Genomic DNA, 288,358 nt, shown 5'->3' with positions numbered 1-288,358 from the left:
GTACCTGAAAGGAGAACCTATTTTCTACCTCCTCCACCGTATCGTCTATCGCTTCCAGCGAGTATTCGGGTTGTTGAGATTCACCTTTCACATGGCGTAAATGTTGGGGTGCCTCATTTATGTGGGTTGAAGGAACTGATAAGCTTTTACTGCTGTTAGAACTTCCGTCATCGTCAATTTTATTCGAATCAACCGCTGTATCCTCTTCCAAATATTCATATACAAAATTATCCTCGTCAGCCGTCTCAATTTTAATGTCGTTGGTTGTCGGCGATTCAAGTAGGTTCCTATAACAGGTAAAAGGGAAAAATGCGGAAAATACTGAGTGTTTAAGAAAATTTACCTCACAATCGACTGTAACACTTTTTCTGCTTCTTGAATTTGCGTTCGAAATGCTATGCTAGATTGCAGCTTTTCAGAACATTCATTGCAAATGTGTGATGGTTTTCCATCATTTATTTCGACCTAAAAGATATAGTAATTAATGTTATTGAAAACGATACACAGCTAGTATACACCACTCAAAAACTACGTGATGAAACTGAAATAAATGAACAGAGTAGTGTGAATCTCAAAAATGAAACTTCCATCTATAGTCAGGACAAGGAAATTGTATATTTTCTTTGTGTTGATTATAGGTGGAAATTGATAGGGTGTCGCAATCGATTAAATCACAATTATAACTAACTGTAGTATTCATGTTTTCTGTACAAACGATACAATGCTCTTCCTTGACCTGATATTAGGTATACAAATGTAACCAACGCGGTATCGTAAGCTAATAAATTTCAATTACAAGAATATAAACTATGCACTTACCGGAACATTCGCAAAATCAGACAACAGCTCATATAGACTTTTTCCATTTTGTTCGTCAATACCAGACAGGGGAACCGTCGGTAGCCCATTGCAAATACGACAAGAAGAAACGAGATGCTTATTCTCCATTAAAATGTTGGCTAAAATTTAATAAACGATTTAAACTCTATACGCCAACAGCTTGATAAACAAGCGTATAAATAAACAAAACTTGAATCTTTCAAAAGTGTCTTGTGTGAAACAAACCACCAAAATATTTTAGCTATATACTAGCAGCGACATCCAGTGGCAAACAGCCATACTATAAGCTGCTCCATCCGTGCTCAATATAAATATACCGGTCAAACCATTCGGAATTTGATTCGGAATCCTGAATGGAACCAGTATGGATTCCAGCTCAAATGCAACAACCGATTCTGAAACCGATTGAGTCGGAATCGGTTGTCGCATTTGAGTTGGAAACCATACCATATATACACGGTTAAATAAAACAACCTGCAGAAAAGTTCTTTTAACTTACTTTTGAGTTGTGCGTCGCTTTCGCACTTATTAGTGTTGTCAAAAACAAAACGAGAGGTTCGACTCAGTCGAGATCTTCCGTGGGGGAAGTTACTTTTGAGTTGTTTGGGGTGAACTCAAAATTAGGTAAATTCAACTTAAATTTGAGTATAAAAAACCTATCAATGAGTTGTAATTTTTGCCGTGGTTAAATGGAAACTACCTTCAACACGGTTTACCTAATTTTAAGTTCCCCCACGATACCACGAGATTGAGTCAAAGGAACTCAATTTTAGGTAGTTTTTTGTTTCCGTGTATAGTATACCGACTTCATTCAGAAATCCGAAGCGTTCCGGAATGAGTTTAACTTAGAGCAGTTTTGACGTAGGACTACGTCTTTGTTTTCGATATGGGGGTGCACTCTGCAAATTCTACAAAAATGGTATGTAACGAAAAGTTGTCTAATTTTAAACGCATATAATTCAGCCATCTCACGATAAATTTTCAATTTTTTTTGCACAAATCGCCCCGAAATACTTCTAAGAATAGATTCCAATAGATAAACCCAAAGATTTTTGATATCATAGCATTAAAAAATTAAATAATATACAACCTTGTCAAAATATCGCGCATTAACACACAGAAGATAGCGCTTCCCAAGCCCTGTACGACGGATTGGTATACCTAGCGCGCAACGCTTCTATGAACGACGTCATCATCGACTATTTAAAGAACGGACTTGGCCAGGCACGCTCAGTTCCCTGTTGAACGGCTGGCGAAGCAGATCATTGCGCTCTGTTTTTTACAACCAGTGCTAAGACAAGACATGACAATAGAGGGGGTCGTTTTTGTTCCAATTTTACGTCAGAATGTTCCAGCTCCTGATTGGTTGATTCTGACTTTTTGCACCGTACACAATGTTACTGCAGGGATAGCAAAATGATGTTTGGCAATGTTGCTATATTTATAGGAAAATAATGTAATTACTTTTGACAAATAATATTATTATCGTTAAAAGAGTAAAAATGAATAAATGAAGCAGAAATTTTGCGACAAAGTAGAACAAGCATCTACCACACGTTTGCCGTATACGTGGTTAATTAATTCAAACAAAAATAAGACAGCATCCTAACCGAAATCTAAAATTTGCCAGAAAATGTTTTCATCAAACCATATTAAACACCCATGACATGGGAAAACGGTGCCCTTCATCAATATAGTGGAATAAAGATACAAAATATTGCCGGCATAAATAAATTAACAAGAATCCATTTTCATTAAAAAAAAATAGCAACACTGTCCGGAAGATTTCGGCAGGGTGGAAATCTGCGAAAAGAAGAATGTCGAATGAATAATAAGAAGCCGATTGTCACGTCTTGTCTTAGAACCAGTGTAGCTGAGCTGGAAGTCCGTTACACTGGCTGTGGAGGGACGCTGCCCTGTGTCGTCCAACAGGCGACCGCTCCAACTGCTTCCTAAATGCCGCTGTAATGTTGCCAGTAAATTTTTGGTTTAACTAGCACATGTATTTGCTATTTGCGCTTGAAATTAAGTAATGTAGTGGTAGAAATAAGCTTCCCATTTTGGTTTAAACGCAAGGACAGTTTTTAAAACAGGATTTGATTAATTAGTTTAGCTCATCTAAGCAACTTTAAGCAATTTTTTTCTGTAATTTAAAAGAAATTTTACGGAACTTGGTGAATTTGGCCCCACTTGCAACTGGTATAATTAACCTGCACAAAGTGTTGCATAACGCAGGGCTGTTTTTTGGAACAAAATTATGTGTTATCATTCAGCCCTTCGCTATGCAAAATCACGATATTATGACAGATGGGCTAAGCGTGGCCGTTCCTTTCAATCGGGAAAGGCCGCGTAGAATTTTGGTGAAATGCGCTAATAGTGGTGGTACTAGTTGTCTCTTTCGTTCTACCCATCATCATCAGCGTTGACTCATTTTGCATTGTACGCTTGGGTTCAATGTTTGGCGTCAATGTGTTGGTAGGTAGGGGAACTGGCGGTAAAATGAACACGTTAAGCAAAGTCATTATTTTCTAACTAATAAGTGAATGAGATATTACAATCACCTTATGTTTCTTGTTAGACATGTTTTGTACATATCTGGTAAAAATACTTCGTCATAAACACATTTTTTCAAACATGATTCTTGATTTCTAAACATGTCCAAAAATGAGACATGTTTATAGCGAGTGGGTAAAATGAACATGTGGCGCTGTTAAAATGAACAGCTTCTGGTGACCTGCAAAATGTCCTGTATGTATGCAATGCGCAGCGTTGGAAAGCATTTTCCGATCAATGCTAATTCCCAACAAGTCATGAGCTTTGCATACACACAGGTCATTTTGCAGGCAAAAAAAAATTGTCACGGAAGAATTGAATTTTCATGACGTAATATTAACCATTTTACAATCCTATGACATCGAAACACATCTACAAACTTGGGGTTATCCATGGGTGTTTGAACTTTTAGGATCTGTTTGAGAGCAACTAGAAAGCTTGTTCTACACATGAGATATGATTATATTGTCTAAAATTTGATTTTTCTTCACCGGTCCGGGTGTTTTTTTCCCACACACTAAGTACTAAAAAAATAAATATTTTACATTAAGTAGTATAGTCCTACGTCTACAGTTCGTGCAACCCCATAGGGCTGCCCCTTGTAGTTTTTTTTTTAATAACTAAGTTTATTTAGGCCCAAATGCGGCAGCTCAACGAGGCCGATAATTATTTTTTTAAGGTACATCGCACGTGTTAGTGGAGGAAGAGAAAGCCGTATTTAGGGCTTGCCTCCCTCTTACGTTAGTAAAGGAAAAAAGTAGGAAGTGGGATACATATTACAATGTATAAAACTTGGACATCAATAGTTTTCAAAAATATGTAGATAGAAAAAATGTAGGGGTGGTCACGGCTTGCCAGGACGTCCTGGACTGGTACATAGAGTGATTTACCTCGGGCCCGAAGGGAATCTATTAGTTGGGATCTGGATACACGGTACTCTGCGCACATCCAAACAACATGCTCGATGTCGTGATAGCTATTCTCACAAACACAATGATTACTGTCAGCAAGCCCCATACGACGGAGATGCGCATCAAACGTGTAATGGTTGGACATGAACCTTGAAGTCCCGGTTCACATCCAAGCCTTTAAACCAAGCATTCGTTGATACCTTCGGGATAATGGAATGTAGCCACTGCCCCAGATACCCATTGCTCCATGAAGTTTGCCAACTTTCGAGCGTCCTATGACGAGAGATACTGAAAAATTCATTGAAGCAAATTGGTCTTTCGTAAATGTCGCCTTCTAATGTGCCCACCTTGGCTAAAGAGTCCGCTTTCTCATTGCCCGCAATAGAACAATGTGACGGGATCCAAACCAAGGTAATCTGGTAAGATTTTTCAGGTAAAGCACTCAGATATTCCCGTATTTTCCCGAGGAAATACGGTGAGTACTTTCCAGGCTTCGCCACACGGATGGCCTCAATGGAGCTGAGACTGTCCGAAACGATGAAGTAATGGTCTGCGGGCAGGGTGTCAATGATCCCTAGAGTATACTGATTATAACTACTAGAGAGAGCAAAGCGCTACTGTCTCCATGTATTCACGGACTGAACCATGAGGTCTCGCTCTAGCATGTTTTATCCCATTACTTTGACATTGACTTCTTGTCGGCCGGTTTCACTAACACTAATGCAGGTTCTTGGTTGAAAACAATCCCATTTGCTTTTGCCGGCTTTGTTTATTATTTTCCACCATCTAGTGATGTAGTATTTGTGTCATGTCACGTGTACGTACATGAGCCGTAGGAAAGTCTATGTGTGTGCTCGGGGCAATAGGTGTCAAATTAATGGGCCTATAAGTGATCGGTGAACAGATACTCATTGTTTGTATTGATCAGCGTATGGACCTCTAGAGTAGTTCGGTGCTTCGGCTATTTTTCGCTTTCCACGAATTCTTTTGTAAATTTGCATTTTTTTCCTTAGTAGTGGTTTAAATACTTTACTTGAAAACGGCCATTTTATCTTAAAATACGTTTATTTAGGCCCAAATGCTGTAGCTTAACGAGGCCGATAATTCATTTTTTTTTTATATTACATGTCACATGTTAGTGGGGGAAGGGAAAGCCGTATTTAGGGGCGGCTTGCTCCCCTCTTATGTAAGTAAAGGAGAAAGGTAGGAAGTGGGATACATATTGTGTAATTGACATCGTCGTTTGCTGATTGATCATTGTGGCGGATATGCACACTTTGTTTGCAATTTGCAGACAAATTGTCCAAGGTAGTGTTGTAGTTTCCAGCCTGTAATCGCAGGGGCGAGGGGAGGGTCGATATTTCGGATAATTATTGGCACTCTATATCATCTGCATGTGCGGTATGTCATGATGTTCTGGTTAGACGGTTATCAAGAAGAGTGTGCACCGAAGACTCGTGAAGCAATGCCATATTGTAGATACAGGGATAGGTTGGTGAGATTCTACTGTGAATGAGAGAGGGTAAAATGTATTAAACTTGGACATCAATGGTTTTCAAAAAGATATAGATAAGAAAAATATAGGGGTGGTCACGGCTTGCCAGGACGTCCCGGACTGGCACATAGGGTGATCTACCTCGGGCCCGAAGGGAATCTATTAGTTGGGACCGGGCAACACAGTACTCTGCGCACAGCCAAACAACATGCTCGATGTCGTGATAGCCGTTCTCACAAACACAATGATTATTTTCAGCAAGCCCTATACGACGGAGATGCGCGTCAAACGAGTAATGGTTGGACATGATCCTTGACATCGTACGAATAAAGTCCCGGTTCACATCCAACCCCTTAAACCAAGCATTCGTTGATACCTTCGGGATAATGGAATGTAGCCACCGTCCCAGATGCCCATTGCTCCATGAGGTTTGCCAACTATCGAGCGTCCTCTGACGAGAGATACTGAAAAATTCGTTGAAGCAAATTGGTCTTTCGTAAGTGTCGCCTTCTAATGCGCCCACCTTGGCTAAAGAGTCCGCCTTCTCATTGCCCGCAATAGAACAATGTGACGGGACCCAAACCAAGGTAATCTGGTAAGATTTTTCAGATAAAGCACTCAGATATTCCCGTATTTTCCCCAGGAAATACGGTGAGTGCTTTCCAGGCTTCGCCGCACGGATGGCCTCAATGGAGCTGAGACTATCCGAAACGATGAAGTAATGGTCTGAGGGCAGGGTGTCAATGATCCCGAGAGTATACTGAATGGCAGCTAATTCTGCGACGTAAATTGAAGCAGGATCATTGAGTTTGAATGAGGCAGCAAGATTTTCGTTGAAGATACCGAAGCCTGTGGACCCGTCGAGAATTGATCCGTCAGTGTAGAACATTTTGGCGCAGTCGACTTGATGGTATTTGTTATAGAAAATATTTGGGACCACTTGTGGGCGAATATGATCCGGAATTCCACAAATCTCTTCCTTCATGGATGTATCGAAAAATACAGTTGGATCAGAAGTATCTAAGAGATGAGCACGGTTGACGTTATATGTAGATGAATTGATGTTCTGTGCCATGTAATCGAAGTACAAGGACATGAATCGGGTCTGAGAATTAAGCTCGACAAGCCTTTCGCAATTTGCAATCACCAATGGGTTCAGAATATCGCATCGAATGAGCAATCGATATGAGAGGTCCCAGAATCGATTTTTCAGCGGTAGAACGCCCGCCAGCACTTCGAGACTCATCGTATGGGTCGAGTGCATGCAACCCAAGGCAATACGCAAGCAACGATACTGGATTCGCTCCAGTTTGATGAAGTGTATGTTCGCAGCGGAGCGAAAGCAGAAACATCCGTACTCCAACACTGATAATATCGTTGTTTGGTACAACCTGATTAGGTCTCCTGGATGGGCACCCCACCATGTTCCAGTTATTGTACGGAAAAAGTTGATCCTTTGTTGGCACTTCTGTTTCAGATACCTAATGTGACATCCCCAGGTACCTTTAGAGTCGAACCATACCCCGAGATATTTGAATGTTGAAGCCTGAGCAATAGTTTGATCCATTAATTGAAGCTGTAGTTGCGCTGGTTCACGCTTTCTAGAAAATACGACTAGCTCAGTTTTCTCCGTGGAGAACTCGATACCCAGTTGGAGAGCCCATGCAGACAAATTGTCCAAGGTATCTTGCAGTGGTCCTTGCAAGTCGACGGCTTTAGGACCTGTAATAGAGACCACACCGTCATCTGCAAGCTGCCTTAGCGTGCAGGAATTGACAAGACATTCGTCAATGTCATTCACGTAAAAATTGTAGAGGAGAGGGCTTAGACATGAGCCCTGGGGAAGGCCCATGTAGCTAAATCGTGATGTCGATAAATCGCCATGCGAGAAATGCATTTGTTTTTCAGACAACAGGTTTAGCAAAAAGTTATTTAAAATTGGCGAAAGACCATGCTGGTGCAACTTCTCATAAAGAATGTTGATCGAAACTGAATCGAAAGCCCCCTTAATATCCAAGAATACTGATGCCATCTGCTCTTTGTTAGCATATGCCATTTGAATTTCTGTTGAGAGCAACGCAAGGCAATCGTTCGTCCCTTTGCCTTTGCGGAAGCCAAATTGTGTATCTGACAGTAAGCCATTTGTTTCGACCCAATTGTCGAGCCGAAACAGGATCATTTTCTCGAACAACTTCCGGATACAGGACAGCATTGCAATCGGACGATACGAATTGTGGTCGGAGGCTGGTTTTCCTGGTTTTTGGATGGCGATGACCCTCACCTGTCTCCAGTCATGTGGGACAATGTTACCCTCAAGAAACCTATTAAATAAATTCAACAAGCGTCTTTTGGCAGAATCTGGCAGATTCTTCAATAAGTTGAATTTAATTCTATCTGGCCCCGGGGCTTTATTGTTACATGATAAGAGAGCAAGTGAGAACTCCACCATCGTAAACGGTGTTTCGTTCGCGGTATTGTAAGGCGACGCGGCGCGGTAGATTTTCTGTGCCGGGGCGGAATCCGGACAAACCTTCTTGGCGAAATCGAATATCCAACGGTTTGAATATTCCACGCTCTCGTTAGTACTGTTTCGGTTTCGCATACGTCGGGCCGTGCCCCAAAGAGTGCTCATCGATGTTTCTCTTGTTAACCCGTCGACAAACCGGCGCCAGTAACTGCGTTTCTTAGCTTTCATTAAATTTTTCATTCGCTTTTCTAATATCGCGTACACTCGATAACTAGCAACTAACCCGTCGTTCCGGAAGGTTTTATACGCGGCAGCTTTCTCCGCGTACACGTCTGAGCACTCTTTGTCCCACCACGGGTTGGGAGAACGTTTTTGGGTGTTCACGTCGGGTACTCGTTTCGTCTGAGTTTGAATCGCGCTATCGAGAATCGAGTTGGACAAAAACTTATATTCTTCCTCCGGGGGAAGTATCTGTGTTGAATCGATAGTTTTGGATATCTCAGCAGCGTAGCTCTTCCAATCAATGTTTCGTGTGAGGTCATAGGGAACATTGATTGGTGTCGATGGTCTTGAACCAGTGGTGATTGCAATTACAATTGGTAAGTGGTCACTACCGTGGGGATCAGATATTACCTTCCACTTGCAATCTAACCGTAGTGATGTCGAGCATAAAGATATGTCCAGTGCACTTGCTTGCGCAGGTGGTCTAGGAATTCGTGTCATTTCCCCTGTGTTCAGAATTGTCATATTGAAGTTGTCACAAAGGTCTTGAATTGTCGAAGATCGATTATCGTCGTATAGACAGCCCCACCCCGTACCGTGAGAGTTAAAGTCTCCAAGAAGCAGGCGGGGCGAGGGAAGGTGTTCAATCACATTGGAGAATCTTCGATATCCCATCATGGCCCTAGGAGGAATGTAAATAGAAGCAATGCAAAGATCTTTGCCTTTGATTGTTGTTTGACAAGCGACAACTTCAATGCCTGGCGTCGAAGGGAGGTTGATTCGATTGAAGGAGTAGCACTTTTTGATCCCTAAAAGTACCCCCCCATATGAGTCTTCTCGATCCAAGCGGATAATGTTAAAATCGTGGAAGTTGAGGTTTATATTAGAAGTTAGCCATGTTTCACATAGGGAAAATGCATCACAATGATTGTAATTTAGCAAGTGTTTTAATGAATCAATTTTGGGGATAATACTTCTGCAGTTCCACTGTAAAACAGTGATCAGATCCCTGATTCCGTCTAATAAGTTAGCCATCGAAGTATACGATCGCTGTAAGGAGGGGCCATTGTTCAGTCAACTGTTTTAAAAATGTTCTTACTGTTGGTAGAATAGCAACCAGCAAGCTTTTCATAGGATCGGTAATGTTGAAAGCTGTGAATATCCAGTCCACAATGTCAGAAAATTTAAGGAATCCCGTTTTAGGTTGAGTTTCTGACTGTAAAATTGGAGCACTTGGGATTTTTGGTGCCCCTGGGAGTGCTGGGAACTCCTGGTTGTATCTCAATTTCCCAAAACCAGGAGGTATTATCTTCGGATTTGTACCAGCACTTCCAGTTGATGAATTATTTTTATTTTGTACCCTTGTTTGGGACAACCTAGGACCCTTACGAGGAAGTTCAGGTGAGTTTTGATTAGGTCTTTTCCTAGAGTTTCCAAGCGGAGCCAAAGAATGCCCCTCGCAAGGGTCGTTAGAGGCGTTATCGTCAGTTGGCAAGAGAGCGAATGGGTTTTCGGAGATAAGTGGAACAGCTCTTTTAAGCATTTCTGCGTAAGAGCGTCTGGAGCGATCTTTGGCGGATCGCTTCAGTTTATCCGCGCGAAGTTTGTACGTTGGGCATGTCAAAAGTGCATGCGGATTCTCCCCACAGTAAACACACTTCTCAGCGGGGCTACTGCAAGTATCATCCGCATGGCGTTCCCCACATTTACCGCACCGTTGCTTGTTGCTACAGTAGGTGGCCGTGTGACCTAGCTGCTTGCAATTGGAACAATTCATGACCCGCGGTACAAACAGGCGTACAGGTAGACGAGCTCCTCCCACTTCAACGTAGCTCGGAAGTGCAGATCCGGCGAAGGTTACGCGAAACGAGTCTGATGGATAGTAATTACCATCTTCGATGGACTTTGAGTGCAATTGCTTGCACTCCAAAATCTTAACTGATTGAAGGTTAGGGTCCTTAAAGCGGCCAGCCCCATCATTCATCAGATCATCGACAGTTAGACCCGCATCACTTACCACACCGTCGATCTCCACATCACGAGAAGGGATGTAGACGCGATACTCCAGCGTAAAGAGGCTATTGCTAACGATATCATTGGCCTGTTTCAAGTCAGTAACGATTACGCGCAGTTTATCTGACTGAACCTTTTTAATCTCGGTTACGGCCGAGTAACGTTTTGTCAGCTCCCGTGCAACAGTTATGCTGTTTAACGGTTTATTTTTGGGCCGAAAGTATACCACCCAAGGACCAGCGGATCCATCCTGGTAAACCTTGACTCGGGGGGGCTGTGAGACATTGGGGGAAAGTGGGGGAAGTGGATCGACCATAACATTATCTGTCTCAGTATCAGATATACGTTCTTCTTCTTCATAATATTCCTCTTCGGAGGGTGATCCTTCTGTTTGTTCCATTTTGTTGCGGGAGCAACACGCTCGACCGCACTGTTTAACTTAAATCAAAATAAAAAATCAAAAGCAATAAAAAGAAAAAAATCGATAAGAAAAGTAAAAAACGAAACACTTCACCAGTTGGTTCCTGACGAGCTGGTAGGTGAATTGATCCTTCGTTTGTTTTATCAGTCACCCGCGTGACCTTCACACAGTAGAGCTGATATAGCTCGTCTAAACAAAGCCGTCTTTCAGGCAAGAAAAATGTTTAGTAACGCACTTCACTGCACTACTTTAACTGATATCGCAGGTAACAATTATCACTCGCGGGACTGTTTATTAGCAATGCTTTACTGCAGCCTCTGCCACAGCAAGCACCTTCGTACCACCGAAAAAACTAAACCACACCGGAGAGAACAAAAAGCACTTGTTTCCCGGTACAAAGTTGGGTTACGAATGAAAAAACGGCCATTTATTAGATTTAGCTTTTTATTATTATTTTTTTAAATGTACGTTGAAACTTAAAACGGTTGTTAATAAGGATCTTCAGGGGTATGCGGGTTACGGCATTTTCTGATGCAGATTAGTACTATGAGTTAAAATCTCAATCTTTTTCTGTTTTGAAGCCCGAAATTATTGAAAAATGCATTTTTAGTGTGTTTCCTTTTAGGACAATAACACATCCAAACCCATGCGACTTCCACGACTCTGTAGGTTGCCTCGAGTGGCAAGCACTAAATCTTCAATACGACGCAGTGCCGAAAGTCCAACATAATTTGTTACTTTAAGTACCATTTAGTGCAATAAAGTACATTAAGTATAGCGAAGCTTTAAAAAAGTACGGTTGACAATAATGCGACCGAGATATTTGCAGATACGTCATTTAGTAGGACACTGTTAAAATTTCTAGAAGTTTGTGGACTAATAGCATCCACGGTTTTTACTAGGCGCCACCAGTTGCGCTGCGGGCATACAGTTCTGGTACGTGAAGCGTTGTAGTCAAAATCACGCAGGTAAAATATACCTGGCATCCCTGCTCCTTGTAAACATAATGTTCGCTGAACTGTCATTATTTCGTTTCCTTCGAGGTGTATTATTTTATGCAATGTTTTATTATTCTAAAGTCCCAGATTCTAAACAGTGAACAAAAATCAAGTGAAGTAGCAGGTAAAATATACCTGGCATCCCTGCTCCTTGTAAACATAATGTTCGCTGAACTGTCATTATTTCGTTTCCTTCGAGGTGTATTATTTTATGCAATGTTTTATTATTCTAAAGTCCCAGATTCTAAACAGTGAACAAAAATCAAGTGAAGTAGCAAGGGTAGTGCTGATTATACACTTTTTAAAAGTACTATCACCTAAATACAATTTCACCTGACAAATTGCAATGGATTCCTACTGCCGCGTGTGTGGCACTAATGAATCGGTTTTGCTCCATTCCCTATTTCAAATCTACGAAAATGAGGACGAAGTAATCGCAAACATGATTATCGACTGCGCGGAAGTTATGGTAAGTGCATGTCCTCAAAGTTCTATTGAATATTTTCCGAATTTTGTGCTTCAGGTTTCAAACAACGATAGACTGCCGCAAAATATTTGTACTGAGTGTTTGACCCGCTTGAGCAATGCATATCAGCTTCGAAAGCAGTGTCAACAGTCGGATAGAGCCTTTCGGGAAATGTTGGAGCTTGCCGACAGTAGTGCAAGTTGCCACCAACCTACAGTTCTATGTTTGAACAGTATAAAATCACAACACTATCAGATACTAAATTATGAGGAATACTGCAGCCTAATAAGAATTTTAGGTGTCCACTGTTGCTATTGCTTTGTAATGTTTGATACAAACGAGGAACTTAGCAATCATGTAACGATTGTTCACAACAAGCGAACACAGTTGGAAATAAATGCATATAAATGTCGAATTTGTGGGGAGAAGCCTTCTAGTAGAAAAATTAATGAGTATGAACAAAACTTGCTCTTCTATGCCTGTCGCGAGTGCGGTTTGATGCTCAAAACCAAGAACGATATTTTAACTCATTTTGAAGTTATTCATGGCAGTACATCTTCCGAAGAGATGAATCACGCAATATCTGAATTTTTGGATGAAAGTGACGAACAAAATATTGAATATCTGGACGAAGTTGCAGATGAGTTTGAAAATGGTGCTTCAAAGAACAAATTTGAGACAAACATTTTTCAACAAATAACTGAGGAATCTACTTTGCCAGATCCAAAATATGTGAGTATTGTTGAAGATAGGACAAGCTACAAAGTCTATCACCTAAATAGTGAACAGTGCTGTGAATGTTTTCAGCTATTTGAGAACATAGATTCTCTTAGGCTTCATTGTGATCAAAATCACTGTTCTACAAGCTTTGAATATAGTGACCTCTTGAAAAATCACAAAACTATCTATCATTGTAAAAACTGTAATCATGTTCTACCCAATGAACAAAAATTTGTGGAACACATTCTTTCCACCGATGACCACGACGAAGCTATAAATACAATAGAAATGCCCAAAAAGTTCAAAGAACTGAACGGATTCAAGTGTTGCGATTGTAGAGCTGTTTACGAAAATGAAACAGATATGAAAAGACACTTGGATGCAGAACATCAATTCATGCGATCTGTGCAACACTGCAAAAAAAATTATTGTAACAAATGCTATCGAAGTTTTCCCGCCCTAAGTCAGCTAACGCGACATAAGTCAAAAGGTCAACAGAAACGTTTTTTTAAATGTCTTACAAAGAACTGCGATTATAGTACGCCGAGCAAAAGACAAATCATCAAGCATGTCAATGACGAGTCCAATCACGAAAAATACCTATGCAAGCAGATCAATCAGTTATCGTGTTGCGTTTTGCGTTGTTACGAAACATTCGGTACCTATGACGAGCTGGAACATCATGCTGAGACGGTTCACAAACTGCTACGTCTTCAGCATACTGTGGAACGTGAGTATCAAGAAATTATTTGCAAAATATGCCACAAAGGTTTTGAAAATAAGGAATCCTATTTACGACACCGTGCTGCAAAAAGCCCTAATCACGTGTGCTTGACATGTGGGGCACGATATATTTCAAAAATAAATCTTCTGCAGCATGAACAAAGCCAGTGCGGAAAAGTAGCTACATTCCAATGCCCACAGTGCGATAAAGCGTTTTTTACGTCAGGGGGTCTTCAAAATCACGAGAAGTTGCACGAAAATAAGAGGTCACACGTTTGTAAGTTCTGCGGACGGGGTTTCTTACGCAAAGGTGTACTAAAGGATCATGTGAACACCGTTCACTCAAGCCTTCGATTGTTTCAGTGTGCCAGCTGTCCGAAATCATTTACAAGCGGGAACATATTAAAGTCACATCAGATGACACATACTAAGGAAAAACCATTTCAGTGTCGATATTGCGAAAAACGTTATTCCAAAACCAGCGACAGAACGTTACACGAAAATCAGGTTCACCTGGGAATTAGACCGTTCCAGTGCCACTATTGTCCGACCGCTTTCATTCGGGATCGTGAGAGGAGGCTGCATGAACGAACCCATACCAAGGCTAAGTTGTACACATGTTCGGTGTGCTCCGAGGGTTTTAATAAATTTGCTGACTACAAGCAACATCGTCTGAAGAAACATGGCGAACACACGTTGAGGGATTTGGGACCCGCAGCAATGTCCGCGGTTTATGTAGGGGATGCAAGGGATGAGCAGATCGACGAGCAGTTAGAAAATGATCCGCTTAAGGAATGCAAGCTGGAGATCGAGTTGTTTGACACTGTTATGGCTGGAACATGATTTACAATAAATGATATAACTATTATACTTTCTTAAAATGATCCACAGTGAGTCGAGCATATATTATTATTTTGGGCCGAAATCGTTTACACATAATCATTTTGAACTTGCTTTATACCCTATTCATTCGTCTAGTTATGAGCACAAACATTGTGAGAGATTCTCTTTATTTACTTCCTCTTCTGTTCATTATTCGGTTGCTTCCACATTTGCCTCTTTAACTATAGTGTAAAAACTATCGGCTTTTTGTACTTATGTACTGGAAAATTAGTTGGCGTCGTATTAATCGGAAAAGAAAGTAAACAAAGAGGCTCTCAATGTTACTTTTTTTTTCTTTGTGGATACATTAACCACTGCGACCCATGTGTTGATCTATTGTGGCATATCGCCTGTTTAGTATATGCTATCCAACTTAGATAGTTACTATTATTAAGTATTATATATAGTATGAAATTGACTAGCTTTTTAGGAGATTGCACAGTGGCACGACTTAGAACAAAAGGTGGACTAAAGTCCAAACTTTTCCATATCGGTTCATATAGGACGGTTTTATGTACTTTTGGTACGCTGAATTCGTTTTCGATAATAAAACATTTCAAAAATGAACATTTACTATTCATTAGGGTGTCTCAAAAATATTTTTTTTTTCTGAATCGTTCTTAAAATTTGTGTATATTAATTTTCGTGTGCTAAATCGTTTTTGATATTAACATTTTCAAAAAAAAAATCATTATGCATTAGGGTGGTTCAAAAATAATTATTTTGTTGCGAAGGTTCAAATTTTTTTTAAAGACATTTTTGTGCGCTGCATTCCTATGTTGGTTATAGAAAATAGAAATTAACTTTACTGCTTATTAAAGTGGCTCAAAAGTAAATATTTTGTCTTTTATAAAGATTTCTTTCAATTGTAATTTTGAAATTTATTTTCCGTATTGAAACGAATTAATTGACATCTCATTAAGGGGCTTTAGAAATGATTATATTATTTTTAAGGATCAAATAAGATGTGATTGTCTAATTTTGGAACGTTTAATTCATTAGTGGGTTACTTGGTATGAAAACTACATTTTTTTCATTTTCAAAACAAACATTTTGAGCGTCTTAGTGGAATATTGATTTACATTCACTAATCAACAAGATGGTTAACGATTTTGTTTTCGCAGGTGTGTTTTAAGTTGCTTAGATTGCTTATTTCATACCTTAAATTAAAATAAATCCAAAATACTCTTTTCGCGTATATGGTTCATTTAAAAATGGTCTTATTTTATTTGGATAATATCGCATACCCTTAAGCTATATCAGTGCTATGCAAACTCGGAAAAAATAGTCTCACCAAATGACTAGAACTCAACTGTGTTCACTCAATTTGACAGTTATGGCGTAAGTTAGCAAAAATAGTTCATGAAACATTTTATGACACATTTCAGATGGTTGAAAATATTTACTGAATTTTAAACATTCTTAATTCCTTTACCACTTAAAAACCATACTTCCCACTCGGCTCCTTACTCTTGATCACTAGTAAAACCCTTGTAGATCATGCTCTAAATGCTATTTGAAAGTTGTGCATAAATTAGTGTCATTATTCTAGTCATAAAGTGAATATTCAAATTAAATATCAGTAATAACCATGCGTCTCCATTCACAGTTTTTTCAAATTTTGACTGCTTATCGCAAGTTTTCGCAAAACTAGAATAGGCTCATTTGAAAGAGAAAATGAAAAGCTTTCGAATGAGTATAGTGTGATCGCGGGCATTCACGGGCGTCGTTGTTGTTATCGCTTTAGTAGTTCGAATTCAATAAAAATGCATGACAAACAGTTATCTAAACACTAGCTAAACCAACTAGTGACTTATTTTTGGCGATTTTACGTTGTAATTTTATCACACGGATAATTTTGGTGAAGTAATGCAATTCATAAAATCAACCGTTTCTTTGAAAAACGAGAATAACCGTATATAGTTTCTATAGCCAAATAATGCAAAAAACACTTGAGTGATGCCCTTCAAAAAGCTGTCAAAAATTCATTTTGCATTCAAATCACCTAAAATTTCGTAAAAATGTCTCTGATGGCTCAGCTGATACGAGAAAAATACTAGTGAGAATATCGCATAACCTTCATATATGGACTTAAGTCCGGGCTCGTCCCACTGTGGATTGGCCAGATTCTCTATTGTACACGCTAATAAACATCGTATGATTCAAGAGCCTAACAACCTGTTCAGGCTATCATCCAAACACTATGTGGAATCGTTGCACTATATGGGTTAAAGTTCGTGTATATATTTTTTTTTATTAGGGCAGTTAATCACAATCCGAAGAATTTGTTCCTTTTTAAGAATAGTACAGGGTCATTAAGCTATATATAGTTTTCTGTTCCATTCGATAAATTTTAGGTCCAATATACATAATAAAACATTATTTCAAAATAAATTTCGTTGTAATACGTAAAAACGATTTTTTTGTTTTTTAAAATAAATCTTATTTAAACTTGGCAACCATACATAGGAAAACTGCGGTTGTTTACATCTGGCCTATCAGGACAACACCCAAAATGAAAAAAAACTATATGCAATGGATGGTGTTTATGTCAAATAAAAATAACCCTCTGGGAAAACCGAGAAAACATGCACTAATTTTTTCTGACAGGGCATCATTTGTCGTAAAATTCGATATGTCAAATCCTTCCTATAGTGTCAAATCCAGACTGTCAACCTATTTCTTTATTTTAAATTTTAATATTATTTTCACGTTTCCTGAGTTGGAAAAAAAACATTGTTGCAATCACTAAAATCAGCTTTATCGATGCAAGTAATAAAAAAACGACTTTTTTTCTCATTTAATGACCCAATTGCACAATAAATGTTCCGAAGATTCTCTATCACTGTTGCAAAAACGACAGGTGTCGTCTTGAAGCCTACCAATTATCTTCATGTGATGATTGCTAACACAGTGTCCATTAATTAACCCAGTATAAACGCTGCAATCCTTAGATAAGTTTTTAAGCCATTTTACATCTGGTGTTATGAATCGTTTGCTCTGTTCAGTTTTTGAAGTATCTTACCAGGTGGATTCGACCATATAATTCTGCCCTTTTTTAGTTCTATCAGAAAACAGTCAGATATACATACCTCAGAATGGCTCTGGTTCAATGAATTACTTTGAAAAGCCTACCCTTGCGAGTTATTCCGCCTTTTCATTTCCTTCAACTCCACTGAGCCTGGCCAGAAGAGATTCACTTTGTTTTACATGACAAGTGGTTGAAGTGATTGAATGCATGCCCAAAGCAATTTAGATGTACATGTAAAGGATTTAAGGGCTGCATGGCTGTCTGAAAAGATACAAAATTGTGTATGTCTGTAATTCTTTTTTAGGCATGTTGCTACACATTCTATAATTGCCTGAATTTCAGCTTGAAATACGGTTGACCAGGCTCTCAATCAGGGTGGCCAGACCTACCGATTTATCGGTAGTCCTACCGATTTTGGTCTTCCCTACCGATTCCCAGACGACCAAGACAAAACTACCGATATTTTGATATTCCTACCGAAAACTACCGATTTTTATTGATTTTGGACACATCCTACTCAACATTCATTTTTTGGGTTGGATTTGGTAAGAGATCTGTATTGTCAGTATTTTACAATTCTATGTCAATACTACGTTTTTGGGACAACAAACCGGCCTACCGATAAGTACCGATAAACTTTTAGTGACCCTACCGATATTAAGGAATTCTATCTGGCCACCCTGCTCTCAATGATATTGAAATGTTTATCCCGAAGCTTGTGACACCAGCTCCAACTCTATTTCCAATTTGCTAACAATCGTTTTAAAATAATAGATCCTGAAGGAACTTGACGACCTCCTGATTCGACTGGATGTCGTTGTGGTCTAAACAGGTGGGGCTATGATGACCCATTGGTATTCGTGAAATGTACGCTTGAAATGTGTATACCATCCAGTGGTGTTTGTAATATCAGCAACAGCTGGGTGCTTACGTCATACCGTTCAATTTGTTTATTGCGTGAAATATTTTCTTGTCATCGTCAATAGGAAATATCTGGAAAATGCCGTCGTGCATAGTGACAAAATGCGGTAATACAACGTACAAAGAACGTAAAAACAAATTGTCGGTGAGTTTCCACCAGCTTCCATTCAAGCTAAACTTGCGGAAGCAATTCAGCTTTTTACGTGCCATAATGGCGGTCTACATTGCTTAGTTCGTAATAGTTTAATTGCCCTGTTTTGACAATAATCGTTTATGTCAGTTTGACAGCAACACCCAGCTGAGGATGTCGGGCGTTCATTGAATAAACATCCAACGCATTGAACCAACGCAGGATAACTTTCTCTTACTGGGCGGATGACGTAAACGATTATTGTCAACAAAGGGCAATTAAACGTATTACGAACTAAACAGTTTAGACCGCCATTATGGCACGTAGAAAGCTGGATAGTCGCCATTCAGCCGAGTGAAAGATACCGACAGTATGTTCGTTTGTTCGAGACATTTTTTGGAAGCGGATTTCGAAAACGTTTTTATGGAAGGAACTCGTAAGAACTTGAAACCAAATGGTATTTTAGAAATTCGTTACACATCTATATATATAAAAGTCAAAGTTTGTATGTATATGATTTATAGACTCCCAAACGGCTTAACCGATTTCCGTAAAAATTTGCACACAGTAGCTATTTGGTATGGGGCGTGTTTGTGTACTATTAGTTGGAGATTATCTGCCCGCCAGATGGCGCTTTGGAACAAATTGTGTTTTCCTCCTATTTCGCAGAGTGTCGCAGCAACGCGCGATGGGTATTAGCTAGTATGTTATATTCATGAATGGTCTTTGTTTATTCCAGCGGTACTTTCAATACGTTCTCCATCTGATTATCAATCAGCCCCGGACCAAACGAGCGGCGCGTAAGACTAGATCAGAGTATGTGTCTCAATTACTGCAGAATTACGAAGCAAGACTACCCAGGTTTGTTCAGAGCAAATCGATGAAGACATTTCGAAATTTCTGTAAGATACCTCAGCCACATCTCGGAGTTTTGACACGAACCACTTGGCGAAGAGTGATAATTTTTGTGACTATGCTGCAATGGAAGAATTCATCCCAGTGATGCATAGCTTATTAATAAAACAGCAGTATCAGGAACCAGTGAACTGTTGCGATGAAGAAAGCATACACTTTGTGTCAAGCAATCTATTGTGCCTTGCAGGATAATCGCTCGATATGCGATTATATGAAAGCTCAATTGAGATAGGCGCGTGACAGCCGCCTATATAAATTTATAGGCAGCTTTCAGACGCCCGCAATGTGAGATTTTATTATAAGCGCGACAATACATAAGAGAAGAACAAACGTCTTTGTCTTCGACTGTTCAGAGCGATTTGGCGGAATCGCTTCATGCACTCGGAAATCAGGATACAATTTTGAGAAGCAAGGATACACAAATAGACGCGGTAACCAAACAGCAGAAAATCGGCGAGCTGAGGAATAAAATCAATTAACAGCAACGTATTATTCGAAGTCTACGAGGAAAGGTAAGTTTTTCGGCTATTATGGTGATGGGATTGCATTATTAAGCGATTCACTTTCAGCTTCGCCAAAGAGATAAACAGATGGTATCGCTGCAGAAACGATTAGAATCGAAGGTATCCGAGAACGATAGAGAGATGCAATAAAAGGATAAAAAAAATGAATTTCTGCGAAAGACATGATGCTAGCTTCAATCTGCTCTCGAAGCATACGTTAATAATAGGGTGCGGTTGGCCTTACTGCAAATATTCTCACCCAATCAAGTAGATTTAATGCTTGGAAACAAAAAGAAAATTGTGTGGACGATGGAAGAGATCGCTAATGCATTGTCTCTAAGGTAAAACTACCATTATGTATATCCTAATCCAGGCTTTTCATCTGCCATCAATTTAATTATTCTTTGAGCACTTGTTACTATTAATTATTCAAAGTATACCAAGCATAAAACTAACATTTATAGCATAAAATTCAGCCATGGTCTTTAATAATATTGTACTGTTGAGGCACAAGCCATTCGTCTTATACACATCATTCTGACTGAAAAGAACAATTCTCGACAAACATATGATTACGGCTTAAAAGCCAACTGTCAAAATTCTCTTTGAAGTGAAATTCCGGACAAACCGTTACTGGTCAAACACAGTTTACAGCAGTTAATGAAAGAGAAAACTTTTCTTTTTTGTTTACTACCAACATCTGTAATTGGTGAGTAACGGTTTGCCCGGAATTTTCTTTCAAACAGAATGTTGACAATTGGCTTTTAAGCCGTAATCATATGTTTGTCGAGAATTGTGCTAGCTTGCTCTGAATGCTAAGAAACATTATTGCACAATTAGGTCATTAAGCTATATATAGTTTTCCGTTCCATTCGATAAATTTTATGTCCAATATACATAATATAACCACAGACTAACAGACATAACACTCGAAAACAATGCTTCGCTCGCTTTAACGGTCATTTTATATATATTTGTAGTTGGGACTGTGGCCACATTTGAAATTATGGCGCCAGTGACATATGAACAAGCGTATGGGGGATAGACAACTAGTGAAAAATTGTTCCCAAACCTGAGGGGTAATCCATCAGCAAGAGTGTTTGGGACTGTGAATGAAAGGTGGAGCTAGTGTTCTGGGAAAATTGCCGGTTCGATGTTTTTGTGGAAATTCCCTCATAGTGTTATGTCTGTTAGTCTGTGATATAACTATATCAAAAAAAAATCGTGATACGTAAAAACGATTTTTTTGTTCTTTGAAATAAATCTTTTGTAAACATAGATAACCATACATAGGAAAACTGCGGTTGTTTACATCCGGCCTATCAAGACCACCCAAAATGAAATAAACTATATACATTGGAAGGTGTTGTTTATGTCACATAAAAATAACCCTGCCCTGGAAAACCGAAGAGAAGAGAAGACAATCGCGTAGCCAATTTGATCCAGTCCTAACCTCAATATTGAACCAGCTTCTGATTGGTCGTTTTGCCCTAAGACAAGACGAGACAACTGGCTTCTTATTTTTGGTTTTCTTGCTTTTTTCGTGCCCTGCTGAATAATTGATGACAGTTGACTGTATGCGGCTAGCGATGTTGGCAGTGCAGCAAATTTCTTTTTCCTATTTGGATATGTTGCTATAAACACAATGTCCGTTTCATTAACAAACATTTCGCCACATCGAATACTACATGCTTCTAGCAAATCTGGCCAGCATAACATAATATCAGACCGCAAGAACAAAACTAACATTCATAAATATAATCGACTCACTCTTCCACCATCTTACCATGTGAACGACTCGTTACAGAACAGTCTGCAGACTACACACTTTTTATTTAGTAGATTTACATAAAAAACGTAGCATCACTGGATAACGACTCGACATCTCTATATTTTGTTTTCTTTTTATACATGGGTCAGTAACATTCCAATCATTCTAATCGTGAATAGTAATTTTAATGATTACAAATACGCTAACGTCACAAATACACATACAAATGTTCGAAAAGATTTTTCTTGATATGAATTCTATCGACAGGTATTCGATCGGAAGGAAACTAATATATAAATGGTAAACAAATGATTGATATGTTACGTCTTTATTCAAATATTCTGCGTTATTTAATATATTGACCCATGAAGGCGCAAATCATTTTTTTAGAATTTTTTTAAAATCGTCTCTCAGCTATATTACGTCAATGCGATTTTGTTCTAAAACAACATTGCGCATTTAAGGGTTAAATATTTACGATACAGAATTGACGAATTTAAATTATTACATTAGGCAACTTGTAATGATCATGTGCCAACACTGTGAAACGAGCCCCATTAGTCAAATTCAAAGACATCATTTTGGCTCTACGCTGCTCCAGAAATCGCTTACTAGTTGTCTTGTCTTAGGTTTTGCCAGTCAAGAGCATTCATAATATTTTCAAACGGGATGAAAAACAGTGCTGCTGAATTTATTTTGGCTACTTTTCATACACATGAACATTTCATGCAAATTGAATAAATACCCTGAATGACGATATAACCACAGACTAACAGACATAGCACTTAAAAACAAAGCTTCGTCAGCTTTAACGGTCATTTTAAATATATTTGTAGTTGGGACTGTGGCCACATTTGAAATTAGGGCGCCCCTGTCATATGAACAAGCATACGGGGGATAGACCACTAGTGAAAAATTGCTCCCAAACCTGAGGGGTAACCTACCAGTCAATGAGTGTTTGGGACCGTGAATAAAAGGTGGAGCTAGTGTTCTGGGAAAATTGTCGGATCGATGTTTTTTGAGGGAATTCCCTCATAATGTTATGTCTGTTAGTCTGTGATATAACTACGTGTATTGTTGAGAGAGACACAAATAAACATAAAATTCAATTTTTAAATGCAGCTAGTATTGTGAATTTGAGGGTCGATATTTGAAGTACAATTATTTTCAGCAATTGTGAAAAACATGCAAATGGAATCTGGCAACGATGGATGCTTGTTGTCTTTGGAATTACGACATCTACGACCTGGTAGATAAAATTAAGAAAAGCAAGAAGCCTGTTGTCGGCTCTTCTCTTAGAGGAAAACATGTAATCATTTTTTCTGACAGGGCATCATTTGTCGTGAAATTTGATATGTCATACGCTTCTGATAGTGTCAAATAAAGACTGTCAACATATTTCTTTATTCTAAATTTAAATTTTATTTTCACGTTTCCTGAATGTGAAAAAACACGAAAATCAGCTTCATTGGTGTATGTAACAAAAAAAAAAGATTTTTTTTTTCTCATTTAATGACCCAATTGTTAAGCAAAATCCGTAACGAAATGTTGTGTCGGAGACTTGCTTCACTACAGCATTTGGATATTTATTTACAAGCACAATGATTCAGTAATCCATAGCATATATGTTGCCTAGTCTTTTGTTTTAGCTTTCTAGCGTGTTATTGATTATGGCTTATCTTGTGAGAATACTTCTGCAATTTCGATTTAATTTGGTCCTCGTTAGTAAAATAAACTTCTGTGCAAACCGGGACATCAGGCTCGATCATACACACATAAGTTATGTGTCATTTTTGGATCTAGTGTTAAGCTAACGGCCCAGTCAGCTGTTAAGTCGGCTGTTAGCTACTGGCGAGGAGAATCCGAAACACAAAAAATATGACTTAATTTGAGTAGAAGTCACGTTAGTCTAAGCGCCACTGATATACTTTCAGCACATTTTATTTACAATTCTTTAGATCGATGCTGCAGTAAAGAGTGGTGCTTAGAATAACGTAAGTTTTTTTTTGTCTTCACTGCTCAAAATTGACAAACCACAAATGTTTGTTCTCCTCGTCGGAACACGGTCTCTCCGGATAATAATAAGATTATTCGCCAAAATCGACGAAACTGAAATAGCGAAAGTGCAACAAGATACCAAAGCTAACGAAACTAAAATGACAAAACTGTGAGCTTAATAATAATAACATCGAAACGTTATTTTTTCTTCATAACAATCTGTTTAATGCCTTTGTATGGCATGAAAAAGCTTTTTTTCTCCGGAATAGTTAAATTTAATTTAAATATACTGCAGTACATGTACCATTTTTCACCGGACAGAAAAATTTATTGTTACCTGCAATTTTAGTGTGAATCTACTGCGAGAACTCTGCATCAAACAAAATTGAAACATCTATTGTTTTTTGATTGTTTGAAGGGTAGATGCTACACTGAGAAAAAACCTGTAGTATCTGTGACCAGACTTTCGTGGTTGTTTTAACTATTCCCCGAAATAGCAGTAATGACCATGAGATCAGTAATACTAAACATCTGTATCCCAAAAAATACTACAAAAATCGATTACCGCTTAACTATGCTGTTGTTATTTACGACAATTTGAACATGCTCACTCCAACAATATTTATCATCTATAAAGTGACAAATGAATAGTGTGAATCACTATTAAAATTCAAGTAAAAATAAAAATATGAACATGGTAAACATCTTGAATGTAAACAGTGCCATTGTTATAACTACTTTTCGTTTGATTGTCCTCTGCACAATATATTAATAAGTCGTGAACACTAAATGTATAGTACACCGTTGATGTGGACTTTACCCTTGTCGAAAGCAGCTTTTGCGTATAGTGATTTTCAGCTGACAATGCTTTGTATTACTAACAACCATAAAACTTGTCAATGTTTGCGATCCCATTAAGTCTTTCTGCAGGATGCGGCCATTACAGTGAAAAATGTATAAATAACATACGTGCGTGTTTTTTGGCGTACTCTGTAATTTTATTTTTTTAACTATCGCAATAATATTATCTCTGTAATATTACGGTAAGGTGATAGCATCATTACCCGTTGTATGGTAGAGTCCCAGTCAGGGAAGGTATTTAGTAGCCAAATATGAGCCTCACAAATGGTCTGTACACTAAGAATCGGTTTCAAGTCCTACGAAACAGAAGGTCATGTTTCGCAACGGACTGTATTACTAAGTATTTGCTTTGCTTTATTGCACTATGTGAGTACATACTTCAATTTAATTCAAAAACGATGTTTTAAAATCATAAATATTTTTTGGTTCTTTTCAGTTAAGCGTAAGAGCAGAAAAAAGGAGGCTGAGATATGGTTGCTGAGCCGATTAATATTTTTATAAAAAATGTGTAGCATCAATAAACTAAGGGATACTTTCCAAAAGCTAGATTGGCTCAAACTTTCTTTTGTCCATCCTCACCATCCATATTGGCTCGCGTCATTTCCAAAACAATGATATCCCTTTTTAAAATAACTAGGGGGAAAATGTCAAAACCCCAAGGTTTTAGTTATTGAAAGCAGGCCCTGCTCAGGATGACTATGCTTATTGTTATACCAAGCATCCCACTTTTAATGGTCATTCATACAACAGAGTGTTCAATTTGACTATTATGCATAAAGCATGGTAAAACTGGTAAATAATTCCATTCTACTGGTTTAGTTATAACAAACACTTCCAAGTCAAGATAACTATTAACATTGTTACGGTGAGCATCCCACTTATAATGGTCATGCTTACAATACAATGTTCAATAGTACTATTGTGGTCAAGAGCTCTTGTATAGTAAACTTGAACATGGGTATAGTTGATGTGACCTGATGCTATAGTCGGTTAAAAACCACTACACTCGAAAAGTCGAATTTACCTCCTCATATGGTACATGTTACCATATAATTTTTCTTAGTGTATTGTAAATTTCTATCCGGGATTGTTTTAAAACTATACCAGCAAAATGCAGGGTCAAAAGACTGTAGTTTTATCTCAGTGCATACAGTACCGTCAAATGCCACAGTATATTAAAATTGACAATTCATTCCACCGGTATATATCGATACCATCTATATAGAATATACATACGGCAGTCAGAAAGAGAAGAGAAGAAAAATTGTCGGTGAAGCATTTCTATAGGGTTTCCAGCCTTTCAAACTCATAACGGAGCGAAAAGAACAAAAAGATTGCAGTGAAGAACAGAAAAGCCGTTTGTTTCAACAGCAGGTAGTTTAAATTTGTATGCACTTTTCCTATAATAAATTACAAACTTTTTTCAGTTAGCCACAAATAGACATTCAGAAATGTCTCAATTCAATTACATGAACGACCTAAAGGATATCATCACGATGGACGGAGAACTGACCAAAGGTCCAGCGCCTCGATGGCAGAAGAAGCTAGATATGTCTGCTGCATCAACGAGTTTCAATGTCAGCGCAATTAATAGCTCCCGGCCGAAGCTTTCCATGTCATTTAGTAGTATTCAACCGGCGGTACCAGCTGGAACGCTTAGTGGAAAAACACCCAAGAAAGCCAGTTCCGGTTCAAAAGCTACTCCTAGTAAAGGTAAAGGTCAAACGCCAAATCAGAAGCAACCCTCTGGCGGAGATCGCTTCATTCCCAATCGAAACACGACGGACTTTGATTTAAGTCATTTTATGGTGAAGCAGAATGAAGCAAAGAAAGAAAATGAAAGCGAAGGTAGCGGAGAAGAAGCACAAGGAAGCAGCGATCAAACTAGTCCCAAAAATGCCGAAAGAATCAAGATACTCTCTGAAGTGATGAAAGGCTGCGATATCAGTAATAAACGTGTTCTGTCCTACCAGACTAAGGCGCCGGCAGCTCCAGATGGCCATGTGAATCCTTTGAAGGTAATATACTCGGTGAAAACACCAATGTCCACTAAAAGTGGATCGCGGTTCATTCCATCTGCCCCGGAAAGGATATTAGATGCTCCAGATATTATCAATGATTATTATCTTAATCTAATGGACTGGAGTGGGGACAACGTTGTGGCAGTGGCCCTCGGATCGTCGGTTTATTTGTGGAATGCGGCTAGTGGCAATATAGAGGTGTTGTATGAGAATGAAGGAAGCGATCATGCATGCTCGCTGAGCTGGATTCAGGTGAGGTGTTACGAATTCGCGTAAAATTTTGTATTCACTTTTGCTATTGTTTATAGGAAGGGCATATTCTTGCTGTTGGAACAAGCATAGGCACTCTGGAGTTGTGGGATTGCGAACAGATGAAACGGCTTCGAGTGATGGACGGGCATTCGGGACGAGTTGGAGTGTTAGCATGGAATTCATACGTTGTTTGTTCCGGTAGCAGAGATGGGTCCATCGTGAACCACGATGTACGATCGCGTGATCATATCATTGCTTCTCTCCGAGGACACTCGCAGGAGGTTTGCGGACTGAAGTGGTCGGGTGATGGAAAACATCTAGCTAGCGGCGGTAATGACAATCTTGTGAATGTTTGGAGTACTGCAAACGGTGCTCCACACACTACCACCACCCCGCTTCATGCGTTCAATCAGCATCAAGCTGCTGTTCGAGCTCTGGCATGGTGCCCATGGCAGACAAACATCTTAGCGACCGGTGGCGGAACTGCCGATCGATGCATTAAATTTTGGAACATCAACAACGGTCAAATGATAAACTCCGTCGACACAAAATCACAAGTGTGTGGCCTTTTATTTTCGAAACACTACAAGGAGCTAATCTCCGCTCATGGATATGCAAACAATCAGCTAACCATTTGGAAATACCCGTCGATGAACAAGCAAACTGACCTGATGGGACATACGGGTCGTGTTTTGCAAATTGCTATGTCCCCTGATGGAAGTACTGTAATGAGCGCCGGTGCTGACGAAACGCTACGATTGTGGAATTGCTTCCAGCCGGATCCGTTGCTATCGAAGAAGGAAAAATCGGTGCAGCGGGAGAAACCCAGTTTGCTTAAGCAGAGCATTCGATGACTTGACCGTTATACCACTATTTTTATTATTTTTTCTTCAAAAATTCTCATGACTGCAACTAGACAATAGTGCTTTAGTTCCATTTTACTGCCATTTTGTTTGTTTTAGCTACGTATTGTTTCTATCAATAATAAATATAGTAAGACTGAATCAAAATTATTGTGAACTACAAAGATTTGCAGATGCCTGGGTGAATGGAGAACAGTGAGTCTAGTTATGTAATGTTTGCAAACTAGGCTCGATGGAACTACCCGAGCAGAGTCTGACAACAAATTGAAAACTAAACTTGATGTTGTGATGTTCGGCAAATGATTACTCAGGTTATTGTCGTTTTAGTCGTTTTAACGGTTAAAAGATCAAAATGGAGAGCAGAAAACTTGTCCTATGACATCTAACAGAAAACTAATGCTACTATCAGTGAGAGTAAATTGAAAGCTCATAGAGATGCTGAAAATTTTTTTGATATCAAAATATGTATTCACTTTGATGTTTCACCAAAGAAATATAAACATAGAAAATTCTTCTAAAAAACAAGGACCCCAAAATGAGATCAAAATTTGATGTCATTTAAAAAAACTAAAACTGATAGCAAAATAAGATTTCATTTGATGCTTTCTACTTGTTGTAATTTTGATGTTCGACTTTGCTCGGGTATCCAAGTCAGTCTTGGATATCACATACATTTGGAGTAACATCAGATGTTACTCCGAGCTGTTCCCAACCCCTATTCGGCAGTTTTCTCGCCGCCACCCGCGTTGCGGCTTGGAAAAGCTACACTGGTGTCGAATGGAGTCAACTAAGGTTGTCTGACGTATTCTTGATGGTCACATCATTAGCGTTTCTGCATTAGAATCGACAGACAGCCTTAGTTGGTTAGAGGATTAGGGAATGTTTCTGTTAATGTGATGAATAATGTCTTTTTCGCTGCAGATAGTTGATATTCGAGCCAGTAGAAATCCTTGTGCGTCTGATATACGAGTTCCGACGGAAAATGAGGTTTCGATAAAAGAGAACTCTTGTATGAGACGGTCGAACGAAATGCCGGAAGATATGAGCAGCGGAAAGCAAGTTTTACAAGAGGAAATGAGACACTTACCTACTACCATTGAAATGAAATCTGTTAGTAACACTCACAAAACTCTAATTTCAGGAACTGTACGAGATGGCGCTGGGTCTGTGGCCTTCGACTGGCATGGTCCATTCTCATTGCTTCGGAAGTCTTCTTGGCTAGTTGGTAGATGTGTGCTCCTACTTGCAAGTCGATAGATCAATTCGCTTGGGTGGGGACATGTGAATCTTACTCGTTGTCGACTCGTTTCACCGTGGGTATGAGGCTAGTTCAGGAAAGGAGTGCAGGACTTGTTCTTATGATTATTTAACTCGACCAAGCACACCGGCTCTCATAAATGATAAGCAGCCCTTTCGGGTCGATGTGGTCTGCTCGAGTCGAACCAGGCGGACATTCGGTTCGAGCAAACTCTATGGGGAATAAATGGATAAATATTTCTTATGTCCTTCATGGGTAGATATTCTTATAGTTAAACCCTAAAATGCTTTCACTCGTCTAGCTACTCAGCGTAATGATAATAGAAATAAATTGAGGATTTGCCTGGTCCGTAATGTAATGAATACGTATATTGACTTAAACAGGGATAATCGAATGCTGTTATAAGATAGAGATGAATTAGCACAGTCGTAGGAAAAAAGTATTCGCTAGTAAGGACTAATATTGCTAGTATGTTTACCGTATCAATTAATAGTCGATCGATTCGATTCGGACCTAGGAGACGAAAAGGATATTAGGAAGAAACAGAAGCGGATTCAATGCGAAATTTACCAACATGACGTAGACCCCAAGGCGAAGGTAGGTCTTAAAATGATTTTCCATAGGATTACACAGACTAGATGGCGCGACGTTACACGACACTTGTGCCAAATAGTACGTATGTATGAATGTAAGCCCGTATGTATGCATGGGTCTGTATATAGGAGCAAAAATGTGCCGCCAAAACGCTCATGGGAGCCATTGGTGTGACCATAAAGTACTACACACATCCTAGTATCAGTGTGCGTCATAAGATCCCGGACATTATGACGCAGGACTACTTTCAGGCGTGATACGAGGATGATTGAAAACTTTAAGACATACATTCATTTTCGTAGGACGCACCCTTTTGTGTCACAATTTCCCGGACTTTATGACGTATATGTTTTGGGACGATATGACCTGGGACATTACGACATTGTTCTTCCCTGGGCTTGGGTGATGAGCCTAATGGGTGCGTACTCTTGCTTGGTCGATAAGAGTGGGAGATCCGAGCGTGTGCTGGTTCATTGATCTCTGAATCTCATGACTAATAATCATTCGATCGAGTGTTTTGGCGGACGGCTGATATGGATGTTTCTACTTTCAAATGGGGGAACATACTGGTTCGGTTGTTCGGGGAAACATTTGATCTTGAGCATAGTGATCGAGTCATTCGATTCGGATCAATGGACTGTCATCTATAAGAGATGATCAGACTGAAGGTGGGTGTTTTTATCTCTTAAATCGCTCTGGCTCGTGAAGATGGCGAGTAACACTCGTCTATAACGAATCGGATTCGCTGTTTTCATGACTACTAAGGATTTTATTTATATAAGAAATCCGCTTCAAGATGTTGATTACAATACGCCTCGATAGTGGTGTATCGAGGAGGCCGGGAGGGCTGATATGAGCCTTTTTTCTGTTCTATACCTTTCCTCTATTTACTCTCTCATAGCCGACAATCAACCAGTAACAAATAGATAATTGAGAAAGGATGTGCTATGTGTGGTGGTTGGCTATTCAAGTATTGGTAGAGTTTGAAGTACTAATGTATGCCTTTCATGTGATGATCATGAATTCAGTTGTATCTTGTACCTATCTAATCTATTACGTCTCTCATATTGTCCTTTATTTCTTCTTTTCGAGTCCTATACTGCCATTCTACACCCGCCTTCAGCTGGGTCAGCAAAGATGGTGATAGTGAACGTCTTAACACTCACACATTCTCAAACGCGGTCTCAAGCGGGAACCTACAAAAATGCCCTCGCGCACGCGATTACGAATCCATCACGTCCGGAAGTCTATCCTTGATCCTAGAAGCCTACGCTCATAGCTATTCGACAACGCGTCTCATGGCGACATGACCGGGAACCCTATCGATATAAGGGATCCCACTCTCTGCCAGAATTCTAACCGCGCACCGAAAATTTAATATCAGACTCACGGTTCGCGCGACCATTCAAGAACACACGTTATAACATCACGTTAACGCACAAACGTTAGAGCCCCTCGCGATTTTCCAAGAAACCTACGCCCACGAACTCGCAAACATGATCCCCCCGGTGATAAGGTGAAAACCTCAGCACTCATAAACTTACCAACGCGATCTCAAGCATCAACCTACAAACTCCCGCGCTCGCGCCATCATGAATCGGGATCGTCCGGAAGTCTCTATCCTCGGTACCAACAATCTAGCTCCTTGTGAATTAATAAAAAAAAATAATAAAATTGAAAAATAACTCCCATATCCACTAGACAAAACGTTCCATGGCGACATGGCCGGAAACTCTAGTGATATGGGGTAACTCTCTCCCTGTCAGAATGTGATCCGTACACCGAAAACTAAAGATCAGAATGACGGTCCGCGAATATATGAATGGCCGCAAGGTTTCAAAATCGAATTTATACACGCGAAGTCACATACACGCGAGCACACGCGACAAACACGTCAACATACGAACGCTTAAGCCCTTCGCGATCATCTACGTACACCTATGCCCGCGATCGCGTAAACTTGATAACACTCCGGCAATTGTGTGAACGTTTTAGTACGTACGAAGTTACAAACGCGGTCTCAAACGCGATCCCGCAAACGCGCGCTATCATGAATCGGTCACGTCCGGAAATCTTTAGCCTTCATTCTAGCAATTTAGGTCCATACATTCAGTTGGACCAATCAAAAAAAATAAAGCTCATATCCACTAGACCACGCGTTCTACGGCGACATGATTGGGAACTCTAATGATATGGAAGAACCAACTTTCTTTTGGAATCTGAACCGTACACAAAAAATTAAGTAAGTAAGTAAGACTTTAAACTATTGACACTTTTGCGCCATCCACTGTATTGCAGTGGACGTGCCGATAGCGTTTTATGCCCGGGCTCGCTTCCCAGGGGAGGTTCAATGGAGACTCGCACAAAATGGTGTCGGTGCAGCAACTTTAAAAGAAACGCAGCGGATACGCAGTGGAAATATTCGCCGGAATTCGCAATACCGTTTCCAATAGGCACAGCTCAGAGATAATCTCAAAAAAAAACAGCAGAAGTAAAAAGACTTACCAAATGCACTGTCCTCCGTCTCGCAAACGACGCACAATCAATCTTCTCCGCGGTTTGGAGAAATGGCTGTTCCGTAAGCCTTTCTGCCCTCTAGATTGCTTCTAGTCACTTTGCCATTCGCGGAGCGCGATCGAAAATTCGCGTTATCTCAGGTTATATACGCAAGATTCAAAGCGGGAAAATTTCACTTGTATCAACTTTCACACCGTAACACCGCACACAACTTCGCAACTTCTTTGGCGACTACTTCTGCCAATCAGGACTTGCTCGCTCGACGACAAAATGGATAAGAGACCGCCAACTTTCTTTTGGGCGCCCAGGAAAACCTCACAGGCATCTCTCCGTCGGGATTGTACTTACCATACGCGTTACGGATAACAGCATATACGTCAGTATTACTGTCATCCCTTAGAGAAGGATTTCGGTACATCTAGCTTATCAATTTACTTAGCTGCGTTTAGTAAAACTTTTCTGAGACTTGTGTGCCTATGTTCATTCGGTACTTTGGATTATCCTAGAATATTTCCACTGCTAATTTATCGCACCAAGAGCGAACCTCGACAACACGTTAGCACACGCAACATACAAACGCACACGCGATCGAGCAAGTTAACGTACAAATGTTCGAGCCCTTCGCGATGATACACGCGATCGCGAGTCCCTGCGCCCGCACATACCTGAACTGTACAATAAATATCACATTCAGACTCACGGCCCGCTACAATTGGCCTAAAGCAGTGTTTTAGTGGGCGACATTGCCTGTCTCGTCTGCAAATTGTAGTATGTGATTCTGACGGGGAGCCCTTCCGAGAACCTAGCTCTACAGCTCCAGTAGGACAACACTCGAAAAAAAAATATATGACCTGGGACATTACGACATAGTTCTTGTGCGTCACAATATCCGAAACTATAGGTTCGTCACATCGTCCAGGATATCTGTAACAATTAAGCTGAAACGAACCAACAAGGAATCTGTAAGATGTATTCGAAATACTAGTATCTGATTTGATTGTGATGTGCAGTTTATCAGAGAAAACGAAGCGAATTTCGTGAAGGACCGTCAATGACGGACCAGATATTTACAGATACAGGATACATTTCGGGAATACTACTTGTGGACTTATCATCTGTTTGTAGTTTTCAAGACAGTGTACGATTCAGTGAGGCGATACTACAATCTAAAGAGATCTACCTACCACTTGATTCCACTTCAATGGTGGTTTCGAATTCGGTCGATGTTGATGTTGATTTTCGATCAGCTGTTAGGCGACTCCGAACTTTATCAGGAACCCACTTGCAACCGTTACGACGAGTTTAGCCCAAACGGAGTCGTTCCGACCAAGAAAACTCGGTTATATGCCCAAAGCCGTAGGGTGCGGTTGACCAGGTTGGCGTTCGCCAACCTAAGGGGGGCGCTAAAATCTTGATCTGCTTTATAAAATAAGTGAGGTTAAGTCCTAAAATAAGTCAGGATAGAGGTATCATTCCCAGGTAAACACAAAATTATTGTTTGAAAGTCGAACTGAAACAGCAAAAAGGCGCATAACTGAAACTCTACCGAGGGCGCCAGAAGATTACGGTCCTGTTAGTTCAGAATAAACAACGAACAAGACAAAGACTTCTGAATTTCAACAAAATAGCGAAAATTATTGCAAACTCATTCCGCTCGTTGTCTCAGTTTGGTAGGAACAAGGGGAACGGAAATATGGTCAAGGGCAGTAAAGCAGGTCGCCTTTATAAAATTGTAGCAAAAATCGTGAAGTAAGCTGGATCAATTACCATCGAGAAGATAAACCCATGCCGTACCATGAAAACTGAAGTCTCCTCGACGCCGGGAGAAATTCCGCAATATCAGAGTTGCCGGTTCCGAACCTAGGTCCAACCAATCCTGTACTAATTTGAATCTCTGGTTAAAAGGTCACATGAGATTTTTGGTGTTTCTGGAAGTGTTGGAAACAATTTGTTTCTTCTAAATTGTCTAAGACCAGGTGCTGTTTGCTTCGGATTTTTTGCAGATCTATATTTAGCGACGTTTCAAGAGAGAGAAAAAAAAATTATTCTTAAAGGACCAACCAAATATGTAATTAGTGTAATACTGCCTGTGCGATTATCACTCAAAATTTTCGCAAGAGGTCATTGGAACTGACAATCCCGTTCTTCAGTAGATCCATGGATCGTGCACGCATACCAAGTTCGAATCGATAACTACACCATCGTTCTCAACTTTGTGAGTAAGCATGTAAACGCGCTAGTTCATCGAGAATGTCTTGTCGCCAGTAACGTCATTTGTTTGCTTTAGACAAAATATCACAATTCTGAACTTATCTAGGCAAACTTTCGAGATATCTGGCGCAGCTGAATATTTCTGCGTCTTTCGGAATATTAGACTACTTCGCAGATTATCTTTGATCTGAAAGAAGATCGGATGCGGAAAAACCCAGTTTAAATGTTTGATTTTAAATGGAAGCTCGGAGTCTTTGACTACGAATCTTATTCGACATGCATTTTTGAATCATTTGGGTCAATTCAGGTTAGTTTATTTATGCACGGATCTAGAGCAAGACACAAAATGAAAACTGAAGAATAGGGGTGAAGAGACAGCCATCGTGGGGGATATAATTTGAAAGACAAGTCTGAATTTGATGAATAAAGTAGCAATCTATCTTATCAATATATAAGGGACCATTCATAAATTACGTAACGTTTTTAGGGGGGGAGGGGGTACGACAAGTTGTGACATAGGGGGAAAGGGGTGTTAACTAGATCGTCACGTAACATGTTTTCATCGAAGAAAAAAAAAATTTCTTGGAATTTGTTACGTAACAGGGGAGGGGGGGGATGGAAAAATTTGTGACAATTTGTTACATAGGGGGAGGGGGAGTCAATTTTGGGCAATTTTTGCGTTACGTAATTTATGAATGGTCCCTAAGGCTGGATGCAACCTATTTATTAAAAACTGGAGGGAAGAATATGTAAAAAACTTAATCAGCAATAGATCATAAAAGCATCTTTGTTTCATTTACTTGTGCAAAAAGATGGATGGGTGTTGTCTGGAATATAACCGGAATGCCATGCCTTGGACTGGTAATTCAAATCTAATGATATGCACCGTAATCAACAATCCACCAATCAATTCAAAGTTCCTAAAATTGTCTCCTCAGTATACTTGATGTACGGTAGAGTGACAATATTTGTGGTCTTCCAGAAATTTCCAATCGGACATACCTCAAAAGTATTGATACCTCGAAAAAAAGTCCCCATGCAAAAATTGAGCGCAATCGAATGTTTTTCAGCAACGAGGTCTGGTGTAATGCCTAAAAAATGTCTTTGTGGTACAAGGAAAATTCTTGAATTGAGATGGAACTTATGTTTGAATGCAGGTCTTATCTTTTTGTATGCCAAATGTTTTAAAAATCAATAAAATGTCAAAATCTGGTGTCAACTCGAAAAAAAAACATTTTTTTTACTTTTATTTGTAGGTTTCAGTTTAAAAGTGACAGAGAGGCAACTTTGTCAAAACATTTTTTATAAGAAGATACCAGATCTGTTATTTCGTGCATTTCTAAGACATTTGGAATAGAAAATAAATTAAAAGCAGCCTTTTCAAACCCTATTATCAACACAAATTCAGAATTTTCCAAGTTCTATAAAGGCTATCTTGAAAAAAATTCAGGGTGGCAGTAGATCTCGACTTTTCATTACATTCTAAGTATCAAAAATTTGAAGTCAATTTTGGTATATTCAATGGGTCCTTTTGTGTTTTTTCCCAGGTGAAAATTTTTAGCACTTTGGCCGTTTAGCACAACCCCTTAATCGTGTCCGATTGAGCTGAACTTTTGCAAAGAAACTATTAAATTCGATGATCACCTGTTTTCCATACATGCCATTGGCACATGGAAAAATAAACCAACCCACAGAATAAGTTCTTTCAACTTAAATTTAGGTACTTTTGAGTTTTTCATCGCTTTCGCCCTTATTAGTGTTGTCAAAAACAAAGCGAGAGATTCGACTCAGTCGTGATCTTCATTAGAATAAGGTACTTTTGAGTTGTTTGAGGTATACTCAAAATTAGGTAGATTCAACTTAAATTTAAGTATATTTAAGACAAGGTTGAGTATAAAAAACCTATCAATGAGTTATGATTTTTGCCAGGGTTTATGGGAAACTACCTTCAACACGGTTTACCTAATTTTACCTTATTCAACGATACCCCGAGATTGAGTCAAAAGAGCTCAACTTTGGGTAGTTTTTCGTATCCGTGTAATATACAGTCTTCTGAAAAGATGCTCCGTCGCCTTCAAACACCTAGCGTCAACTGATTTCATAAGTATACAGTAAAAGATTTATGGCTGGAATTTACTTGAAATGAACGACAGTTAAACATGAATTAAGTATGGAGTAGGTGTGCCATTTCCATGTACACAAACTATTATTTGAAGATCGAACTGAAAAAGAAAGCCAAAGTAAACACCAAAGGGGCGCACAAAAGAAATTCCGCCAAGGGCGCCAGAAGACCACGCTACGGCTCTGTATATGCCATCGTCGGATGTTGGCACTCTATAATGTTTGTACTGGTGGGGAACCAGCAGTTCGGACAGTTGCAGACTTTGCGACCAAACATGGCACATTTCTGGTCTGGCAGAGCTCGATTGGGCGTACTTTGGTACCTTAACACGACTACGTCTAATACTTGCTTAAAAATCCTGTGATGTGCTGGTTGGTCCTGTGACGTGCCCAGTGGACACTGTCCAAAAATCGTTCTGCTTGGTCATTTGTTTGTGGATGAAGCGGAGCCTTTGTGAAGTGTTTGATGTCGTTGAGGGAAGTAATCGACAAATTCGACACTCGTAAATTAGGTCCCGTTGTTGCTGACGAGGATAACAAGCAGAGCCAGCTGTGCAAACAAGAGTCACCGAGAATGTTGATGGCTACCACCGAGGTTTTTTTAATGGCCTCTGGTGAGTTGGAGAAGAAATCGATAACGACCAGGTAATAGTCGCCGGTTAAGAGTGAGAAGGTTACCTGACCATGGACGCATACTGTTGTCATATCTTAGGTGCTTTGCACTTGAGATCCTCTTCCAGGTTGTGGCTTGCGATGACGCAGTCCTCATCGGTGATTATTTTTTACACCTCGAGAGCAACTCGATATCGAAATCGTAGAGAAGCAGCTTGAGTGCATAGCTTTGGAGGCGATTGGCAATATAGACCAGTATTCTCTTTGCAGAACCAATGACACGGATCAAAGACTGGTGGTCAGCTTCTAACGAAAGTGCTCGTTTGTGACGTTAGGGGGGCTGGAACGCTCTAATCTACTTTTCAACTTATCTGTAAAAGAACAAAACCATTATCACGAAACGTTACATGCTTCTTGGCTTGGTGAACGACGTCAGTGGTGTTGACCGCAGAGCAATGAAAGAGACATTTGTGCCTCTGACAAGACAAGTACATAGTAGCTGGTAGAGAGCGAGGCAGTCTCGAGTGGTGTTGGTTCCAAAGGGGAAATTGAAGGGGTACGGTCGGTACGGTACGAGATCGTCGACGAAGTCAAATATCTTAGAACACTAGTGACATATGATAATAATGTAAGTGTTAGCCGAAAGTTGAAGAGGTGCATTGCGGTTTTTTGCAGATCGTCTTGAACTGATGTTTCAGCGTGTGACATCAACTCCGACTTGGTTTCGGTTGGTGAGGCGAACGGTGAATCTGCTCGATCTCCATCCGTATCCGAGTACAGATAATTATACCGCTCGAATATCCTTTGCGACTCGCATCGTTCCTGCGGTGTTGAAAGTCTCCTTCCAATGCTCCTACCAACTGACTCGTCCTTGTTATGTAACTTTGGTGTTGTGGGAGTCGATTTAACGTGAATAGCACTCCTAAGATAAATTGCACCATATGCCATGCCAACCTCACAGGATTGATCCGGAAGTTTCCTAAGTAGTAGACGCTTTTCCCAATGCGATGTTATATCCGGTCTTCGTTGGACAAGCACATTATCCCCCATTTCAGGCTCAGGTAACTGTTTGCTCCGCTTATCATGACTTATCATGGCTTTCGTCACTCTCCTCTTTTGTGCAATACGTTCAGTTATTTGCGAAGCCCCCGGCGGTTGAAGCTTATTTGTTATCATTGGAATCTCGTTTCGTGTGTATTCCTTGAGAATAGTTGTTGTTTAGGACTTGTGCCAACTGAGTTTGGTGCATTCCGATGTTGTAGCATGGCTTTCCAGAATTCAGTTCCATCGTTCATGCATTTCTTATACAACTGCTTTATTGTTTTTACGGCCGACTCTGACTTGCCATTTCCTTGTGCGTGGTAAGGTGCAGAAGTCACGTGTTTGAATCCCCATATCTTCGCGGAATCAGTCCAAATTTCGTTGTCAAACTTAGGACCATTATTGGTCACTACAATCTCTGAAGCACCATGTCGTGAAAAGTGTTGCTTGCATCTTTCAACGATAGGCGTGTCATTGAGGAAATCTACTTCTATAAAGTCCGAAAAGCTATCCGCCAATATCATCAACGCACATTTCCGTCCTTGATGTTTAATCTCTGCCAAATCGATATTAACCCTTTGAAAGGGATATTCGGGAATTTCATGAGTGGTCATGGCTGTTCTTGTTTGACTCGCACTAAACTCCATGCATGTTTCACAATTTCGCACATAGTTTGTGATTTGGTCAGTCATTTCCGGCCAGAATAGTGCTTCTCTAGCTGCTCGCAATGTGTAATCTATACCCAAACGTTCTGAATGTATCTTTTCCATCAATTTACTACGAATACTTCTTGGTACGACTATCCTGTCACCCTTGAATACAACTCCTCTCTGAATTATCAACTCGTTCTGCAGTGCATAATACCGTAGGTTGGTAAAGGCTGGGTAGTGCGTAAGACAGAGCCTCTTCCCAGCAACTCCTATCCCTACCTCCCCGTGGTAGTGGCCGGGAACTACGAGCAACCTTAGGGAAGATCGGGTAACCAATCCCGGTGGGAACTATGGTCGTAGGCTGACAGGGAAGGGGGGTTTGCTACTGCAAGCCTGAGCGTCTGAGCTTCAGGAGGAGCGGCTAAAAACAGCGTCTGTTCCCCCTGTTAGGGGCGGTTGATCATCGTCGGAGTGCCAGTGAAGGACTCTAAGCTCAACTGTGCACTATGGTCCTCCGGAAAGTTAGGGGGTTGATGTCAGGCCCTGCGAGCCAGCCGTAAAAAAACAATTGCAGCGAAAAGTCAACAAGATAAGAATGCGAACCGATACCAATGGCGACTACCACTGCGACAAAAAGAGACTAACGATTGGAAGCTCGGACTCGGAACTGCAGATCTCTCAACTCCATCGGGAGCACCCGCGTACTCGCCGATGTTCTCAAGGACCGCGGGTTCGGAATCGTAACGCTGCAGGAGGTGTGTTGGACAGGATTCATGGTGCGAACGTTTAGAGGTGATCATACCATCTACCAGAGCTGCGGCAACACACATGAGCTAGGGACAGCTTTTATTGTGATGGGCGATATGCAAAGGCTCGAGATTGGTTGGTGGCCGATCGACGAAAGAATGTGCAGGTTGAGGATCAAGGGCTGTTTCTTCAACATCAGCATAATAAATGTACACAGCTCTCACTCCGCTGCCCAAGCCACGACGTCAAGATCATCATTGGGGACTCAAGCGCTCAGGTAGGCCAGGAGGAGGAATTCAGACCGAATGACCGATTGGAAAGTTCAGCGCTCACCAGCTGACGAATGAGAACGGCCTTCGACTAATTGATTTCCCCCGGCTCCAAGAACATGGCCATTTGTAGCACCTTCTTCCAGTACAGCCTCCCTTATCGTTACACCTGGAGATCATCGCTACGGAAACGCAAATCGACCACGTCCTGATCGACGGACGGCACTTCTTCGACATTATCGACGTCAGGACCTATCGTGGCGACATCGACTCTGACCACTACCTGGTGATGGTTAAATTGCGCCCAAAGCTATCCGTCATTAATCATGTACGGTACTGACGGCCACCTCGAGGAGTGCAGAGCGGTTTCGGAGGAGAAGAATGCAGCGCGAGCGGTTATGCTGCAGCATGGAACCCAACAGAATGTGGAACAATACAAACAGAAGCGGAGGATGCAGACACGCCTCTTCCGGGAGAAAACGCCGCTTGGAAGAAGCGGAGTGCGAGGAAATGGAAGTGCTGTGCCGTTCTCAAGATACACGCAAGTTCTACCAGAAGCTCAACGCATCCCGCAAAGGCTTCGTGCCGCAAGCCGAAATATGTAGGGATAAGGACGGGAGCCTGCTGACGGACAACCGTGAGGTGATCGAAAGGTGGAAGCAGCACTTTGACGAGCACCTGAACGGCGAGGAGAATGTAGGTACAGATGACCAAGACAACGGAGCATTTGACTACGTCAATGCAGTTGAGAACGGGAATGAACAAACTCCCACGTTGAGGGAAGTTAAGGATGCCATCCAACAGCTCAAGAACCAAAAAGCAGCTGACAAAGATGGTATCGAAGCAGAACTCATCATGTTGGGCCCGGAAAAGTTGGCCACGTGTCTGCACCGGTTAGTAGTCAGGATCTGGGAAAGCGAACAGCTACCGGAGGAGTGGAAAGAAGGGGTGATCTGTCCCATTCACAAGAAAGGCGACCATTTGGAGTGTGAGAACTTCCGAGCGATCACCATTTTGAATGCCGCCTACAAAGTGCTATTCCAGATCATCTTCCGTCGTCTATCACCTAAAGTAAATGAGTTCTTGGGTAGTTATCAAGCCGGCTTCATCGATGGCCGGTCGACAACGGACCAGATCTTCACCGTACGGCAAATCCTCCAGAAATGCCGTGAATACCAGGTCCCAACGCATCAGCTGTTCATCAACTTCAAGGCGGCATACGACAGTATCGATCGCGTAGAGCTATGGAAAATCATGGACAAAAACAGCTTTCCCGGAAAGCTGTCTCGACTGATCAAAGCAACGATAGACGGTGTACAAAATAGCCTAAGGATTTCGAGTGAACTTTCTAGTCCATTCGAATCTCGACGGGGGACTGAGACAAGGTGATGGACTCTCGTGTCTACTATTCAACATCGCTCTGGAAGGTGTGATGCGACGAGCCGGGCTCAACAGCCGGGGCACGATCTTCACGAAATCCGGCCAATTTGTATGCTTCGCGGACGACATGGACATTATCGCCCGAACATTTGGAACGGTGGCAGACCTGTACACCCGCCTGAAACGCAAAGCAGCGAAGGTCGGACTGGTGGTAAATGCGTCCAAAACAAAGTATATGCTGGTAGGCGGAACCGAAAACGACAGGATCCGGCTAGGAAACAGCGTTACGATCGACGGGGATACCTTCGAGGTGGTGGAGGATTTCATCTACCTAGGATCCTTGGACCATGCTCGAGGAGCACCTGCAAGCGCAAGGAGTTTTAGAGCAACGGGTGCTAAGGACAATCTGCGGCGTTGTGCAGGAGAACGGTGTGTGGCGGCGAAGTATGAACCACGAGCTCGCTGCACTCTATGGCGAACCAAGTATCCAAAAGGTGGCCAAAGCTGAAAGGATACGGTGGGCAGGGCATGTTGCAAGAATGTCGGACAACAATCCTGCAAAGATGGTGAGAGCACGATGGGCGGACCAGGTGGAACATGATTTGGCGAGTGTTAGGCGTAACCGACGTACTTACTCAGAGTGTGGTCGCACTCTTGCTGTAGTGAGCGCATGCTGTAAACTTTAATAATGCAGAGATCGATAGCCGATTGCGAAGACAATAATGGCGGGCGTGTTTTTTACCACAATGAATGTTAGTCGCTTGGTCCCTTGCTTCCATCTTATTTAAAATTCAACCTTTCCTTTGGGTGTGATAACCCTCTCCTAGGTTGACGGTATTGCAAACATCTTCAAGCATATTTGAGCAGACACCTGCTTTAGGATGGTTATTGCATTGCGCCTCGATAGTGGTGCATCGAGGAGACCGAGAGGGCTTATGGGCCTTTTTTATGTTTTGTGTTTTTTCATACTCTGCACCAGCCCAAACTAACAGTCAACTAAGAGCAACTGTGTTTGCAGACATTGTTCAACAGCTTAACGGCAGTCTGTGAGCACGGCTCGCAGTGGAAGTCATTGTGTGTCGATTTGTCGGTCGACCTCGGCAACGTGCACAGGCGCATTAAAAAAAATAGCAGTAGAACCCTATTAGTTGTGTTGTGTTGTAATAATTGTAATTTTTGGTACTAGTGTACAATTGTGTGCTAGCCATGTGTCTATCTGTGTATGTGGGCGTCTGAGTATTTGTGACATGTGGACTTGGGAATGGATGCAGAACTGGCTTATATGATGGAATAGTGGGTGGGATCCTTCTTGGGATTCGTTGGTCACTTTTTACTGATGTTCAATTCGTGCATTCGATTCGATTCATTCGGATTGGATAAATGAAGGTACGATTGATTTACCGACGCACGTCAATCATCCATTCCCGTCCAGCATAGCATGAGAAACTTTTTTTTTTTTATCCCTTTATGGGCAGCTAGGGCCGAGGGTGGTGGCTAGCGGGTTTCATACATCCTTGACCTGACGGACAAAGCTATGGTGCCTTGAACACAGGCAACGCAGATCCAAGGCCATCATTGAAATGATAAGTTCTGCGTTTGAGATGTACTTCCCCCGGTTGCCAGACGAATACCTGTAATTATTACTTGTTGCTTTGTATGTATGAATCTAATGTTCAGTCCTGAGTGGTGTATGCGTGGAAGATGTGGTTTTGGCGTTCGAGTCCAGGAGTGCATATCTGTCTGGGTTAGCGTGGGCGTTTACTAATTGTGTAATAGTGTGATCGCTAAAGGCTCGAGCATTTGAATGCTAGCGTGTCTCTAACTTTGCGTGCATAAATTCGATATTAGATTCGTGTGGCCATTTGCATATTCACGTGTATTTTTGAACTATCGCGCGCGGACCCTGAATATGATAATTAATTTTTAGTGTATGGTAGAGGAACGTGTTGTCTAGTGAATATGAGCATCATTCTTGATTGGTCCAACTGAAGGCATGAGTCTAGGCTGATCGAGAGTAGAGAATTCCGAATGTAGCCGGTCTATGATCGCGCGAGTGATGGGTTAATGCTTGAGACCGCGATTATAAAGTTATAGGTGCTGAAAAGTTCACTTAAGTAAGGGGGTGTTTTAATGTTGGCGAAATTGCGAGCGTAGGTGTGTGTGGATGATTGAAATTGTAATGTAAGTTCGCGTTTTTGACCAGGTTTGTGTTATCGCGAAAGTTAGGGGCGTTTGCACGTTTTGGATGTGAATGTATATGGGAGAATATGCTATTGACTGTGCTAGTGAATATCAGTATGAACCCAACTCAAGGTACAGTAATAAAAGGAAAAATAACATGCCGAATGTTTCTTTTTTTAGGTCAATAACCGTGCATTGAACAATGCTCAAAAACTCTGAACTAGGCCCCGTTGAGTCCAGTCTGTCCGTCTCGTCCTGTCGTGTCTGGGGTTTCCAGGTTACATGCATTCACCAGATGAGACTAGCTTATGTCAGCTTACTTGTGCACTGGTTTCGCAGAATCGAGGCGATCATCGAAATGATAGATCCTACGAGTGAATGCACTTGGCCCAGTCACCTGTCAAGCATTTGTGTATTTGTGTGTGTTGAGATATGTGTGGAGCCTGTAAATAATATTTTAATACGGATAATATTTTATACGTCAAAACAAGAAATATGCAATATACTACTTACAGTTTGTTGATCGTTCCTACTTATCTGATTCCATCGAGTATGAGAATACATCTCCATTGTTCTAAAACTTGGCGACGTCTGATGGCAGAGAAGAATCATTGTTGGCAGCAATGTTGCTCTTCTTGGATTATGAGCTCGAAAAGGTCATCACAAGAATATAACGCATGAGACCGAAAATAAATAAAAATAATAGGTATCAAGAGAAGAGTTAGTATTTTTATTGAGTATTACTAATATGCCGATTTTTTTCGATAGTTGTCCTACTGTAGCTGTAGAGCTAATTGATTCAATTAAGGCATGGACCTAGACTTCTAGAATCGAGGATAGAGACTCCCGGACGTGTACGATTCATGAATGCGCGAGTGCGGGGGACTGTAGGTTCACGCTTGAGACCGCGCCCGAGTGATTACAAGTGCTAAGACGTTCATACTATTACCGGGATGTTATAATGCCTGGAAGAGCGCGAGTATAGATTGCGTGGATGGCCGCGAAGGGCTCCACCATTTTTATATTTGTCTGTCGTATGTATGTGACTTTGTGTGTATACATTCGATTTTTATGTAGTTTAGTGGATATGAGCACTATATCTTCGATTGATCCACCTGAAGGCATTGGACCTATGCCGCTAGGGGCGAGAATAGGGGATTCCGGTCGAAACCGATTCATGATCGCGCAAACGCGGGCATTTGGAGGTTCTCTCTCTCGAGACTGGGATTGTTAATTTATAAGTGCCAAACCATTCACTCAGTCACCGGGGTGTTATACTTTTTACGAGATTGTGGGTGTGGTCGTGCGTGGATGATCGCGAAGGACTCGAGCGTTTGTATGTGGACGTTTTTGTCGCGTGTGCCAGTATGTATGCAACTTCGCGTGGACACATTATTTTTATAAGCGTGTGACCATTCGCATGTTCGCGTATTCTTCAATGATCGCGCGTGGACGTCTTGTCTAGTTTCTACCTCTATTGGTCCAACTAAAGACATGAATTTGGGCTACTAGGATCAAGGGCGGAGACCTAAGACGTGACCGATTTATGATTGCGCGAGCTTAGGTTCTTAGGTTCCAACGTTCACCTAATCAATCGGGGAGTTTGAATATTGGCGAGATCGCGGGCGTTCGCACTTGTGAACAGGTTTGTGTTATCGCGTAGGCCACGTTTGCACGTTTGGAATGAGAGACTGTTAGTGTACATGAGCGAATAAGCAATTTGTGTTAGTTAATGTTAGCATGAATCTAATTGAAAATACAGCAACAAAAGAAGAGCGCCTGCAGAGAGAATTGGGCCCAAAACCCACATTGTATATTATTTGACCATGGCAGTGGATAATAAAGGTCGCCAAGTTAAGTACTAAAATTGATCACAATGTAGCTTAACTAAAAAGAAAATAATCGTATCCCAAGTTTCTGTGATATAATCACTGTAATACTGCTTTGGTGGAAAAGCCCCCGGACCGCATCAAGGTACAGTATCATGCCGAGGGGTCCAGCATAGCATGAGAAACTTCTAACGGAATTAATTGTCGTTAATGGTAAATATATATCATTTTCTGGCATTGGGACGATTCCAAGTAGTTTTATTGCATGGCACATGTGTTGTTCAATTAATATTCAATAACAGTACTAACTCTACTCTCTATTTTATTTTATTTATTTTCGGTCTCATGCGTCATATTCCTCTGATGACTTCTCCGAGATAATTTAACATAAAAGGGCAACATTGCTGTCAACAATGAGTATTCGCTGCCACGTCTGGATTTTAGACCTGGCGACGTCTGGGTTTTAGAAAAATTGAGATGTACTTTCATACTCAATTGAATCAGATAAGTAGGAACGAACAACAAACAGTAAGTAGCATATTACACATGTCTTATTTTAACATCATGCATATTTGTATTAACATATTATTTACAGGTAACACACATATCTCAACATGCAACACTTCCCATACACACGTAAACATTCACACACGCAAATATACAAATGCTCGACAGGTGACTGGGCCAAGTGCATTCACTCGTAGGATCTATCATTTCGATGATCGCCTCGATTCTACGAAACCAGTGCACAATTAAGCTGACATAAGTTAGTCTCGTCTGGTGAATGCATGTAACCTGGAAGCCCCAGACACGACAGGACGAGACGGACAGATGACAGACTGGACTCGACGGGGCCTAGTTCAGAGTTTTAGGCATTCTTCAATGCACGGCTAGCGGGTGTCACGGGTATTGTCACGTATATGTTTTCCGCCATAGTAGACATGGCCTGCCGTTGACTTTCGCCGTCACATTGGCCGGCGAGCTCCTCGATTTGATGTTTGTTGCTCTTCTTCACGATTTCGGTCACTGAAAGGTCTCCGGATTTGAGCACTTCTCTTCTCATCTGATGATCGTTAATGCCAGCGATTATCCTATCCTTCAATAGTTCCTCTGACACAATGTTTAGACGAGGTGTGTCTTTATTGTCTGTTTCTGTTCAACTGGCTTGCCCTGCCAATGCAAGGTTGTTTTATGTAAGGTATGCCTAAATACAACACTTTCAATCATCGAGTTTGTCGTTAGCTGATGCATAAGAGTTGTTCGGTGGTTACCGGCCTCCATCTGATGATCCATCGCTATTGGTTACCAAGCACTTCGAAACTCACTACATGCTTCGCCTTAAACACGATTGCATTACTCAATCAACATTCAGTACTCGGAAAGAAAGAAATGAACCCACGTTTATATTTGCATTATGGGATGGAAATCTCTAGACACAATAGATTAAAAATTGTGCGTTTTTTTGTTTGTTAGGGGCTTTAACCAGATGGTTATTCGCCCAAAATTGTGCGTTCTGGGGTTCATCTTATTATTTGTCTTATTCTAACGGCTACTTTATTGTTAACAAAATGGTTACAGAAATGAAGAAAACTAGGGTTTGCACGTTTTCGCTTTTTTATTAGTGAAAAAATCTAACAATTATTTCCTTGCCTTACTCAACTTTGATTTTGCGCGTGTCAATATTACACTGAACCATTTGGAATTTGCTGTCTTATACTTCTCTTTCGGCGACACGGAAAAATATATATAAATTGTGTATGATTTTTTGTTCCTTTTTTGTTTAGTAACGCAAGAAACAATAGTTATAGCAAATGCAAACTTGCTTGACGTTCGAAAGTTGCTTCCTAAATTTGTTAACCCCGTCCTATTTGCGTAGTGTCATTGCAATTCTATTCTTCATTCGTCTGCTACAGAGATTGGAGCGTTATAAAAACTGTCTCACATAATCTTATTTACTTGCATCTTCTATTACATAGGTCCCAATCATATGGGGCAGCGTGTTTTTGTGTGTTGCGCGATTGTTGTTATCCTATATAATTTATAGCAATTTTTGCATTCTTCGTAAACAGTAATAGCACAGATAGAGTCCTATGTCTTAAAGAGAAGTAGGAGTAGTGATAATAGTCATAAGTATAATAATCATCTTCTCTTCCATAATTGTATGTTACCGTTGTAAAGAGAAGAAAAGTCTAGTCGGAAAAATTTGAAGGATAACAGAAAGTAACAAAAAGACTACATCCGACGATAATCGTTGCACTTTTTAATAATTCTTCTCTGTTGTTCGTGGAGAAATGAAGCGAAATATATTAATACCGTAGTAAAGCCTTCTTTTTTCCTATGAGAGTACATACTGTCCCAGCTCAATGTAAAATATAAAAACCGAATTCGCGCGTGTACCACTTTTTCTTGCTGTTCTAATAATTGTTTTTTATTTTACCTATAATAATAATCTTTTCTTTTACTTTGCATCATATTTCAAGTGTTAAAAACATTTATATGCTTCGCTTTTCTTTTTGTATACGGACTTTTCCACTCGCTCATATGTTTAAAAAAGGTACTTGCTAGAAAAACAGAAAAATAAAGAGACGTATCAAAAAAACGGATTAATACGAGTCCAAATTATGTTTTAGGCTGAGCCACCGGTGCTCTGCTGTAAGATCGCACTATGACCGAGTCCTTGTCCGTACTGTTCCCGGCGGCAACCGCAGCAGATCCTGCAGCAGCGAGAGCCAGCTCGCCGGCGGTCGTTCCGTCAGCGTCGATTGTTGCAAACTTGTCATAGGTCGGATGCTGCCGGGCCAGGCTTTCCACCTGTTGCCAAAGTTCCTCCCGTCGGTTCAACTTTTCCTGCTCGTTCTCCTGTTCAGCCATATACTTACGGTGGCATTCATCAAACAATTTCTGGTTCATTTCCATGAACAACTTGATAGCGTTGTAAATCAGCCCGTGGATGGTTTTGTTCCAGTGCGTTTTTGAATTGCTGTTCAAAGCCGGGAACATGATCGGTAGTATGACTTTCGAGTTCTCCGATATTAATGACATGATGTATTCATTATTCCAGTAGTATAAGGCCCTTTCTGCCACTTGAAAATGTGGACTTGATACGCACTTGGCTATCTGACGAAACAACGGCTCCATGACTTTCTGGAACTCGGCTGGCTCAATAACGTCTAATATCTCTTCTAGTTCATTCAAAAACATCACCTCCTTGGGACTATGCGTTTTGGGCCAAAATTTAAGCAAACATTTGATAACAGGCTGAGTTAAACTTGGATCTTTTTCCAGAAACTGAACCACACAATAAGCTAGCTGAGGGTGGTACACTGATAGGCTTTTGACCTTGTGCAGTGGAAGTAATACCTTAAGCAGAAACTGTTTGTGCTCCTCCTTGAGAGGCAGAGCGAAACCATTGATAATACTGCCCAAAATCTCCAACAGTTCGGCGATTCCGTTGTGATGCTCAGTTTCATAAATAAATTTATAGAAAATATTGTTGATTTGTTTCCGAATAAATGCGCGGAGGCCGAGAAACTTTCCATAGACTCGATGTAGCACGGTTTTCAAAAAATCGCGCTCCCGAGGATCTTCCGAGTCAAACAACTCCAACAAATTTAGAATGAAACCGTGATCGATGTACCGTTTTGCGACACCTGGTTGAAAGTCTGGCGATTCCAGAAACCTAGAAAAAATACATTTCATTCATCGCGACGCTTCCACAACTGCTAGTCTGTACTCACCTTAGGAAAAGTTCATACACGAACTGCAGATGTGGCCAGCTGGCTTCCAGTGTCGGTTCATCTTCTTCCGGATCAAACTCGGCACCGTTGGGATTGGACGACGGTGGCAGTGTGCGAAAAAGGTTCACCGCAAACATCTGTACCGCTTCCGGGTAGATCGGTTCCGTAATAATCTGCTGCTGGCTGCTCAGGTACTCAACCATTTCCTGCAAAGCACAGCGCTTGATTTCCTTGTACTTCAAATCGTTCAATGGTTCCGTAAAGTCGAACAGAACGCAGCACTGACGGAGCTTCTGTATAAACAGTTCTTCCCTGTCGCTCTGTTGAGTATCCTTCAGCTGAGGCAAAGTTTCAATTTCATTCGACTTCGGAATGATGAACCGCGAGTTGGAACTGCTATTGCTACTAATGCTTGTTGGTCGTTTGTCAAGATTATTTTGCTTGCTTCCATTGTTATTACTACCAGCAATCCCTGCAGCTCCTCCTCCAGCACCTCCGTTGGTTCCATTTGTCGCAGCCGTTATGGTTGTGTTCGTCGACAGCGAATTATTATTGGCCGTCGTAGTGGAATTGCTATTCACTATCGTCCCGTTGCCGTCGTCGTTCATTGTCATTTTGTTGTTACCTTCGCTATCCCGGTCCGGCTGTGGCATTCGTCGTCTTTGATGTATATTTCGCGGCGATGGCCAAGCTTTCCAATACGGATTCTTTTGCGAATTTTAGTAGGTGTTTCACTCTCTCCTACCCTCTTCCCTTGCTTTAAGAAATGCACCGAAAAAGGCTAGAGCTCGCACGCCAAAATATACATCCGAAAGAACTTGTCGTACTTCGTCACGTAGCGCACAACATAGAAGACATCCAAATGGACAAAACTAAACAGGAACTGAAAATGTGACCGCTTTTCCTCCGAGAAAAAATCGACTTCTTTGCGAACGCAAGTAAAAACACTCCCAAATTTGACAGATGTGGACTCGATTTTCACTCTTTTTCGATCGCGTTGCGATTTTTCCACGGCTCATCATCAATTTGTTTACATGTGTTAGTGGAAAGTTGTGAACGCACTCCGCAACTAACGGATCTTTGTTGGCAGCCCAGTGGATGTAGTTCCCAGAGAATGAACATTGAACATTATTCCACAAACTTGCAAAAAATTTCAGTTAACTGGAGGACAATTTTTGGAAGATGGAAAATAATTATATTAAATAACAGGTTTCATAAATCGATCGAATTGAAAATGTAACATGTAGTCGGAGTAGTCAAATTTCCTAAAAACTATATCTAAATTATATTCTATGTCATTGTTTCTACCCTAAGGGCAGCCCGAATAGAAATGTATGACGGAATTACGGTGATTTTCATTGTTACATCACAAGGAAAAACGATGTAAAAGAATCAAATGTGTTGGAAAATGTACAATGAAAATATAATCATATTGGTTGTTTCTACATTCAAATTCATTGTAAACCCGATTTTTACATCGAAAAAAGGGGGTCGTTAAACGATGTAACAATGAAAAAATCGATACATTCTGAAACCAATTACAACGATTCATGACTAGATTTATGATGTTATTCTCCTGTAGATTTTGGAAGCCTAAAAGTTGTTTTACATTATTTTTACAATTTTTCTTGTTTTGCCGTGTTTTTCTCAGAATGATTATGGTTTAAGAATAATGTTTTTATTTATTTTTATTGCAGCCTTTAGATGTTACTGTATGCTAACATATCCTTTTAGAGTATCGCATGTTTCTATATTATCTCTTATTTTATCTACTTATACTAGTTTTTCTCAACATTTGCATCGATTTGGGAACTCGCAGCCTTTCAACACGATAAGTGACCAATTCTCCAGAGACAGCGCAAACTTGAATCGTACTTCTACGCACTTGATACAGCTTGTCATGTTCCGCGGGACATTCTCCAGTATGGCTAAGAGCAGTTTTGTATCCATTTTGACATGACATGAACATTAAAGGAACTCTGGGTATTTGTTGGGAGGTCACCAATCATCCCACTTGGTTTTGCTCTGCACACGTTACCTGTCATAGCTGTCAATTGGGTCATTAAATGAGAGAAAAAAATCTTTTTGTATTACATACATCGATAAAGCTGATTGCAACAATGTTTTTTTCCAACTCAGGAAACGTGAAAATATTATTAAAATTTAAAATAAAGAAATATGTTGACAGTCTGGATTTGACACTATCAGAAGCATTTGACATATCGAATTTCACGACAAATGATGCCCTGTCAGAAAAAATTAATGCATGTTTTCTAGGTTTTCCCGCAGGGTTATTTTTATTTGACATAAACACCATACAATGCATATAGTTTTTTTCACTTTGGATGTTGTCTTGATAGGCCAGATGTAAACAACCGCAGTTTTCCTATGTATGGCTGCCAAGTTTACATAAGATTTATTTTAAAAAACAAAAAAAAATCGTTTTTATGTACTACAACGAATTTTTTTTGAAATAATGTTGTATTATATATATTGGACCTAAAATTTATCGAATGGTACGGAAAACTATATATAGCTTAATGACTCAATTATTTCGGATCGTGATTTATTGTCGCGCTTATAATAAAATCTCACATTGCGGGCGTCTGAAAGGCGCATCAAATATAGCCGCAGTTGCTCCGCAAGCAGATTTCAGTGGAGCTTTATTTTTCTGCCAGCTGTGTGCTTTTCGAAAGCTTCAAGGAAAAAGCTGCCTATACATTTATATAGGCGGCTGTCACGCGCCTATCTCAATTGAGCTTTCATATAATCGCATATCGAGCGATTATCCTGCAAGGCACAATAATAGTCCATTAGAGTAATGTTTCTGGATATGTCCAATAGACCGATGTTAAAGTAAGCAGCGTGTCTGAGAAATAATCGTTACACCAGTTGCCTTCTAGCTACTCTATGTGGTTGACAACACTGATCGGGATCTGTTCATGGCATTCCAGCCTGTATATAGAAAATGTTAAACTAGCTTACTTATATTTATTATCTATATTATCTGCTTACCAAAGTTGTAAAAACCGAAAACAATCAACGAAGCAGACGAACGGAGCGCCATGGTGAAAAAACTGCTACTTAAAACTGCGAGCTGTTAAAACACATGTATTTCAAGTGATAGAGATGGAACTCGGATAGACAGGCCAGTCGAACTAACCAGTCTATGAGAAGAATTTATTAGAAGAATGTTAAGTGCGCAGTACCGTTCGAATCCAGTTTTCAGTAGCACAAGCAATACTGAAAACAAAAACGCTTCAAGCATCTTTAAAGCATGTAAGCTTTACAAGTGCATTTAGTGCTATTATAGAGCAAATAAAAAGCCGATATAATGCTATTGTAATGCTGTGGGTTTATTTGTTATGCAACTTTTCTTGAAGATTATATTCAGCATATTTCATTTCAATCGAACATGTGCAATGTAGTCTAGGGAGCAAACGCAGCGCACTTACCAAGGCAAGGTACCTCAGTTCGAGACTGACTAAAGGTAATTTTCGTAAAACATTCATATTATGTGAGAACGAAAACCCATTAAGGATACTCATTACAATGCATTAGAAGAGAGACAATTACGGTTTTAAACAGAACATCTTATTTTAAAATTATTCCTTTTTGCTCATCATACCGAAAGGAGAGAAAAGAAATGGTTTCAAAACCATGGCGGACAATGATAGCCAACTAAAACTTTAATAGCATTAGTATTGCCAATATAAGGCTTTCAAAATTGACATTTGTGCGCTGGTGCTATATAATGCTTCGCCCACTTTAACGGTTATTTTAAATATATTTGCAGTTGGAACTGTGACCGCTTTTGAAATTATGGCGCCACTGACATATGAACAAGTATATCGGGGTTAGACTATAGCAGATCACTCTAGGAATGTATAACAAATTTGCATCAACTTAGAAAAAATGCATTTAATTTCGATTTTTGCATTTACTTTGCACTCCCTCGCAGAAAAGATTACTTAACCCTTAAATGCGCAATGTTGTTTTAAAACAACATCCTGAAAATCGTCTAAAAATTATTGTATTAACGTGATATAGCTGTTAGACGATTTTCACAAAATTCTAAAAAAATTGATTTGCGCCTTTAAGGGTTAACAATCGTCCTACGCTGATCCACTTTGTTCGATGTTTTGTTGAATGTAGGGCTGTTTTTGCAGGGTTTGACGTCTTACACGCAACACAAAATACATTGCACGCAACGCAAAATGCATTACGAATTTCTATTTTGATGGAAAGAAATGCATTTAATTTCGCTGATTTTAAAAAATGCATCAGAAGTGATCTGCCCCTAGGGGTTAGACCACTAGTGAAAAATTGTTCCCAAGCCTGAGGGGTAACCCACCAGCAAATAAGTGTTTGGGACTGTGAATAAAGGGTGGAGCTAGTGTTCTGGGAAAATTGCCGGATCGATATTTTTTAAAGGAATTCCCTCATAGTGTTATGTCTGTTAGGCTGTGATAATAGCATTAGTACTGCAGAAACGAGCTGTCAATCTCTGCACAGTAATAGCACTATATTTCGCCTTTTCTGGCATAATATCAGCATTATATCAGTACTTAGGGCTTAACGGCTCTTTAAGACAGCTTTATATGTGGATCTAAAGCAGATATTAAGCTACGTTATAATGCTTATTGGTTGCTTGCGTAAATGCAGTTTTTCATCAAAATCGAAATTCATAATGTATTTTGCGTTGCGTGTAGGACGTCAAAACCCTACAAAAAACTCCCAGTTAAACTCATTCCGGAACCGGTTAGGATTTTCAATTTGATAATCTATCTACACACAGAAAAAAATGTTGGTAACAATAAGAGTTTTTCACTCTTAGCAAAAAACAACCAACGCATACTCTTAGTTTAAAAATAAAACTTTTGTTTTGAGTACTATTCTTCATTTGATTAAAACTTTTACTTTGATTATTATTCTTGATTAATTTAAAAGTTTTACTTTCAACCTAATAGTTGGCGTTGGTTGTTTTTTGCTAAGAGCGGAATACGCTTACTTTTACCAATATTTTCAGTGTGTATTATATTATATTATCTATCTATCTATCTATCTATTTATCTATCTATCTATCTATCTATCTATATATATAAAAGTCAAAGTTTGTATGTATATGATTTATAGACTCCCAAACGGCTTAACCGATTACCGTAAAAATTTGCACACAATAGGTATTTGGTATGGGGCGTGTTTGTGTGCTATTAGTTGGAGATTATCTGCCCGCCAGATGGCGCTTTAGAACAAATTGTGTTTTTCTCCTATTTCGCAGAGTGTCGCTGCAACGCGCGATGGGTATTAGCTAGTTGTTTATAAAAATGAAGGAAAACCATCATTTTATAAGATGATGAGTAAACATCTTGCTAAAAGGGTGTAAAACATAGTGGTTTCTAATATTATTCGCAGAGCTATATGTGTGCTGTTCCGAAATGTAATTTGTTGAGCACCGTAGCCGCCGCAACATCATTTCCCGTTCCTCCTAAGTTAAGCTGAACCTTCATGAGGTGGTGTAGATTCATGAAACTCTCTAGATCACGCGAGGAAAGAATATATCCGGTTAATAGGAAAGTGTTAGCTTTGTATCATACACAGCCGATCCTTTTCTCTGATAGTCTTCACTGAATTCCCTACATAGTCCAAAATATGAAGGAGTTTGACATTGGTACTGATTGGGTCTCGGTTTAGAGTTGTAACTTTATTTATGGAACGATTTTTTATAACCACAGTAATACCACAGACTAACAGACATAACACTATGAGGGAATTCCCTCAAAAAGCATCGATCCAATAATTTTCCCAGAACACTAGCTCCACCTTTTATTCACAGTCCCAAACACTCATTTACTGGTGGGTTACCCCTCAGGTTTATGAACAATTTTTCACTAGTGGTCTATCCCCCATATGCTTGTTCATATGTCAGTGGCGCCATAATTTCAAATGTGGTCACAGTCCCAACTACAAATATGTTTAAAATGACCGTTAAAACGGGCGAAGCTTTGTTTTTGAGTGTTATGTCTGTTAGTCTGTGGTAATACCCCGATAACATTTCGAAGAAATATATCAGCCAAATAGTTGAAAATGGCTGTAATTTCCTCGGTAATTTCAGAATAATTGCAAATCAAACTATTTTTTTTTACTCGTTTCATTCATATTTTGGCAATGGTAAGCTTTTTCCGAGAAGAAAATGAAGTTTTTGTTGTAAGCTACGATTCACTTGCGGGTGAAAAAATCGGACTGTATCACTTTGCCGGTTCATGAGCTGAATCATAGCTGTCGCATGACTAGTTTTGGTTTTGCCGCAAATCGCCAATAGAAATACGTCAAATTTCATGCTCGTTTGGATACGTCATGTGTCTTCTTCCCCTTGGTAACACATCCATGATCGAACAAAAATATTTTAAATAATTATCGGTATCGGTTCATGCATTTGAGCTGGAATTCATACTGGAAGTCTGAACCGGTTCCGGATTAGTTTGACTGGGTAGAAAAATAACCGCTGTCAATTCAGTCGAACTCAGCCACAAAAAAACATGACGACAGCGCACCTGGTTTGGATATCCCAACTACCTTCGAAACCGTTAGAGATTTTTACACAAGTTGAATGCTGAAGATGGACGTCTGTTCTCTGTGGTAGTAGTTTAAAAGATTGTTACAGTCGCGATTCGCTGGTTGGACATTTTTTTACTGGACCGCTTTTTAGTTGGACCTCCGCTAGTTGGACCATTGTCCAACTAAAAAGCATCTGAATGTCAAAATGTTATGTCAAATTTACTTTGACAATCAATCTGACAATTATTAGAGATGTGAAAAGATGCAATTACACTACTAACGTCTCCTTTGGAGAGTTTTTGTCCAACTAACGAATCAAATTCGTTAGTTGGACACAGGCCCAATTAGCGAATCACCACTGTAGATAATAAATTTTACATGAGATTTTGATGTTCAGATGCTTCTTAGTTAGACAATGGTCCAACTAAAACCCAGTGAGCAAATTTTCTGGCAGAGGCCGCTCTGCTAGATTTCTGTAAGTCTTGGTTTGGCAGCCCTGTCAGATTTCTGCGCGCATCCTGTCGGGTTAGTCCCAGTTAAGCTCAGCCGGAAATGAACCGGAATTCTGGCTGGTTCCAGTTCGTATTCCGGCTCCAGTGACACAACCGATTCTAGTTAGAATCGGTTGTTGCACTGGAGCCGGAATACGAACTGGAACCAGCCAGAATTCCAGTTCATTTCCGGCTGAACTTTACTGGGGTTGAGCTAGGGCGAAATCGGTTTCGCTCGAGTTTTCTGGCAAATTTTTACAGGAACCGAGCAAAACCCTGACATAATTCGGACATAAACTGTGCAAAGATCCTGGCAATTCCTACCTGGTGGAATTTAGCACGAATTGAGCAAAACATCTGACAAAGATGTGGCAGGAAGCGTGCAGAGATCTTGGCCGTACATTTCTGACTGGATTCTGGATAAAAGTAAGCAGCATCGGTTGGTTTAGCCGCTTCCCGGTCAAACCATTCGGAATTTGATTCGGAATCCTGAATGGAGTCATTATGGATTCCAAATCAAATGCAACAACCGATTCTGAGTCGGAATCGGTTGTTGCATTTGATTTGGAATCCATAATGACTCCATTCAGAAATCCGAACCGGTTCCGGAATGAGTTTAACTGGGTTCTGTTAGAAACGGTTGTTGCATTTGAGCGAATTCGTTGTCAGAATTTTCGCTCAAATCGCGCAAAATGCTCGCAGAAACTCTGCCAGCATCAATTTCGCTTTGCTCAACTTTTGCTAACTTTCTGCTTGCCACGCTGACCGGGAAGCGGTCCAGTTAAAAAGTGTCCAACCGCAGCGAATGACGACTGTAAAAGAACTTATTCTTGGGTTGTTTTATTTTTGCGTGTATAGTTTTTCAAAAACATCCCATGAACTGTAATTCTGGCTGGTTCCAGTTCGTTTTACGGCTCCAGTGACACAACCGATTCTAGTTAGCCGGCATACGAACTGGAACCCGCCAGAATTCCAGTTCATTTCCGGCTGAGCTTAACTGAGAACAACCGATTCCGACTCAATCGATTTCGGAATCGGTTGTTGTATTTGGGCTGGAATCCATACTGACTCCATTCAGGATTCCGAATGGTTTGACCGGGTTACCCGCGTTCCTGCAGGATCACCACTGTTTTTCTTTGTAGCTCGTGAAAAAACTAACCGTTTTTTGTTGTTTTAGTGTTGTTTGAAAAATATATATAAAAAAAATGCTACTGCGAAGTAAAAATAAAGTAGCAAACCTCTCCGATTCGGATGGTGAGTCTGATAATCATCTGTCCAGGTTTCGGCGCAAAGAACGCTTGTCGAACAAAGGTCATTTGCCTATCACTGCGGGAAGTTCCTCCTGCAGTGGGCGTCAGCGAGTCGTGTCTAAACGACTGCAAGTTATGTCCGAAAGCGAATCAAGCGAGGAAATGAAGGAAACAGCTACACCGGATGATTATAGCAGCGATGGTTCGGTTGATCCGGTGGAACGGATACACGAGATGAATAATTTACCCGTTGTGATAGTGCAAGTAAGACGACTGACAGCACAGCTTTCGGATGTGTGTAACGAGTTGGAACAGATGCTGATGGGCGAAGGTCCAGATGAGAAAACGCAGATGGAGGAACTCAAACAGAAGCTGGTAAATTTGGGTGCACAGGTATTGTGTTTGAGACTTGGAGAAGGAACACGTTATGTACAGTTATTTATGTTTTTCAGTGTCAGCAAGAATCGTCGAAGGTACGCAAAATTACTGTTAAGCGCGGGAAACAACCTACTAAAAAGCGCAAGGAAGTAGTACATCAAGATTCAGACACAGTTTTCCCTCAGAATGTTAGCCGGATTCGTACGAACAGTGTTGATTACACCGATTATCCCGCGGCGGATGTTTCGAGAATTAATGGAGAAGTTGATACTAAACTACCCAATAAAAATACAGATCAACCGATTCCGACGGTCGAGTCCACGAAAGATAGTGGAATCCCATGCTCGGGACAGGATGAGTCAAACGCATTGGAAGAAATGCGGGAAACTGATAGTCCGGCAGTACTTCGTGATGATCCGTTTGAGGATATTAATTCACAGATTCATGATATTACCGATCCTCAGGAATCGTTGGTCAACGCTGGAAACATTGGAAGTACGGATACATTTGGTAAAGGTTGCGCCCAAGAAGAGGAAACTTGTTCGGAAGCTGTAGATTCCGCGATTAATGATGATATATTTTGTGTGAAGTCAGATGATATTGATGCGGGGGATGATCAGGACGTCCAGTTTTTGAGTGCAACTGCTCCTCGACGTACAGGGAAAGGCCAAGAACGAGTAAAACAAGAAACGGACATAGAATCTTACTACCAACCCAATCCAGCTTCGTCCAAGATGCTTGATGTGAAATTAGTACCAAAGCTCAAATCGGTAGACTCGAAGTTCATCACAAAGTTTGATCCAAACCCAAACCGCGAACCAACGAAGGAGGAAATTCGTTATATTGTTCCGCATCAGCCAAAGTTTAGTGTTTATCACCAGGCCCAAGGTGAAAATTTAGAGCTGTCTTTGATGAAAAAAGAAATTGAAATGCGTCTTCGTGTCAATGAGCTTTCGTGGGTTACTCAACGAGCGGTACGGGATGAGAGCTCCCGAATGAAAAAAGTTAACAAAAACAACGACGAACTTAAGCGCCAGTTGCAGCGATACGAGCACAAACTTCCGCCAAATCAGCTAATTTTAGATTACGATAAGGAGAAAAAGACATTCATTCGAGTTCATCCCGGGTTGGCCACGAAGATGAAGCCTCACCAGAAAGAAGGCGTTAAATTTATGTACGATTGTTGCTACGGGGGCGTCTCAGATGTGAAAAATTCCAAAGGCTCAGGATGCATCTTGGCCCACTGTATGGGACTGGGAAAAACACTTCAAGTGATCGCATTGATCAATACAGTTATTAGCTATCCGCAGATGCAAACCAAACGAATCATTGTGGTCTGTCCCAAAAGTACAGTGATGAATTGGGCGCAGGAGTTCCGTGAATGGTTGGGTGACGTCGACAGTGAAATACACTTGCAGGTTACCTACTTCCCTGATAGCTCGTAAGTACGGTGAACAGAAATAGAAATATTAATGGTAGAGTAATTGTACACTATTTCTAGGAATATCTACAAAAAATTGGAAGTCCTGAGAAACTTCCATCAGGTAACTGGAAAAAACGCCAACTGTCTACTGATTGGTTATGAAGCGTACCGTTCGCTAGTGTTTTATGATTCCAAAAACAGAAATGGCGAGCAACAATCGGATCGCATCCGCGCGGAAGTTCGACGAGTTCTGATCAACCCCGGAGCGGATCTTATAATTCTCGATGAGGGGCACATTATTAAAAACCGGAAGTCCCAAACCAACTTGGCGATAGCGGAGGTAGCTACGAGGCGAAGAATTATTCTCACCGGCACACCAATCCAAAACAATCTCAATGAATACTTTTGCATGGTGAGCTTTGTTAAACCAGCTTTTTTGGGTAACGAAAAAGAGTTCAATGAGCACTACGCGAAACCAATCAAAGATGGACAGCACAAAGACTCGAACCCTGTTGAAATCAAATATATGAAAACTAAATCCTTTATCCTGCACAAACTGCTGGCAGACTTTGTACAACGGAAGGAATTTAGCGTATTAAAGGAGTTTCTGCCGAAAAAATACGAATATGTGCTATACGTACCACTTACGCCGGTACAGGAAGATCTGTATGAAGAGTACTTAAGGAGGTACCCGTTCCAACGCGACGTTGGCGGTTTAAATTTGTTGGAGGATTATACGTTTCTTCGAAAAATTTGGACGCATCCCATTGTTTTGGAGAGGGCTTGGGAAGTTGCAATGAAGGTAGGTCAATGTAGGCTTCAAAAATCTACAATTCATCCGTTTATTCCAATTTTTACAGAAAAAGTATGGTGTACAAGAGAAACGACGTGCAATTCGTCAGGCTCGCGGCTTTGATAGCAGTTCCGACGACGAAGATGACAACGATGAGGATCAAACTCGTTCCATCACTAACGTGTGGTGGAAGCAAATAATTAGTGCAGATGATTTAGAATCGCTTTTCCCGAGTAATAAAATGCTGTTACTGTTCGAGATTCTAAAGATGTGCCAAGAGCGGGGCGAAAAATGTTTGATCTTTTCCGGTTTCGTAATGGTTCTTAATATGGTTGAACATTTTATGAGAAAGATTGACGAACAGGATAAAAATCCTAAGGCCAATCTTTACGGGCTTTCTCGCTTCCGTGGCCCGTGGCGGCCAGGAATGGATTTCTATCGAATCGATGGCGGTACTGCCAAATCAACCCGACACGAGATGGTTACCAAGTTCAATGATCCCAAAAATCATGTAACGAGAGTTTTCTTAATTTCAACAAAAGCCGGTGGACAAGGTATCAATCTAGTGGGAGCGAACCGCGTTATTATTCTCGACACATCCTGGAATCCCGCTGTAGACCAGCAAGGAATTTTCCGCATCTATCGGTTGGGTCAGAGAAAGACTTGCTACATTTACCGGTTACTGGCAATTGTGCGGATCTATTCATTCATAAACGCAGTGTTCATAATTCTTGTATTTTTGCAGCACACAATGGAAGAGAAAGTTTACTCCCGAGCAGTTACCAAGCAAGCGATGAGTCACCGGGTAGCGGATAAGAAACAGGTCGATCGAAACTACAACATGGCTGAGTTAGAAGAACTGTATCACTTTGAACGTGTTGATATGGGTGCTCGCGAGGATCCGGCGCCAGCCGAAGACGATCTTCTCTCTGCGCTATTATGGAAGCATCATAATCTCATATATCGCTACCATACGCACGAAATGATGCTGGACAACAAAAACGAAAAGGATTTAACCGAACTTGAGAAAAAGTTTGCTTGGGCAGAGTTCAAGAAAAAAGGTTTATCGAGTCTGTACCTAGGAATAGACAGTCAACCGTTGACCCAAATGTCCAGCACAGTTTCGCAACAGTTCGACCTTGATGGCGACTTGTTCTTCGACAGGCTGTTCGGGAATTCCTGCGTTCAGGACCAATCCGAATTGAAACCAAGCATTGCTGACACAAGCTTGAAGTCATCAATCACTCCACCGGAACCACTGACTGTCAATACCTCCGATGCTGAAGTGATTGGAGACGATTCCATTATTTTCGGTGAAGACCCTTACAAAGATTCCAGCGTTGGCGGAATGAGCATTATCGAGGAGCAACGAAGGATGTTAGGTATTAAAAAAGAACCAAAAGCCGAAAAACCTGCTCAAGTTACAGTAACTGAGGAAGAAGCTAATTTGTTGCGCGAACTCGAAGAAAATACGAAGTTGGATGCAACAGCTCGGGTGAAACTAGATACTCCCGAAGTTGCTAAGGTTGCAGCTTGTCAGACCCCCTTCATTGATACCAGTGATTTGCTCAACCTTTCCTATGGTATGTATTTATTATTTCGTTTATCAACCAGGCATGCTAAATATTGTCTTCTAGATGGTGATCACGATCGATTTCAACCAGATTCGCAAGATGTACAAATCCAACCTGAATGCAATGATTTTCCACCCGAGAGCAACACATCGAGTACAGAGCCTACTTGCTCCGAGTTAGTCCCAACGACTTCCGATGTGACTAACACTAAAGACAACTCATTCTCTTCGCTAATCGAGTACGATCCGGTTGGCGATAGTCAAGAAATTAGAGCAATGACTGCCGCCGGTAATAATTTTCCCTCGAACAACAACGGAAGTCTCATCGTCCCACCTTCCTACGAAACGTTCGTTTCCAATATGAATAACGATTGCAAAACTGTTACCAGTACCGTCAAACCGCCAGTTGTTCTGGATGCGGTTGCAGCGAGTACCCCGGGCGTCATGGCGACAGCGATAGAACCGCGAATGACACGTGCTATGAAACGTAAAACGGTATCGGCACCTAAAGTGACCGTTCGATCGAAGAGGAATCGAGTGAGTATTGATGAAAGTTGAGATTACCGCTGGAAGGTTGGATTTTTGGTTTCGTCTTGTTTTCGTTCGCAGGTTTGAGCATTGGAAGCATGGCGCGAATCATTGATGGAAGATACATTTTATTTTATGAGAAATCGAAACTGATTGGCATTCTGCTGTTGCTTACGCATGTATCTGCAGGTTCGATATTGTATGTGAGTTATTTTTTACATTGTTTTCGTTTATTTGTTTCTAATAGTGAGTCAAATTCGATCTTATATAATTGACCAAAGTGTGTAATGGACCTGCTTTCAGGATCGATCGGATTAGTTAATATCAGTCGATTAATCTGGCACCTTACGATAAACAACTTTGTTGCATAGTTTTGTCGAAGAAATAACCGGAACGAATGCAATACGCGTATCACGAAAGAATAATCGCCAATCTTTTTTATGATACTTATTTTGATTTGCACCTTACGATAGGCAGTTCATTTATTTTGTCCTCTTCACTTACTACTTTTGACATAAAATATGTTCAATTCCACCATCTGTGTCATTCTATTGGCGATCGGTAATGCTGTTGTATCCTTTGTCAAGCGTATTTTTCACAAATCGTCGGATTCACATGATGATCATGTCCCTGGTACCCATTTCAGGGTTCGTTACTGGCGATTATAAACCGACGAATTTGGTATCTTCCAGTTACTGTACAATTGGTGCTACTGATGAAATGTGCTTTGATCGAGTATGGTTAGAGTAGTATCAATTAATCTTCAGCGTAAACATATGAATGACTGGCATCCAAAAGATGCTAAACCACATTTTTTTCCGAAATCGACATTTTCTCATTTTTTGACAGCGCTAAGTAATCCACGTGTGCTGCCACTTAAGAAATTTGAATTTTTAGATTTTTTGCTAGTACTGGTCAACGTTTACCAAGGAGGTCCATGGTCAACGTTGACATGGCGTCCAAAAGGGGTTAACCCCACATTGAGTCTTATGCCGATTTCGGTTTTAGGTCAGAGTCGCCCTAGATTCGCTCTAATATTTACAAAATCCATTCAAAAGTGACAGCTCAGAGCGAACCTAGAGCGACTCGGTTCTAAAAATGAAATCAGCATTAGTTTTGTTCGGGTACCGTAGGTGACCAGGCTTCCATGGAAACAGCAAAAAACAAATCACAGGAGGCGAAGGTGAAAAGTTTTACCTGTTTTTACTCTGAAGAAATAATTCCTTCGAATAAGAAGCCAATTTGAGCCAAAGATTTTAATATTTAAAATTTCTATAAAAAGCCGCAATTATTATTATTAATTCACTTTTATTGCACCAGTACGTGTATATACTGATCGGGAATAGGGGACTCTGGAATTGGAGCTCCGTTCCCAGCACGCAGCTAAACTATGTCGTTTTTCATTGAAAAACACTGGGGCGGTGGATTGAACTGGTTTTGCACTTTCTAGCAGAAGTGGGAATGAAACACGTCTAGTGGCCTGCTCTTCTGCTAGAAAATGCAACACCAGTGCAATCCACCGCCCCGGGGTTTTTCAATGAAAAACCCCATTCTGTTCAGTTTCTTCCGCAGGTGAGCACTGTCCCGCTGTTTGCTACCAGGAAGTAGCCTACAAGTAGTCAATCGATTCGCAAACAGTAAACTTTATGTTGTAGCTTACATATCAGAGAACTCGATACAATGCTTTTTTGTTGGATTGCATTGTACATTGACATTTCGGCCCAAACAGTCGTTCCTGACGGTGAGAGCCGCTCACACACTTGCTATGTATGGCTATCTAATATAGATTTCTTGCACAAATTATATTATTGAGCGCATTTTTTTGAAAATTTCAGTGAAAGTGTCATGTCTCTGCATTGAAAGTTGACCGAACAATAAGGTATTAAGTGAAAAACGGCACCTTGTGGTCGGAAAGTGGAATCAATTATTATCTTTCGTTATAGAGTTATGGTGTCTTCGGAAAAGTTGTTGTATGGCACTTAGCTCTTTATATGGTTGGATCATACTAGTTCGGAAATGTGGTGTATTCGAGAAAGTTGTAGGTCCTATTATTTTAAATATATCTTTTGAAGATGCAAACTTTGTAGGTCCTGTATGTTTCGAGATAGAGAAGGTTTTAGTTAAAACATTTACTTACAGATTACGTTTTCAAAAATGCGCCATATTTCAAAAGGGGGGGGGGGGATGCTTCTCTAATCTTCCGGCCATCACATCACATGATTTGGTATTCTTAGTATGTATAACAAACATAAAAGATGTGACACAAGGTGCTAAAAACGCACAAAAATCCTGTCAATCCTATTTTTCAATGGATTGTCTGCTCTAAAGATATTACCAAGGGCCGTTCATAAATGATGTCGCGTATTGATAGTTGGGGAAAAACCATGAATAACCGAGAGAAAAACTAAAAATTTGAGACGTACTAGTGGAGCGGGGTTTATAAAACCAACAACAATTTTTGGACTTTTTCTGCGAGACATTGTTTATGAATGGGCCCCAAACAAACAATATTCCATAACGAATACCACGTAACATCGATGGCAGAGTGGTGGGATCAAGGCCAAGTTCCCCCTGGGTCGTGCAAAACTGAGAAGCAAGTGGTTCTGTCCTGCCGTTTAGTGCGTAAGTGTTACGGAATTGCTATCCAAGTGGTCGTTATAATTATGGGATATGCCAGTATGGTGGTCGTAAGGTCGTTAAGGCACAAATCCCCGACTATGTACGGGGAACGTGCCATTTGAGCCAATATATTCTGATTCCTGATGGTGGTCGTAATGGAGTAGCAAATATTCGTTCAAATGACAAAACAAGCATTTTAAACTTGTTTGTTCGAAACTGGATATCTGTTCTCTGTGGCTTATTTATTACAATTAAAATCTTAAATTATTATGTTCAAACAAAGCGATTATTAATACACACTAGAACAGGAATCATAACTGGCAGAATACATAGTAGGGTGGGGCAAAATGATCGTTTTTTCAGCACAGCAATTTTTTGGTTCCTTTTGGGGTCCCAAACAACTGTGCTAAATTTGGGGTCGATTGGTGTTGAACCGGCGTAGCGCATTGCGTTTGAAATTTGTATGGAGATTAGTATGGGAAAACCTACATTTTTGAATTTTTAATTCTACAGACTACAATTCTTCCTTTAGTATGCAAACAAATAGATAGAAGTGTAGTCCAGGATATGCTGAACAACTTTGCCGAAGGATGTATGGTGTTAGAATGTCTCTAAGCCATGTTATAGCTGTTCAAAGTTCGACACATCGAATTAAATGCCAAAAATCATTTTTATTGCCAACACTGCCGGTGTACCAATGGTATTTCATATAGCATTCCGAAATAACATTATATATTTTAGTTTTACCACATTGGTATGTTTGAATGAATTATTCAAAAGCCTTAGATCAATTTCATGAGCGTAGGTAGTTGAGCAATAGGGCGTAGTGAGGGGTGAAGGGGGATGGGGAGAGAGTTCGAATTTCTACATATTAAAGTCCCCCCCCCATCCCCCCTCACTACGCCCTATTGCTCAACTACCTACGCTCATGAAACTGAGCTAAGGCTTTTGAATAATTCATCCAAACATACCAATGTGGTAAAACTAAAATATATAATGTTATTTTGGAATGCTATATGAAATACCATTGGTACACCGGCAGTGTTGGCAATAAAAATGATTTTTGGCATTTAATTCGATGTATCGAACTTTGAACAGCTATAACTTGGCTTAGAGATATTATAACACCATACAGCTTTCGGCAAAGTTGTTCGGCATATCCTGGACTATACTTCTAACTATTTGTTGGCGCACTACAGGAATAATTGTAGTCTGTAGAATTAAAAATGCAAAAATGTAGGTTTTCCCATACTAATCTCCATACAAATTTCAAACGCAATGCGCTACGCCGAGTCAACACCAATCGACCCCAAATTTTGCACAGTTGTTTGGGACCCCAAAAGGAACCAAAAAAGTGCTGTGCTCGGTTGATGTGGCTATGATTACGTTTTTCCATATAACAATGCCCCACCCTAATACATAGTTACAGGGAAATTAGTATTCGTGGACATTACGATTATCAGCGCTCTCTGAATTACGGAAATGCCCGTTACTTGAAAGGTAGTTTATGTAATGATCTTATTTTTTCTAGACTAATACTAATAAAAATGTATTTTTACAATAAAAAGAATGTTAATTTGGAAATGCGGAAGTTTTTTCTATTTCCTGTAAAAAAATGCAACATGTGGGTTAGCCCCTTTTGGACTCCAGCCATTCATATAGCAGCAATGAATTTATCCCACCTTGTGAAGGATGAAAAGCTTCCATAGCTTTGGTTCTAGAACCGTATTTCTATAAAGAAATCTTGAGCTTGTCTTGTGCGACCACCTCTGACTGCTACTTCGTTATCGATCTGGACTAGCTGAAGTTGCACAGGGAATCAGTAGATAATTATGCTAAAGAGTATCAGGAATCAGTAGCATCTGGCTCAAATGGCACCTTCCCCAGGTGGATCAGAGATTTGGCATTGCGCAACATAACGTATATGTCTGCCGACCTACTTACGTGACGTGTAGTGTAAGACTGACTAAACCGTGCTGCTAGTATCCAGGGCGATCATCATTACAGATGACAATGTGTGTGTACCATACAGGTAGTATGTACCACATCTCTCCATTTCTTATATTTGATTATTATTATAATACATTTTATTGGAAATAAATTTTTTAATCATTATTTTGTGCGTATCTTTATGAAGTAATCAATTTACGGAGTACCGTGCTGATGGTTTTGAAACCCTTGAAGATCGTTTAATTGAATCATTCCTCCCTGATTGGTTCCCCAATCGAGAGTTTGTTATGTGACTCAATTTTGTCTTTTGAAATCATCGAAGATGATACGAGTTACGCTCATACTGTTTATTGGTTTCTTTTGAATAAATAGAAACATTTGAACCTTCTTTATCTACACCCATGAATTTCTCTTTGAGAAAGTTGGCAGAGAGTTTATCCCGAGGAAGTAAATTTTTCATTAACACTGTGTCACCTACTTCGAGAAGGCTAGGTGTTGCTCCCCGTTTGGCATCTTCTCTTGTTTTTCCATCATACTTTTTCATAGTGTTGCGACCTTGCAATTTCATATCAGGTGGGGTAGTTTGTATCTCGGCTTTCGATTCGAGGGGTGTTATTGTACAGTATCAAGTAATCATCTAACTCTTGTTTCCAATCTCCGTGTAAAGCGTTGGTGATCCTTAGACGTTTTAACAAAGACCTGTTCTGGCGTTCTACTTCGCCGTTCGCTTGGGGTCAGTAGGGAGTACTGTGGTTCAAAGTAATTCCGGAAATTCTACAAAAATCAGCGAATTCGTCCGAAACAAATGGCATTGTTCAATGTCATTGTTCGTGAGTAGCCCCAAGTTCGGAATATTTTTCGTAGCCGCATGACCGTTTCTTGTGCTGTTATTTTTGTCATGATGTCGAGCTCCATATATCTGCTATAATAATCTATTATGACCAGAACGTAGGCATTGGTCCCAAAAAATCTATTGCCAGATCCACCCATGGTTTATCCGGCATTTAACGGCGATGCATAGGTTCGGGTGGACCTGGTACATCGACAAGGCGACATCCTTCGCAACGGTCACACATCTTTACAGCTTCTTGGTCCATAAGTGGTCACCAGCACTTATCCCGTAAACGACTTTTCATTACCGAGTGACCTGGGTGACCTTCATGAGCTAACTGGCACATACGTCTCGCAAATCCTTGGGAATTACTAGTTTCATACCTTCACTATGGGATTACAGTAATGTTTCGATTATATCACGGTCGGTCTGTATTTTAGCGTGCTTTATTTGAAGCGTGATATATTCAAAACAAACCAAAAAATTACATTCAAGCATTAATCCATGTATTTCTATAAACAAAAAGTAATGAAAAGGTCAAGTTAGTCAAAAGAATAAATCATAGTAGGGTAATGGGCCTATTTTTGCCATGCTTCTATAATCACACTATCCATTTGAAGCCGTTGGCAGCGTCTGCCATCTTTGTTCAACGCATTGGGTGAAACGGTATGGCATCAGTGGATAATTTTTCCCCACACAGCTTACCTTACGTACCTTACGTAGCACATACCGTTTCTTAAAATAGTTGAACCACCCAAAACTAAACTTAAAGGAATCTGCCACATTAAGGTTTTGGACAAATATCTTGACTATTAAATCAGTGTATTCGAAGAGATTACGATTCAGTTCTCGTTGTTTCAACATCAATAGAAATAGTCCCAATTGTTGATGTTGTCCTTTCAAAAGAAAAGTATTCACATCGATTCAAGAGAAAATGCATATCTAGGCATACCTACCATATCTTGCCTAATTTGTTTTTCTCATTATTTTGTTAGATTTTGTTGCGGATAACTAACAATTTAAAAAAGAATTCGATTCGTTTACCTGCTACACCAAACGGTCCCTGCGGACGGTCCCTTAAGGACAAGGCAAATAAGTTACGAAGAATTTAAAACTAAAATTGAAATCAGTCGAAGAATATTTCGGCAATCCTAGTCATTGCAACAACGTCTTGGTAAAACATGATTTCGAGATTATTCACGTTTAAAGTTTCGCACCACGCCCTGTCTTCACTTAAAGGAACAAGATAAACAGCGCTATAACTTTGCTTCTACTACTTATACCTCTATAAAAATTTCAGATACTTTCTTAAGAATCTATAAAAGAATAAAAAAGTTCGACTTTTTGACCGACCTCATCATATATAAACCCTTAACGAAATAGTCCGAAACCTAATAATAGGCTCATTACCCTATATGTAAATAAGCAAATCAATTGTAAAAATACCCTAAAAGTGCCAGGACACAAGATGTGGCTTAATTGGATCAAAACGTAGTGTGCCTTATCTGTTTTTCAAAAAGCGTGATATAATCGAGATAAAACCGTAATATATTCGAGGGTGATATAAACGAGTATTGATATAAACGCATCGTGATATAATCGAAACATTACTGTATTCCAATTTGTAGACATCACTGCTTCCTCGTCACATTTTGTTGCCTGGACTACTTCTAATAGCCACATTATTGCTCGTATTTCAATCTCCGTCTCTTCGTCAAACTCTTTATTACCTTCTCTGCACAGCGTAGAGAGGATTTCCGCTACTACGTGACGTATGTAAACTTCTGATTCCTCCTGCCAGTGTATGTCGCTAACGTGTGCTGCAAGCCTGAAAAGTGGATCAGCCAAGTTTGTCGACCCCTTCCGATAAATTACAATGAATTTGTATTCTTGTAACCGTAGAAGCCATCTCTCGATCCTTAAGGTTGGCTTCGAAGTACTTGTGAAGATCGTCTCAAATGGTCGATGTTCAGTTTCTAACTCAAAGATTATTCCTATTAAATAAATGCGGTATCTCTCTACGGCCCATTCAATAGCAAGGGCTTCTTTTTCGATGGGAGGATATTTTTTCTCGGTCTCCGATAAGCTCTTCGATGCGTAACTGATCACGCTGGGTTGTTCGTTCTTATATTGAATCAGAACTGCGGCCAGTCCAACGCCTGATGCATCTGTGACTAAAAGCGTGCGATCTTTGGGATCGAGATATCCCAGATAATCAAGAGACATTTTTTTCAGTAACTCAAAAGATTCCTGGTGATCCTTACTCCAGTCAAATGTAGATGATTGTTTCAGAAGGCTGCGTAATGGGTAATTTGCAGTTGCCAAATTTGGAATCCGGAAACACATAGTGGTTTATGTTCAAGAGTGCCTCGAGAGCAGCAGTAGGTGTTGTCAAGAACGCACCAGTCATCGCCATCAAGACCATCCTCTGAAGATGGTTTAACTTTGATTGGATTGTCATGACTTCTCCCTTCTGCCGCCAGACAAGGCACCCGTATGCCAGTATTGGTCTAACAATTATTGTGTAAATCCACTGAATGTACTTGGGTTTGAGTCCCCAAGATTTGCCGAAAGCCCGTCTATATTGGCTGAAGACCATGCAAGCTTTCTTGATCCCGAAAACGATGTGAGTTGTCCAATTAAGTGTTGAGTCAAGAATTGCCCCCACGTACTTAACTTGATCTACGAAAATAATTGCAGAGTAAAAAACTGCAATGGACGAGCTCCGGTTGTAATCCTTCGTTGCGTGAATAGCACCATTAATGTTTTATTTGGATTAACTGATAGTCCAACATAAAGACACCATTGCTCAACAACACAGGCTTGTTGCATTGAATCAAAAAGTGTGTTAATGCAAATACCGGTGATCATTATGTGATATTCATCGACGAAACCATACGTCGGAAACCTAAGCTCATTAAGTTTCCTCAACAAGCCATCGGTGACAAGGTTCCATAGAAGTGGTGACAGCACACCACCTTTAGGACATCCGCAGATACTCAGTTTGCTACTCTCAACTTGTCTTAACGATGAGCACAGATGTCGTTTGCTAAGCATTGCGTGTATCCAGTTCACGTTATATGTCAAGGTACTCCATGACCTCGTGCTGCTGCCAAAATGGATTCGAAAGACACGTTGTCAAAAGCACCTTCAATATCGAGAAAAACTCCTAAACTTGATTGCTTTAGTGATTTTTTTTTCAATGTTGTGGACAACATTGTGTAACAAAGTGATAGTAGACTGCATGTTGATATTGCATGCATGTTGCATTGCATGCAGCGGGTACTCGCCCAAGCTAACATCCCGAATGTAGTGGTTGATAATCGTTCCACTGATTTGAGAAGGAAGGAGGTCACGCTGATCGGTGTAAAGCTCTTTACCTCCTCATAAGTGACGCGGCCACCTTTCGGAATGAATTTTACAGTTATTTTCCGCCACGCTAATGGAATGAATCCTGTTGCAAGACTACAAGTAAGAACTTTTTTCAAAATAAATTGCTTCAAATGTTCATATCCTAACAGAACTACCGGAAACGAACTCAGGGGCAGTGGCTCCGTACGGCCTGGAAAGTGTGCGTCAAAAAGACAGTTGAATACTACATCTTCGTCAGACGAGTATTCACCATTCAGTATTCTAATCGAGCTGGCACGAATATTTTTCGATTTCGAAAGTATCTTATTTAATCTACTAGTTTCGTTGAGACTTGAGACATTTATGCAGAGGCTTCGCTCAGATGATCAAAAAGCATTTCTGTATGCTTTGCGAGTCAATGCTTTAAATGCCATATAAACAAGAAATACGTTTATTGTCCGGCAAATGCCGACCAATAAACGTATTTTTTTGTTTATATTGTCAACGTTCATATTTACCGTGGCAGCACAAATATTGAGGTCGGATATAAGGCATGCGTCAATAGCACCACTAGCGCTGGTCCATTAACTAAGTCGGATTATGTTATAGGTTTTGTGCTCTTCGCGCTCAAAAATGGTTTTAAACAATTTTCTCCTTAAGGTTAAACAGAGAATGCGCAAAATTCGCAAACGAAAAAGCAGTTTTTTTCCACACCGTATGTCAGATCTTCATAAAAATCAATCAGCGTGTGTAGAATGTTGTTACAGTACTGCTGATTGATTTTTATGAAGATCTGACATACGGTGTGGAAAAAAACTGCTTTTTTCGTTTGCGAATTTTGCGCATTCTCTGTGCAACCTTAATGAAAAAAAACAGTTTCTACCAAAATTGTTCTCCGCTAAGGAGAATTTTAGCATAGTGTAAGAAAACTGAATTGATCATATGGGCGCTTGAAAGTTTTAGTCCGTAGAAGTCTACGGGAAACATGGCTGAAGCACAAGATTCGTTCTTGGGTTGCATCCGAACATGGCAACCATTTGCGTAACTTACAAAAACTACTTTTAAGTAAAAACTTTGCTGCTGGATGTGAATCCCCAAATGCCAAAGAATTTGTTGCATTTCACTAAGCACAATTGATACCAACTTAGGGTCTTGTTTTTTCAATAATTCCGCGCTTGGAAATAAAAAAGACAGATACGGTTAGTATTAAGTCAGAGTGTCATTGCTTATTTGTCCCATGTTCAATTGGATTACCTTTATGGGACTGACTTCTGTATCGAGAAGTAAACTGCCCATGATCGCAAATGGAGAATGGAGAAAAAATTTTTTTAACAAAATTTTCTCCACTAAGGAGAAATATAGCATAGTGTGTCTTGGATTGGCTTGCTAAGCCAAACCAAATGTTTCGATTTCATTAGTTCTCATTAGCTTAAAATGAGCTCCTTTCTTGCGGGACATCATACTTGACTAGGGGGCTTACACAGGAACGCAAAATGTACCTCCGTTTTTAGAACTAGAGCCAATCCGACGCCAGTTTAGTTCTGTCGCTAAATTAGTGTAGGATTCTGATGAGACGAAGTCGAAACGCAAATCCTATTACTAATTTAGTTATAGATTTTGTGCTCTTCACGCGCAAAGATGGTTTTATATAGTTTTCTTCTTAATGGAGAAAAATAGTTTTTACCAAAATTGTTCTTCACTAATGAGAAATATAGCATAGTACCCATAAAGATGGAAAATCCCACAGAAAATAGGACGAATATGCGGTCATGGGCAGTAAATATGTGTGGGGTGTGCCGGGATGGTGGATTGCAATTTTAGTTTGTCTCGTTCCGTACTACTAGCAGCATTTTTTTCTCATGGTTGAAAACTAACATGAACAACGGTAAAACAACAGAAGCTCATATTCCATTTCATGTATCCAGCCACAAATATTGAACTCCTCCGTATTAAACCCTTCCTGCGTTACGATAAAGCAATGATGCTTCTGGATCGTTTGCTTTACACACCGAACCTTTTTCCATCGGCAGAATTTTGCCAGATTTTTGTTGGCTGAGGGTTAGTTCAGAGTTTCTGTTGATGGTAGCTCGGTGAAGTTTTGTTGGACTTCGATCATTAAATTACGGCCAGTCTGCTTCTGCATTTCGCACAAATTAAATAAAAAAGTGCACTGCTTGCGAACACGCATAAAATCAACGGAGTTCGGAATGTACGAATGCGGGTGAACCAACCTACACTTTCTTACTTGGTGTTTAAGAGTATATCATCTCAAGGTGTTGCCAATATCCAAAGAATGCTATGCACAAACCCTGGGCAGACGCTCACGAGCCAGTTCTGTGGCCAAACGGCACGTCACGGTAAGTCATGCGCCGAAACAACTAAAGAAAACTCATCTACTACAACCAACATCTGCTGATAAACCACGGACAACCAGTTAAAAAACAAATTCCACTGTATACCCAAACCAATAGCTAACATACCTAGGGAAGTAATAAAAAAGAAAACGACTATACCAGAGTCACTCGAAAACACAAAAAGCACCAATCGTCTAACAGCGACAATCAAAGCTGCTCTAGCGACGATGATATGGACGTAAACACGAGCGAGGGAGAAGGCAGAGGGTAAATCTGACCATTACTCACCACCAAGAAAGAAAATTAACACAATGAGCGGAAAGCAGTACGCCCCAGGATTTATCTTTCATGAATCTGTAAACAAAATGTATCTTTGAAAAACAAGTTGATGTCTTCAAAAGCCCTAGTTTTAGCGAACTGTTACCGCGACTGAACCGGCAAGCGGAGCATCCCTCGTTCGATGGTGACGTTTGGTTTTCGCAACTAGCTACCGCCCGTTGTGTCCGTGTGAGAACTGTCAAAAACCGAAAAAGATCACATGTGGTTTGTGATATTCTTCTCCTGGACCTGCTATTGGAAATATTACGGAATTAACTAAATACTTACCGTGAGTAACCTGAAAAAGAAAGAAAATTAAATTATAATTTATAAATACTTACCTTAAAATTGATAATACTTACCTTACCTAGGAAAGCAGAAGTAGGAAAGGAAGATAGTTGGAAAGCTGGTCGGAAGAGTAGTTAGCGAGGGACGAAAATTTGAAAGTAAGAGAGAAAAATTAAATGCGAAAGATGAAATTTAATAAAAATTTATATAATTTTAGCCTGCATAAAAAAGTGTGCTTGCTCATTATTGCTTTCCGTTCGGGGACGACCGAACACGAACATTGAATACCAACAATCTGCATTTATAGTATACTTGACATTATGGATAGTTGTTTGTCTTTAACCCCTTAATTTTAAATTACTTCTTAAACATCGTAGATAGAGCTTCGGCATGTTTCTGAAAGTTGTTCGTTTTTGTCAGAATACGTATCTTTCCAGAAGAGATAATCAGTTTGATAGAAGTTATTATGAAATTTTTGATAAAATTACGAAGGTTTTAATAGTAATAACCTTAGAATGAGCAAAAACCTTTGCGAATGCTCGAGATAAGAATAAAGATGGGTGGGTAATGTCAGAGACATAACCGTAGTGAAGTAGAATACACTGTTCATACGAATGCTGCAATTTTTACTCAGTTCTGAAAATCATTCGTGAATAATTCAGATATATTTCGTGTATCCAGCCATAAATCTTGAACCGAGCTGGCTGGCTCCGAGTGATGTCTTGGTAGTAAGCATGGAAGATCTGGTTTACTGACGAGGAAGTTTAATGGAAAACTTGTCTTTTGATTTGAGAACCAAACACCTGGCACCTTTAATAGTATTCAAATTCAGTAGGAATCATTCTTCCTATTACGAGCGGCTCTTACAACAGTGTTCGGTGTAGTAATGTCCCATATTCCTAGACTTAGTAAGAATATGTTTATTTATTATTCTGATTTCTACTTTCAGATCTGCCGAATTGTCACACCAGCCTCATTTGAAAGGTCCAAGGTATATGTGCTCCAATTTTTATCAGTGGGAGGCTCATCTAAACTTGAAACAATACTCAAATAAGAATGAAGCCGTCAAACATTGATAATATGTTTGAATTCATAAATATAATCCGTAGCGTAAAAAACGCAATCAAATAATACATATCCTTTCATTTGAATATCCTCTAGACAATTATATTCATGTGTGAAAAGTAACATACGCTTTAAAACGTGTGATGTCGAGAACAAGAAAAAATATTGATTCAGCTATTAATTAAAAAAATCAATTATTGGTTAAAAACCGTTGTAAGATTCTAGTACTGAGTATATAGGAAACCTCTATCGAAATTCAGGAAAATTGCAATGCTTTATTAGTTTTATGTTAAGTTGTTTTGTTTTTATTTTTTTTTGTTCATTTAAGAACAAAGGTAGGATTAAGAACGCTGTAGGTGTACTTACATTCATGTTATAAATAATTTCTTTTAACTATTCTAGTAGAAAAAATCAAATAAACTGTTTGCCAACAACGTGTTGTCAAATCCTTCCAATTATAATTTCATCACATTCAAATGAGTAACTTAGAAAGGCTCATCCAGTTTTGATTTAATGAAGCCGCCGAAAGCTTCTGCTCCTTCCCCGTTCTCGTCGTATCCCGGTAAGGAACTGCAGCGATCGTACCACGCAGAAACGTTGTCGAACTCACTTAAATCCAATCCGATTTTCTGTAAGTATTGAAAATGGAATTAATATTCCCGACCGGGATACAGGTATCTTATATTATTTCAGTCAAATCATACGTCAATCGTGGAGACGGTTGCCAGAAGACAAAGGTCGGCTACGGTGCAGTTCTCTCCGGTAGTCCAGTCCTGACCGTCGAGATAGCCATCCAATGTTCTCAGTGCATCTTTGATAGCATCCTTCTTCTCCTGAGGGATGCTGGTAGCTGCTTGTCGCATAACCGGAACAACGGCAGAGAATACACGAGCGTACAGCACGGTTGAGTCAAAGTACAATCGCTGATTAACAATACCCCGTAATTTCGGATCTGTGGGATACAGATCACTTTCCGGGTTATACTGCTCCACCAGATAGGTGATGATGGCTTTGGACTCCCACAACACGTACTCGTCGTCCACAATCGTCGGTACGGTGTGCTGGGGGTTGATCTTGATGAAATCTTCCTGCATATGTTCACCGGCCATCAGGTTGAGGACTTTAATCTGCGGATAGAGAGATCAGGTGAGTTTCTATAACGTTGTCATCGCATTGGTATGATGTTAGTTTTTGTAAAGAAAGAGTAGTTATATTTGATGTTTTCTTGATTTGGTTTCTTATGAGACGAAGTCGAAACGCACCCATGTAATAAGTAAGGATTTGTGCCCTTCAAGTGCAAAGACTGGTTTTACCAACAATTTTCGTCCTAGTGAGAAATTTTGGTGTTTACTAATTTTTTTTCTCCTTAGGGTGAAATATAGCATAGTGCTTTCGCATAGGCCTGCTAAGCCAAGACAAGTTTCGGCTTCACTGTGTCTTATCGGCATAAACAGAACTCCTGCTCGGATGGTACATCACGTTTTACCAGTCGTTCGATCGCCACACAAAGTGTGTTTTAGTTTTAGGGATTTGCGTCAAGCCGGCGCTAATCTTTTGCGACAAAAAGTTAGTGTCGTTTTCTGACGAGACGGAGTCGAAACGCACCCATGTAATAAGTAAGAAATTATGGGCGCCATGACGAGGATAGTCGCAGTTTTGTACATTGTTGACCGGGTTTAATCAGCAAAAATACAATATGATTCGTTGAATGGTCTCATAAGCGCTATCTACAAGAATGGCCATAAACTCGAGCCAATCAGTCTTCTTTCCACTTCTGCCGGAGTCAGATCTACAATCAAGCCAAGTGAGCTACAGACCTCTCGATCTACTGTACATTGTCTCGAGAACAAAGGTCGCGGTCGTTGACTTTAAATGGCTCCCCGAATGAGCAACCGCTGATGCTGGAAGAAGATTTCGCTAGAGTTTCGGAAGGTGTTGCACAAAATACAACGGCGCGAGTGCCGGAGGGTTAACATTGTTCAACACGTTAGCGCAAGCCGAGCGTTTCGTTTTGCTGAACAACTAAAAATACATGGATGAAAGTTACAACTTTGGAAATAAGTTTCCCGTATATATTGAAAATGACTATATAGTTGTAAGGCTACCAAATCGTACCCCTCCTGAGCCAATTGCAAAATGCATGTCGCAAAACGCCTCCCGTGGCATGGTAGTCCGAAGTACCTTCTTCCCCCGCAAAGATAACCACAAAGCCACCTGGAGATTACCTGACCAACGCACCGAAAACCAAATCGATCACGTTCTAATCGACGGGCGATTCTTCTCTGATATCACCAACGTTCGTACCTACCGCAGTCCGAGTATAGATTCGGACCATTACCTAGTTGCAGTATGCATGCGCTGAAAACGGTCTCGACGGTGTACAACACTCGTCGTAGTCGGACGCCAAAGCCCAACAGCGCGCAACCGCGGGACGCCGGGGTTGCCCAAGACTACGCACAGCGGCTGGAAGCAGCACTACCCACGGAAGAACAGCTGGGTGCAGCTACTCTTGAAGATGGCTGGAGGGAGATCCGTTCCACCATAGGAAGTACTTCTATCGCGGCACTAGGTACAGCGATTCCGAATCGAGGAAATGACTGGTTCAATGACGAATGTAAGCAGTTAATAGAGGAGAAGAATGCAGCACGGGCGAGGATGCAGCGCGGGCGAAGAAGCGCCAACAGGAGGAACGAGATCGCGAAGCGATGGAACAACTGTACCGCGTAAACGACACACGGATGTTCTACGAGAAGCTGAACAGTTCGCGCAAAGACTACGTTCCGCAAGCCGATATGTGCAGAGACTTAGACGGTAACCTTCTTACGAACGAGTGTGAGGTGTTTGAGAAGTGGAAGCAGTACTATGACGAGCACCACAACGGTGAAGCAGCAGAAGACGATAGGCTGCCGGCCCCTGATCTCCAAGCAGTCAAGGAGGAGATCGGTCGGATGAAAAACAACAAAGCTGCCGGTGTAGATCAACTACCCAACGAGTTCTTAAAATACGGTGGCGAAACACTAGCTAGAGCGCTGCACTGGGTAATCGCCAAAATTTGGGAGGAGGAGACTTCCGGAGTGGAATGGATGGAGGGGGTGTCGTTTGCCCAATCTACAAAAAGGGTGACAAGTTGGATTGCTGCAACTACCACGCGATCACACTACTTAGCGCCGCCTACAAGGTCCTCTCTTTGCCGTCGATTGTCACCATTTGTAAGGGAGTTCGTGGGGCACTACCAAGCGGATTTCATAAGTTCCCGTGCCACCACGGATCAAATATTCGCGATTCGGCAGATTCTGCAGAAGTGCCGCGAATGCAACGTGCCCACACATGATTTGTTCATTGATTTCAAATCGGCATATGACACAATCGATCGAGATCAGCTATGGCAGATAATGCACGAGTACGGTTTTCCGGATAAGCTAACACGATTAGTCAAAATGACGATGGATCGGGTGATGTGCGTTGTTCGAGTATCAGGAACACTTTGAATCTCGAAGAGGGTTACGACAAGGTGATGGTCTATCGTGTCTGCTGTTCAACGTTGTGTTAGAAGGTGTAATAAGGAGAGCGGGGATAGACACGAGTGGCACGATCTTCAGGAAGTCCGTCAAGCTTCTTGGCTTCGCCGACGACATTGATATAATGGCACGGAACTTGCAGGCGATGTCGGAAACGTACATCGGACTGGAGGCTGAAGCCAGCAGGATTGGACTTGCCATCAACGTTTCGCAGACGAAATACATGCGAGGAAGAGGTTATAGAGACGACAATGTGGACCTTCCATCCTGAATTCGGATTGACGGTGAGGAAATCGAGATGGTCGACGAATTCGTGTATTTGGGCTCACTGGTAACCGCCGACAATGGTACCAGATCGTGCCTACTTTGGACTCTGGAGGACGTTCCGGTCAAACAAAATTTCGCCGCCGCACGAAGTTGATTATCTACAAAACGCTGATTAGACCGGTGGTCCCCTACGGCCACGAGACCTGGACTATGCTCGTGGAGGACCAACGCGCCCTCGGAGTTTTCGAACGAAAGGTGGTGGCGTGCAGATGGAAGACGGAGCGTGACGCAGGCGAATGAACCATGAGTTGCAACAGCTGCTGGAAGAACCATCCATTGCGCATACCGCAAAAATAGGACGTTTGCGGGGGGCTGGACATGTCGTAAGAATGTCGGACGACGACCCGGTGAAGATGGTTCTCGAGGGCGACCCTACAGGAACAAGAAGACGGGCACGGTGGATTGACCAGATAGAAGACGACCTGCGGACCCTTCGAAGACCGCGAGGCTGGCGAGAAGCAGCAATGGACCGAGTGGAGTGGAGACGGCTTCTGCATACAGCAAGAGACAACAAGGCTCTAGCTTGAACGGTAAGGTAAGTTTGTCGAAAAACGAAGAAGTAGAATCTGTTACACTTGATACTTGGAGAAAGTTCTTTCTGGGTATTCCTATCGGCGTTTTATAGTGAGGGTGCGGGTCGAAAGGGCTGTGTAGCCCTCCTACTTGACAATAAAACTCAAAACTTATAAAACTACAATTAAACAAACTGTGTTATGCACCCATGAAGTACAAACTCTTACGTGCAAGTATTGTAATCAGACGGCACACCGTGGACAACCTTGTGCGGAAAATGCAGAGAAAAATGCATCTCAATCGATTGCCAACTCATCTACGGCAAACCAACTCAAAACAGCCTGAACCGCAAACGGTGGCCAATTTAGCTGTTTAATGTAGTATTCGGAAGTGCGATACTACGAAGATCTACTGTCCAAAGAACTATCATCAGAAGAACTCATATTGTTTATAGCTTCGCGGATGACGTGGACCTTATTGGTGCCGATCGCAGAGCAGTGGTAGAGGCCTTTGTGACTTATCCCACCGGAAGCCGCGAAAATGGCTCTCTGAACGAGCAACCGCTGGTGCCCTAAGACGATTTCACAAGATTTTAATAGCGGCGTGCGCTTAGTGCACTAACGCGAGTGACAGAAGTTTAAAAGATAAGCTGCGAGAATCAAGTTGACTATAGTCTCGGACAAGACAAAGTACATGGTAGCTGGCAGACCGTTCAAATGTTGTGGAATAGAGTTAACTTCTCATAGTAAATCCACGGAGCAATTTGTCGCAATACTTTTTTTACATGTTCGTCACGTTCGAAAAATGTAGAGCCATTACTGTAAAATTTTCGTTGAAAACGAAACATGCGAAAACCTTCAGTGGCACCATTTTTCTAATATTTTTAGATCTTTTCGTGTCAGTCTAATAAACAACTTTATCATTTTCAATTGGATAATACACTTTTTTCGACACATTTTTGAAACTATCAACGAACGCGATAGTTTAACTCATCGTATCAAAACGTAAGAAAGGCACATTTCCATTGAAACGTACAATAACACAAGGTAACTCAACTTACCTCTACGTCCAGTTCAAGGTTACGTATTACAAGCAAAACGGAACGCGAAGGTGGCGATACCGGAAAATGATACAATACTAAGGGAGCCATAATAGTTGCTGGTTAACCACTACTTTATCGGATCGGAAAAGGGTTCGGTTTGTGTTTATTACTGGTTGTTCGACCACTGGGTTGATACTGATGACAGGAACAGGATTGGGCACTTATATACTAATGTGGCAAAGTTCTTCTACGTAGGAACAATTTCGTGCGAACCGTTGCAGATTGTTCAAGACTATGTTGATGCTAGGCAACCGAAAAATTGATACAAACCGAAGCGGTACCGCTACGGCGAGTTGCTTTAGACTCAATCAAATCAATGTGAATAGAAGCACAAGTTAGCTCTCGTGGGCTCAAGTATGTGTTTTAGATAGTAATTCTTCAACTTTTTTTTATATATAATCGTATTTAACTGATGTCCAAAGAATCCCGACATCACGGTACTAATTATTACAAAGAGGTTAATACCGCTATATACTACTAAAGTTGAAAGTCACGATGAAAGAGGTTTCTTTGGTTGATTCATCGATATTTGCAATACAACTTCTTTTATTTTTTGCGGATTGTATTGCACTATGCTGTACCTCACTAAGACGAATGACCATATCTTAGTCAATATTGAATATAAAACAGGATTCAAGTTAACGTCCAGCAAACGCGCTACGTGTCTAGCAGCGTGGTCTATAAATGAGCATTATAGATTAACCCTGGCTTTCACTTTATCATTGATTGGAACCAGATATCATAAATAAGGATGCCTGAAAGTAGCAAAATATCTATCAATGTACTCAATTATGCTCCAAATTTACACAGCAAAAAGTTTTAGTAGTTGTTTCAATTCTTATGGTGTTCGAGTCCAGGATGCTTTTCAATACTGGATGTGTAAGGGTTAGAATAGAATAGAATTATTTCAATTCTCCAGGCGAACAATTGTTTTCGCTAGATCGTTTTGTGAATTGTGAAATACTCCAATGTGGACCATTTGTCATAGACAAAATCTGGTACGAGGTCACGGAAAGCCGTCAGAGAGAAAAGTATGTGCAGTCGGCCAGTTATTAGAAAAAAAACCTGTTTTAATCCACCTAGATACTATGGTTGAATAGGATCAAGATAATGGTATATTACATATTCAGTACGATTTGCACATACATACAATGGATCCTTGAGATACTATATGTCGACGCTGAAACACTTGAAACCAGCGGCGGATCATCAAGAAGGGCCCGGGGGGTTCGGACTCGGCTGAAAATTTTCAACTTGTTAAGAAATTTTAAATCAGTTTCGATTTTAAAGTAGTTTCAAACTCAAAACCATTTCAAACCAATTTTTTCGCTGGTTTTTATTAAATCCGGTTATTGCGTATTACGTAATGTCTCCATTTGGCCTGTGTTAAGCCAAAGGGGACCAAGCGCCATTTTAAGATACCTGCCTAAAAACGCTGTCACATCCAATTTAATGCTAGTAACACCCACATAAAATTATTTTTGAGTACTCAAATAGTAATTGAAAGCAAATTGGTATCCCTCAACTTTCTCAGTTAATGGCAAGTTATCAAAAAATGATTTTTTGCATGAAAAATACCAGAAAAAAATCATGGCGCTCGGTTCGGTATGGCTTAACGCAGGCCATTTCTAAATCGAAATTTTATTCTGGATCCGGTTCAGCTTCAAACAAAAATATATAATATATAATTAGACGAATTTCGCACCAACTCGAACAAGTGTTGGCAGCACCCTCTCAAATTATGATGCAACTTTCTGTACATGAGAACTTTGTCACAAAAAGCCACTTTGCATACTTTGTTTTTCCAAAAATGATCTAGACTGTCTTTTGAAAAGGGTCAAAAATTTTTACCACTTTTAATCAAATGGATATAGTCTAAAACTGACAACTCCTACAAAAAAATGTAGGAGTGATTTTCAGTACCGAATTTGGTATAGCATCTCGGACTGGACTGGAACGAGGCCGAAGTGATTCGTTGTTTCTACAATAAGTTGTTTGCAACGACGGCAGTTCATGCATCGCGGCACAAAAATGCGAACAGATAGGCTAGTCTTGTTCAAAAGATCAAGGTTTGGCAGAGCAGATTCGGCGAAAGGTTCGAAATGAGGCTGATGGAAAATATGTTGTTTGCATACACTCCTTGATTTTTCCTGAACGTAATTGCTTGCGAACTAGAATTTTCACTGGCTGAAGCAAAGGGTTCTTGAAGGAGCGAACCCCATACTTCACAATTAAGGCCCCTTTTGGAGACTACACCATCAATCTCTACTTCCCGGTCGGGTACATGTACAAGATACTTCTTCGTACACGGCCAAGTAGTATTAGTTAAATCTCGCATATATCGATTATGTTAAATGGCTTTGCCCTCATTCAAGTTTGTTATGAATATGTACCATATTCGTTACTGATACTTTTTGCTTGTATCAGGCAACTAGCAGTTGCGTTTGGTTTAGTTTTCGATAAAAATACGCTAAAAAACTTCAGTTTGGACAAGGAAAAGTTTTTTTTTCAAATAACTTTTTTTCCTTAAAAGTGCCCAACTTGAATTTTTGACGGTACGTAGGGATCATAATTACCTATCTTGGAACAAAATTTCAAATCAAAGATGGGTTTTTTTTTTTGTAAATCGATTTTAAATTTTTAAAATCGATTTTTTTCAGTGTAGGAGACAATGAAGATTTTTTTCAATATTTTTATTCAAAACTTTGACTCATTTTGTGAAAATCACTCCTGCAACATTTTTTTGTAGGATGTCATTTTTAGACTATAGCCATTTGAAAAAAATGGTAAAAAATGTTTGACCCTTTTCAATAGACAGTCTAGTTCATATTTGGAAACACAAAGTATGCAACGTGGCTTTTTGTGACAAAGTCTTCATGTACAGAAAGTTTCATTAAAATCTGATAGGGTGCTGCCAACTCTGAATACAATTTAGCGCGAAATTCGTCATTAGCTTAATCAGCATTAGCTCAATGTTGTATTTCCTTGTCCTTCGTACCCTCCAGGTGAGCCGTACAAACCGGTTGCTGTCGTTAACACATATCTTTCTATGTGAGAAAGGCAAAAATGTGCAAAAAGGTAAAAGGCAAAAAAAGTCCAAAATCCTTTTCCAACCTACAATAAAATATAACCCATTAGTAATCTTTTGGCATATATATTTCATTCAACTTCAATACCATAACCATTCATAAATTACATAACGCTTTTAGGTGGGGGGGGGGGGGGGGTACGTCGAAGTGTGACATGTTGTGACATATGGGAGAGGGAAAGTAGGTTAGAACGTTATGTAACATGTTTTTACTGAAGATTTTTTTGAGGAATTTGTTACGTAATAGGGGAGGGGGCTATAGAGAAATGTGTGATAGTTTGTTACATGAGGGAAGGGGGGAGTCAATTTTGAGCAATTTTTGCATTATGTAATTTTTGAATGGTCCCTAACTCCGCTCATTAGCTTCTGTACGGAAACCCACTTTTTCTTCATGTCTTCCTCAGATTTGGCCTTCTTGCGATGCTTCATTAGTGCCTCCTTCATAATTGTCAGTTCTTTTCGACGGGTCTTAGTTCCGGTGCGTTTGGGGGGGGGGGTCATGTCCTTGGGGATGAAAGTGATCCCTTAAGTTCATAACACTACAGGACAGCATCTGAATAGAGGCACGAAGCTAGATACGGCCAGAAGATCGTAGGGCCCTCGTGTTACTTCAAAAGAGGAAGTGGACACTTCTGTAGACACTCCTTGGAGTAGATCTCCCCGTTTACCATCCTGCTATTCACGAACGGCGCGCTTCGTTTGCCACATGAGCAGATCGCTTGCGAAATCATGTGTTTGTTGGCCAACTTTCTGCTTACTCGCTGGAACATCAAACTTGTGCTGGGCGGTGAAGAATAGTAGCCCCGGAAGTCCACCTTTGATGTAAGTCTCATCCTCCATGGCGAGACAATGAGGCTTCGTCAGCATCTGGGTGTACAGTTTCCGGGCCACCGTATTTTGCCATTCGTCACGATTTGGAGCCTTCTGCATTTTGTACATATGCAGTCCCTCCCGGTCCCATGGCTTGCTGAACGAGGCTCGCTGAACGAAAGACTTGGACAGATTCAACTTTTTCGCAACATCCCTGACCGAAGCATTGGTATTCCGCTTAAACGCTTTTACTACACTCTTGTGATCCTGATCACATTCTAACCGGATTTCTTTCCGTCCGTTCGATGCTCACAGTAGTAACGTTTAATTACACGATTCATCGTTGACAGCACGACTCCGAGTTGTTTTCCGATGTCCCGATGAGAGAGTTGATGATTTTCCAGGTGTTGACGTAAAATCAATTCGCGACGTTATTTTTCAGGTTTTCGCAAAATTGATAACAAATAAAAATACAGTGTGAACAATACACTTTAAACTACTTCTGCCCAATGGGTATTCTTTTCCGTGATGCAATTTTATATGGAATCAAGAACTGTCATGGGTGACCAATGTTATCAAAGCGACTTTGGTTAGTCATTATTGATCTAGACTGGAAAATCCAAGTAATTTTGCACCCATTTTAATATTGCATTTTCCGATATTAATTAATTATTATCATTAGGACACAGTGTGGTCCTAATGATAATTTCTTAATCTATTTAAAAAATCAAATTGTAATCTGCTACGTGGAATGTGAAGATCGAACTCGGTTGACACTTTGTTGAAGGTCCGCTGCAAACCAATGATGGCACCGTTTACTCCATAGTTAGTCCGGCGAAGAGGTAATCGGAGAAATAAATTATAGCGAAGGGCGCGAGGGCGAACGTTCATGTTTATCGCACTGAGAAGCTCGGGGCAGTCAATTCGATCTTGCAAAATATCCGAAATCGTCATAGCACGGAATAGATCCCGTCGCACTTGCAATGTATCGAGTCCAATAAGCAAACCCCGGCTTTCATAACTTGGCAGCTGGTGAGGGTTGCTCCAAGGCAATCGACGAAGGGCAAACCGAACAAATCTGCGCTGTACTGTCTCAATTCGATGGACACCGTTGAGATAATGAGGGTTCCACACAACTGAACAATATTCCAGAGTTGATCGAACGAGTGAGCAGTAGAGAGATTTCAAGCAGTAAATATCTGAAAAGTGCTTAGATATTCTCATTATGAACCCCAAACAGCGTGATGCCTTTGCGACAATATAGCTGATATGCTGTTTAAACGTCAGTTGTTCATCGAGAAAAACTCCGAGATCTTTAACGCAATTCGCTCTGTCAATTGTCATCATTTTTATATCATAATGAAACCAGTTTATATGGGAATTGGCAGTGTGATCCCAATCTTCAACCCGTAGCACCGGAAGCGGAAGTCCGATGAATAAACAAATCAATAGCGACCGACGGGAACCCTTTCGTTTGAGACTAAGTTTGCGCAAATCGGTCCAGCCATCTCTGAGAAACGCACCGAAATAAAAAAGTGCTGCGTCATTTTCGGTGAAAAATTCGGCGAAAAAAATCCAAAAATTGGCTTTTTCCCCGTCGTGAAATGACCACTAGGTGTCATTTCAATTTTGTCTCTACCGAAAAACAATCCGCAAACCAGCCCAACGAATGAGGGCCAAAAAAATACATCCACGTCCCGGCCTAAACTAAACTGCACCTCTGAAAGCCAAACGGAGACAGGTAATCCCCCTACCCCGGGGGGCCAAATTTAAGCCACAGCATCCCCAGATTTTTCAACACAGGCGATGAAATCGATCAGCACACGCTTCTCCAAAGTGCATTTAAGGGTGACCAAACCTTGCACGTGATATCAGGCTCCAGATGGACGCGGATGATGAAATTGAGGACCGGCAGATTCAACGTCTCCGTTTTTTTTTTATTCAAATCGTTTATTTGATAAGGCACGTTGCGTTAGCTTAAAGGTGCCAATTTTGTTTTGTTTTACATTTTAAATTGCTTAAAACTAGGGGATTACATATTGATTTTTTTTTTAAATGAAACTAATGCGATTTTATAGCTATCTTATATATCTACACAAGGGGATAATATTATTTTCGTAAGATTAGGGGGGTCATTTAGTTTTTGTGGCAATATGTATTGACATTTTTATCAGTGGGATAATTGGAGCAAATAATGTTTAACTAAGGGGGACAATTTTTTACGACTAACTTAAAACTAGGAATAACTAGAGGACATGATTGAATTTTGTAAAGATTCGTAATTATAGTTATTTTTTGTGGGGAGTAGAGTTGGGCATTTTCAACGAGATTATATAATATAATAGTTAAAACTAGAAGAGACAAGAAGAGCTAAATGCTTCGTGATGATATGGGGGGGGGGGGGGGGGGTAGGGGTGTTACTTCTGGGTATAAGAGTCAGGGGAGGGAGGGTAGACAAAGATGGCAGAGAGAGAAAATTATTTCAGTTTCAGGCATCGTGAGATCAACGGATGGATCACAAACTCGGATGGCCTTCATCAGGGGAATCATGTACTGGGACGCCGGGTGGTCCTCCTCAAGATGGCAGGGGTTTTTCCAGACGATTTCGTAGTACGGCTCAGATATGGATCGGCTACATTTCGAGTTAAGCGTGTTATGTTCGTGCCGTAGGTCCCGTGTTTGTTGGCTCATTCGATACAGATGCTTTGATACAGGTGGAAGAGGGTTCTGAGAATGATAAGGAAAATAACAAGGGGCAGTTAGACTTGTATATTGATGGTTTTCACAAAGGTGTATAAAAGGGACATATAGAGGACATCGCGGCTTGCCAGCACATCTCGAACCGGGACGTTGGTTGGTCTTCCTCGGGCCCGCAGGGTATCCATTAGCCGAGACCTAGCGGAACTGTACTCGGTGCACGCCCAGACAATGTGCTCGATGTCGTGATAGCCGTCGCCACAAGCGCAGATACCACTATCCACGAGCCCAATGCGCCGGAGATGTGCATCCAGCGTGTAATGGTTTGCCATGAGTCGGGACATCACACGAATGAAGTCACGACCCACATCCATCTCCTTGAACCAAGGTTTCGTCGATACCTTAGGGATTATCGAATGTAGCCACCTTCCCAGCTCTCCACTGCTCCACGAAGTTTGCCAACTTTCGAGGGTTCTCTGATGAGTAATACTGAAAAATTCGCTGAAGCAAATTGGTCTTTCGTAAACGTCTCCTTCTAAGGCACCCACCTTAGCTAAGCAGTCTGCCTTCTCATTGCCCGGAATGGAGCAATGAGAAGGGACCCATACCAAGGTAATCTGGAAAGAGTTGTCAGATAAAGCACTCAGTAGCTCCCGTATTTTCCCCAAAAAATACGAGGAGTGCTTTCCATGTTTCATCGAGCGAATAGCGTCAATGGAACTGAGGCTATCCGAAACGATGAAGTAATGGCCTGCGGGTAATGTTTCAATGACTCCAAGGGTATATTGAATGGCAGCTAGTTCTGCGGCGTAAACTGAAGCAGGGTCACTGAGTTTGTAGGAGGCGGTGAACTTTTGATTGAAAATACCGAAGCCAGTGGATCCTTCGAGTTTTGATCCGTCAGTATAAAACATCTTAGAACAGTCGACTTCTCGGAATTTATTAAAAAAAAAGTTTGGAACCACTTGTGGGCGTATGTGGTCCGGAATTCCACTAATCTCGTCTTTCATGGATGTGTCGAAGAAAACAATAGATTCAGAAGTATTTATGAAATGCACACGGTTGGGATTGTAAGAAGAAGGGTTAATATTCTGCGCCATGTAGTCAAAGTACAGGGACATGAAACGGGTCTGAGAATTGAGCTCAACAAGCCTTTCGAAATTTTCAATCACGACCGGGTTCAAGATATCGCATCGAATGAGCAATCGATATGAGAGTTCCCAAAATCGATTTTTCAACGGGAGAACGCCCGACAGCACTTCGAGACTCATCGTATGGGTCGACTGCATGCACCCTAAGGCGATACGCAAACAACGATACTGAATTCTTTCGAGTTTGATGAAATGTATGTTCGCGGCGGAGCGAAAGCAGAAGCATCCGTATTCCATTACCGACAGTATCGTTGTTTGATACAACCTAATTAGGTCTCCTGGGTGGGCACCCCACCATGTTCCGGTTATTGTACGAAGAAAGTTGATCCTTTGCTGGCATTTCTGTTTCAGATACCGAATATGGCATCCCCAAGTACCTTTCGAGTCGAACCAGACCCCTAGATATTTTACTGTGAAGACCTGAGCGATAGTTTGACCCATTAATAGGAGCTGTAGTTGTGCTGGTTCACGCTTCCTTGAAAATACAACTAGCTCAGTTTTCTCCGTGGAGAATTCGATGCCCAGCTTAATAGCCCAAGCAGACAAATTGTCCAAGGTATTCTGTAATGGTCCTTGTAGATCGACAGCTTTGGGTCCCGTAACAGACACCACGCCATCGTCTGCAAGTTGCCTTAACGTGCAGGAATTGTCAAGACATTCATCAATGTCGTTGACATAGAAATTGTATAAAAGGGGGCTTAGACATGAGCCCTGGGGAAGGCCCATGTAGCTAAATCGTGATGTCGATAAGTCACCATGCGAAAAATGCATGTGCTTTTCCGACAACAAGTTTAGTAAAAAGTTGTTTAAAGTCGCTGAAAGACCATGCTGGTGCAGCTTCTCTGAAAGAATGTTGATCGAAACTGAATCAAAAGCCCCCTTAATATCTAGGAACACTGATGCCATCTGCTCTTTGCTAGCATAGGCCATTTGAATTTCAGTTGAGAGCAACGCAAGACAATCGTTCGTCCCTTTGCCTTTGCGAAAGCCAAATTGTGTATCTGACAGTAAGCCATTTGCTTCGACCCAATTGTCGAGGCGGAATAGGATCATTTTCTCGAACAACTTCCGGATACAGGATAGCATTGCGATCGGACGGTACGAATTGTGGTCGGAGGCTGGTTTTCCTGGTTTTTGGATGGCGATGACCTTCACTTGTCTCCAATCGAGTGGGACAATGTTAGCCTCGAGAAACTTATTAAATAAGTTCAACAAGCGTCTCTTGGCAGAGTCAGGCAGATTCTTCAACAAGTTGAATTTGATTCTGTCTGGCCCCGGAGCTTTATTGTTACACGACAAGAGAGCAAGTGAGAACTCCACCATCGAAAAAGGTGTTTCGTTCGCGCTATCGTGAGGAGACGCGGCGCGGTAAATCATCTGTGCCGGGGCGGAATCCGGACAAACCTTCTTGGCGAAATCGAATATCCAACGGTTTGAATATTCCACGCTCTCATTAGTACTGTTTCGATTTCGCATACGTCGGGCTGTTCCCCAAAGAGTGCTCATCGATGTTTCTCTCGTTAATCCGTCGACGAACCGGCGCCAATAACCGCGTTTTTTGGCTTTCATCAAACTCTTCATTCGCTTGTCTAACGTCGCGTACTGTCGAAAACTAGCGGGTAACCCGTCGTTCCGGAAGGTCTTAAACGCGGCGGCCTTCTCTGCGTACACGTCTGAGCACTCTTTATCCCACCAGGGATTGGGAGAACGTTTTTGTATGTTCGCGCCGGGTACTGGCTTAGTCTGAGCTTGATTCGCGCTGTCGAGAATCAAGCCAGCCAAAAAGCTGTACTCTTCCTCCGGAGGAAGTTCTTGAGTAGATTCGATGTTGTCGGATATCGCGGCAGCATAGCTCTTCCAATCGATATTTCGTGTGAGGTCATACGAAATATTGATTGTTTCCAATGGCCTTGGTCGCTACCGTGGGGATCAGGGATTACCTTCCACGCGCATTCTAACTTTAGCGAGGTCGAGCAAAGGGATAAATCTAATGCGCTTGGGCGCGCTGGTGGGGGAGGAATCCGTGTCATTTCACCCGTGTTTAAAATTGTTAAATTGAAGTTATCGCAAAGATCCTGAATTAAGGAAGACCGGTTATCATCATAGAGGCAACCCCATGCTGTACCGTGAGAGTTAAAGTCTCCTAAAACTAGTCGCGGTGCTGGCAGGGATTCTAAGATGTCTTGTAGCCGTCGGTGCCCAACCGCGGTGTTGGGGGGAATATATATGGAAGCTATGCAAAGGCTTTTGCCTTTGGTTGTTACTTGACAAGCGACAACTTCAATACCTGTTATCGAGGGAAGGTTAATTCTGTAGAAGGAATAGCACTTTTTGATCCCCAAAAGCACTCCTCCATAGGGGGTGTCTCGATCCAGGCGAATAATATTAAAGTCGTGGAAGTTGAGATCGATGTCGGAAGTTAACCAAGTTTCACATAATGCAAATGCATCGCAACTCAAATTATTTATTAAAATTTTGAAGGAATCGATTTTCGGGATGATACTTCTGCAATTCCACTGTAGAACAGTGATCAAATCCGTGACCTCGTTCGATGAGTTAGCCATCGAAGGATACAATCGCTGAGAGGAGGGGCCATTTAGCAGTCAACTGCTTCAAAAATGTTCTCACTGTAGGGAGAAAAGCTAACATAAGACTTTTAATAGGATCAGTAATATTGAAAGTTTTTATTATCCACTCCACTATGTCCGAGAGTTTTATAATTCCAGTGCTGTGATTACTCTCGAACTGAAACAAAGGAACACTTGGGATTTTTGATGTTCCTGGAAGTGCTGGGAACTCCTTCTCTGAGCTTAATCCTCCGAGACCAGGAGCTAATTGCTTCGGTTTGGTTGCAACACTTCCAATAGATGTGACTTTCGGAGCCCCCTCAAGGGACACCTTCTGGCCTTTACAAGGAACTTTACGAGAGGAAATGTTCCTCCTCTTCCTATAAATTCTAGGCACCCTAGTAGATGTTCCCTCTTGTGGGTTACCAGCCTCGCCCTCGTCAGGAGGCAAGTGAGTATAGATGTTTGCTGAAGATGGCGGCGTAGCATTCTTTAACATTTCTGCGAAAGAATGTTTGGATCGTCCCGCAAGGGAACGTTTCAGTTTATCCCCGCGTAGTTTGTACGCGGGACATGCCGAGATATCATGCAGACTCTCCGCACAGTAAGGACACTTTTCGGCTTGCTTACTGCACGAATCATCTAGATGATTCTCCCCGCATTTTCCACAGCGGGCCTTATTGCTACAATGGGTGGCTGTGTGACCCAGTTGTTTACACTTTGTGCAATTCATGACCCGCGGCACAAACAGACGCACAGGCAGACAAACCCTGTGCAAGAGGACGAAATTTGGCAAAGCGGTACCAGCGAAGGTCACCCGATAAGAGTTTGATTGGGGGTACGTTTTTGAACCATCCCCCGCAACTACTACTGAGTGCAAACGTTTGCACTCAAGTAGTTTAACTGGCTGAAGTAAGCGGTCTCTGAATCGGCCAACCCCGTACTTCAGCAGATCCTCGCACGTCAAACTCTCATCGGTTACGACGCCTTCGGATTGTACTCTTACCGCCGGAATATACACGTTATAATCCCGCGTAAAGTGCTCACAGCAAGCAATATCGTTTGCCTGCTTTGAGTTGGCTAGCAACACCCTTATCTTGTCCGAGCGGACCTTTGAAATTTCGGTCACAGCCGAGAACCGTTCCGTCAGGTCTCTAGAAATCTGAAGAAGATTCAGTGATTTAGTCTTGGGCCGAAAGAAGACCACAAATGGACCAGTTGAGAGTTCTGGATAGCATTTGGGCCGTGGGGGAGCCTTACAAGTTGAACCCGATTCAACTTCCATTTGACCATCCGGAGAGGGAACCATAGAAAACGTCAACGCACGGGGTCAGCGCCCGCGCAGACGGAAGAAAGCAATAAATGTGTTACAAAAGACAAAAACCACTTAGCTTTAAACTGGTGTCCAACGACGAACCGATCCAGCTTATATAGCTGGCTATTGTTTAATCCTCACACGCGAACAAAAGACTGAGGACCGAACCGAACTGGCAAAATAACCTTGAATGCGGATTAAAACTATTCTTTATCGCCTCACACAGCACCACGGACTAGAAAAAACAACCTCTGTCTCGATGGAGAGCTCGAAAACGAATGAACGTCTCCGTTATTGATGATTTGGGTGCTTGTTAGAGATGGTCGGGTTTCAATTTCTTCGAACCCGACCTGAAACCGAGAGCTTGAAAATTTAAAAACCCGACCCGATTCCCTACATTTTAAAATTTGAAAACCAAACCCAAAAACTCGTACCCAAGAATGAAAATTTTGTAAAACCCGAACCCGAGAATTTTAAAATTTGGAAACCCGAACCCGACCCGAAACCGAAAATTTAAAATTTAAGAAACCCGATCCAAACCCGCTTTACTTATATGGAGAATCAAACAATTACCACAAAGATTTGGTACCCGAGCGGGACCCTGGGTTCATCCAAGAATAGTAGAATCACTCGAACCTGAAGTAGCCCCACACGTGTTGAGTTATATCTGCCTATGCCGAAACGAATTGCTGGCGAGTAGAATCCGCATTTATATTTACTATTATTGAATGTCGGATTAGTAATGTTCTGAGAAACTTATAAACCGTCAATATCTTAACCGAACAGTAGGATAAATCGGCGGCTATAATTGGGAAATAAAATGCTTAATGATGACAGTTTCAAACAACCTTGCCCGTCGTACTTAACCAAAATTCCGAATTTTCTTTCAAAAAACCATTCTTGCAAGGCAGTTTTGTGTAATTTATTACATGTATTAAATTACGATATGGCTATTGGCAATTCGTATTCGACAGTTTACTTCACGTCACACACTTTACTGCTTGGTACGGTGTCGAAGGGTGTCAATCAAGATTCTCTGATGCGTTCTTAATGTCACACCATTAGCGTTATGACGACCTATGATGGGGTATCCAATTTATGTTATTGCGAACCTTTTCTTAAATCCACATCGAGACATTTCAGCCATGCGCCACCAAGCCGTGCGCCGAATTACGCGCATGTTCACTTTGCATTAGTGCAAGCGAAAAAACGGTTTGACGTTTATTTTTGTTTAGTTCGCACTCATTTGTGTCACATATAGCAACAAATCGACGAAACGCTAGTTTATCTCGGGATAAGCAATATGCTTTAGATTATACGGTAAGCGCGCCAGCAGAGATGCTTCGATATCTCCGATTTCAAACATTTAAAAATCCGCTAATGGCTTCAACGGAACACACAATATTGTTGCGATAAATTCCTTAACATCGTGTAAATTCATTCATTTCCATGAAGAAATCCGAATCGTGCAACGGCCGAGCCCAGGGACAACCGGACAGATGGTGCTTGTTTCATATATGTACCACTGATTTGATAGTGGCGCTAGTATACCGTCACCATATGAGCGTCATGAACAACAACACCTGGCGAAAGTTTTTTTTTAATTTTTTCTACAATGTCTTCTGTTTAAGTCTGATGGAACAAAAACAGTCTCTAGAAAATAAATTTTGCTTATACTATCTGCCTTTAAAAAATAAACAAAGCGAAGTGCCTTTTTAAAATTTGAGCCGCTATGATTCCATCAAAGTAACACCAAATTTGTGAGTTCAATATATGACAATTGTTCAATTGTACCCGGGCTGCAACGGCCTTTGTAGTCAATGGTTGAAAAGCGTCTACTGCCAACTACGCTGAGAATATATAAATCGTGCTGCATTTAAATTGAATTATCATTTTAATTCATGTTTTTGTTAAAAATATACATAGTTAATTACAATTATAATTCAATATTTAGCAAAAAGTACTACTATTCAGATTAAAACGACCAATCAGGAGCGGATCAAGAGGCTAGTTTCCTATTGTCTCTACTTCCCGTAGATTTCTACTCGCTTTACTGTAGATTTGCTATTTGGTCGTTTAAAAAATAAAATAATTCGGGCAGTTTGCAAGTCTGAAGATAAGTTTGTACAAGAATGAAAAAATACAATATTTCACCACCAGAAAATACGACGAATTCCAGCGATTCAAAAGTGCTAACATACAGTATGGTCATTAGAGTGGGACATGGTTATATGAAAAAAATAAAATTTCGCTCCGAGTAACTTTTTGGATCCCATTTAGCTCCCAGAACAACTCTGTAAATTTTTAGTTCGATCGGTGAAACTATATTTTTGCGCCCATGGTTTAAAGTTTACATGGGATTTCGTATGGGGAAATCTACTTTTGCAAAATAATTCTTCCAAGAGTCGCCCGTTATCGCCTAAAAATAAATAGATGACTGATTTTTATAGGAAATTTGTCAAGGAAACAAAGTCTAGAAGACCACGAAACGATCTGATGCTTATGGAAAAAGTTATTACGACAAAACCGATTGATGCCCTGAAGATCGTTGAAATTTTCACTTCTCATAGCATCACTGCTGCTGACGGTCGAATTATATACAAAAATTTTAACTTTCTCTTATTATGTACAAATGAAGCCCCAATTTATCCCCCAAAACCCTTGCGAAGTGGCCAAACAGCATAGATAATTAATTTAAACACATTAAGAGAAGATCAAAACAAAATTGCATAGAATTGGAAAACCAACAGCAGTGGTGCTAGAAAAAATGAATATTTTATCAATCGTCAGAGCATCAATCGGTATCTGCTTAATAACTTTTTTCTCAAGCGTCAGATCGTTTCGTGGTTTTCGAGACTTCGTTTCTTTGTTAAATTTCCTATAAAAGCCACATAACTATTTATTTTTAGGAAGCAATGGGCGGCTTCCGGAGGAATTATTTTGTGAAAGTTAGTTTTTCCATGCAAAATCCCATGTGAACTTTAAACAGTGGGCGCAAAAATATAGTTTCAGGGATCGAGCTAAGAATTTGCACAGTTGTTCTAGGACCCAAATGGTACCTGAAAAGTTGTTCGGAGCTGGATTCTATTTTTTGTCCCACCCTAATGTGTCATCCATTCGTATCACGAAGTATAGCTCATTACTACAAAAAGAGACTGGGTTTTGTGTACAGACGCAAGCAGCATTAATGGTTGGGTTGGCTTGTTCAAAACCCGAACCCGACCCGATCTGGATAATTCCAATTTTAAAAAACCCGAACCCGATCCGAATCCGAAAGTTTAAAATTTCAAAAACTCGGACCCGACCCGAACCCGATAAGTTTCAATTTACATAACCCGAACCCGGGTTATGGTTCGGGTCGGGTCCGGGTTTAAAAACCCGAACCCGACCATCTCTAGTGCTTGTGTGTTTGGTAGGTACTGGCGGGATCTGGCGAGCGGTGGCACAGAGACGACCGAGGAGTTCACCGGATTGGTGCTAGTGATTGATGTTAGGAGTGAGGGGCAGAAGTTAAGATGCTCAGTATGCAATGTGGGTTACTTCCCTGGGGGTTTCCCATTGTCCCACACCAACAGCCGCTGGGGGCTCGTTCGTGGGGGCTGGTACTTTCCCGAACGGGGTCGGTGAGGGTGGGCTGACTGTCGAGTGTTTGGTGAAGGTGTTAATCGGAGATATTGTTCGCAGGATCTGTGCTACCTGCTGGGGACTCTAGCTTAGAGATTGGACTTGATTTATCGTTGCTGGATTAGTCACGGTTCTTCTTGTTTCGGTTTAGGCCTTTTTGGCTTGAACCGGTATCTGGTTCTACTGGATTATTGTTTGCAGGCTGTTTCGTTGACTTCAGCTGTGGAATCTTGATGTTGTTGACTGCTCCAAAATTTGCTATGAGCTGGACTGGAAAAAGTTATGGTTCCTGTCCGTTCGGCAACAGATTTCCCTGGTGTCGTTGTTAAGATTCGTTCTACTGTGGTTATTTGTTGGATTTTGATGTTTGCCACGGGGGACACTGTGAGTGGTTTGATGCGTGGTCCCGTTGGGGTCTGGTTTGGAGTTTCTTGAGATCGGGGAAGGCAAGTCGTAGTGCGGCCATCTCGTTTCAGAGGACTTTGTTCAGTATTTTTCTTACAGAAGTTGTTTGTTGAGCAGGTTTATTGTTCTCTCTTTGTCATCGCTGGAGGTTTGCTTGCCAGCGGTTTTTGAGCGTTACGATATCTTTCTGGAGCAGACTGATGGTGCGACTGTCGTCAGCGCCAGGGGTGAGCCTTTCTTTAAGGGTGCTCGCGTAGGTTGTGATTTCTGCCTCTGCTCTTTAGTTAGCTAGGTTTCTGACCTCGGGGAAGTTTAGATTGTTGTCCGTTTTTTAACTGCTTTTCCATTTGGAAGGTTGGGCATCTGCGATCTCTGGTCGAATGCTCCTCTTGGCAGTTGTAGCAAATACAAATTTCATTACCGTTTATTCAGAACGTCATATCTCACAAATGTAAACAAACTGAGTTTATTATGCCAAATAAAAGCTAAGCATTGACTCTTTATCGTCCACAAATAATAGAGAAAAATAATAAATCTACATATTAATTTAATCTTAACTCAAAGTATCACATACCATATACCAAAGTTTTGCTAATATTTTGTAGATGTGATGTTTTGCGTTGTGATGTTTGTCCAAGTCGACTGTAGTTAGCATCTTTTTCCAATGCCAAACCTCATATCTACACTCTCGGTTGCAATAAAGCACATGCAATAGGGTAACCAACCTAATTTGTACCCCTACATATTTTGGACCCTGTTAATGTGTTTGCCTCCTACATTGCCAAGTTTCTCTGCATTTGTTTGGTTTGATGCAGCAATTACATTCCTTGGGTTGTCTATTAAGTTTCAATATCATTAGTTCATCTCTAATTGTTTAAAATTAAACAGAATCCAGTTTTCAAAAATATCACCGAAAACGTTTCATGTTTCAACGATAGCCAAGAGGAACCGGTGGAAATGATAATTTTCAGATTGGTTTTAGATGTACAATTATAATATTTTTTATCGATTTAATTAGTTTGTCTGATTTGGTACTATGCATGTTACGTGTTTGAAAAGGTTTCTTCGTAATGTTTTATCTAAAAAATCTTAAATAAATGGTGTCCATAATATGTCTTAAAAAATTGATATCAACTTATTTTGGACACCCCTTGATTTTCTTTCTTGAGAGCTATTTGTTTAACGAGTTAGAATAATAAAAAAGTGAAAAATTTCGTAACGGTAGGTCGCCTGCTCTTTTTGGTCAAATTATTTAAAAATGTTCAAACCAATGGATGTCGAAAATCAAACGATTGAGGAACATTTCATTGAAGACCATAATATGACCAAAGAGGAGACTTCTGAAAGCCATGTTGAAGAGCATTTGTAGTTCGAATTTGTTGAATTCGACGAGCTATATGTTGACAAATCTAAGAGACATATTACAGCTAAATAATGATAATAAAAGTGTGTTTGCTGCATTCCTAGAATTGCCTGAAACACTCATACGAACACGAACATCACTATTCAAGCGACGTAGTCCTGCTGTTTTAACATTGCGCCGAACAGTTGAATACCACAAGGCGAAAACTGAAGAAAATAGGAAAGTAAAGGAAGAGAAACAAAGAAAACCTGAGCTTAGAAAGAATAACAAGAAACCACCTCGTAAACAAAAGAAATAAAAATTAATATTTAGTACAAGAAGATTCCTGACGAACTTTGAACCTTGATTTATCATCCACTTGAGGATGTTACTCCATAATTCTGCTACAGATGAATTGTTACACGAAATATATTATTGTTAACTATTGCATAAAATTTAATGCTGCTTTGTTAAGTCTTCGGTAACCTTATTGTACCGAAAGTTTTTCTATTTCTCAAAATGATAGAACTAAAAAAATACTTCATGCAGTCAGCCTTCCATAGAAAGATTAATGTACCATTTTTGATTGGCAGTCACTGATTTGCTTATGTTCTTCTTTCATGCATTAAATATACTGCAAAGAGAACGAGTCAGTAGGTCAGTTTAGTAGAAAAAACTTCACTGTTTCCAAGATATATTCAGTCACATTCAGTGTGTCTAAAATATGCTTGGAACACTGTCCAAATTAGTATGGAAGGGTCCGAAATGTGAAAAATTCAGGCTGTGAAGAAATGTCATTTTCGAGTTTATGTCAATGCATAAAACATCCATTGACAGTTTTCTTTCAAGAACAGTAATTTTGGAGCAGACTCGTGCATGTATTGCATTAAAAAACATAGGCAAGCAAATATTTTTTGATGTTCACGTAATTTCACTTCCTCTAGGGGTCCAAAATTGATTGATTACCTTATACCACAGTTGCAAGGATATTTTTGAACGCGATTTTCTCCGTTTGACGTTTCTGTTAGATATGATGTAATGAAAAAAAGCTCTAGATTTGTATTTGATTGTAGTAGCACAGACTAACAGACATAACACTATAAGGAAATTCCCTGAAAAAATATCGATCCGGCGATTTTCCCAGAACACTAGCTCACCTTTTATTCACGGTTCCAAACACTTATTTGCTGGTGGGTTACCTCTCAGGTTTGGGAACAATTTTTCACTAGTGGTCTATCCCCCATATGGTTGTTCATATGTCAGTGGCGCCATAATTTCAAAAGCGGCCACAGTCCCAACTACAAATATATTTAAAATGACCGTTAATGTGAGCGAAGCATTATTTTCGAGAGTTATGTTTGTTAGTCTGTGGTAGTATTCCCGATATGGCGAGTGTTATACCACAGATAACAGACGTTTAGGCTCGATTTGAATCGTGTGTAAATACCCGCTACTGAAATTACGAATAAAATAGACGTCTGAAACACGTTTGGCAAACGTTTGCAGATGGCGCAGTGATCGATACAATGCAGTTAGGGTGCAGCTGTCAAACACGTGTAGCAAACAGTTGCGCAGATGGCAATAGTGAAACACGGATTTCCAACGTTTATTAATTTGAAAGTTTACACACGTTTTTGAAGAAATTTTGTTCTAGCCTAAACGTCTGTTATCTGTGGTTATACTATTCAGTTTGGAATATTTCTAGAATGGTATTTATTTATACAAGTTATTCAAAGATTCAAAAACAACCTGTCCCTACACACTCAATTCGGTTCGGCAATTAGGGTAACGAGGGTATTTTGGACCAGTACCATATTTTGGACCACTTGAAGATGATTTGTACATTTTTCCATTTAAAGCTCATAACAAATCGAAATATTGCTAATGTAACACTGAAATTATTATGCTAGAAAGCAACTTCCGTTGTATTCTGAGTCAGATGGTTTAATAGGAACTATTGAATTGAAAATTTTTAATCGTATTTTCACATTTCAGCTGAACTGGTCCAAAATCAGGAGGAGGTGGCATTGTTGTCACCAACATCGAAGAGTTATTATTTATAAAGTGTATACATTTCAATCATGCAAATATCATTATTATGCTTATAAAACACATAAGAAATCGATTTTAGGTTGAAAAAAGCAATTAGATGTATGAAAATTGTTATTTTGGGTATGTCCAAAATATGGTAGCAATTTCCAAAGGATAACATATTATCGCCTTGCTCCCAATTAACTTTGACACCTCTTTGCATATCTACTCTGCATTAAAAAAAGTTCACTTTTTGTTCTCAGAAAAGCACTTCTTAGTCAATCATGTACAAATTCATCATACAAAGTAAGATATGTGGACATTTGGATGGTCCAAAATCTGTTTACAGCAATGGTACAAAGGAAAATCGATGGTCCAAAATATGCTTTGTTTACGGTCCAAAATAAAGTTGAGGGGTCCAAAATAAGAAAAATGCGCTTTCACGATTTGTCATTTTTCCCAATTATTAAGGTTTATTTGACTATTTAGAACACTAAATATCCAAAAAATGATAATGCCGTGCATATTAGCCTATGAAATGATCCAGATTACGTAGCCAAACCGTATTTTTTCAGATTTTTTTCTCATGACTTCCTAAAGCGGTCCAAAATACCCCTGTTACCCTACCCAACAGCCGTGTAGTCAGTAAATTTAGAAACCGATATGTCAGTAAACCCGAGCAAAGTCCAACATCAAAATTACAGCAAATAGACAACATATTTTGAGATCAAGCATCAAATTGAAATCTTATTTTGATATCAGTTTAAACTTTTTCAGATATAACATCATATTTTGATCTCATTTTAATGTGTTTACATTTTTAGTAAAAAAAATGTTTGTTTCTATTTCTTTGATGAACATCAAAATGATTACGTATTTTGTTATCAATGAAATATTTCACCATCTCAATGAGTTTTCAATTTGCTTTCACTGATAGCATAAATAGTTTTCTGTTTGATGTCATAGTGCAATTTTTCTGCTTTCGATTTTGATCTTTTAACCGTTAAAACGACCAAAATGATAGCAACCTGAGCAATCATTCTCTACTACATCACAACATCAAGTTTAGTTCTCAATTTGTTATCAGACTCTACTCGGGAAGTGTGATTTGTGTGCTGATTTTCAGTGAAATATTTTACGAGTCTCAGCTATGAAACGTCACTTTTACTGAGATATCAGTAATTTTTTTTACTGAGATCTCAGCTGTTGAGATTTCGGCATGCGAAAAAAGCTGAGATTCGGCAGAAAAAGTTAAGTGTGTAAATGACTTTCGACATATTACCAAAATAAGACAGTTTTTGTTCTTCATCGTGCCCCAGTCTAAAGATTTACTAAAAAGCATAAAAAAGGTGTTGAAATAGAAACCATTGCGATTTTTGGAGAATTAAATGAGACACAGACAATGTACGTTGAGATTACAACGCTCATCTTGCCCCGTTCTACCCTCTAGTGCGGGATTCAACAGCGAATTACTTTACATCCACGTGATAAATTTTTGCCGTGTAAAACAGCTGATTGATTTCGTCTCCGTTGCTACGAAGAGTAAACCGGGATACATCCGAAATGGATAATTGGTGCCGTGTTTGTATTCAAGACGCCAAAGGAAACCTTATTCCAATAAGCTATGAAGTGGAGAATATATCAATCGCGAACCTGATAACTGCCTGTAGTGGTGTTCTGGTAAGGTCTTTGAATTACCTATTTTTGATATGAAGGCAATTATACCCACCTTCACAGATTAAAGAGTCCGACCATCTGCCAAAGAATTGTTGCGAGCGATGCGTTGAGGGTCTTCACATAGCATATAGTATAGTTAAACAATGTCAAGATTCCGATGAAAAATTGAAAAAAATGAAAACTAATCAAGGCGATGCTGAGGAGGATTTCGGCGGAAAAGATACCATTGAAACACATCACCAGGAAACCGAAGATGAATCTGCTCCCGATGAATCGAATAATGAAAACGAGACAATCCAAAATGTTTCGGAATCAACGGTACTTACCACTTGCTGTGCATGCAGGGCCGATTTTGAAACGGCCGATGCTTTGGCTGATCACATAAAGAAGCTACATGAACCAGAAAAGACGAATGATGATTCGAAGAAACCGTACCAATGTGATATTTGTTTCAAACGATACTTTAAAAAGACTTCTCTGAATCGCCATAAGAGGATGGGCATCTCTGCCATTGGTGTTCATTTACAGGAAGAGGAACAACCTACCGACCATCGGTGTTGTGGCTGTAGAAAGGACTTTGACCGTTTAGAGTTGCTGAAGGAACATTCATTGATGGAACATGGTTCCAATAAAACTAGCGATGAAACTAAACCTTTTCAATGTGAAATTTGTTTCAAACGGTACTCCAACAAAACGTCCTTGGCCCGGCATTTCCGCGAACGCTTTGCCGATCGAAGCATTCGTACTGTTCGAAAACTTATCCCTAACCAGTGTTGTGGATGTAGAGAGAAATTCAGCACAAAAGAGCAACTACGGCAACACTCCAAGTATGTTCATGAGCCGGACCGTGTGACAAACCTTGGCGGGTTGAAACCATTCGAATGCAGCGTATGTTACAGCAGATATTCCACTTTAGAAGCATTCAATCGACACAAGTCTGGTCATTCTAACGACCAGCTCTATCAGTGTCAGCAATGTGACAAATCATTTGTAAAACGAATAATGCTGCGGTATCACGAACGGAAGCATCACAATGGTATACAGCGAGAAGTTATAGGACCGTACCAGTGTACACGTTGTGGGAAAACATTCATGCAACCTAGTTCTTTAACAAATCATGAGAAGGTTCACGACAGAAGCGAACGATACGAATGTTCCATTTGCCAAAAAGAATTTTTCAGCAAAGGTAATCTACAAACCCACCTAAAGCTGCATTCGAACCCAGTAGAACTACGGGAAGCTTTGTACGAATGCTCAGTTTGTCGTATTGGATTTAAAACCCCAAACTATCTGGAAGTACATTCCAGGGTACACACCGGAGAAAAACCGTACACGTGTAAGTATTGCTCGAAACAGTTTGCTCATGCGTCCGGTCATAAGCGACATCTGTTGACCCATAGCGGTGTGAAACCGTTCGTTTGTCGGTTCTGTGGTCGTGAGTTCTCCAACCGACCTAATATGTTGATCCACGAAAAGAGCCACGGAACGGAACGGAACGCGAGATGTGATATTTGCAGCAAAGATTTCGTTCACGATCGTTATTTGCGAAAACATCGGAGACGTCACTTTAGTTAGTGTGGTTTCGAAGCAAAGTCAGTAAAAGGATGTTTTATGTATCACAAGATAAATTATGTTTATTATCAGTACCTCGTGTGGGATCATCACAAATGCTATTAACAAATGTACACAATTTTTATTGCCATTTAAAAAGTGGATGATTCTTTAGTGTTCCTAAAATATTTACACTTGTTAGACCTGGATTTTGCTACAGTAACCACTACCATATTAGGTGTTCATGTTTTCCTAGATTCAGTTACACATTAATTGAGTCACTTACAAGCAGAGTGGTCTTGTTTCCAAGTCGAACTCTATTTGACTACGCCATAAAATATTGTAAAAGTAAATAAATAGTGTAGTTATCTAGTTTTTAGATGATTTGTTTTATGTACAAGATATTGACAAGCCTGCGTAATTACAAATACCCTAACAACATAAGAATCCTCATTTAAAATATGCAGGTGAGTATGGCAAATCAAAATTTTGCAGTTATTGTGCGACTTGCTGTTACTCATGCTCTAAAAAGCAATACTTTTTGCACTTTTACTTATATACAAAGAGGAAAACTCGTTTGACCGACCTACTGTACAGAGTTAAGCTTGAAAATAGATTTGGTTTCCTGTAATTAGGTGCCTTAAAATACGACGATTTAATTTATGTCTGCCAAACTTGTCCTCACTGGACTTTCGGGATACCGTTCCTGCATATACATATCCTAATAGGAAAGTGAGAGTACTGGTAACATCTCAGCTAGCTCAGCTGACAAAACTGCACCGTTGCGTTGCCTTATTCTGGAACCGGCTGGCTGGATGGTGAAGCTTGAGCTCATTCAATTTCCACAACCTCGAGAACGTTTTCTGGAATGAATTGTTTTGTACATGTTAAACACAGGATTGTTGCACTTGCAGGTTTCCCGTTACGGTGAATTTCTACCTGCATTTATTAATATTTATGACATAGGAGATCCATAACAACATTAACATTAACAACACGTAATGAAAGTAGGCGCTGCTTGAGTACAGATGTCATGTTTTCGTGCGAGATAATCTGTATAAAAAATTTTCCTCAGTCAATACGAAGGTTATGTAAATTCGAAAGTCATTTGACCGTAGACTGTGGAGGTTATAACATCGTTTTGTTTTACACCACGTGTATTTGACGAGATTTATGTTGATTTCGTTTTTAGAACCAAGTCGCTCTAGGTTCGCTCTGAGCTGTCACTTTTGTATGGATTTTGTAAATATTAGAGCGAACCTAGGGCGACTCTGATCTAAAACCGAAATCAGCATTAGTTAGTTGGAAGTGGAATTGTCGCCATTTTTTACGCAGAGAGGTTATTGAAGGCGTATGACCTAACCTAAATTACGATGAAGGACCAACCTAACATTGGAATACCAGAGGATCCGGGAGATGGAAAAACGTTCGAAACCTACGAATACCACGCAAATTATGCTGCACCGTACAGACTTATTGCGGAGCTGGTAGACGATAAAAATGGAGAAATACGGATCAACAAACTATCATTGGGGAAACTACTATCGAAGACAAAGGAATACAAAGATACCGTAAACAACATGAGACCGCTCGGTCGGAAAAAGCTGCTGGCATTCGTGAGTTCGTTTGCAGTGGCGAACAAACTACAAAGAGACAGAACAATGAAAGATAACGGGCCCTATTCTCACAGTCACGTCACCTAGTGACTCTCTAGTCTAGTAAATTTTGTTCTAGTCACTAGGTGACGTGACTGTGAGAATAGGGCCCAACAACTACAAATTCTATATCCCGCGTAGCTTTGTGTCGGTTAAGGAGTGGTAGCAGGTGTACCAGTCGAAATGACTACGGAAGAAATCAGAGACAATATGCAGTGCAAAGTCCCGATTCTCAATGTATACCGACTTAACCGTTACGTCGATAATCAAAAAACCCTAAGTAACAGAATCAGCATTACATTCCGTACCAACAAACTACCAACAGAAGTTAAATTTTACTGCTGAATTAACAAGGTTCAACCATTCTTTAATAAGCCCATCCTTTGCCATAATTGCCTACGTTACAGACATAAAACGGAGTCGTGCAGATCGAGGAAAAGGTGCTCTGACTGTTCACTACAGCATAACGACACGGAATGCGACGATTGTAACAACCCCCAAAAATGCCTCTACTGTAAAACGGGTACACAACATCGAACGACGGACTCGACTTGCCCAGAATGGACAAGGCAGCGCAATATCAAAATAATTATGGCTAAGACAAACTTGACATACTTAGAATCTCGAGAAATGAACCCAGTGCTAACACAAAACCGATATGAATTATTAGAAAAGGTTGACGAATTCCCTCCGCTGTCGAGCAACTACGCGACGATGACCGGTGGTAACTACAAGGCGAAGGATCCATTTCAGTACAAGAAACAGAACAAGCGAACGATGAATGAAACAAATATCGCTGAAACAATCACCGTATACAGTAACAGCAAGAAAAAGGTCAAACACACCGAAGACAAACAAGAGGAAAACAACGGGGTAGCGCTGTTCAACAAATACCGTATCACCGACTTCGACCGTTGGACTCAGCACATTGAACAACAACGACAAGAAAACATCGAACAACAACTAAACAACACTACTACAGCAAAAGGAGGTACAACCACAATACCAGGCGGAGAGGAAACGGACAGAACTCGATTCAGATTATGGAAGTGCGATGAAAGAAAACCACCCGGCGAAACAAAGGCTGGTCTGACACAATGGATGAAGAACAAACGTAAAGATTTTAGTAAGTAGAACTGAATATTAATGGAAACTGATCTAAAAAATTTTCAATGCAACATGCAAAGCCTGGAAAGGAACAAAGACGAACTATCTAGAGTATTAAATAAAGAAAGTTATGATATAGCGCTGTTATCAGAAACATGGAGCAAAAAGGAGTACGAGTATCTAGACTCAAGAACAGACGGATATGGTGGTGCAGCTATAATCACTAAAAAAGAGCTTAAACCTAAAAAAGTTGATGTACCGAGCTTTGACAAAGTACAATGTTTAGCCAGGGAAATCGTTAGTTCAAATCTAATCATCCTATCAATATATATATTTCTCCAAGCATAAACGCAATCGATCTCAAACATAATCTAAAACAAATTTTTGAGAGAATAAAATATAAACGCCGGATAATTATAGGGGGAGACTTCAACTCACACCATTACACATGGGATAAACGCAAATCGGACCTAAAAGGTGCCATTGTAAGGGACATCATCAATGAATCTAACCTATTACTCCTAAACAACGGACAGGTAACATTTGTACCCGTAGATCTAAACAAACAGGCCTCCGCAATCGATTTAGTAATGATCTCACCTGCGCTATATCAAGACACAACCATGAACGTGTTAGATTACGGTATAGGCAGTCGGTTACTCAAATCAGCAACGCTAAAAAAATACCAACACGTTATTTCACAAACGATAAGAGAGTAGACGAAAACATACAAAAGCTAAATGCAAACGATGTGCAATTTATAGGAGATCTGCGGTCACAGGTACAGAAAATTATCAAGAACGCTCGACAAAAAGATAAACGAGTGCCTAAGTTCTGGTGGAACGAGAACATAGAGAAAGCATGGGAAGCGAAAAGAAACGCGCAGGCGGCATATAACAAAAAAGTGGAATTCCTGAGTTATTGAACTTGAAAAAGGCTGAAGCTGTTTTCAGAAAGATGAAGAACGATGCATCACGAGAAAAAATTCACAACTACGTTAGCACAATAAATCCGGCAACTCCAACAAAAATTATTTGGAACGACATTCGTCGCTTAACGGGACGAAAACAGGTTAAAGAAAATGTACTAGTACACGAAGACAAAACCATGGCGCTGGAATTTTTAAACAAAAACTTCCCAATTGAAGAGATGGCAGCCATGGAACCATTCTGCTACTCCACCGACCGCGACGTTCTTAGTAGAGAGATATGGGATAATTTTCTATCTAGAAAAAATAAACCCTCTGCACCAGGATCCGACGGAATTACATATAAAATAATGAAATGACTGCCTAGCGAAACACAAAACACTTGTATTGAAAACCTAAATACTATCTAGAGAACAGGCAGGATCCAAAAAAGCCTAAAAACAATTAAAATAATAGCTGTTCCCAAACCTGGAAAAAATCCGGAAAGCCTTGACGGAATCAGACCAATAATTAACTGTCTTACCAAAACACTCAACGCTGCAGTTCTATTATACTATCAGGCGTTACTAGAAAAATGCAAGTTACTACCTGATTTATCCTTCCGAAAGGTTTCCGAAAGAAAAAATCTACAACTGACTGTCTAAACTTCGTGTACAATGAAATCAACAGGATTAAACGGAACAAAAAAGTCGCTGCTACAGTATTCGTAGATTTAACTAATGCATTCAACATGGTACATGCAGATACATTGGAGGAAATACTAATTACCATGAACACCTCCCAGGACTTAATCAATTACTTCGCCGCCTTTCTCCAAAACCGAACAATTCAACTACAAGTGGTCAAGAATACTTTAGGCGAACGACCAGCAATGGTCTTCCGCAGGGTGACGTACTCTCCCCGACGCTATTTAATGTATACACGGCAAGTCTTCATCGCCGACGATTTCGGTGTAATTGGTAAAGGTAAAAACATCGAGGAAGTAAATCAAAGAGCTCAAGCATTCATGTATGAATTTTACGCAGAAAGCAAAACGACTAAATTTATCAATTAATCCCAATAAAACCAAAGCGATCATCTTCCAAGCTAGAAGTGACAAAGAATTAGATCTGCTGATCGATAACGTAAAGATCGAAATAGTGCGACATCACAAATATCTCGGTATAACCATGGACAAATACTTCCGAACGGAGGACACCCCGAAACGTTAAACCTACTGTACAATGGCCTGATGCGAAACGTCGTAGAGTATGGAGCAATAATCTATTGCTCTACAAGTCTGAGCAATTTGAATTCGCTGAACATTGTTAATAACCAATGCCTACGAAAAATTACTGGCTGCACGAAGAGCACACCCTTAAACACACTACATGCGATAGCTGCCCAACAACCTCCGCAATTTCGGAGACTACATCGTTGGAAATAATTTGGTTAAACAACGCTTCAAGGAATCGGTGGTATGGAAACAACTAGAAGTCCTAATTCAAGAGCAATAATAAACGATACTCATATCCAGAAAAAGTGTTGCTAGAACCTAAAGATATTTTTACGATGATGTCGGCACTAGTTGTAGCGAAGGAAAACTTTGATACAGTGGAAATCCGCACTAATATGCAAGATGATGATTGGAACAAAAAAATAACTTCAAAGCGGGTACTCAAACAACTTGCCTTAGGAATGATCCATGGAAGATACGTCAAGAGACAAATTATATACACGGATGCATCCAAACAGGGCGACATTTGTGGCATTGATGTGTATCACGAACGAAGCAACACGAGACTTTCATTGAAATTAAAACACACAGTGTGCATAATGTCTGCTGAAATAGAAGCAACATTCATTGCATTGCAGCTAATCGAACGAAACTCGTTATCTGACGCAGTGATCATGTCGGATTCCCGATCCGGTTTAGAATTCATCAATAAGGCAATGGACGAAAATGAACGAGACGAAATAACAATCAGAATTCTACGCATGGCGAATAAAACACGAACAACATTGAAATGGATTCCTGGCCAGGTCGATATCCATGGAAACGATATAGCTGACAGTCTGGCGAAGGATGCGTTGAAGAAAGACACACTAGCAGATAATAAGATTTTGATACATGACGCGCTCAATTACTTCAAAGCACTGGCTGAACAATGTACACAACAGTGGTACGTAAACTACACAGCGGAGCTCGGAAAAGGTTGAAAATTTTTTGCCTTACAAAACTCGATACGTAATGAACCTTGGCATAAAGAGTTCAAGCTGAACAGCAAAGAAATACGCGCACTCAACAGAATTTTTGCAGGGCACGATTTCTCTAAATATAGTCTATACAGAATGAGACTAGAGGACGACTGTATTTGCGACGTCTGTGACGAGATAGAAGATGCTAAACATCTAATACTGTTCTGCGTAAAATACCTTATAACACGAGTGAAATATGATCTGGACAAATTTAGTAGTATCCAAGAATTATTCGAATCGAAAAATGTAGTTGTTTTCAAAAACATAATAAATTTTCTCAAAGAAATACAAAAGGAAATCTAGCCACACTGCCACGGTTCAACCGCAAAGAGGAAAGTCGACGGACTGTAAACAAAAATTGATGGCGATATAGCGTATCTGGCTGTGCCAAAACACCGTGGTGGTCGATTGACTGCTGCAACAAGAGACAGAAGAAGAAGAAGACGAAATTCGAAAGTAATGGTCATTAGCACAAGAGTTGAAACTGAGTCTGAGACGAAAAAGTCGATCTGGTAGGACTGCTGTCTATTTTCGACCTTTGACGGTAAACTTTTGATCCAAGAGGCGTAGTGGATGCAATTGGGATCAGTAAATAGCTGCAGAATGGTACTTAGAAATAGAATCAGTGGATTACAAGGCTTGCGGAAGGTTGAAAATGTCCGCCTTCCACGGTACTACTTCTGCGGCGGGTGTAACTTGGACTTCAGTAGCATTAAACTTCACATCTTCGTCGATGCCAGCGAAGCCGTATACGGGGCTGCAGCGTATTTTCGGATTGAGACAGTTCACGTTAGTGATGGCAAGATCGAAGGTCGCACCACTGAAGCGTCTCTCGATTCCTCGTGTTGGGAGCCTGACATGCAGGTTCCATCGTCGAAATGTTGTCCTTTGAGGTAAAGCAGCGGTACTTCTGGCGTGATTTGAGGATTGAGCTATCGTGAAATCAATCGGACCATCGACGGTACAAGCATTTCGTCGTTTTTCGGATTGGAGAAATCCTCAGCTTAACATAGCTGAGAGGGTGGCGATGGATTCCTTCTCAGCTCAACATAGCGAACGCTATGACCAAGTGGAACAAAAAGCAGTATGTATACTGATGGGCCATGGTTTCCTGTATTTTCCGGAAAAGAAATGGCCAGAGCAAGGTACAATTACGCCGAACGACCAAGAATTGTGGAGCATGCCTTTTCCATGACATCAAAATAACGGAGCAAAACCTGGATTGTCGGTGGTTTTTGCGATGGAAGACTTGAGTGCAGACAGTAGCTTATGTCTAAACTTTTGTCAAACTGTAACAGAAAACAAGAGTCTCTGAAGATCGATTCTGACGACTACGAAAGGGAAGAAATGAAGGGGAGCGTGCCGACAAACACGTCGTCGCTGACTCGAGAGGAGTACTAGGCAGCGGAGGCGTATTTCTGGAGATCAACACAAGCAGACATTTCCTGTGGTATCAGCTAGATAATGATAGCTATCTATACATGAGTCCTTTCCTGGACCAACAGAATGTGCTCATGATGGAAGGAAGAGCCGCTCGGATATCGTCGTTGCCATTCGAGCTTAAATTTCTGACCATCCTGCCGAAAAGACATCCGGTAACCGACAAACTTCTTGAACACTATTACCATCAACAAGTAGCACATGCCAAGATAGAAACCTTCGTCGACGAAATCTGGCAATGTTTTTGTGTGCAACATTTGCTGGCGGGGATGAAAAGGGTAGCGAAATCGTGCATTTGGTGGAAAGTAAAAAAAAGTGCAGACAGCAGAACCGTAGAATGGCACCACTACAAGTGTCGCGTATCACGCTAAATCAGTCGCCGTTCAGCTATAGCAGCGTAGATTTTTGCGGATTTTTTACCGCCACCTTTGGCCGTAGATCGGAGAAGCGGTACGTCTCTTTGTTCACCTACTTAACAACGAGAGCCGTACACCCTGAGGTCGCTCATAGTCTGACGACTCAAGCTTGGTGACCATACACCGTTTCGGGTACCGCAAAGGCAAATCGTTGCAGTTTTTTCGAGCAATGGGACGAATTTCTAAGCATCCAGCAAAGAGGTCGTAAGACAAATTCGAGCAGAAGAACAATGAACGACGATATGCTGCTGACTGTACTCGCAGAAGCTGAGTTTCTTACCAAATCGCGCCCTCTGACGTACAGATCAATAGAGCCAGAACTGGAAGAAGCACTGCCGCCGAATCAATTCGTTTGTGGCGTTGGCGCATTTTTCGTACAATATGTCGTACTGCCGATGAACCAAGCTGCAGCTTTGTGTGACCGTTACAAACGATCCCAATTGTCAGCGGACAGACTGTGGACTCGATGGGTGTCCGAATACTTGCCGTCTATAAATCAGCGGACAAAGTGGCATACGGAGACATTTCCACCAGCGAGTGGTGATCTGGTGTACATCGATAAGGAAGAGCTGGGTTCGTGGTTTCGTCCTCGAAGTTTACAGCGGAGCGGACGGTAGAATCAGACAAGCCCTAGTGAAAACGTCAAAAGGTGAGTTTAGGCAGTTAGTTACGTAAATCTGGTTCGGCCAAAGTAACTTCGCCAGAGTTACGGGGTGGGGCGCTGTGTACGCACCGCCCAAGTACAACCGACTGCAAGCATCCCCTTGTGATGAGATATTGTTTTTTTTTTGCGGTTTAGGTACGTCCAAACATTGGAACAATTGACGGGGTTGTCTCCGATTAGAGTTTGAATTACGCTGATCTGCTGACACATGGGGCTGGATGTTTTAAAGACCCCATGCAGTGAAGATACTGGACTACAAAGTTTGCATTCGGCATCAGTCGCAGCTGACGGGAAGAGCACAGTTCCCAGCACATCCTGGGACATCAAAAACCCCAAGTGTTCCCATATTTCAGCCAGAGAGAAAAAAAAACCAGTGTTGACTTAATAAAATTGTGATACTGTGGACCGTAGTTTCCCAGCTTTGAAATATTTTTTTTTATTTCGATTATAGAGGTTTTAACCATAAGGTCATTCGCCTCTTCGGGTTAGAAAAATCTCTTATGAAAAATTTCTAACCCCAAGTGCGGGGTCGGGACTCGAACCCAGGTGCACTGCGTACAAGGCAATCGATTTACCAACTACGCTACGCCCACCCATACCTTTAAATATTTCTGACCCTCCATAAGTAAAAACATTCGTGATTCAGTATTAACGATTGTATCCTTCGATGGCTAATTCATCCAAGAAGGCCACGGTTTTGATCACTGTTCTACAGTGGAATTGCAGAAGCATTATTCCGCAAATCGATTCCTTTAGAATTGTAATAAATAATTTGAAATACGATGTTTTTGTGTTCAGAAATAGATCTCAAGTAATGGAGTACTTGCGGACGGTCTCCCAACCCATGGTGCAACAAAGAGTGCTCAGACGTATACGCGGAGAAGGCTGCCGCCTTCCAGGGTGACGAATGACCCGAATGTGACTTTAGAAATGCGAATGAAGAGGAAGGAAATCCAGTGTCGTGTCATACGTTGACAGCACATTCTTCTTCTGTCGAGCTTTCCACGCAACCCGTAGTACATCTATTGACCAACCTTCGATAAATTGAACAGGTTTTCGAGCAAAGCAAGGATTGAGAAAAAACAGTATGTGGAATGCTACTTGCCAATAAACGATCAGGAGCCTGTACGTTGTGATTTTGTGACACGTTCCTTCACATTAGTCAGCAATGCTGTGGCTTCAACGACCATTCGAACAGGGATCTGTTTGCACAGGGAAGGACAGTTTTCGTTTTCTGCAAATGCAAGAATAAGATGAATGCTCGATGTGTTTTTTCCTACATCAACGATGCTATAAAATCACAGCAGTCTCAACCATCGGACTTAGATACTCTCTCTGCTCAAGTTCATCAACTTTTCGGCCAGAATGAAATGCTTAGTAAACGGTAAAAACATTGCAATTGAGCGCGCTGCTAGTTGATCACCAAACGATTCCAACTGGCCTAAACTAGCTGTCTGAAAGGACCAATCGCTTGATGCTTCAAGGTTGCCACGTTTTAGCTGGAATAACTACACCTTTCGTCAACGTAGCAGTTGGGATCCAATAACCGTTACTGCAGCTTTGGATGTACGCACTCCACTAGCATCATTCTACATTATCGGTCCGGTCCTGAAGTCGGTGATGGCAGAGAGGGCTTTCTGCCTGCTATTCCAGGCAAGTATAATGTTTTTGAACCTGCTTTCCCTTATTATTTCTCGTATTTTAGCAGCGCTGCTTCAAGGAGCCTCCGGATATACTACCAAAATGCACGTTGATTAAGCACCAAAATAGACAAATTAGGAATGGTCGGTCCCTCTTGAACAGCCGTAACACTCGCGGCGGGGGCGTTTTGGTAACAGTATCGCTTAAACTAAAAGCTTATATTGATCGCGTAACCATCTCCAATACGCTCAAACATTTGTAGGTCGTTGTTGATATACCGCAAAACGCACTAATTATCGGCATTGTATACTTGCCCCGCATAGAACCATTGAGTTCGACAATATCACGATTTAACTCCCATACTTCTGCTATTCTATTTGGCGACTACAACCAATCAAATCTTAAGTGGCGTATTTCGGAAAGACACACCATAGGGGCCGTACACTAATTACGTAAGGCTTTTTAGAGCTTTTCAACCTCCCCCTCCCCCCAGATAAGAGTTCGTAAGATTTTGGTGAACTCCCCCTCCCCCTACATAAGATCTTATCATGATTATCGTAATTAAAAAATCGAATTGTTATTTCATCAAATAATAAGATAGCGAAAACGATATGTATAGAATTATTATAAGAAAACTCATGACAAAATTTAAATCATCTGCAGAATTTTAATTGCATGCCAATCTCGCCCAGTAGAAAGAATGACTGTTATCAGATATTCAGTAACTCCAATTTGGTCCACCTGATCTGCTTTGCTATATTCCACTTGCTTTGAATCTATTTTCTTGTGATGTAGAATTTAAAAGAGTTCATAATCTCTTCTGGCATGAATTTACTCTGAGTTCCAGCTGTGACGCTTATCATACACATAGCTCCGAGTTAACCATCTTCGAATTTTCTTGAATTAAAATGCAGTTCACACTCTGGAAATATTCTACATTCTACATACCTTTGACAATCGTTTGTTAGAAAATTTTCCAGATACCTTGCGGGTTTGAATCGAACGTTTGAAAAGAACAAAGTCGGTCTAACAATACGAAGGGCATCAACACTTCTCAACTTGTAAGACATATTGTGAGTCCAGTTCCCGAACAGAACAATGTACAACCAAGACCCAAAAAATACTCATATTGTTTGATATACAAGGATTATATGGTACAAATGAAAATAGTTCACTTTTCTTATTAAAAAGAATATTTTCCTTACGGGTTTAATTCTTTAAACTTGTTTTATGATATTACGTAAGAAAGGACAAACCCTCCTTCCCCCTCAGATAAGAATTTAAAAGATATTTTGAAACTCCCCCTCCCACCATATGTCCTTGCGTAATTAGTGTATGGCCCCATATGGTGACCCGCTGGGCGCACATATGCCTGTTGCTTGCTGCGCTCTCCTGGATGGGTTTGTACTAGCATGGGTTAACCCAAATTAATTCGTTATTAAATCGAAACAAACGTCTGTTGGATCTTGTTCTCACAAATGATATGGCTCTATCGGTCACTGCAGTGTTGTTATCCATCGAACCCTTGATTGATATTGCTGCTGATCACCCTGCTCTTAGAGTTGCATTCAATTTACCTACTCAAATTGTCTCTGAAGGGCCTTCCGTCCGTCCGTCACTGAAAGCGAGAAGTGCGATTTGTTTGCGAAACTACCATGTAAACAAACCACCGAGAATTGTCAAACGAAGTTCATCCGGCTGATTTTGTGGGGTTATGTCGGTTGGTGTAAAGGCGGCATTTGATCGAGTGGATCATGGAATTTTCCTTAAAATAAATTGGAACAACTCGGTATATCAGTGATGGCTGTGGCTTGGTTCAGGTCATACTTGACAAACCGTTTGGTACAGGATCAAATTGTATCGACAACAGAATCTTTCTCAAACCGGTCTGGAGTTTCACAAGGTAGTAACCTCGGTCCATTGCTGTTCTCGCTTTCTATAAACGATGTTTCCACGCTGATTCCACCGGGCTGTCGTTTCTTTTACGCGGATGACGTGAAAATTTTCAAAATCATCTAACGCCTTTCGGCCTGCTCGGGGCTACAGAATGTGCTGCATATGTGGTGCAAAAATAACTTTTAGTATCGCAAAATGCAGCATCATTTCCTTCCACCGAAAAAGCTCGCCGTATGATTATGAAGCCCTCTTACACGGGGTAGAGCACATTAAGTATTTTGGCGTCACTCTGGGCCGCGAAATGGCTTTTAGATTTCACTACGACAATATCTTGTCATAAGTAAACCGACAATTAGACATCATCTTCAAAATTGCAGCAGAATTTCGAGACTCTTTTTGCTTAAGATCATTGTAATGTTCACTTGTACGCTCGTTGCTGGAATCTAATGCTGTTTTATGGTGCCCTTTTTCCTTCTTGTTCATTTGATACGGTTCAATGCGTTAGCACAACTGGTCTTTTACGATTTTTACAATATGTGAAAATTAAAATCAACTTTCAAAATTCCTGTCCATAGGGTCTTGTTGACGCAGCTTGCTGCTGCATGTTGAGATCCTATTCCTGGGCGGGGAAACATTAGTGGCGTTGTCTACCGCACCTTGGAGGTCATTCGGTGCGTCTTCTTTCGCGTTTTCGTTGACGTCCATATCGTCATCAGTACTGCATTCATGATGCTCGGGTTGGATATTCTTATTTGTTTCTTGTACCTACGGCTCGCTGTTGTAAATCCTTCATCGGCATTTGATTCATTATTGGTAGTGTTGGTTGGGAGGCATTGTGTGTAATCGTTGTTACTTCGCTGTTGCTAATGGCAGTTGGTTTGGTGGTACTGGACCCGATCATTGTTGAGCTGGTGTTTGTTACTATCCGCAGGTCCGCAGTCGTTGGTTTAGCAACTGGTTGTGGTTTAGCATACGACGACTTATACCCGCTTTGATCGTAACAGATGGAGTTTCCCTAGTAGCCTCTGTGCAAGGTTTTCCGTGGTGTAGTGGCTGATCACAGTATTCGCCCGTAGGAATCTGCCTTGGGTATGGGACCAGTGTCCGTTGAGAATATGTAATACCTTGAGCTGATTTGTATGGGATGGTCAAAAGTAAGACAGAATAGGTTTTTCGGACGCATTTTAACCACACGAATGTTGTGAAGCCCTGGGAAGAAGTTCCTCCAAGTATCTTCCTTAACACTATCCACCTCTCCATATTTTGACATGAGTTGCTTTATAGCGGCGAAACTAGTACGTGACGCCAGGTCATGTAGCTTTATTTCAATACTGTTATTATCAATATACGTTGGGATGCTGTATAAAATGTCATCACATTCGACAATGTGTTTCAAGTTCTTCTGCGAAGCAAAAAATTTGGTAGGCTGTAATTCGGTGTACCAGGGTTTGGCCGGAATCGTATTTTGGATCTGAAAAAAATTCCTTTCCCGTTTTCTGAAGTTTGTTTGAGGTACCACTGTTGCGCGTTTGTATTTCCAAGATGCAGAAAGTAATTCACCACGCCGTGGACAAGCATTTTGTTGTTGCAGATTTGGTCTTGTTCTAGAGCTGCTTTCGCCAAGTGGTCAGCTATCTCGTTTCCGGTGTGTACCGTAATCCAATGCAATATGGTTTGAGTTTTTGAAGCCATGGATAATAAACCTTCTATGATCTCGTCCCGGTAGCGGTCCTTTATGTTTGACTGGATGAACTCCAATCCTGCTTTTGAGTCTGTCGTGATAACAGCGTTGGTGATTCCGGAGCGCCATACATACTGAAGGGCAACCTAGGGGCAGATCACACTAAGAATGTATAAAAAATTTGCATCAAATTAGAAAAAATGTATTTAATTTTCATTTTCGCATCAACTTTGCAACTCCCTCGCAGAAAAGTTTGTTCAACAAACGTCCTACGCTGATCCACTTTGTTCGACGTTTTGTGGATTGTAGGGCTAGTTTTTTGTAGGGTTTTGACATCTTACACGCAACGTAAAATACTTTATGAATTTCTATTTTGATCTAAATAAACGCATTTAATTTCGATGATTTTTAAAAATTTATCACAAGTGATCTGCCCCTAGAGGGCGACCCATAGTGTTCGAGTTTTAGGCTGAGGCGGAAGTTTGATGATCCCTCCTATGTGCCAATTCCGCAGAACTCCCAGTTTTTGGACGCATCAGTATAGGTAATACGTTTGCCCGTATATTTGCCGTGAATTAAAGCGAGAGTTAGCTGTTTTAAGGTTTTGCTATTGGTTGATTTCTTTTTCCAGGTGCCGCCCGGTAATTCGGTCTCGATCTGTACTTCATTCCACTGGGCTTTGCTGGCGTGTGAAGGAGATAACGTGCGGAGAGTCGATGTGTGATCTAGAGCCATCTGTTCGATGAAACTGTACCGATTATTATCTTGCTCCTGGTCCTGATCTATTGTGATATCAAGTTGTTGTTTGACGGCTGATTCTCGGTTGTAGTGTTTTGCTAGCTGTTTGCCAGCGTTCTGTTCGCGACGATACTTGAGTGGGAGTCGACCTGTTATTGCATAGCAGGTTTGAATTTTCTTAGGAAAGCCTCTGCTCTTGCCACGATTGTCGCTCTGGAAGCACCTTCGATGAGAATCGCGAAGTCGTCGGCGTACTGTACAAGTATTACACCTTCGACTTTGAAGCTATGAAGTACTGCAGTATAGACGTTAAACAGAGTGAGTGAACAAACATCGCCCTGTGGTAAACCTTGACTGACGGTGCGGGTAAGCGTTTCACCAGCCACCTGAAGTTGGATTTTTCTGTTTGTTAGGAAGGTGACGAACCAGTTTGTCAGCTCTGGAGGACTATTCAGATTCAATAGGGTTTCTTCAAGTTTATCGATTTTTACGCAGTTGAAAGCGTTGGAGAGATCCACGAAAACTACTGCGGCTATTCGATTTTGTCTTTTGATCTGACAGATCCTATTCATAACGAACTCGAGGTATGTGGTGGTTGACATTCTCTTTCTGAAACCGAAAGATAGGCCAGGGATGACATTGTTTTCCTCCAGTACGTCTTCAAATTTCTGGAGAATGACTGAATTTAGCGGTTTCAAAGCACAGCTTACTATTGAAATCGGTTGTGTGCCGTCGACATGTTCAGAATTTTTTCCCGGTTTGCGAATTGCGACAACCTTGATCGTTTTTAGGTCCGTAGGTATTCTTTGGGTTCTCCAGATTAAATTCAGGTCCCTGATTATGATGTCTCTGACTGTTGTTTGGAGCATACTCAGTATTTGGTACGAGATTCCATCTGCTCCTGGCGCTGATGTTTTTGTTCTTCCCTGGACCTTCTTGGTGATGTGGCTCTGTCTCTACCGAAAGAACATCGTAGTCAACTCTGTGAGCTAGAGTGTCCTCTTGGCAAGGCTCAGGCTGAAAATTTTGGTCGAGAAATTCGTTTGCTGCTGTGATGTCGACGTGGACCAGGATATTTTCAACTTTTTTTCTGCGACCTGTTAGCTGTTTTAGTTTGTTTCATACGATGTGAACGGGCGTTTGTGGGTCGATGCTTGTCACGAATTTCTGGTAATTTGCCTTCGAAGATTCCTTCTTCTTAACGACGAAAATCGTTTCCTTCCTTTTGAAGTCCAATAGCTCCTTCATGCCACCGGTTTTGTTGAATAGTGATCTAGCTGCTTTTTTGTCTTTCCAGGCTTGCTCGACTTTTTAAGAACCACCAGAACTTAGGCGTGTGCTTGTTTTTTGGTTTCCTTTTGAAGTTCGGCTATAGAGGTTATCTTGCTGCCTTCCATATTTTTGACACATTCGTAGACTTTTTTCATATTGGTGAAAAATTGTGAACTCTGACGAGGTTTTATTTGTATGATTGTTTCCAGGGCCATGAGGTGTGACTGACAACTCCGTACTTAAGGATGTTTGTGGTCGCGTCTAGCAGTAATGATGAGGATACTAGCACAAGATCAATGGCCGAGGGTCTTCCGTTCAGGTTCACCCGGAAGAATACCTGTTCTTCCTGTTCGTTGTTTATGATAACTAGGTTTTCTCGTTTACTAAGTCGAGCAGTATTGATCCTTTGCTGTCCGTGTGTAAAGGGTAGTGAAATCGCCTCCGATTACAACTTTGCTTTGTGGAGAAGTTTTTTCACCTCGTGTTCGAATTCGGTAGCAGATATATTCGGTGCTACATATTACTAGAATATCTGAATGAGCAATGTGCCGGCCTACTGCTTGGATTTTTGAGAAATCGGATAGCGGATATTCTCTGGACTTGATCTTGTTAATTATTATACCTGCACCTCAATCCCGAGCAAATACTCATGGGTTCAAATACCACATAGCCCCTTGAAAAGACCTTAAACATGGTCCGTGCCAAAATTCACAACCATCAAGACACCATAAAATGGTCTCAATAACCCATAAATACACCAATATATGGTATTTTATATGGGATCTACCGGACCATGGTGATGGTATTTTCATTGGTTGAACCAATTTCAAACACCCATGCCAAACCCCATGAGCATGGGTGTATTATGGGCTTTTCGTTTGCTCGGGATATCCATCACTTCTTGACTTCAGAAAAGAGAAAAACCCTGGTATTCTGTACTTCGATTGTTCCAGCATTCTGTCACAAGTGCAATATGATATCTCTCTTCAATCAACACTCGCGATAGCTCTTCCTAATGCTTTTCTAAGCTTTGGATGTTTATCTGAAATATTTTTAAAACAGTATCTGCCATTTACTCACGGTTTGTATTCTGTTCGGCTCTGCGTTTGCTTCTGCTCCGTGACCGTTCTTTATGCTTCGAACCGAGGCTGTTGCTCCGATGTATAGTACCCAAAGATTTGGGTACGTTATCCGTTCCGTTGCTGTTCGTGATTGTTTCAGAACCTAGCTGTTGGTTGATTTCTTGTGATCGTTGCTCTGCTATTTTTTGGGCCCATCTCTCGTAGTCCGTGACGTGGGATTTGTTGAAAAGGGCGATTCCGTTATATTCACCTGCATTTTTTTCCTTCTTGTCTGTATACACTTCGATGGTTTCCGCGTTGGTACCGTCTTCTCATCGTTTCTTCGATCTGCAGTTTTCGGTTCGATGGTTGTATCTTAGACAGTTGTGACACAGAACCGGTCTGTTGATGAAAGGGCGAACTGTGTTGATGCAGCAAAACATTCGGACGTCTCTAGGTAGCTGACTTGCGCGGAAGATGATTCCAATCCGATTAGTTGGTATTTTTCTGCCGTTCCCGAACCGATGCAATCTGTTAATGCTGATGATCGGGTATGGGCTTGTGATGTTTTTCCGAATCTCTTCAATTTACATGTTCGCCGGGACCCCGGTAACTACACCGGAAACTGAGACGAAGCTTCGTGGGATGTACGCTTTATAGTTGTTTTCCATCAGCAACTTATCGTGTTGTAGTTCATTAGCAGCCTGTAATGATCCCAAGTAGACAACGAGTTTGAATTTCCCGAGTGCTCTGATGTTTGTTGTACTTTTGCGGTACGTCTCTGATGTCGTGAAAGTGTTCAATGTAAATTAGTAGGGTAAGCTCTGCGGTTTCTGCCGTAACGTGACCCAATCAATTTGCCGCCATACGAGAACCGCCCCCGTTTACTAAATATGGAGCCACTGCAGGTAAGCATTATTTTCCGCAAAACTATTCACGAGCGACACGACTACTCAGCTTTGTTAACTCAGCTGAATGTGTACGCTCCTGTGAGACCCCTTCGTCGCTGTGACCTGCTGTTCATGTAACCCCGGAATACACAGCAATGTCAGCATGAATCGCTTCGATTCGATTGCTAGCGGTTCAACGAATTTGCGGATCTATTTGATTTTGATGTGTCGTTTAAAGTGTTTCATCGACGGGTACTTGAACTTTTTCATGTTGTTCGTGACACTTTGGTTTTTTATTCATTAAGACAATATATGTCAGATGAATGTTCAATATACAAATAAACAAATAAGAATGGAACTAAGATGTTGGGCTCTTCGCGAAAAAAAAATCCGAAAGACCTTCGAAACTGCGGATACAAACACATGACCAAGAATCATATTACACGACAAAAAAAAATGATATTGTATATCAGTATATTACGGAGCTGAGTAAAACAAAAAAAACTAAACAGTGATAACACGATAAACATATAAAAAACGAAACCATAAAACGGGACTATAAGAACATATAAAACTTTTCTTAGAATGCATTCTTACGCTGTGGCTGCTGGGCTGCCGGTTTCCGGGGAGTAATTGTAATACCGCTTCCTAATCGTTTCTGTGGTTGAATTGGTGGACCCTTGAAAACAAAGAATAACCAATAGTTACAAATAACCTAAACCACGAAATGATTACAATTGATGTATCTACCTGGTTGAGCTTTTTGGGAGGCGGCGGTTGATATATAGACCTCACTTCGCTGATGGTAATGGAATTGTTTTTCGCCTTCAGGCTGTCTATCAGCGTTGGCTCTGCCTTCCGCTTCCTTACCGTTATACTGCTGTTGGTGCCGAGTGGTAAACTTCGAACTCCACTAGCGTTTGCCACTGTACCGGCCGGGGTCGATCTCATCGCTGGTGACACCGTTGGCCTGTAAGCAACGTTAGCCATCTATCAACGACTGGTGAAATAATTTTAATTCCTAAACTTACATAACTCGCTTCACGTTCGATGTAAGGTTCTGTTTAACAATCATATTCGGGCCTGCCACTACCTTTCGCACAGTGGCTGCCCCCGGAATGGTTTTGGTGATTACCAAATCTTGCTTTCGTCCTAAACTACTGCTTAGAAGGGCAGGACTCATTGAGGAGGTGGAAGTGGAGGGGGAAGGATTACTGTTACTGATGGAACTGATAGACGGGTTGTTCATAGCAATCCGTTGACCAGTGCTGGTGATTTTTGTTATGCTAACACTATCCGACAATGGAGAAATTTGCTTCGTCATTTTAGGTCCACTTCGGGCGGCGGTCGCAGGAGAGCCAGCAGCAGCAGCAGCCTTTTGCTGTTTCTGGTTAGCCAATAATGCCGCAGCAGGCGAAGAATAAAGCCCAACTGGATGGATGTTTGACTGCTTGTTGGACGCAGCGGCTGCTCGTTGATGATTACTAATCAGCTGAGATTTCTTCGGCTTAGCTACAACTAAATGGCTTGTACCGCCGCTGATTGAACTAGTAGTACCACTAAGATTCATTCGTTGCTGCAATTCGCGAAGCTGCTGGGCTGCTATCGAACCGCGTGGTGCCGAAAGACCAGTGGAACTAGTGCTGGGGGATACCGTGGAAGAGCTGGACGTGGGTGGTAGATTGGATACTCTTTGCTGAGAACTGAATGTGGCTTGAGGTGCCGCTTGCGCGTTGATTGAGGACAATTGCAAAGATTTGGCGCTAGTGATTACAGGTACCTGCTGTCGAGGCGTTGGAGTTTGTTGCCTACTGATGTTAGTCTGCGATGGAACACTGGGCAGTGGGCCTCGTGTTAAGGGTTGAAGTACTCCAGGTGGGGGTTGTCTGGGGAGATTCGATAGTGGCGAATGCAAGGCGGACGTTCGATTTGGTTTACTAGTGGATGATCCAGGACGTTGCATTAGGTGCACGGGAGAAGCAATTTTGGAACTACCAGTGGAAGCAGATACGGAAGGAGCAGCTTTCATACTTTCCACGTTCTTGACAGCTATCGTCGGTTTTGCTAAATTCGTTATACTTTTTGCACCTAGCATGATGTCTTTGGACTGGTTCTTTTTCTTCTCTTCCGGATAAACGATACCCATGTTTATCTTCTTGACGACTTTTTCCTTGTCCTGGGGATTGGTGGTACCTGCGTTTATGGATGATGGATCTCGGACGATTATATGGGGTCGTGGAATTCCGTCGTCGTCAACATCGTCATCGTCACTGGCAACGACTGTGGTTGTTAGAGAAACTGGCTTCGGATTGTTGCTGCTACTGTTAGCTTCTCCCGGCTTTGAAACAGGTGGTGGTGGTACGCTGGGTCTTACTAACGATTGTGGAGCTACGGAATATTGAACAGGGGTATTTGGAGTAACATGTTTGCCCACTGTGGTTGAGGTTAATACTGGTGAAGGTGTGGCCATTGTTGTTACTGTGGGGTTGGGTGTACTTCTGGGAGGTATTGATATCGATGGAGCAGGCAGAGGGGAATTCAGGTGGGAAAAGGGACCAGACGATGCAGCGGATGACATCGGCATTGGCTGTTCATTGAGCATATTGATTAGGGCAGCATTACTGGACGAGCTGGGAGCTTGTGAATTCACTGGTGGGGGAAGCTGTGGAGATGAATGTGGAATAGGACTACCACTAGGTGCGCTGGGAGGAAATCCATTAAATTGTTTCAAAGAACTCAGGGCATTGTAAGGAGATACTCCAATCGACGATGCCGATGTACTTGCGGAAACGGCATTGGCTGTAGTTGTTGTAACAGTACTAGGACTCATTCCGCTAGACATAGATTTCGCGTAAAGATCTAGCAGACTTTGCAATGCCACAGATGAATTGTAACTAGTTGTCCCAGGGGCTCCTTGACCGTTCATGGCAGCAGAATATGAAAAATCCGGTAGGCCTCCCGAAGATCCAGGCAAATTGTAGTTCGGAAACGGTTGCTTGCCCATAATTGACGAATAGCTTGGATCATTGATTAATGGAAATGGTTGACTGCCGTATGGATACATCAGTCTATTCATGCTAGATCCATAACCAAAATCATTGCGATACATATCGGCTAAGGTTCCCGAAAGTCCAGGATAGTTGATCGGCGGATATGGTCCAATACCTGAACCAGGCGCACCTGGAAACCCAGGCCCCATAAAATTAGGCATCATTCCCAAATTCCCCAAATATGACGGCTTGTCATTGTTCTGAATTTCACGTTCATACGCTGCCCAAGCTTCCTTTTTATCTTCCTCGCTTAAATCCTGTTCCGGTTTATTCTCCAACAATGAATCATGTTCATGGTACTTAAAACAACAAGCCGGATGGTTTCTGAGCAACGAAGCCAGTAAATCATCCGCCGGTAGTATGGGCGTTTCTCGTACCTGATCAGCAACCTTCGATAAACTATACAACTCGGCCAATTCCGAAAAGCTGTAGTGCCGATCGATCTGTTGTTCATCGACCACGCGGAAGCTCATGGCTTGTTTCGTAACTGATCTTGAGTAAACCTTCTCTTCCATCGTTCCCATGGCTAGCAACCTATATACAAAACATTTCCGTTTCTGACCCAATCGGAATATTCGGAAAATATTCTGCTGATCACTGGAAGGATTCCAGGAAGTGTCCAAAATGATAACTCGGTTAGCTCCAATCAGATTTATTCCTTGGCCACCAGCTTTCGCTGAAATCAAGAAACACTTTGTTCGCTTATTCGATGGATCGTTAAAGGAAGTAATCATCTTGTGCCGAATTGTCTTTTGTGTTTTCCCATCCAATCTATAGTAATCTATACCCGGTTCCCAGGGCCCTTTAAACGCGCTGTATCCGTACACATCGGCAGCAGGATCTTTCTGTTGGGTATGTATCTTTGCCATGAAATGTTCCACCACGTTCAGCACAGCTACGAAAGCAGAGAAGATCAAGCACTTTTCGCCCCGCTCCTGACACTGTTTCAAAATCTCGAACATGACCCGCAGTTTGTTACTCGGGTACATAGACTCGAGATCGTTCGCCTCCAGATGTCGACGCCACCAGTCGTTGGTGACTGATAGAGCACCGGAAGAGATGTCATTGTAGTCGTCCGGTCGGTCATCATCCGAATCCGGCGTCGATGTGAGACGGAACCGGGCGTCGCGCTTTGTTTTCTCCTGAACGGCCGTTTCCCATGCCTTTTCGAGCACCTTGGGATGGGTCCAAATCTGTAAAAATAAAAAGATTATTATAAAATTTATAAAGACGATGAAACATATCAAAACTGGAAGTTGCTGCTACGAAAGCGGTTTTCGTAATTCGAAAAAGGCAAAAAATACAGCGAATTTCATAGGAATATCGTATGATTTTTAGCCACAAGTAGCACGTATGTAAATCATAAGATTATCTTATGAAACGACATTTATTTTGTTAAATCGGGTTGTTATGATTTCATGTTCCATAAGGTATCTTTGAATTATCATAAGACAATATTATACATTTCTCTTATGTTTATGAGAATCATAAGATACTCGTATGAAATTCGTACGACTGGCATATGCAATGTTATGGTAATCATTAAAGTCGTATGTTTTTCATATTAATCTTATGAAAACATAGTTTTGTTACACTCAGCCAAAAAATACAGTGAACTTCATAAGTATTTCGTATATTTTTTAGCCACAAGCAGGACGTATGTAAATCATAAGATTATCTTATGAAGCGGCATTTATTTCGTCAAATCGGTTTGCTATGATTTAATTTTCCATAATGCATCTTCGATTTTTCATAAGACAAAATTATATATTTCTCTTATGTTTATGTAAATCATAAGATGCTCGTATGAAACTGAAGCGAGTAACATATGCAATACCCAATAAAGTCTTATTTTTTCATAATCATCTTATGAAAACATAGTTTTATTATTTTTCTATACATCATAAGATAATTCTTGTGAATTTCGCTGTATGATTTGGCTGGGTGTACTTTTCTATACATCATAAGATAAATTTCGCTATGTGTTTTGCCTTTAGTGAGTTCTAATCCGTTGGAAAAGAATCGTAGCAACCTTTGACAAGAAAGGAAGTGAAAATTTTCCGCAGCTGTTCTTTGCTCACGTTATTGAGTGTAAATTGTAAAGTAGATAAAAACTGTTTCAAGAAGAGAATCAAACAGTACAAAGTTAAACGTCTCGAATTGAGCAAGTTCTGATGACATTGCTTGGTGTCGGTGGATACATAAGTACAGCGAAATGCATATATTACAACCCCAGAAGACAACTCTGAGCACTCGTTCACGCACGATTCACGACATTAGCTTGCATCTATCAACTCAAGCAACACATAGGAATCGAAGCACATTCCGGATTGAGATGTCATTGTCATTCGACCGCATACAATATGTTAGGATGAACATGATTTTGGACACCGAAACTCATCAATGCTGCAATTGGGAGATCTACGATTATTGAATTTGAAGATTTTTTTAGGATTGAATGCATACATATAAGGTTAATCGGACGCCCATCGGGTGAGACCTTTCCTTTTATTCTTGTTAAAGTTGCCCTAATCCATTAGAATTTTTTTTAAATTATTTATATCGTATGTTAGATCGTTTCGGAAAGCCGAACACCACAAAAACCTTTTTATGTTGTAATCATAAATGGAAAACCTAGCGTGTTAGTCTAGCATCTTCAGCTTAATTTTATTTTTTCACGGTTGTATGATCTGTCATGAGGTTTTTTTCATACGTTGCTCCTCTAGTATATATGGGAATCGATATCATCAGTTTGTAATCTACGAAGCATACTGGGCTTACACAATGCCACGCAGTGTAGGTTTCTTCACATTTATCTCTACTGTCAACGACTAGATTCATTTTATGCGGTGGCACAAAGACGGAGCATTGAGTGGGATTATTGCGCCTTGTCAGCAGCGATTTACGATGGCTAAACATTCATTTGGCTCTAGAAGTTTTGAAAGTATCGTTGTAAAACAATTTGTTTATCATCCGTCATATTGCTACGAAATAATTGTGCTCGACGTCCGACGCAAAGTTTTGTGCTTTTCTGTTTAATTTTCGACTTGCAAAACGGTCTTTGTCATTTGATAAAAGTAAAAATTTGTAAAGTAAATCGAAGCTGGGAAATAAAAAATTGAAGGGGGGAAAAATACTTTTGTTACAGGCGAGTATTGTTACATGTCTTCATTCTTATGTGTCACGCGAGGCCAGTACTGGCAAAATTCTTGAGCTTTTCTTAGGAGATCGCTATTTACCTTAAAACCGCTTCATACAAACGTGCTCCGGAATGGCTCTGTCGCAGTCAAATCTTCAGATAGGCGCATAACGACAAGTTTCAATCTACTGAGAAAATCCTCAGAATGTTGACATCCGTAGTGCAAGAGTTCAGTATCAACCAATTTTCAGAATACTATTGCGGGGAAAAATAATGGAGTTATGTAAAAAATAAAAGATGGGTGGGTAATGTCTAGGACATAACCGGAGTGTCGTGACTACTCGTTTGACTTGTAATTCAAATCGAATGATACTCAATGAAATATGTGGGATTGTTTCAAGTTATTCTTTATAATAATTATGGTGGTTTTGAAAAGAACCTTTATTGTTGGCGTCTGCGTTGATAGGGGATGCGCTGGATTCTAAGCTGGTTGAGACATTCATTCATGAAATGAACAATTTTCTTCCTTTGAAATATCAATGTTAAAATCTCTCGAAACAACCATCGGAATCTTTTTCGTACAGAAATGAACACACTTAGCAAAAACCTAGGAGCGGGTAATGTCCGGGACATAACCGCGATGATCATATTCTTAAAATTCTGCTTGTATCTCTTTCAAATGGCTAAATTTTACGCATTAAGTTCGATTCACCGGGCTCAGCGAAATTTTCCTGGGGATCCCGTTCGTTAGTATATTCAGCAAAACAATTTTATTAACGAGTTCTCCGCATTGAATACAGGTCAATAATTTCATATAATGATTTCAACAAGCAGACAATGTGCATGTATGACAGGTGGGAGTGTTCTGAAGTGGTTTTAGTGGAGGTAACAACATAAAATCATGTATTGGACATTTTACAATGATTCTCCTTAACCCTGCAAAACCACGGGGTTGGCAGCAGAGGGTTAAGTTGTTTGGAAGAGATGACAGTTAATATATGATAACTAAAAATATAAAATTGTTCTATAAATTGCAAAGTTATTGCCGCGTTGACCTGAAAATTTGTCATTTCATTCATAAAGGAACAATCATTGAAATTATGTCAATTTATGCTTTGCAAGATTTGAAATAACTTCGAAGTGTGGTCACGACACCCCTGTTATGTCATATACATCACCAACCCATCTTTTCATCATTCGTTTTGGTGTAGCTTTCGCTTAGTGGCAGAGTTGCGACATTCACTTTCTTGGAAGGATTTGCAAAAACCTTCGAGTTTGTAGATTAGAAAAACATTTTCTTATGATTCACTGGTAAAAGTACAGAATTACCAAGCGCAAACTTAATACTAGTTAATAAAAGAAACTTTCTAATTAAATTCTTTTTCCATTTTACATTCGTCCTAATAAGGACGGTTTGTAGATAGCTATGTTGATACAAGACGGGAATCTTTTAAAACAATTAAAACCTTACCGACGATTGTTTTTACTGCGTACATACATCTTTCCCCTTTCGCAGCTCACACCGAATGAGCACAGTTTTCATCATGGTGTTCCTATTTATAGACTTTACAATGCAGATGGAAGGCCGTCCTTTTGTTCGATAAATGAAAATATTTTCATCATTCGTTTTGGTGTAGCTTTCGCTTAGTAGCAGAGTTGCCACATTCACTGATTTTCTTAGAAGGATTTGCAAAAACCTTCGAGTTTGTAGATTAGAAAAACATTTTCTCATGATTCACTGGTAAAAGTACAGAATTACCAAGCGCAAACTTAATACTAGTTAATAAAAGAAACTTTCTAATTAAATTCTTTTTCCATTTTGCCTTCGTCCTGATAAGGACGGTTTGTCTATGTTGATACAAGACGGGAATCTTTTAAAACAATTCAAACCTTGCCGACGATTGTTTTTACTACGTACATACATCTTTCCCCTTTCGCAGCTCACACCGAATGAGCGCAGTTTTCATCATGGTGTTCCTATTTATAGACTTTACAATGCAGATGGAAGGCCGTCCTTTTGTTCGATAAATGAAAATGTTTTCATCATTCGTTTTGGTGTAGCTTTCGCTTAGTGGCAGAGTTGCCACATTCACTGATTTTCTTGGAAGGATTTGCAAAAACCTTCGGATTTGTAGATTAGAAAAACATTTTCTCATGATTCACTGGTAAAAGTACAGAATTACCAAGCGCAAACTTAATACTGGTTAATAAAAGAAACTTTCTAATTAAATTCTTTTTCCATTTTGCATTCGTCCTAATAAGGACGGTTTGTAGATAACTATGTTGATACAAGACGGGAATCTTTTGAAACAATTCAAACCTTGCCGACGATTGTTTTTACTGCGTACATCCATACAATCTTTCCCCTTTCGTAGCTCACACCGAATGAGTACGCTTTGCAGCCTTCGATGTTTTGGTAGCATTTTTAGTGGCAGTTACTACCGCCTTTTCAGTGACTGCGTTTCTTAGCCTTTGGCTTTTTGGCCTTCTCACCGCCACCACCGTTTTTCCTCTCTCCGGTGGTAGCCAATTTGATTGGTCGTCCGATGCAGCTTCTCACGACCACGCACGTCTGTTATGCACTGCGTCTTACACACGTCTGGCTTTGAGAAAAGCTGCGACACCCCTATTTATAGGTTTTATCATTAATGTTGATTCTCATTTAAAGTAGTTTTTGAACTATTTAAACAAATTTTATATAGCAAACAACGTATCGGTAGCAAGCGTTGAACGTTTTCCTTCCGATTTATGAAACAAGATTGGCAATCCGTTTAGTAGAAGAAAAGTTATTAAGGTTCAAATTGTACGTAACGCTTTCGCTAATATTCACTACTATCGCTTTCTCGCTCGTTCTCGTGGCGTGCATGAGCCTTTCCTTTCCGCCCGGGTTCTAATGACATAACCGAAACTAATATGCCGGCTTTCCCCCACCAACTGCTCTCGTCAAGCAACCCAATACGAATAATCAAAGGAACAAACATGTAGTGAACCTATATATAAACTTTTCATTATTTTATTGTTCATTTGCTGCACCATTTTGACGGCTCTGTGCGGGATGGGCTGAAAATTTTCACTTTTCCGAGTCGTTTTCGAAAGATTTTTCAAAACACTATTTTTCCGTTGATAATGAATGTCCTACATATTCCAAAATTTAATACAACATTGGTACAAATATTTTCGACAAAATGCCGAAGAAATTGATTAAAACCATTCAGTACAACAAAAGATATAAGCGTTCAAAATCTTACATCATTTTTCTGCCGAAATTTTGAAAAGGGGCCCCTATATTGAAAGGTAAGTCGTTAGTCACGACAAAACACTAATCGCACACCGCGTGCATGACACAGGTGCATGCCAATGCTGATTTCGGTTTTGGATCGGAGTCGCTCTAGGTTCGCTCTGTATTGTCATTTTTATATGGCTTTAATAAATATTAGAGCGGACCTCGGGCGACTCGGATCTAGGACCGAAATTAAGCATTAGTTTGGAGGAAAGCGAGTAAAGGCGCTTTAACCTAGGCTTAATGAGCCAGGGTAAGGTGTAAATGCCTCTGTCGCATCCCAAAGGACCAAAGGAGTGACATTAACCTTCTTAGCAAAGTCACTCCCAACGTTTCGTTCTAACCCCCTGTAAACTGAAACGGTCGGTACGGTTGTCCTCGTTTCTTTCTCATTCAAGTTTCAAAACGATTCGTTAGTTGAATTGTTCATTAAATGAATAATTCAATTACCGTATAATATTGAAACATCTTCAAACCCAACTCTGCACAGTGGGCCTGGCCGTTTTAATATTTGCGACATTTTATAATATGCTTCAAATATTAATGTTGACAAGAAAGACAGTAAAGAATAACTGCAGGGTTTTCCAGGATGCTTTTCAATACTGGCTGTGTAAGAGTTAGAATAGAACAGCTCAGGTTCTTATCCGTTGATTGATTGCGTGTTTACTTAAAAATTATAAGGAAAGTTCATAAACAAAGTGTGTAATGGATGGTTCATGGAGTTAGAAACTTTCTTCATCAGACATATTTCAGCGAAAATTTCAATTACAAGTTTTTGATAACGAAAATTGCGAAAATTAGATGTGGATTATTTACCACACAGTTGTATTGCGTGACCTAGACTCCTAACAATGGAGTATGACGGAATCGGAATCATTGGGAAGAACAGAATTTTTAAAATCGAAAGTAACCGGTTGTACAAAGCTATTCACAACGTGATTGAAGTGCTTGGATGGCAGTATATGGCTCATCAACAAGATAAACTCGAGCGTAGTATCTATCGAGGTACGACAATCCTCAATACCGCCTATAGCGTACTTTTCTGTGTTCTGTTTAGCAGGCAATTTCCGTAGCATCATTGAAAGCCTAGCCGAAACCGAAAATTGTTTTAATCGACCTGCAAAAGTACATTTTTGAACCCGAAACCCGGATGCAACCCGAACCCGAAAAATTTCGGGTGTTCATCAACTTTAAAATTCTCGGGTTTGGGTCATTGTATATTGCAAAAAAAATCGAGTTTAAAAATTTTAAACATTCAGGTCGGGTCCAAGTTTATCCACATTCCGAATTCTCGGGTTCGGGGCGAGTTTTTCACTTTTTTCACTGAATCATACGTCGCCTTCAAATTCATTGTCCATTGTCGCCTTCGCTGATTGTCCTCGAAACCCGTTATGGTATTCCCCAACAAAGGGTTCAGCCAACGGGCGCAGCTTGCTAAACAGAGAACGAAAGAGAGTATCTTGTAGGCTGCATAGACTATCGTTATTCCTCAATATTTTATGGCCTTCTTGAAGATAGTACATATGAGGCCATCCAACCAATCCGAAGTCATTTCTGCTTCCGCTCAGATCATCCCGATCACGCAATGTATTACTTTGTACAACCAGTCACTCTCGACTTTTAGAAGTTCGATCGAGATTTCGTCCTTCCCGTTTTTCAGCCGTCGAATAGCCTTTCGCACTTCGTCTGATGTGGGTGGATTCACAGCTTGTCCATCATCTCCAAACCTCATTTTGTTTGTGCTTTGTCTACTTTATCCCTTCAATAACAATTTTCCTACTTATGTTGTTGATTGTTTTGTGTAACTTCCGCGCGTCATTTCTCGTAAATCTTCCCTCTGCTTCAGCGAGTACTATGTCATCGTGCCTACGCCTTAAGCTGATGAAGTTTTTTCTCAGCTGCCCTTAGCTCACTATATCGTTCCCTGTTCTGACGTATACTGCCCATAATCGTAAGTCATTCCCATGTTCTATGGGATTCCCTATCTACATAAGACTGACTTGCGATTGTAGACAGTATAACCGCTGCAAGTATTCGGCTTCTGACCGGGCTCTTCTCGTCTAGAATACTGCAATTGTACTTGAAAAAATGAAGCAAATTCTTTGACATTTTCGATCTCATATCCGGCAGAAAAGCCTTCGTTTGAACGCAAGTTTGCAAGCTACGCAATTGGTTAACATGTTCGAACGCAGCACAAGAGCGAATCTTGTGTTTTATTAGCTATTAGTGGTTCTGGACCAACGAAGTCAGTCGCAGCGCCCGCTCTAGCCAATCCGTCCGCCCGGTCATTTCCAGTAATACCGGAATGACCACGCGCCCCTAGAAGGTAGATAGCATTTGAAATGCTAAGTTCTTCGACTTGAGTTCAACATGCGGTAACTAATTTCGATCTCGAACATAAATAAATTCTTTTATCGCAAATTCCCTGTTGAAATACCGATTGTATGTCACACAATCGCGAAAATTTCTGCTTGGAATACGGTACAGTATCTACCAAGCGAATGAGACCGGTTTAATCTCCTTTCACGACAATAAACACCAGCACCGGCTCGGCCCTCCAACAAAGAACCGTCAGCATAACAAACTACATAATCTTCAAGTTGTCGCTCCATTCAGCCAGGCAACCATTCTTCGTGAGGAGGAATTCTCACATTGAAAATTTTAAAAGAAAAACTACGTGTGAGTGTAAGGTCACACGTAGTTTTTCTTTTAAAGCAGGAAATGTAAACTCATCCCAAGTAACCATTTGGGGTCCCAGTCTTGTGTGTCTAGTTGCACGATCTATTGAATTATTGTTCCAGAGCCCAATCATTGCCATCAAGACTATCCTCTGAAGATGATTTAACTTTGATTGGATTATCATGACTTCTCCCTTCGGCCACCAAACAAGGCACCCGTATGCCAGAATTACCCCAACATACTTAACTATGCTACAATAATTTCAGAGTCAATAAACTACCTCCGGTTGTAATCCTACGTTGCATGAAAAGGTACATTGATGTTTTATTTGGATTAACTGATAGCCCAACATGAAGACACCATTGCTCAACAACACATAAGGCTTGTTGCATCAAATCAAAAGGTGTGTTAATGCAAATACCGGTGATCATTATGTGATAATCATCGGCGAAACCATACGCCGGAAGCCCAAGCTCATTAAGTTTTCTCAATAAGCTATCAGCGACAAGGTTCCATAGAAGTGGTGACAGAACAGGACATCTTGAGCTTGAGGACATCCGCAGATTTTCAGTTTCCTTATCTCTAGTTGTCTTAACGATGAGCACAGATGTCGGTTACTAAGCATTGCGTGTATCCAGCTCGTGATATATGAAGGTACTCCACGAACTCGTGCTGATTGCAAGATGGATTCGAAAGACACGTTGTCAAAAGAACCTTCAATAGCGAGAAAAACTCCTAAATTTGATTGCTTTTGTGAAAAAACTTTTTCAATGTTGTCGACAACATTGTGCAACAGAGTGGTAGACTTCGCATGTTGCATTGCATGCAGCGAGTGCTCGCCCAAGCTAGCATCCCAAATGTAGTGGTCGAAAAAACGTTCCACTGATTTCAGAAGACTGATCGGTCTAAGGCACTTTGCTCCTCCTCATAAGTGACGCGGCCACCTTTGGGAATGAATTTGACAGGTATTTCCCGCCACGCTAATGGAATGTATCCTGTTGCAAGACTACAAGTAAGAATCTTTTTCAAAATATGGTTGAAGTTTTCATATCCTTTTTGTTGAAGAACTGGAATGATTGCATCCTTTTCCAGAGATATATACGGAGCAAAACTTTCAATCGCCCATTTGATCCATTCAGTTGTCACAATTTTACCAGCAAATGCCCAAGAATCAAAACTACCTGAAAAGAACTCAGGGACAGTTGTTAGTGATGGCTCCGTACAGCCAGGAAAGTGTGTGTCAAAAAAATAGTTGAGTACTACATCTTCTTCAGAAGAGTATTCAGCATTAGCAGTTCTAATTAAATTTACATGAAAGTCTTTCGATTTCGAAAGTAACTTATTTAATCTACTAGTCTCGTTGAGACTTGAGACTTTAGTGGAGAGGCTTTAACAACCACTTCGCTCAGAGGATCGAGGTGCATTTATGTATGCTTTGCGAGCCAACTTAAATGCCTCCGATCCGTTCCTGCGTCTGCGATTCCAAGCTCTTCTACATAATTTTTTGAGTCGAACAAGTTCGGTATTCCACCAAGGTGTTCCTATAGAACTATGCATAACTCGAAGCGGACAAGCCTCTTGGAGATTCAATCGTCGGAAGATACCCATGAAACCTAGTCGCCAATCCGTTTTTGTAGAGGTCCCAGTTCGTAGATTTAGGATTACGATATGTGACGATATCTAGCGAGACGTTTAAATGATCAAAGACGATGTACTTATGATCAGATAACGACGGTTCAAGCTAGTTTGGTACGAGCCAGTTTGCCAACTCATGCGTAATGCCGTCAGAGCAGAGAGTTACATCTAACACCTCTTCTCTGCCAGCTCGTGCAAATGTTGGGCGGTTTCCTGCTTTAAGAATGTGCAGATTTGTATTCCATTAATTCGGTGCCTCTCAAATTGATATCTGAGCTGCCCCAAATTATGTGGTGGGCATTTGCATCACTGCCGATTATGAGAGGAAACCCATTTCTGCCACAGTATGATACAACCTTTTTGAAATCATCAGAAGGTGATGGTTTATTATGCGGCAAATATGCTTAACAATAGACGTATTTCTTGTTTATGTTGTCAACAGTCATATTTACCGTGACAGCACAAATATTGCGAGTTGTGAGGTCGGATATAAGACATGCGTCAATAGCACTTTTCGCAAGTATATATGCACGAGGCATTTTACGTGGATTTGTCATGCCATTTTTGTTGAAATCTACGAAGACGGGATTAAGTAGCTTTCCAACATTTTCCTTTACGGAAATATGGTTCTTGAACCAAAGCTTTATACGCTTTTGCTTCCTGCGTAAGGCGGGAAAGATTCATAGTTTTTTTTGTTTCGATTATAGAGGTTTAAGGTTGGACAGAGAATGGGTAAAAATCGATAACGAAAAACAGTTTTTTTCCTCACGTGTGTTAGATCTTCATAAAAATCAATCAGCGTATGTAGAATGTTGTTACAGTACTGCTGATTGACTTTTATGAAGATCTAACACACAGTATGGAAAAACTGCTTTTTTCGTTTCCGATTTTTGCCCATTCTCTGTTCAACCTTAACCTTATAATCATTCGCCTCTTTTCGGGTTAGAAAAATCGCATAAGAAAAATCTCTAACACTATGTGCGGGGTTGGGAATCGAACCCAGGTGAGCTGCGTACAAGGCAATCGGTTTGCCAACTACGCTATGCCCGCCGCTAGATTCATACTTGAATGGCTGGCGTCCAAAAGGGGCTAACCCACATTTTGTATTTTTACAGGAAATGGGGAAAACTTCCGCATTTCCAAATGTTGTTTTCTTTTTGTAAAAATACATTATTTTATTAGTAGTTCATTCACCCATGTTGTCTAGAAACAATAAGATCATCACAAGATCAATTCACGAGCATTTTCGTAATTTGGCGGGTTAACCCCGGGGGTACCTAGCGTCCAAAAGTGGCTAGCCCACAATTCACACGTTCTGTCCTTATCTTTCGTTTTAGAGTCATGGTGTATTTAGAAAAGTGTGACATCTATAGCGGTAAGCTTGAATCTAGTTGGTACCACCACACGGTACTATCTTTGATTTTAGGCCTGAGTTTAGTCCGGCCTAAGACGTTAGTACTTGTCATTACAGAAATGGCTGCATCCTGAAGCCAAATGAAAACAGTGTAAAAGGCCGCCATGTTCCTCTTACATACATCTCAATAATTTGAATCAACTTTTCGAACTTTATGTGCAATATTATGGCCCATGTTGCACACAAACCATGTGAGGGCAAGTAAGAAAGTTTTATTCCGTACGAAAAACAGGTGTAATCGAATTTTAAATGCATTTTTTTAAATATTCTTTATCGTCCTATATCTAGAAGGTGCTACACGCTCATTTCAAAACGCCACATCGAAGAGTTTATTAATAATTTTATAATTGGATTCAGAGATAAAAATTGTTTTCGTTCGTTAGTTTACCTATGGCTATCAAAATGAGTGAAGTTTAATTTGCTCACAATTTTTTATTTATTATTACATGAGGAAAAGAATATATAATCACAATTTATTCCCTTTTCTAGTTGTATCTTCTCACAAAGAACACCATAAGCAAGTGGAAGTTTATTTATATTTTTACTGCTTTTGAAAGAGTTCAAAACTAAGATTGAATAAAAAATTGTAATAGAAGCCATGCCATATAGCCTAAGTAACACTTTTAAATATGACGGCAAACAAACTGTTACAAATATTCCCATTTTGATCGTTATTTAAATGTTATCGGAGCTCGCTTGTATTGTTTCGTAATTTATAATTTTCTAGCATATCTTGAACGATTTGCATTTCCGCTGTAGTACAAAATTTCGTTTAATTCTTTATGATAGAACAGATGTGCAAAGGGTATGAAAGAGCTGTGAAAGTTGAGACTAGACAGATGACTTGACAAAATGACGCAAAAAGTTGAATACGGAAAAATCGCTTAAATCTTGTCGGAACTTAAAAGGGGTTGTGTAAGGTGTTATTGGCAAAAAATTGGATACTTTAATTTTTTTCGATGTAAACATTCTTTGTCTTTTCAGTCAGGCGCCACATCGAAATTTTGTTTTGCGGTACACACCATAACTCAAAATCTACTGGACAACCGTTGAGACATTGGCACAGTTGTTTTTCACAGCATTTCACAAGTAATTAAGGGAGCTTTTATTTTTTGGTCGATTTTCGATTTTTTCGTAGTACTTTGAAACCAAAGTCCGATTATTGCTAAAACAACGATTAACATGTTATTGCAAAATAATAATATTTAGCAGTTTGCAAAAAGCTCTTGTAGTTGCCTGGGTAATTATGTGAAGAAGGAGAATTGTGCAAAATTCAGAACGATTGGTCCAAGAAATTTTGTCTGCATCCAGTATCAGGTTCAATTTATAAATTTATAATTGTCAATTCATTATCAGACAGATGGCAGACTATAGGAAGTAACTAATTATAATTTTTATTAATTAAAATTACTGGACTTTTAGTATTTCAGGCATGATTGGATAATCGTGCTGATAATTTGAATTACTTCATTTTCAGCAAAGTAGGTCTGCCAAATTCTATATGCATGGTTAGTAGACTAGTGGGGTAGGATGGTATAATAAGCCCCACCAGGCTAAAATTTCAGGTTTCCATTCCATGGACGACATAATTATCTAAAGCAAATAAATATTTTTTATGGCATTTTTCATGTGTTGCAGAACAGCAACTGATACAAACTTTTCAAAAGATGTAAGCTTCCACTCTTTTTCTATAAGCATTTGATTTAATTTGGAACAGTCAGATTTGGCTGAACTGTCTGACTACTAAGTGTAATGTTAGAGAAGCTCTCTAAGTCCTTGGAGTGGCTAGCGCCTAACAATACAACTCTATAACGTTCTCGATAGTCATTATTAGCAAAATAACGTTTTAGTCAATTATGGATCTTAAATAATAAATTTTTTAGCGGTTACTCCACTGTAGAATTTTAAAACAATCGATTTTTTATTTATTAGTCTAAAATGTGCTTTAGGATGTAAAAAATGATATCCCAAAACATGGAGAACGAAAACAATTCAAAATTATAATTTTCAATTTTGCCGCAACGCTTCTTATGTATAACCCATGTGTACTGCAAACTTTAACCGCGTTTTTCTCGAAACCACTGGCCGGAAATATAACTCGAGCAAATGATTTTTGGTCGCTTTGAAATTTTTACAGTATATTCAAAATTGGTTTTTCTAGTCACGTACGCAGGATTAAATTTTTTATTGCTTACCTTTTTATTGATTAACAATTTTGTGTAGATTTTTATGACATTCTCTACGTTTTTTCACTCAAAACTGCGCCATTTCGCTTAAAATCAAAATATCGAAAAAATCCTACGTACATCGCTATTGACATAAAGAATCAGAAAAACTTTAGTTTTTGGCGCTAGGTCAAAAATCACGGGAGATGGATTTCCGACCGTGGACCCCTTCCAAAAAAAACGCGCATGAGGTGAAAAAGCTGCAGAGCCGCCATCTTGTGATGAAATTGCTCGAAAAAATTATTTTATTTGATACAATACTTATGTTATAAATCCCATTCAACAAGATGTCGATTCACCATTTTATTGAGCAATAAAAAAATTCTCGAAATAATCAGACTATTAAATGGCATAAACAGTGAATTTTAAATTAACTTTATTGTACAGTTTTTAAACATAGCCGTGTATTGCTAATCAGAACGCAGCAATGCAAATGGCAGCATCATGTTACCGGAACAAGACAAAAATATGCTAAAATTTGTCGTGCTTCTCTTGCATACATTTCGTTATTTTCAATCCTCTCTTCGGCTTTCTTCTGGATAAATATGGCTCTCTTTGCTCACAATAAAGATGGCAATAAATAAGCCAGTTTATCAGGTAGGAAAGACAAGCACTGTCGAACTACACTAATAAAATAAAATACCAATTAATGCTTAGAAAACTACGCATTTTCAATAAAAGTGGAATAACCCATTAAGTGGGAAAAGAGTTCGTATCCATAAATGAATACAGATCTTGTACGTCAACCTGGGTATGTTTTACCCTTTATTTTTCGCAGAACTATTACAACAAAACGCGTGAAAAATATCCATTCATGAAAATCGCGCCAGTATGAAAAAAACTGTCAATAGAATTATTTCTGAATTAAAAAAACATAAAATAACGTTCATTTCACATTATTGTCTCTTTAACTATTTAACAAAATAAAACCGCCAACTGGATATATTTTTAATGGCTGGATCTTTTGGCTGCTCTAAAAATGCCAAACGCATATTTGCAACATCTTCAGTAGTTTAAACAGCCGTTTTTATGAGCATTGCCGAAATGTTCCGTTTCCGCCACGTACTCAGATGCAGGCCGGTAATTTGCAGCTTCCGCTGCGAATCTTAGTTTGTAGGTTAACTCGCTTAAAATAATTCTTAATGACTTTTCACTCATTATTAAGATCAGTATATCCATTGACATTATCTCTTCGGGTAGTTGTGAAATGAATAAAACGCACCAATTGTTATAAGCAATAAAATAACCTTTTTTGACAGCTCGAATAACTTCCGAAAATGGGCAATTATACATAGAATGGGTAAAGTTTTTTCACCGTGTTTATCTACCCGCATTTTTTTTATTTCCTCGTTCTTTCCTTCTCTCTACACGCTTGATTCCGATTGCACATCAAAGGGTTACAGTAGAGCACGTTTGGATAAATTGAGATCTATTCAATCAATTCAGATCAAAGTTGTTTTTGTGAATTAGAAACAGAACTACAATAAGAATTGTTTTGATTCTTTTCTTGTTGCTTATCGCTAAGAGAATAAGCGGGACCATTTAATTCGTTAATATAAATCGATAACATATTTTCACAAATGATTGCCCATGTATCTATTGTATCACACATCAAAGAAAGTAAATAACGGAAGAAAATTATTGTTTTAGGGGATAGATCCAAACAAATGACAATTGGATATAGATCGTAAAATGCAATATTTTATGAATTTACTTACACTGGCCGTTAGCAAATTGAATCAGAATGTTAACAGCTTAGAAATTAGCTCCACAAATACCCTAAGCTAAGAGTATATAATTGATTTTAAATATGTGCAATGTTCCAATAAGAATAAAATCACGCAAAACTTCTGAATACAAAATGTTTTGAAATTTATTGTGAATACAACGATGATCAATATATTTATTTCGATTTTTGGCATAAATCGTTCCAATTTGCATTGATGTATTATAGAAATATATGTATATTCTGTCTGCCACAGTGCAAAAAAAAATGAAATATAACGCTCGTGAATATAAATGATCATTCTGTCAAAGTTTAATTTTGTTTGATCCTTGTTTACTTTTTATTTAAACCTCGCTGAAAAACGTGTATAATTTTAATTCGCAGACCTTCATTGATAATTGATCTTTATTCCAAACTTGTGAAAATTCACTTGAAACGAAAATAAATGTTCTCCCCACGTCGATAGGTATCATGTTCAATTAGAATGACACAGTTCATTTTAAATTCAAATTGAAATATTTTAATCAATTTTTTAATCAAACTATGAAATCTCGACAAAAATATAATTCCTGCTTAAAAGCCAACTGTCAAAATTCTCTTTGAAAGGAAATTCCGGACAAACCGTTACTCGCCAATCACAGAAATTGGCAGTAAACAAAAGATTTATTCTCTTCCATTAACTGCTATGAACTGTGTTTATCCAGCAACGGTTTGTCCGGAATTTCCTTTCAAAGAGAATTTTGACAGTTGGGTTTTAACCAGTAATCATATTTTTATCGAGAAATAACTATCATGGCACCAATTACAACCGATGGTTTAGCCACCTCTAACTTGATGAGCGCCTATTCAAACTGAATAAAAACATGCCTATGTCTATCAATTTATTTTCTTTTGTGCATATTATGTCACTACAAAGTACTGCCCATCATCGGCCAACTTTCAACTACCCAACACGTTAAAGTTCTATGTTCAGAAACATATCGGCAACAAGTTGACAAAATTGTTCTCAAACCCTATGGAACGAGATATTTGACGAAGAAAAGTTATTTTACTGCAAGAAAATATCGGAATGAATTTACTCATTTTCTTTAATTTGAATTTGTTGTTTTTTAACGTTGACGTGTAACGCAGATCAGAACGCAGCCATATAAATGACAGCATCGTTTGATTAAAGCTTACCAAATATTTTAGGCCGGTTTAAAAGTTAGTCCGGTTTAAAAACAGTTAGTACGGCTTTGTGCTTACGGCTACTAGTGCTTTATTTGATCATTTCATATTAGTTTGGAATTTAGTCGCTAGGGCGGCGCTGTTATCAACTTTTTAATGGAACGAGATAGAAAGATGGTTTCTACGGCAATGTTGTATGTCAGATAATTATAAGTATATCTTCTGAAGACACCAACTTTGTAGGTCCCACAGGGTTTGAAATGTGGCGCATTTTTAAAAACATAATCTGTAAGTAAATGTTTTAGCTAAAACATTCTTTATCTAGAAACATACAGGACTTACAAAGTTTGCATCTTCAGAAGATATGTTTAAAATGATAGGACTTACAACTTTCTCGAAGACACTTCATTTCTATCTAGCTTCATTAAAAAGTTGATACGGGCGCTGCCCTAGTGACTGGATTTCGAACTAGGGGTCTGGTTCAATTGGCATAAAGTCACTTGGCATATGGTCATTTAGCATAACGGACATTTGGCATAACGGTTATTTGGCATAATTTTGAGAATTGATTACAGTGAAGGTCATTTGGCATAATTTTGAGAATTGATCACACTGAAGGTCATTTTGGCATAATGGACATTTGGCATATCGAACATTTGGCATAATTTTGAGAAGTGATCACACTGCCATTTTTTCGACTACAGGGAAACATAATTTAAACCTGTGCGAGAAATCAGGTAATTTTTCATAATTTTAAACCATGCTACTGTTGAAGGTCTTTCCGTACAAATATTTTTATGTTAAGGAAAACAGTAATTTAGCATGACGGTCGTTTGGCATAGGTATATGTAGTGATAAAGTTATTGATTACCAGGATGTTTTTTGAGTATATCCTTTCTTGTATGTATTATGTATTTTGATTGTATGTTGACAATAACGTTCATCGTTCGAGGGAAAGTTAGTTATACAGTTGCAAGCAGCTGACATGTTGATCAAATGTTTGAGCATAACGGCAACTACCTAAATATTTAAATGACTTTAAATGAGTTGGTTAACCAATAGTACTAAAATTGAAATTCTTCTTTACCAATTAATAAAAAACATTTACGACAAATGCAGCTACGTCACATCGCTTCAAGTCGCGTGCTGTCCGACATCGCTGTCGTTCCGTCAGACTTAAACTAATTTATAGCCCCAATGTTTGAGTAATCCGGACACACGGGTGTATTATAGGTTTGCTTGCGATGGGCCGTCGCTTCCGACGGGTTCAGGAAAACAATGGTTGTTTGGCATGGGTACATTTACTGATGAAGTAATTAGTTACCATGGTGTTTATTTGGGTAAATGCTTTCCTGTGTGTACTTTAGTGCCGGATGAACTTACTACATATGCAGTTGTAAGCGGCTGATAAAAATCTTATATTTGAGTGCAACAGGCAAACGAGTGAATCACAGGTTTGTTTGAGAGGAATATATTGGATATTTTGGAAGAACAGCTCATGATATAAAGGATAATAATCAAAAGTGACACTTCGTTAAAAGTTTAACGAAGTCGGATTTACTTGTAGTCTTCGACAAAGTTGTAGAATATTAAATTATCTTTCTTATGTGAGCTAGCGGGTTTTCTCCATGTAAAAAGTCTAAAAATCCAATGCAAACTTCAGGCGCTTTGGTCCGATAGTTAGACTTGTTTCAAATTTGGAGCAGGCACTTGCTGTGGAACTAGAAAACGACTCAGGGGTGGTCCAATTAAGTTTTCAATATTCCGTATGACATATCAAGCACAACTATGACAAAACAAACAGGATGATGTCGTCGACGTCTAAAACAAGCTTTAAGACCTGAACCACACACCGTACAGTAGTAAATCAAAAGTGAGTCTAGTCAAATTACCTTTCTCAATGATGTATAATCAGCAAGCAGTTTAAACTTTTTTCCTCTGGCGCTTTCTCCGATTCCCTCACCAGCCGGGGTGGTATATTCATTCATTTGCAGAAAAACTTCATACATTTTTTCCTAAAAAACAAAATTCATCAAAATATATCAATAATTAAACTGCAAATATAGAAAACGTAAAAAAGCACACAAAATCTACTGCTAGGGCTGCATCGAGCAGGACTTACTTGTACGGGTGTTAGTGGAACGAACAACACATACTCAAACTTTTCCGGGAGAAATTCCTTCAGCACCCCCGCTTCCCTCCTCTGCAGTGAAAAATTGGATCAGGAAAAAAACATTTTTATGGTATCTCTCCAACATACCTGAACAAACTTGGACAGTTTATTGTGCAGCACATAAGATCTTTGCTTCATGATTTTGATTGCCCGACTGTCCGAATCTTTGTGCTGGCCGTTCTTGATTGGATTGGCATACAGGTTGTTGAACTCTCGGTCGCTTCCCAGAAAGGAAGGCTTAATGAAGTTTACCATACAATAGTCTACAAAACAAAAAAAAATGTTATTTGGCACACTGGACCTGCGCTGTTTACCTCTAAACTTACATTCTTTAAGATTATTCTGAATAGGTGTTCCGGTTAGTACGATCCTTCGTCTGGTTTTGATTTGCGACACCGCCCCGCTGATGGCAGATTTCTTGTTTTTAATCTGATGTCCTTCGTCACAGATAACCAAATCCGCTCCTGGGTCCAGCAGGTATTCATCTACCTTTTTCTTAACGAAGGCAGCTTTCGCAGCAAGAATGTTCGACGGGGTCCGTTTGCGTTTCTCATAGTTTACTAGCACTCGAAACGCTTCGTAGCCAATGAGCATACAGCCGCACCGGCTGGCTGTTGATGAGAACCAGTCACTAAGCACCTTTAGTTTATCGTTAACATCGCTGTTGTCCGGAAAATAAAATACTTTCAGGCGGGGACCACTTTTCAACGAACCCAGCCAGTGCTGGATTTCGTCGCTCCAGTTCATGACGGTGCTTTTTGGGCAGATTACTAGAACTCGTTTGGTCTTCAGCTGTGGGTAGCGCATTACCGTGTGTAATAGTGTTATCAGTTGCAGTGTTTTACCGAGACCCATGCAATGCGCCAGGATACACCCAGAGCCAGGGTGTTTGTTGATGTAATCGATGCTGCCGTATGTATTGTCATACATGAACCGTACGCCTTCACGTTGATGTGGTTTGAGCAGCTTGACAATGTCCGGGTGTACGCAAATGCCTTTGCCTGTTTTTGAGTCGTAATCCAGTACCAAATTACTTTCGTCGGGACCCGGCGTGAATGATGCTAGGAACTTTTTCAAATTCTCGTTTTTCTTTTTTAAACGCGAAACCCGTATTTCTTCGTCCTTTTGGGCTGTCTTGGTCTCATCTGCCAGTTGATCCTGGGTCAACATGGTTCGAGTCTTCCGTTGTTTGTTTTCTTTTTCGTCCACCTCATTCGTAGATTCTTCTACCTCGGCTTCGCTTTCCGAACTGAGACTGATACAATCATCTTCCTTTGCATCCTTCCGTTTCAACTGCGGAGTGGCGCGTTTGGCAGTAACACTAAAATCGAAACATTCCAATGGCTTTTCTTTTAGTTTTCGCTTTGGTTGGAACATTGACACGTCCAACAGTTCAACGTCTGAGTCTTCACTGGCGATTCTTTCAGACCGATCTGTAAAGGAACCATTTTCTTTTCCTAGCGCTTCCAGTTCCCGATCTTTTCGAAGCGTTTCATCAACTTCCCGGAACATTTTCTTGCTGAATAATTGCTTATCGATTGGATCAACGACGGTAGTCTTTGCGCTAGCGGTTTTGCTGTCTTCGGTCTTTTTGTTGGTAACGAGAACAGTAGAAGGTCGATCTCCGCTTGCTTCAGGATCTGTTTTCTTGAGACGATTTTTCATCTTTTCCATTGCTTCCTCGTTGTCTGGTTCTGATTCATCGTCAATGAAGCTGTGATCATTCTCTTTCGTTATGCTAGCCTCGGATTTCGCGTCGGGACCCGTTTGATCCATATCTTCCGTTTTGTCACCATCCTCCCGATCACTGTCTTTTGGTTCTTTGTCTTCTTCCTCCTCTTCTTCGCTATCTGGATGGTCTTTGTTTAAACTCTTTAGGAATTTCTCCATTAGGATGGAGCCAGCCGAATCATCAGAATCACAACCCCTATCCTGACGAAGTGCTTCTACAACACTATCCTCGCTGCCAGAATTCTGTTCCGTGTCACTACTACTCAATTGATTCAGCATTTGATGCTTCATATTTTCATTGCACTTCTGAAGGAACAATTCTTCCGTTTCCATAACTTCTGTATCACTCTCACTGTCATCCGACTCGTGGTGAATCTCGACATCATTCAAAATGTCATCCATAACACGATCATCCTTCTTTTTGACAATGACAGGCTTTTTCTTAACTTCCTGTGGTTTTTGAGGGTAAACGTTTCTAGCCACTTCCAAATTGTCCAGATTACATAGCTTATCGATTTCCTTCTCTCGTAGATTATCATAATACTCTTCTAATTCCGACTCCGTCATATCCTCTGGAACTCTTTCCTTTTCTTCCTCCTCCTCCTCTTGCTCTGCTGCCGGTTGATCTTCGCTCTCATTTTCCTTAACTGCTTTCTTTGGCTTTTCTACCGATTCTTTTTGTTCTTCTTTTTGTTCTACCTCCTCCTGTTCGGATCTCACCTCCTCTTCTACCAGATAATCTTGTACTACACACTCTGCTGCAGGTAAAATATCATCCACATCCAGCAGAATGTCATCCACCTGTGGTAGAACATCCTCCAACAGCTCACTATCGGATTGGTCTTCCATATCTTTAGGTAGATCGTCTTTCTCTTCGAATGCCTTCTGCCGATCCAAGCTGTGTAAGCTTTGAGAAGGTGATATGTTCAGTGACGATTCAAGTTTCACACAGCGCGAGGGACTTCCTTCTATGGCCGATTCCATCATTTCGGGATCTTCCATTTCGTCATTCCCATAGTCTACGCTATCCGTACGGATTATTCGCTTCTGACTTATCGGCTCTGAATCGTTCTCCGAGTATGGTTCATTTTTAACCGGAATGTCATCCTGCACGCTTTCAACCATAGACGAAACAGGAGACTTTGGTACCAAAAATTGTGACAAATCCGGGTCAGACAAGTCGTCTTCTTCCTCATCCACTTCCTTCTTACCGTGCGCTTCAGCCGACTCGGTACTATTTAAACGGTTGATATTTCTTTTTCTATGGGGAAGTATGTCCGAGTCGGATGCTTCCCCCTTATCTTCCTGGCTAGCCGTTTCTTCCGTAAATCCAGCCAGAGATTCCAGTGCCTTGTTTCTTTCCAGACGCTTAGTTTTCCTTAGATTTTGTCGCCTTTCGAACGCTTCGTCATCTCCGGAATCGTTATCGTACCTCGTTGAGCCAGAATCACTGGAGGCGGTTTTGTTGGACGCACACGAATCTGCACCATCGGATGAATCACTATATACCGCTTCAACGGAAGCCAACGAGCTCAGCAGCCGTTGCTTGTACTTTTCGTTGAGTGATTTCGCTTTCTCAGCTGTGAGTTTACGTTTCTCTGTCTGCACTGCTACATCTTGCCGTTGAACAACTGGGACCTCATCCGCAGCGGGGCACACTTTTGCTGACAGTCGTTGCATGTTTCTGCTAAGGTTGATCATGAACTGTTCGAATCGAACATATTCATCATCGGCGGGACACTCGTCGTCGATACTACTGTTCTTTTGATTACGCTCTTCGGTAACTTTATCCAACCAAACGTGACACTGCTCGGTCAGCTGCTCTCCGTACCTAATGAGGTCTTCAACAGATGCTATTTGTAACTTGTTTACCGTCGTGTCTTCACCAGAATCTAATAACTTATCATCGATTGTAGCATCTGGTACGGTTGCTTCATTAACAGGATCCACACTAGAACCAATTATTTCTGGCATAGGTTCCTCATCATTTCGATCGTGGACGTCTTCGCTAGGAGCTACCGGTAGTTCGTCCTTATCGGCACTTGTTTCATCATTGCACTGTGCATCGCTAGCATCACGAACTGACTCATCGCATTCCATCGCAGCACAAATGCTATTATTCTCTAGAGGTTCGGACCGGTCTGATGACAAAATTTTGGACAAATTCTCCGTAGTAGTGTTTTCCATGGGATCATCTGGAGCGGCACCCGGTTCACTTGGCGCTTCGTCAATCTGTTCACTCGTTTCCGAGACAGAAGACAATCCCAGATCGGGCATCGAGCGACACTCCAATGGCTCGGAACAATTTTCCGAAAGAGCCAACGACAGATTGTTTGTTTCGTTTGTTCTGTGTTGAACAAGCGTAGTGTCGATGGGGAGTGTTGGTGGGGTTTCCGGATCTGGAGACTCACAGGGTACTGATGGCGTACCGGGCCTTGAAGAACCCCAAGGAAGTTCATCTTCCTTCTGTGGTAATGCATCTCTCTCACGCTGCGATAGGATTTTTTCTTTTAGTGACCTAAACTGTTCCTCGATGCTAGTTATACTTTTCAGCGTTTGATCTATATCGATTGTGGAGGAATCTGCTTCCTCCAGTAACCGTTTGGAAAGGTTCATGAATATCTGTATGTCTGCTTCTGGTTTCTCATTGTTTGTACTGGTCGTAGGTTGTTCATCCTGCTGAGTCGTGTACGCGTGATCGTTTTCCACCGGAGTTTTGTCTTCGTTGGGTCCTTCCTCTTTGATGGGGCACTGCTTCAGCAAAGACAGAAGAATACTATCTTCCTCCACTTCGCTTTCATCAGCATCTGAATCAAGTGTAATTACTTCACTACCAAGATTGTGCTCGTCTTGGACAATCAGATCCATTTGAGGACCAGCCTCCTCGTCTTCAGGAAAGTTTACAACAGATTCTTCAATCTCGATTTCATCTTTAATGTTGGCGACACCGTGTAGGATTATCTGGCTATCAGCTTCGATTGGAAGTATCGCGGCAGATATCTCTGTTTGTCCTATACTGAGCAGTTCCTGTGTATCCAAGCTAAGATCGTAACTTACCACATACCTTTGATCCACCGCGTCTTTAGCAGTTTCATTCTCTTGGGTAAGATCGACATTTGCCACAATATGCTCATCTGTATCACTATTTGCCCCATCGCCAAACGTCTTCTCAAGCAAGCTTGCCAAATCAATCCTCGGTAGCACCTGGCTGCCGTCAACTTCAATCTGGTTTACAACGGTCTTATCAATGTTTTCAATTGTGGTCAGCTGTATGAGCGAACCGGAAGCTGACGCACGCTGGAAAACAGACTGACTGGCCAACGAATCGTGATCAGCACCACCGACGTCCTCATCGTTTTCGTTGTCAGACGGGATGAACACGTACTCATCGCCGTTCTCCATGTTCATATCGTCCATTTCTGTAATTTCCAAGCCGTTAAACAGGTCAGGCTCCTCGACGACAGCGGCCCTGAAAAATATGAATAATTATGTTGGTGTTAGTTAAGGGTTAATAAATCTAATTTGATATTTTCGTTTTAATTACAACGCCAGGCGAGGCATCATGTGTCTAGGCATTCCAGGTAATATTTATTGAAATCTGTGCGCAGCCTCTGTAAAAATGTGTGCAAAAATTAAGGAGCTTTGATTTAACTCTCGACTCTTCTCTTGCTTTTCGTCTCCATCTATTACGTCGCCATTAAGCTCTCGTCCAGTGAGCTGTTTAGATGTTGATTCCATGAGCCATTTAGCTCCTGTTTCCGTGAGTCATTCCGTTACCAGCCTTATCACGATCTACTCGGATAGTCCCTGGCGGTGAACTCACCCTACTAAGACTGAGAGTTTCCCGATGGAGGAATTTCTCCCGACAATGATACCTGCTTCCTTGAGCCATTCAGCTTCCAGCTTTATCGAGATCTAATTGGATATTATTCAGTGATGAACGTACGACTGAGAGTGTCCTGGCAACGGAATTTCTCTGAATAAATTTCTAATTCGTGAGCCAATTACCTCCCATTTTTGTCACGATAAAGTCGGATAGTCCACAGCGCATCTACCCTGATGTGAATTCCCCGGCGGTAGATTTCTCCTTATACCGATATTCCTTTCCGTGAGCCATTTAGCTCCCCGCTTCGCCCCGATCTTCTCGATCTAGTCCCCGGCGGTGGACCTAGCCTACTCAACGGGCCAGCCAGCAGGTGCTTAGATTTGTCCAACGATTCAGGATGGAGCGTAGCTTCTGGTTGACAGGCGCCCGAACAACTCATTGCTAGCTATTTGACACGATCTACTCGATCCGATTCCCGTTTGTGGATCTGGCATGCTCACGATCTACCCGGTAGGGTGTCGAAGCCGGTTCGACGATTTCAGTGAAGCGTGATGTCCGCTTCACTGGAGCCCCGCACTCCGAACGTCACGTAGTACTCAACTGGTCGCCGGCGGCGGAATTTCTCCCGAAACCCAGTTTGTTATTTCACGCTGGCATTCTAGCCGACGGCGCTACTTTGTAGGTTCCTTCGCCACTTTCTCTGCGGTTCGGAGAGTATGCTCGTAACCACTCTATTGACAGCATCCGAGATATGTTCGTCGTAGCACATCTCTTCGACGATATTGTCAACTGTCACACCAGGCATACCTTCGAATTTCTTCGAATCTAGGGCATTCGAAGACCACATGTTCCGGTATCTCTTGCCCGTTCACACACTCCGGACAAAGAGGTGACAAAGCAAGTTCAAATCGATGCAGATAGTTCCGGAAGCATCCGTGCCCGAACAAAAGCTGTGTCAAATGAAAGTTTATCTCGCCATGCTTCCTGTACATCCACACCGAAACATTTGGGATGGGTAGGTGGGTCTACCTTTGTTTCTCCGCGTTATCTCATTTTTTCTGCCTCTTAGCCAACGAGGCCGCTCTGACTCCTTGAATTTCGTGTATTGCTACGCTGGTAGCATTGCACGTTCTCAACCAGCCTCCGACGACATCGTTATGTACGCACCCGCGACATGAACAGACATTATGAGAAACGTACTTGTCAATTTCGTCCGGTTCCGTTTTGAGTTCAGCGCAGCTGCACAGGCCGGTACACCATACCTCAGTATTGAGGATGAAACTCCCACCAGGAGACCTCTCGTGCTGCATCTTGCTCCTCCGATGTTCGGAATGATCCTTGCCAATACGTTAGTTGTCCTCGCAGCCTTCTCGCAAGCATAGTCGACATAGCAGTTGTAATTTAACCGATTGTCGAATATCACACCCAGGTGCCCCAGAGCACGCATCGATAGAATTGAATGTCCGCCGACGCTGATCAAGACGCGCTGGATTTTTTTTTTCGGTTGTTGAACAGCACTACCTCCGTTTTGTGGTGAACAAGCTGCAACTTAACATTCGCCATACAGGTTTCCACGATTTCTATTGACTCTGTCGTCAACATCTCATCCTGCTCAGGGGTCTCGCCTGTTATCCTCAGGACAACATCATCTGCAAAGCCAACGATCTCAACTCCCCTGGGCAGTTTCAGTATTAACACTCTGCTGTACATAATATTCCAGAGCATTGGGCCGAGTATGGAGCCCTGAGGTACTCCCGCCGTGACCCTTATTGACCTCTGCCCCATGTTCGTCTCGTAGACCAGAACTCGGTTCTGGAACCTTGCACAGATAGTCCGAAACCCGCATTGTGTGCAGCGCTACGGCAATAGCCGGCAAGCTGGCGCAGTTAAACGCGTTTTTCACGTCGATCGTAATGAAGGCACAGCAGCGATTACCCCTTCTCTTTTGCTTCAATGCTTTCTCCGCGCTCGCGATGACTGTTCGCATGGCACAGATCCCTTCCCGAAACCGAACTACATCTGCGCTAGTCTGCTCCCACTTTCAGCGTAGTTCGTCAGCTTGTTGCGAATGACCCTTTCCAGAAGTTTACCAAGAGTATCCAGCAGGCATATAGGCTGACACGATGATAGATCTCTTGGTGGCATTCCAGGTTTTTACAGCAACACCAGCTTCTGGATCTGTAATCTCTTTCGTTGGCCAGGCTACTACCCCACTCCACGGCCGAAGTGTTAAAATCTTCTCCTATAACTACCGGAGTTCGTCTGACTGACGAATCGGTTAGTGCGTCCAGCATCCGATTGTACTGCTCTGGTGTTCACCGTGAGGAGCATAACAACTAAAGACGACTACGTCGTTGATCCTGGCGGTCACCAAGCCTTCGTGTGTGCTATCAACCACCTCTCGGACAGGAAAACCGCCCATCACTTGGATTGCCACCATTCCATGCTCATTCATGTTCGCTTCTCCTTCCACCGTTTCTGCCACGACTTCCCGATAGATCGGGTTTTTGATCAATGGTTTTTTCTTCAGCTCGAACAGCATCTCGACGTCCTGAGTGCGCTCGGTTTTTACTACTCTTTACCTTTTTTACCCTCTCTCGCCCTTTTGGAGATTGCAGCGTACGTCACGCCGTCGCTTGCTTTGACGGCAACTTTGCGTCTTCTCTATACCTCCCATGGCGCGGTCAAACGTCTTTTTACTTCTTTCTCATCTCTTTATCCTGTTTCTTGCTTCCTTCTACGGTTCACCAGACACGCTCCGTTTGTCGGTTGTTTCGCTGTCTGAAGATGCCGAAACGGGACTCGCATCCCTTCACAGCCACCCTCGCAGGATTTTTAACCAACGTGAAGCTGCTTGTTGGTGTCGCTAATTTAGTGCTCGTTTCTCCGCTGCACTTGAGCTCCTGCAGAATTAGTGTTGCAGACTTTAGCTCCTAGTTGTCCTTTGGTCTGTCTACGTACGCTGGGCCCTTTGGCTCCTATATGTACGTTGAGTCAGCACATTATTCAACCATCGATGGGTAACCTGTCGACCCCAGGACCGTCGCCACCGTCGGAACCCGTCGAGACGTGAACCGATCCGGAGATGCCGAAACTTGACTCGCATCCTTTCACAGCCACCCTCGCAGGATTTTTAACCGACGTGAAACTTCTTGTTGATGTTGCTAACTTAGTGCTCATTCCTCGCATACGAACGTCACCGCGCTGGAACCCGTCGGGGCGTAAACCGATCTGGAGGAACCATAAGACCTGGCACGCGTCCCTTTACGACCACGCTCATAGAGTTTGTAACAGACTTGTACCACTCGCCCATATCTTACTAGTGGCGTTGCCAGCTTGCTGTTCTATTCGCAACTTTCTCTGAAGTTCCGACAGTATTAGTGTCACTACGCTACTGACGGCATTCCATGTGCCCTCATCTCGACACATCTCTGTTACAATATTGTCTACATTAAGCGAAGGTATCTCCCTTCGCGCTTGTTCAAATCTAGGACAAACGAGGATCACATGCTCCGGTGTTTTCTCGACGTTTATGCACTCCGGACAAAATGGTGACACAGCGTGTCCGAACCGATGTAGGTACTGTTTAAAACAACCATGACCAGACAGGAACTGCGTCAGATAGAAGGTCACTTCGCCATGCCTCCTATTTACCCAGGTTGATAGAACCGGTATGAGTCTGTGAGTCCACCTTCCTTTTTCCGACGAGTCCCAATCATGCTGCCATTTGGCCATCGATTCAGCTCTCATTGTTTTCCGTATTCCCCTGGCCCCCTTCCGCTTATAGCATTCGTTATCTTAACGCAGACTGCCTCTGAAGAGATAGTCCTGTACGCGCTCGCGATCCGCATGGCCATGGGCCTGAACGTACTACTCAGTTTTTCTCGATTCCGCTGTCTCCAGCGCAGTAGCCCAGACCGGGCCTCCGTACCTCGGTATCGACGATGATGCCCTGGCTAGAAGACGTCTCTTGCTGCTGCATGGCCCGGCGTTGTTCGGCATGATTCTGGATAAAGCGTTTATAGCTTTGGTTGCCTTCTCGCAAGCATAGTCATAGGTTGTTGAAGTTCAGTCGGTCATCTATCATTACGCCCAGCTGTTTCAACGCCCGCTTCGAGACTATCCCCGAAAGTGATTTCTGCTCGCTGCAGTACTTTCCAGTTGCTGACCAATAGCACCTCCGTTTTATGATGGGCTATCTGTAACTTCACTCCTTGAATCCAGTTTTCAATCCTGTCGATCGCCTCCGAAGCCCCTGAACTCTTGTCCCTGCCTGTGTGTATGTGTGTGTGTCACTCCCGCTATTGAATTTTTAGTGTATCCGACATCCGGTTCCGGAGTTTCGGGTTAAAGAGCGCGGTCATACTGAAAATTACCATATAAACTGGTAACACCATGATGTCCGAATGATGCAACATATTAAAATGGGTGCAACATTACTTAGATTTGCGGGTCTAGATGACTAATGATCAATCAAAGTAGCTTTGACCACATTGGCCACCTATAAGGGTTCTTGGAGCCTCCGGGGAACTTTCCAAGTTCCTAAGCCAATATCATACCTATTTCCCAGCAAATTCTTGACCGATTTTTACAAAATTGATATCAAATGAAAGATACAGTTTTGGTTCCGGAATTACAGGTTGGTTAGTAAAGTCACACTGGTATTTCCATATAAACCGTTACAATCGTAATACCTCAGAGGCTCAAAATCTATTGAAAAGGTCACCAAATTGCCAGAGTAACAAAAAAGTATGATAACGTAGCCTAATATCAGCTTTAGATCTACGTAAAGTCGTAAAAAGCCGTTTAACCCTATATGCTGATATAATGCTGAAAAGGCAAAGTATTGTGCTATTATCGTGCAGAGATACCAGCGCACGAATGTCAAATTTGAAAGCCTGAAATTGGCACTACTCAACTCATGCTATTAGAAAGCTTCAATTGGCTGTCATTGTCCGCAATGCTTTTGCAACTATTTCTTATGTTTTCTTTTCAGTATGATATACAATAATAATATTAAAATACTGTTTGGAACCGTAATACTCTCTTCTGATGCACTGTAATGAATATCCTTAAAGGAATTTCGTTCTGAATAATGTTTTATGAGAATTACATTTAGTAAGTCTCGAACAGAGGTACCTTACATCGTCCGTTTGAATTAAATGGAATATGCCGAATATAATCTTCAAGAGAAGTTGCTTAACAGTATTATTATAGCATCATATCGATTTTATAATGGCATTAAATGCACGTGTAAAGCATAAATGCTTTAAAGATTATTGAAGCATACATACGTTATATCAGCTTTATATAAGTATGCAAAGCAAGCGATAATGCTATATTTTGGCTGTGCAGGTATGCATTTATGATGCTAATATAGAGCTTGATTGTATTTTTAATGCTACAATAGAGTTTTTATGCAACATTTTTGCAAATGTATAGCCAATATTATACAATGCCCTAATGCTTATGGTTACTTGAGTACTTCGATTCGCAGGTCCAAATCACTGATTACCGATCAAACAATGGTTGAGAATATTGTCCACTATCGACAATTCCGAAAGTCCCGGCTTTCGGACATATTCCAGAATTAAAATCGCATCGGTTCTTAGGTGATGACCGATTTTCTCGATTCGGTTAAAATGATCAATTTAGTAGAAGCTTTCAATTTGCAACTCCTGATAATTCTGAAGTGTTTATTGATCAATACTGGCGCCAACCAGGCCCGAACGCAGATCGCAAAAGGAAATGGAAGGAATGTTAGTCCGATACTTGCTTTTGCTAGAGGCCGTACTGCGCACTCCACAAGTATTACGGGAGGAGGATATTTATTAGTACGCACAGAAGTTTGATTCTACTTCTTCATTACCGACTTCAGAGAAGTGACTCAACTATCTGGACTAGATATCGATCCATCAACTCATGGACCGGGGGACCTACAACTTCATTTCCCTTCCGAAGGAAGACGTGGCCGGATTTTGTTACCTCAGAAAAATCTCAACGACCTCCATCTGGGATTGAACCCAGACCAACTGAAATGAGTGGCGGTCACGCTAACCACTCAACCAACGGCGCCATCTCGTAATTCGGTTAAAATGATCAATTTAGTAGAAGCGTGTAGAAACTACTTTATCGACGCTCTCAAAAGATAATCCCAATTACCCACACCAACCGTTGGCTCCACAATCTAAGCCCTGTCGCCGGTTGCTCTTGGCACCCAGCTCGGTTACCGGAGGTACTCAATGAGTCCCCGATTGTTCTCGTCGTGGGGAACCCGTGGCCTCCCCGGGTAAGTTTCACCAATCCTGTGACCTGATCGAAACAATCTATCGTACTTTACGTTCCTTCAAACCCAACCGCACCAATGTCAAATCGTTTACTAAGTAACTATCAATGTTTACAACAAAACCTGCTCACCGTGCAGCAAAAATGCCGCCTTCCCCGTGTCGCTCTCGATTCGGGAAGTGCCGGAGACATCCGATGAGCCCTCGACGGTTGTCGGCGCGGGGAACCCGAGGCCCTTCTGGGTATAACCTCAGAACCTACCTGAACCCAACTGCTGCCGCCTCTACTTTTCTACAGAAACATCTTCCAAACGCCGACTTCCTCAAGACCCATCTAAATGGTATCCGACAGCGGTCCGGCCGGGAATAGCTACAGCCCCTTCCCTAACCTCACTACCCGACAGAACAAACTACACACTGGTTATCCAATGGAACACCAACTGCTTGTGAGCCAATCCGCCTATCTGCCTTGCCATTCAAGGCACACAAAGGGAGACACGGATCGATCACCTTGGTTCAGTTACCGTTACACTTGACAATCAGCTAAAGGGTCTACCTCTACCAGATGATCGGCCTAGGAACTAGAGCTGACCTGCCATCTGAGTCGGGAAAATTTGACACCGACTTCATTGTAGTGAGAACTTTCCCATAAGATTCACGGTAGTGTCTATTTACGTCCCTCAGGAAGTCAGTGACGTCGGAAATAAAACTACACACCCCCTTCTTATTAATGGGTGAATTTAACACCCATCAGCCAGCGCGGAGGTCAAGAAGGTGTCGCCATCACGGTTATGCCATCATCGAGGTCATTGAAGACAACGCGACAACCAGTATCACCTTTCTCCGGGGTAGATTCACATCCACCTTAGATTTAACCATATCATCTAGCTCCATCACTGGAACCTGCGGATGGTCGGTTCTAGACGACACTGGAAACAGCGATCAATAACTAATTCGCTATTGTAGTCTCCTATGATCGGATGCTCTCCTCGACGTCGCCGTTGGATCTATGCTCGGACGGATTGGCCCACGCACAAAGATAACGTTTCGGGTGCCCTCGATCGAGGCCTTTGTTGGCGCACTCGGCGGCACCAAGGCAGTGGACTGTATCTGGAGGTTGAAGATTGACACGCTTTTCAATCAACAATCATCTCGTCGTCAGGGTAACTGAAAACGCACCGAACAGCAAGTAGTCGAGCGATGGTCGAAGGAGTCTGAAGAATGGTTGTGCAAAACCACGGGAATCTATTCGTTCATATGTTTATTCCTCTTCGATGTTAACATGATGAATTTCAAATTAAAACTAAAAAACTAGTAAGATCTAGCTGCTATTTATAGATAGAGTTTGTTATTTAGTAATAACAACGTGCGTTGCTACCGCCGTTGCTACCATTGTTGCTATCCTTGTTGCTACGCGCTGTTGTTTCCGCTATTGCTACGCGTTGTTGTTACCGATGTTGCTACGTGCTGTTGTTACACGTGGTGTTTCATTTCATGATTGTTCCAGAGCGGATCGTTTGGTAGCGAACAGCCTTCTCCGGAGGATTTTGTAGAGGACCTGACACAGACTGCAAAACCATGCATTCCTCAAACCACCGGAGCATCACCAAACCGAGCGACTTATTGATGGAACCCATAAGTAGCTAGGGCTATCCTAGATCGACGTAAAGCTTTCCGAGCTCTTAAAAATATCCTCTTGACCATCATCAATAGGATGAGAGATCGGCGGATTTTCGCCGCATCAGGAACCAGGCCAAGCAGGCTATTGAGAAAGTTAAGAAAGCCTGCTGGGTTTCTTTCCCAGACGGGATCAGCTCCGATTCGTAGACTGCGGATTTGTGGAGAATGTGGGTCAATGCCTTAAGCGGAAAAATGGGAAAAACGGCTTTGCATTATCGATCAACGGTATCACTACAGTTGAGCCCTCTGAAATCGCTAATGCAATCGGTAAACACTTTGCCCCTTTTTCTGGGGACTCCTTCCTCTCAGCTGCCTTCCTTAATACGAAGAGGACCATAGAATCTACCCCTACAACATTCATACCAGATGCGAGCCAGTATTACAACAAACTTTTCTCTGGAGTGGAACTAGCAATTTTATCGAACTCGACAAGGTTGGCTATACCCTGGTAAGGAATTTACCCCTGGTTAGCAAGCGAGCACTCCTAGGAGGATTCAGCAGGATCCTTCCTGTACAACTGCTTTCACAATTCCCATTCCGAAGAAATGCGAGGCAACCAGAAGCCCGAATGCGTGTGAGGAGTCCCTTACGGAAAGCGAACTATCGATGGTCGAGAAGATCTTGTTCCTCGAGGAGGGTCATCAGGCGTTTGTTTACCATTTTTTTCGTCATTTTCGCAATACAGCGGATAAGGTATTGGTAAAACGATGGAAAGAATGGTAAACAGACGCCTGATGGTTCACCTCGAAGAATAAGATCTTTTCGACCATCGACAGTTCGCATTCCCTAAGGGACTCGGCACAGGCATTCCCCTACACTGCTTCGGTGAAATAGTAAGTGACGCCATAATCAGCGACTTGCAAGCAGACACCGCCATGCTAGACCTCGCTAAGGCCTACAACTGGGTACGGCGTGAAGGAGTACTTCGCCAGCTGCACCAATGGGGTGTTTGCGGAAACCTTGGCTGCTTTCTCAAGCAGTACCTCGGTGACCGAAGCTTCAGGGTGGGCATTGGAGGAAAGCAGTCGGTCCTGTTTCGGGAAGCTAACGGAGCTAGCCAATGGTCGGCATTGGCAGTCACATTATTCTTAGTCAGTACTGAACTCCCTTTTTGCCAGGCTCCCGAAAGGTGAATCCGTGTTTGTCTACGCCGACGATATAATACTTACAGCTATCGGAAAAACGATTGTTCGCTCAAGATTGAAGCTACAGGCAGCCACCGATGATGTCGGCTGGTGGGACGAGTTAGTCGGCTCTCGTTTCTCAGCCCCAAAATGCACTTTTGCGCACTGTTGCAATGCCCATCATGTAGCCATCAGCAGGTCAAACATGCTATAGCCAAAATTCCATTCCGGAAGGAGCCTAAAAGCCTTGGTGTGACTGTCGACCGTAAGATGACCTTCTTCCGAACTTCCTACAGGTGAAAAAGGACTGCAAAAGTAGAAAACGAATTATCCACAGCATCAGCTCGCGTCACCTGAAGTGGAATAGGCGAACCGCACTGAACATCAGCCAGGCGCTCAACCATAGTCGCCTGTTCTGCGACCTCGAGATAACTGCTCGAAATTGGCAGGCTTTAGTAGATATCCTGCCGCCGCTGTATTACGACGAGGACTTCGAATCTACTGCCCAGTAATCCGGCCGAAGCCGCCTGCTTTGAGACCGGCGGCCTGGCTGTATCCGCCAGACCAAGTGATCCTCCCAGTACTGTCACAGCTAAATTCCTCCGAGTGGTCGAAAGCAAAGCAAATACCCTAATAATCTGTACATTTACGCTGAAATTTAGCGAGAGCGTGAGGACGGGTGTGAGTGAAATTGGTGTGGTCCACACCCGTCACCTACCCTCTGTTTGATCAGTTTTCTCCGCCATCGCTATTGCCATCATCAAGAAACCTGAGGATACTCCGGTGGTGATTTTCTCCGGTTCCCTCTCGATCATCAAAGAGTTGGAATCAGGGGGATCTAAGCACTCCTACGTACAAGACATAGAGTAATATTGCGACCCATTGATCACCATTTGCTGAGTTTCCGGGCACAGCGGAATCCGCGGGAAGGAGCAAGCTGCAAAGATGTCCCATCATCCATCGTAATAGGGGGGTTAAAGCCGAAAGCCTCCGAGCACTTTATCGCCTACTGGAGGAACCTTCGATGCTACTACTACTTCGATGCTGGTGAAAAGCAGATCTCGAGAAGCGAACGGGCCGCGAAAACCAGAGGGATCAAAGCGCCCTCGGACGGCCCTGGGTAGGACACACGAAGATCACCCATACTCACACCATCACCTGCGTCGATCCTCCAATGTGGCCGACTTACAACACAAGAAACACGGTAGAGCACTTACTGCCGCAAGCTTGTAGACCTGCGACTTCATAACCTGCCCTCCTTGATTTGGTACACACTAGCGAACGACTCAACACAGGAAGGGACTCGCTTTCTTGGAAGATATCAATATTTTTGAAGCCGTGTAAGAAGGGGACCGCGAACGCGCTGGCATCAAACAACCTACTCACCACCATCACTCAGTCGGCTGTCCGCCACACCCTGAGCGGGCTCTGAGGAGGCTCACCCGCAGTTCCCTATCAGTCACAATACGCTTGCTCACCTACCACCATCGCTCAGTGGACCGTCCGCAACACCTGGACTGGGTACTGGGGAAGTTCTTCCACGGCCCCTTCGACTACAATCTGCCAGTCCATTTGTCACCATCGCTCAGCTGACGCTCCGCTATATCCGGACTGGATGCTGGGGAGGTTCTTTCGCGACCCTGTCTGGGTGCTGTTGCCCCAGAGCTCAATATCTAAGCGAAGAACTTAATCACCAACTTTATTAAATGAAATGTAACGACTTTTTTTGTCCCACAGCGAATAACCCTTAGTGGCTCAAGCCCTTACAAATATAATAATAAAGCTGTAACAGCCGAAAAGGACCCCTGCGCACGTTCAAGCAATTCAGCTACGTTATACCCGCTCTCAAATCTTACAAGTGATCTTGAGTAGAATTGAGTTTTCGGAAACTTTTTTGTGTTTTGCACACTAGTCGGTCTACTGAAAACAATATCATTGGATCGAACATGAAAAGGTGAAAATTACCATTAAGAGTAAAATGTTTTCTCCACTTGTATTTATGTTTTGATACACTGCGGGTATCTGCCGGGTCACCCATTATTAGGGTTATAATTTGGCATCACTGTACCGTTGCCCTCATATTCCAACAAAGCAACCTGAAATTACTACCATCATGTACAACAAGAGGCTCGGTTTGAAAAGAAAAGCAAAACAAAAACAACCGGAGCAAAAAGAATATGCGCGTTGCTCAATTTTATGCGATGGAGAGGTTGTATGAGAAAACGGTACAGAATTTTATGCTCGTTTTTTTTGTTACTTCGCTAGGAGTCGCATACACCCATAAAAGTGGAAGATGTTTTCCCCTGCCCTATAAGCACGCTTCGTTCGACTTGAAAAACGAAAAACTATTTAACATTTAATGGATAATCCTTCAATTAGAATTGCCAACAATATTGTCGAGTGAACAATATTCTACTGTTTGTTGACATTGGTCCGAAACAGCAGAAAATGACTAAACTAATCGTTCTCAGATAGCAGTGAAAAATCGATATTCATGTTTACAATCTAACACAAAAAAGCACAAATTAGGCTATGCAGAGCGAGCCTCGTATTCTGTGTATCCTTACATATTTCCGATTCGACATCCAGAGTTGCGTTCCGCCTTTCATTGGACACATAAACCAATTGTGCCAGCAGTTGATTTATCGGCTTTTTATATTTTCGATACGGGCAACTGGTCCGGGATCACCACATACAGCTCCACCTATAAATCCAGGGGCGATCGCGAGCAGCGCCAACTGCACTTATTACGGAAAACGATGATTCTTTCACTTTTTTTTATTGTAGCTCTTGCTTGCCTTTTCTTTGAAGCCCTTGTGTCCACACACAATTTCACTGACGAAGTTGGCGCCTTGAAAAATAATACACCGCCTCACAGTACACTTCGATAGCACGGAAACAACACCGTATATTTCAAGCGAAACTATTTTCCTCGCTGACTACTGCTACTTGACAGCATTTTTTCAGGTGTAACCACAGATTTTCGCGAAAATATTTTTTGCCTCTACAGTCGCGACACACCGCGAAGAAAACTTAAGATGGAGAATGGCTTTTGCTGCTATTACCGTCGTCGCGCGGAGACTTTTTGCTTCTTTTTTGATGCGCTCCTTTTTCACACTGACAGGGGAAGGTGACGACTGCGAGCGGGTGTGCGATGTTTTCCTCAGCAAAAACCCCTCATCTGTCAAGTTTTCTCCCTTTATGTGTCAAATAAGAGAAGTTGCTTACACGCTAAAATATTTCAACCGATTTACATGTGAATATTATTGTTACAGTTGAACAAGTTTTTTCTCTTGTTTAATGCTAAAATCCATGATGTAGGAAGTAGTGCGCTGTATACTTCAGACGTGAGTTCATTGTTTAGAACCAGAGAAAATACGGTTGTCGCTGATTGGATTTACCAGTTTTCAACCACTGCACAGTGGTCCCAAAAAGCAAAAAAGGGTTTTTTTAGATTGCGTCAAAACTGTTGACTTTAGCAATGTAGTGTCTTTAGGAAAGTTTCTTAAAATAGAACTCCCCTTCTTTCCGTTTTATTGGATTGATGATTAATCCCCCTAATAGTGAGTTACGAAATTTATTTTCTTCAATAATTCAGATAGACAAATACCAGAGTGTATGTAAGGAGAGTGAAGACAACTGTCATGATTATCCGTCAGTGATATTCCAAACGAACAAACGACCTGTCAAAATACATGAATTTGACTCGTTTGGAATGACACTGACAAATAATAATTGTTCCAATTTTGACAGTGTCGTCACTCTCCTTATATGCACTCAGACAAATACTTCGGCAAAGTAGTACAGTCGTGATTCGCTGGTTGGACCACAGCCTCTGTCCAACTAACGAACTTGATTCGCTAGTTGGACCGACTGACAAATGTCAAAAAACTCCTCTATTACATTATTTGGACTGTTAAACTGCATTAATTTGTCGAAGACAGAAACTTGCTATCGCTAGTATCTATGGATATACAGTCGTGATTCGCTGGTTGGGCCACAGCCTTGTCCAACTAACGAATTTGATTCGCTAGTTGGACAGACTGACAAATATCAAAAACTCTCCAAAGGAGATGTTGGCAGTGTAAATACATATATTCACATCTCTAAATATTGTCAGATTGATTTTCAAAGTTAATTTGACATGAGATTTTGGCGTTCAGATGCTTTTTAGTTGGGCAATGGTCCAACTAGCGGAGGTCAGCGAATCACGACTGTATTCAAGTTTTTTAGTTGAAAACAGCTGTCCAATGTCGTAAACGGGCAAAAACGGGCAAACAACTTGGTAAGCGAATTAAAGTGCAAGAAAAGCACAACGAATGATGGAAAAATCAGATCTCCCCAAGACGGCCCTCTATGGAAATACTCGAGTTGAAGTTTGTCTCATTCCGTCATCAAATACACCACTATATATTACTATTAGTGAACGTCGAAGGGTTAAAGTCGCAATAATTAACCTTTCTTACTTTTTTGAGCACGTCTTGAGTGAATTGAAAGTTACAGCTGTTCAAAAACTCAATGCGTACGTCTGACACTAGAAAGTGACGCCTACTTCATAACAATGGCGCTCGTGCAAAGTCATATAGGGAGGTCCTAACATGCGTCAAAACAAAAACTGCTTCTGTGCTCGTATGTGTGACAGTGTCTATGGGCGAATGGTAGCGTCTACGTCATCAATACTACATTTTATAGGCTGTCTCTGTTTACTACCACTAACAGTTTTGACGCATGCTAGGACCTTGTTTAGAGGAACTTTGGCACACGTGCAATCAAATAGCGAGTAATCAAATGCATTTGATGACGGAATAAGACAAATTTCAACACTGGTATTTCCATAGAGGGCCGCCTTGGGGAGATCTGATTTAATTTTTTTATTATGATAGTATGACTCTTCTGGGTTTGTTATTACAATATTGTTACGCTGATCGTTGTGCCATAGAGAACAGACGTCCATCTTCAGCATTCAACTTATGTAAAAATCTCTAACGGTTTCGAAAGTAGTTGGGACACCGATAACGTCGGTCGGTGGTTGGGATATCCAAACCAGTTGCGCTAATGTCGTCAAGTTTTTTTTGTGGCTGAGTTCGACTGAATTGACAGTAATTATTCCTCTACCCACTCAAACTAGTCCGGAACCGGTTCGGACTTCCAGTATGAATCCCAGCTTAAATGCATGAACCGATAGTGTCAGAATCGGTTCTTTTCTTTGAGCAAAATTCCATACTGAATCCATTCAGGATTTCGAACCGGTTCCGGAATGGATTTGACGGATAATTGGGATAAGTTGGTTTGGCGGCGCTAGTGTTTATCGTATATTAATTCAAATGTTTACACATGTTTTGTAAATATTTTTGTTCGATCATGGATGTCTGTTCTCTGTGGTTGTACGTACATTGGTTATACTTACAATGGAGTGGTCAATATTACTATTATCTTACTGATCTCATATACAGTCGTGATTCGCTGGTTGGACACTTTTTTGCTGGACCGCGACCTCCGCTAGGTAGACCATTGTTCAACAAAAAAGCATCTGAATGTCAAAATCTTATGTCAAATTTGCTTTGACAATCAATCTGACATTAGAGATGTGAATAGATATAATAACTCTACTAACGTCTCCTTTGAGTTTTTGACATCTGTCAGTAGGTCCAACTAGCGAATCAAATTCGTTAGTTGGACAGAGGTGTGGCCCAACCAGCGAATCACGAATGTCTAGTATACTTGAACGTACATATAGTTAACGTCACCTAATGCTGTAGTCGAGGGGCGACTCACTCTAGTATTTTCGATTCAGGCAAACGTATTGAGAGACGTATTTGTGTATTTTCACGAAATGACATGTATTTTGTGTATTGATTATTTCTTTAATAATTCTTACGTATTAGCGCATTAAAACGTATTTGAGTATTGTTTACGAAATGCAATGTATTATGCGTATTGGTGAATTATTTCATAATTCTTATGGATTAGTGTACTAAAACGTACAATTGTATGCACGCATTGTATTTTTGTAGAATAATCAATTGAAACCGAATGTTACTGAATTTTGACGTTTAAATGTTATTGTAGAATGCAAGTAGAATAATTTCTTAAATGCAAATAATAAAATTAGTACAAATGGAATTACCAGTGATTTTCCAAGATTAACGAACAATTCAGCATTATGCCAAACTTTATTATTTAGAGAATTAGTGACTTCTTCAGTTTGCTTCTATTGGTGAGAAGCAGGAAGCGGGGAGATTTACCAGATATGCTACTATTGTTTAACCAAGGCTGATTAACATGTAATTGAAGTAACCTTTATCTTTAGTTTGGTGAAAACTAATTAGGCTTGCTGAATTCTAATTAGGCTTACCCAATGGCAATTTTTGAGCAACGCGGTATTATATTTAATCACTGCAGTATTATCTATATTTATTTAAAAAATTGAGATGCTTCTCAGTAAAATTGAGATGCTCCTCAGTAGAATCAGCCGAAATTCCTAGCCGCTTTCAGGTACGGACATGTTCGGTTTCAGAAGCAAAGTGTATTTTATTTCTATTCTGGCTCTGAGAGGGATTATCGATTAAAAGTGCACCAGATATAGATTACGCAGTTCACTTATGCTCGAAAACGTAAAAGATGCTAACTTCTGCCTTCAAACTGTCGACATAATAACAAATGAATGCTTTGGTTGGTGAATGAATTTATATTTCCTATACACTCAAGTATTCGATTCTGCATGAAATTTCAGTCAGTTGGAAAGTGAATGAATGAGAGAGGCGTTGAATCTGAATGTCAGTTTCGGTAAATGCAAGCTGAAATAGGTAACTGATTTTGAAATTTCGCAACACTGGTCGTAATTCGGATTCAAGTGTTTTGTATGATTTTTTTATTATTTTGATTATAGAGGTTTTAACCTTAGGGTCATTCGCCTCTTTTCTGGTTAGAGTAATCTCGCGTGGAAAAATCTCTAACCCTATGTGCAGGGTTGGGAATCGAACCCAGGTGAGCTCCGTACAATCTTGTGTTTTGCATTCTCAATCCATCGAGCGTTGGTTTCGATTCTATTCCCCCAACGAGTGTTGATTTATAATGCAAGATATATATCTAAAAAAATTATCCATCGCTATGTAAACTTCGAACTTGCAAGATTTTAGAGCTTCACTATTTAGGGTAAACATTGAACCATTGTTTATGTCAATAAAACGAGCGAATTCTTGATAAAAAATTTCCTACTGATGCTGGTAGAAAGTTTCAGATTTACCTTTTTTTACGTCCTTTGGGAGTATTTTCAAATGTACGGGATGTTTATTTTCTTTAAAGATTATGGGATTGTTCCTCTGAATCAAACTAACAAGAATTCTGATTGATTTCTGCCTACTTGTCATTCTAATGATTCACCGATTCTGAATCCGTTTGCTGGGAGTCCCAATTCCGAGAAAAGTAAACAATCTAGCTTGAAAAAAACATACGCTATGTCATAATAAGAAATATACTGAATTAGTTTCATTTGGCATGAAATTAATGTAATATTTGTATGGCTTGTATCAACAGTGTATTACTTGACGAATTGAATTGTTATCGACGCATTGAAAAATATTTCCGGTACTAACGTATTTTTGTGTATTAGCGTATTTTCGACGTATTATCGACGTATTGAAAAATTCTTCCGGAAGTAACGTATTTCAGTGCATTAGTGTATTTTCGGCGTATTAAATGTATTAAGGTGTATTGAAACATTTCTCGTGTATTTTTTCAATTGGGTTTTTTCAATTCACTTTGAATGGGGAGTGAACTGCCCCTCGGCTGTAGTCGGCTAATAATCACTATAGCCGCAAAATCGAGTTTACCTCCTCGTATGGTAAGTGTTACCACATTATTTTTTTAGACACTATCGAAGAAGCGATCCAGAACGCATTCCTAGAATGATCTACCCCTAGGTTAATATCCACTCAATTTCTTTAAAAGTGGAACATCTCATAGAATGAGTAACATGCATACGAGCATGCATATCACGACGAGAAGAGACAGTTTTCAGGAGAAAAAGTTCAGCACTGCCACAACGACTAGACGATTTTAACACGGCAGGGGATAACGCTGCTACGACGATAATGCAAACGATCTCAAAATAGATCTGCTGTGGTTTATGGATTTATCAATGGGAATTATACCTCGGTTCACTGTTGACTTTCCTTGGCATCGTTTCCTCTTGTTGTTTAAGAACTCTCGAGTTGGTGTCACTTTTAATCTTGGTTTATTTGAACAATGTTTAGAATAGTTATTTTATAGCTACGTGTTGCTCGCGCGATTCATGTATCGTCGCGGGAAAATTTGTCCCTTTTAAGGCCGATTTCTTCACCTTCGCTTAACGCTTAAGCCAGGTTTAAACCTACTGGTGAACCTGGTTTAAAAGAGCGAGGGTGAAGAAATCGGCCTTTGGTCCTAACGTTTTTCCCTATTCTCCAACGGGTGAGTCGCTTAACACAAATCGAATTGTGCTCACAAATAAACAGCGTGGTAGCTTGTGCCGCAATGTGCCACGATGTGCCATGGTGTTCAATAAAACAAATGCAATGGTTGCTATGATTATTCAACTACACTTTGTTGACAGTTTTTGAGTTGTCAGAAGTGTGCCTCATTGTGCCACACATTGTGGTAATGAGTGAAATAATCGTGCATTACGGTGAATCGTAATCTTATATGGTGTTATCGTAGGTGATACAGTGTGTATGGCACATTGTTCTAAGCGACTCACCCCTTGCTATTTTCCTATCTTACGGCGTAAATTGCCTGTGGCCTTAGAAGGGCGAATTACCTATTTGTTTACTTATATATTTGGCCCTGCCTCTTCAAGACTGACATATCTGACAAAATTACCGATTCTCACTTACAATCCTAATCTAGGAGCAGATCCTAGGGGCAGATCACTTGTGATGCTTTTTTAAAAATCAGCTAAATTAAATTCATTTTCCATCAAAATAGAAATTCGTAATGTATTTTGCGTTGCGTGTAAGACGTTAAAACCCTACAAAAAATTAACCCTACATTCAACAAAACGTCGAACAAAGTGAATCAGCGTAGGACGTTTGTTAAACAAACTTTTGCTGCGAGGGAGTGCAAAGTTGATGCAAAAATGGAAATAAAATGCATTTTGTCTAATTTGATGCAAACTTGTTATACATTTCTAGAGCGATCTGCCCCTAGAGAAGATCACTTGTGATGCATTTTTAAAAATCAGCGAAATTAAATGCATTTCTTTCCATCAAAATAGAAATTCATAGTGCATTTTGCGTTGCGTGTAATGTATTTGCGTTGCGTGTAAGACGTCAAAACCCTACAAAAACAGCTCTACATCAACCAAAACATCGAACAAAGTGGATCAGCGTAGGACGATTGTTAAGTAATCTTTTCTGCGAGGGAGTGCAAAGTTGATGCAAAAATGGAAATTAAATGCATTTTTTCTAAGTTGATGCAAATTTGTTATACATTCCTAGAGTGATCTACCTCTAGATCCTAATCCAGTCGGTTATATTTCGATCGTGAACCGACAAATGGGCCTATATAACAAATGTACACAAACGAAGATTTGAATAATATCTTAAAGAGGATTAAAAATACTTCATAATAAATATAAAAACTCTTATATATGTTTCGCACTTCATGAAAATCAATAAAAAGCATAACGGCGGATCTGACTTTCAACTGTAAACAAGCCGCCAGGCGGATTACTATTCTAAGGTAGTGTGTACGGGCGAAATTGACAGCATCATTGTTTACAAAGCCCGTAAACAGAGTCGCCCTAAACAAAAACCAAATGCTTGTTACGCCCCGAGGGAATAACAAATTTTCCCCTCCAGCGAGCACGACGAAAGCCACATTTGATTTTTGTTTTCTGGCGACACTGCAGGGCGAAACTGATGTGGTTTTCGTTTGAAGCGAAACTGAGTCAGTTCCTAACCCTAACTGCTGTCAAAATGTATGAACTGACAGCAGTTGGGGTTAGAACCTGACTCAGTTTCAGGTTCAAGCGAAATCGCCATGAGAGTCGTCAAAACAAGAGGGCAACTCGAAAATGGCCTAATCAACATTTCATAACAACGCTCGGCGAAATAATTTTTTGTCAATTTTACCAACGAAAACGTTATTATATAAAACATTTTAGTTATGATTCCGAAAACTAGTATTGTTTTAAAGTGTTTCAATACATTTGAAAGTGCAGTATGCAAACACTGTTAAAATACGATTTAATTTTCTGAAGCGAATTATCAAAGCTATCTTTTTCGATTCGATATCATTGCGATTTCGGCCCTTTGGTCGATTCATGATCGATATGATTACGGAGTAAAATCCAACTGTAAAAATTCTCTTTGAAATCAAATTCCGGACAAACCGTTACTGGCCGAATACAGTACATAGCAGTTAACGATAAAGAAAACTTTTCTCTTTTATCTACTGCCAACATCTGTAATTTAGGAGTTACGGTTTGTCCGGAATTTCCTTTCAGAGAATTTTGACAGTTAGCTTATACACCGTAATTATATGTTTGTCAAGAAATCTTTTGCAATTTTCTCTTTACGTTTTGCAGATAGGCCTTTTCCAAATGCTTGACTAGATTTGTATTTATAGGACCGTTTGATATGTTTATCCGGCAATATTTTTTTGACATCACTTCTTGGTTCAGTGTAGAATGTACATGATAATATTATTATTTTTCATATTTACAAACAACAAAACAATCGTAGTTTATCGAATATAATAAATAAATCACGACAATTTTTAACAATCGTAACGAGTTATCAATATTCGTTATTTGAAAGTGAAGTGAGGAAGTCAAACATCGGCTTGGTTACATCGCTTGTTGAGCCATTTTCAAAGCAATCTAATATTACAATGTCACATCAGAAAGCGTAAGTTTCTCATTGAACAAAATACAGAATACTAACACAATGTATTTCACAGAACCGCTTGCGACGCAACAGAGGATCCCGATGAACTCTCTCTTTTGATCAAAGTTGAAAAAACTGAATTACACGATCCAAATAACTTTACAGACGATACTTTTGAAAAAAGTCAGAGTTTGCCACCGGAGGAGAAAGATAATACAGACACGATTAGTACCAGCGCAGTTCAAAAGCGAAAAAGAGAGAGACGAACATACTGTGCAATTGCGTGGGAATATTTGAAACTTATCAATGGAAGATACCATTGTAGTATTGATCCATATAGTGGATGCACCTATCTTCAGAAAACGAGTTTGGACTTGGGAAATTTCATAAGACATTTTCGTACTATGCATCCAGAACAGGCCCATGAAAAAGGGCTTATGGTGGATTCTAATTTGCCATTCAAGAAAAAAAGAGTGATAGCGAAGCGGTCTATTGCTATTGACATGCAGAGTGTTCTAGAGGCATGCATAAAGCTGGTCACCTGCCACAATCTTCCTTTGCGTTGTTTCGAGTGGACGGGTCTTCGTCTACTATTGGATCCTATTAACGCGGCACTCGGTTCGCCAGTCAATTCCTCAAACATTGCGGAATACCTTCACGCAGCTGCAATGAGAGTTATTGGTCGGTTAAAAAAATCAATGATGAACAAATTGGTTTCTATCAAAATCGATTCAGTTTCACGGCAGGGTCGGCACGTGCTGATCGTGAACGCCCAGTATGAGTTTAATCGTGAAGCCGTGTTTCATACCTTAGGTTAGTCTAATTTATGTTCATAGTTATAGATATAAAGTTAAAGTATTTGTTGACAGGTACAATTGAGGTAGGAGAAAACCCAACAGCTAAATATTTAAAATGCAAAGTGGCGAAAATTCTCCGCAAATACGAGTTGACAAATGATCAGATATTCTTAGTAATATCCGACAACGGAGCCAACATGGTTACAGGAGCGAAAAAAATGCAAAGAATATTTGCTGAGACAATGCTCTCCAATGAACTGGTCAACGAGAATGAAGTTAGTGACCCATCCAAAGAAGAAGAGCTTCTGGAAGCACTATCGGCGGAATTAAAGGAGCAGTATGAAGTAGTTCGCGGTACTGTACACACACTCCAACTTGCGCTAGACGATGTCATACAAGACTCGAATCCGAGCATTATTGAAATAACAAACTTCACAAAAATGGTGAGGAACGTTAAATATAGACAATTTTTCTGCATAAATAAGGCAACATATCCTTTGTTGTTATTGCCTGGCAGATGGAGTGGCAAATTCGAAATGATTCAAAGTATTGTGAAACAAAGAACGTTTTTCGCATCTTTGGGTGAGCAGTTTCCCGAACTTGGTAAGTATTTCTGATTTGTAACAATGCCATTATATATACACTTCTAATTTGCAGCATTGGCGGATGATATTTGGCAGTTTTTGTTAGAGTACGAAGCAGCATTTGAGCCAGTGCACAAGGTGATGGAATTGATGCAAAAGGAACATCACACATTTTCGGATTTTTACATGCAATGGCTGGTCGCTATCAAAGATATACGCGCATTACCGAACAATAGGTTTTCGAAACAGTTGGTGGAATCTCTTACTAAACGATTGGGTAGCTTAAAGCATAACATCATATTCAAGTCAGCACTTTACTTTGATCCCCGATTCAACTACTTGAACTCGGCTGTGTTCACAGCGGATGAAAAAGTGGATATACAGGTGAGCTTTGCTATTAAATTCATTATCTTAGCATTAATAATACAACCATTCTTTCAGAACTATATAATTAGCATCTGGAATCGAATCGGCAACATTGTGCCATCGGGTTCCTCTAAGGATACCACGACAACAGAACCAGCGGCGACGGCTTGCAATGACGATATGGACAATTTTCTGACGGAAATGTTTGGCGGAACACTGACACCATCAAACTCGAAAAGCGTCGAAACTCCGGTTTTGCAACAGATCAAGGTACTAGAGATTGAACCCCGTCAACCTCACAATCATGACGTATGGAAACACTGGGTTCAACGTGTCGGCAGTCATCCCGAGCTGTTTGCCGTGGCTATGGTTTTATTAGCCATACCATCGAATCAAATTTCGGTCGAGAAAGCGTTCAGTACCTTAGCCGTGGTACTGTCCGATCTAGGAGATGGAATCACAGAGCAGACACTAGAGGACATTCTTATCATTAAGCTGAATCCGAGTATTTTTGAAACGGTTGTTCCAACGCTGGACGATATTCGACAGAAACCTCAGAATTCATGAAATTGATGACATCAGGACGAGATTCTAGGGATTTTAACAAAAAAGACGGAATCTATTTTTAAAACATAGTGTAAATACTGTTATATTCATAGTTAGGCGGCGACAATCGGACGTTATTCAGCTTCGGGAAGAGTACAGTTTTAGGGACCAATCATAAATTACGTAACGCAATTTGTCATTAAATCTTTTTACCTCTCCTCCCGTAGTACGCAAAAAAAAATATTTTTTAAATATTTTTTCTTCGGTAAAAACATGTCACGTTCTTGTTTATACTCCCATTTCCATGTACACTCCCTACGCTTCCCTAAAAGCATTATGATCTAGGGTCTCTTTGTGTAACAATAAAATCACGTTAGGTGAATGTAAAAACTGGTTCGCAACATTGACAATGGAAGGGTTCTGTAAGAGTTTGACCAATTGCATGCACATGTGCCAGTTTTAGGATGCTGTCTCCGCCTAACAATGAATATAACGAAAATAGAAAAAATGTCAGAATAAATAGCTATTCTCTTTCGTTTAAGGTTGCACAGAGAATGCGCAAAATTCGCAAACGAAAAAAGCAGTTTTTTTCCACACCGTATGTCAGATCTTCATAAAAATCAATCAGCAGTACTGTAACAACATTCTACACACGCTGATTGATTTTTATGAAGATCTGACATACGGTGTGGAAAAAACTGCTTTTTTCGTTTGCGAATTTTGCGCATTCTCCGTGCAACCTTAACGCCTTAGTGAATCGTTTTAAAAAAGAAAAAAATAAAAAAGGTAAGGACACCCTAATCAAATGTTTCCTTGCCATTCTAATCAATGGTGCATGGTTGGAGACTAGAGGCAGATCACTTGTGATGCATTTTTAAAAATCAGCTGAATTAAATGCATTTCTTTCCATCAAAATAGAAATTCATTATGTATTTTGCGTTGCGTGCAATATACTTTGCGTTGCGTGTAAGACGTCAAAACCCTACAAAAATTTAGCCCTACATCCCACTGAGACGTCCAAAAAATTGTTTCAAAATCGTTCAACACGGGTCCAACGATGGACGTTTGTTGAACGGTTATTTGGACGTTGTACAAATTGGTCCAACGAACGTCCTTCTGTTATATTTTAGTAAGAGATTTTTTAGTTCACCGGAGAAGAGGCACGTCTATCACCCGGTGCCGGTCAGCGTGGCAAGCAGAAAGTTAGCAAAAGTTGAGCAAAGCGAAATTGATGCTGGCAGAGTTTCTGCGAGCATTTTACGCGATTTGTGCGAGAATTCTGGCAACGAATTCGCTCAAATGCAACAACCGTTTCTGACAGAAGCGGTTAAACCAACCGATGCTGCTCACTTTTATCCAGAATCCAGTCAGAAATTTACGGCCAAGATCTCTGCACGCTTCCTGCCACATCTTTGTCAGATGTTTTGCTCGATTCGCGCTAAATTCTATCAGGTACCCACTGAGACGTCCAAAAAATTGTTTCAAAATCGTTCAACACGGGTCCAATGATGGACGTTCGTTGAACGGTTTTTTGGACGTTGTCCAAATTGGTCCAACGAACGTCCTTCATTGGACGATTTTGAAACCAACCGTTCTTAGAGGGTAGGAATTGCCAGGATCTTTGCGCAGTTTATGTCACAGGCAAAACATCTGACAAAGATGTGGCAGGAAGCGTGCAGAGATCTTGGCCGTACATTTCTGACTGGATTCTGGATAAAAGTGAGCAGCATTGGTTGGTTTAACCGCTTCTGTCAGAAACGGTTGTTGCATTTAAGCGAATTCGTTGTCAGAATTCTCGCATAAATCGCGTAAAATGCTAAGTTAGCAAAAAATCAATTTCGCTTTGCTCAACTTTTGCTAACTTTCTGCTTGCCACGCTGACCGGGTTTATTTACATTTTTATACAATAGGTTTGTTCCAGTACATGGAAGTTACTCCCTGTTGCTCCGGAGCAAAAAATTCTTGCTCCTTTTCACTCCGGTTTGCCACCAGAAGAAGAAAAAAGAGAAGAAGATAGTACAGGAACGATTTTCTCCCTGTTTGCTCCGGAGTACTTCCAGTTTCTCCTGGTACTGGAACAAACCTAATTTGTTTTTATCAGTTCTAGGACGATTTTTCAGAAGGGCGTTACAGCAATTGCATCCTTCGAGAAAATCGACTTTGAAAATTTTCATGATGTTTTTATTCTCTATTTAAACGAGTGATTGTTAGTAACCGAAACTAAAGATTAAAGTAAGCTAGGTAGACTTATTATTCATTCTGACCCTTCATTTTCTAGCGAGAATTTATTTATGAGCTGAAAAGCGAGAATATATACAATGCGCCGTTTTCAAACGTTGGTATGTTTAACGCCCTACTTTGCCGCCTGTCGTCGACCAACTTTTGCTGCTAGGGCCGTTGACAGCCGCCTCTTGTTGACAACAAAATCTTCATGCGACCGCAACCTACGCCGTGTTTTCATTTCAGTTTGCTCTTAAGGCTTTTACTTTCAATGGAAATATAATAGTTTTCATTTAATTGATCACAAAACATTAAGAGAAAATGAAGTGGGAACACCGCACGAAACAAAGGCAACAAAGATCTACAGTGCTGCATTACAAGAACTACGGAAAGTGTTTTTGTATGCCCCTACCTCACATCAACCTGCTATCTTCATTGAAACATTTACACTGAAACGAGAGGGGGGGCTGAATGCTTAGAGTGGATGTTTTGCATATGAACTGTCAAAACGGATATAAAATTTTCAAATTGTTTAAATTTTTGCATTTTATCTGTAAATAGAGCGTATATTTATCAAAGGCCTGTATAAAAGTGGAATAAAAGTGATTTTCTGCAACATGGTAATGCATATTTTATGTATATGTGTGAAATATAGTTTTCTGCGTTTTCTGATTCACGAGATGTATGAACGTTGTACCTGGTCCGGTAACGTTTTTCAAATGCCCTGAATACGAGAGTAAAGTGTTTAAAAAATGGACAGCTTTTTTCATCTTGGCGGGATGCGAAAGGAAAAAAATTGTAAAAACCACTTCAACGAAAACGATTTTATGAAAAGTAAGTTCTTGGAAAACCTTATTTTTTGAAAATAATTTAATTATTTCAGATATTCGCATGAAATTAAAATATCATGCAGTACCAACACAAAACTTGCCAGGTTCTGATCTGTATGTGGACAAAAGTGGAAGAAAATGTTGTGTTAATGGATGCCGTGCTAGAAAAACAGCCATACTGTTTCAATTTCCGATTGATAAAAACGACTCGATGTTACAAATGTGGAAAAAGTCGCTCCACATGAAAGAGCAAGGTAGTACTACGTTGCTAAGAATTTGCGAATATCATTTCAAAAGCAGCGACTTTGTAACAGGTAACTATCAATCATTGACAATTTATAGGTATTCTACGTTTACATAAAATGCTCTTCTTTTAATGAATATTGTTTCTTTCTAGTTACCTCGTTTTATCTCAAGCCAAATGCTGTACCGAGAATAAACATACGTAGACAAATTCGTTTTCTTCGACGACGTGTTAAAGACACGACTGAACTTTCATCTACTTTGCGTGATCATAACTACTGTGAACGGTGGTTCCAGTCGAACGGTAACTGCATGTGTTCCGTCTACGGATGCAATTCACGTGCAGGAAATAATGTTTGAACACGTAGACTCAGGTTTTTTTTACGCGGGGGATACGAGCCGCGTAAATGAAAACCGCGCAAATAAAAACTGCGTAAATGAAAACCGCGTAAATTTCAAAAACCGCGTAAATGAAAACCGCGCAAATAAAAACCGCGTAAATGAAAACCGCGTAAATTTCAAAATCCGCGTAAATGAAAACCGCGTAAATTTCAAAATCCGCGTAAATGAAGACCACTTAAATTTAAGAATCCGCGATAAAGGGAACCTCATTGATGGATACCGCGTAAATTCCAAAATCCGCGTAAATGAAAACCGCGTAAATTTCAAAAACCGCGTAAATGAAAACCGCGTAAATTTCAAAATCCGCGTAAATGAAAACCGCGTAAATTTCAAAATCCGCGTAAAAAAATACCGCGCAAAAAAAACCGCGTAAAAAAAACTTGAGTGTATATGATAAATATATAAACATCACCCTTTTCCTGTTTCCACAAATCATAAGCAGATGTCGCTTTAGGTAATGAAGCTTTACAGCAAAACGTTAATCGTATGTAGCCAACGTCATACCTTTCTCAAGAAGAATTGAATAAAAGTCGAAGCAATTCACAAGATTTACAGGGAACTTTCTGCTGGCAACCAACGACAGCACCAGAGTATTCTTATTTATCTAATATCGAATTTCAGAACGCGATTTGCTGATTGTACATCTTGCCAATTTCAGTAAACATAAATGGACACTGCATTTTATAACAATATTCTACAAATCAAGTACATTTAGCCTTGACTTGAAAGCCAAATAAAAAAATTGTTTTGATTTGGTTTTCAAGTCCTTTGCTTTGCGCCGTTAACTTCATATGTTCGTTTTGTTTTGGCTTTTGAGCCGTTATCTTGAGTCCTTGACTGACTTTCAAATGCAACGTAAGCGCGTTTGAGCCCTTTAGTGTAAACCACCTATTAGTAGATCCCAGTGACAAAGCTTTTTAACTAGCCGATTTTTTTTACAATTTAACATTAAAATATATTTAAAATTCAGTCGACGGCTCAAAACTAAATGAAAACAAACATAAAAAAACAGAAAGAACGTCAAAAAAACAATCCACCCGAATACTACTTGTGATCGATTTACGATTAGTAATAATGTTCTCGTCAACAGGATTCGACTTACTTCTTCGTAAATATTACCTCAACTTACTGTTTTACTGTTTTGTCTATACACAAAGTAATGTACTATTTTTTTCAGTGGCCGCTGGTATTTCTGACTCTCCTGATGGGGAAGAAGTGGCAAGTATAGTGCGGATACTCCCACGGTTGCAAATTTCGAGGAAGTAGAATTTGTAAACAAAACTACAAACAACACTTTCCTCGAAGGTCCATAACAGTTTTTGCAACCGGCCGAGACGGTTGTGCCTCCAGGTGGAAGGTTTTGTTCTCGAGAGAGTGACGGAGTGCGAGACGCTGTATGCGTTTTTGTGGGAGAGAGAGAGAGAGAGAGAGACCAGTTTGTTAAGTGTGAGTCGACAGTTGATACGTCGGAGGCGTGGTCAACGGCATCCTCGGTGTTTTGACAGCAAACCGCGGGTAGACGAATTTGCCTACCGCGGTGGCAGAAATCGACAGTGATCGTGCCTGTACACACAGAAAAAATATATTGTATTGGTGTCGTCGGGCAATTCTAATCGACGAGAGGGGAAGCGTCACAGGTAGACCCATTTGCTCTATTCGTCTACCGCAGAAGTGGTACGACGAATAAGGAAAATAAGTGGCACCGAAAAGTGCCGCATCGACAGTGGGATTTTCGCAGCAAGCCACAGGTAGCCACATTTGTTTACCGCGGCGGTGGAAACGGAGAGAACGCGCTTGTGGTGGTGATACCGACGAGCAGCTTAACCGGAGAGAGTTTTGAAGTGTTGCAGGTAGGCCTATTTCTCTACTGAAGAAGCAACGCGACGAAGAAGGACAGCAAGTGTCACATTGTCAAACAACGGGCACCGAGTTTACAACGTAACACATGAGGTGTGTTCTACAGGTATAACAGGTATATTTTTCATTCCTTTTTGTGATAGTTTTTCTTGCTAGGTAAAATGGATGAAGAGATGGGAGAACGAGTAACAGACCCTCCCCCTAAGCCTTATGCTGAAAATGTAAATCCGACTAGAATTAAAATTTACCCAGAGTCTTCAACGGGACCATGGATTGTATTTATTAGGCGTAAAGTAAAGGCGCTAAATATTATTCAAATTTCTAAAGATTTGACTTCGCGATTCTCGGATGTAAAAGAGATCGTCAAAGTCAATAAAGATAAAATACGCATTGTCGTTGGTAGTCTCAAACAAGCCAATGCAATTGCTTCTTGCGAGCTTTTTACGCGTGAGTATAGAGCGTATATTCCTTCAAAGGAAATTGAAATTGATGGGGTCATCACAGAATCGAGTTTGACTGTTGATGACATAATTAAGCATGGGGTTGGTCGTTTCAAAGACACCATACTTAAAGACGTAAAAATACTTGAATGCAAGCAATTGAATTCAGTATCACACGAAGGAGATAAAAAAGTTTATCGACTGTCTGACTCATTTCGAGTGACTTTCGCTGGGTCTGCGCTGCCCAACTATGTCATTATCGATAAGATTCGTCTCCCTGTTCGTCTTTTTATTCCTCGTGTAATGAATTGCCTTAATTGCAAACAGCTTGGCCACACAGCCACTTATTGTTCCAATAAGGCACGGTGTGGCAAATGTGGGGGTTCTCATCAAGAGGATACATGCAATGAAAATTCAGAAAAATGTTTAATGTGCGGAGAAAACTCACATGAGCTCCCTGCATGCCCCATTTATAAATTGCGTGAGGATAAAATTAAACGATCCTTGAAGGAGAGGTCTAAGCGCTCCTATGCAGAAATGTTGAAAAATGCTACCCCCAAAACCCATTTTCTTAGAAAACACTTACACATCTCTATTTTCGGAACAGTCTGACTCTGACGGAGCGTGCGAAGGTACATCATTTGTTTTACCCGGAAATTCCAGAAAAAGAAAACAGTCTTCTTTTCCCAAGCTGCCAAGAAAGGGCCTTAAAATTTCTCCACCAATAGATAAACTGCGCCCAAAACCGAAAAATTCCGATTCAAAACCGAAATCAATTCCGCCCGGTTTTGGGAACGTACAATCCAAACAGAACACCATTACTGGAAATAATAAAATTTCGACTTCCTCTGAGCCTCAGCCGGGGGTAGGATTATTGAAATTTTCTGAAATTGTTGATTGGATTTTTAAAGCATTCAATATTTCTGAACCACTAAAGAGTATACTTTCAGCTTTCCTCCCAACAATTAGAACATTTTTAGAGCAGCTGATTGCTCAATGGCCCATCCTTGCAGCGATTGTATCTTTCAATGGGTAATTCACCTCCTCCAATGAAAGATTCCATCACTGTTTTACAGTGGAATTGCAGAAGTATCATACCTAAAATTGATTCCTTAAAAATTTTACTGCATAATTTAAAATGCGATGCTTTTGCTCTATGTGAAACATGGCTTACCTCAAATATTAATTTCAACTTAAATGATTTCAACATTATTCGCCTAGACCGAGACACCCCGTATGGAGGAGTGCTTCTAGGAATTAAAAAGTGCTATTCTTTCTATAAAATTAACATCCCCTTGTATACGGGCATTGAGGCTGTAGCTGTCCAAACGAACATTAAAGGCAAAGACATGTCTATCGCTTCTATATATATACCTCCCAAAGTTCAAATTGGACAACATCAAATTTTTGAGGTAGTGGAATCCATGGCTGCGCCGCGTCTGATACTGGGAGACTTCAACTCGCACGGAGTATTGTGGGGTTCCCTCTACAATGATAATCGATCCTCTTTGATATACAATGTGTGTGACGAATTTAATATGACAGTTTTAAATACTGGCGAAACAACACGCATCCCCAGACCTCCTGCACGTCCAAGTGCATTAGATCTGTCTCTGTGCTCGACATCACTTCGGTTAGATTGCACGTGGAAGGTTGTACCTGATCCTCACGGTAGCGATCATTTGCCAATCGTTGTTTCAATTAACAGTGAATTAGGCCTTACGAATTCAATCAATGTTCCTTATGACTTAACACGAAATATTGATTGGAAAACATACGAAACATTAATTTCCACTTCTCTTGCTTCTACAGAAGAGCTACCCCCTACCGAAGAATATGAATTCTTAGCGGGTTTAATTATTGAAGTAGCAGAACAAGCCCAAACGAAATGCAATCCTGGAATGACAATAAATAGACGCCCCCCTAATCCTTGGTGGGACAAAGAGTGCTCTGATGCATATGAAGCTAAACAAGTTGCCTACAAAGAAATTATGAAACAGAAAGGGGGTATACGTGAGAACTTTGAAAATTATTTCATTTTGCAAAACAAATTTGACAGTATACGTCGTGCCAAAAAGTCTAGTTATTGGAGACGCTTCGTTGATGGCTTGTCAAGAGAAACATCAATGAGTACTCTTTGGAACACAGCCAGAAGAATGAGGAATCGAAACGTGACTAATGAAAGCGAAGATTTTTCGAATCGTTGGATATTTAATTTCGCCAAGAAAATTTGTCCCGATTCTGCTCCTGCGCAGAAAATCACTCGCGATGCTCCCACAAGTAACGATTTCATAGATTCGCCTTTGACAATGATGGAATTCTCAATTGCACTCCTCTCATGCAACAATAATGCTCCGGGACTAGACAGAATTAAATTCAACTTGGTGAAGAATCTGCCTGACCTAGCAAAAAGACGCTTGTTGAATTTATTCAATAAGCTTCTTGAGCAGAACATTGTGCCGCACGACTGGAGACAAGTGAGAGTTATCGCTATTCCAAAACCGGGAAAGCCAGCCTCCGATCATAACTCGTATCGACCGATTGCAATGCTATCCTGTATCAGGAAATTGTTGGAAAAAATTATCCTACGACGTCTCGACAATTGGGTTGAGGCGAACGGCTTGCTATCAGATACCCAGTTTGGGTTTCGGAGGGGAAAGGGAACGAATGATTGTCTGGCGCTACTTTCGTCAGAAATCCAACTCGCTTACGCAAAAAAAGAACAAATGGCGTCTGTGTTCTTAGACATAAAAGGAGCATTCGACTCAGTCTCCATTGATGTTCTCTCGGAGAAGCTACATCAATGTGGTCTTTCACCGATATTAAATAATTATTTATACAATTTATTGTCAGAAAAGCACATGCATTTTTCATATGGCGATTTGGCGACACTCAGAATAAGTTACATGGGCCTCCCACAAGGCTCTTGTCTAAGCCCCCTTCTCTATAATTTTTACGTGAATGACATTGATAATTGTATTGTCAGCCCATGCACTTTAAGACAACTTGCAGATGATGGGGTGGTTTCTGCCACAGGACCAAAAGCTATAAATTTACAACAACCATTGCAAGATAGCTTGGATAATTTATCAATTTGGTCTTTAAAGCTGGGCATCGATTTCTCTACGGAGAAAACAGAGTTGGTCGTTTTCTCAAGGAAGCGTGATCCAGCTCAGCTTCAGCTTCAGTTGGTTGGTAGAACGATAGCCCAAGTCCTGACTTTTAAATACCTTGGAATTTGGTTCGATTCTAAAGGCACATGGGGAGGCCACATTAGGTATCTAATAACGAAATGCCAACAAAGGATAAATTTTCTGCGAACAATAACTGGATCATGGTGGGGTTCTCATCCAAGTGACATGATAAGATTGTATCAAACAACAATACTTTCAGTAATGGAATATGGGTGCATCTGTTTCCGTTCAGCTGCGAACACTCACATTATTAAACTGGAACGGATACAGTATCGCTGTTTACGAATTGCCTTAGGTTGCATGCAGTCGACCCATACAATGAGTCTTGAAGTACTAGCGGGAGTTCTTCCTTTAAAAGACCGATTCTGGGATCTCTCTTCTCGTTTACTTATTCGATGTGAGGTTATGAACCCACTGGTAATTGAAAATTTTGAAAGACTTGTCGAGCTTCAACCCCAAACCAGATTCATGACAGTGTATTTCAATCACATGTCACAAGAAATAACGCCTGCTAGGTATGTTCACACATACGTCAATATACTAGATATTCCTGAATCCACTTTATTCTTCGACACGTCCATGCAAGCAGAGATTCGTGGAATTCCGGATCATCTACGCTCGCGGGAGATCCCTAAAATATTCACAAGTAAATATCAACACATAGACTGCCTTAAAATGTTTTACACTGATGGGTCACGAATCAGTGAGGCCACTGGTTTCGGTATTTTCAACAATAATTTTTCAATTTCTCTCAAACTTGCAGAACCCGCCTCTGTTTATATAGCGGAACTAGCAGCAGTTCACTATAGTTTTCAAATAATTAATACTTTACCCCCGAACCATTACTTTATCCTCACTGATAGTCTCAGCACAATTGCAGCTCTACGCTCAAAGAGGATTGATAATCACGATCCATTCTTTTTGGGGAAGATACGAGAATCTCTGAGTAACCTGACAAGAAAATGTTATAAATTTACCCTAGTGTGGCTCCCCGCCCATTGCTCTATTGCGGGCAATGAGAAAGCTGATAATTTAGCCAAGATTGGTGCACTAGATGGTGAAATATATGAAAGACCCATCGCTTACAATGAATTTTATAGCGCTTCTCGACAGAGGACACTTGCTAGTTGGCAAACATCTTGGGACAATGGAGATATGGGACGATGGCTACACTCAATTATCCCTAAAGTATCAACGAAGGCATGGTTCAAAGGATTGGATGTAAGTCGGGACTTCATCCGTGTGATGTCTAGGCTCATGTCCAATCATTATACTTTAGATGCGCATCTCCGTCGTATTGGGCTCGCTGAGGGTAATCATTGTGCTTGTGGAGAAGGTTACCACGACATTGAGCATGTTGTTTGGTCCTGCACTGAATATCGTGAAGCCAGATCACAATTAGTAGATTCTTTACAAGTCCGAGGCAGACCAATCCATGTTCCTGTTAGAGACATCCTGGCGTATCGCGATCCTCTATACATGGAACTTATCTATCATTTTCTAAAAACAGCGTCTGTCAAAATTTAATTAAATTCATCTCCTCATACTCTCATCCAAGGCTAATCATTCACCAATTAAAGTGTCCTAGAATATTTAGTTTTTAAATTTAGACAAAAACAGAAAAAAAGTAAATAAATGCACCCGAAAATACTAGATCATTATGAAATACAACAATGTAAGGAAAAAAGCAAACAATAAAGTGATTTCAGTGTTAGTTTTAGACAAAGTACTAGTATAGTTAAAATTAGTCTTAAGGATTTTTGTAACGTGCTATGTAAAAAAGAAACTGGCGTAAAAAGCTTTTGCAAATGCCGTGTCAAATAAACGTATGAAAAAAAAAAAAAAAAACACTTTCCTCGAAGGTGTTTCGATGATTATATCGTCAACGCCGATAAGAAGAAGCGGAGTCATAACATTCATTGATCCCCGACAAACACTTTCGCTAGATCTATCAGTATCAATGATTGGGAACGAACAACCTTTAAATTTAACGATACAGGCTAGCGATGTTCCATGCGATCTGGCTATGCCGAAAAGTAATGCTTCGAAGAAGGCGATAAATTTGTATGTGGCGATACCCGAACAGAAAGCTTAACCATATCATCTCTTTGGTCTACTCATCACGAAATTCTTCCCGAATCTGTCGAATATCCGGGAAAAGCTTCAAATGCTCGGTTTATTTTGCCGGCACAGTATTCTGCACAAGCCAAGTATAAAAATGATATGGGGCCTGGTTTATACGTGTTACCACCACAGCACAGTGAATCAGGCAGTGAAACCGCCAAACGACCAAACGAAAGCAATGGAGCGCCAGGGACAAAGCATGACCGTTTCGATCGTTGAATGCTTCAAAGATTCAGATCATCGTCCAAAATATCATTCAAATTCGGGGTACATTAAGGAAAATGATACTGATAGCGACTCAGAAACCAAAGAGAACGTAACGGTTGAAGGATTGACTGAGCAAGCACTTTCGGAGTATTTCGAACCATTTGCTAATCAGACTTCGATGCTCCTGATAACTTCGATATGAATATGGAATTTCATGAAGAAGAAATTAATGTAACCCTTTATTTTGTTTTTATTTTGGTGAGTGTGATCCTCTCATATGATTGTTTGTGTATATGCTGACAATAAACATAAAAATGCAACGTCTGTTATTTTACATAAAATACAGCAGTATTTATATATATATATATATATATATATATATATATATATATATATATATATATATATATATATATATATATATATATATATATATATATATATATATATATATATATATATATATATATATATATATATATATTTCGATTAAAAACAACATTTAGTACTAGAATTTAGACGCATCCCAAAATGGTCTGTAACGGTATCCTTTCTGATTTTTCGTGCCATTAAAAAGTAATCCAATTGTAATTCCAATTCCGATAACAAGTTTACCACGATTCGGCACGTACCTCTTCTATTTACAATCTGCCCAGAACGTGTTGGGAGCCATTTTTTGTAATGCATCACTTTTGCAGAACAGTACCACGTCATCGTTGTCCTGTCAAAGTCCAGAACCTAGCACAATTTTTTTATTTACCTTCGCTATCTCAATTGCTTCTTCCACGCATTAATCTGGCAAAACCGGCTGATCCACTACATGGATATTTTCCAAAATTATTCCGCTCCGAAATATTGTAGCGCAGAATATTTTACGATACTGCCACTGAAAAAACCATTCTGTTCCAAACTCAAGATTAAGTAGCGAGAGTGGTATTGTGGAAGCATATCCTCCATTCCCATAGTCGATCAGTCTGTTCCCTCCATTCAATTGTCGCACTATAACTAAAATGAAATTGAACCAATCAACACCCATTCCGTCAAAGATAAACCTGTAAGCCACTTACCTCTCCCTCCGCTCTGTGTTCCAGTTGCTTCCATCCTCGGGCAGCAGATTGTTAATAATTAGCAGCACGATATCGACAATCCACCAGATTCCGACGCCTCCCAATGTGAACAACTTTCCGACGGCCGTACCGGTCTGACCGAGACAGAATCGATCCATGCCCAGAAATCTGTACAACAGTGTCGTCATGAAGTAATACTTGCCACAGGGAAAACCGTCCAGCATAATCTCCCGCGTTTCGGCACATTCGATATTGTCGAGCACTAAACTCTGGTGGTCTTGACGGCATCGTAATAGACACCGTCAAATTTCACATACCCGTGGTCAAGCTCCTCTTTTACGTATAGTTTTCTCTTGTGATCCACCGGTCATTGGTGATTTGGCCGTTTCCACGATTAGAAATCAGAAGCAGGAACAAACATTTTTTTTGTTATTTTTGGGCCGTTAGCTTGCGGCTCAAAAGCCAAAACAAAACAAACAAAGTGAAGTGAACGGCGCAAGGCAAGGACTTAAAAGCCAAATCAAAACAAATACATTGATGTTAACGGCGTGGAGCAAACGGCTGATAATCCGCCAGGGATGCCAGTAGTGCGCAAAAAGGACGTAAATTGCATTTTGTTTGAAAAAAGTGGTGATATGTAATGTTTTGCTTCTATTTCGTATTTTGAGGTGAAATAATAATGTTGAAATAATAATCATTCATCTCCGCTCTGTGTTCCAGTTGCTTCCATCCTCGGGCAGCAGATTGTTAATAATTAGCAGCACGATATCGACAATCCACCAGATTCCGACGCCTCCCAATGTGAACAACTTTCCGACGGCCGTACCGGTCTGACCGAGACAGAATCGATCCATGCCCAGAAATCTGTACAACAGTGTCGTCATGAAGTAATACTTGCCACAGGGAAAACCGTCCAGCATAATCTCCCGCGTTTCGGCACATTCGATATTGTCGAGCACTAAACTCTGGTGGTCTTGACGGCATCGTAATAGACACCGTCAAATTTCACATACCCGTGGTCAAGCTCCTCTTTTACGTATAGTTTTCTCTTGTGATCCACCGGTCATTGGTGATTTGGCCGTTTCCACGATTAGAAATCAGAAGCAGGAACAAACATTTTTTTTGTTATTTTTGGGCCGTTAGCTTGCGGCTCAAAAGCCAAAACAAAACAAACAAAGTGAAGTGAACGGCGCAAGGCAAGGACTTAAAAGCCAAATCAAAACAAATACATTGATGTTAACGGCGTGGAGCAAACGGCTGATAATCCGCCAGGGATGCCAGTAGTGCGCAAAAAGGACGTAAATTGCATTTTGTTTGAAAAAAGTGGTGATATGTAATGTTTTGCTTCTATTTCGTATTTTGAGGTGAAATAATAATGTTTCATCTACCAAATAGCGACATTTTTTCATTAGGCATAATAGACCACTTTAATTAATGAATAAAAAAGATATGCTAGACTTCATTCTCATTTTTCTCGGTTTGACATCATTGGCTTTACGGCCCTAATCATATGTTAGTCGAGAAATAGTGCTTTAGGTTTAGTAATAAGCATAAAACCAGTTTGTTTACATTTTGCTCTTACGCCCTTCTGTAATGTTGCCCAAGACATCGCTTAACGACCCCCTTTTTCGATGTTAAAATCGTGTTTACACTGAAATTGATTGTAGAAACAACAAATTTGATTGTATAATCATTGTACATTTTCGAACATATCTAAGCTTTTTAACTTCGTTTTTCGTCGTAATGTAACAATAAAAATCACTGTAATTCCGTTATTTTTATTCGGGCAGCCAGCATTTCGGTTGAACTTGTTGGAAGTTGCTGTTTTTATTCTCCGCGTGTCTTTATATTTAAAACATCGTCTTTGATCTTGTGCTCGTTTTGGAAGTCTTTGTACCCGAGGGATTCAGCGTCTTTATTTAGTATGTAAACAAGTTTGCTAGTACTGCAGTGCAGTTCTGGGGGTAATATGTGGTGCCGCAAAGCCACATAGAAAATACGTTGACGATGTCCATTCCCATCGGCGGAACTTCCTGTCGGTTTTGCGAAAACCTCGATGAAAGTATCTCATTACATAGCATAGCCGATTTTGCCGCCGACGGCATTACACTGGCAGAGGTTGTTTACGATTTGACGCAAGTGAAAATAACTCCAGATTGTAGCGGGCCTTTGGAGATATGCCATCGCGTTTGCCTTGCCCGTCTACAGGATTGCTATCTTTTTAAGCAGCTGATTCTTAAAGTGGAAGCAACAAGTGAAGGGTTTGTCGTTCGTAATTCCAACTTGCATTCGCAATAAAGTAAACTATTTTCTGTTTCAGGAATCTTTCTAAGGTTGAGGAGATTTTCGAAGACAACTGCCAGATGGAAGTTTTACTATGTGACGATTACAACGAAGAAGAACCAGAAATTGACGTAAAACCAGAAGAAAATGTACAACTAATACTTTCTGAAGACCAGATTGTAACTCGCTTGGAGTTTGAAAATTTCGATTATATAGAATTTGAAGGTGAATGCTGTTGCGGATGCGAAGCAATCCTGAAAGATATGAATGAACTACAAGAGCATTCGAAGTTATTCCACGAGACGTCGACGGAAATTATTAGCGCCGAAAACAACTGCAAAATATGTAAAAGAACTTTTCAATGTGCAGCAGATCTTCAGGAGCATGCTGACTATTTTGCAATAAAAGAACTATTTATATGTAAACTTTGCCAGCATCATTTTCGAGGAAAAAAGGCGCTGATGATTCATATGGAAAGCAACAACAATCACAATATTCACAGGGAATCAACACTAGAAAAGCTTACGGATGAATACTCTGAGCCGGAAAGTATAAAAATCAAGTCGGATTTGCTGGTTGAGGTACCGGCTGTAGAAGGGCAAGATGTTGAAATTGAGTGTAATTCATCACCGTCTTTAAGCAACAAATCTCGAGATAGCTGTCAACCAACAAAACTTCCGGACGAAAAGCTAATTACTTCCGTTGATGATTATGAGCACTATCAAATAATTCAACTGGAGAATGCTGAGCGGTGTTGCCGCTGTGGAGTATACTTCGAAACGCATGAAAAGTTGCTAGCACATGCGCAGCAAGAACATCAGTTGGGTAAATCATTTTCATCTGAACGATCAGCGTGTGATGTTTGCTACGAATGCTTCCAATCTGTGATGGCTCTAAACGCACATAAAACATACTGTAGATATGTGAATCGGTTGTACCACTGCAAATTATGTCAGGTTGTATATCTACGGAAACTTCTGTTAGTGAAACATTTTCAAACGTCACATGACCATACAGTGCCTCCAAGTTTGTTAACGGTATCAGATCAAGCCGAAATTGAAGCAATAACCAATATCGATAGCGAAGAAGCCAGACTTGCTCCAGAACGCACGGTGGCTGGTTTTGCATGTTGCTTCCTAAAATGTTCGTTAGTTTTCAAAACTGAACTAGAACTTGATGTTCATGTTGACGAGCAACATGCACCTCGGAGAGCAATCAATTTGGAGGAAAGAACCAGCGACCAACATATCTGCCGTATTTGTTTGCGAAACTTTGGTTCACAGCAACTGTTGCTTCTCCACCGTAATCGTACACTGAAAAAGAAGCACATCTGCAGTTACTGTGCGGAAGCCTTCCTTATTCCAAGTAGGCTGCGAGAACATGAGCTTCTCGTTCATACCGAAAATACTCCACAGCATCCTTGTGACATTTGTTTCAAGATATTTCGTACAGCAAATTTAATGAAAACGCATCGGCTCACTCACACCCAGCAGCGAGAATTTTTCTGCGAAACGTGTGGAGCTCAGTTTCGCTTTCGTTTTCAACTGAAAAAGCACACCAGCGGTGTACATCCAACTAGCTTTCCCTATCAGTGCAAATTTTGCGAAAAAAAGTTCTCCACGAAAGCGAAACATGATTTGCACCTGCGTTCCCATACTGGAGAAAAACCGTACATCTGTCGTTACAGTCCGTGTGAAAAGCAATTTTCTCATGTCACGGATCGTAAACGGCACGAGATGGGCGTTCACACCGGTGAGCGACCCTATCAGTGCGATCGTTGTTCCGCGGCGTACATTAGAAAGCGTGAACTGTTGATACACCAACAAAAACACCTAAATCAAGCGAATACGAATTGAATCGCAGTTAGTCGCCTAGTACATAAAAAGACAATTCTATGATAGAGTACAATTCTAGTCAAGTAAAGAAAGTGCGCAGTGAAAAAATTTCTTTTTCGTTCGATTTCTAACCTGGCCCTCCGATATACTATGCCGTAAGTGGCGCATTGGAAAAAGGCTTTCTCTAACGCACGAATTTGGCTCGAATTATAGATCGTACTATCATGTATTGTTCGCTGACCAGATGTGTTATGTTGTACATATATCATAATTTAAAATTAAGAAATAATTTTCGAGTACATAATGTAAATTTACTGAGAACCAAACGCCTCAATAAAGGAATGGGAGGATGATCCAAAAACGTACAGCATTTACATGTTTCTGAAGTCCTTAAGTGATTCACCTAACATTATGACATCCGGATTTTCCTGCTCGAATCTGGTAGGTTCGTGTTCACGTTCATCATCGCGCCATTCTCCGAAATTTTGCTTCATCACATCCGGCTGTCTGCTTTGTTCCTCTTCCTCCCGCTACGTGTTAGAATCCAGACAAACGGCGAAGCATGGTGGTGGTAAAGTTTTACTATTTTTATGTAGTCATTTGGTTTGATTAAATGGTAAAAGTACAATTACTAAGTTTGGATTGGCTATTGTTTAATAACAACCAGTACGCAAGAGAAACAACTAACGGATTCATTTACTCACCTGTTTATCACTTTTGGCAAACTTGGTGAACATATTGGCAAACACCTTCTTTTGCTTTTCGTTGTAATCCTTGATTTTCTGCTTACAAATGGCAACCTGATTTTGGGCAGCTTTATTTTCCGGCTCAATTTCCCGAACGGCATTAAAATCCTCTAAAGCCTTCTCGAAGTCACCAAGTGCCAATTTGGACTGACCGCGACGGTATAATGCCTTCACATTTTTGCTATCGATTTTCAAAGCTTCGGTGCACTGCATCAGTAGTATGAATTAGTTGCGTAACTTATAAAAATATATTTCTAACTTACAGCTGCCTTCCCTTCGTCGTGGTCGCTTAATTTCTGATGGCACAACGCTTTGTTCAAATACACCAAAAGCTGAAACTGCTTTGACTCCTCCGTTTCTGAAATTAATGTTACACTTTAGATTGATTTAAAGCTACGTAACTCCCGAAACTAACCACTACTAGAAAGGAAGCTCAATGATTTCTCATACATCTTAAGGGCCAGCTTAAACTTATTTTCCTTGAAGTAACCCGTTCCCTTCTCCTTGAACATTTTAGCCTGTTCCATTCGTTTTATATCATCTAGTTTCCAACTGTCTGGCTCTCGTTCAAACTCAAGCAACGTTACCACGTACTCAACAGTACTATTGGAAGGCACACCAAGGTCCGCGTTTCCAACGCCTCCGAAAGCGAACTGTGGTTTAATGATAAGCTTAGAAGTTTCCAACTTTCGGAATTTCTCCAAAGCAATCTCAACACCGGAAACAATACCACATTCTTCTCCTTCGCCGATTGTAAACTCGGCATCGCGCTCCTCAAAAATGCGTCCCTCATGACGACCAACCAAGTGAATTTTTACGAATGCACCATCGTTGGGTGTTTTTTTGCCCTCACCAACCTTCAAAATGAAACGCTCAATACCTTGGTCAGATTTTGGACTCAAATCTTCTCCTTTCCAACCGAGCATTTCAAGTTCAAAATTCAACGTCGAATTCGGCGGGATATTTGGAGGACTACCGGAAGCTCCGTATGCATAATCCGGTGCACATTTAAGAATGCACTTCTCCCCCAACCGCATCGTGGCCACTCCCATATCAAAAGCTTTGATTACCGATCCCTGTCCGAGCTTGAATTCGAAGGGCTCATTCCGTTCCCGGCTCGAGTCAAACTGTTTGCCATCAGAGTCAAGCGTGCCAGTGTAATGCAACGAGACTGAACACCCATTAGACGGCGTTTCTTCGCCTGATCCTTCGTGTAAAATCTGCTTCTGGACACCACCATCGCCGGAGAGATCAATGAAAGCCATTTTCAGACTCTATAAGAGGAAAAATAACGCTAAGCGTGGCAAAAATGAGCGACAACTGGAAAACGACTTGCCTGTTACTAAATCCTTTTGATTTTAGTTAAATTTTACACAGCGTAAGTGCTTTTTACTGATATAATTATCAGCCGCAAAACCACGAAGTTTTTCAGACGGCACACTATTGCGTTATGACAGTTGTTACAAGAATGCCGCTCTGTTTTTCTTCTCACGATGAAGGTTCTGGAAACAAAGACAGGGTGACTAGGCAAAATGATCCTCTTGAGGAAATATTTCACGTAGCGTTTTCGAAAACAGTGTTACCGGATTAGAGTATTTTTACGATCAAGTCCGAGTTGTTTTTCAACAATATTAAATATTTATTTTTATTTCTATTCTCGTTACAGTTGAAAACTGAAAAGTCGAACCACCGACTAGTGTTTTCCGTGTTCTGTGTATGTTCTGAGCAAGTTTGTCACGTCGGATGTAGCGTATTTTTTTCTTAGTAATGTATATTCTATAATAGTATATTCTCTGTCGCTTCTCGTTTGTATGGGGGAAGGAAAGAGATAGGGTAACCAACCAATTTTGGACCCCTAGAGGAAGTGAAATTGCGTGAATGTCAAAAATATTTGCTTGCCTGTGTTTTTAATGCAATACATGCACGAGTCCAAAATTACTGTTCTTGAAAGAAAACTGTCAATGGATGTTTTATACATTGACAAACTCAAAAATGACATTTCTTCACTGCATGAATTTTTCACATTTCGGACCCTTTCACACTAATTTGGACAGTGTTCCAAGCATATTTTGGACACACTGCATGTGACTGAATATATTTTGGAAAGAGTGAAGTTTTTTCTACTAAACTGACCTACTGACTTGTTCTCTTTGCAGTATATTTAATGCATGAAAGTAGAACATAAGCAAATCAGACTGCCAATCAAAAATGGTACATTAATCTTTATATGGAAGGCTGACTGCATGTAGTATTTTTTTAGTTCTATCATTTTGAGAAATAGAAAAACTTTCGGTACAATTAGGTTACTGCAGACTTAACACAGCAGCATTAAATGTTATGCAATAGAGTTAACAATAATATATTTCGTGTAACAATTCATCTGTAGCAGAATTATGGAGTAACATCCTCAAGTGGATGATAAATCAAGGTTCAAAGTTCGTCAGGAATCTTCTTGTACTAAATATTAATTTTTAATTCTTTTGTTTACGAGGTGGTTTCTTGATTCTTTCTAAGCTCAGTTTTTCTTTGTTTCTCTTCCTTTACTTTCCCTTTTTCTTCAGTTTTCGCCTTGTGGTATTCAACTATTTGGCGCAATGTTAAAACAGCAGGACTACGTCGCTTGAATCGTGATGTTCCTGTTCGTGTGAGTGTTTCAGGAGATTCTAGGAATTCAGCAAGTACACTCGTATTATCATTATTTAGCTGTGATATGTCTCGATCTACAAATATTCTTCAACATGGATTTCAGAAGTCTCCTCTTTGGTCATATTACCTACCTACCTACCGTTAGGAAATTTTTCACCTTTTGAATTTTCTAACTCGATAAACAAATAGCTGTCAAGAAAGAAAATCGAGGGGTGTCCAAAATAAGTTGATACCAATTTTTAAGACATATTGTGGACACCATTTATTTAAGATTTTTTAGATAAAACATTACGAAGAAACCTTTTCAAACACGTAACATGCATAATACCAAATCAGACAAACTAATTAAATCGATAAAAAATGTTATAATTGTACACTTAAATCCAATTTGAAAATGTATCATTTCCACCGGTTCCTCTTGGCTATCGTTGAAATATGAAACGTTTTCGGTGATATTTTTGAAAACTGTGGATTCTGTTTAATTATATACAATTAGCGATGAACTAATGATATTGCAACTTAATAGACAACCCAAGGAATGGTTTTTTGAAGATCTCCTCCTGCTCCCAGAATTGTCGTAAAGTGTGGCTCACATCCATATCTGTGTGTAGATTGATGATAGCATGATTACAGTGAACAACAGATTCGTCGTCGTATCTCCCCGCAACTATCCATCCAAAGACAGTGCGTTGGACCACCGTTAGGCCGCTTTCGTCTTTGACCTGGCCTCCTTCCAAGAGCGCAAGAAAGACCTCCGATCCAAGAATAATGTCTATCGGACCCGGTCGGTTGAATTCCGGATCTGCCATGTCATTGAGGTTCTCTAATAGCTTCATGTTAGTTGCATTGAAACGCTGCGACGGAATGGTCGAGGTCAACTTCCCTAGAATAAAGGCCTCTGTAGTGATAACCACGATGTCGTCGAACCGGGAAGCTATGTTTAGCGTGACAACGCCACGTGTTGTTCCAGCCTCTTGCTGTCCAAGACCACTCACACCTTCACCTGCCCACCTTCACAATTGCTGTCGCGGAATCAGGGATATGGCCAGAGGCTTCTTTTCCGGTAGTTCCGTAACCAGCGAAGCGATCACTTCTTTTTCTGAAACCACTGCCGGCGAAGCAATGTTTCCACTTTCTTCTGTTGCTGGCTCAGTTTTCTTCGCTATATGGCACAGCAACGTATGGTGGCGTTGTTTACACTCAGGGGTGTGACAAACCGATTTCGAAGAGCACGATTTTACAGTTTATGATTTTCCTTCTCGATCACTCTTTGCGACCAGGCAGCGCGGGTCTCTTTATCTAACTTCTCCAATATCAGACGAATCAACCATCTCGGCCTCTCCCAGGGCATCAAAAGTTGCTGCACGATTTCATCCGAACACGTCACGAGTTTACCCAGAGTTTGCGACGTGGCGCTTGTGACTGACGGTTGATCCATGAACTCACGAACCAGCGAGAAAACGGTGAAACGTTTCTTGTCGTAGTATCTCGTCAATGTTTCCCACGCATTTTGGTAGTTAGCACTCGAAATTGTAAATTTATTGACCAATCGCTTTGCATCCCCCTCTAAGTATGAGAATAAATACTGCATTTTTAATGATTCCGAAAGGTCGGTTCGGTTGTGGATGGTCGAAACATAAAGATCTATAAACGTCATCTATTGCTTGCGATCTCCATCGAATGTTGATACATTGATGGCCGGAAGTCGAATGTTTAGATGCGGTAAACCATTCGATGCCTCATCGCCGTCCGGAACGTTTGATGAACAATTCGATACCAGTCCCGCGCGCTGTGCTGCTAACTGATTTAAGCCCGATTCAGACAATACATCAGCTTCCGTCAACGTCAACGGAACGTCACCGTTCCGTCAGGATAAGTTTAATACTTCGCTCTTGTGCCCGTTCACATGTGCCGTACGTCAAAACGTTCCGTGTCGTTGATGTTGTGTGTGAATGCTTCCATTTAACTGTATGTAACTAATCTTGACGTTCCGTTGACGTTGACGGAAGCTGATGTATCGTCTGAATCGTCCTTTAGCATTAACTGCCATTGCGTCTCGATGAGCAACCGCATTGCTTCTCTCATGTCGTTGGGTTCGGCGATTGATTTCCCAGTCGCAATAGATCCGTTCTCCGATCCGTCTTCGTCGAGAAATGTCTCGTAAGCATCTTTTGCACGATAGTACATGCCAAAAAACTCCTCTCGAACATCGAATACCGAGGCGATGGCCTCAGGATTTTCCTGGTGTTCCTCAATTGAATTTTGCGTAACTCGAAAATGATCAGCAAGCTCCATGAGCTGTTCCAGTCGGTCTTTAACCTCACTTTGGGACGGTTTACGCGCTTGGAGGTTATTTGCGATTGAATATTCTCCTCACATTTGAGCCAAGATGGCGTTCCTCCGACTGAGCAGTCCCGGAAGGTCCGACATTATCCAGTTGAGAAGGACCAAATATTCTCGGGTCTAGGTGGACTGTACATCAAAATCTATTAGAACTTGAGCTGGACAATTCCGAGCCGAAAAATGAGGAAAATGAATACGTGACACGCGGTATTAAATCTAACGAATTTTTAATGTTTTTTTGTCAACTGCACTTCGCGACGTCTGCTAATGCTCTGCTTTTTAGATGTAAAAAATGGGAAAACCCACTGCTAATAGTATAGCGCTGTTGCGATAGGGCGCCTCACCGAAGCATACCCAGCTAATTGAATTAAAGTTTAAAACAAATTGAGTATGTCCATAACACTTTTTGAGACGTAATAAAATAAGTTTAGTAAAAGGCCAATAAATAATTTGACGTTTCAGCAAAGGGCCAAAAAGCCAACTTTTTGATCGAAATCTGTCGAGTTTAATATCTAGTAAGCAATGTATGCTTGTCGAATATATAAAAAACCGTACAAGGTGTAAATTGCTTCAATATCTTGATTGATAATCGAATTGGGACAAATCACTAGAACTTTTCTTAATCCTGTTTGTATAATTTAATAATACTTTAATCAAATTCGCGTAAAATTATGCTATAAACATTTTAAATTGTTTCAGAATACTTTCTAAAACATAAAAACATATATAATAGCCAACAGCCAAAAACCATTTAAAGTTTGGCAAAGGGTCAAAAGTAAACGGCCAATATGCTATACAGTGAAAGTAAAGGGTAAATAATCTTTTCTGAGCAAAAATCCCCTCAAATCAAGTAAAATCTCCCGAAATTATTGCATGTTATCAAAATATAGATCAAACTACAACGAATGTGTGCATTGTTTTGACGAAATTCGCCTTCGTTTTCAAATAACAGATTGAAACATATTAGCAAAATTTCAAACCCATTTTACTCGATTCAGTCATTTTGTTTATTGGCCCTTTTCAAAAAAAAAAATCTGTGAAATAATGTAGTCTGAGTGCATAGGAGAGTGACGACACTGTCAAAATTGGAACAATGATTACTTGTCAGTGTCTTTCCAAACGAGTCAAATCCATGTATTTTGAGAGGTCGTTTGTTCGTTTGGAATATTACTGACAGATAATCATGACAGGTGTCTTCAGTCCCTTACATACACTCTGGTAATAGTATGTGGAGGTAAGATGAGGCATGAGAATATGGGTTGAACTGGGCAGTTCGAAGAATTTTTAATTTTTTCAGTAGTTAGAAGCGCTAAATCATCGCAGCAATAGATAGAATCGATTCACGCTTGCAAAATGTGACATTTGAAGAAAAAAATTGTTCACGAGATAGGTCTATTGTGAAGAGAATCTGAAACATCGCAGTATTTGATACTCCACTGCCCTCGCCCAGCAGAGTAAGAATGCCCAGTTCTCGTTTGACAAATTTACCATGCTTACCGAATTGTTTATAACCCGCAATTACGAACTATATAAGAAATACCTGAACACCCAACTTGAGTTTTATTGATGTTCCAACCGTTCTAACACAAAAATGAGAAAATACCTGCTAAATAAACGGTCAACGACACGGAGGGCATGTTTTTTCAATTCGTTTATTTGACACGGCTCATAGCGGTAGCGTAACGGAGCCGTGGATCATTTATACGTTTACAATACATGTGAAAAAATACAAACAAGAATTAATTAATTGGATCTCGTGCGCGCAACTTTTTATTGCGAGCGGAGACCTTCTTTCGCGAGGTCTGTTGGCAAACAGTGTCAGGGGGGTCATTTAATTCTCTCTTGTTTTTCACGTCCCAGTCGAAGCTGGCTTGGTGTCCGGGATCAGATGTTCTCCCTTGCTTCTTGCACTTATTGTTGATCAGTGTAAATCCGTCGTCATTGTTACTGCATATCGTTGCCGATGTTGCTTACAGTTGCATTTGGGTTGCTGGATGATTTTTTTGGGTTACGGCAAGGTGATGGTCTCTCGTGTCTGTTATTCAACATCGCGCTGGAAGGTGTAATAAGAAGAGCAGGGATCGACACGAGTGGTACGATTTTCACAAAGTCCGTTCAGCTACTTGGCTTCGCCGATGACGTTGATATTATTGCACGAAACTTTGAGAAGATGGAGGAAGCCTACATCAGACTGAAAAGAGAAGCCAAGCGCGTCGGACTTGCCATCAACACGTCGAAGACAAAGTACATGATAGGAAGAGGTTCACGAGAAGAGAATGAGAACCGCCCGCTTCGAGTTTGCATCGGTGGCGACGAAATCGAGGTGGTCGAAGAGTTCGTGTACTTGGGCTCACTGGTGACCGCCGACAATGATACCAGCAGAGAGATTCGTAGACGCATCATGGCAGGAAATCGTGCTTACTTTGGCCTCCGCAAGACACTTCGGTCGAACAGAGTTCGCCGTCGTACGAAGTTGACCATCTACAAGACGCTGCTTAGACCGGTAGTTCTCTACGGGCACGAGACCTGGACCATGCTCGTGGAGGACCAACGCGCACTTGGTGTCTTCGAACGGAAAGTGCTGCGTACCATCTACGGTGGAGTGCAGATGGAAGACGGCACATGGAGACGGCGAATGAACCATGAGTGGCATCAGCTGTTGGGGGAGCCGCCCATCTGTCATACCGCGAAAATCGGACGACTACGGTGGGCCGGGCACGTAGCCAGAATGTCGGACAATAGCCCGGTGAAAAAACGGTTCTCAATTGCAATCCGACCGGTACAAGAAGACGGGGCGCGCAGCGAGCACGATGGATCGACCAGGTGGAAGACGATTTGCGGACCCTTCGCAGACTGCGTGGTTGGCGACGCGCGGCCATGGACCGAGTGGAATGGAGGAATCTTTTGTATTGAGATATCTGACGTTTAAAATACGCACACAGAGATTTCGCATTTTTATACTACCGCCCTCCCCTTAAGCCCACAAGCGGTTTGTTTTCCTCCCAATTCGCAGTGCAAATGATTTGTTTTCCTCCCAATTTAAATGTCAAAACGGCACAATACTAACGCAGCTGGATAAGTCTATACGGCACAGGCCACTTCGGCCTTAATCTGTTAATAAATAAAAAAAATGATTCTTTTGCGGTTGTCATTATGGTCTGAACAGCTGCCACAAATTTGGCCACCGTTTGTAGTTCAGGCATTGGTATTGAAATCCCTGTTTTAGGTTGGTTTGCCGTAGATGAGTTGGCAATCGATTGAGTTGCATTTTCCTCTGCATCTTCCGCGCAAGGTTGTCCATGATGAGCTGTCTGATTACAATACTTGCACGTAGGAGTTTGCCCCCCATGGGTGCATAGCGTAGTTTGCATAATTGTAGTTCCGTGAGTTTTAAGTTTTATTGCCGAGTAGGAGGGAATAGGCCTTTCAACCCGCATCCTCACTACAAAAACGCCGTTAGGAGTACCCGGAAAGAAGTTTCACCAAGTATCAGGTGTAACGGATTCTACTTCTCCGTATTGCTACATGCATTTTGCAATTGGCTCAGGAGGGGTACGAAGTGATAGGTCATATAACCTTACATCTATATAATCATTCTCAATATATACGGGAATCTTAATTCCAACGTTGTCACTTTCAACCACGTGTTTTAAGTTGTTCTTCAAAACGAAACGCTCGGCTTGTGCTAACGGGTTGAATGATATTAACGCTACATTGCGAAGATGATACTGAAGGTACAAGACTTCCGCAAGCCTAAGTTGCATTTTTACCTTCAGAAGGTATTCCACTTCACTAAAACTCGGTCGTTTTAAACAAAATTTAAAGTCAACGACCACAGCGTTGGGTCGGAGTAGAGCTTTTTCGTCAACTTTACTCATGATGACAAGAATAATCCGATATTTCCTTTGTTCTCGAGACAATGCACACTAGATCGAGAGTCCTGTTGTTCACTTGGCTCGATTGTACGTCTGACTGCGGCAGAAGTAGAAAGAAGACTGACACAGAGGGCATGTCTGAGTCACTGGCTCTTGAAACGACCTGCAGAACTATGGCTCAGACGAGAAAGAGGCCGTTGTGGTTTGCGCTCAGTTAGAATGACACTTACAAATTGTGAACAAACGATTAATGTCACGCTGGCGTAAACAACTCTCGTCAGAATAGGGACTGCACAGGTTTGCGCTATAAATAAAAATACAGACAACACCACATCACTTTCCTTCTCATGCCTATATGCCAAGTAACTACTGTTAAATAACCATTACGCCAAATGACTTTTATACCAAACGGCCTCATGACAAATGAGCTGACACCTATTGTATGGATCCCATGTAAGAATTGGAATTAAAGTAGTTTTACTATACCAGATATACTTCTACTTTCAGGCGCGTAATTACAGAGAACCACATATCCTACGTACAGCAGAGATTAATCTGGGGGAAGCTAGTCATGTCGTCGATATGCCGAACGTCTATTTGAATATGGTTGCCTCAACTGAAATGAGTTGAACAGGTACAAGAAGTGATTAGCGGAAAAACTGGACCAATTACGCTAAAAGATACTTGATAAGTGATCGTTCCTGGATACGCTAGCTTCGAACTGGCTGAATCGTACGTTATATTAGTACTAATAAATTATAAATTAAATAAACAAATGTCTTCATTTTATTTCAAAAAAGGTGTTCATCTCAGCGCTATCTATCGACCGATTAACTTGTCATTTTTCCCGAATATGCAGTCGTGGCAGAAATCCAAATGGAAATATGAAGTTACAGAATAACGCGGAATACGAAACCATTCCACTCACTCCCAACAAAACTAATATCCGGATTGTGGAATAGTTTAATCGACAGTCATTTTCTCGCTGGACGCTGTATCCGTTGTCGTCGGGTTACCATCTCCGCCAGCAGCGTCGGTAACAGTCTTTTCCTCGTCCGCTGGTAGTTCCAGTATCTTAGGTCCATAAACTAATACATAAGCGCAGTGCCAATCGCCTCCACCGGACAGTTTCAAAATTGCATCCGTGTCGACGGGGGAAACATAGTCATCATCGAACTTGATCCACTGGTCTCCTTTCTGGCGGACCCAACCCACATAATGACCGGAAGAACTAGACCGGCCCTGGTGAGTCAGCACGGCCTGCAGTGTATAGTATCCGCTGTTGTTACTTCCCAAATCTGCAACAGAACAGAAAAAAATGTGTGATTGAACAGTAACGGAACTATCGATTGCTTACCATCTTCAAAACAGTACGGCTTTGGAGTTGTTTTCGGCTTTTCGCTTTCAAGTTCCGCCTTACTTTTGTTCTTTCCCTTGAGATTGCGCTCCAATTCTGCGTCTTCAATTTCCTTGAATTTAGCTCGCACCGGCGACAGTTTGGTCTGAAGCTCCGGTGTGCACAGTTCGAATGCATCAAACTCAATCGGAAATTTGATGTCCTTCAGAACTTTAGCGTTTATTCCTTCCTTGCCCTTATACTGGAACCGAACGAACTGAACGGTCAAATATGCCGGCAGACGACTTATAAGGGACTGAAAAGAAGATTTGTTTTTGTTTATTGAGTGATTATTTTTTGGGACTTACAGAAAAGTTTGAATAAAAACGTCACATTTTGGCATTTTTGTTTATTTTTCCACATTTTTTCATATTATCCTTAAACGTTGTTGTAACTACAATTGTGTAAGGATCGTTTAATTCATACCGCTAATGTTTATTAACCGGTTTTGCATCAGTTTACTTAGTTTTTCTTTCCTGTTTACAATTAATAATAAATCAATTGTTTTTTTGTTTGCAGATATTATTGTTGTTCCTCAATTTTTTTATTGTTAAAAATAAACCACCTTAATTAAGAGTAGAAATAATCCTTACAGACTAATAATCACGACATTCGCTTTCACTCACTTTTGTATCATCATGCTTCACCGTTCCGTACTAATCCTTAGCTTACGTAAACTGCATTCACGCTCACAATGTTGGATAGCATGACACGTAACTTTGCAACAAAACACGTTATGTTGACCTCGGCGATTGTGATTCTCAGATTGCAGAGTTAAAGAACAAGTTCAAGAATGCACAACATAAGAAAAAGTATAACATTTGTCACCTTCTGTTATCCTGTTTTATATTAAAGTAAGAAACTGACCAGAAATATGCCTGCATGTTTTAAAGCAGTTTCATGCCGAAAAGAATGAAGATACTTTTCTGTGTTTTTCATTCAAAGGGTACATTTGTTATGCTTTTTGCTAAGTTGCTCTGAAATGTACCTGTCTTTTCCCGCTGGAACTGCACACCCAATTCACGTTGCGGTCACTCATAAAATACAAATGTTGACTCATTCTTCCAATTCGCGAAAATTTATTATACACTACTAGAGGTTGTTTTCCTTGTTTTGTGTTATTTTAAAAATATAATAGACAGATATTTATTTCTCGTATTCTCTTAATTCTTTGTCTACTTCCTCTCCTAGCCAGGCTTCCGCTATCAATCGATGTTGATATATAAAAAAATAAAGACTAATCGCTAATGCAAAGCTATCTCTAAATCAAGATAAGTTGGGAGACCATTAGAAAAAAAAAACTGCAAGAAACGTTTTTAAAATACAACCAACTTTAGAGGTGACTTTTCAAGCTATTTACAGTGAATAAAATTAAAATAGAATAGAAAGTTTCTATACATTCATTCGTAATTCCTGCTTCGAACTGTGCAACAGTTTCCTCTAGCTGTTTAGTTCTACTTCATGTTGCTCATTTTACCATTGCAAAACGAAAGAAAAAATTAAGACTTGTCTGAATCCCTGATGGGGGGATTGGTTTTTTTTTTTTGAATTTACAAATAGACCGTTGCGCTTACTCACTCGCGCACCGGTTCGGCCTACTCATTATCGTTCTCCTCCTGAGATGTGTTCTGTAAAATCTGATCAACTACACTGAGCCGGAATCCTAATCGGTGTAAACTATGTACTGCGAATCGTTATCAATTTCGACTGTTTCCATTTTCACGAACGATTGTGGAGGAAGAATTGTCATAACGTTATTGTTTCGACTCCCCCCTCCACCACTGCCACTGTTGTTTCGTTTAGCCTTAGCATGTGTCAGGATGTGAGACTTGAGATTAGTAGATTGAGCGAACTTTTTGTTGCAACCGTCAAAGGGACAAACGTAGGGTCGATCACCGGTATGTATCCTTACATGGGTTCGGAGGTTGAAATCTAGCGAGAAACGTTTTCCGCAACCTTCAAAAGTACACTGGAATGGTTTTTCGCCAGTGTGAACCAGCTGGTGACGCTTAAGTTTCGAACTTTCGACAAACGACTTTCCACATTCGGCACAAACGTGCACTCGAGGTCCGTGGGTGTGAAGATGCTTTCGCATTGCGGAGTTGTCCCGAAACATTTTGTTGCATCCTTTATGGGGACACGCAATGTTTCTGTCGGACGATTCTCCCCCGGTGGCACCTGATTTCGAAGACATTCCCGCTGATGTTGAGGCATTAAACAATTTGTTGAGTTTAGTTTTATGAAAAGGTCTTGCAAATTCTGCTAGTTGTTTGGGATCCGACAGATCAATGCCTGGCACGCAATCCTGAGTAATCTTTTTACCAGTCATGTACTCTGTGTAGTCTGGGTCAGGTTCTGGATTTGAGCCATCGTCGTCATCTGTTCCAGAGGCCCACATCGTAACGCTGAACTCACCCTCCATGGTTTTGATTTGTACTTGCTTTTGTTCCCAACGCCGAGGCTTTTGATTAACATCCAATGTTTCAACAGCAGTCAAATTGTGAATATCGTTAGTCCGAATCCGATTGACTATGCGAGGCTGTTTCATTCCTGACTTTCGTTTTCTTGAACTAGGGCCAGGTGTCGACTCAATATAGATTTCATTTTCCAAATTAATGTCTCCATAAACACACATCGGATCGCCGGAGGAATCTAGCACCTCTTCGTGAGCTTGTATGTCGGCTTCTTGGTGTAGAATTTCCTCGTCATCATCCATGTGATGCATCATCAGTCCCTGAGAATCTTCCGTCTCACAAGTGACTTCCTCATACTGGTCATCACCAACTCCAACCTCGTACTGCTCGTAACCAATCTCCGTTCCGAAATGACCATCGTCCACAACCTCAACTATGTTGGAATCAGCTATCTCCACTTCGCACATTATATCCTGATGGGAGGACATTTCTCGCTTTCAACCCAGTTTGTTTCCAGCTCCGTCTAAGTGAAAAAAAATACAGCTTCATGAAATATTGTCTATATGTGCGTGGAAACGTTTTATTATAAGGTTCCTCACCCGAATTTGAAGCGGCAGCTGCTGCGCTCCCTGCGCTTCCCTTTGTTGATTCGCTCTCACTGCCTAGCCTGCTTTTGTTGATGTTTGCTACTGCCTCTCTTCTTCTAGCTCACGTATGAAGACGCATACGTACAAACCTTTTCGAGGCAGAAACCTGCAAAAATTTCCGCCGCTTGCTCTCTCGTTTCACCCGCTGCGCTAAGGCAGCTACCCTATAGTCTACTTTCTGCTTCAATACACTCGAACGAAATTTACACTTTTCTACACTATTTATTTTCTCTTTTTACGCCTCTTGCCACTTTCAAAATTCAATGCTATCGGCTTCAGCCCCTGTAAACCACCCACTGAGCGCACTTTTGCACTGTAAAACACTTTCGCGAGGGTGCAAAAATGCAATAATTTGAAATGAAACTCGTCCGCAAGAAACAAAGATGTCTGCCGTCGTCGTCGTTGTCTCTTCTCTTTTGCGATCGAGTTCGTTCGTGCAGGTCTTGTCCATGAGCTGCTCTGTGCTTACTAATGTTCGAAAAAGCTTCCAGCAGCCTTTGCTCTGTTTTGTCCACTCACTCTCTCTTTCACTCGGTACCGGTCGAACGAAAAATATTTCAAAAGTTTTTGAAATATTTCTGAAATACATCACACTGAGAAAATTAGGCGCGAGCTATCTGACGTTTAAAATGCACAACGGAAATTATCTTTCATTTTTACCTTATCACCCTCCCCTTTGGCCACAAAAGCCATTTGTTTGACATTGCGGCTTGACTGGATTATAAATAATATTCTGCCAAGTTTTGTTATTTCTCAGTTTGCAATTATAACCAGCTAAATGATAAAGCTTACATCAGACAGAAGTATGAATGATTTCAAGAATCCGAGGTAGTAGAATAGTCGGACGCCAATCTGATTCGCTGGTTGGGCCACACCTCTGTCCAACTAACGAATTTGATTCGCTAGTTGAACCGAAAACCTATCCGCTCACATCTCTAATTATTGTCAGTTTGATTGTCAAAGTGAATTTGACACGAGATTTTGGCATTCAGATGCTTTTTAGTTGGACAATGGTCCAACTAGCGGAGGTCCTACTAAAAAGTGGTTCAGTTAAAAAGTGTCCAACCAGCGAATCACGACTGTAGTAACTACACAATTGCAATTAGAGTCAAAAAATTACCGTTGGCATTCTAGTAATCAGTACTCTAACAAAACTTGTCGAGCCATTCGTTTTTCGGTGCTATGTACAGAGCTTAAAAAATTGACATCCCTGCATGAACTCGAAAGAGAAACGAAATTCAATTCATACCCGTCGCGATGAATGAAATGTTTGGTTCGTTTCCCTCGTCATACGTTCTCTCGACACAGCGAATTCAGGTTCGGATACGTTCGGTTTCAGAATTTTGTTTCTATGCTAGCTATGAGAGGGATTTTTGAGCAAAAGTGCACCATATATAGACGAGCAGGTTCCAAAACCAACTGTCAAAATTCACTTTTAGGGGAAATTCCGGCCGAACCGTTAACCGTCCAGTACAGCCGTTGATAGCAAATAAAAGAGAACAGTTTTTTTTTCTTTGACTGCTATGCATCGTGCTTGGGTAATAAAGGTTTCTCCGGAATTTCCCTGCAAAGTGAATTTTGACATTTGGTTTTTGAACCCTAATCATGTGTTTGTCGAGAAATGAATGCTCTGGTTGATGAAGGAATTTATATTTCCTCTGCAATCAAGCATTCGATACTGAATGAAAGTTCAGTTTGAAAGTTAATGAATGAGGGAGGCAGTGAATCTGAATGTTGGTATTTCAGTAAATTCAAGCAGAAATACGTAATTGATTTTGAAATTTGGCAGCACTGGCTATGTTACACGTCACGATATTAGGTGTTATGATACACGTACCAGCTCTGGATATTAAAAAAGATCTAACACAAGCTGAATGATGTGTATATCTTATCTTTTTTTTTATCTTAAATACGTTTATTTAGGCCCAAATGCTTTAGCTTAACGAGGCCGATAATTCATTTTTTTTAATTACATGTCACATGTTAGTGGGGGAAAGGAAAGCCGTATTTAGGGGCGGCTTGCTCCCCTCTTATGTAAGTAAAGGAAAAGGTAGGAAGTGGGATACATATTGTGTAATTGACATCGTCGTTTGCTGATTGATCATTGTGGCGGATATGCACACTTTGTTGTAGTGTTGTAGTTTCCAGCCTGTAATCGCAGGGGCGAGGGGAGGGTCGATATTTCGGATAATTATTGGCACTCTGATACTGTCATGATGTTCTCTATATCATCTGCATGTGAGGTATGTCATGATGTTCTGGGTAGACGGTTATCAAGAACGGTATGCACCGAAGACTCGTGAAGCAATGCCATATTCTAGATACAGGGATAGGTTGGTGAGATTCTACTGTGAATGAGAGAGGGGAAAATGTATTAAGCTTGGACATCAATGGTTTTCAAAAAGATATAGATAAGAAAAATATAGGGGTGGTCACGGCTTGCCAGGACGTCCCGGACTGGCACATAGGGTGATCTACCTCGGGCCCGAAGGGAATCTATTAGTTGGGACCTGGCAACACAGTACTCTGCGCACAGCCAAACAACATGCTCGATGTCGTGGTAGCCGTTCTCACAAACACAATGATTACTTTCAGCAAGCCCTATACGACGGAGATGCGCGTCAAACGAGTAATGGTTGGACATGATCCTTGACATCGTACGAATAAAGTCCCGGTTCACATCCAACCCCTTAAACCAAGCATTCGTTGATACCTTCGGGATAATGGAATGTAGCCACCGTCCCAGATGCCCATTGCTCCATGAGGTTTGCCAACTATCGAGCGTCCTCTGACGAGAGATACTGAAAAATTCGTTGAAGCAAATTGGTCTTTCGTAAGTGTCGCCTTCTAATGCGCCCACCTTGGCTAAAGAGTCCGCCTTCTCATTGCCCGCAATAGAACAATGTGACGGGACCCAAACCAAGGTAATCTGGTAAGATTTTTCAGATAAAGCACTCAGATATTCCCGTATTTTCCCCAGGAAATACGGTGAGTGCTTTCCAGGCTTCGCCGCACGGATGGCCTCAATGGAGCTGAGACTATCCGAAACGATGAAGTAATGGTCTGAGGGCAGGGTGTCAATGATCCCGAGAGTATACTGAATGGCAGCTAATTCTGCGACGTAAATTGAAGCAGGATCATTGAGTTTGAATGAGGCAGCAAGATTTTCGTTGAAGATACCGAAGCCTGTGGACCCGTTGAGAATTGATCCGTCAGTGTAGAACATTTTGGCGCAGTCGACTTGATGGTATTTGTTATAGAAAATATTTGGGACCACTTGTGGGCGAATATGATCCGGAATTCCACAAATCTCTTCCTTCATGGATTTATCGAAAAATACAGTGTGATCAGAAGTATCTAAGAGATGAGCACGGTTGACGTTATACGTAGATGAATTGATGTTCTGTGCCATGTAATCGAAGTACAAGGACATGAATCGGGTCTGAGAATTAAGCTCGACAAGCCTTTCGCAATTTGCAATCACCAATGGGTTCAGAATATCGCATCGAATGAGTAATCGATATGAGAGGTCCCAAAATCGATTTTTCAGAGGAAGAACGCCCGCCAGCACTTCGAGACTCATCGTATGGGTCGAGTGCATGCAACCCAAGGCAATACGCAAGCAACGATACTGGATTCGCTCCAGTTTGATGAAATGTATGTTCGCAGCGGAGCGAAAGCAGAAACATCCGTACTCCAACACTGATAATATCGTTGTTTGGTACAGCCTGATTAGGTCTCCTGGATGGGCACCCCACCATGTTCCAGTTATTGTACGGAAAAAGTTGATCCTTTGTTGGCACTTCTGTTTCAGATACCTAATGTGACATCCCCAGGTACCTTTAGAGTCGAACCATACCCCGAGATATTTGAATGTTGAAGCCTGAGCAATAGTTTGATCCATTAATTGAAGCTGTAGTTGCGCTGGTTCACGCTTTCTAGAAAATACGACTAGCTCAGTTTTCTCCGTGGAGAACTCGATACCCAGCTGGAGAGCCCAAGCAGACAAATTGTCCAAGGTATCTTGCAGTGGTCCTTGCAAGTCGACGGCTTTAGGACCTGTAATAGAGACCACACCGTCATCTGCAAGCTGCCTTAGCGTGCAGGAATTGACAAGACATTCGTCAATGTCATTCACGTAAAAATTGTAGAGGAGAGGGCTTAGACATGAGCCCTGGGGAAGGCCCATGTAGCTAAATCGTGATGTCGATAAATCGCCATGCGAGAAATGCATTTGTTTTTCAGACAACAGGTTTAGCAAAAAGTTATTTAAAATTGGCGAAAGACCATGCTGGTGCAACTTCTCATAAAGAATGTTGATCGAAACTGAATCGAAAGCCCCCTTAATATCCAAGAATACTGATGCCATCTGCTCTTTGTTAGCATATGCCATTTGAATTTCTGTTGAGAGCAACGCAAGGCAATCGTTCGTCCCTTTGCCTTTGCGGAAGCCAAATTGTGTATCTGACAGTAAGCCATTTGTTTCGACCCAATTATCGAGGCGAAACAAGATCATTTTTTCGAATAACTTCCGGATACAGGACAGCATTGCAATCGGACGATACGAATTGTGGTCGGAGGCTGGTTTTCCTGGTTTTTGGATGGCGATGACCCTCACCTGTCTCCAGTCATGTGGGACAATGTTACCCTCAAGAAACCTATTAAATAAATTCAACAAGCGTCTTTTGGCAGAGTCTGGCAGATTCTTCAACAAGTTGAATTTGATTCTATCTGGCCCCGGGGCTTTATTGTTACATGATAAGAGAGCAAGTGAGAACTCCACCATCGTAAACGGTGTTTCGTTCGCGGTATTGTAAGGCGACGCGGCGCGGTAGATTTTCTGTGCCGGGGCGGAATCCGGACAAACTTTCTTGGCGAAATCGAATATCCAACGGTTTGAATATTCCACGCTCTCGTTAGTACTGTTTCGGTTTCGCATACGTCGGGCCGTGCCCCAAAGAGTGCTCATCGATGTTTCTCTTGTTAACCCGTCGACAAACCGGCGCCAGTAACTGCGTTTCTTAGCTTTCATTAAATTTTTCATTCGCTTTTCTAATATCGCGTACACTCGATAACTAGCAACTAACCCGTCGTTCCGGAAGGTTTTATACGCGGCAGCTTTCTCCGCGTACACGTCTGAGCACTCTTTGTCCCACCACGGGTTGGGAGAACGTTTTTGGGTGTTCACGTCGGGTACTCGTTTCGTCTGAGTTTGAATCGCGCTATCGAGAATCGAGTTGGACAAAAACTTATATTCTTCCTCCGGGGGAAGTATCTGTGTTGAATCGATAGTTTTGGATATCTCAGCAGCGTAGCTCTTCCAATCAATGTTTCGTGTGAGGTCATAGGGAACATTGATTGGTGTCGATGGTCTTGAACCAGTGGTGATTGCAATTACAATTGGTAAGTGGTCACTACCGTGGGGATCAGATATTACCTTCCACTTGCAATCTAACCGTAGTGATGTCGAGCATAAAGATATGTCCAGTGCACTTGCTTGCGCAGGTGGTCTAGGAATTCGTGTCATTTCCCCTGTGTTCAGAATTGTCATATTGAAGTTGTCACAAAGGTCTTGAATTGTCGAAGATCGATTATCGTCGTATAGACAGCCCCACCCCGTACCGTGAGAGTTAAAGTCTCCAAGAAGCAGGCGGGGCGAGGGAAGGTGTTCAATCACATTGGAGAATCTTCGATATCCCATCATGGCCCTAGGAGGAATGTAAATAGAAGCAATGCAAAGATCTTTGCCTTTGATTGTTGTTTGACAAGCGACAACTTCAATGCCTGGCGTCGAAGGGAGGTTGATTCGATTGAAGGAGTAGCATTTTTTGATCCCTAAAAGTACCCCCCCATATAAGTCTTCTCGATCCAAGCGGATAATGTTAAAATCGTGGAAGTTGAGGTTTATATTAGAAGTTAGCCATGTTTCACATAGGGAAAATGCATCACAATGATTGTAATTTAGCAAGTTTTTTAATGAATCGATTTTGGGGATAATACTTCTGCAGTTCCACTGTAAAACAGTGATCAGATCCCTGATTCCGTCTAATAAGTTAGCCATCGAAGGATACGATCGCTGTAAGGAGGGGCCATTGTTCAGTCAACTGTTTTAAAAATGTTCTTACAGTTGGTAGAATAGCAACCAGCAAGCTTTTCATAGGATCGGTAATGTTGAAAGCTGTGAATATCCAGTCCACAATGTCAGAAAATTTAAGGAATCCCGTTTTAGGGTGAGTTTCTGACTGTAAAATTGGAGCACTTGGGATTTTTGGTGCCTCGGGGAGTGCTGGGAACTCCTGGTTGTATCTCAATTTCCCAAAACCAGGAGGTATTATCTTCGGATTTGTACCAGCACTTCCAGTTGATGAATTATTTTTATTTTGTACCCTTGTTTGGGACAACCTAGGACCCTTACGAGGAAGTTCAGGTGAGTTTTGATTAGGTCTTTTCCTAGAGTTTCCAAGCGGAGCCAAAGAATGCCCCTCGCAAGGGTCGTTAGAGGCGTTATCGTCAGTTGGCAAGAGAGCGAATGGGTTTTCGGAGATAAGTGGAACAGCTCTTTTAAGCATTTCTGCGTAAGAGCGTCTGGAGCGATCTTTGGCGGATCGCTTCAGTTTATCCGCGCGAAGTTTGTACGTTGGGCATGTCAAAAGTGCATGCGGATTCTCCCCACAGTAAACACACTTCTCAGCGGGCCTACTGCAAGTATCATCCGCATGGCGTTCCCCACATTTACCGCACCGTTGCTTGTTGCTACAGTAGGTGGCCGTGTGACCTAGCTGCTTGCAATTGGAACAATTCATGACCCGCGGTACAAACAGGCGTACAGGTAGACGAGCTCCTCCCACTTCAACGTAGCTCGGAAGTGCAGATCCGGCGAAGGTTACGCGAAACGAGTCTGATGGATAGTAATTACCATCTTCGATGGACTTTGAGTGCAATTGCTTGCACTCCAAAATCTTAACTGATTGAAGGTTAGGGTCCTTAAAGCGGCCAGCCCCATCATTCATCAGATCATCGACAGTTAGACCCGCATCACTTACCACACCGTCGATCTCCACATCACGAGAAGGGATGTAGACGCGATACTCCAGCGTAAAGAGGCTATTGCTAACGATATCATTGGCCTGTTTCAAGTCAGTAACGACTACGCGCAGTTTATCTGACTGAACCTTTTTAATCTCGGTTACGGCCGAGTAACGTTTTGTCAGCTCCCGTGCAACAGTTATGCTGTTTAACGGTTTATTTTTGGGCCGAAAGTATACCACCCAAGGACCAGCGGATCCATCCTGGTAAACCTTGACTCGGGGGGGCTGTGAGACATTGGGGGGAAGTGGATCGACCATAACATTATCTGTCTCAGTATCAGATATATGTTCTTCTTCCCCATAATATTCGTCTTCGGAGGGCGATCCTTCTGCTTGTTCCATTTTGTTGCGGGAGCAACACGCTCGACCGCACTGTTTAACTTAAATCAAAATAAAAAATCAAAAGCAATAAAAAGAAAAAAAATCGATAAGAAAAGTAAAAAACAAAACACTTCACCAGTTGGTTCCTGACGAGCTGGTAGGTGAATTGATCCTTCGTTTGTTTTATCCGTCACCCGCGTGACCTTCACACAATAGAGCTGATATAGCTCGTCTAAACAAAGCCGTCTTTCAGGCAAGAAAACTGTTTAGTAACTTCACTGCACCGATATCGCAGGTAATAATTATCACTCGCGGGACTGTTTATTACTAATGCTTTACTGCAGCCTCTGCCACAGCAAGCACCTTCGTACTACCGAAAAAACTAAACCACACCGGAGAGAACAAAAAGCACTTGTTTCCCGGTACAAAGTTGGGTTACGAATGATGTGTATATCTTACTACTGTTGGTCATTAATTCACTTCTAATTTTGTCGAATTTATTCCAAAAATACAAATAAATACCCATTTAAACATACGTAACTACGCAAATAATTGTCGTTCTATTCGATTACTTCATGCAATGCACCATTCAATGCTAACAACATACCTACCTAGTAGATTGTCCCCAAATTTGATGTCAATTTTTCGCTCTTTATTAAAACGGGCATTGCAGAATGGAGTTCTATTATCACGGAATTTTTGTCATTCTTAAAATTGGCGAACATCGAACCGGATATTGAACAACTTTTATACCATACAACCAAGGTCTGATGTAAGATTTTTTTAAGTATATCTGAATTTGGTAAACAAGTGCTATAATTGTGTGTGTGTGTAAAAAGATCGGAAAACTGCAGCGTCCGTAAATCGGATCGAATGTAGAATGCTCACAAGCGATTTGATTCTATATTTTATATTTTTGTAGATTGTCTACATTTTCCTCTTTTATCGCGACTAACGACTAATCTTTCAAGCTAGGAACCTCGTTTTAAAATTTCGGAAAAAAACATTAGGACCACAGTGACATTGACATAACACAATCAAAATTCTTCAGTACTGAAATGGGTCAAAAGTTTTAATAGATGAACATTTCAACATTTCAATACTGAGGTTTCAATTCATTCTGCTTTAGCTCAATTTGTCTATAGGCTTAAATAATTCATTTAGATTTAGATTAACAACTATAGCTCTAGGCACTTCACTCCTCAACATTCCGGTCACCTTGAAGTAGCACGGATGCTTTAACTTCTTATTTTTGCTTCATCCTAATCTTCTTATTCATTGTTTCCATTGGGACGGACACGATTACAGCCAATACTATTGTCGAATCAACCCAGAAGAGAGCTTCGCACGATGTCTTGATGGACTTCATCATCTTCTCGTACAAGTTGGTCGACAACACGGCGGCACACAACTCTAGGCGAGCAGTCGATTGGCGGGTGGCTAACGGAGCGAGCTTGGATTTCGACGTGGTGGATTCAGACAGGACGTAGCAGCATGTGCCATATGCCCTCTCAGAGGCATCGGAGAAAAGTGGAGCTGAATTAATTCTGTCTTGACCCGAATCTTGGAATACAGAATGTGGAGATTGTGTCTAGCATACCGAAAAACTTCTTCCATTCGCCGCGGAGATACGGAGGTAGTGGACTATCCCACTCGTAGGAATCTCCTGCGTCGGTGTTCAATGTCCACAAGTGCTGCATGAACAGATTCGCTAAAGTGATTGTTGGGCCAGTGGGTCGAAGATCTGCGTAATGTAGGGCATGACCTTCCTTTTGGATGGGTGGTGGTAAAGACAACAGGACCTTGAAGCGCGTGGTTGCGGACTTAGGCACCCACACGAGTCCTAGGGTGGATACGGATTGTTAATCGTGGAGATCATGCAGTGGCAGTAGAGCGAGATCTTCATGCGGAATTTCCACAAGGACTCCGGAAGAATTGGTTGCCCACTTCTTTAACGGAAGGCCAGCTAACGCAAGCATGGCGGAAACTTCTTGGCGAAGGCGGATTGGATATCGTCAGCTCCCAACAAAAAGTCATCGACGGAATCCTGCTTCACCACAGGATCTACGAAGGCGGGGTACTGGTCGGCGGTCGCCTTCGTCCTGTGCAACTTGTAGGAGGATGTGCGAAACGTCATAACGATCGATAGCAGATCCTCTTGGACGAAAGGTCCAACGAGCTGCTTATCGTTGACGGAAAATCCTGAGGCCGTTTTACACGACGCGTCGAAAACAACTCGGATCTTCGTGGTTGTGCTGGATTCCTTGAACACAGGATGGTGCGGGAGGTAGCAGTGCAGGTTCACACCGTCTGTTGGATCGATGAGCTTCTTCATGTGCGCCATCCGTGCGAATTCGTCCATGAATTTACAGTATGCGTCCTTGGTGGGTGGATCACGCTCTAGCCGCTTCTCAAGGCTCTGGAAACGACGTTCGGCGATGGCTCTGGATTCGCCAAGGTTGATTAGCCGATCACGGGGAGTGGCAAACGAACGAGATAACGACCGAATTCTTCACACTGTTTTTCTTCTACGGAATTCATAGAACACGGCTGAACAGCATCCAGCTTCCAGAACTTCTGCAACGCTCAGTCCATCCAAACACTGTTTCTATAAGCATCGATAATCCCTCTCCTATGGAACGCTTGCTGCCAGGATGCAGCTTTTGGTACGCTTTTGGCACGCGGAACGGTCGGAAGATTGATCGTCGGTCTCTTGAGAATCAAGAACTCAAGCTTGGTGGAGTACGGTGTCCACTTCGACTTGATCCTAGCAGTCAATGGGCACTTGGTCTGCTTGGTGGATTCATCCATATCAGCTACCGCATTCTTCACCTTGGTGCGACGAAGATTTAGGGAATTCGCAAACTTGTTGGTAATTAAGTTGGACATGGATCATGAATCTAGGAGCGCACGTAAGGGTATTTCCTTGCCATTCTGATCTACGACGAGGAGTCTAATCGTTTACAGCAAAACTGAACTGTGTTTAGCCTGGACTGACTGCCAAGTGTTCGGATTCACCGAGCTGGAAGGGAAAACGATGGCGGACGTCGAGGGAATAGGCTGACTTGCTGCCATGACAGGAGTAGATTGTATGTTCGACGGTGCTGGCTCGTGCAGCAGGGAGTGGTGTTTTTAATGGCAGTTACGGCAGGAACGAAACCCCAAGTAAGTCGTCCCAACACCTGTATTGTCCGGACGGTACAATAAGCGGTAGATGCTATGGGATTTCGACAACGTTGGTATTTGCACACACGCACCTAAGTAACTCAATCAACTACTGGCAGTTTACAAAAAGAAGTATCGCGTGTACGTCAAAGTTGCCAGATATACTGACGACTACATACGGGGAACGTGCCATTTAAGCCAATATATTCTGATTCCTGAAAGAGCCCATACCTTTCTCAATTAAAACATCCGGAAATTACATCAGAGGTATGTCTGGTAACTATCAACTCCAGCTCAAATGTAATAACTAATTGCAAACTCGATTGAGCTGCTAGTTTCTTTTACATAATCAAACTAACGTATAGCTCACCATCAATAACTTGCAGATAACAGATATTATCTTAATACCGATTAAAACCTATTTTTCATTTATAGTGAAACCGATATCTCATAAAATCATCTGACAGGGCTGGTGTATGTTTCAATTATTCGTCGCTCGTGTGCCAAACGAGCAATATCATCTGGATGGTATAATCGTTCGTGTACATGCAGCTTTTGGGTCACACCATGAGGTGGCACCGTAAACTGTGCACACAGCAGGGAAATGCAAGTTGTACACGGTTTAACTGTGTGCTAGTTGATGCCGAAAATCGATAGCGTGTAGTATGGAGTTTCGGTAGTGATGACATTGACGCAGTTGGACCGTGTGGGGCCCTGCTGTGGGATTAGAGACTTTGAATGAACACGCAACACTACCATTACGTCAGATTTATCTGGCAGACAGCTTCCGGATAAAAATACAAACCAGTCATTCTGCCAGATGTTTAAATCATAGAAACTGTTACCCAAAAATTATCATGTAATTACGGGCGAATAACCTAATGGTTAAAAAACCAATTAAACAAATACAAATACAAATTATCATGTAACTAAAACGATTGTAAATATTTTGGAAATTTTGGTTGCATTTTACCAAATTGAAGAAAAATTGATTAATTCACTTTCTGTGATGAAGACTAATATGCATGTCAAATTTCGATGTTTTTGAGGTTGCTGGAAATAGATTCGGGTCATATACACGCCATGATTTGCAATGTGGGCAGGCAGTGTGGGTTTGGATTGAGTTCAACACTGCACGGTGCGACGTGTGTGTGTTGCTTGTGAGTTTCGTTGGGGTAAATGAGAGCCTGACTGCCTATTTCTTGCATAATATGCTAGACGAAATCATACTCATTCGATATGTACTGCAACATTATTAAAATTGTAATCTCTTAATACCACAGAAGTTGATCAATCGAATTAAACGATTAAAAAGGGGCTGTTTTTTGTCACCGTGGTCGTGTCCTGTACACAACCTTAATAATTTGCTAATTGTAAATCAAAATTTCTACGATTTCACGAGATTACGAATGAGCGTCTTTAATATCGCAGAAATTCGAAATAATTAAGAAATAAAAAATTAGGATGGACTGTTGTTTTTTGATGATGTTTTGTACCCATTTTTTGTTGTTAATAATAGTACTATTAAAGTAGGTACTATCATTCTGAAGGAAATATTCATTGTTTTAAAGTGCTTGCATATTCCAGAACGCTAAACGCGATATACTTTTTTTTCGATTTTGAAAAAAAGAACAAGTTAGAAAGAAAACATAAGTGTATTCTGCTTTATTGCGGCTATGTCTCTCACGTTACCCACCACCATCATTTCTGCTCTTTAAACAAAATGATAAAAAATGACTAATTTCAACAAGTTCCTAACAGTTATCCATACAAAATTTAGAAGAATTCCGACAGAGTATGTACACCCGTTTTTATGGTAACGAAATACATTTGAGGTTAGTAAAAATCAAAGATGTGATTCCAAACATATGCTATAACTGTTCTCTAGAAAATATATTGTAGAATTAAATATATAACAGCCATATTTTAACAGGTAAAAAGAGTATCCGAATATTTCGAACAGCTCGGTAAAGAGCGTTAATTTTATGCATGCTTCCTCCCACAACATGAAAAACTATTGTTCAGCTTAATAACAATAACTACAGTAATAATCGTGAACGTTCGATAACGTACGTGATAGCCGTAGGGGATATAGAAGTGTATAACGAAGGAGGAATCAGATGATTCTTTCACTACACTTATCCACTACAGTGGCAAATCTCAAAAGTAATGTGTAAATATCAATTTTTGAAAATCTTAAGGTAACAAGACAAGTACCTTTAATAAATACTTGATTTGTCGCATTGGAAATTCAGAGATAATGAACGTTAGAATAAATTTCACGGTACTCGTACGGACTCCTGCTACTGACACGTAAAAAGGTAGATTTTCTTAAATTCTAAAGCTAGTAAATGGTAACGTACTACATGGAAGCCCTTATACGTTGACTATGAAATAATTCAAATTGGTGTTCGACGACATATCTGACATTGCACAATTTTGCCAAGCCGAAAGAGACAAAGCTTGCCTCTCTTCAGGAAAAGCTTCGCTCGAATTATTCTTGTTCGAAATAAACATGGCGCCTGAAGATGACAATTAATTCAATATGGCCACATGTTTTGATTTTGCACGTATGTTTATCAATCGACAGGTTCCAAGTGCAGAAGCAGTCACGCACTAAATCACGATTTTTAGATGTGATTAAAAGTGTGCAGTCGCGCGAGGCTAACCAGCTCACATTATCGGATGTATTTACTTCGAACTACTACCACATTAACAGTTTGCCGGATCACGATAAAAGTGCACACCACAAGCATATAAACTCATTCATAGATTGTTCTATATAGAAGTGGAACAAGAGCTTTTGATATTGAAGTAAGTGAAAATACACTATCATTCAAATTTACCCGCAATTATTGTAAAATCAAAGCATTTAAGCTCGGTTGATATTGTTGAACCTTTAAATTTTTTTTTTTGGGGAAAAAATCTTTAATTCAACATGAATGCAATATTAATTCTTCAAAAGGGCTAATGAGATTTTTGTAAACAAACTTATTTCGCTCATTATTACGCTGCCGAGTTGAATTTCATGAAAACTACACATGAATCAACATCTTTACCCTTGGTAGATTCAATTTCAAATGTTTTCTGTGTTGAAATTATAACAAATTAAGAGAAATCAACAAAATAAAAGTTTGTTTACAAATCTTATTAGCCCTATTCAAAAGTTGATATGGAATGTATAAAAACACGCTAGTTTATATGTTGAAACGATTCCGCAACATATGAATATTATAGAATATTCGTTAGTAATTGGTGTTCGACCGATGTAGTGCAAAATAAAAAAAGAAATAGACTGATGACGCCCAAGTTTGAATGTGATTTGTAGTTTTAAAACGTACGGTAACCTGTCACATGTGTTTATTTTAGGTCATGGAAGTTACATGTTTTAATACTAACAGGGGGAGAATCTCAATACCACAAATCTAGTGCATTGTTTAGTCACAACACTCAGTGAGGTCTAATGTGTAGCAGCGACTACCCCATTAGTTAAAAATTGTTAAATTTTATGCAATTTGTCTGATAAGGGCAATATATCAGTATGATGTTTAATTATGATAAGCTAATCATCTATATGAGTTTTGTTGATAATTGGGGTTGTCAGAGTCAGTATTACTAAACAAACTAAAGATGGAATGGTCAATGTTTTCAAATGCAGCTAAGGTATGCCATTAATGGTTAGTATTGGATCAAGTAGCTTTGTTTATCTTGGGTATTACACCTGAGCAAAAATTAGTCATCGGTTTAATTTCAAACTAATGCAATTTTGTAATTGCATTTTCGTTTTTAAAATTGCACTACACCAATGCTATAATCATTCAAATGAATGGCATTTTCGTTTTTGACAGTGGACTACACCGGTGTAGTTGGTGCTACACTCTTTCAAACTTGGGTGTATATTTCTTTTTTGCACTACACTGGTGTAGCACCAAGAAAGAACAAAAACGCTATTAGTTGTTGTAATCCCTTTTTTATGCTACGCCGACGTAGTATGGTGTAAAAACGAAAACGCTATCAGTTATCGTTCAGAAGAGGTGTATTTACTTACCGTTTTAGTGTACACTGCATCGCGTTCTAACGTAGGGGATCTTTTTGTAAGTTGCTCCTTCAGTCTCTGTAGGGCAAAATGGGCACATTATTTTCGGTAGATTCGACTAAAACTAAGTCTTACTTACCAATCTTATTCCCGAATGCATATACTTGACTTCGGTAGAGATAAAACAACTCAACTGCAGAAAATTTTCCTTGGATTTGCTAACAGGTTCTTCGTCCGCTTCGGTACATTTCATCTGAACATCAAAAGTGCCTCCGAACCATTGATCAATAAAAGAACTGAAATAAGTTAACGATGTTACAATTGTTCAGCTAGTTATATCGTAAATGCATCATCTGAGGTTTAGATAAATAAGAGTAAACTTCCCATCGTCGTACCTATGTTTGCCAACTTGATCACAGTCTCCTTTCGTCGGTGGTAACTTCTGCTGGAGCATTTTCAGCAGCTCAGACCAACACTCGTTTGCGTCCTGCTGCCGATAAGTTCCATTCTCGCCAGTTTGGGCAAAATTCGGAAATGCGATATGCAGTCTCTGTAGAAACAACACTGGTGTAACAGTATCACTTCTTTCCATATCTTCGAAAAGGTTCCGCATAGAAAGTGTAATGGCGCCAGGCGATGCAAGATCTGTCAGCCCCGTAGAACCACTCGATGTCTCCTTGAAATCTTTCAAAGCGGTACGTAGTTCACGGACCGATTTGAGACATTGAAGTGTGGCATTCATGTAACATGTATTACCCAGATTTGTCAATCCGGCTGGCAACTCCAACTGAAAGAGTTTAGAATAGAGTAAAAAATAATACAGTTCATGACAACTATACTCACAGCAGAAGCCAGTTCACTTTCGTTCATATCTTCAATAAATTTGGGCTTTTCCACTGGTTCCTGAGGAACCTCCTCTCTTGTTCCAAGCAGCAATAGAACAGCGCTCTAGAAAAATAAATTTTTGCTGTTTTTGATGCGGGATAGAGTACATTGGTCATTTCATACATTTTTGATAGACATATTCCACTCGTCATCCTTTAGACTGATTCCTTTACAGAGAACCTTCTGCCTCTCTGGCTGTACTCCCGTTAACGCGTAAAGCTGCGCCTTGAAAAGCATTGGTTCCTCGTCCGTGTTGACCTCGACGTTCGAAAAGGTTTCTTTTCCCCACTTGACTTTCACTGGAATGAAAATAAACGAAAACGGCACAGGAGTAGTTTAGTTTGTATAAAGGTACTAACTATTCTAACCTAGCTAAAGTTGATCATAGTGATAATATAATAGATATTATCATATATAAAAAACAATTTTTCGCTAAATACTTCATTACGAAAAACTTACCTGTGTAGCAAGGCATTGTTACGCAGAGGAATATGTTAGTTGCAAAACAGAAAGCTTGAAATTCTCCTAGATTTCACTAAAATACAGCAATAGCACACGAAACAATCAAAAACGGATAGATGAGTTGCGAATAATGACGGTCTTTCAGTTGAAATATTTTGATAGATGCCGTGACAGCCGCAAAATGAATGCGTTTTTTATTCAAGCGGGAACACACGATGTTTTTGCGATGATGCGATGTTTTCGTATTACACGGGTAAAATAAAATTTTGTATCATCCATCGACACAGAAAAATAAAAATAATAAATAAAATTCTTTCAGTTTAAATGTATAGAAATAATTGGGTCTTTAAATGAAGAATTAAGGTTGTTTTATTACATAAACCTATAGAGCTCATCTTTCTAAAGATAGCAATATATAACTTCAACCCTTAAAACATCAGTATAGTTTTAAATTGATTTTGTTAGGGTCGCCTCCCTTCCGAGTTTTACCCGGAGACTCCGATTTATGGGAGCGATCTCTGGGGTTTACTTCAATTTCTCCGGGTCTGGTGAGATGATGGATAGTTTCAATTCTCACTCAAAAAATAAACCACTTTAATTTTACGGGAATTTTCACTTAAATGATTATTTTCTGTTTCTAAACATACATTACGTGATTCCTATAAACGGCATTTGACAATCCTATAGAAGCTATCTGATTTACATATCAAGTTTATGTGATTCGAAGATAATCGCTGAAACGCAGCTCATGTGAATTTCCTGTGTGAAAAAAGGCAAAATGGCTGAAAACTTTGTCGCTGAATAACTTATTCCAAATTTATTGAATTTTCTAATGAATTGTTTGTTTTATATTTGCGTGATGTGTGTTGGTTTTCGTAAATGCAGAAAAATACACGAGCACGACGAATTGGTATATAAATACAAATTAAACTCATCATTTTCATCCGACAATACACATTGCATAAAAAGAAACCCATGCAAAAAAAATTAACAAAATCCTAACTTAAATAAATCTATCTCCCGTTATTCCTCTCGAAGAGTTTAGTCGATATGGTTATTAGTCCTTTTCAAAAATCAACGCTAGTTTACGATGTTGTGAGTTGGTGGTCATGGTGAAGCAGAGGACATTCCGACGTCAACATTTCATAAGGCATTATATACAATATGCTCATGTTGAGAAAATGGCGTCTGAAAAATTACCTCGTATTTTATATTCCCATTTATGAACAGGAGCTTGATTTAAGAACCAAACAACTCAATGCCGTGTTAAATTAACCATTTTTTCCGAATAATATAACAGATTTATTAACAAAATTGTATTTTGAGCGTTTTTTGTAGATAAATGTTTTGGTCCCTTTTGAAACATCACACTGGTTTTGTGCCCTCTCCCATAATCCCTTTTCGGCGAGACGTTAGCTTATAGTGCGTGCGGGTGAGCCCTTTTGTTTACAGCAAATGATTATGTGACGTTTATTTTGATCCCTTTCTTGGTGTTGCGATGTTTTTGTTCCCTTTTCAAGTATAGTCTTTTTCATTAAGAAAAGGGCCCATAAACAAATTTTTCCGTTTTGTTGTTTGGTGTTTATGAGCCGTTAATTTTTGAGGGGAAGTGAAAGGGAACATAAGCAAAACAAGTTATTTTGCTTATGTGCCTTTTCGATAATCCATTATTTCCCCAACAGCCAGGTTTCAGAATCGGCTTATTTAAGGTATGTATAAAGCTTTGTTAGTGTCCATTTGAAGTAAGTATTAACCGGAATTGTTTACGTTTTGTTTATCGGCCCATTTGAAATGTTCTCGTCGATTCCCAGTGAAAAAGAGGAAACATGGCTGTGACGACCAGTCACCTGTCAGAATCGATGAATGGTTGAATAAACCTCAACCAACATAATCCAATAATATTATCTGGAGCAAGTAGAAAGCTTTTTGGAATGAAGGTCGAACGTCTGCCAACCGTAAACACCACCAAAGAATACCTTTAGCCGGTGCGAAATCGTCATGCAAGGTGAGTTTGGTATAGTTCTTACGGCTTCTGGTTATCAATGCTTTTTGTTATTTCAAGACTATATTCCGTCTCCACGATTCGCGAGTTGAAAATTAGGCGGTCATCTAATGGTTTCGGGGAAAAAAGGAGTCCTGCATTGTATAGCACATTACAGCATCAAATTGCTCAATCCAATTATCCACAGCATTATGGAGACGGTGTACAATGGGTAGCATCAGTTCGATCAACGTTCCATCTACCATAGACGTGTATCTGGTTTACATGCCAGCCCACAAGCTGTTGTACGAAATCTACTATTTGGCACTCGCCATTTCGACTGTGATCATATCACGGCAATATTGCTGATCCTGCAGTAAATATAACACTTCTATAAAGTGATTCAATGGTTAGTTGATTACGCTGCTACTGCTATTGCTAATTGGAATAAGGTAATTCTTCGTCGATTTGTATATAACAAAATCTGTAGCTAATTTAAACCTGCAGGAAAGTACTCCGAGCGTAAACACTCCTTTCGATTTCCCGACGAGCCTTCTACCCGCGCTTTTCATAGTTACTGGAAGGGACCACTTCATATCTATGCCAACGAGTATCGTACTGTAATGAATGCTATGGAAAATCGCAGCAGGATCGATTGTACAATAAGGTGGGAGGCCATAACCACGATTGTTTCTGTTGGTGCACGAAATTACAGGATGCATAAATCTCGGGAGGTGGTAGGAAATGTATCGTTTGCGCAATACCCTGATTTGTACCGATACTCAGACGTTGCTTCTGCTGGTTATCTTCTATAAAGCACTGCTGGCGTTACGGATCTCTGCCTTTCCGGTTTGTGTGAGAAGCCGTTACACTGTCGCACTTGTATCGGAACAAGTATCCATGGATGTACATTGTTATATTTATCACCAAACAGAATTTTTTATTCGCGTCTGCTTGGAAAAGTGTGCTAACATATTGTGACGCTCGAAATGGCTGATTGTCCAAGCAAAAATGTAAAATGATAGGACAGAAATGAAATTACTACATCTTTACTCTGCCTGCATAAGCTTTGAGAAATAACTACTGTAATATATTAGGAGCTATCTGTATATGTTTATATTTTATATTTAATAATATCCATTTGAGATTTAAATAAATCGGAAGAAATTGAAGAATACCGATTTTATTTTGTATAATGAAAATTAATTGAAAATGCCTACATGTATGACTTGAAGTAATTATCTCGTTAGACTTCATATAATTGTCACGTTCGATTTCACATAACTGCTACGTTTAGCTTCATGTAGTCGTTATATTTGGCTTCAAGTAACATTTACGTGAATTGCTGTTATTTATTATATCAAAAACACGTAACTTTCACCCAATGAATCAGATATTGAAACTGATTTCAATTTACCGGACCATCCGATAGCCTTTATGTGAAAAGTAGGGTGGATGAGATTCATGTATGTTTTCACATAGAATCAACGTGATTTCTTTTTTGAGTGTATTGTTGGTTCGATATCCAACTGTTTTGGCGATCACTTTTCGAGGCAGTGGCAGCGCCTGAACTAACCAGAAGTTTCTTTTAATTAACTTCCCGTAAGACTAGTTACTTTATTACAATTAAAATTGGTATTTATAGTTTTTTTTTGTTTGATTAATTAGCCCTACTCTACTGTCCCTACGTAGGTTGATAAGCCGATCGCACGTTACGTGGATCCCTATGCTAAGAAACGGATGCATGCTGCCGGTGCGATCATGTCGCGGGTTTGGACCGTTTGGCTGTGCCTAATCTCAAGTAATACGTTTTTCGTTTAACGATCGACAGCGGAGGAATTTTATTGCTTTGTTTTGCTTGGACATTCGCTGATCGCGTAAGGTTTCGTTGCTTCTTCGGTCTTACAGATAGTTTGCCGGAAGGGTTTATTACAATTTATTATTTGAGCACTCACTTATCATGAAGGGTTTTTATTGCTATGCCTTGATTCTGGCGGAAGTTAATAGTGAAAAGGGGCCATACACTAATTACGTAAGGGAATATGGGGGGAGGGGGAGTTTCAAAATATCTTACGAATTTTTGTCTAAGGGGGAGAGAGGGTTTGTCCTTTCTTACGTAATATCATAAAACAAGAATGAAAAATGAAATCAATAAAGAAAATATTGTTTTCATAAGAAAAGGGTACTATTTCTTATTTCTGCCATGAACATGTATATTACACAAAACGAGTATATATTGTACATCATGGTCAAGGAAGGGCGGACCTCGAATTAAAGTATTTTCCGGCTGGATATAATTCCTAAATTAGTTATGGAATATTGTTGATTGTTGGCTGCGTGAGGAGCGACTAATTTGTCGATGGTGTTGGAGAATTTACAACAATTTCTTGACTCTTTATGGTACATTGTTCTGTTCAGGAACTGGAGTCACCATGGAGCCTTACAAGTTAGGAAGCGTTGATACCGTGTTATTAGGCTAACATCCTTTTTCAAATTTTCGCTTCCGCAAGGTAGCCGGAAAATGTTCTGTCATGCGATTGTCAAAGATCTTGTAGACCGAATATTTGCAGAGTGTGAACTGTATTTGACTTCAAGAAAATTCGTAGATAGCCATCTACGAATTTTCTTCGGAGCTACGCGTACGATAAGCATCACAGTTGGAACTCAGAATTAATTTCCACCAGAAGAGGTTTTACATCACAAGGAACTATTTCCGAATATAGCGAAGCAGACTATAAGGACCAAATCGGCGTTTCTGAATATCTCCCAGCAGTTATTCTGAAATTTCTACTGGGCAAAATTAAGATGCTAATAAAATTACTGCTGATGATTACAGTTGAATTTTGTCATTAATTTTCTTGTAATAATTCTTTAAGTATCGTTTTCGCCAAGTTTCTATTTAATGAATTAACAATATGCTTTTTTAATTACGAAGATCATAATAAGATCTTACGTAGGGGGAGAGGGAGTTCATCAAAATCTTACGAACTCTTATCAGGGGGAGGGGGAGATTGAAAAGTTCTAAAAAAGCCTTACGTAATTAGTGCATGGACCCAAAGATTTATTGCTATGGTTGGTTTTGGGCGTTGCGTAATCGAGTTATTCTCTTACGGCCCCATTTATCTCCTAGTTGCGCAATGTGTGTTTTAGTCGAATTTTCTCGCCGTGGTTCTGGCTATCTCCTGATTACGCAGCGTTATTAGTTGAGTTTCCTAATCTAGACAAATTGGGTCATATATATATATATATATATATATATATATATATATATATATATATATATATATATATATATATATATATATATATATATATATATATATATATATATGTATATATATATATATATATATATGTATATATATATATATATATATATATATATATATATATATATATATATATATATATATATATATATATATATATATATATATATATATATATATATATATATATATATATATATATATATATAATTATATATATATATATATATATATATATATATATATATATATATATATATATATATATATATATATATATATATATATATATATATATATATATATATATATATATATATATATATATATATATATATATATATATATATATATATATATATATATATATATATATATATATATATATATAGTTTTCCGTTCCATTCGATAAATTTTAGATCCAATATACATAATATAACATTATTTAAAAACAAAAATTCGTTGTAATACGTAAAAACGATTTTTTTTTGTTTTTTAAAATAAATCTTACGTAAACTTGGCAACCATACATTGGAAAACTGCGGTTGTTTACATCTGGCCTTTCAAGATAACACCCAAAATGAAAAAAAAACTATATGCAATGGATGGTGTTTATGTCAAATAAAAATAACCCTTCGGGAAAACCGAGAAAACATGCCCTAATTTTTTCTGATAGGGCATCATTTGTCGTGAAATTTGATATGTCAATTCCTTCCTATAGTGTCAAATCCAGACTGTCAACATATTTCTTTATTTTAAATTTTAATATTATTTTCACGTTTCCTGAGTTGGAAAAAAACATTGTTGCAATCACGAAAATCAGCTTTATCGATGTTGTTGGTGGGGGCAACATTTTCACCCGCCGCCACTGAATACTTTGGGCTGACTCTACTGACGGCCACGCGTAAAGGAGAGAAGAAAAACTAACAAGCACAGTGATGCAAGCAATTTATTCCATGTCATTCCATATCTAACCGTTTCCCAATAAAGTTCGTTTATTGACGCGTTTACTTTTCTTCTGCCGTAGCGCAAGTCCTTAGCTCGGGTTCTTTCCGGTTTGGACTTTCCGCTGTGTAACCTGTTCCGCCGGTTTCCCAACAGGTTATGGGCCCAGACTGTGCAGAAGAAAAGTTTATTTTGTGTGTTTTTAAAAACGACAAAATTTATTTAATCGTCTGGTAGGTACAGTTGGTTCTTCGCTGCTGGCGCGAATTTTTCGTTTTCGGAGCATTTACTGGTGTGGCTCGTTCGGTACCCGTTCGGATCGTAGACAGTTGTCGTGAAAGCGGAAGAGTTTGCTGTCTTAAAACTGAAAAGTTCCAAGAAGAAGAAGAATCTATCGGTTGAAAAACAGACGCTGGTGGCGTGATAGCCTTGGCGGGCTGCTTTGTTCGACGCGAGTGAGATTTTTTTTTCTCTGGATGTTTGCTGCAGCACATTTGGCCGCTGCGTGAAATTGTGATTTGGTTTTTATCGACAGTGCATAGTATATCGTATACGACCGGTATGTGAAGAAGTAAACATGGCTGAAAAAGTTTCGTTTCCGCTTCTCAACAACGGCAATTATTCGACTTGGAAAGTGCGGATGCAAATGTTGACACGCGACGACTATTGGTTCGCAGTTGAGGATCTAAAGCCGGATCCAGTAACCTCGGCTTGGAAGAAGGCAAACCAGAAGGCACTGGCAACAATCGTATTATTTATAGAGGATAGCCAGATGAATTTGGTGAAGGGCGTAACATCAGCACAGGATGCTTGGAACAAATTGAGGGAGTATCACGAGAAGGCTACCAGGACATCACGTGTGTCGCTTTTGAAGCGAATTTGCAGTTTAAATCTGGTCGACGGACGTTCTGAAGGACCGAAAATGGAAAAACATCTTTTTGAGTTGGAAGAGTTTTTGAACCGCCTGGAGTTTGCGGGGCAAGAGTTGGATTCATCCTTGAAAATTGCTATGGTTCCACGGAGACTCCCAGACTCTTGCGATGGATTGGTAACTGCATTGGAGAGCCGGAATGATGCAGATTTGACCGAACCGAAATTGCTCGACGAATGGCAGAGACGTGCGGAGCGATCGGTGAGTTCCAATTTCGGTACCGGCGAAAGTGCAATAAAGTCAGTGGTGAAGAGACAGGAGGAGAAAGTTTGCTGTTATTGTCGAAAACCGGAACATTTCCGTCGAAACTGCCTTCTATTCAAGCAGCAGCAGAAGGACGATGAAGGAAGTGCCGCTGAAGCCAAGCAGGCAACGGAGAATTTGGTGTGTTTTGCAGTCAGAAAGTGTCGACAGAAAGGTCGTTGGTTCATTGACAGTGGCTGTTCGAGTCACATGACCAATGATAAGCTATAAGCTGGATCAGACTGTTAAGATCGATGTATTATTGGCCGATGGCTCTGTTGCGAAGTCTGCTGGTGTTGGCGAGGGATCAATTCAGTGTATTGATGGCGATGGAAATACGAAGAATATTTTGATCAAGGACGTTTTGTATATACCGGGCTTATACAGTGGACTACGTTCCGTTCACACACTGTTGCAAAAACAATACAAGGTGGAGTTTAGAGTTTAGAGAATCGAGGTGCCACATAGTCGATCCGAGAGGAAAGGTAGTAGCCGTTGGAGAGCTGCGAGAAAATTTGTTTGAAATAAATATAGTAGGGGCGAAGATGTCGAAAAATCATACCAAGTGTCCACAGAGCTGCAAGTTTGCTTGGAACGAAAAAGTTATTTGGCCGGAAAAATCAAATCTACCGGATGTCGGAGTAAAGAACGATTATGTTCGGAGTCAGGAGGAGCTGTTAATGAGGAATGTAACAAAGACCACAGAAGATAGGATGTCACACACGGAAACATCAGAACTTTCAACAAATGTCCAAACGATCTGTGCCACATCAGATCGCCGATTTTGAAGAGAACCGCTCATTTCCGTAGGATGTATCGCTGCTGGGACTTCTCGTGATTGTTCTGTATGCGCCTAAGAATGAATTGCTGGATCCGCTGGTTTTTTGATAAGCGCATGTCCAGGGCTATCTTGGGATCGACATACGATCATCTATGCAGACCTACGTTCGCGATCACGCAAACTTTATAACACTTACCGGAGTGTGAACGTTTTAGCACTTACGAGTTTACGAACGCGGTCTCAAGCGCGAACCCGCAAACGCGCGCGATCATGAATCGGTCATATCCGGAAATCTACCCTCCATTCTAGCAACTTAGGTCCATACGTTCAGTTATACCAATCAAAAAATAAAGCTCTTATCCACTAGACTACACGTTCCATGGCGACATGATGGGAACTCTAGTGATATGGAAGATCTCACTTTCTTCTGGCATCTGAGCCGTACACCAAAAATAAAGTATTAGAGTCACGATCCACGTGCGATCATCCAGGGATCATCCAGGGACACACCGCGATCGAACACGGTAGCGTACAGGTGCTCGAGTCCTTCGCAATGATACACACGTTCGCGAAGTCCCTATGCCCGCACATACCTGAACTGTACAATGAATATCACAATCATAGAACAACTCTCGAAAAAATGTGTAAATGTGTATGCATCCAGCTTTTTACGTGCCATAATGGCGGTCTAAATTGTTCAGTTCGTAATACGTTTAATAGCCGTTTTTTGACAATAACCGTTTACGCCAGCTTGACAGCAACGCCCAGTTGAAGATGTCGGGCGTTCATTGAATAAACATCCAACGCATTGAACTAACGTAGGATGACTTAATCTCGCTGGGCAGTTGATGTAAACGATTATTGTCAAAAAAGGGCCATTAAACGTTTTACGAACTGAACAATTTAGACCGCCATTATGGCACGTAAAAAGCTGGATATATGAATTCATACTATCAACCAGTTGCCATATTAACAACTGGGTACAAATCAACTTAAACATTCTAAAAGAATTCACATCTAGTCCCATAAAAGAAATATTCATTAAAGAAAAAAAATTCGTATCTACTAATCTCTCTTTCATGTACGAGCGGAATAATTCATGAAATCGTGGACACAGAAGGGGCACGCATTTTTGGCCTAAGGCAGAAATGCCGATCAGACCGGTTCTACACCAAAAATGTACTATAAGGGAACTATATAAGGAATAACTTAAACGTTACACCACATGCAACTTTATTCTGCATTACGGCGGATTGATGTCGATGATGGCAGAGCGGGGATAGACTCGAGTGGCACGATCTTCAGGAAGTTCGTCCAGCTTCTTGGCTTCGCCGACGTCATCGACATAATGGCACGGAACTTTCAGGCGATGTCGGAAACGTACATCAGACTGAAGGCAAAATACATGAGAGGAAGAGGTTCTAGAGACGACAATGTGAACCTCCCATCCCGAGTTCGGATTGACGGTGACGAAATCGAGTTGGTCGACGAATTCGTGTATTTGGGCTCACTGATAACCGCCAACAATGATACCAGCAGATAAATTCAGAGACGGATCTTGGCGGAAAATCGTGCCTACTTTGGACTCCGTAGGACAAGACGCTAATTAGAACAGCGGTCCTCTACGGTCACGAGGCCTGGACTATGCTCGTGGAGGACCAACGCGCCCGTGGAGTTTTCGAACGAAAGGTGTTGCGTACCATCTATGGTGGGGTGCGGATGGAAGACGGAACGTGGCGCAGGCGAATGAACCATGAGTTTCATCAGCTGCTGGAAGAACCATCCATCGCGAATACCGCAAAAATAGGAGGCTTGCGGTGGGCTGGACACGTCGTAAGAATGTCGGACGACGACCCGGTCAAGATAGTTCTTGAGCGCGACCCTACAGGAACAAGAAGACGAAGCGCACAGCGAGCACGGTGGATCGACCAGATAGAAGACGACCTGCGGACCCTTCGAAGACTGCGAGGCTGGCGAGAAGCAGCGATGGACCGAGTGGAGTGGAGACGGCTTCTGCATACAGCAAGAGACAACAAGGCTCTAGCCTGAGCGGTAAAGTAAGTCGTGTGCCATGGTAAGGACTGATAAATGACATTTTTTTAGAGCTTTCTTAAAAGTCGGATCTACATTTTTTGATTTATTGACCAAACTGTACAAAAACTTATAAGCAAAGTTAAACTGAACACATTCACCGACCTGCACCGCAGGCATGCTTCTTCAGAAGCGGTGCATCTATGAAAGCTTTCCCGCAGCTATTACAAACAAACGGTCGCTCCCCGGTGTGCTTTCGCTCGTGAATAGTCAGCTGACGCTTCCGCACGAATGATGCCAAACAGTAGGAACACTTGTGAGGCCGTTCACCCGTGTGGCTGGCCATTTCATGTCGCCTCCGGTCGGTGATACTAGCATACCGCTTATCACATCCCTCAGTGCGACACTCAAACGGTTTCTCACCCGTGTGTGATCTTTCGTGAAGGACCTGTGCCTCACGTGTTTTAAGCTTGCGCGGACAGTAAGTGCAACAGTAAGCAGCCTCGGAATGGAGATGGCGTATGTGACGCTTGAGATTCTCCCCGCGGGCAAACTTTTCGCCGCACTCTGTACACTGGTACTGCTTCGGGACATGGCATTTCATGTGGGAGGTTAAAATTGTTTGAGAGGCAAATCGCTGGAATTAAATAAAAATTATCATTTCTATGTTTGTGTGAGAGGAACATTCTTACCTTGTCACACACTGTACATGCGTAAGGTCTTTCACCGGTATGACTCATCTCGTGCGCCGTAAGAGCTGTTTTGTTTTGCTTAGCTACACCACATACAGAACAAACATAGCTCTTAGGCACACGCTGATTAAATAACTGATGTTGCTTTAGTAAAGTTACTGTTCGAAACACACGAAAGCAAATATCACACTGTAGTTTACCATTGTCCCGGATGCCATTTGCTGCGATATTCGCTTCTTTCTCACCTCCATGTATAGAATCGACATGCTCTTGCAGTTTGTTAGTGTCGTTAAACGGCAAACTGCAACCCTCAAAGCAACAGTAACGAAGCGGTCCAGCCTTTTGGAAGCCAACTTCAACATTTTTTACCTCGATCGATGGCAGCGCCTGATTGTGTATTGAACTGTATAAATGCTTTAACATTCTAGCTTCACTAGGCGTCTCGAAGTCGCACAGTTTGCAGTAATAGCGAACAGTAGATCCGTTCTTCAGCTGATGAGCTTCAACTTCGGACTTATTGTAGCAGCGCTTGTCACACACCATACAGGTGTACGTTCGTTTCAGGGCGTCCTTCTTGCTATCTCTTGGATGTACCGAACTGGAATGTTCCTCTAGAGCTGCCTCATTGTCAAAATAATGACCGCAGCCACAACAGCGTACACCAGGTAATTGTACAGCATCGTATCTATCACTAACGTCTTCTCGAAACAGATTGAAAAATTTCGCATGCTGATCATTGTGCAACATGTGATTTTTGAGTCGAGACTCGGAATCAATCACAAAATCACACAATTTACATTGGTAAAATTGCTTCTGTTCACGAATTCTCTTGTGAACCACGTATACCAGGGCGATATCAAAAGTTTTCAAACAAAACTCGCACTGGTATTTGATTGGTTTGTCCAAACTTTGGCTTTCCATTAGTGATTGTTGCCTGTGCTCCTCGGTGTGTTCGTTCAATTCGTCTAGTGAGTTAAAAAACGCTAAGCAGCGACAGCATCGCTTTTTCAAGAGTTCAACAATATTGTATCCATCAAGCTCCTCGATAATGCGAAGTAAATTTCCTGGCACGCGACCCATCTCCTTGCGTTGCCTGGTTGGTAAATATTTGTTAAATTTTCTAGGTTTTGGTTGAACATTTTTGGAATCCTCTAGATACTCTTCATCTGAGTCTAAATCATCTTCGGAAAAATCCAAAATAAATTCTACATTTTGCATGCCTTCATCTTCATTCGGATTCTCCTCTGGGATAATTTCAATACCTATTTCCTCTTTAATTTCCTCTATTTCTTGAACTAACGAGAAAAGCGCGTGATTAAATAGTCATTTATTTAAAAATAAAATGTTACCTTCAAAATCCATACCCATATTGTCTTCCAACACAGATTCATTGCCTGCTTGCTTGTGATCAATGACCATTCCATGATAGCTAATCAAATGCTTCCCGTAGGAACTTTCACCCTTGAATATACCTTCACAGATTCGACAGGCTATTCTCCGTTTGTTGGGAGCATTGCTGTGATACGTTAGAGAGGCCTGGTTCCTAAAGCGTTGATAGCAAATGCTACACTCGAACGGGAACGTTTCGTGCTGTTCGATTCGTTCTAGGGCATGTGTATCTCTTGAGTGTTGTTCGAATTCTTCCCGTTTTTCGAAAAAGCTGCCACAACCGCAGCAAAGCAACCAGGTAAATTCCACCAAGTCATATTCATGTTCAGTAGGTATCAATTTGTATTGTTTAGTGGTTAGCGAAGCTAACGTTGAAATAGGCTCACATCCATCATCTTCTTGTTCGCTATCCTCAGAGCATATCAGTTGTTCATTATCCTCGGTCCTAACTTCAATTGAATGAGCGCGCTCCAAATGACCAAGCATACACTCTCGATCATTTAGCAGTATGTCACATTCTCGACAATGATAGTGGTTAGTATCGATACAATGCCGATGCTGCAAAATGGCATCCTCTGTATTAAACTGCCGAAAACACACGGGACACTCAAAAATTGTATCAGTTTTACTATTTTGTTTAGGTTTATGAATCAAATGACCATGCGCAAGCAAGTCAATTTTGTTCGAGAAACGTTCCGAGCAACCGCAACAGCGAGCAACGATGAATTTAACCTGCTCGTAGTGGTCATTCTGCTGTACAACTTCGTAATCTGATTCGTCGTAATGTTTCAAATACATGGAACCAGGTTTCTTTCTATATTCGTCCTCGTCTGGAGCCAATATCGCAATGAGTTCTTGAGCAGGAATACTATGAGTGTCAGGAAAATGATCCTTCAACTCGTCTAGAGATAGGCTTACATCGCTTGTTTCCAGCAGCTCCGTTGTATTAAGCCTTTCCGTTAAATGTTGTTCGTCAGCTTCGTGATTTTCATCGTTCTGCTCTAGCTCTAGATTCAATGTCTCTATTTCTAACTTTACCATGGCTTCTGATTCTATTTTATGGTCAACGGCACTGGCATACAGTTCTTTACGCAACCTCTCATCAGAACTAATACACTGTAGTCGCAGTTGATAAGCATTTCGCAAACGTTCAAGGCACGTAAGACAAACATTTTGTGGCAAATTTTTGTCGGCCGTCACCTAAAATTTACAAAAATGTACGATGGTTTACTGCATACTGTAAAATGCATACCTCAACTCCAGACAAATCGTGGACCATCCGAGATATGCTAACGTTTTCCTGTACCAACTGCACTGAGATTAGATCATCATTGTCCGGTGCGCGACAGATTCGGCAAATTTTTGGTCGTCGTAAAATCATAACGGCCTCGGTACTCGACTGGGTCATCTTTACCTAATTATCAATGAGTAGACTGGTATTTATAACTAGTACAACGAACCTCATAAATCTATCAAGCTCAAGAATCGCATTTGTTGTTTACGTTATAGTCTGATGGCTTATGCAGCAAAGCATGCTCTGTTACATAGCGTTACGTTCGGAGCTCTTGACTGGAATGACGTTTTGCTGCAAAAGAGATCATAACTACACTGAGAAACAAAAATATGCATAGTTAGCATACTTTTTGTTCCCGTCTCTTTTCTTCTGCTGATTTTGACGTAGGACTTCCCGGATAGAATTTTACAATAGCATTTACCCTACAAACAATCATAAAACAATAAATATTATAGTTATTAGTGTTTCAACATTGTTCGATGCCAAGTTCTCACAGTAGATTTACAATAAAATTTCATGTAACAGCAAATTTCACTGTACAGCAAAACACTGATACAGTGCATTCACATTAATGGCGATTTCGCTTGAACCTGAAACTGAGTCAGGTTCTAACCCCAACTGCTGTCAGTTCATACATTTTGACAGCAGTTGGGGTTAGGAACTGACTCAGTTTCGCTTCAAACGAAAACCACATAAGTTTTACTGTTTTCGAGAAAAAAATGTATGGAGAAAAATTGATTTTTTTAATGTTAAGATACATAACCACTCCCCTTTTTCACAGTAAAAGTCTATTTTACATTTAAATTTACTGTAAAAACGTTAAAGTTTATAGTTTTTGTATTGTAGCATAACACTTACTGTAAATTATTGTAAAATTACTGTACTGTCACAGTGAAATTCGTGGTTTTCTTACTGTACATTTCTATTCGGGTTACGTCTTTCTTTACTATACCAGGTGTCATTTCAATATTTTCAAAACGGAAGCGTTGCGTATATTTCGAACCTTAATAACTTCCCTCCTACTAAACAAATGGCTAATTTTGTTTCATGAATTGAAAGCAAAACGTCCAACGCTTGCTACTGATACCTTATTTGCTTGTAAAATTTGTTTAAATAGTTCAAAAACTACTTTTAAGGCAAATCAACATAGTGCTAGAACCTATAAATATGTGTGTCACAACTTTTCTCAAAGCCAGACGTGTGTAAGCCACAGCGGAACACACGTGCGTGTGTCGCTCACTGAGAAGCTGCATTCGGACAACCAATCAAATCCCAGCTATTGCTCTACCGTTACCGACCAGGAGCTGTCGTCGCCCTGCGTGTAATTCATCACTCTCAGAAGCTACTAATCCACTAATCTACTAGCTGTTCTTCCAGCGTCTGGTCGATGAGATAGCGTAGGATTTCAAAACCAATCGACGCTTCCAGAGCTCAGCCGTAATGGCCCTCAATGAAGCCGGCGAGGCCTATCTGGTTGTTCGAGGATAACAATCTGTGCGCTATCCACAACAAGCGAGCGATCATCCTGCCGAATAAACATCCACCTGGCTCGCCGCATCCACTGCGACCTAAATTCGGTGTATCCCCCAGAATAAAACAATAAACAGTCCTTTTCAGCACCAACCAATCATATTTTAGCAGAAATTCCTTCAAAAGTGTTCTCAGGTGGGTAGATGTGTATGTGTGTTTTCATGGAAAGCGCGGGGGTATTTTTTTCAGCAAACTACTTATCAATTTTGTATCGATCAACAGTAGCATGTGAATAACTCCCATTGAAAAGTATTGAGGAAAAGCTTTACGACTGATTTCACACATCTAAGATGGGCTTGAAGTCGTCGATTGCATGCAAGCAATAAATGCAATCACAGCACCAAATCTGTGAGTGAACTTTTGTTCTGCAACCAGTGGTGGAGCGTGGGTTAAATTAAGTCGCAAATAAAAATTGTAATTCAATCAAAAATTAGGGTTTTTTGGGCCTCGCATTATAAATTGAAAAATTACAGGCAAGGGGGTAGGGTACATGTATGAAAAACTTTTTCACATTCCAGCTATAAAGACTGTACGTTAATTTAGACTAGCGGAGAACATCAAAGTAATTCTTTATATAACAAAAATAGTCGCCCCGATAAGGGCGGATTTTTCATAGTTTCAACCAGAAATGCAATTTTGAATGCGAAGGCCCTGTTTTTTCTTTCTTCTTCACCAATGCCATTCGCAAAGCGCTTTCTATTATGTAATCGGTTAAATTGTACATCGTCCATTAAAGGGACGGGCCAACAAAAGAACGAAACACGATAAACATAAAAAGGACGGACTTTCGTTTCGCTACGGTCGATTATAAAAGATAGGTACAGCCGATTTTTTCATTAGTTTCAGCTCGCACGTAGCAGCAGCAGTGTCAAGCCATCGTCGTCGCTAAGGCGCCGAAAGCTAGCGGTAAGGCAAAGCGCAGACGAACATCATATACGAAAAGAGATGGAAATAACGCCACAAGGAAAGCTACGTTATCTACTTTTACAAGGTGTGCCCATCCGGACACCGGAGTCTAGTCAAAGGTGATGAGCATCATGAACAGCTTCGTGAACGATATCTTAGAGTGCATTGCGAACGAGGCCTCTCGTCTGGCGTGAAGTACAGACTGCCATTCGTTTGAAGTTGCCGGATGAGCTGGCCAAACATGCCGTATCGGAAGGTACCAATGCCGTTATCAAGTATGCCAGCTCGAAATAAGTCGTCGCCGGATGACACCCACACCCCACCACAGGCCCTTTTCAGGGCCACCAAAACAAATCCTGGTAAAGAATTGAATTGAAAGATATATTTACTTTGCTGTTTGTTTGCTTCATTAGAGATAAAAGGATGAGCTAATGTCTGTGACATAACCGGGGTTTCGTGACTACACTTCGGAGTTATTTTAAATCTTGCCAGGCAAGATTTTTTACCAGTTGTATAATTGAACATTTAATTGAAAGTTGTATTTTTGATTTTCTCGGAGGAACTCAAATGTTTCTCACGTGAACATGCACTTCCCTAACACGGCCGTCAATGCGGAGCCAATGGTTCTGTATATGTTTGCAAAGTAGAGCAGCCTGCGTACTTTTGCAGGTTGGATCAGAAGCGTAGACTTCTGTGTCATGTAGCACTTTCTTTCTGCACAGTTTTGTCAAGACAGGAAATAATTTTACAACATTAGGGAAAAGTTTCTTCTCAAGTAGCAGGCATCAAAGGGGGCAATCAAGAGAATTTTCCGCTTTTAGCTAATCGAGTTGTCCTTGAAATCGCTTAATATTTCAATCATTTCCAGAGCGAAATAGGACAATGAACCTATTTTCGCTCTATTTCGGTTATCATTCTGTCGAATTGAAGCCGTTCATTAGTGTAGCGTCTGCCAGTGAAAGTGCGATATTTAACGATAGCATTCAACTCGATTTTTTGCTGCGCTCAGATACTTTTTACCACCCACAGACCATTTTCATTATTATATAGATTCTCAGAAACGAATCAAATATGATGATGCCAATGTACACGCATTTCATCGATTGAATACTGCGTAAAAATAGTACGGTACGCTTCTTAAAAGAGGGCTTTTTATCCTAATTTTGCCCAGAGTTGTAATGTTATCGTAAATAATTTCAGAGTTCAATCAAAGATTGTTTTGCTAAAGCTTGGTGGCATATTTTACTGGTTTGTTGGATTTGGTTCGATGTATGTCACTGTTGTGTCGCCCTTTGCTAATGCAATTTGACATCAGCGAAATGTATAAGGTTTCTTTTTGAACTGCCGAAGCTAAAGTTTGACAGATATAGCCACAATAGTCTTTTATCTTTTTCAAACAACTTAACCATCTGCTGCTCAATTTCGTCGTTTGCGGTTAAGGTGAAATGTTGTAAAATTTACAATACACTATTTTATGTCGTCACTCCCACTAATACACTAATACTAATACACTCATACAAATACGTCTGTTTGCTGAAATCATTGTATAAAATGATATTTGAGTTGAAAGTTGAAAATTTGAGGAAACGAGAAAAATTAGGGGTAGGTATTGTTTGTGGCTCTAAAGCTGGATTCTAACCGCACTACGCACTTACCATTCCTCTTTTAAATTCTTCTGATAGGCTGGTTACTTCGACTGGTCTGTCTATGAAAATACCATCTCTATCTCTTAAAATACATGTGTTTTGACAACTCGCACTTTGAAAGTGTAAAGTCCAGGTTGGTGGTAAGTGCGCAATAATGTGCGGAACATAACAAGGGTGTTGACGTAGGACAAAATGTATGTGCAAATTTTCTGCATAACCTTAAAATATCTTGACTCATGTTCTTGACATGCTACTCTTACAATAGTAAGCAAAATTTAAAATTCGAATAACTAAAGCATTCCTTAACTTTTATCGGCGAAAATTCACCGCAAGCTATCAACTCTTATTGACAGATGCCCATATACTTGTATTTTATGCAGAGAACTCAGTAATAAAATTATTTTACTGAATAGATTACCGGACAGGATTGTACTATTGTAAATCCCCAGGAAAATTTCGCTGAACTCGATGAATCAAACTTAAGATATAAATTTAGCCATTGGAAAGAGATACAAGCAAAATTTAAAATGATACGTCAACCAATAGTCCTACGTCAACACGCGGTTATGTCCCGGACATTACCCAACCCCAGTTTTTATGCATTTTCATGCAAATACTTCTAGTAAGCATTCAATGGGCGGATAGACCAAATATGTCCAATGCATAAAATTTACAGCAGAAGAAACGAGAGTCAGATAGAAAAGTATATTTCTGCGTGTGCTAGAAGGAGCAAGGCGCTACTGTCTCCATGTATTCACGGACTGAAACATAGGGTCTCGCTCTAGCATATTGTATCCCATTACTTTGACATGCACTGAGAAACAAAAGTATGCATAGTTAGCATACTTTCTATTCCGTCTCTTTTCTTCTGCTATGATTTTTATGCATTTTCATGCACTCAGGGAAATTGACTAGCGAAATCCATTAAATTTGCCTTATGAGACCATAAAAAATACAAAAACTCGATTTCATAAGTCGTTTTCGGCCAATTTCTTCACTTGGATGAAAACCGTTTTCGGCCAATAGGGATCTTGCAGGCATGTCCAAACACGCCACGGCACCGCGTGCTGCATTAGAACACTGCAACCGGGCGTATTGAGATTAGCACCCCATACCAGTGCTCGATGCGAAGCACCGGTGGATTGCGAACGAAGCACCCGTGTCGGTCGCGGTGTTTTATTTTCGACCCGGTGCTTGCATAGCTCGGGAAGCACTCGTGCCGGGTGTTTAAAAATTTTAGAGACACCGGAGCCGAGTGCTTTCAACTTCGGTTAACACCTCGGAAATTCTTTGCCTTTGCACCCGAAAGAGAATTTTCAAACCTGCTAGCATCAAAATAGCAGAAAATACAGGACCTCAATGCATACGTATATCGCACATAGGGTGTTAGCTTATTTTCAACTCATTCCTATTGTCAGAAATTGGATGCTATCTTTGTTCAATTCATTCATTTCGGTTCAATAGTACATATATTCAAACTGTTGGGATTTTTGCTACTGATTTTTGGACATCCTATTCGGTATCCTGTATAATAGGATTAAAAAAGACAAATCACGCCGAGATGGACCCTTCCTAGGAGATTTTTTTACGTAATTTACTCTTTCCCAGTCTGTCTGTCTAAAGCACTATTTACACCTATCCAATCCGTTTCGGTGCCGGTTCAGTACCGTTCACGGACGCCAATATTCTTTCATACAATCCAAATGCGAGTATTCACACTTGTCCGGCACTGCACCATCCCGGACAAGTGTATATGCTCGCATGTGATTTTATGAAAGAATATTGGCATCTGTGCACGGTACTGAACCGTCATTGGATCGGATCGGAAAGGTGTAAAGTTGGCTTAACTCTCGCTGTCATTCTATCGCCGGACTCTCTCTTGCTGAATCACACGACTTGTTATATGATTTCTTTTCATCACACGAAAAAGGATCCAGTGTTTTTGCTTATTTAGTGTTCGATTGTCTTGCGCGTAGTTCGGTGTTGCGTGTTGTGCGGAAATTAAAAAATAGAGTCGAAAAATGTCAGCAGTGAAGCGTCCTAAGCTCTCAAAGGATGTGGCTAAATTAGTCACTGAGTGTTTCGTAAGAGAAGGATAGGGAACCTCTAAAAAAGTGTGCCATGTGTTCAAAAGTGATTATGACCGACAAGTTGAACAGTTTAAAGAGGCACCTGCAAGCGGTACATAGTGATGCCTACAACGATATGGTTAATTCTGCGGAGTAGAAAATTGCCGACCTACACGAAAAATTCCCATGGTCTCCGTCCCCGTCGATAGCAAGTTGCTGGTGGATTTGACTGTGAAAATGGTTACGACAGGTGGCTTAGCGTTCAATATGCTCGATCAACCCGGCCTAGCTGATTTGCTTGGCACGCTAACCAAAGCTTTGAAAGTACCGAATATTACCCGTAAGACCATTCCACAGGATGTAGAGAAAACTGCGCTGGCGTTTAAACGAGAAATGAAAAATGAGCTGAAAGGCAGAATGATCTGTTTGAAGGTGGACTCTGCCGCCCGTAAAGGTAGAAACGTGATTGCTGTTGCCGTACAGTTTATAAAGGGTCGCACATTTGTTTTGAGAACCATGGGAGTGTATGATTACAATGCTTCTCAAACTGCTGAAGCATTAAAAGACGAGATAATACGTGTAGTAAACACGTTTGATGTTGACACTAATCAAATATATTCGATTACTACTGATAACGGAGCAAAATTATCTCAAAGCTGGTCGACTTATTCATGAAGCTCAAAAAGGATGCGATTTTATTGATTACGACATAGATCTTGAAGAAATTGACGAACATGACTGCGATGGAACCATTGAGGAGGAATCTGCTCTGGAATTTATTACGAACGCAATTTCTGATAGCGTTAGATGCGCAGCTCATACTTTACAGCTCTGCGTATACGATGCAATCAAGAAATTGAAACTTAAACCAATTTTAGACAAAATAAATGCTACTGCAAGGCAGCTTCGGACGAAGCAGTAAGTATCATTGATCAGTAATTACGTACAAGCCTGCATTGGTTCTTCTGGTTTGTACACCTATCTGTATGTGTGAATGTGTGTATTTATGCGTCTGTTAAAATGTCGATTTTGTTAATTCGTATATTGTAGTGAAACTGTTCTAGGGTTGTTCACCCAATATTTGCGATAGTGGGTCGTACGTCTATAACACGGTGCTATAATGTACTTTTCAAATGATTTTGTGTAGGTTGTAAATTTCATCACATGCAAACGCAAAAACAAGTATATCTACAAAATCCTGATTTTTAACAAAAAAAACCTCGGCACTAACAAATTCACTACGCTGTCGTTTTCTAAACGCTTTTCATTGCAATGATTCTGCAAACCAGAAGAATTCAACATTCCATTGAAATGCTATGTTATGTTCTTTTGTTAGAAATACTTTGGTACTTTACGATTTTTCATAAAATTGCTCTAAATTTTTATAAAAGAACGTCTTCTTTTTCAATAAAGATTTAGAGAGAACAATTAGTTCCGAAACTAACAACCAGATCATCAGAAATGGTTGAAAATTGCCAGAGATACTCAATTATTCCCAAATTAGAAACTCGCTGGAACCATTGAGGGATTAGTGTGGCAATGTCGCACACCGTTGGATTCTTTAATTGCTTCCATATTTTATTCCTATTTTGACTCCAAATTTAACTTACTTAATTTTAAATGTATACGCAATCGTGTAAAAAAGGTCGATTTTTTGAAAATTGTTCATGAGACATGGCATGCAAAATTGTTTATGCATTCATGTGAGCGAGTTTCTAATTTGGGAAAAATTGAATAATTCTAACATTTTCAACTGATTTCCAAGATTTGCAAGTTATGAGATACGAAATTATGTGTTCTCTCCAAATTTTTATTGATACAAAGCCGCAACTTTACAAAACGGTTGAGCTATTTACATATTTTACTTGAAAAAATATCAAAATAATGATTAATTATGCTAGTATCAAAACTTATTCCTGGAAATTAGCTATAAAATAATTGAAATGATTTCTCTCGTATTTATTAGAACTGAAATAAGTAATAACGGAACTATTTCTATAGTTGAGTAAGCGGTTATAAATAGCTATTGGGAAGCTTTCAGCACGTTCATTGTATCCATGGATGAATCTTTTAAAGGTAGTTTTCCTTAGGGAAAGGGAAGCGAACGTTGGTATGGTTCCCCTATATTGTTTCAGCTTATAGTCGAATATATATATTTTTTGCATTTTTTCATGCAATTCGCGTGTAGGTCTCTTCACTAAACTCATCAATTTTTTCACGAGATACGTGTTTGTTTCCAATGTGTATTACACCGCAATTTTACTGTACTTTTAATAGAGCTTCTCTTCATACACCAAGATTCCGTTGGATTTTTGAGCAAAGTGGAGTGAGCGTCCCAAAGTTAGACTGCGATACACGCTGGAATTCCGCATATATTATGTTGGAATATTTTGCAATGAACGAACAGTTCCTCAAAGACTTGATCGAAGAAAATAACAATATTAAATTAACTGAAGAAGACTGGCAATTTATAAAAGAATTCGTCCGATCATTTCATCCAGTATATAGCGCAACAGTTCGTCTACAAAATGAAACAATCATTATGGGAGACTTCTTCTTAATTTGGCTAGAATGTGTGTTGCAACTGGAGGAAACAAATAGTGATATGGCTATAACTCTGGTCGCAGCTATGCATACACGTAAAGCAGTTATGTTTGAAGGAAAAGCTTTTCTTGCAGCTCTATACCTTGACCCTCGCATAAATTATGCAGAATCAGAATTTCTCACGGGAGATGAAAAAAGTGTTGGTCTAGCTCACTTAAAAATGATTTGGGAAAGAATCAAGGGTAGTGATAATGAATTGATTACATCAGCTGACGTTCCATCATCTTCAAATACTCCAGTTTCGCGTATCGAAGCAATGTTGAGAAAAAAAGATTCAGCAATAGATCAGTCAAAACAAACAGTGGATACTAAACTGAGAGAAATGCCACTACGACGTCGGATGCCATCGTCAGGTTCAGTCATCGAATATTACTGGAACCAAAGAAGGACCGAGCCTATCCTTTACTCCCTGGCACAAGTCGCTCTTGCTGTACCGTGTACTCAAGTTTCTGCTGAACGTGCGTTTAGCGCATTAGGTTTGATACTGACTGATAAACGTTTGCGCCTTAGTGATAAAAATTTGTCTAATATTTTATTTGTCAAGTTGAACAGCGATATTTTCGAAAAAATGGAAGGTAGTATTCCATCTAACTGATATCTTTTTTTATATTATTATATTTTTTATTTATTTATACTTTGTTTACGATGAGTTTTGCTTTTGAAATCTGAAATAAAAGATCATTCAAAAAAAACAAGTACCACAACTTATATCTATAGCTCGCAAATGATGAAAGATAGTTTCCTGTTGTCTTTACATTCTACGACTTTACAACTGTTTACTTAAAAAAGAATTTAATGGATAACCGGGAGTAATTGACATTTTGTAAGTATTTGATTTTTCTAAGAGTTTTTTGTTTTGTTTCATGGCTTAAAAATATCTCCTAATCCAACATGCTTTGCATTGAAAAAACGTACGCATAAATGTAATGAATTAAAAGAAAATAAATTAAAAAACCTTTTTTTATGCTGTATAATTAGAATAAAAAAAAATTCTTTATTTTTTTAACGACGTAATATTCGGCCAGTGGTGATTTGATATGAAAAATTACTGGAATGTAAAATACGACACCAGCACCATCATCAATCTAAATCCTTAATGATCACAAAGTACCAAGCGCGTTCATTCATTTGAACGCACCAAACTGCGATGTACAAAACTTCCCAAAAGACGGCAGTAACACGGCGACTATCGCTACTGAAATACATGCTGGCGTGTTTACCGAAACTAAAGACACTCGGTCGCGGTGCCTGCCGAAGTCAGAAACACTCGGGTCGGTGCTTTGCCGAAACAATAAGCGCGGTAGCTGGATATTATGCGTCGGCATCGACACCGGTGCCTTTGTCGCTACGATTGGTGTTTCTTCTCGAGCACCGGTATGGCGTGCTGAAATGAATGCTCTCGGTGGCGTATTTATTGGTAGAAGTGCGTACCGTGCAGTACCGTTCGGTGCTTTTGCCATGCCTGCTTTAGGGGTGTGCGGGTTAAGGCATTTTCTGATGCAGACTAGTACCGTGCCAAATCAAAACAAATACATTGATGTTAACGGCGTAGAGCAAAGGCTGATAATCCGCCAGGGAAGCCAGTAGTGCGCAAAAAAGACGTAAATTGCATTTTGTTTAAAAAAGTGGTGATATGTAATGTTTTGCTTCTATTTCGTATTTTGAGGTGAAATAATAATGTTTTATCTACCAAATAGCGACATTTTTTCATTAGGCATAATAGACCACTTTAATTAATGAATAAAAAAGATATGCTAAACTTCATTCTCATTTTTCTCGGTTTGACATCATTGGCTTTATGGCCCTAATCATATATTAGTCGAGATCTGTTCTTCAGAAAACCTGGTGGTGAACAGCTGATCCAGCAACAGTCAACGAAAGGGTGTAGCAAATGTCATTCCGGTCGAGCATGGGCTCGGAAAGTACCGTTATGTAACACAGTACATTTTGCTTCATTATTTGTGTATTTTGTCGAGTATTTCAGAACTGAATAAATAATAATAAATCCAATAAGTTACCAAAATTTTCGATTATAATTTGAGTCTTGAAAAGATGTTTTATCCTCGACCTTGTATAAAACATAACGGACAGGTATAATTAAATCACAATGTCAGCAGAAATATGTCGGATATGCCGAAAATTAAAAACTGATGCAGCTAGCTTTGTATCACTATTCTCGAACCGTGATACTGACGAGGGTTCGTTAGCTGACATGTTCGAGATTGTGGCCGGCGTCTCGGTAAAAACTATTGTTTCTGTTATATCTTATGGAAGATTAACTTTTTCATCACTTCCAGGCTAGTCCAGAGGACACAAATATGCCACAGGAAATTTGTTTGGATTGCTCTAAACAACTTGAAATATCCTTTGAGTTCTGCAAACTTTGCGTCGAATCTGATAAATTCTTACGGAGTCAATGCAGCTCGGAGATAATCGTTCTGGACGACGACAAACCAATTCAATTATCGGAAGAACAATCACAGCCCGGTCAAAGCATTGAATCAACTTCCGTTTATCTCAGCGACTACGACGTCTCTTTCTATCAAATAATATTGGATCGTTATTTTTACATGGTGTTAGTTTTCGTGGCTCATCGCTGCTGTGGATGTCATCAAGCATTTGCTTCAGTTGATGAACTACGTGTTCATTCACAGCATGATCATAAGCAAAACTGCACAATCCTCAGCGATCATCAATGCCCAAGATGCTTTATGTGCTTCTCGAGTGCCGATGCTCTCAGCTATCATCGTCAATCCGTACAAGATCATCTATTCTGCTGTCGGGAATGTTACCTGCTTTTTGAACAAAAGCACACGTTGTTTGATCATTTGCGGCAATATCATTATAGAGTGCAAGACGATCTTGAAAAAGAATTCTACAACATGGAAGATCAGATGATTGATCACAGTATTTTTGAGCCGGAATCTAATCTAGTTGTAAGCCACGTTCAATCTTTGGCAGAAATTGATACGAGCGTCGATCCTTACACACTAGGCTTTTGTGAGCTGTCGGCGGATTTGAAACTTAGCCATTTAAAAACCTCCCAGTACAAAGTTGCGGAACGGAATGACGGTTTCTCTATAATAGATTTCACCTGGCATCGGTGCTGTGCGTGTAATCACATGTTCTCCAGCCAAGCTGAACTGGATATCCACTGCACCGAGGAACACAGAAACCCGTTCGGTCCACCGCAAATCGAAGGAAAGCCTTTTATATGTAGGCAATGCTGGCGTGGATTCAAACGGAAAAGTTTGCTCAGTTTGCACCAGAAGTTTAATCGGAAAAAGGTCTACGCATGCAACGTCTGTTTGCGTGTCTACTTTGGACGGCCGGCCTACGAGAAACATATTCCTGGGTGTAGTACCGAGCAAAATGACCCCGGTGCAGTGAAACCAGTTCAGCTCACTGCTGCAACAGATGATTTTACTGTTACGGGTGCTCGGCTGGAAGAAGTGAAGGAGGAATCTGACGATGATGTTTATATTTTGAATGATTGAGTTGGAGTATATGGACACTAGACGGTCCGATTCTTAGTTTGCCATTTTACGTTATAACTTTGCTAGATATAAGAAATATCATTTAAAATTTTAACAACAAATTAACATGCATATTTTGTCTAACCCATACAATGGATTTTAAAAATAAAATTGGATACTTGAGCAGACATTTTAATTATTGTTACCAAGGAATAGCTGTAATAATTGGATTAACAAATTGAAAAGGAATTAAATCTTTGGACATTCTTTGGTGTTCTAGCGTAATTTGATAGAGCGTGTTGCATTTAATCGTTGATTTAATCGTAAACAAATAGAACACCCCTCCTATCACACGGCAGGATGCAAACTTACGCTCAGATTTCGTGGATGCTGGAAGTATCCACTCGCACTGGGACCTGGTTCTTCCATCAGCCCACCCATTGTCGATTGCATAGGGACAGCGGGTGGAGACATTGCCGAATCGCCTACCATCTGAGTGGAGCTAACCGCGGGCATTGGTGAGGGGGCTGCTAATGCTATCTCATTTTCCGGAGCCAGCGGATGTGATTCCAAGTGCCTTCGGAGTGCGGTTTTCTGACTGAAGGTTCGATTGCACATCTCGCAGCGATATGGCTTGACACCTAGTAAGAGACGTATTGAACTTATAGAAATCGAAACAGAATTATCGGAAGCAACCATTTCAACTGACCTGTGTGTGTACTTTCATGGTCGACCTGGAAACGCTTCCGAATGAATGTCTTATCACAGTAGCTGCATTTGTACGGTTTGATACCTGCAAGAATGAACATTTAAACAATTTGTGGAAGCCAACCTTGCCGCAGATTGAATATATTGATATGAACAAGTGTAAAATTAATACCCAGATTACAATTTCGGCGAGAGTTATTATTCTCAAACTAACAAAATACCTACCAGTGTGTGACATTTCGTGTCGCTGCCTGTTGGTATGATCCGCGAAGGCTTTATCACAAAAGCTACAAAACATTGCCAATTAACATTAGCACAATGCACATAAATCTCATCTTACCGGCAAGGGTACGGCTTCTCTCCCGTGTGAGTTCTCATGTGATACTGAAGATGTACCTTCGATTTGAACGCCTTCTGGCACACCTCACATTGGAAGGGTTGATTGTTGGAGTGTGACAGAACGTGCACCTGTAGGTTGCGCTTTCGCCGGAAACTCCATCCACAGGTGGAACAAACGAATGGTTTCTCCCCGCTGTGCACCATCATGTGAGCCTTCAGGCTTCCCTTGCTGGTGAAGTATTTATGACAAACCCCACATTGAAATGGTTTTTCGTTGCGGTGTGATCGTTCATGAGTGGCGAGTGCCTCACCACCGCGTAATTTCAATCCACATACGGAACATTGATGGCTTAGAGGTTTATAATTTCGCTGTTGGTGTCTTTGTAGGGAAATCTCGTCGAAGAATCGTTTGAAGCAGACTGGACATTCTATCGGTTTATCCCTATTCTCATCCAGTGATTGTTCCACTTTGTTCATTTTGTGAATCGTGTGGGCATGTGCAATTAGCAGATCTTCCGTTTCAAAAGATTGATAGCATGCTTGCGCGCAACAGATTCGCCCGTACTCCTCCTGCACGACAACTGGGATAGGAGCGACAATCACCTTCGAGGGAATAATTTCCTTTTCCCTAGGATGATTGTGAGCATGCTGACGACGGCGATTACTATCTATGAATCTAGCCGTGCATTTCGTGCAATCGTACACTTGTGCTGCATTTGCCACTCGTTTTTTGTGAAGCTTCAAGGCGTGTGGTGTCGAGTATCGCCTGAAACAGATCTCGCAAATGTTCGTCTTCGATGCGTTGACACGTCGTTTTTTTACATGACTCTTTTCACCATGAACGTGAAGATCATTCCGATTATCGAATATCTGAAGACAGGCACAACAAACCAATTGATCTTTTCTAATAGCGATTATTTTGAACGTAGCAAGTTCTTTCTCGTCTAAGTCGTCTTCCTTGGAATCATCCTCATTATCCCCCCCATTCTTTTGAGCTGGCTTTTTCCTCCGTCTCCTTCCTCGCGTTGATCTTCTGACTTCTGATGCGGAATCAGAGTCGCTATCGGTTGATTCTCTATACTTTTTCTTCCGACCTCTGTGTCCTTTCTGTACTGTAGATTTGTCCACCGAAGATCCGCTACTCTTCCATTCGCTATCATTGTCATCTGTCACGTTCTCTCCATGTTCACTTGACTCATACTTCGGCGTCCTGTTCTCTCCCACCAAGTCATCATCTGAATCAATTTCTGCTTTTACCTCGACAATCTCTTCCGTAAAAACGGCTATCGGTAAAAGTTCAGGCTCCCAATTCGTACCATCAATTTTCGGTGAATTCTCCGCAAATTTCTTACTTGACTCCAATTTGAAAATTTTCCGCAACTTTCGGTCGGATTCGCGAGCCTTCTTGATAAACAGGATCAAATGCTTCAAATCATCGATACACGTCTTGCAGATGGTTGTCGGAAGACCGTCGTCCTCCACGATCTGCACCGCTGTACACTCCACGATGATGTTGGCAATGAATGCATCCTCCAGTTTGGAAAATATCGGTACCAAACCATCACAATCACTATCCATACAGACGCGGCAGATATTCATGCTGCTTTAAAACTTATTTTTCACTATTTTTGCGTCCAAATTTATTTTAAATTTTTTAATACTTTTTTCTGAGTGATGAAAAACAATCAGTGTTTTCATAAACACGTCAAAAAAACATCGCACATATTTTTTGCGAATGCCATGGTATGTCACGAACGGAACGTTGCTCCGACTATGATTCATACACCGAGGAAAAAAAAGATAGGTTGGTAATGTTTGACGGGTCTGGGTCAATTTGATATAAGCCCGAATAGAATTTTACAATAGCATTTACTCTACAAACAATCATAAAACAATAAATATTATAGTTGTTACTGTTTCAACATTGTTCGTCGCAGAGGTCTGGCAGTAGATTTACAATAAAATTTCATGTAACGATTAATGTTACTGTTCAGCAAAAAACTGACACAGTAAATTCACATTAAATTTTACTGTTTTTGAGAAAAATGTATGGAGAAAAATCGATTTGTTTAATGTTAAGATACATAACCACCCTCCTTTTTCACTGTAAAAGTCGTTTTTACATTGAAATTTACTGTAAAAACGTTAAAGCTTATTGTTTTTGTATTGTGGCATAACACTAGAACTTACTGTAAATTATTGTAAAATTACTGTACTGTCGCAGTGAAATTCATGGTTTTGTTACTGTGCATTTCTATTCGGGAGGTCATTTAGCATAACGGACATTTGGTATAACGGTTATTTGGCATAATGATCATTTGGCTTAATTTTGAGAATGGATCCAGGGATACCAGGGGCCTGTTGCATAATCAAAATTTCACTAATAATATTAGTATTGTAGCTTATAACTTCTATATTTCTGTTGCATAATGATTCTACAAGTACACGTATACAAGCCTAATAATACAAGTCAATTATGCTAATAATACTAGTCGTATTTACAAGTACTTGTTGCATAAAAAATACAAGAACAAACTATTAGCTTTGAAGTGTACTTTTATTTACAAGTCCGAATACTTCCGTAAATATATTTACAAGCTTCAATTTTTCGTGGGACCTAACTGAGGTGCAGAAATGTATCGTTTTAACATTTTAAGCGACTCAGACGATGAAGAAAGTGTAGTGTATCATGTACAAAGAATTCGGAGAGCGAAATATTACGCACCACGAATAAATTTCTCCTTTCAATATGAAGTTGATTTTGTTCAAGCTTTGCGGATGACTCCACGGAAAGCAGAGGAAATACTTCGAGATATCGAGTTGTCCAATCGTGGAGGAGCACTGAAACCGTACCAACAGTTGTGCACCACATTGCATTGGCTTGGACAAGGAAACCAATAACACGGTACAGGGCTCTGTCATGGAATCCACAAATCAACTGTAGGAAGGACAATTCATCGCGTTGTTGCCGCAATTAATAGAAGACTCTTTCAGCACAAAGTCTGTTGGCAGTCTAACATCTCGAGTGTAATAGAAGAATTCTACAAAATGGCAAATTTCCCTTGTGTGATAGGAATAATAAACGGATCCTTGATCCCAATTGATGCTCCTTTAGCAAATGAAGAAGTCTTTGTTGATAGGAAAGGTTTCCATTCAATTAACTGCATGGTTGTTTGTGGTTCAAACCTTGATTTTTTTATGTCAGTGCTAAATGGCCGGGAAGTGTACATGACGCAAGAGTTTTGCGTATGAGCAGCTTGTTCCGTCGTAAGGAAGAAGAGTACATTTTTCCCAATGGACTGATATTAGGAGATTCAGCTTATCCTGATATATGATCCAACAAGCGATGGTGAGCGCAGGCACAACAATAGATTGAAAGCCACAAGGCAATGTGTTGAGCGGGCACTTGAAATTCTCAAAGAAAAATTCCCATGCTTGAACCATCTGATAGTAAACCCGCACTTTGCTGGACAAATAGTGAAATGTTGTGCGACATTATGCAATATTGCCCGAGAAAATGAAAAAAACTGCCTTTGATTTTTAAGACCCACCATTACAAAATGAAGATGCGAAACATTATGAACTGAATGCTGACAATACAGAAGTTGATGCTCGTAGACGACAGTTGCAAATTTTACAATTAATGTAAGCAATATTATTAATGTATTATGTATGTTGTTATGTATTTTAATATCGTATTATGTAATTTATTCTTTTAGCAATAATTGATCTTTAAAACACTTATTGAAATAAATAAGAAATATGCTGAAATATTTGGCAAGAATATCAACCTTTATTCCCATTTTCGTTCCGGAAGGGCAAGACACTTTGAACGTACTCAAGTCTGCACTAAATAAATTCCGTGCAAAACTACTTGAGTTACTCTAATGCAAATTATTCTGCTCGAAAGCAGTGAGTAATTTCATAGAACAGGGCTCAGATTTTCAGAATGTGTGGTAAAATCTCTGTGGAACGGCCTAAATTAGAGTAAGCAAGTCAAATCATTTTATTACACCGCTGATGGATCCAAACACTACTAAATACTAGATATCACCATTAAAACTAAGATGCTCATTTTCAGGACTCGACAGAAGGTACTCTACCTGAGTCGGTTCACCGGAGTTTCTCAGTGTGTCCCAGATTTTCTGTGAACTTTGATCTGGGAAGACCATGCTTGAGTTCTAAACTATATATTTTCAAGCTCATAATATGACTTTCATTTGTCATTTTTTCGATCTCCAGTGATTTTAGTTCCCGTCTTTCTCTAGAACTTCTATGGTCAATTCTAGTTTACGGCGGTTGAGATCAGCATTTTCTAGCGTTTCTTCTTTTTATTGATCTGAAACGTGAGTCAAAAGCGTAAACAAAGATAGTTGTTTAAATTCTCATCTATAAAATACTCAAATGAATTTACCAAGTTTTCTTTTCTTTGGAGCCGATTGTTTGATGGAATCCCTGGTGCTTGAATTAGACGTTTTGGTAGAATCTGTAGATGATTCCTTCGACGCCTTTGATGTAGTTGGAGGGTTCTCGTTCTCATAAAACGCTTCCTCCACCAATTCCTCCATACTTTCCGGAATGGCTTCCAAGACTGGCGAATCTTTAACAAGGATGTCGTATACTAGTATGTCAACATAATTAGTTCTAGCTTCAGGACCCCCGCCAGCTCCTGTTTTCCTGGAATTGTCTCACTTTTCCAATATACTTAAATTATTTATTTGGTATTCAATCATTTATGAGAAATGCTACTACCCAGTTAAACTCATTCCGGAACCGGTTCGGATTTCTGAATGGAGTCATCATGGATTCCAAATCAAATGCAACAACCGATTCCGACTCAGAATCGGTTGTTGCATTTGATTTGAAATCCATAATGACTCCATTCAGGATTCCCAATCAAATTCCGAATGGTTTGACCGGGTATTGGCGTGAACAAATCAGTGTAGATTGCAGCATTTCAACAATTTATTGCAAAATGTTTTTATTGCACTTAAAAGTACTCGTAGCTTACAAATTTCCAGTGTAAATACTACTTATTTGCTACGCTCTTTTTGGCTTCGGCTGAACCGGATCAAATTTGCACTTTTACTTCACTCCTTCTAAGTTTCCGATTTAGGTGTTGCTTTTAAATAATCCACTACCTTCAATCTCATTTTGCTTTGCTATCATTGTCTTGTCTCGTCTCTACTCCTTTCGTAAGACAATATAGCGTTTCAATCGCTGTCAACAACACCAATGCTTACAAGTATCGCAACATTCCCCCCCCCCCCGAAATGCGACCAATCTGATCGGCGCCTTACTAAACAAATAAGGCGATACTTGCGGGTGCGTCACAGCCTTTATACCTTTCCATAAACGCACCAGCCCAATTCGCATCGAAAGGCAATGGGTTCGTTTGTACTCCCTTGTCGTATTTCCATCGGCGCCATTAATTCCATAAAAATGTCTTCATTTGTCTTCAACGGCCAGGATTCTGAATCGGTTATTGATTTTCATCCAGAATTCTGCTAGAAACCAGTAAGACATCCGAACAAATTTGTCTTCAAAATGAAAAAGATGGGTGGGTAATGTCAGAGACATAACCGGAGTGAATTAGAATATACTTTAGGCTGTTAATGCGAATGCTACAATTTTGAATATCTTCCAGCTATTTCGATATTTCTAATGGAAATACCGAAACATCGGTATACGTATATCGAAGCCTAAAATATTCCAACATATTTATCCTCATATGGTAACCCTGAAAATAGCATTTAATGAGAGTGAAACAATTCATTTGGCAACAGTAGAGAATCGTATATACTTGTACCGTTATTTCGCTATTTCCTTTAGAAATACCGAAATAACTTATTTTAATAAAACCTTACAGAAATTAGTAAAAATTGCAGCATTCATATTATCAACTTAAAATGTATGCTACTTCATTTCGGTAATGTCGTTGACATTACCTACCCATCTTTTTAATCTATAAAAGAACAATTGTTTTGAAAACCTAATAATTGCATAACCTAAGACGATTTAAAGCTACACTTTTGTGAAATCTCGACAAAAAACAAAATTACGTGTTAGTCGAACGAGCTTTTTGTCTCGTTGTTGTTGTGAATTATTAAAAAGGGGGAAATGTTGGTTGAATGATATTTATTAAATTCTCCCAATTAATGTTCTATAGCTAAACTATGATCATATTTCCTTAGGGGGCGCTTTTTACCCCATGTTTTCATAAATAATAATATGCTTGGGCCTTTACCAAGCAGGTATCTTAGAGTGGAGTTTTCTAAATTAGGGGCCGTACACAAATGACGTAGCTTTTTTTCGGCGATTTTTGACCCCTCCCTCCCCCTCGTAGCATTTGGTCACAAAATTCCAACCTCCCCCTCGTAAATAACGTAGCATTTACCTACCTCCTCCCCCTCGTCCCATGCACAGCGCCCGGGTGATGAAAAAAACTACATATGTTTTTCAGTTATTTTAAATAAATGTCCTTTCAAAATGTTTGACGACTTTTATCAACATTTTCATTATAATAGCAAATTGCGTGCAAAATAAGCCCATTTCATGACAAATATAGTGTTGATAGTTTTGTTTTGAATTTTATATGTCAAGGAGAGCGTGAAGACAAGTTCTCTCAGTTCACAATCGTGCAGCTGCCAATGATTCTAAGAACCATACGTTCATCTAAATTACTAAATTTTGTTTGGTTGAATCCGAAGCAAAAAATTAATTCAGCTTCCAAACTAAGTCTACTAGTTAGCTACATTAGCTAACTAATGCAGCAAGTTAAATCCGCATACAAAATCTTTTCGTATTATTGTAATTCTGTGAATCGTAAACTTTACCTCATAAAAATCGCATCAAAAGTAACTTGTTTGAATTTAAATTCATTTCGCTTGGGAATGGAGGATCATTAAATTGTTTTCTCTAAACAATGGGTTTTATGCTACGTCGCAAAACTTCTGACCCTACCCTCCCCTTCGTCACACTTCGTCTCAAATTTGGTATACCCTCCCTACCCCCCAAAGTGCTACGTCATTTATACATGGCCCCTTATGAAGCTTTTCACTTGTGTAGCCGCGATATTCGCAAACAAAATAAGTAAAAAGCACATTGCGTCATTTAGCCGCACATAAAATAAGCCGGGCTTAATGCGGATACAATTGATGTGTTTTATGGAAACTGTGTTTGTAGCATGATGATACGTAAAACTTTTTCTCCGTTTGCTCCGAGAACCGAGTATTTTAAGTTTCCCCAGGTAGTCTAAAAATTCTCTATAAACACGCAAATAAACTTTCCGAAGTAACTCGTGTCAAATCATCAACAAAAAATCATAATATCGGCATCCAATAAACCAACACCATCTCCTTTACACAACGAAACAACCAGTATGCACTACGGCTTGCCAGAGGAAACACACAGATAAATTCACCACGGTGCACTCTGGAACGCGCGCCGTGGTGAATTTATCTGTACACGCACCCTAAAGGGCGAACACGAAATTTTTGCGACACCGAAAATGTCATGCCAATTTTCTTATAATGTTTAAAATCAAACCAAAATTTTAGGGTAGTTTTATACATATATTTACTTCAAAAATCAAAAGTAAAGTTAATCGATGGAGCCTTGAGTGTAAAATTGAACGCATTTTCGCTTGATGCCCTCCATCAAAGTCTTTACAGTGTCATCCGGTACCAGTTTCTCAGTTTTTTTTCCATTTTCTTAACATGTCCTTCTCGTCTTTGACTGTCTTCTTGCTCTTCCGAAGTTCCCGCTTCATCATTGCCCAGTACTGCTCCACCGGGCGCAACTCCGGACAGTTTGGCGGATTCATGTCCTTTGGAACAAAATGGACAGAATTGGGCTCATACCACTCCAGGACACTTTTAGAATAGTGGCATGATGCCTAATCTGACCAAAATAGCGGAGCTTCGTCGTGCTGCTGCAAGAACGGCAAAAGGCGCTTCTCGAGGCACTCAGATTTATAGATCTCGCCATTTACTGTGCCCTTTGTCACGAAAGGCTCACTCCTCAGTCCGCAAGAGCAGATGGCCTGCCAAATGAGATATTTGGAGGCGAACTTCGATATTTTCTTCTTCTTAAATTTGTCGTCCATATAGAACTTGCTCTTGCCGGTGAAAAACTCCAACCCCGGAATTTGCTTAAAATCGGTTTTTATATACGTTTCGTCGTCCATCACACAGCAGCCATATTTTGTCAGCATCTTCTCGTAGAGCTTCCGTGCCCGAGTTTTAACCGTCGATTCTTGCCGCTCATCGCGGTTTGGTAAGTTCTGTACCTTGTATGTATGTAGTCCAGCTCTCTTCTTTGCATTCTCAGCTCTGCGACATGCCGATCTTTTTAGCCAAATCACGGCTTGAAACGTTGGGATTTGCTTTAATCATCCGCTTCACTTTTCCCTCCGTCTTTTTGTTCTCCGGTCCCGGTTTTCTTCCAGCTCCTTTGCCGTGGTCCAACGTCAACCGCTCCTGGAACCGCTTCAACACTCTGGAGACGGTTGAATGGTGAATGTTCAAAGTTTTTCCCAACTGCCGGTGCGACAGGTCAGGAAATTTCAGGTGTTTGGAAAGAATTTGTTCTCTCGACTCGCGTTGGTTCACCTCCATTTTCGTTGAATCGAAAAACACGACTTCGAGTTTGACAGCATGTAAACAATACACATCAATGAGAAAGTGTGCAAAATTTGGTTAATTTTTACCCAATGGTAAAAAAGTTATGCCCTGTTGAATGTGCCGTAATAATTTCGTGTTCGCCCTTTAAGAGAAGAGACAACAACAGGCTTCTTGCTCTTCTTAATTTTATCTACCAGACTCTGTCGTAATTCCAAAGACAACAAGCATCCATCGTCTCTCTTAACAATACACGTAGTTATATCGTCATTCATGGTATTTATTCAATTTGCATGAAATGTTCATGTGTACGAAAAGTAGCCAAAATAAATTCAGCAGCACTGTTTTTCATCCCGTTTGAAAATATTATGAACGCTCCTGACTGCCAAAACGACCAATCAGAAGCTGGTTCAATATTGAGGTTAGGACTGGATCAAATTGGCTACGCGATTGTCTTCTCTTCTCTTAGCACGCCCTTAACGCCACATATAATTTAAAGAACAAGAGAGCGCGGTTCTCGCACTAAACCACCCCATCGCCAATCCATTTATTCAGCTCTGAAAAAAAAATTTCTGCTTTTTTGTGGTGTGTCATCATTGTATCTTCCGTGTATGCTTGAAACTGGCACGTCATTTCATGATTAGAATGAAATGCTATCAGCGCCTGGCGACAGTCATGGTATCTATTACCTACCATCAAAGAGTGTGAGCTGACATGAAACGCAGCAGCTGCTACGCTTACAACGTCAGAACACATACTAACGAATTTTTGTGTTCCCTTTTTATACGCGTCGCAGTTCATTCGATGAAAAAGAGGCAGTCCCAGCAACGCTTGCTTTTTGAGCGAATTGTACCGACCAATCATGGATCAGATAATTACTACTTTCATAAAATCCATTATTTCCGCTATTTTAGTAATTGTACATACTACCGAATTGGATACAAAATTGTTGTACATATTTCCAATCCGATAGCGCGATAATCTTATTTTTCCATTCAGTACAACGGCAGATATTTACGCATAAAAAATCGGGTAAAATTCCGGCAGAAAATGTTGAAACGGGACCCCTATATTGAAACTTTAGCAGTATTCTACTTCAAAATCATCCTAACTAGAATGATGTCACATATCAATGAGAATTCTATTTTTCTTCCTGAGCAGTTTGAATTTCGTATTGGACATTCAACTACTCATCACCTTGTGAGAGTAACTAACATGATAAAGGCAAATATCTCAGGAGGCTATTCAATTGGAGTGGCTCTTTTAGATGTCGAAAAAGCTTTCGGCAGTGTTTGGCACAAAGGATTAATAGCCAAAATGTGGGATTTCAATTTTCCAATTTACATAATAAAGATAATTAAAGATTATCTTACTAACCGTACCCTACAGGATTCTTATCAGAATTATAAATCTAATAAGCTACCCGTTAAAGTAGGCGTCCCTCAAGGATCAAGCGTCGTACCAATTCTATACAATATTTTTACCTCTGATCTTCCAAATCTACCTACAGGCTGTAAAAAGTCACTTTTCTGTGATGATACAGCATCTCAGCCACTGGTAGGAGCCTTCGTAATGTCTGCAGTCGACTGCAACGAAGCTTGAATATTTTCAATGATTACCTGAAAAAATGGAAAATTTCCACTAATGCGGCAAAAAACAATTGATTGTTTTTCCGCATAAGTCAAGAGCTTCTTCTTTTAAACTATATAATAACCATATTATTAAATTTAATGGTTTGAATTTAACGTGGTCGGATCAAGTCAAATACTTGGGTTTGATTTACGTTAAAAAACTCACTTTTAATGATCACATTGAAGGAATCCAAACAAAATGCAACAAATATATAAAATGTTTATACCCTCTTATAAATAGGAATTCTAGGCTCTGCCTAAAGAACAAACTATTAATTTATAAACAAATATTTAGACCGGCAATGCTATATGCAGTGCCAATCCGGGCAAGTTGTTGTGCTACTAGGAAGAAAACGCTTCAAAGGATTCAGAATAAAATTCTGAAAATGATTTTAAGCTGCCTCCCTGGTTTAGCACAAACGAGTTGCACAGACTCGCAAACATAGAAACATTAGCAATTATGACGAACAGTATTACAAGCAACTTTGTCATTTGTCATTGTCATTTCTCAGCCCACACCCTGGCAGACGTTCATCCGCCCATCTAGACTCTGTCAAGATGAGAACCTACAAAGCCTAACTGTTCGTATGTGCTAGTCCGTATAGCACACCAGTTTCTTCCACAAGCAGGCGCCGGCTGTTAACCGGTCCCACAAGTTTCAGATACATTACATAGAGGATAGTTGGAGGCAGAAAATGAAGAGATAGTAGAGAGATTTTGGTTTGCTGAAACGAAACAAGAAAAGTAAAATAATTGTGATTAGTATCCTAGTTATATTAAATAAGTAAACGATTTCTCGTCTGTTGTTTGTTTCCTTGTTCGTAGTCCGCCTTCCTGTTCCTGATCTGTTGGGGCTTTCCGTTTCGTTGGCCGTCACGTTCTCTTGCACTGAGTTGCACATATTGTAGCAAGAGAAACAAATGAAAAGACAAAAAATGAAAATAAATGCGAAATGGTCTCCTTCAAGACCCCGAACATAACCCTTACTTTCCCTTTGCTTATCGTTTTGGTACCATCCGAGGAGCACTTAGCCTTGTACCCACTGCCCTTCCACCATCCTCGTGGTTTTCTCCATTTATCACTGGCGTCACATGTGATATTTGGGTACGGAAAATGATTTTCTGAGCAGACAATCAAATGAAAGAAGATTGCCAGGTAATTAGTGCACTTTCTGCACCAGGTATCATATCGCATTTGTAAATACACATATTAAGTGTATCTACTATACGATATGATGGCCGGAAGGATAGATAAGCAACCCAATCTTCCCAACGAACAGTATTACAAGCAACTTCCGACAAAAATCGTTGCAATCACCAATTGCAACGATTAGCTCTCTTTATAGTTTTCAAGTTAGTTTATAAGATTTGTTTAACTCCTTATTCACATGACAAGTAGGTTTAAAACTTCCTACTGCAAAAATCACTTAACTGTGAAAGCATATTATATCATAATAATAATTAACTGATTAACCCAATATACTAAATTAGAAATGTAATGCAAACAAAACAATAGAATCAAATAGAAAATAATATATATAAAAAAATGCACTCATTCCCCTTGCTGAACAAAAAAGGTAGAGGATTTTAAAACGGGACCATATCTTGAAAGTCTAGCGTTAAATTGAAGATTTTTAAATAAACTTTGATTTTTCGTTGTAAAATGTGCTCGACATCAAAACCGGCTGATGTAACTATTTGGATTTGAACGATCGTAACTCTAAAAATCGACTAGTTTTCAAAAATCATGTCTTACCTGTATGTTTGCACTCATGTTCCAACTGTAGTCGCTTGATTGTGAAGGTTTTATCACAATAGCTACACTTGAATGGTTTATTACCTGCAAACAACCATAGAATTTGAATTATTGAAGCTGAAAGCTCGGACACAATCCGAGACAGCTACAAAACACAATTAGAATAATAAATAAAATACAAACCAGTATGATTCATCTCATGCCGCTGTCTATTGGTGTGATTCGAAAAAGACATTGGACAGTGACGACAAGGGTACGGTTTTTCTCCTGTGTGCTGACGCATGTGATTCACAAGATAGTTTTTCATTTTGAACGTTTTATCGCATACTTCGCATTGGAAGGGTAATGGTGCATTTGTATGGTTGTGCTCATGTATTGTAAGTTGAGCTTTCTGGAAAAAACCCGCACCACAAGTGGAACAAATAAAAGGTCTTTCGTTCGAATGGCTTCTTTGATGAACCTACAGAAAATTAAATTTGCATACAAATATGTTACATTATTAGCTGTTACTAGTCTACCTTCAGCGAGTTTTTACTAGAGAAATACTTCTTGCAAACATCACACTGAAACGGCTTCTGATTATCATGATTCAACTCATGAAGTGCCAAAACATCCTTGGTGCGAAATTTCAGCCCACAAGTTGCACACTGGTGATTTAGGGGTCTTGAGTTTCGCTTCCTATGACGACGAAGCAACCTTTCCGATGGAAATCTTTTGAAACATACAGGACATTCAACCGGCTTTGACTTAGTATCTCCCAACTCATATGCGCGCTTGTTCAACTTATGTGCCTCACGACCATGCTCTATCAACTGTTCTTCCGTATCAAACGGTTTTGAGCAATTTTGAACACAGCAAAGAATTGCACCGAATTCTTGTTTTATCTTTTCATCTATGTTTTTGGGGTGTTTTTGAATATGCATTCTTCTACCAACACTGTTCATGAAGCGCAATTTACATTTTACACATTCGAAAAGCTGTGTAAGCGCATTCACATTTTTCAAATGGCGTTTTAGTGCAGCAGGTTTTTTGAACTTTCTTTTGCACACCGTGCAGTAAATGCAGTCCGTATTTTTGACAGCGTACTTTGTATGAATCTCAGTGTGTAACTCGAGCGCTTCCATGCAATCAAAAATCTGACAGCAACTGCAACATACGAAGCTGCTACTGGGTAGATCAATCACCTGGAACATCTCCAATTCTTTGTCGCCAAGAACAACTTTTCCATTTTCTTCTAGCGACTCGTCACTCAATATTTCTGTTTTTGGTCGCTTCTTTCGCTTCATTTTTGTCTTTGAAGTTTGCTTAGTATTTTCGTGTTTACTACGAGTATTGTAGGATTGGGCTAACTCTGGTTTTAATTTATCTTCCTCTGATGAAAGTTCAAACTTACATTGCTCATCTTTCAAATTCGCATCTGTACTATCCCGACTTTCATCGGTGGATTCAGTTTTAACTACCACCATTTCGAATGCGGATTTCGGTTCAGCGCTAGGAGCTATCAGCTGTCGTAGTTTAAAATCTGATTCTTGGACTTTGATAATAAACGATATGATTAGCTTGACATCTTGCACACATGTGCGGCAAATTAGATCCGGTAGTCCATCATTTTCGGTGAGCTGAATGATAGATGAAACTTAGTTAAACAGGGATGGCATTTAAAATGGGTAGTACCGACCTGAACGGAGCAGCAGTTATTGATTGTATCTGCTATGTTTGCGTTATCCATGTTTGAAAATATGGAGATAAACTTTTCATCGTCTTGTTGCATGCAGACCCGACATATTTTCATTTTCAGATCAATTTATTCAGTAGAACTTCTTTTCTAAATGAGACGGTAAACATCATAATCAACAGATTACACCATAAATTTGAAAGAAATTACTTCCAGTGTATAAAACGCAAAACCAAAACATTGAAAACCCTAGGGCGTTTATCTTGAAAATTTCATAATTTGAGCAAAATTTTATGTTGTACTTACGCAGTTTTTCAATACAACGATACAGATTTCGTAATTTTCAACAGAATAAATGCCGAATTTTTTATATTTTCTTAAATTTCGATAGCTATCGCTTTGCGGTTGCAAACATTTTTGTTGAAACTGACAGATGTACTTGTTATTGTTAAGTCCCATTTACACTGTCACATTGTTGCCCCGGTCAAGAAAAAAGCGGACGAACATTGTCCGAGGAGTTGAACATTTTGAAGTTTTGATTCTACTCGCCTTTGCCAATTACCCCCAGAAACAAATTAAATTATTTGAAACAATTAAAAGGCGATCAAATGGCATTTTCGTTTTTGACAGTGCACTATACCGGTGTAGTCGGTGATACAATCATTCAAAATTATCATTCAATCTCTCTTGTATATTAATAATTATATTACAACGTAATACGTAATGGTGGAATCTATTAAGTTTGAAACCTGGATTTTCAGATATTTCCAGCGGCGTTCGTGTCCTATTTCTTCATACTTGGACTTTCAATACAAAATGGAAGGCGTAACCAAATCTTAAATCACGCTGTGAACATAAGGACAAACTTCTACGTACCAGTTCTGTAACAAGTAGACTACAAGAAACCATGTACACAAATCTCTAACGAAACACCATCAACTACAAGCATACCCAACACACAGCCCTCATCGACATCAACAAAACCACAACCAATCGGAGCTGCAGGTCAGGCACCAACGAATGCTGTAACAACAGAACCTACGCCCAGCGTGTCCGACCATTGTGATGCGCCTACTACTTCCCAATCAACTGCCCGCGCCACCGACAATAAAGTAAATGACAAAAATCACGGATACACGATCGTGACCCGTAGATCCCACAAACCACTCAAACAAGGTAATCGTGAAAAACCCATACAACATCAATAGCGAGAATAGCATGAACGAAAACGATAAACCGATACAAAGCGGAATACAAGATGCGCATTAGTTGCCCACTCTGCAATTAATCTCACCTCACTCTAAGTGACTTTTCTCACCTAATTCTGAAGAGTCACCTCGGGTGACATGAGACGCCCATTTAACCGCAATGGGGAATCTCACTTCACTTGAGTCGACTCTCAGAATCGAGCGAAAAAAGTCACGCAAAGTGAGGTGAGATTAGTCACCTCACGTTAGACGCCGCGCTGAATAAGGCCAAGGGAAGAAACGAAAGGCGCAAGTTCAATATTTCAATTTTTAACTGCAACCAGAATAAATGATCTACGGTTCAGGTAAGCAGATCATCGACAATTTTGTGATAAATCTCTCGTCCACACAACCATCACAAGCTGAGCTGGATCCGATGAACAAGGGATTAAACTATGCAGCCCCTCCTTTCTTCCCGAAACAGTAATATTGAAAGCGCCATGCAGTACAACAGTTTCACGTCGAAGTCAGCCATCCGTCATGATCTCGAGCATTGCCTTTCGGATGAAGCCAACAGAAAACCCGAAGAGCAACGGTCAAGCACCGATGTTTCGAACGTAATTCGCGAACTGAAAGCCCAGGACGTGGTGTACTCTCGTGCAGATAAAGGAAATGCGGTTGTGATCATGGACAAACAAGATTACGATCGTCGCGTTCTCGACATGATTAGTACTGGTCCGTACGAAGAGTGCAAATATAAAAACGGTAAGTCGAAAGACCCGCTCAACGTAATCATAGAGGAGGCAAACACTGTCCGTCGGAAGGTCGCTCGTTTGATGGGAGAAGAAAAATTCGAACGGAAATTCCACGTCCCGAACCCGAAAGTCCCTTCACTATACTGCCTGCTGAACATTCATAAAAACTCAGTGTCAATGCGACCAATCTCATCCAACATTTGCGCGCCCACCGAGAAGATGGCTGCTTGGCTGGTGGATGAAATGAAAAAGTACTCTGTTACTCACGGAAAAAGTGTAAAAAGCAGCATAGATTTGGTGGAGCAACTGAAAGATTTTGAGGTCAGGCGGGGGGAAGTTCTGGTATCGTTTGATGTGACTGCGTTATTCCCAAACGTACCAGTATCTGACGCCTTGGAAAGTCTTCGACGACATCTGGAGCGCAACCGCGTGTTACCCTATCAGGTCGAAGCTTACCTTTCAGTGGCAGAGTGTTGCATGAAACAGAACCTTTTCACGTTTAGAGGGAAGTTCTACAAGCAAACGTTTGGTTTTAGCATGGGCAACAAGTTTTCGCCTCTACTAGCAGACGTTTTCTTGAGCGATTTCGAGGTAGCTTTAGGCAAAGAAAAGCTCTTCTCTCGAGTTTGGAGACGCTACGTGGACGACATTTCCGTAGCCGTGAAAGAACGCTACCTAACGCAGACCCTTGATCTATTGAACTCCCGTCACAGCACAATAAAGTTTACGGTAGAGAAGGAAATAGAAGGGAAATTGCCATTCCTAGACCTGATGATAACCAGGAAAGCGGACAACAAACTAAAATTCGGGATCTACCGTAAACCGACATCCACAGACAGATACATAACTTCCGATTCTAACCATTTCGGCGCTCAAAAACAAGCAGCTTTCCATTCCATGGCCCATCGTCTATTCAATTTACCGATGGAAAATGAAGACTTCAAGGCCGAGCGGGATAAAATATACAAAGCTGCTGTATTGAACGGGTATGAAAAAGGATTTGTGGACAAAATTCTAAGGAAACACAAAAGGAAAAAGCACAGACAAAACGCGACAACGTTAGAGCCGGATAAAAAACAGGAACGTAGAATCTGCTTGCCTTTTTCACCCCAAAATTACTAACCCCGTTTAAACCGTCCTACAACAGCATGGTTACCAAGTCGCATACAAAAGTGGTAACACCTTGAAAGACCTCTTGTGTAATCTAAAAGACAAGGTTCCAACCGATCAAAAATCGGGGATCTACCAAATTCCCTGTAAAAATTGCCCCGCAGTATATATTGGACAAACTCGCCGAAAGTTCAAAGTCCGCATTCGAGAACATAAACATGCTGTCGACCACGAAAGAGGCAACGACTCCAGTGTGGCAGCACACACTATAGCCCACAATCACACAATAGACTGGGACGGTACAAAACTCGTGAAAACTGTACGGAAAGCTGTACACCTGAACGCATGGGAATCAATGTATATAGCCAATGCTGAACATGTGCTTATGAACGAGGACGACGCGCCAATATCATCACCCCTTTTCCACTTGACAAACCTGAAAATGCAGTGAATTTTTGTGTTTTTTAATTCTCTTCTCGACGAGTACTGCACGCAGTATGATTGTATGTGTCATCCAGTAATCAGTCGGACATCGTCCTATAGATGGGCAACATCGAACCCGAAACCGGTCGAAAAAAAGGTAATTTTTAATCCTTTTTAAAGTTAGTAAGGACAATAAGTGTTGTGTCCTGTCTTGCGTCGCGTTTTTGTGAGTCTAAGTGAATGTATTGACCCGTGTCAAATAAACGAAATAAAAAGTACAAAATCCACGATTAACATGTCTTCACGCCTGGACGATCAACATCGACTAACTTGTTACACGGATGCGTTTCGGCTTCGCCTCATCAGAAACCGACGCTAATTTTTTGTCGGAATAGATTAGCGCCGGCTTGACGCAAATTCCTTAAAACTAAAACACACTTTGTGTTTCAATCGAACGACTGATCAAACCTGATACCCCGTCCGAGCAGAATTTCTGTTTATGCCGATGAGACACAGTGAAGCCGAAACTTGTCTTGGCTTAGCAGGCCTATGCGAAAGCACTATGCTATATTTCACCCTAAGGAGGAAAATTGGGTAAACACCAAAATTTCTCACCAGGGGGAGTTTTTTTGGTAAAACCAGTCTTTGCACTTGAAGGGCACAAATCCTTATTTGTTACACGGATGCGTTTCGGCTTCGCCTCATCAGAAACCGACACTAACTTTTTGTCGGAGTATAAAATATAGCATATCGACTAACTTACGACGGCCTTATTTTGCGCGGCGTATGACATGAGGTGACTAAACTCACCTCACTTTACGTGACTTTTTTCACCCGATTCTGAGAGTCGCGCTCAAACTGATATTACTTGCACCAACCTATCTGCCGGTTTTCTTATAATGATCGATAAAATAGAGAAATTTGGAAGGTTTGCAACTGCTTCCATTCAAGCTCTTAAATCGAGAGATAATGATTGTCATTAGAGATTGCCAGGTATAGCGCAGGGAAGTTACCTGGGACCGTTGATGTTTCTGTTTTACTTCAATGACGTTCATTTAATACTGAAAACTCCTCGTCGGTCCAGCACAGGCGATCTCAGCACGAAACTTTCGCGGATCTACTTGCTGGTAACAGCAAGAACTGTGTGTGTAAACCTGAAAAAGTGCTCGGTGATCGAATTCCAACGAGGCAGAGCTCTTCCTCCCAGACCACCAGAACTTTTGACATTAAAAATGTCTTACTCCACTATCTGGGGCTAGGTGTCATTCTAAAATCTAAACTATCTCCCATGTAACGAAACTATGTAAGGTTTGCACGCTTATAACTCCGATATTACTAGATGGATTTTAATCATTCATACACTAACCGATTCAGAAACACCTAACTTAAATATTAATTAATTTGGTATACTATTAATACTCAATACCAATACTAACTCTTCTCTTTATTTTATTTTTATTTATTTTCGGTCTCATGTGTCATATTCTTCTGATGACCTTTTAATTGTATGAGATTAAGAAGCGCAACATTGCTGCCAACAATGATTCTTTTCTGCCATCGGACGTCGCCAGGTTTTAGAACAATGGACTGGATGTAGTCTCATACTGGATGGAATCAGATAAGTAGGAACGACCAACAAACTGCAAGTAGTATATTACATATTGCTTATTTTAAGATATAACATATTATTCGCATTAACATATTATTAACGGGCACTAAACATATCTCAACGCCCAATACTTCCCATACACACCTAAACATACACACACAAATACACAAATGCTTGACCGGTGACTGGACCAAGTGCATTCACTCGTAGGATCTATCATTTCGATGATCGCCTCGATTCTACGAAACCAGTACACAAGTAAGCTGACATAAGCTAGTCTCGTCTGGTGAATGCATGTAACCTGGAAGCCCCAGACACGACAGGACGAGACGGACAGACTGGACTCGAAGGGGCCTAGTTCAAAGTTTTGGGCATTCTTCAATGCACGGTTAGCGACCTCAAAAAAACTATATGTTAAGTTAGGTTCATAGTAATACTCACTATCACAATCAATTGCATATTCTCCCATATACACTCACAATCTCTCATCCAAAACGCACAAACGCCCCTAGCCTTCGCGATAACACAAACCTGATCACAAACGAAAACTTGCATTACAATTTCAATCATCCACGCACACCATCGCTTGCAATTTGGCCAACATTAAAACACCCCCTTACTTAAGTGAACTTTTCAGCACCTATAACTTTACAACCGTGGTCTCAAGCATTAACCCACCGCTCGCGCTATCATGGATCGGCTACGTTCGAAATTCTCTACTCTCGATCAGCTTAGACTCATGCCTTCAGTTCGACCAATCAAGAATGATGCTCATATTCACCAGACAACTCGCTCCTTTACCATACACTAAAAATTAATTATCAAATTCACGGTCCGCGCGCGATCGTCCAAGAATACACGCAAATATGCGAATGGCCACACGAATCTAAAATCGAATTTATGCACGCAAAGTTAGAGACACGCTAGCATTAAAATGCTCGAGCCCTTCGCGATCACACTTTTACACAATTAGTAAACGCCCACGCCAACCGAGCCAGATATGCACCCCTGGAATCGAACGCTAAAACTCACACCTTCCACGTACACACCGCCACAGGACTCACAATCATATTTATGCATATAAGGCAATAATTACAGGTATTCGTCTGGCAACCCGGGGAAGTGCATCTCAAACGCAGAACTTATCATTTCAATGATGGCCTTGGATCTGCGTAGCCTGTGTTCAAGGCACCATAGCTTTGTCCGTCAGGTCAAGGATGTATGAAATCCACTAGCTACAACCCTCGGCCCTGGGTAGCTCATAAAGGGATGAAAAATATCATTGGTCAAGCCATGTGTTTTCCTACCGTTGGTGAAGCACTTAGCAGTATACCAGGTCGAAATAACTTCTGCTGTGTGTTGCACCACCAACATATACAATACAATAAAGAATTCAATTGGTTATTTTTAGGATTAGAAACGTGAACGTGTGCGTCGGTTCACTGTATACACATCATCGATTGAATCCAATATTAATAGCGTAAGATTACTATTCTATTGATATTTTCAAAAAAGTGCGGTAATATACATTTTTGGATTGATACGCAATGCAATGGTAAAGGTGATAACATGTGGCCTGATCGATTGAATATCAAGGAAAATTGGGTCAATGCTTTGGTATAAAGTACTTCAGCAGTAAGAATTTTAGATTTTTTGAACATGAACAGAAATTGTGTCGCTGTACTGAACAAAATAACCAGATTTTCACGACTGCCAATCGAAAATAACAAAATTTTTATTTGATTTCGTAGAATGTGCGAATTATAAATTAAAAAAAAGATAAGTGCAATCTTGACACTGTGCTTATATTCCAAATATTATTAACCAATTTTTTCTGGAAATTGTTTCTTTCGGGAGAGTGGTAGTTCTGGGGGAAAATCGGCGACATTTCAGTTTTTGGGGAATGATTCTCTGGTGAAGGTCATACATCCACGAAAAGTATGCAATTGGATACTCTTGCTGGACATCACGCCTGACTAGGGGTTTGTTTAGGAACACAAATTGTATCTCCGTTATTTGGAGCTAGCGTCATTCCAGGTCAGCGTTAGCTTAGTTCTGTCACTAAGTTAGTGACGGATTCTGATGAGACGAAGTCGAAACGTAAATTCCATCACGAAAAGTATACCGAGTCACTCACATTGGCAATATCACTCTCGAAAAGAAACTGACAACGTTAGGCTTTATTTCATAAACATATATTTAATGCTTAGCAGAATCCTTACACAGATAATTACACAGTATGCTCGTGCTTCTGGTAAGCTCGTTTGTTGGTAAATGTAACACCACATATCTCACAACTATAAGGCATAACTCCTTCGTGGGTCAAACTGATGTGCTCTGCTCGTTCGTTGAGACGCATGAACCGTTTGTCACAATAGTCGCAGCCGTAAGGTTTAACACCCGTGTGGGATACCATGTGGCGTTTAAGGTTAGTTGGATCAGCAAAGGCTTTACCGCACACGGAGCACTTTTCGTAGTTTTCGGGGTCGTGAATTTTCTTGTGAGAAAACAAGGACGATTTATGCCGGAATGTTTTACCACAAAGGTTACAATCAAATGGTTTTTCACTACTATGAATGCGGTAGTGGTTCTCGAGGAATGACTTCATTCGGAATGTCATACCGCAGATGGTGCATGAAAGGCTTTTGTCTAAGGTGTGAGTTAATCTGTGTTGTCTCAGCACCGCTGGACTGAAATACCGCTTCAAGCATATGTCGCACTCGTAAGGTTTGTCGCCAGTGTGTCGGTTTTCGTGGGCTGTTAGCTGTTCTGCCGATTGACAAATTTTGCCGCACTTATGGCATTGATGAGTAAATCTGATGCCATTTGCATGACAGTATCTGTGAATTTGATGCCCAGCTAGCTTCTCTTCGGATTCGAAATTTCTGTGGCAGAACACGCATTCGACCGGCTTAGCAAATAAATCAACCGTTAAATCTATTTTAATATTTTTGTGGTCCTTCTTGATGTGTTCGAATAGATCATCCTCACTTTTTTGAGAACTGGTACATCCACGGACGCAACACAAGAAACCGTGTTTCTTTAATCGAGTCATCGGAACAGTAAAAAATTTAGGGATTGGTATATCTATCGGTATGTGATTGTGTGCATGATTTCGCCTCGTAGCTGGATTTATAAATCTCTTACGGCATCTTCTACACTCATATACCCTTTTCAAAGTTGTATATGGTTTACGATGATTTTGACAGAGCGCATTCCTTCCAAATCGTTTAAAGCAGTACTTGCATGTGACAGTTTTGCTGTGGTTGATTTTTTTCTGCTTTATTACTTGATGCACATTTTTACCGTGTTTTTCAAGATCTTCCATTGTATCAAACAAACGTAAGCAACCACAGCACACTACTTTATCACCTACATCGATAGCGTTGAAAGTCTCCAATTCTACCTCATCCAGTTCGTCAACATTCTCCTCTACAGCCAATGATTTGCTGCTAGGTGATCCCTCATCCTCAGGGAGAGTGTTTTCATCAGACAAACTCTGATTCTTTGCCAGCCTCTTTTGTCTTTTACGCCGTTTAGAGACTTTACGTTTTCGCTTGTCTGTATTGCTTTCCTCCGATTCGGAACTGACATCAGTTTTGACAGGATCTTCAATATATTCGACGTTCAACGGCTCGATCACCATATCAATCAATTCAGACGGAGGCATACCGTATTTAATGTCCACTTCATCTAATGTTTCTATTCCAACACCGTCGTTTTGATGATTCGCATAATCGACCCAGATTGTAGGTTTGTCCAATTTGCTTCCCATTTTCAATTCACCTCTGAACTTACGATCACACTCTTTGGCATTTTCGACAAACTGTGCAATATACTTTATAGCCTCTACACACGGCAAACAGACCTCCGATGGCAAACCATCATCTTCTTCAATCTGGAAATTTATATAAAACAATTCCAATATTATTACAGGATGTTATTTGTCACTAACAATATCAATTTAGCTCACCGTATATCCGACCCATTGTGTCAAGCGCTCAGCAATGTAAACATCATCAACCACGGAGAAAATAGAGTAAAAGTTGTCACCAGCCGCGTCATTGCCGCGGGAATTCATACACGTTCGACAGAGGTCCATCGTTTACGCAAAGTCCAAAACAATTTAAAACCAGAGAGAAATGTTTTCACCGTGAAAAGCAGGAAAATTTGAAACGTGCTCACGAACAAACCGATTGTAAACACACCATTTTTGCAGAAAAATAAATTATTTTCTGTCAAGCCAAACGCAGAGTCGAACTGTTGCTATAATCTGCCAAGATTATAAAATAAATGGTGTGACCATTTGCCACTGTTTATAACTGCACATCTTGTTGCAATGCTCTGATGTAAATTTGTTTCAAAATGACAAGTCGTCGGATAATTTTGATCTGTCAAAATACCTCTAGAACACGGTGTTCCGTAAAGTACATTAAGTGCCGCTAAGAATTAAAAAGTACACGTCAAATTCGTTGTACTTTAATTACTGAAACGATTTTAAGTACATCGCCTTCGTACTTTAAATACGCAAATTATTTTACTTACCATCAATATGTACTTTAAATTCTTTAAATATGTACACATCGACATTAATTACATTAAGTACCCTATTAAGTGTTGAAAAAGAATATTTCGCAGTGATATACGTACGAAATATTCTTTGTATATAAACAATTTGCCATTCACGGGACGGCAGTTGACAGTAAGAACTGTCATACGGAACGTGCTATAAAAAGCTCTGAGATGTCATCTGACAGAACGTCATGTGACAAAAGCTTCAAGTGGGTAACTTGAGCTTTTGCATATGGACGCCGCGCATGGATGTGTTGTTTACTATAGGCAGAGGGTATGACAGGGTATGGCAGTCAATAAGGGACTGTGATAAACAGTGCATGAAATATCAATCGATATCGAACTATGTTAGCATTATATAACTTGACGAACAAGAATCAAATAAAGTTATCTCAAACCAACCTACAGAAATACTTCGTGTTTTCTTACGGTATTATCAACAGGTTATGGGCCCAGTAGTTAACTGGAACTAGCCACCTGGACTATTGTAAAATAGTTGTTTTGGAAGATACACGTTTCGGGTAGAAACGGCCGGCGAGAACCATCGTTCCGGTAGCAGCGGCATCCAGCGACGACCAGCGTTTCGGGCAGAAACGGCATCCGGCGAGGACCAGCGTTTCGGGTAGAAACGGCCAGCGAGAACCATCGTTTCGGACAGAAGCGACATCCGGCGAGGACCAGCGTTTCGGGAAGAAACGGCATCCAGCGAGCACCAGCGTTTCGGGAGCAAGCAGAGGATGGCGACCCAGCAGCAAGCTGGAGGATCTGCCGAGAGGATGGCAACCCAGCAGCAAGCTGGAGGATCTGCCGAGAGGGTTACTCTCGAGGACAGAAGAGGTGGTGGCTACGAGAGGGGAACTCTCGAGCGTACCGTGCCGACGACGGCATACTTCGGTAGCGTCAACCGCGAATCGATATTCGACGGTTCGGAGTTGCGGTTCCCAGCCTGGAAATGGCGAATGGAACATCATCTTATAAAGATGAAACTCCAGCACACGTTGCTACGAACGCCCGAAGAAGAGGACTTCTACGAACCAGTAGTAGGTGCCTCGGAAGAGCTAGAAACAGCCAGGAAGGCTAAGCTCAGAAAACGGCTTGATGACGACGTCGAAGCATTGGACGAGATTGTCATGATGGTCAACAATGATGTTTTGAATAAACTCATTGGGCTCAATTATGCGAAAGAAGCCATGGATACTCTGGCCAGAACGTACCAAAAGGGCGGTACAGCCGCTATGGTTAATATGCGGGACCGGTTGTATACCATCAAACAAAGACATCACGACAAATTGTCCATGATTTTTGATGAGTACGATCTGATTATTCGCGAGCTAGATCGTATGGGTTCAAAAATGACAGCATCGGAAAAAGTTCATGCTCTACTGATCTCCATGCCAGACAAGTACCGACACGTCAAAGGCGCTCTGATGGTACTGACGAATGAAGAACTGTGTGCCAAGCCGATCATGGAGATCAAACGAATGTTTATTGATGCTGAAGCTGGGGAAGAGAAGCAGACAGAAACGAAAAACGTTGCGCTGTCTTCAAAGTACAAGCCAAGGAGAGAGGTAACCCGATGCTTCGGTTGCAACGAAACTGGGCATTTTAAAAATAAATGCCCACTAATGAAAAAGTTTAACGCGAAGGAGAAAGATAAGTTCAAGAAGCAGCAAAAGATGGAGCCTAAAAAGAGCTTTGCAATGATGACCAAAGCGGATCGTGGTAGGAGAGTCAGATTCGTAATTGACTCAGGAGCAAGCGACCATATGGTTAATGACGAGAAGCTGCTGGAAGATGTCCAAGAATTAGAGAAGCCAATCACCATTTCGACAGCGAAAGCGGGCCAGAATTTACGGGCAACAAAATTTGGAAAAATGCGATTAAAGAGTGTTGTGGGTAACAATACAATAAAAGAATTGAAATTGTACAACGTTCTTTTTACTCCGGGTCTTGAAGAAAATCTCCTTTCGGTTAGAAGGGTTAGCAAAAATGGTAAAAGGGTTACTTTTACGGATGAAGAGGTTATCTTTGAATTTGAAGATGAAGTAATTGCTTCAGGAATCTTCGTTGATGGTTTATTCCACCTTGATCTATTTCGGGAAGAAAAGTCGGCGGAAGATGGAACAAACTTAGCATTGTTCGGAAAGAAGGTGAGTTTGGAAACATGGCATAAAAGACTTGGCCATATCAGTGATACGAGTTTGGAGAAACTAATTAAGAAGGGAATGGTTGAGGGTATCAATCTAACTTCTGGAAATATTAGTGAAACAAATGTATGTGATGGTTGTATGGCGGGGAAGCAGGCTGCATCCAAATTTAAACAATTGCAGCTGCCAAGATCAAAACGACCACTGGAACTCATACATTCGGATGTTTGTGGAAGCATGGAGCAGGAAACCTATGATGGCTATCGTTACTTTGTAACCTTTATAGATGATTATACGCACTTTCTCGTGGTTTACCTCATGAAACAGAAATCGGAGGTTTTCGAGAAATTTAAAGAATTCGAAGCAATGGCGACAGCATTCTTCGAAAGACGTATTTCAATGCTAAGGTGTGATAATGGAGGGGAATATACAAGTAACGAATTTCAAGCTCATTGCAAAATAAATGGTGTTAGAATGACGTTCACTGTTCCATACACACCGCAGCAAAATGGTGTAAGTGAACGTATGAACAGATCTTTAATGGAAAAGGTCAGAGCTTTGCTTTACGAAAGTGGATTAGCGAAAGATATGTGGGGAGAAGCATTATATGTAGCAACATATCTAATCAATAGATCTCCAACAAGTGGGATAGAAGAGGACAAAACTCCGTATGAAAAATGGTTCAAAAAGCGACCAAACTTGAATCATTTAAGAGTTTTTGGGTGTAAAGCATTTAAACAAATACCTAAAGAGAGGCGTCAGAAATTAGATTTCAAAACAAAACCTTTGATATTTGTGGGGTACGCAAATAATGGTTTTAGATTATGGAACAAGGATACGCGTTCAATAGAAATTGGCAGAAATGTAGTATTCAATGAATCTACCAGAGCCAATCAAGATATTGACCACACAAACATGGATTTCGTAGAATCATCTGGTCAAGATTTAATTAGATGTACACGCTTAAACCAAGGAGAACAGAACGAAGACGAGGATGCTGCTATACATCCTTCTGATGAAGAACAGCATGAAGAATGCACACTCGAAACAGAGCAAGATAATCTAGATTCACTTGAAGAATCAGTTGGCGAAACTGACTATGAAAGTACAAATGAAAATCCAACAGACGAAAGAGAGGACGTCGATGATGGTCAATCATTGCGTCGAAGCAAGAGGGAGAGAAAGATACCGGGTTGGTATTCCGATTATACAGCAAAAACAGCAATGATTTTCAACGAAGAGATTCCGCAAACTATTGAGGAATTGAAGAAAGTTTCTGATTGGCAAGAATGGAAGCATGCTATTCAAGAAGAGTTTGATGCATTACATCAAAATGGCACTTGGACAGTGGTTAACTGTTTGCCAAAAGGAGTTAAACCAATTAACTCAAAATGGGTTTTCTCAATGAAAGAAGATGGAAGATATAAAGCACGATTAGTGGCAAAAGGGTGTTCACAGCGTCCTGGATTCGATTACTGTGAAACATTTGCACCAGTCGCCAAACTAGAGAGTGTTCGGTTAGCACTAGCCCTTGCTAACGAGCATAAATTGTTAGTACATCAAATGGATGTCAAAACTGCATTTCTACATGGGAAGTTAGAAGAAGAAATATACATGAAACTTCCACCAAACGTAAATGGGCAAAGACAAACTGTTCGTCTACACAAATGTTTGTATGGATTGAAACAGGCAAGCAGATCTTGGAATAAACATTTTGATGATGCAATGAAAACACTAGGTTTTGTCCCTCTCAAAAATGACAACTGCATCTATAAGTCAAAATCTAGAGGCATCATAGTAATACTATATGTAGACGACATTTTACTACTTGCCAAAAACATCGAAGCAATTACGTGGATTAAAAAGAAACTTGGAAGGTTATTCCAAATGAAAGACATGTTAGAGATTAAGCACTTCCTGGGAATGGAGATAAATCGTGATTTGGAAAGCCAGACTATTGAAATTTCTCAAACAATATACGTGGAGAAACTTCTTAGTAGATTTGGGATGGCTGATTGTAAACCAGTGGGGACACCATTGGATATCAACACGAAATGGTCAAAATCTGAGGCAAAAATCACTGAAGAGCCATACAGAGAACTGCTGGGATGCCTACAATATCTTTCACTAACTTCTAGACCTGATATTTGCTCTGCGGTAAACACCCTAAGCAAATATGCTAACTGCGCCACCGATTGGCACTGGTCAGGATTAAAACGAATATTGCGATATTTGAGGGGAACGAGCAATACAAAAATAATTTATTCATCAAATACCGAATATCCAGCTTTAGTAGGATTTGCCGATGCAGATTTTGCAAATGATCCTGATGATAGGAAATCAGTTTCAGGATACGCATTTCTACTATACGGTAATCTTATTTCGTGGTCAACGAAACGACAACCGACTGTAAGCTTATCAACAAGTGAAGCAGAACTGATAGCACTTTGCGCTGCTACGAAAGAAGGAGTGTGGTTAACACAACTTCTCAATGAATTGGATGTAAACATAACACCATTCATCATAATGGAAGATAGCATCCCATGTATCAACATAGCACAGGAGCCAAGTTCACATCAACGGATGAAACACTTGGATATCAAATACCTTTTCATCCGGGATCTCATCAAAAATGGTAGAGTAAAACTACAGTTCATCCCAAGCGTCGATCAACCTGCAGATGCCTTCACTAAGGGGTTACCTAAAAATATACACAGAAAGTTATTCGGTGTATTGAATGTGCAAATTGTGGGGAAGTGTTGAAAAAGAATATTTTGCAGTGATATACGTACGAAATATTCTTTGTATATAAACAATTTGCCATTCACGGGACGGCAGTTGACAGTAAGAACTGTCATACGGAACGTGCTATAAAAAGCTCTGAGATGTCATCTGACAGAACGTCATGTGACAAAAGCTTCAAGTGGGTAACTTGAGCTTTTGCATATGGACGCCGCGCATGGATGTGTTGTTTACTATAGGCAGAGGGTATGACAGGGTATGGCAGTCAATAAGGGACTGTGATAAACAGTGCATGAAATATCAATCGATATCGAACTATGTTAGCATTATATAACTTGACGAACAAGAATCAAATAAAGTTATCTCAAACCAACCTACAGAAATACTTCGTGTTTTCTTACGGTATTATCAACATTAAGTACACCAGGAGTATTTTTAAATACTTTCATTATTTACTTTAATTATATTCAAAATACATTGGTATTTTCAAAACGACGCGCTCAAACCTGCTAGTGCTTGCCCCTAGGTCCTATGGTTGGTTGCAATTTTCGTGTCTTAGGATATGTGGATGAATAGAGATGCATATTAAAGAGTTCCACGAAATGAGTATCTCGAAGCTCAAAGAATGCAATCCCTTTTGGGTGCGGCGATTGTGGTACTATAATTACGTGCTCCAAACGACTGAAGGATCACATAGTGAATCATCATCAGTTTTTCGCACAACTGATAGGAAATTTGAGTAATCTTCCGGAAGCAAAGGACGCAGAAATTGAAAACGAAGTAGATCCCCATGACCTCTATATTTGAATTTAAATAAATTAGATAAATTAGATAAATACAGTCGAGATGGTTGGGCCACAGTCTTGTTCAACTAACGAATTTGATTCGCTAGTTGCACCGACTGACAAATGTCAAAAACTCTCCAAAGGAGATGTTGTTAGTGTAAATGCATCTGTTCACATCTCTAAATATTGTCAGATTGATTGTCAAAGTAAATTTGACATGAGATTTTGACGTTCAGATGCTTTTTAGTTGGACAATGATCCAATTAGCGGAGGTCCAACTAAAAAGCGGTCCAGTTAAAAAATGTCCAACCAGCGTATCACGACTGTAAAAATGAATGTGTTTTTTTACATCTCGAAAAGAAATTGATATACAAAAGTAGTACAGTAGTTACGCTTAGATTTACGCATTAGTGACCTCTTCTAAGAAGTAAAAAATAGGTATTTTTTACTTTTTCAAGAAAGTAAAATCTATGCATTTAATTTTGCAAGCATACGTATAAATTACCCATTTCATACTTTGTTGAAAGAGTCAAAACTATGCATTTTGGGAGTAGTAAGTAGGCAGATTCTGACGTATATTCTGTTTACACAAAGAGAGTAAAATCAGGGCCTTGCCTCTAACGTTTATTTTTTGGTTCATTATGGAATCACCAATAAGTAACTCACGGTCCCCCGAAATGTCAAATCCAATCATGACGTTTCACTGACATCGTAGATACCGACACTCATTTTGCTCTCGACGCAAGGTATCTAAGGAAAACAACAACATAAAGGTATCTAAGCAAAAAACAACAACCCAGCTGAAAATTAATGTTTGTACCACGGAAGGCTGTGATCGAAATGGGTTCGTTTTTTCTACAATTTTTGTAATATCTCTTAATAACACCTCTTTGCGCCAAAATTAGGTTTCCATCTGTTGCAGGCATAGTAAGGCAGTTGCAGAAAATGTTTACGGCCAAGCAGATTGGTCCGTTACTGAGCGTCAAAGCCCGAATTGAGCAGTCTGCTACACCACTGGACTGTCTCCTGCAGCTAGCAGAACAATGTTGTCGCAACCTTGAAACTTTCGAAATTGGACCCTACACTGCGTCAGTAACGGAGCATTTTGTTTGTCTCTTTACCCACCCAGACACGTCGCCAAATAACTCTAGAAAATCAGCAGTATTGGTTTTGTTTCGCAGTTTTTAATTAAATATATTGCACCTGCGTTCGTTTTATGTAACGTACGAGCGGCACTTTACAAAATCATTCTGGAAAATGGTGATAAGCAAATGGCTTTTCTGGTGAACTTAAGAACCAGAAAAGCCATTTGGTTAAGAAATACTTCATGAACATGTTTGAAAGAAGCTATCTCTCAATGAAGAGCACAGTCTTCGATAACAGATTGTTCTTCAAGGACATGAATATCGGATCAGATTGAAATCCACTATCTGTGATCACGTCTTCTTGCGCTGAATTTTCTACGTTTAACGTTGCCACAATTGCACATTCGTCGGGTGTTGATCCATGATTACAACTACTGGGATCATTCTCAACGCAACACTGAGTTTAATAGCTTTAATTACTATACTTGTATTACAGCTACTCCAAACGTCGAAGACGGAAAGAATTAACCAGTCCTGCAATATCAAGAAAATTACTAATTTTACAAAACTCGTCTTTTAGTTCTATAGTAAACTCCTTTAGCATTAACCCTTAAGGTTGGACAGAGAATGCGCAAAAATCGCAAACGAACAAAGCAGTTTTTTCCACACCGTATGTTAGATCTTCATAAAAATCAATCAGCGTATGTAGAATGTTGTTACAGTACTGCTGATTGATTTTTATGCAGATATGACATACGGTGTGGAAAAAAACTGCTTTTTTCGTTTTCGATTTTTACCCTTTCTCTGTCCAACCTTAATGTGCAATGTTGCTTTAAAACAACATTGCGAAAATTATCTCAAAATTATCAGAGTAACGTGTTAGCTATGAAACAAGTTTCACAAGATTTAAAAAAAATTGATTTGAACCTTTAAGGGTTAACAATGAAGGTTGCACTCGCAAACTAAATACATCATTTACCTCGAAACTAGTTTTTCTCTAAAGAACCCGGTAGACCATGTCAACGATAGGTTTTGGAATAGTAATCCATAGCAGGTTTATTTTCCAACGCTTTATTATTTGTAGAGTTTCAAATAATTAAATATAACGGTTGTGATTCGCGTATTTATCCTCTTGATTATCAGCAGATAGAAGAAATTGTGAGTAAAAAACTATTGTTTTCGATGCGGTACTTACTAATTTATTTAGCCAATGTGCTAACTGTCACAAAACCCTCAAAATTGGTATAAAATTAACAATTATTTATTTAGCAAGCAAATACTTTCTGTGTACTTTCAATGATTACAATACGATCGCATTCTCAGGATTGCTTGATGTTCCTTCAAAGTGGGATCATATTTCGATCTGGGAGTTGCATCCCACTAAAAACAGTCAATTCGTCATGTTTATTACGTCTTTGCCGTTTACCACTTGTTACCGACACAGTGTAGAACCATAATGTGATCTTTGATATTATTTTCGAGGACTCCCGCATACGAATACAATAGGTCAATTCTGTAAAACATGCCTGTGGTCATTATGAGATGGATGGATACGAACATCTAGAAGAATGTTACAAACTGATGTCGTTCTTGCTTAACCCTCCGGAAGTCGCGCTTATGGCCCACTGAATGAGCAGCCGCTACTGCCCTAAGACGATTTCGCTAGATTTTCAGAGCAGCCTGCACTCAGTGCACTAGCCCGACTGCCGGAAGGTTAAAGCAAAACTGAGTCAGGTTCTAACCTCAACTGCTGTCAACATGTATAAACTGACAGCGGTTAGGGTTAAAACCTAACTCAGTTTTGGAGTCAACAAAAACGCCATAACCTTCCTTTTCCTATTTGGAGTTTTATACCTGCATTTTGCCAGTCGCATAGGGTGACGCATATGTCGCCAACCTAGCACCAATTGATAACCGACAGCTCCGACCAGCTGTTTCGCAGCCATTGTGCAATGTGTTGTAATCCAATTGCTTCAAGTAGAACACGGCTACAATGCGGTCAAAACTTCCAGCGAACAAACGCACACTCCGCGGTTCTTCATAAGAAAAAAACGGTGCCAGGTCGTTTCAGTGTTCGTGATTAAAATCTTGTGTCAAAATTGAAATTAGTTTCAGAATAAAAAAACAACGTGCTATTTTCTACTCACTAAAGCCTTCTCCTCTTGCTATCGTAAAAGCCATACAGCTCCCTCAGAAAAAATGCAGCACCACATCCTCGTTCAGCACGAACGAACTCGGATTGCCGAATCGGAAGGAATTAAACAGTAAACGTAAAAATCTTGGCGTTCACGTTCTCACGACTGGTGAAGTCGTTGTTTGTGAGGAAATTTTGTTTATATTTAATTTTCTGTATCTAGGCCTACGTTGATGATTTTTATTTTTTCAGGACACTTTCACCAGAAACCACAAACTGGGGCGTCATCAAGCGGTGCGTGCGGTCAAAACTGAAGGGACCGAAGTAACTCATAATAATTGGCATAATGAGCCACAATTTTTCTAGACTTTCTTCGTATGATTTACGTCTTTATTATTTGTCTTTGGTAAAATCAACATATTCATTTTGTGGGTAGTCCCAGATTCTCACCAAAATGCGTACTTTATAGTTGTAATAAGGTTTGTTGTGATTGCCGGGATCGTGTTTCTGACTGCGGCTTTTATATATTACGACGACGAAGGTTGTGGACAAAGCGAACGGCTGATTCGAAGCACCGATGTATGTAGTTGTTGTAATAAACTACATCGCAGTAGGTAAAAATTGGGACTACCACAGATCGTACTAGCTTGAGTCTTGCTGGCTGCAAGAGAACAGTGGCAAATCTTTGGAAAGTTCGAAGGAACTACTTCGCCGTCCTGGCTGGACCAGGAGAGATGGCTGTCTATGCGTAGACCGAGGTTTACTATTTTGCTGGATAGTGGAACCGTTTCTACACTAAATTTATTAGCATTCGGTGGTGTTATTGTGCCAGTTCTGTTGAAAATGATTGCTTGTGTCGTTTTCGGGTTGGGAGAGATGCGGTTTGTTTTAGCTCAGCGGACTATCATAGCAAGGTCTTCGTTGATATTGGTTATAACTTTGTCTATTTCGGCTACAGGTCCTGAGATATAAATTTGAAGGTCATCGGCATAAAGTTGCTAATTAGACTTATGTGCTGCTGGTAGGCTATTTGTATAGAGACTGAACAGAAGCGCGCCTAAACAAGAACTTTGCAGTTTTCCATCGAGGATAATGCGACTAGGTGAGAAATCGTTTCTGATGCGAACCGGTTGGCTGTGCTGTTTAAGGAACGATGATACAAAGTGGCGGCCAGCTTGCGAGAAATAAAATTCGCCTCGTATTTTAGCCTTTAGTATACGGTGTTTCATGCAGATAAAAACCAGCGAGAAGTCCACCAGCACCATGACGGTGCAGTGGTTGCTGGCAAAACTATAGAAAGTATCGTGAGTTACTTTCGTCAGTGCTGTTGTCGTACTGTGACCACTGAATAACAGACATAACACTCAAAAATAATGCTTCGCCCACTTTAACGGTCATTTTAAATATATTTGCAGGTGGCCGCTTTTGAACTTATGGCGCCACTGATATATGAACAAGCATATTGGGGTAGACCACTATTGAAAAATTGTTCCTAATCCTGAGGGGTAACCCACCAGCAAATGAGTGTTTAGGACCGTGAATAGAAGGTGGAGCTAGTGTTCTGGGAAAATTGCCGGATCGATATTTTTAAGCAAATTCCCTCATAGTATTATGTCTGTTAGTCTGTGCTGTAACCTTTCCTGTTGATTGATGATTTGCTAATAATAGTGGGTTGGTATTCTCGAGGTGCTCAGTTATTTGAGTAAGCAAGATTTTCTCCAGGATTTTTGATATTGCTGGCAGGACACGTATTGGACGGAAGTCCTTAGGTTGAATAGGATTAGAGGCTTAGGGTATTGGTGTGAAGTTTGCTTTTTTTCCACTTAGAGGGAATGTGTTAGTGGTGATTATTGTATTGAAGAGGTGGGATAGCCACGGGAGAATGAACGGACAAAGCAGCTTGATGAGCGAGATGGGAATGGCATCTGATCCTACGACGTTTGTTTGAATTTCATGTATCCTTCGGCATATTTCATCAGTGTTGGATAGTCTAAAATGGAACTCGGGTGCACCTCGATCAACAGCTGAGCTGTGGTGTGGTTCGCTTACTGCAGGTATCGGGCTCGTAGTTTGAAGTTAGTTAACTTCAAACTACGAGCTATGTACCCCCGAGAAAAACTGATTGAGTTCATCAATATTAACGTGGTCACCTATAGACCCATATAGAACACGCACTAGCGTTGCCTGAGGCTGTTCGCAACGTATTTTTCGAGCACTTTTTTGGATCACATTTAGCACAGCTCGACTATTCTACAGAATGTTTTCAATTATATACAATTTGAAACACGAAGACAGTTGTGATTCGCTGGTTGGGCCACAACATCTGTCCAACTAACGAATTTGGTTCGCTAGTTACACCGTAAATGCATCTCCTTACATCTCTAATTAATGTCAGTTTGATTGTCAAAGTGAATTTGACACGAGATTTTGACATTCAGATGCATTTTAGTTGGACAATGGTCCATCTGGCGGAGGTCAAACTAAAAAGTGGTCCAGTTAAAAGTGACCAACCAGCGAATCACGATTGTAGAACACAGTTTTAAATATTTTTCATTAGTATGTGTGACGACTGATAGCAGAAAAAAAACAGTATGTGTCACATAAGTGATTTTTGGTACAGGTGGCTAAATCATCGCATTGGGAGCATCGTGTCCTAGATGTATTTTGACAGATTAAAATTATTCGACAATTTGTCACTTTGAAACAAATTTACATCATAGCATTGGGAACAGCCTAATGCAGTTAGGGACCATTCATAAATTACGTAACGCTTTTGGGGGTGGGGTGGGGGTACAACAAGTTGTGACATGTTGTGACACAGGGGGGAGGAGGAGTTAGCTAGATCGTTACGTAACATGTTTTCACCGAAGAAAAAAAAAATTTCTGGGAGTTTGTTACGTAATAGGGGAGGGGGGATGGAGAAATTTGTGACAATTTGTTACATGGGGGAGGGGGGAGTCAATTTTGGACAATTTTTGCGTTACGTAATCTAGGATGGTCCCTTATAGATTATACGATTTTATGGTCATCGCAACATATCCAGCTTTTTACGTGCCATAATGGCGGTCTAAATTGTTCAGTTCGTAATAGTTTATTTGCTCTTTTTTGACAATAATCGCTTGCGCCAGTTTGATAGCAACGTCCAGTTTAACATGTCGGGCGTTCATTGAATTGGATGTTTATTCAATGAACGCCCGACATATTCAACTGGACTAACGTAATCGCACTAGGCGGTTGACGTAAACGATCATTGTCAAAAAAGGGCAATTAAACGTATTACGAACTGAACAATTTTGACCGCCATTATAGCACGTAAAAAGCTGGATTTATTTCATGGACTTGTTGACTTTTCTCGGTGAAAATAAAAACTCCAAATTTTCCCATTACTACATGTAACGTTTCGGCTTACTGCTCTTCAGCCATCGTCGGACGCATAAACTTTTATCACGCATCTCCATTCACTCTCGTTCACTCTTCACCGCTAGGCGGGCGAACACTCTTCGACTGTCTGCGTTTCTCGTTAGTCCAACACTGTCCAACTGTAGTTATAGATTGTCAAGTACTTTATAGCTTTGAGACGAGCCATGCAAATAGCAAAAAATCGAACGTGAAATGCAGCCAGGGGATACTGTCAAATGCAGCCAGTCCATTTAAACTATGTGAGACGAACGATAGAATGAATAGAAAATAAAATAAAATATCTACACGCTCATTCAAAACATTGAGTACACAACACTCAATTTCAAAAATGGGGCAATATTTCCAAAAATGAGTTTTTAGTTTAGTAAAATTAACTCAACTAGTGAGTAACCATTCAATTCTCTAAATTTCGAGTGAAAAAAGCACTTATAGACAAGAAAAAGTTAATGAACTTCGACGTTAATTAAAACTTGGATAAAAGATCAAGTCGCGGACATAGCAGTTGTAGAGTTGATTCGGATCATTCACAAAATTAAAAGGTAAGTTTATCTGAGTTTTGCTTCTATTCAAATCAATTACCCTTTCCTGTTTTCTTTAGTTTCTGCCATTACATCGAGGCGCTGATATACATGAAATAGGAGGAGAAACATTCACGGATTATATTTCCAGGCATCGTTAGCGCCTGGAGGTTCAGGTAAATTATATTTGAAGTGCCGGTGAGATTTTTTGTTGCTATATTAAAAATACGAATTGATTATTTTTTGCATTTGCTTTTTGAGTGAAATCTACTCAAAGTTGACATTTACATCCCAAACTCAAAACTGAGTAAACGTAGCAAACTCATTTTTTGACTACGTGCACTTTTTATGAAGTTGAGTGGCTGGCCACTCAAATTTGAGTTTTTATGAATGAGCGTGTATCGGCAAGTTCCGTCCCAGCTTTATAGTACACGGAAACGAAAAACTACCTAAAATTGAGTTCCTTTGACTCAATCTCGTGGTATCGTGGGGGAACTTAAAATTAGGTAAACCGTGTTGAAGGTAGTTTCCATTTAACCACGGCAAAAATTACAACTCATTGATAGGTTTTTTATACTCAAATTTAAGTTGAATTTACCTAATTTTGAGTTCACCCCAAACAACTCAAAAGTAAGTTCCTCCACGGAAGACCTCGACTGAGTCGAATCTCTCATTTTGTTTTTGACAACACTAATAAGTGCGAAAGCGACGCACAACTCAAAAGTAAGTTAAAAGAACTTATTCTGCAGGTTGTTTTATTTAACCGTGTATACATTCGTCAGTTACGTTGTATTCAAAACTCATGCCAGATATAATATTTTTATAGTTTGCGGTTTAGGCCCTTTCGTCGATTTATGTTCTAACTAATCTGTCAAAGGCCGAACAAAACAATCAGTATAGCTGTTTTTCCTTTGTAGTTTGTTCGTGCAAATAGTTTGTATCTATGTTTTATCCTTGGTAAATTTAATTCATTTCATAAAATTGTAACAGTTTTATACATGTTATTTACAATTTGCATTTGTATAGATGGAACAATCTATGAAAAGCCTTTGTCGCATATGCGTTAGAAGCGATCAACAGCAAAGCTCTCTGTTGTGTGTTTTTGCCACCAACATTGACTTCGACGAGCAAAGTATCGAAACGTCCAATGGAAGGAAAAAATCTACCGGAACCGTTTCACAAACGGTGGCTCAAGCCATGGCGTTGTGTTTGGATGTTGAAGTGAGTATATGCTTAGTGTTGGTCTCATCTTAACTTAAAATTGATCGATTTCTTTGCTCAGATAAAGCCAAACGATCAGCTCCCGCAACGCATTTGTTACAACTGTCTCGAAAAACTCCGACAATCTTGGGAGTTGAGGGAAACTTGCAAATCAAGTGAGGAACAATTAAAGCGAATGCTTCAAGATGCTGACGCCAAAATTATTGAGGTGAAACAAGAGGAATGCAAAGAGACATCGTTTGAAGATGAAGAGTTTCTGGAACCTGACGTAGCTTTCGTTGATGAGGAAGTCTTAGAGGAATACGAATTGGTACTAGAAGGGGAACAGACTAAATCTATCAATGCAAATGATCCATTGCATTCAGAGTTTGGATGGTTGCTGTCTGATCTGCCTAAGGGCCGTTATACGCTTAGAAAAGGTGACGATCCTAATTGGGATACAGTGGAAGTGGACGACTATCGTTGTTGTGGGTGTTTTCAATACTTCTGTTCAAAGGCGGCACTGGAAGATCACAGCAAACGTGATCACAAGGAGGAACCGCACGGAGATAGGACCAAGCGATACGAATGTAGTGCTTGCTTCAAGTTATTTGCTAGTACTGATGCCTTAAACTTTCATCAGAAAATGGCTCGCTCCCGATTATTATTCCATTGCAAACAGTGCCAGGTGTTGTCGCCCAGTAAACGGCAACTGAAAACTCATTTGAAGTTGCATGTTGATCAGAAGGTAGAGACTAAGTCGGTACACATTGTTCAATCCGTTCCGGAACAGTGCGAAGCCGCGGCAGAGAGCGTGATAACGAAAAGGCAACCTGAACCTCCTACAGCCACTAAATGTCGGATAGTCAGGAATTTCATCACCTTTGATTACTTGGCATTCGATGGCTTCTGCTGTTGCGATTGTTGGGTCTATTTTGAAACCAAGCGTGAGATGAAACGACACGGTGAGAAAGAACATTACAACAATCGGGGCTTCGAGGAGGAACTGGTGTGTTTCGCTTGTTGGAGGTAAGTGGCATTAGCGTTAAATTCATTTCATCGTTGGGTGCTTTGGAAATGTTCGTCTCGTAGCGAATATTGATTTGGGTTGTATAAATTCTGGTTGAGTGTCGATTTCCAGACACGCAATCTAACTGGTTGCTGAATAAGTTATAAAATCGTACCGATGGTATATTGATATGCAATAATTATCACAGGAGTTCTGATTTGATGTTTTCCATGCCACATTCTAACTAATTTTAATGGTTGATACACCTACTTATTCAGTAACTTTTCTTATCCCTAGGTCGTTTGAAACAAAAACCGCCTTTGAGCAGCACATGGCCGAGCTTAACGCAAAACATATCTACTACTGCAAGCCATGTAAGCTAATGTTCCGTTCGTCGGATAAACTTCAAGAGCACCAGCTTACGAGCGAGAATCACGAAGGTTTCATCGAACTGGAAATGATTGATGTTAAGGAGGAAGTGGAGATCGAGGAAGAGGTTCCAGTTAAACATTCGCCAAGCCAGCCAATAGTTGAAACCAAGCGACGCACTAAAGTTGTTCGTAAAATGAAGAGCGAATCTCCGACCGATGATGATGATGAATCAGGTGGTGGCGATAATGACGATCGAGATGCCGATTATGAGCCTGACGTGGATGGTGCGTCTCGAAACTTTGAGGAGTCATATGGTAGACTTTTGTATGCTCCTAAGATCAAGCGAAACGATCCTGATTTAGCGGAAGTAACCGTGGTGGATATCATAAGTCAGGATACGGTTCGATGTTGTGGTTGCTACAAAACATTCATCACTGATGAAGAAGTCTTGGAACATTGTAATCAATATCATCAGCAGCATAAAATTCCAGAAAACAAAGAGCAACCGTATGAATGCGAAAAGTGCTGTCGGAGGTTCGTTAAAGCTGTGTCCCTGCAGGTTCATCGGCAATTTGTGAGAACCGTTCAGATTTACGCCTGCAAGTTGTGCAACGAAAAATTCACTTTCCAAACACCATTCCTTCTGCACTATATTCAGCACGAAAATCAGTCATGGAGGTGGAAAGATGACAAACGAGGGGCGAAACCGAAAAAGACTGAGGATGATTCTAAATATTTCTGCTGTTTCAATTTTTGCAATCAATCCTACACGGATTATAACGAGTTGCTCAGCCACGTGGATGATCTTCACGGTGTCAAACGAAATCAGTTCAAGGACTACCGAGATACAGATGAAAACTGTTGCGAAATCTGTTTTCGTAGTTTTACCAATTACCGAGCTTTGCTCCGGCATGTCTCACAGCGAAAGAAGGCTAAAACTGGTCACCGCCACACTTGCAGCAGCTGTGGTATGCAGTTCAAATCACTCACGCTGCTGAAGGACCATGAAAACAAACATCTCGGCATCAAACCGTACGAATGCGAAATATGCAGCAAAACGTTTGGATCGAAAAACATCCTCACAAATCACATGATCGTTCATCAGGCTAGCCGTCCGTTCAGTTGTGAAATTTGCGGTAAAACGTTTGCCCGGAAGCGGAACTACAAGGATCATTCGATGACGCACACGAACGAGAAACCATGGGAGTGTGAAATCTGCAAACTCACTTTCCGAATTGAGTCTCAGTTTCTGACGCACAAACGGCGCCATACCGGAGTGCGGCCGTATAAGTGTAAGTTCTGCGAGAAGGTGTTTTCCCATGCCACCGATCGGAAGCGACACGAAATGGCGGCGCATACGGGTGAAAAACCACATCAGTGTAGTTTCTGTCCGTTGGCGTTTATTCGAAAGCGGCAACTGGTTATCCACGAGAGAACCCACACCGGGGAAAAACCATTCGAGTGTCAGTATTGCGGGCAGGCGTTCATTCAGCAGGGATACTTGACGCGACATTTGGCTACACACAAGCAGCGGGATGGGGCAGCTTAGTTTAACTTTCGTCGATAATAGGCCGGTGTATTCCATAGTTTGAGTAAGTATAGCATAGTTCGTGCAGGCAAAGTTGTTCACAATTATCCGAATTTTTCCTTATCAGCGGTGTTACCTATAAACGCATATCAGCTCCATAATTAAATACAGCAAAACGAGAGAAACATTGTTCAAGATTCATTGTTTTTCATTAAATCGCAAATGGGACTGATCTGCTTTGATGAGCAGTGTAGTATCTCGGTGTTACTGAGATGCAAACATAAAAGTAATATCTTGTAGCGAAAATATCACAGTTTGTAGTTATACTTGTTTTATGTTGTTCTTTTGAGTTGGTTTAATGCTTCGGATCAAGGCTAATGGTGAGTTGAAATTTATTTTTTCGTCAGTCCACTAAATATTCCATTAAAAAAATTCGTATGTTTAATGGAAATATGGATTAATTTCAATAAATATATTTATTGGTTGGGAGACAATCAGCTTAATTCTGCATTGCAATGGATCGGTTTTTCGAACAAATGATCGAACCATATTCGTTCGAAACATCAATCCGTCGTAAGGCAGAATAAGGCTGAATGACATTTTCGAATCGATTCAATCAGATTTATTTGTTTGTAGAGATCTATGGCTGATTCATCTTATTCTGGAGAAACTTGACAAGGATACGCGAGCAACGTATTGGTCAACAACAAGTGGGAACAACGCGTGGTTTGGTTACATTATGCCTAGCACCTCGGTTCAGCGACGTCGTAGTCGACCACTGAGGCTTACATTCTCGGAAAACTGACCACCGCAATCCTATCTCAACGATTCAACCCCGATAATATGAAGTTGCTAGACGACCTAAGCGAATTGGCTGATCCAGAATTCAATCGTCCAGGCGCAATAGACGTCATCCTAGGTGCATACGTTTTTTTGCTCTTCTGGAGGGAGGACAAGTCAAAAACGAAAGCGGCCAAACAGTGGCCCAACGGACAATTTTCGGTTGAATCGTGGCAGGACAGTACGATGTGTCCTATGCGTCATCGACAGCATCAATGCACAGCAATCACGTCATTGTCATGCTGCATGTTGAGATGGATTTGAACCACACATTACAGAATTTTTGGGAGCAGGAAGAGGTTTTCAAGGCGCCACCGCTTACTTCTTCTGAGCAGCAGAGTCACTGAACATTTCAGTTCGACTCTGCAACGAGACGACAATGGACGCTTCATCGTAAGACTGCCGTTCGATGATTCGAAGCCAGCACTCGGCGATTCGCTCACTGTGGCCACGAAGCGAATGAAGTCCATCGAGAGACGATTCCAGCTAGATGCTGAGTTCAAGCGTCAGTACGTTTCTTTCATGCACGAATACATAGAACTTGGTCACATGAAAGAAGTGCCAGCTAATCAGATGCAAAAAAACAGCAGCGAGTGCTACTATCTGCCGCACCACGCGGTACTAAAGATCGATAGTTTGACAAAAAAAATACGCGTCGTATTCGATGGATTGTGCGCTTCATCGTCAGGAGTCTCGCTGAACGATAGATTATTAGCGGGGCCGAACAACAATTCTGACCTTTTCGCTGTGTCGTTGCGGTTCCGTGCTCACCGAGTGGCTTTTTGCGCAGACGTAGCCAAGATGTACCGTCAGGTACTAGTGCATCCAGCAGACCGTGACTTCCAACGTATCGTTTTTCGAGAAGAACCGGACCAGCCAATGACACACTACCTACTCTGTACTGTGACATACGGCACGAAGACTGCTCCATACTGGGCAATAGAGTGCATGAGAGAGGCAGCAAAACCATTTGCAGCGATGTACCCCCAAGCAGTAGAATCCATCAAGCTCGACTTTTACGTCGACGATTTCCTGTCGGGTGCCGATAATGAAGAGGAAGCAAGTTGCCTGATGCATCAAGTAGTTGAAATTCTTTCGTCTGCCGGTTTTAAACTACGCAAGTGGTCTTCCAACAACAAGAATATACTGCCAAATAATGGCCAGAACGAAGATGAATCTGTTCCGGTGAAAATGTTGAACGACACCAATGCTGTGAAGGCATTAGGAATCAACTGGTACCCTTCGGAGGATGAGTATGGGTTCAAGGTAAACTTTTCTCCGCTCAGCGACAACACAAAGCGCCAGATGATTGCAGATTCAGCCAGACTGTTTGATTCGTTCGGCTGGTTGGCTCCTGTAACAGTCAAGATCAAAATTCTCTACCAACAACTTTGACTCTTCGATGTCGCATGGGTTGACCCTTTGCCACCCGCCGTCGAAGATGAATGGAAGACAGTGAAGCAGAGCCTATCTCACCTCGAAGCCATCCGAATTCCACGATGTATCTTTCCCATTCGTGGTAGAATTCAACTTCACGGATTTTCGGACGCCTCCGAGCAGGCGTATGCAGCACTGAATGGTGCATTTTTGCTTACGGAGTTGATGCAGCGTATCACTGAAGGACTATCTCATCTAGCAATTGAGCATTGGGCGTGGACAGACTCAACCATCGTTTTAAACTGGCTGTCTGCCCATCCACGAAAATGGAAGACTTACGTGGCAAACAGAACGTCTGCCATACTGGAATATTTGCCACGCAGTTGCTGGAATCACGTCATCAGTAATGACAGCCCGGCAGATCTCGCATCCCGCGGTCTCTCACCGGCCGAACTTGTTGGCAATCCATTGTGGTTCATGGGAACACCGTGGTTGAAGGCCGATCAATGCGAGTGGAAGCTGTGTCCTGCTCCAGATGGTCAAGACGATGATCTGCTAGAAACCAGACCTGTAAGATCGCACCATCTGGTTGCGACCTCGATACATTCCAACTATGGCATCGAATTGCAGCTTTTAAAACGACGTTCCAGTTTTTCGTTGATCATCCGCACATTGGCCTGGGTCAATCGGTTCATCTACAACCTCCGATCAATCGTAGCCGATCGCCGAAGTTTGGAATTGGTTCCAATAGAACTACGTCATGCTAAATCACAGCTAATTCTAGCTGTTCAGCACTCAGTATATGCACCAGAGCTGGAGTTGCTGTGGAAGGATAAATCGTTGCGTTTCAAGCATGTGCTTTCTTTTCTTCATACTTTCCTCGAAGACCAAGGCATTATGCGCTTGGGTGGCCGTCTTCAGAACTCTTCTCTTCCAAACGATATGAAGCATCCCGTAATATTGCCACACAATCACGAAGCAACTGTGCTACTTGTGCGTGAATTACACTTGCGTAATTTTCATGCAGGACCGTCACTGCTAACATCCACCATTTATCAGCAATACTGGATAGTAGGATGTCAGACGGTGGTACGTAAGGTGGTGCAGGGCTGTACAAGATGTGTGCGTCTCAAGGGAAAAACAGCTAGCCAGTTGATGGGCAGCCTACCACCAGCGAGAGTGTTAGCTACACGAGCGTTCTCACATGTCGGCGTGGATTACGCTGGCCCTGTTAAGCTGAAGGCAACATCTGTTCGAGGAGTGAAAATCACCAAGGGATACCTCGTGGTGTTTGTATGCCTATCAACCCGAGCCGTGCACCTAGAAGTGGCAAACGATCTCTCTTCAGATACTTTTCTTGGCTCTCTAAAGCGATTTATTTCTCGTCGTGGTTACCCTGTCGAAATTCGGTCGGACAACGGAACCAATTTCGTTGGTGCCGACCGCAAGTTGCGAGAACATTTGGATCAGATCATATCACACAGCAAGGACGCTAGTCGCTATCTTTCCAATTTGGGGATCAACTGAGTCTTTAACCCCCCCTTCAGCACCGCACATGGGCGATACCTGGGCGGCCGCCATACGAAGTGTCAAGAAGCATCTGATAGCTGAGCTTGGAGAGTCGGCAATCACGTTTGAGCATTTGTCAACTCTGTTGTGCCAAATTGAGTCGTATCTTAACTCGCGACCGTTGTGTACCTTGTCCAGCGATCCAGATAGTGCCGAAGCCTTAACTCCGGCTCATTTTTTGATAGGACAATCCATGAATC

At 40.6% G+C, this 288,358-nt stretch overlaps 20 protein-coding genes and 1 long non-coding RNA gene across 28 annotated transcripts in view; 11 read left to right on the top strand and 10 right to left on the bottom strand.

Moving 5' to 3' along the window:
- The window catches only part of LOC131682956 (zinc finger protein 845-like), a 2,270-nt gene extending 1,273 nt beyond the window's left edge, over positions 1 to 997 (bottom strand). Inside the window, exons 1-3 of the mRNA XM_058964789.1 lie at positions 820 to 997; positions 344 to 465; positions 1 to 287 (exon numbers count right to left, since the gene is read on the bottom strand). The exon at positions 1 to 287 is cut by the window's left edge and continues 1,273 nt beyond it. Coding sequence (XP_058820772.1) covers positions 1 to 287; positions 344 to 465; positions 820 to 948 — 538 coding nt within the window. The 5' untranslated portion in view covers positions 949 to 997. The remainder of the gene's footprint in view (positions 288 to 343; positions 466 to 819) is intronic.
- Positions 998 to 11,924: 10,927 nt separating this feature from the next.
- LOC131682468 (zinc finger protein 852-like) lies at positions 11,925 to 14,723 on the top strand. The gene is made up of 2 exons (XM_058963947.1): positions 11,925 to 12,389; positions 12,444 to 14,723. Exons 1-2 carry the CDS (start codon positions 12,267 to 12,269, stop codon positions 14,670 to 14,672), a joined length of 2,352 nt encoding a protein of 783 aa, XP_058819930.1. The 5' UTR covers positions 11,925 to 12,266; the 3' UTR covers positions 14,673 to 14,723.
- Positions 14,724 to 26,117: 11,394 nt separating this feature from the next.
- LOC131683045 (cell division cycle protein 20 homolog) lies at positions 26,118 to 28,076 on the top strand. Of its 2 annotated transcripts, none has more exons than XM_058964863.1 (3): positions 26,118 to 26,215; positions 26,269 to 27,114; positions 27,171 to 28,076. In XM_058964863.1, the coding sequence occupies exons 2-3, from the start codon at positions 26,293 to 26,295 to the stop codon at positions 27,966 to 27,968; spliced, it is 1,620 nt and encodes a 539-aa protein (XP_058820846.1). In that variant the 5' UTR covers positions 26,118 to 26,215; positions 26,269 to 26,292; the 3' UTR covers positions 27,969 to 28,076. The 2 variants fall into 2 exon arrangements, with proteins under 2 accessions (XP_058820846.1, XP_058820845.1); XM_058964862.1 differs by having other exon boundaries at positions 26,167 to 26,215; positions 26,273 to 27,114.
- Positions 28,077 to 46,983: 18,907 nt separating this feature from the next.
- Positions 46,984 to 50,129, bottom strand: LOC131682464 (serine/threonine-protein phosphatase 2A 56 kDa regulatory subunit gamma isoform). The gene is made up of 2 exons (XM_058963943.1): positions 49,125 to 50,129; positions 46,984 to 49,066 (listed from the first exon to the last, which is right to left on the bottom strand). The coding sequence occupies exons 1-2, from the start codon at positions 49,775 to 49,777 to the stop codon at positions 48,007 to 48,009; spliced, it is 1,713 nt and encodes a 570-aa protein (XP_058819926.1). The 5' UTR covers positions 49,778 to 50,129; the 3' UTR covers positions 46,984 to 48,006.
- Positions 50,130 to 57,378: 7,249 nt separating this feature from the next.
- Positions 57,379 to 75,169, top strand: LOC131682446 (transcriptional regulator ATRX homolog). Of its 3 annotated transcripts, none has more exons than XR_009304085.1 (8): positions 57,379 to 57,816; positions 57,876 to 59,242; positions 59,303 to 60,026; positions 60,085 to 60,708; positions 60,763 to 61,600; positions 61,655 to 62,127; positions 62,200 to 62,307; positions 74,780 to 75,169. XR_009304085.1 is itself a non-coding variant. In XM_058963915.1 (7 exons), exons 1-7 carry the CDS (start codon positions 57,379 to 57,381, stop codon positions 62,203 to 62,205), a joined length of 4,470 nt encoding a protein of 1,489 aa, XP_058819898.1. In that variant the 3' UTR covers positions 62,206 to 62,363. The 3 variants fall into 3 exon arrangements, 1 of the variants encoding a protein (XP_058819898.1); XR_009304084.1 differs by having other exon boundaries at positions 62,200 to 62,321; XM_058963915.1 differs by lacking the exon at positions 74,780 to 75,169 and having other exon boundaries at positions 62,200 to 62,363.
- A 147-nt stretch (positions 75,170 to 75,316) lies between these two features.
- On the bottom strand, positions 75,317 to 80,569 carry LOC131682447 (glutathione S-transferase 1-1-like). Its single transcript, XM_058963916.1, has 3 exons — positions 80,314 to 80,569; positions 75,600 to 76,022; positions 75,317 to 75,524 (listed from the first exon to the last, which is right to left on the bottom strand). The coding sequence occupies exons 1-3, from the start codon at positions 80,401 to 80,403 to the stop codon at positions 75,381 to 75,383; spliced, it is 657 nt and encodes a 218-aa protein (XP_058819899.1). The 5' UTR covers positions 80,404 to 80,569; the 3' UTR covers positions 75,317 to 75,380.
- Positions 80,570 to 100,904: 20,335 nt separating this feature from the next.
- LOC131682417 (zinc finger protein OZF-like) lies at positions 100,905 to 102,992 on the top strand. The gene is made up of 2 exons (XM_058963865.1): positions 100,905 to 101,065; positions 101,123 to 102,992. The coding sequence occupies exons 1-2, from the start codon at positions 100,949 to 100,951 to the stop codon at positions 102,635 to 102,637; spliced, it is 1,632 nt and encodes a 543-aa protein (XP_058819848.1). The 5' UTR covers positions 100,905 to 100,948; the 3' UTR covers positions 102,638 to 102,992.
- Positions 102,670 to 160,497, bottom strand: LOC131682415 (uncharacterized). Its single transcript, XM_058963862.1, has 9 exons — positions 159,941 to 160,497; positions 143,055 to 147,928; positions 142,816 to 142,991; positions 142,678 to 142,758; positions 142,448 to 142,570; positions 121,272 to 124,483; positions 120,991 to 121,210; positions 120,838 to 120,919; positions 102,670 to 103,476 (listed from the first exon to the last, which is right to left on the bottom strand). Coding segments are annotated over exons 1-9 (8,802 nt in total). The 5' UTR covers positions 159,943 to 160,497; the 3' UTR covers positions 102,670 to 103,444.
- A 7,546-nt stretch (positions 160,498 to 168,043) lies between these two features.
- LOC131682416 (uncharacterized) lies at positions 168,044 to 171,323 on the top strand. Its single transcript, XM_058963864.1, has 5 exons — positions 168,044 to 168,262; positions 168,315 to 169,054; positions 169,111 to 169,641; positions 169,696 to 170,006; positions 170,064 to 171,323. The coding sequence occupies exons 1-5, from the start codon at positions 168,246 to 168,248 to the stop codon at positions 170,553 to 170,555; spliced, it is 2,091 nt and encodes a 696-aa protein (XP_058819847.1). The 5' UTR covers positions 168,044 to 168,245; the 3' UTR covers positions 170,556 to 171,323.
- A 13,743-nt stretch (positions 171,324 to 185,066) lies between these two features.
- On the top strand, positions 185,067 to 187,425 carry LOC131682412 (zinc finger protein 268-like). Its single transcript, XM_058963856.1, has 2 exons — positions 185,067 to 185,379; positions 185,439 to 187,425. The coding sequence occupies exons 1-2, from the start codon at positions 185,126 to 185,128 to the stop codon at positions 187,255 to 187,257; spliced, it is 2,073 nt and encodes a 690-aa protein (XP_058819839.1). The 5' UTR covers positions 185,067 to 185,125; the 3' UTR covers positions 187,258 to 187,425.
- Positions 187,426 to 187,443: 18 nt separating this feature from the next.
- On the bottom strand, positions 187,444 to 189,459 carry LOC131682413 (FK506-binding protein 59). 3 transcript variants are annotated; one of them, XM_058963857.1, is made up of 5 exons: positions 189,319 to 189,458; positions 188,398 to 189,256; positions 188,246 to 188,340; positions 187,941 to 188,189; positions 187,444 to 187,766 (listed from the first exon to the last, which is right to left on the bottom strand). In XM_058963857.1, exons 2-5 carry the CDS (start codon positions 189,245 to 189,247, stop codon positions 187,608 to 187,610), a joined length of 1,353 nt encoding a protein of 450 aa, XP_058819840.1. In that variant the 5' UTR covers positions 189,248 to 189,256; positions 189,319 to 189,458; the 3' UTR covers positions 187,444 to 187,607. The 3 variants fall into 3 exon arrangements, with proteins under 3 accessions (XP_058819840.1, XP_058819843.1, XP_058819841.1); XM_058963860.1 differs by having other exon boundaries at positions 187,626 to 187,867; positions 189,319 to 189,459; XM_058963858.1 differs by having other exon boundaries at positions 187,626 to 187,818.
- An 8,150-nt stretch (positions 189,460 to 197,609) lies between these two features.
- Positions 197,610 to 217,416, bottom strand: LOC131682409 (ubiquitin carboxyl-terminal hydrolase 14). Its single transcript, XM_058963853.1, has 8 exons — positions 217,258 to 217,416; positions 216,922 to 217,097; positions 216,757 to 216,861; positions 216,309 to 216,700; positions 216,053 to 216,209; positions 215,926 to 215,991; positions 198,204 to 198,498; positions 197,610 to 198,144 (listed from the first exon to the last, which is right to left on the bottom strand). Exons 1-8 carry the CDS (start codon positions 217,271 to 217,273, stop codon positions 197,810 to 197,812), a joined length of 1,542 nt encoding a protein of 513 aa, XP_058819836.1. The 5' UTR covers positions 217,274 to 217,416; the 3' UTR covers positions 197,610 to 197,809.
- Positions 198,577 to 201,778, bottom strand: LOC131682410 (transcription factor YY2-like). The gene is made up of 2 exons (XM_058963854.1): positions 201,256 to 201,778; positions 198,577 to 201,179 (listed from the first exon to the last, which is right to left on the bottom strand). The coding sequence occupies exon 2, from the start codon at positions 201,142 to 201,144 to the stop codon at positions 199,906 to 199,908; it is 1,239 nt and encodes a 412-aa protein (XP_058819837.1). The 5' UTR covers positions 201,145 to 201,179; positions 201,256 to 201,778; the 3' UTR covers positions 198,577 to 199,905.
- Positions 217,417 to 219,069: 1,653 nt separating the features above from the next.
- On the top strand, positions 219,070 to 220,336 carry LOC131681395 (uncharacterized). Its single transcript, XR_009303917.1, has 3 exons — positions 219,070 to 219,265; positions 219,323 to 219,693; positions 219,749 to 220,336. It is a non-coding gene; the product is annotated as an uncharacterized LOC131681395 (long non-coding RNA).
- A 7,198-nt stretch (positions 220,337 to 227,534) lies between these two features.
- Positions 227,535 to 231,025, bottom strand: LOC131682389 (zinc finger protein 26-like). The gene is made up of 4 exons (XM_058963825.1): positions 230,775 to 231,025; positions 229,483 to 230,722; positions 228,134 to 229,428; positions 227,535 to 228,078 (listed from the first exon to the last, which is right to left on the bottom strand). Exons 1-4 carry the CDS (start codon positions 230,928 to 230,930, stop codon positions 227,599 to 227,601), a joined length of 3,171 nt encoding a protein of 1,056 aa, XP_058819808.1. The 5' UTR covers positions 230,931 to 231,025; the 3' UTR covers positions 227,535 to 227,598.
- Positions 231,026 to 241,401: 10,376 nt separating this feature from the next.
- Positions 241,402 to 243,230, top strand: LOC131682972 (zinc finger protein 182-like). The gene is made up of 2 exons (XM_058964801.1): positions 241,402 to 241,810; positions 241,869 to 243,230. Exons 1-2 carry the CDS (start codon positions 241,679 to 241,681, stop codon positions 243,066 to 243,068), a joined length of 1,332 nt encoding a protein of 443 aa, XP_058820784.1. The 5' UTR covers positions 241,402 to 241,678; the 3' UTR covers positions 243,069 to 243,230.
- Positions 243,231 to 243,353: 123 nt separating this feature from the next.
- LOC131682387 (zinc finger protein 25-like) lies at positions 243,354 to 258,203 on the bottom strand. Of its 3 annotated transcripts, none has more exons than XM_058963823.1 (7): positions 258,083 to 258,203; positions 257,780 to 258,025; positions 256,620 to 257,720; positions 256,285 to 256,561; positions 256,102 to 256,185; positions 243,757 to 243,840; positions 243,354 to 243,688 (listed from the first exon to the last, which is right to left on the bottom strand). In XM_058963823.1, exons 2-7 carry the CDS (start codon positions 257,891 to 257,893, stop codon positions 243,396 to 243,398), a joined length of 1,953 nt encoding a protein of 650 aa, XP_058819806.1. In that variant the 5' UTR covers positions 257,894 to 258,025; positions 258,083 to 258,203; the 3' UTR covers positions 243,354 to 243,395. The 3 variants fall into 3 exon arrangements, with proteins under 3 accessions (XP_058819806.1, XP_058819805.1, XP_058819804.1); XM_058963822.1 differs by having other exon boundaries at positions 257,780 to 257,926; XM_058963821.1 differs by lacking the exons at positions 256,102 to 256,185; positions 256,285 to 256,561; positions 256,620 to 257,720; positions 257,780 to 258,025; positions 258,083 to 258,203 and adding exons at positions 243,981 to 244,042; positions 244,096 to 248,433; positions 248,509 to 248,828.
- A 1,260-nt stretch (positions 258,204 to 259,463) lies between these two features.
- On the top strand, positions 259,464 to 260,840 carry LOC131679409 (uncharacterized). Its single transcript, XM_058960141.1, has one exon. It carries the CDS (start codon positions 259,464 to 259,466, stop codon positions 260,838 to 260,840), a length of 1,377 nt encoding a protein of 458 aa, XP_058816124.1.
- A 4,199-nt stretch (positions 260,841 to 265,039) lies between these two features.
- LOC131682386 (zinc finger protein 184-like) lies at positions 265,040 to 267,068 on the bottom strand. Its single transcript, XM_058963820.1, has 2 exons — positions 266,834 to 267,068; positions 265,040 to 266,758 (listed from the first exon to the last, which is right to left on the bottom strand). The coding sequence occupies exons 1-2, from the start codon at positions 266,960 to 266,962 to the stop codon at positions 265,091 to 265,093; spliced, it is 1,797 nt and encodes a 598-aa protein (XP_058819803.1). The 5' UTR covers positions 266,963 to 267,068; the 3' UTR covers positions 265,040 to 265,090.
- A 14,064-nt stretch (positions 267,069 to 281,132) lies between these two features.
- LOC131682383 (zinc finger protein 585B-like) lies at positions 281,133 to 284,569 on the top strand. The gene is made up of 4 exons (XM_058963818.1): positions 281,133 to 281,220; positions 281,290 to 281,484; positions 281,546 to 282,492; positions 282,770 to 284,569. Exons 2-4 carry the CDS (start codon positions 281,290 to 281,292, stop codon positions 284,391 to 284,393), a joined length of 2,766 nt encoding a protein of 921 aa, XP_058819801.1. The 5' UTR covers positions 281,133 to 281,220; the 3' UTR covers positions 284,394 to 284,569.
- A 1,102-nt stretch (positions 284,570 to 285,671) lies between these two features.
- Positions 285,672 to 288,116, top strand: LOC131679408 (uncharacterized). The gene is made up of 2 exons (XM_058960140.1): positions 285,672 to 286,540; positions 286,736 to 288,116. Exons 1-2 carry the CDS (start codon positions 285,672 to 285,674, stop codon positions 288,114 to 288,116), a joined length of 2,250 nt encoding a protein of 749 aa, XP_058816123.1.
- The last annotated feature ends 242 nt before the right edge of the window (positions 288,117 to 288,358 follow it).

The sequence above is a fragment of the Topomyia yanbarensis genome, chromosome 2 (genome assembly GCF_030247195.1).
Source record: "Topomyia yanbarensis strain Yona2022 chromosome 2, ASM3024719v1, whole genome shotgun sequence".
NCBI lineage: Eukaryota > Metazoa > Arthropoda > Insecta > Diptera > Culicidae > Topomyia > Topomyia yanbarensis.
The sequence above is the reverse complement of the archived record's forward strand: the minus strand, read 5'-3'. Positions and strand labels throughout refer to the sequence as shown.

What these genes read in the sequence shown, in the direction of transcription:
- LOC131682468 (XM_058963947.1), top strand. Translation starts at nt 12,267, where the DNA reads ATGGATTCCTACTGCCGCGTGTGTGGCACTAATGAATCGGTTTTGCTC. An exon ending in TCGACTGCGCGGAAGTTATG is followed by an intron (nt 12,390 to 12,443) that starts GTAAGTGCATGT and finishes TTTGTGCTTCAG; the next exon opens with GTTTCAAACAACGATAGACT.
- LOC131683045 (XM_058964863.1), top strand. Translation starts at nt 26,293, where the DNA reads ATGTCTCAATTCAATTACATGAACGACCTAAAGGATATCATCACGATG. An exon ending in GCTCGCTGAGCTGGATTCAG is followed by an intron (nt 27,115 to 27,170) that starts GTGAGGTGTTAC and finishes TATTGTTTATAG; the next exon opens with GAAGGGCATATTCTTGCTGT.
- LOC131682464 (XM_058963943.1), bottom strand. Translation starts at nt 49,777, where the DNA reads ATGCCACAGCCGGACCGGGATAGCGAAGGTAACAACAAAATGACAATG. An exon ending in GTGTATGAACTTTTCCTAAG is followed by an intron (nt 49,067 to 49,124) that starts GTGAGTACAGAC and finishes TATTTTTTCTAG; the next exon opens with GTTTCTGGAATCGCCAGACT.
- LOC131682446 (XM_058963915.1), top strand. Translation starts at nt 57,379, where the DNA reads ATGCTACTGCGAAGTAAAAATAAAGTAGCAAACCTCTCCGATTCGGAT. An exon ending in TGGTAAATTTGGGTGCACAG is followed by an intron (nt 57,817 to 57,875) that starts GTATTGTGTTTG and finishes TATGTTTTTCAG; the next exon opens with TGTCAGCAAGAATCGTCGAA. An exon ending in TTTGCTCAACCTTTCCTATG is followed by an intron (nt 61,601 to 61,654) that starts GTATGTATTTAT and finishes ATTGTCTTCTAG; the next exon opens with ATGGTGATCACGATCGATTT.
- LOC131682447 (XM_058963916.1), bottom strand. Translation starts at nt 80,403, where the DNA reads ATGGCTCCCTTAGTATTGTATCATTTTCCGGTATCGCCACCTTCGCGT. An exon ending in ACCTTGAACTGGACGTAGAG is followed by an intron (nt 76,023 to 80,313) that starts GTAAGTTGAGTT and finishes CTCTATCCGCAG; the next exon opens with ATTAAAGTCCTCAACCTGAT. An exon ending in CAACCGTCTCCACGATTGAC is followed by an intron (nt 75,525 to 75,599) that starts GTATGATTTGAC and finishes CAATACTTACAG; the next exon opens with AAAATCGGATTGGATTTAAG.
- LOC131682417 (XM_058963865.1), top strand. Translation starts at nt 100,949, where the DNA reads ATGGATAATTGGTGCCGTGTTTGTATTCAAGACGCCAAAGGAAACCTT. An exon ending in CTGCCTGTAGTGGTGTTCTG is followed by an intron (nt 101,066 to 101,122) that starts GTAAGGTCTTTG and finishes CCACCTTCACAG; the next exon opens with ATTAAAGAGTCCGACCATCT.
- LOC131682415 (XM_058963862.1), bottom strand. An exon ending in TTCCACTAACACCCGTACAA is followed by an intron (nt 142,571 to 142,677) that starts GTAAGTCCTGCT and finishes TTTGTTTTTTAG; the next exon opens with GAAAAAATGTATGAAGTTTT. An exon ending in CTCCCAAAAAGCTCAACCAG is followed by an intron (nt 120,920 to 120,990) that starts GTAGATACATCA and finishes TTTGTTTTCAAG; the next exon opens with GGTCCACCAATTCAACCACA.
- LOC131682416 (XM_058963864.1), top strand. An exon ending in AGCCGTGTTTCATACCTTAG is followed by an intron (nt 169,055 to 169,110) that starts GTTAGTCTAATT and finishes ATTTGTTGACAG; the next exon opens with GTACAATTGAGGTAGGAGAA. An exon ending in TGAGCAGTTTCCCGAACTTG is followed by an intron (nt 169,642 to 169,695) that starts GTAAGTATTTCT and finishes TCTAATTTGCAG; the next exon opens with CATTGGCGGATGATATTTGG.
- LOC131682412 (XM_058963856.1), top strand. Translation starts at nt 185,126, where the DNA reads ATGTCCATTCCCATCGGCGGAACTTCCTGTCGGTTTTGCGAAAACCTC. An exon ending in GTGGAAGCAACAAGTGAAGG is followed by an intron (nt 185,380 to 185,438) that starts GTTTGTCGTTCG and finishes TTTCTGTTTCAG; the next exon opens with GAATCTTTCTAAGGTTGAGG.
- LOC131682413 (XM_058963857.1), bottom strand. Translation starts at nt 189,247, where the DNA reads ATGGCTTTCATTGATCTCTCCGGCGATGGTGGTGTCCAGAAGCAGATT. An exon ending in ACGACGAAGGGAAGGCAGCT is followed by an intron (nt 188,190 to 188,245) that starts GTAAGTTAGAAA and finishes CTACTGATGCAG; the next exon opens with TGCACCGAAGCTTTGAAAAT. An exon ending in TTGCCAAAAGTGATAAACAG is followed by an intron (nt 187,767 to 187,940) that starts GTGAGTAAATGA and finishes TCTAACACGTAG; the next exon opens with CGGGAGGAAGAGGAACAAAG.
- LOC131682410 (XM_058963854.1), bottom strand. Translation starts at nt 201,144, where the DNA reads ATGTCCTCCCATCAGGATATAATGTGCGAAGTGGAGATAGCTGATTCC.
- LOC131682409 (XM_058963853.1), bottom strand. An exon ending in GGAATATGTCTATCAAAAAT is followed by an intron (nt 216,862 to 216,921) that starts GTATGAAATGAC and finishes TTATTTTTCTAG; the next exon opens with AGCGCTGTTCTATTGCTGCT. An exon ending in GATCAAGTTGGCAAACATAG is followed by an intron (nt 216,210 to 216,308) that starts GTACGACGATGG and finishes AACTTATTTCAG; the next exon opens with TTCTTTTATTGATCAATGGT.
- LOC131682389 (XM_058963825.1), bottom strand. Translation starts at nt 230,930, where the DNA reads ATGACCCAGTCGAGTACCGAGGCCGTTATGATTTTACGACGACCAAAA. An exon ending in ACGATTTGTCTGGAGTTGAG is followed by an intron (nt 230,723 to 230,774) that starts GTATGCATTTTA and finishes TGTAAATTTTAG; the next exon opens with GTGACGGCCGACAAAAATTT. An exon ending in CATGTACAGTGTGTGACAAG is followed by an intron (nt 228,079 to 228,133) that starts GTAAGAATGTTC and finishes ATTTAATTCCAG; the next exon opens with CGATTTGCCTCTCAAACAAT.
- LOC131682972 (XM_058964801.1), top strand. Translation starts at nt 241,679, where the DNA reads ATGTCAGCAGAAATATGTCGGATATGCCGAAAATTAAAAACTGATGCA. An exon ending in AGATTGTGGCCGGCGTCTCG is followed by an intron (nt 241,811 to 241,868) that starts GTAAAAACTATT and finishes CATCACTTCCAG; the next exon opens with GCTAGTCCAGAGGACACAAA.
- LOC131682387 (XM_058963821.1), bottom strand. Translation starts at nt 245,693, where the DNA reads ATGAATATCTGCCGCGTCTGTATGGATAGTGATTGTGATGGTTTGGTA. An exon ending in ACACGAAATGTCACACACTG is followed by an intron (nt 243,841 to 243,980) that starts GTAGGTATTTTG and finishes TCATTCTTGCAG; the next exon opens with GTATCAAACCGTACAAATGC. An exon ending in CCATGAAAGTACACACACAG is followed by an intron (nt 243,689 to 243,756) that starts GTCAGTTGAAAT and finishes GTCTCTTACTAG; the next exon opens with GTGTCAAGCCATATCGCTGC.
- LOC131679409 (XM_058960141.1), top strand. Translation starts at nt 259,464, where the DNA reads ATGCAGTACAACAGTTTCACGTCGAAGTCAGCCATCCGTCATGATCTC.
- LOC131682386 (XM_058963820.1), bottom strand. Translation starts at nt 266,962, where the DNA reads ATGGACCTCTGTCGAACGTGTATGAATTCCCGCGGCAATGACGCGGCT. An exon ending in CACAATGGGTCGGATATACG is followed by an intron (nt 266,759 to 266,833) that starts GTGAGCTAAATT and finishes ATAAATTTCCAG; the next exon opens with ATTGAAGAAGATGATGGTTT.
- LOC131682383 (XM_058963818.1), top strand. Translation starts at nt 281,290, where the DNA reads ATGGAACAATCTATGAAAAGCCTTTGTCGCATATGCGTTAGAAGCGAT. An exon ending in CGTTGTGTTTGGATGTTGAA is followed by an intron (nt 281,485 to 281,545) that starts GTGAGTATATGC and finishes TTCTTTGCTCAG; the next exon opens with ATAAAGCCAAACGATCAGCT. An exon ending in GTGTGTTTCGCTTGTTGGAG is followed by an intron (nt 282,493 to 282,769) that starts GTAAGTGGCATT and finishes TCTTATCCCTAG; the next exon opens with GTCGTTTGAAACAAAAACCG.
- LOC131679408 (XM_058960140.1), top strand. Translation starts at nt 285,672, where the DNA reads ATGAAGTCCATCGAGAGACGATTCCAGCTAGATGCTGAGTTCAAGCGT. An exon ending in ATTGCAGATTCAGCCAGACT is followed by an intron (nt 286,541 to 286,735) that starts GTTTGATTCGTT and finishes CATTCGTGGTAG; the next exon opens with AATTCAACTTCACGGATTTT.